We start from the raw sequence: 215277 nt of genomic DNA, 5'->3' as shown, positions 1-215277 counted from the left end.
TTCCATTGTTTCCCCATCTAGTTGCCACGTAGTGAAGAGACCAGATGCCATGATCTCCTTTTTTTGAATGTTTTCAATTTTAAGCGTTCTAATATGTGTGTCCACGGGGCTTCAAAGCGCCAGACATGACTCAGTGACTGAGCACAATAGGTGTGTAGTGGTGTCTAACTGTGATATTAATTTGCGTTTCCCTAATGAGTGAACTCCGGGAGTTGGTGATGGACAGGGAGGCCTGGCATGCTGCAATTCATGGGGTCGCAAAGAGTCGGATACGACTAAGCAACTGAACTGAACTGAATGGAATGCCTAACGATGCTGAGTACATCTTTTGATACGGCTTATTTGCCATCTGTGAGTCTTTTCCGGTTAAATATGTATACATACATACAAATCTTTTGCCCATGTTTTAATTAGGCTATTTCTTATTATTAAGTTTTGTATCACTTTAGTTTGGAGACAAGGCCTTTATCAAATATGTGATTTGCAAATATTTCCTCCCCCAGCTTTGTGGCTTGTCTTTTCATTCTCTCAATGGTGTCTCTCAAAGAGCAGAGATTCTTAATTTTGATAAAAGACCAATTTATCTTTTTTTTTTCCTTTTTGGATCATACTTTGGGCATCTTTGCATAATTCTGTCACACAGATTTTCTCCAGAAGAGAAAATCTTTCTGCTTTTTCCAGAAATTTTCTTTTTATTGGATTCTACTTTTATTATTTATAATCTATTGTGAGGTATATCTGTACATATCCTGCAAGGTATGGTTTGAATTTGTTATTGTTGTTCTTGCATTTTGGTATCCAATTGCTTTAGCATCAATTATTGAAAGGCTATTCTTTCTTCTTTGAATCGCCTGTGCACGTTTGTAAAAAATCAATTGACCATATATGTGTGAGTCTATTTCTGGACTGTTTTCTGTTCCATTAATCCATCTGCATATCTTTTTTCTTTTCTTTTCCATTATAGTTTATTATAAGATATTGAATATAGTTCCCTGTGCTATAACCTTGTTGCTTACTATATATATAGTAATTTGTATCTGCTAATCCCAAACTCCTAATTTATCCTTTACCCTAACTTCCCGATTGGTAACTATAAGTTTGTTTTCTATGTCTGTGAGTCTGTTTGTGTTTTGTATATAAGTTCATTTGTATCATTTTTTTAGATTCCATGTATAAGTGATATCATAGGATATTTGTCTCATATAATTCACTGTATGATAATTCCCTAGTCCATCCATGTTGGTGCAAATGGCATTGGTTCATTCTTTTCTGTGGTTGAGTAATATTCCACTGTGTGTGTGTGTGTGTGTGTGTCTGTCTGTCTGTCTGTCTGTCTGTGTGTGTAACAGATCTTTATCCATTCATCTGTCGATGGACATTTAGGTTGCTTCCATGCCTTGGCCATTGTAAAGGTGCTGCTATGAATATTGGGGTACATGTATCTTTTTGAATTAAGAGTTTTCATCATTTCTACATTCATGGCTAAGAGTGGGATTACTGGATCATATGGTAACTCTAGTTTCAATTTTTTCACACTTCTCTATCTTGATGCCAGTACTACCAAAGATAGTACTACACTGTCTTTATTAAGGTGGGTTCCTATGTCTTGAAGTCAAGTACCATAAGTTCTATAACTCTGTTCCTTTCCAAAGTTGTAGCTACTTAGGTCCTTTGCATTTCCATATGATTTTCAGAATCAGCTTATCAATTTTGGAAAAAATGCTTGCTGAGGTAGTGATTGGAATTGTGTTAAATTTACAGATTATTCTGGGAGAAAACTGACAACTTAATAATATTGACTTTTTATTCATGAAATAAGCATATCTTACTTCAGTTCAGTCAGTTCAGTTCAGTCACTCAGTCGTGTCCGACTCTTTGCCACCCCATGAATCGCAGCACACCAGGCCTCCCTGTCCATCACCAACTCCCGGAGCTCACCTAAACTCATGTTCATAGAGTTGGTGATGCCGTCCAGCCATCTCATCTTCTGTCATCCCCTTTTCCTCCTGCAACCAATCCCTCCCAGCATCAGAGTCTTTTCCAATGAGTCAACTCTTCGCATGAGGTGGCCAAAGTACTGGAGTTTCAGCTTCAGCATCAGTCCTTCCAATGAACACCCAGGACTGATCTCCTTTAGGATGGACTGGTTGGATCTCCTTGCAGTCCAAGGGACTCTCAAGAGTCTTCTCCAACACCACAGTTCAAAAGCATCAATTCTTCTGCACTCAGCTTTTCCTTATAGTCCAACTCTCACATCCATACATGACCACTGGGAAAACCATAGCCTTGACTAGATGGACCTTTGTTGGCAAAGTAAAAAAGATATCTGCTTTTTAATAGGCTATCTAAGTTGGTCATCACTTTCCTTCCAAGGAGTAAGCGTCTTTTAATTTCATAGCTGCAATCACCATCTGCAGTGATTTTGGAGCCCAGAAAAATAAATTCTGCCACTGTTTCCCCATCTATTTGCTATGAAGTGATGGGACCAGATGCGATGATCTTAGTTTTCTGAATGTTGAGCTTTAAGCCAAATTTTTCACTCTCCTCATTCACTTTCATCAACAGGCTTTTTAGTTCCTCTTCACTTTCTGCCATAAGGGTGGTGTCATCTGCATATCTGGGGTTATTGATATTTCTCCCAGCAATCTTGATTCCAGCTTGTTCTTCTTTCAGTCCAGCATTTCTCATGATGTATTCTGTGTATAAGTTAAATAAGTAGAGTGACAATATACAACCTTGACGTACTCCTTTTCCTATTTGGAACAAGTCTGTTGTTCCATGTCCAGTTCTAACTGTTGCTTCCTGACCTGCATATATCTTACTTAGGTCTTCTTTAATTTCTCTCAGTGATGCTATGTCTTGAATCTACAGATTTACAGTTGCAACAAATTTGGATAATTTTTGGCCATTATCTTTTCAAATATTCTGTGCTTCCCACTTTGGAGACTCCAATTATATGCATATAGATTCTTTGAGCTGGTCACATTTTCACTGATGCTTTGTGCATTTTTTTCAATCTTTTTTTTCTTTCTGTATGTCTAAATTCACTAAAACTTTCTTCTGTGATGTCTTATCTGCTATTAATTGCATGTAGTATGTTTTTCCTCTCAGCCATTATAATTTTCATCTATAGAAGTTTGATTTAGGTCTTTTTAATACCTTCCATGTCTCAACATAACATGTTAAATCATTGCTCTAGCTTACTGAACATATGATATACAGCTGTAACACCTATTATATGTTTGTCAAATAATTTTACCATCTACATCACTACTGGGTTGGCTTCAGCTGAGTTTTCTTCTCATTTGTGAGTCATGTTTACCTGCTTCTTTATAATTTGTGATCAAGGTCAAATCCAGAATTTTTGATTATCTAATCAGATGTTATAAACAGTGAAAGAAGCATGCACTTAAGGCACACTAATCATACTTTGACAAATTTTACAAAAATATGTGATATATGTTTATACTAAAATGATATTATCTTTAGATTTAGGCGAGCAGCCAGTTAATATTTTTAGCAGATTAAAAGTATATTAAATAGTGGGACAAGTTGTAAATGGAAAAAACTGTGGGCACAACTGTAGAAAAAGAGTTGGTGTTAGATATTTTTGCTTTCCTATGAATATGCCAGGAGAAGGCAATGGCACCCCACTCCAGTACTCTTGCCTGGCAAATGCCATGGACGGAGGAGCCTGGAAGGCTGCAGTCCATGGGGTTGCTAGGAGTTGGACACGACTGAGCGACTTCAATTTCACTTTTCACTTTTCACTTTCATGCATTGGAGAAGGAAATGGCAACCCACTCCAGTATTCTTGCCTAGAGAATCCCAGGGATGGGGGAGCCTGGTGGGCTGCCATCTATGGGGTCGCACTGAGTTGGACACGATTGAAGCGACTTAGCAGCAGCAGCAGTAGTAAATTTCTTGCAAGCCGTTTGAACCTATGGGATCTTGCTATCAAGTTTTCTTAGGCAGAGTCATAGCAGCATTTAGTCTAGAGATAATTTTGCCCCACGCCTGAGACAAAAATCCTATAGTACTTTGTGAATTATGATGTTTTTGACTCTGGCTGGGAGAATAGGAACTGTTTCCACCTGGACGGTTCCCTGGCGATTGTTCCCTACAGTCCCTTCCAGTAACTCTGGCCCTGATGCCGAGTGGTTTCTTCACCTGCGTCTGCGAATCCATATTCATGTGGAGATGTTTCGAGACACCCCGAGTGGGGATCTTGAGGGCTCTCTCTGTGTAGCTCTTTCCTATCTGGTCTAGTGTCCTGTGGCTTCAAACTGCAGTTCAGTTCAGTTCAGTTCAGTCACTCAGTCGTGTCCGACTCTTTGAGACCCCATGAATCGCAGGAAGCCAGGCCTCGCTGTCCATCAACCAACTCTCGGAGTTCACTCAAACTCATGTCCATTGAGTCGGTGATGCCATCCAGCCATCTCATCCTCTGTTGTCCCCTTCTCCTCCTGCCCCCAATCCCTCCCAGCATCAGAGTCTTTTCCAGTGTGTCAACTCTTCGCATGAGGTGGCTGAAGTACTGGAGTTTCAGCTTCAGCATCAGTCCTTCCAGTGAACACCCAGGACTGATCTCCTTTACAATGAACCAGCTGGATCTCCTTGCAGTCCAAGGGACTCTCAAGAGTCTTCTCCAACACCACATTTCAAAAGCATCAATTCTTTGGTGCTCAGCTTTCTTCACAGTCCAACTCTCACATCCATACATGACTACTGGAAAAACCATAGCCTTGACTAGACGGACCTTAGTCGGCAAAGTAATGTCTCTGCTTTTAAATATGCTATCTAGGTTGGTCGTAACTTTCCTTCCAAGGAGTAAGCATCTTAAATTCATGGCTGCAATTACCATCTGCAGTGATTTTGGAGCCCCCCAAAATAAAGTCTGACATTGTTTCCACTGTTTCCCTATCTATTTCCCATGAAGTGATGGGACCAGATGGCATGATCTGAGTTTTCTGAATGTTGAGCTTTAAGCCAACTTCCAGATCCATCTCCTCAACTCAGAGAGGACTGCCCTGTGCTGTGGCCTAGAAAGTAAAGCGGTAAACCAGGATGATTGTAGTGCTCACCTTGTTTGTTTCATATATTTTGTATCTTTTTATAAAGTTGTCTCAGTAGGGTGGGGAACACTATCCTCTTTTACTCCACCTTGGTTGAAAGCTGAAGTCTTGGATTATTTATCATCTTATTGATTCTGAAGCATGTGTGTACTCTTAGATGCTCAGTTGTGTCTGACTCTTTGCTGTCCCCTGGACAGTATACCACCAGGCTCCTCTGTCCAAGGGATTCTCCAGGCAAGAATACTGGAGTGGGTTGCCATTTCCTCCTCCAGGGGATCTTCTCGACCCAGTGATCCAACTCACATTTCCTGTGTCCCCTGCATTGCAAGTGGATTCTTTACCTTCTGAGCCATTGAGGACATCCCTATTGATTCTAGGATTATTTACATATTCCAACTACAAGCCCTTTGACGAATACAGGAATTAAAATATCTTCTTCCAGTCCATTACTTGTTCGATGAAGAGATGTTGTCAATTTTAACCCTGCCTGATAGATTACTCTTTAAACTCTAAGGTTAGTGCTTTCTGTGTCTGTTTACTTTTCCCAAAGTTAAGAAGATAGTTCTCTGTGTTCTTGTTTTGAAATGTCCTAGTATTTTATTTCTATTTTAATTTTAAAATCTATAATGCATTTGGCATTGATTTTTGCATTTGTTGTGAGATAGGAAGCAAGAGTCTTTTTGTTTTTTTTTTTTTAAACGTGAGTATCCAATTTACCCAGAACCACTTACTGAAAAGTCTATCATTTCCTCACTATAGGGCAATGTCAATTTTGTCATCCATTTAATGACCATACATGCGCGGGTCTGTTTCTTGGTTCTCTGTACATACAGATTTAATCTTGGTCTGGTAAACAGCATTGAGATGAAGCAGTCATCTCAGACTTTTCAGTTTAAAAGAAAACTGAGTTAGTTTTTCTCCTTTTTTAAAAGAAATTTTGTTTTTATTTTTTTCTTTGATGCCTGGACAGGGACTTGAACAGCCTGAGTCCTCAGATTAAAAGTCTGATGCTCTACCAACTAAGCTATCCAGGCACTCTCTAGGTTTTCTTAATTTAACTTAAGTATGTGTAAGTTTTAACTTCGTAGATAATTGTTTTTCATCCAAAATAATTTGAACATAATAACTGCATAAATGTAATTATATTAAGTAACTCTAATACTATTAAATGTGTTTTTATATCACAATTACCAAGGGATTTTGGTTTACAAATTTATAAAATAAAAACTCTCTTTTACCTGATAAGTAATCTAAATATTTAAATATTAAGTTTGATACAAAATTGTGCAAGTCAGGCAGTGTTATAAAATTTTAATTTATCATAGCTCCTAATAAATTATAACTGAAATATCCTAAAACAAACTATGTTATTCCTTTGTGAAAAGACCATTTTCTCACTGTATCTATATAAACCTTATTTCAAGGATATTTTCATTCCAAATTATTTAAAGACAACTTCCTTAGAAATATTTAGATGTGTGAAAATTTCCATGCATAGTTATTTATTAATTTTAAAATACAGCCTCACTTTTGTTTTTTAAATTTAAAATGTCCTCTTACTAAAGGAATACATTTTTGTTGTAGAAAAATCATCAGATATACAACCCCACCTTTAGGTAATAATATAAAGTTTGGTTTATCACTTTTTGGAGTCTGGTTATTGGTAGACAATTTCTACCTTTCTTAGCCCATTTGGGCTTCTATAACAATAAAACCATAAACTGGGTAGCTTATAAAAAAATAGAAATTAATTTCTCACAGTTCTGCAGTCTGGGAAGGTCAACACCAAAGGTGCCAGCAGGCTCCTTGTCTGGAAAGAGCTCAACATCTGGTTCATGGTTGACATCTTCCTCTTGTGCCCTCACATGGTGGAAGGGAGCAAGGGAACTTTCTTCCCCTCTTTTACAGAGTCAATAACTCACGAGGGCCCCATCCTTATCACTGAGATCACCTCTGCAAAGACCCACCTCCTAATATCTTCACCTTGAGGGTTAGGATTTCAATATATGGACTGTGTTGTTGTTCAGCTGCTAAGTAAGTAAGTGAAGTCGCTCAGTCGTGTCCAACTCTTTGCGACCCCATGGACTGTAGCCCACCAGGCTTCTCTGTCCATGGGATTCTCTAGGCAAGAATCCTGGAGTGGGTTGCCATTTCCTTCTCCAGGGGATCTTCCTGACCCAGGGATCGAACCCGGGTCTCCCGTATTACAGACAGACACTTTAACCTCTGAGCCACCTCCTAATATCTTCACCCTGAGGGTTAGGATTTCAATATATGGACTGTGTTGTTGTTCAGTTGCTAAGTCGTGTGCAACTCTTTGCGGCCCCATGGGCTGCAGCATGCCGGGCTTCTTTGTCCTTCACTATCTCCTGGAGTCTGCTCAAATTCATGTCCATTGAGTCAGTGATGCTATTTAACCATCTCATTCTCTACCACTCCCCTTTCTTTTTTCTTTCGATCTTGCCCAGCATCAGGGCCTTTTGCAGTGAGTTGGCTCTTCACATTAGGTGGTCAAAGTATTGGAGCTTCGGCATCAGTCCTTCCAATGAATATTCAGGACTGATATCCTTAGGATTGACTGGTTTGATCTCTTTGCGGTCTAAGGGACTCTCAAGAGTTCTCCAGAAGCACAATTTGAAAGCGTCAATTCTTCGAGGCTCAGCCTTCTTAATGGTCCAACTCTCACATCTGTACATGACTACTGGAGAAATCACAGCTTTGACTTCTGTCAGCAAAGCGATGTCTCGGCTTTTTAATACACAGTCTGGATTTGTCATAGCTTTCCTTCCAAGGAGCAAGTGTCTTTTAATTTCATGGCTGCAGTCACAATCCATGGTGATTTTGGAGCTCAAGAAAAGCAAAGCTGTCACTTCCTCCACTTTTCCCTCTTATATTTGCCATTAAGTGATGGGACTGGATGTCATGATCTTAGTTTTGTTAATATTGAGTTTTAAGCCAGTTTTTTCACTTTCCTCTTTTGTGTTCATCATCTGCTTATCTGAGGTTGTTGATCTTTCTCTCAGCAATCTTGATTCCAGCCTGGGATTCATCCAACCTAGTATTTCCCATGATGTAATCTGCATAGAAGTTAAATGAGCAGGGTGACAATATTCAGCCTTGACGTACTCCTTTCCCGATTTGGAACCAGTCCGTTGTTCCATGTCCAGCTCTAACTGTTGCTTCCTGATCTGCATACAGGTTTCTCAGGAGAAACCTTACCTAGGTGGTCTGATATTTCTATCTCTTTAAGAATTTTCCATAGTTTGTTGTAATCCACACAAAGGCTTTAGCATAGTCAATGAAGCAGAAGTAAATGTTTTTCTGGAATTCCTTTGCTTTCTCTATGATCCAATGGATATTGGCAATTTGATCTCTGGTTCCTCTAAACCTAGCCTGTACATCTGGAAGTTTTTGGCTCATGTACTGCTGAAGCCTAGCTTGAAGGACTTTGAGCATAACCTTGCTAGCATGTGAAATCAGTGCAACTGTATGGTAATTTGAACATTCTTTGGCATTGCCGACTTTGGGATTAGAACAAAAACTGACCTTTTCCAGTCCTGTGGGCACCGCTGAGTTTTCCAAATTTGCTGGCATATTTAGTGCAGCACTTTAACAGCATCATCTTTTAGGATTTGAAATAGCTCAGCTGGAATTCCTCTACTAGCTTTGTTCATGTAATGCGTCCTAAGGCCCACTTGACTTTACACCCCAGGATGTCTGGCTCTAGGTGAGTGACCACACCATTATGGTTATATGGGTCATTAAGATGTTTTTTGTACAGTTCTTCTGTGTATTCTTACTACCTCTCCTTAATCTCTTCTGTTTCTGTTAGCTTACCATTTCTGTCCTTTATAATGCCTATCCTTGCATGAGATGTTCCCTAGATATCTCCAATTTTCTTGAAGATATCTCTAGTCTTTCCCATTCTATTGTTTTCTTCTATTTCTTTGCATTATTCATCTAAGAAGGCCTTCTTATTGCTCCTTGCTATTCTCTGGAACTCCACATTCAGTTGGGTGTGTCTGTCCCTTTCAGTTGGGTGTATCTGACCCTTTCTCCCTTGCCTTTCACTTCTTTCCTCAGCTATTTGTAAAGCCTCCTCAAATAACCACTTTGCCTTCTTGCATTTTTTTCTTGGAGTTGGTTTTAGTCACCGCCTCCTGTACAATGTAATGAATCTCCTTCCATAGTTCTTCAGGCACTCTGTCTACCAGATCTAATCCCTTGAATCTATTTGTCACTTCCACTGTATAATCATAAGGGATCTGATTTAGGTCATACCTGAATGGCCTAGTCGTTTTCCCTACTTTTAAAAATGTAAGACTGAATTTTGCAATAAAGAGCTCATAATCTAAGCCACGGACAGCTCCACATCTTGTTTTTGCTGACTGTATAGAGTTTCTCCATCTTTAGCTGCAAAGAATAAAATCAATCTAATTTTGGTACTGACTATTTGGTGATGTCCACGTGTAGACTCGTCTCTTGGGTTGTTGGAAAAGGGTGTTTGCTACAACCAGTGTGTTCTCTCGACAAAACTGTTAGGCTTTGCCCTTCTTCATTGTGTACTCCAAGGCCAAACTTGCCTGTTAATCCAGGTATCTCTTAACTTCTTACTTTTGCATTCCAACCCCCTATGATGAAAAGGACATCTTTTTTGGTGTTAGTTCTGGAAGGTCTTGTAGGTCTTCATAGAGCCAGTCTACTTTAGCTTCTTCTCCATTAATGGCTGGAGAATAGAGTTGGATTACTGTAATGTTGAATGGTTTGCCTTGGAAATATACTGAGATAATTCCGTCGTTTTTGAGACTGTACCCAAGTACCACATTTCAGACTCCTTTGTTGACTATGAGGACTACTCCATTTCTTCTAAGGGAGTCTTGCCTACAGAATCCATTATAGTAAATATAATGGTCATCTGAATTAAATTCATCTATTCCTGTCCCTTTTAGTTTACTGATTCCTAAGATGTTGATGTTCACTCTTTCCATCTCCTGCTTGACCATGCCCAGTATACTGTGATTCATGGACCTAACATTCTAGGTTCCTATGCAATATTGTTCTTTTCAGCATCTAACTTTACTTTCTCTTTACTTTCACATCCACAACGAAGCTCCTCTCCACTTTGGCCTAGCCACTTCATTCTTTCTGGAGCTACTAGAAACTGTCCTCTGTTCTTCCCCAATAGCATACCGGACACCTCCTGACCAGGAGCGTTCATTTTCTGGTGTCGTATCTTTTCACCTTTTCAAATTGTTCATGGGTTTCTCCAGGCAAGAATACTGGAGTGGGTTGCCATTTCCTTCTCCAGTGGACCGTGTTTTGTCAGAACTCTTCATGATGACCCATCTGCCTTGGGGAGCCCTGCACAGCCCCTTCATCATGACAAAGCTGTGATCCATGAAGGATTTTAAGGGACAGAAACATTTCAACTGTAGCAATACCCAAGCATCTTGACTAGAGCACTATCCCCTGTTACCATGTAGCAGGAAGCAAACATCTAGATCATCAGCCACCTGATCAAAGCCCTTCACATCCTTCACTCACTCACTCATTCCACAAATATGTGTTAGAATTGCTTATATGCAAGGTACCCTGGTAGGTGTTAGGGGTAAAAATAAAGTGACTAAACAAAATAGACATGGTCCTTTTCCTTAACGGCATCCATTTATCTAGTGAGAGGAGTCAATATCAATAAAATGATCTCACAAAATGATGTGAGACAACAGCTATGATATCGGTTTCTTATAACAGGACCGTAAGAGGGTAAAGTAGGGAATATGATGCAACCTGAGTCTGAGAAAAGTCTTCCTGTGGAAGAGATGGGTGATCCAAGATCTGAGGAGTGGGCAGGAATGGACCAGTCCCAATAAAATGAAATGAAGGGCACACAAAGGTGATGGCAGCATGCCAAGCACAGAACAGTGAGAACACAGGCTTTGGAGGGGGAAGGAAGATGAGTGTGTTTGAGGAAACAGAAGTGGAAGAATGCCTGAGTGACTGAGCGCAGGAAGAGACAGGAAAGTGGTCCAGGTGAGGCAGGATAGATACCTGCAGACGGCAGAGGCAACGCACATCATGTTGGCCATGTTAAGGATTCAAAAAACAACAAAACAATTGATTCTTCCTTTGTTTATTTGCTTGGCTACACCAGGTCTTAGCTGTGGCACGCTGGATCTTTGATCTTCATTTGTGGCATGCGGGATCTTTAGCTCTGGCATGTGAATGCTCATTTGCAGCATGTGAGATCCAGTTGCCTGACCAGGGGTCAAACCCAGGCCCCCTGACTTGGGAACACAGAGTCTTAGCCACTGGACCACCAGGGAAGTCCCCCGGATGTTGGTTTTTATCCTATGCTCAGTAGATAGCCACTGAAATGATTTTATTTGTGCTTTTTGAAGATGTCTTTGGCTGAAAAGTGGAGAATCTGTGGAGCAGGGGTAAAGGAGATACATTAAGCACATGCCCCAAAATCCAAGAGAGAAATGAAGTAGCTTGGGAAGGAGTGGTAGTACAGAAATGGATGAAATGGAAAAATAATCCACAGGCAGGCTTATCTACCTTTGGTACTGGGTTGGTGATAGAAGATGAGCAAGGAAAGTACAGAGAATGACTCCCAGAGAAATAAAAAGATACTGGAGTTGATCTGGTGAGAGCTGAGGAAGAGCTCATGACTCTGATTTGGTTGACAGAGTGGAGCTGAGTGGTACGTAAAGAAGGCAGTCGTATTTACAGCTTGATGATCCAGAAGAGAGAACCCAGCTGGGGATGGAACTGTCAAACACCAACCACATGAGAAAGTAGTAGATGAGAAAAGTGGTGGGCTAGACTTCAAAAATGCTGCAGGCCAGTAGAAGAGCCTTCAAAGAAATCAGAGTGGAACAAGGGGACAGGAAGATCCAAAACCATGATGTCTCAAGGGTCAAGGTACTGAGTTTTAGGAAGGTGTGACTGAAAAATATGAAGTCTGAAAATTTGCATCTGATTTAGTGATGTGGGGTCATGAGAGTGACCTTGGCAAATATAAGAGTAAAACCGGAATGGTAGCCAGAGAAACAGATTGAGGAGGAATGGAGGATGAGCTAGAGAGAAACTATAGCAACACTCAATAGAAGTCTAGCTGTGAAAGACAGAGAAAGGCTGTTAGGAAAAAAGTGTAGCTAAAAAGCAATATATGATGTAGAGGAGTTTTTACATGGTCTTAACAGAAGAGATGTGAGGATATTTTAAATGGGATGGATGATTTAACTTGGTTTCCAATAAAAACTAAAGAGAACTGTAATCTGTTGTCTACAATCCTTTTGTCAAATGCAGTGCAGCCAACTTTCATTTTAATGATATGGTAGTTTATTCAGAGGAATAGTGCTAACATTCAGGAAGAATTAAATAATCTGCAACTCCATGTTATTGGCAATTTCATGTAAGAATCCTTTCACAACAACTATTTTAAAAGGCTTCATACTGATGGCTCCCTTTCATTTAAAAAAAAAGAGTTTGTGTGTGTGTATGTATGTGAATGTACACCCTATCAAATCGTGGTGGTATAAAGCTGCTGCTGCTGCTGCTAAGTCGCTTCAGTTGTGTCTGACTCTGTGCGACCCCATAGATAGCAGCCCACCAGGCTCCCCAGTCCCTGGGATTCTCCAAGCAAGAACACTGGAGTGGGTTGCCATTTCCTTCTCCAATGCATGAAAGTGAAAAGTGAAAGGGAAGACGCTCAGTCATGTCTGACTCTTATCGACCTCATGGACTGCAGCCTTCCAGGCTCCTCGTCCATGGGATTTTCCAGGCAATAGTACTGGAGTGGGGGTGGTATAAAGCTAAGGTTGGTAAATTATGGCCCTTTGGCTAAATCTGGCTTGCTACTTGTTTTTAAATTGTATTGCAACATACACAATGACAGAAAAAATTACATGGAGAGTATACTATTTAGATATAGAGAGAAGAGATCATTGATAGGGTTATGTTCTTGAAAAGATGCAATGGGATTAAATTCAAAGCATAAGTGGAGGGACTGACCTTTCAGAAGAGGAAAGCAATGCCTTTGATATGACATGGGGAGGAGGGAGTGGGCGGAGTAAAGCTGGCATGTGGGTTTGCATGTCTGATGGCTAATGGTTGAAGAAGTTTCTGTCTGAGCACTTTGCTTTTCTGATGAAACTATAAGATCTTTGTTTGCTGGGGAAAGTGGAAGATTTGGACACTTGAGATATCTGAAAATGGTTTAAGCACTAATGCAAGCATCATTCATAACAGGCAAAAAGTAAAAACAATCTACATGTCCATTATCTGATAAATGGATAAACAAAATGTGATACATCCACATAATGGAATATTATTTAACCTTATAAAGCAATGAAGTACTTGATGCATACTGCAACATGGATAAGCCTGGACATTATGCAGACTGAAAGAAACCAGTTACAAAAGGTCACCTACTGTATGATTCCATTTATATGAAATGTCCAAAAGAGGCAAATCCATAGAAACAGAAAGATTAGTGGTTGTCAGGGACGCAGGGGGAGGGGGAATATGGTTTCTTTTGGGGGTGATGAAATATTCTGAAAGTATATAGTGAGGCTGAAGAATTTTGCGAATATACTAAAACCCACTGAATTCTACACTTTAAAAATGTGAATTTTACGGTAGGTGAATTATTATCTTGATAAAGCTGTTATTTAAAAAGAAAGAAAGAAAATTTTGCAGAGTTGAGTGCACTGTCCTGAGAAAGGAGTGGGATTGCCAGTAGCAGAGACATCCATGAAGATAAGGAAGCTTGCTGCACAGGCCCCATGCGAGTAGGGAGCTGCTGGAAGAGGTAGGGTCTCCGCGTTAGGAGGGGAATTCAGGGTGCACTCAGGAGGCATAGCCATGTAAGTGAAACCGAAAGTCGCTCAGTCGTGTCCAACTCTTTGGTGATCCCATGGACTATGAAGGTAAAAGTGAAAGTCACTCAGGTGTGTCTGACTCTTTGCCATCCCATGGATGGAGGGGTAGCCATTCCCTTCTCCAGGGCATCTTCCCAGCCCAGGGATTGAACCCAGGTTTTCCACATCGCAGGCAGATTCTTTACCAGCTGAGCCACCAGGGAAGCCCAAAAATACTGGAGTGAGCTATCAGGGATGGGTAAATCACCATGTGTGTGCGTGCATGCTAAGTCGCTTCAGTCGTGTCTGATTCTTTGCAACCCTATGGACTGTAGCCCGCCAGGTTCCCCTGCCCATGGGATTTTCCAGGCAAGAATACTGGAGTGGGTTGCCATTTCCTCCTCCAGAGGATCTTCCCAAACCCTGGACCTGGAAGATCCTCATAAGAGACATGTTTTCATGTCTCCTGCATTGGCAGGAGGGTTCTTTACCACTTGCGCCACCTGGGAAGCCCAAATCACCATGGAGATCTCAAAGGAAAGGCAGCTGTATCTCCAGGGCTCCAGTAATCTGTTCCTCATTCATTTCCTCATTCTAGACTCATATTCACATTTTTATTTGTAATTGTGTATTCTTTTCCTTTAAAATGACTCTCAAACTGTATATGGACCTCCCTGGTGTCTCAGCAGTAAAGAATCCACCTGCCAATGCTGGAGAAGCAGGTACAATCAGGAAGATCTTCTGGAGAAGGAAACGGCAACCCACTCCAGGCTTCTGGCAGGCTACGCCTGTAGAGTCACAAAGAGTCGGACACACTCAGCGACTAAAACAACAACAACAAAACTGTATATGCTTCAGGTTCCAGAAAACAAAGATCTGCCCCTGCAGATAGATGAGGATCTATTTGAGGTCACTGAATCTGAATTTATGATGACATTGCTCTATTGCTTAACTTGCTCCAACCACACTCGGCTGTTTCGGTGTCAGAGGAAGTACAGTCGGGTTCACCCAGGGTTGGGGCTTTGTGGGTTGGAAGCATATTTGGATGACATGTTATGTGGAGGACAAAATTCAACCTGGAAAAAGGGGTGAGTGTAAGATGGAAGGGTCTGGTGGGTCATGGAAAAGCAGAGGTATCAGCAAGGAAGAACTTGAAAGATCAAGTTGGAAAATGGTGTGATTGGGAAGTCTGCTGCGGAGGTGAGATAAGAGTCAACGGAGGGGTGATGGTCTAAGGTGATTTGAAGATCACGGAAGGTGACAACTGTCATTTGCTCCGAGGAAAAAATCTAAACCTGAAGACCATCTCCAAGCATCTGCACACTCTGTTTCTTGCTGACGTCTGTCCCCTCATCCAGTCAGTCCAATGTCCCTCTCACTTGCCTCCCCGCTGCCTTCCTTCGGGTTCTCAGGCGTTTCTTCCAGCCTGAGGACCTGGGCATCTGACAGCTTCTCTGTTGTCTGGAATACTCTTCTTTGCTGCTTGGCTAGGCCACTTCTACTCATCTTGAAGAATCAGAGTTAAGTCCGTTCCTCAGGGAAGTCTTTCCCCACCTACTCACGCTTCTCCCAGAGGGTAGAGCCCTGCTGAGACTCTTTGCTTTTCATTCACAGCATTTATTAACTGTATTGTAGAAGTTAAGGGGCTGATTACTAGCAAAACGCTCTTCTCTAGGACAAAAGGGTGAGGTAATAGGTTTGGTAACCTCTCTTTGTATCCTGGGTCCTCAAGAACTTGTACACACAAAGACATTCCATGAGTCTGTGTTGTATGCATGAAATTTAAGATACTGATGTGTAATAGTGTTTTCCAGCATACTTTTTAACATATAAAGATGTAAAATGAAATTTAATAATCTAAAAAAATGGCATATCATATAAAGATAAAGCCAATTTCCTTTTTAACACAGATACGTGAAGATATATTTATCCCCAACTTCTCCTCATTTATTTGATATCTAGAAATAACATAAATGAAGATAGGGGAAAATACTGATTTATTTTCCTTAAAAATATATATATATATTTGCCTCTGCTGGGTCTTAGCTGCAGTATACGGGCTCTTGTCAGTTGCAGCTCTTTGAGGCATGTTGGATCTAATTCCCCGCCCAGGGATTGAGCCCGGGGGCCCCCTGCATTGGGAATGAGGTGTCTTAGCCACTGGACAACCAGGGAAGTCCTGGTTTCTTACATGGAAATGAGTTAATTCAATCCCTTATTTGAAATAATGAAAAAAAATATTGGAACATTCCAAAGTAGTACACGATATACATACAGTTGACCCTCTAGATTTTTGGATTCCTCAACCAACATCGGGTAGGAAATATTTGGGAAAAAATCTAGGAAGTTTCAAAAAGCAGCACTTCAATTTGCTGTATGATAGCAACTATTTACATAGCATGTGCATTGTATTAGGTCTTATAAGTAATCTAGAAATGATTTAAAGTATATGGAAAGATGTGTTTAGGTTAGATGCAAATACTATAACATTTTATACAAGGGACTTGAGCATCAGAAAATTTTGGTGTGGGAGGGGTCCTGGAACCAATTCCCCAAGGATACAGAGGGATGACTGTATTACAATTTTCCATTAAAAAGAATATGAATACACACACACACATCTATATACATACATACACACACATACATATGTTTAACTGAATCACTGTGCTATACACCTGAAACTAACACAACATTGTAAATAAATTGTTTTGTTGTTGTTTAGTGGCTAAGTTGTGTCCCACTCTTTTGCAACCCTGTGGACTGTAGCCTGCCAGGCTCCTCTGTCCATGGGATTTTCCAGGCAAGAATAGTGGAGTGGGTTGCCATTTCCTTCTCTATACTTCAGTTTTTAAAAAAGAACTTTAAAATAACAGGAGTGGAGGAAGTGGTAAATTATCTAGCAAACAGTTAACTATGAAAGAGTGAACCAGTCTCTGCCATGCTAATTTGAAATACTTTGACTCAGTATACAGACACACTGCTTGTGGTAGAAGTAGAAAACAAATTTAGTGATTTATTTTCATATGGATGGCTTGTGGATGGCTTGTGGTAAAACCGAGTTCACATAAAAATTGCTTTGCTTTATTAGCTGCCATAAAAATTACACTCACTTGTATTCTAACATTTAAGAAAAACAATAAGCCCCCTGGGTTGTTTTTTCTCTCTCAGTCCTCCTTATGGTTATCCCTTTGATCTTTTCACAAGACAACATCTTTACAACATCTTTCACATCTCTGGCTAGCTGCCTCTTTAAGGAAGACTTCTCCCCTAGTATCTGACCTAGTTCCACCCTTACTATTCTTCCAGTTTCTCCCAGGGCACACTTATCACAATCTGTACTTGCGTTGACCCCTGTTAACTATCTTATGTCACCACAGAAATGTCACTGCTCTGAGTGCAGGGACCTTTATTTGTCACCACCCCAGCACCTAATTTCCTACTACAATTGTATAACATTTTAAAACTCAAGAGGAACTCCTGAATATGAATGTTGTATTAACAAGAACAAGCATGAGGTTATTTTTTTCCAGAAACGTTTGGCACTCTTATCTGATTATTTACACCACGTTCCAAAATCTGTCTGGGGGCTTTGTTTCTCATAAATACTTTGGAAAAGATATTTCTCTTACAGGATCGTGTTAATCTCAGGGCCAGGTATCATAGTCATTGTAAAACACACACGAGAAAACAAATAGAATTAGGACATCCAGTGAAGGTCCCCTTTTCTGGTCCAACACACCAAGGGTTGATTTTAAATAAAAGCCAAGGCAAGTGGAAGAAACTGGCAACAAATGGAGGGAGTGTAAGGCTTCAAAATGCCCCCAGAGATAGATTCAACTGAATCCTTTGGGTCCACTAAGCGCTCCCACCACTCAGGCAAGGCTGTTCCGGGGACCAGCACACATCAGTCCGGGAGGGTCCCCTTCTGACCTCCCCTGCAGGCTGGTCGCCTTGGCGCGCTCCCAGCGACCTCGCCCTCCTGGTCTCTGCCTGTCTTGCGGGCAGAAACCCCGGGATCGCAGACTCTCCAGGGCGCGCGGTCTTCCTCCAGGCTGTTTCGCTTTCCACGCAGTCAAGTACCCGCCCCCCTCTCCCCCGCCCCCAACTCCCGATCTCCCGCACAGAACAAACTCCGAACTGACACTCGGCTGAGCCAAGATGGCAATCCACAGACTTGAACCATCGGATGTTCCTCGGTCGCCCGGGAACCCGAGATGACACGACGTTACCCTCGGCGTGGCTTCGCCGCCTTCCTTGGCGACCAGCCCGCCGGGGGCTCCGGGATCCACGGCCGCCGGGGGCGCCGAGGACCCCTCTCCAGCGTCCCGAACTACAGATCCCAGGGTGCCTCTCGGACTCCCGCGCCCTCCCTCGCTCGCTCCCTCCCTCCGCGCGTCTCCTCCTCCCTGGCCCTTGTTGTTTTGGCTGGAAGCGCTCCGGCGGAGTTTCAGAGAAAGTCTGGGCAGAAACCCGAGCCGGCCCGAACGTGGGAAGGGGAGGAGGAAAGAGAGGAAGAGGGAGCCGGGAGGCCAGGAGAGGGAGGGATCGGGGCCGGGGGCCGGGCCGCCCAGAACCTGCCGCGCGCCCTGGGGTGGGGGAGGCGGCGCCGGAGCAGCGCTAGGGGACGGGACGGTAGGCTTGGTCCCCGCAGCCAAGCAGCCCAGCGCCTCGTTCTTCTGCCGCCCTCTGCTTTCTCTCTCCTGCGGCGGCGGCCAGCGCGGACCCACCCTTCGGCGGGACCTGCGCTCTGCCCAGCGACGCCGAGCCGGCGGCTCCCTCCGTGGCCCGGGACCAACCCTGAGCCCGCTGACCGCGGGACCCTCGCGGCTTTCCCATTCCTTGCCGCGGTCCGGGCGCCTCGGGGAAGTGACCCACCCTCCCTCCAGAAGGAGGAAGGAGGGGATAGCGCCAAGCGCAGTGAAACCTAGAGCTGGCCAGTCGGAGTGGGCACTGCGCGGGGGCATTGTGTGTGTATGAGCGTGTGAGACTGTGTGTGTGCGCGCGTGCAGCGTCGTGTCTGTCTCGGAGTGCGCTCTGGGAGGTCCCATCCCGAAGGGGCGGAGCGCAGGGGGCCGAGGCTCGGGCTCCGCGCCGGGGCAGAGTCCCGTGGAGCCCGAGCGCAGAGGAGGCGGCCGGCGGGACGGCGCGCCTGGCGGCCGGGCGGGTGCACTGAAGGAAGGCCTGGGCATCTTCGGCCCGGCCGCGGCCCCTGCCCCGAGGTGTCGGCCTCGGCGGCTGTGCCCGCTTCAACTCACGTCCGCGGACCTGCCTGCGGGGAAGAAACTCGAACGCCAAGAGCCAGAGCGCCGCGGAGCCGGCCCGCCCCGTCCGCCTGGGGTGCGCCGCGGGAGAGCGAGGTCCCAGCAGCTGCACGGCCGTCCGGCGTCGAAGGTGTCGGGAGCGCGCCGGGCCCGGAGCCCGAAAGGCTCGCACCATGAGCGGCGGCGAAGTGGTCTGCTCGGGATGGCTCCGCAAGTCCCCCCCGGAGAAAAAGTTAAAGCGTTATGTAAGTAGAGCTCGGCCCCCGTTACCCTCCCTGGGCGGCTCGCGTGCCGACTGCTCCTTCTCTTTAGTCCCCATCCCTTCCCTGTAGGCCCCTTCCCTGCCAGGCTGGGGACCCAGGCTGGACACTCATGCCCGGGCCTCCGCTTGGCCAGGCATCTTTCTTTCTCCAGATTGCAGACTGGAGAAATTTCTTTCTCCATCGGCCCTTAGGAAGGCCTGGTGTGGCCAGCTGAGCGCCTGCTGAGTGTTTTTTGTTGTTCCTTTTAGCAGGGGCGAGGGGGAGAGCATTTTCCTTTCGTTAGACCTGCACCGAATTCTCAGGGGCTGCTGTGTAGTAAATTTCCCGCACTGAGAAAACCACGGAGGTATTAAAACTCACCAGCCCTCTCTTTGGACCGCCCTCCCTCCCGCCTTCCCTACGGGATGGTTTCGGAAAGCGGACGGGAGACCTGGGAAGTTGGCGATAGAGCCGAGCATCTCCAATCCGCTCCACGGAAAAGAAAAAAAAAGTTATTACGCGCCCTACCGTTTGCTTAGCGGGGTTCACACTTTCTCGGTTTTGAATCGAGGGACGTTGGAGTTTGGCCCGAGAGCCTTGGCAGTTTGCTGCGAGAGGAGGGCGCTGCGGGGAGCCTGATGGCTGGTGTTCGGGCGCCTTGGACACGCTGTCAAACCCCGTGGGAGGGGACAGCCAAGGCCAGTTAGGAGTTGTGTGTTATGGTCCTTTCCCAGGCCACCACAGTTGTTTCGTGGTATTTGTGTAATTGATACAAGATGCTGATTATGTGTTAAGCCGTTTTAGCCGTTAGGGGAAATATTCCTTGAAAGAACCAACGTTACTGCAGCGGAAGTCTGTCCTCTTTGGGGAGTCTGGGATCTTATCCCCTTCTCCCCCATTGATTCTTCTGTCGCTGCCCACAGCAAAGAAAAGAAATGACACCTTTGCCCTGGCTTATGGAGCAAATATTTGTCTAGTAAAGTATGTCTCAAAAGCACAATATGTGCCCCCTTAAATATAAATTTGCTAACGGGGAGAGTAATAATGGACCCTGTTTCTTGTGGAAGGATGTCTACACTCAATGCGAGAGCTCGAGGTAACCCTGTTAGTTTACTTGCATAGAACGGAGTGAAGTGCAATATTTAACTTCGCCCACAACTCACCAGTGAGTTTCTGGTTTACTTGCTGCCAGAATTTGCTATAGGCAAGTAGTTCTCCTTTAAGGATTTGATGCCACAAATCCTAAGGATGTTCTTCAGAGATTTTAAAAATTCTTCCAAATCCCCTCTCTCCATCTATCACAGTTTGCCCAAGTATTCTGGTAAATATGGTGACTTTATTCTAAAAGTTGGGATGAGAAGCAGTGTGTCTTTCAGTTGGGAGTTCTGTGTGTATGTGTTGTATGTATGTGTGGGGAGAGGGTGTGGTTTGATGTTTTTGTTTTGAGAAGGTACTGTTTAGGAAATGATTGATTCTTGGGGAAACTAAAGAACACTACATTAGCTGGAATAGGTAGTGGTAATAGAGATTTAATGCGTTCTTTCACGTGTTTGGTTTATGGCTCTCTCAAAAGATGCCACACACTAGACTAGGGACCATAAAATTAAAAAAACAAAAAACAAAAAAACCCAGTAGGAAAAAAGCCTTGTCTCTTGGGCTTGCAATTTAATGTACTATTAAAAATCAGCCCAAACAATTACATCTTAACTGGGACCAAGAAAATAGAAATTCTCAATTTAAGAATTTTAATATTTCATCTGATCATTACAACAGTTTTATGAGGCAGTTATTATCTGTCTTAACAAATGAGAACACAATCTACGGAACCAGAGTGTACCAGAAACAGGATTTGAACCCAGATCTGCCTGCCTGCCTGCCTGCCTGGGCTTTAAAAGGTTAACGCCTCTTATCAAGTTTATGTGGTGCTGAGGCTGGGTCATGTGGATAGGACCTTTCAGGTTATGACTTTCTGTGAGTCTATGGATATAACATGCAAGGAAGAGTGGACTGTGGATCAGAGGTGCCGTGCTGAAGAAACACAGGACAAGCATATGTAGAAAAGGAAGCCATATCCATGTCAATGTATGGCAAAAACCACCACAATATTGTAAAGTAATTAGCCTCCAATTAAAATAAATTAATTTAAAAAAAAGAAAAGGAAGCCAGCAACTCCACGTGCTTTCTAATTGTGTGCCCAAGTTGAGCCCTATGGCCATTTCATAGATGTTTTCAGGAACAGGCTCATGTAGACGGAAATCACAGGATATGTCAGAGGAACAGTGGGCTCCCTCAATTGTTGTCGACTGCGGGCAGAATATACCTAACAGCTGAGAGAGGCAGGGCACTAGGGTTTTCCTTCCACACTAATCAGTCCATGGATACAGCCCAGGAAGACTGTGGGGAGGGTGGCTGCCAAAATTGAGGGGTCTAAGAGAATTACTGGAGTCTTATAAGCTAAATTGAGGCTTGTCTTAATTTGCACTGTCAAGGTGATTGCCCAGAAGATTCTGACATTTCCAGATGATTGCTGTTTGGCTTCATATTCAATATAGATAGTTTTGGCTAATACACCTTTACCTCTCAAAGATATGGCATATATATACATGCATCTCCTCTGCTGAGTTTGGTTTTCATGTAAAATCTTTATTTTCTGGATGAAAGGAAACATTGTTGACCACCCAATAGGCAAAATGTTGCTTGATAATGATTTTGAATGAACAAATTCTCTGTGATAAGATATCTTGACTTCCTGGTACCATAATCGCTACAGGAGACTTCAGGGAGTTTTTGGGCATTGATTTTGGGGGGCGGGGGGACACTTGGCCCAGAGGACTTTGATAGTTGTCTCACTGTTTTCCAATATTTATAAGAGTAGTTCAAGCATTGATTAAGAGAATCCATCAGGGCTTTTAAGTGACAAAATATTGTTTTAGTTTTATCTCCAAAGTCATCTCAAGTTATGGCCCCAATGCATTCTACTTACAACTCCATTTTATGTTGCTTTTTAAATTTGTATTAGTCAGCAGCATTGTTTTTACATATTAGTATGTCCATCTGCTATGGAAGTTTTTCTTGAATTTCCTAGAGTGTGACAGTAGCATAAAAGATAGTAAGAAAAAGACTAGTGAGCAGATTCTCCAGCTATATGATAAAAATAATTTTATTGGTTTGTGTGTTTTTGGCCATGCTGGGTCTTTGCTGCTGCAAGGGCTTTCTCTTCTTGAAGAGTGTTGGGGCAACTCCCCAGTTGTGGTGTGGGGGCTTCTTACTGTGATGGCTTCTCATTGCAGAACATGGGCTCGAGGGGCACAGGCTTCAGTAGCAGCACATCGGCTTGTAGTTGAGACTCTTAGGCTCCAGAGCACAGGCTCAATAGTTGTGATGCCTGGGCTTAGTTGTTCTGTGGTATGTGAGATCTTCCCGGATGAGGGATTGAACCCGTGTCTCCTACACTGATAGGTGGATTTTTGTCCACTGTGCCATCCAGGAATCCCTCTCCAGCCTTTTTGTCTCTCTTTTTCTTTCTATGTTTATTTGCAAAAGGGTAAGAACCTCTTGTATGTGTTTCATCCTCTATATTTTTTAAATATAGAATGGAAGTGAAGATTTTTCTGCTTTCTGTTAGTTTTGCTGCTGCTGTGTTGCTGTTTTTGTCCTGTGTTATATATTAAACAGCTGTTTTCTTCCTCTGCTAGGGACCTGCATAGAATAACATACAGATCAATGTCACCAAGGTTATAGAAACCAAGTAAAATCTTGATAGTATACACTCAACAGCGGCGCTCAGATTTTTAAAGAGTTGTTTAAAGACAAATCAACCATTTGAACTAATGATGAATTTTCATCAGCGGTTGAAATTGTTGCTGAGATAAAAGGTAAGTCTTGAAAACAAAGGACTGCTTCAAGCCAGCTGGCCATCCCCTTGTCTCTGCAGGGGGGAGCTTCCCTATGGCCCGCCTCAAGCCTGGACACCAAGTTTGGGCTCCTCCACGGCCCAGCTGTCCACCTTAGGCTGATGTGCGCTCTCAGCAAGAGAGCCTGCATCTGGGCCAGGGTGAGGTGGCCTGCTAGCGGCGAGCCAGCTGGGGATCAGGACCTCAGCTGGTTCTTGGGTGTGGAATCTATACCCAGCTTGGACTCTGCTCTTCAGCTGTCAGTTTGTAGGATGGTTTCTGTCTGGACATGTGGTTCTGGGAAGGGGCTTAGAAACAGAAATAGCATCTTCCTCCGGGTGGGCACCTGCCATCTTACATGCAAGAGAGAGGCATGGAGAAGGCAAAATAGCAGCATCTCCTTGTTCAGGGACAACCCAGGAGCTGAGCTAAGGTCCCTGCTCGGGAGTGTCACTACAACAAAGAGGACCGTGATGTCTGGAAGCTCTTCCTGCCCTTTTTTGGCAATCCCCATTAGCAGTCAACCGATTTTGAAGTCTTTGCTTACACTGACTGAAGGAGCATCATGGTTCTTTTGAAGGAAATTTTTTCCTGCAGTCCTCACATTAGTGAACATTCAGATTTTGAATGTTTTCTTTTTACCTTTTCCAGTAATGCAGGAAATTTGTTTCTAGTAGCAAAGATCATCAACTAGCAATTACATTAAGTCTTTATGAAAGTTGTTGTTTAGTCTCTCAGTCGTGTCCGGCTCTTCGTGACCCCATGGACTGTAGCCCGCCAGGCTCCTCTGTCCATGGGATTCTCCAGACAAGAATATTGGAGTGGGTTGCCATTTCCTTTTCCAGGGGATCTTCCTGACCCAGGGATCAAACCTGAGTCTCCTGCACTGGCAGACAGATTCTTTACTGCTAAGCCATCAGGGAAGCCTTATGAACGTTAATGATAGTTAATTCTTTGTTGTGCCTGGGATTAGTGATAAGAGTTGCCAATTCCCTACATCTGATTGTTGTCTTTTGGGATTCAAAATTACTCTTAGGAAGGTGTATCCATGTGGAGGGTAGTTTTAGAATTCGGTTTAAAATTTTTTTTTAATTGATCATCTTTGAACAGATACAACAATGTGGCAAGAATTATGCTTGGATAATCTGGTTGACAGGAGAATTGATTATTTCAGTGTGATTTGCCATAATAGGTCTGCTTAAGAATATGAAAGAAATAAGATGACAAAGCGGTTTTAAGACTAAGCAAATTTCCATATTTTGGAGAGGACATAAAAAGTATGTAGATAAAGTCTTGACGATTTTCAGGTTGAGGATGTCTAAGAGTAAGTGCCAGCACTCTATTTTCTTATAGAGACTAACACATGAGAAGGGACATCTTCGCAGGTGGATTACTACTTTATTTTTGAAAGGTTTTGGGTAAGTTGTGCTATGGTAAAAGGAACCCTTGAGTGAGTGTCAGGACCCAGAATTCGCCAGGGTTTTGCTGCTATTCACAAGACCTTTGGATCCTCATGTGAACTTCTGATTCTCAGTTTCCTTATCTGTAAAATGGGGAAGGAGTGGGCAACACATCTATTCATTCTAAATTCTCTTAGCATCTAATGTTCCTCTTCTCAGATGTTCCCTTGGTGGGGAGGGGCAGATGCAGAGCTTCTCAATAGGCCTCCTTTTTTGGGGGAAATAAATCTTAATTTCTTGTTCATCTTAAATGGTCTGGTGAATATATTAGAACTACAGAGGCAGAATTCTTTGGGGACCCTCCAGCCCTTCCCTTAATGGAATGAAGGCTTACTGAGCCCGAGGCTGCCGAGTGCCTGAGCTGAGTGCTGTGTCTATTCAGAGTGGAGGCTCACCAAGTGTCTGTTGACTGAATTAATAAAGAGGTGTCTCTGGAGCTTTTGTAAATCTGCCTTGTGTGGCATCCAGCAGAGGGAAAGGCCCAATCCCTTCCCGTAAGAAGTTTCTAGTCTTTGTGAAGACAAGCTGTAAATGCATGTTCCTTTCAGTCATTTAACAGGAGCTCTGTTTATAAGGCCATATAGGATGAATTGTCAAGTGGTTGATACAGAGAGTAACTGCTTAAGAGTTCAGACTAGCGGGGAGGGAGGTGGAGCCAGTCAGGGAAGACCTCATGAGTGAATTTCAGGCTCTATTCTTGGAAGAATCCAGGTGCTGCTGACAGAAATAGCAGAATCAGAAGGGAAGCCTGGTTTGAAAGGACAGGGACTTGGTTTGGAGTTCAGACATCCCAGTGAGAAGGACGGAGCACCTCTGTTTCATGCGTGGAGTTTGGATGTCAGCTGTAACTTGCAGTTTGAGAAGTTTCCGTCTCTGCCACAATCTCATGCTGCTGATGGGCTCCTGACCACCGGTGAATTTTCTATCCCAGGCGAGAAACAAACCCAACAGCTCCACTTGTCCATCACCTGAACTTATTAAAATTCCGAGGACATGTGTTATTTAAGATTTCTTTATGTCTGTTTGGAACTAAATAATTCATGCTGGCAAGGATTTCGTTTACAACAGAGAGGGAGCATGTTCTGGTGGGAGGGAGAATAAAAGAGCCTTTGATTCATTTGCCTCAGGGTTCCCGCGGGAGGGCCCAGGCTGCCTTGGGCTAGCGTCTTATTTTGGACTTTGGAAGCCATCTTAGCTCAGCTGTGTGAGTGCCAGCCAGCGTTGGAGGAAAAGAGAATAACCCCATTGGATCACACGAACCCCCCTCCTGACTGTGGATGGAAGGGTTTCTCCCATTTCACATTCCTTGCATTAATATGGTGGCTCACTTCCCCCAAGTGAGAGCTCCATCTGAATCTGCCACTTGAACTTGGCTTGAAGTCACAAGGCTTCAGTGCCTCTGTCTCATCCACGAATGTACAGGAAACTTATCAAGACCCAGGTCTCCTTCTGCTCCCCCTCTTAGGCAACAGGCATAAATAAAATCAGCGTTCTTTTCTTCTTCAGATTACTCTTGGGGAAAAGTGGCTCATTATACCATGGATTTCCGCGGTCCTTAAATAAGTAGCCTCTTCATTTGCCAACGCTGGGGGAGCCCTAAGGCAGTGGAGATGAAGATGCAGGCCTGTGGAATTACTGGGGAAAGGCATTTTAGGAACCGGAAAACTTTTTCCCATTCTAGGCTTGTCTGTGTGAGCACCTCATCTCCTACAAGAAGGCATTAACTGGAAAAGAATCTTGTATATTTTAAGCAATTCTTTTATTCATGGAAGCAAAATGCTCCCTTACGGAAAAATTCTCATTGCTGAATGCATATAAAGTAGAACCCAATAGCTTTTGACCCTCCCACAGCCTGCTATTAAAAAAAAAAAAAAAAAAAAGTTAAGACTGCACCGAAATGCATGCTTGGTCGTTATCTGGGTTACATTAGCCCTTGAAGCATTCTGATTACAACTTGTAGCTGCCAAGCCCTGTCCTGCAGTGTTATCTGGTACAGAAATTTTCCATGTGGTTGTTTTTAGCAGAGCTACTATATGCAAACTGCACGTGAAGATGTGAATTGCAAAGAAATAGAGCTTCTAGGAGGGGAAATGTGAGTGATCGTACATTTTTTTTTCTACTCTTTAACTATTCTTTCTGTGTGTTTCGGAGATTTTTATCATAATTCCAAACTGAGTTTTATTTTTATATACTGGAAAGAATGCCAAATTTACCACGAGTTTTTCGTCTGGTGGTAGTTTTTTTTTTCTCCCAGCTTTTTTCTTTGAATTCATAGTTGGCCTAGGTAATTCCTTATGTGTTCAAAACAAAACAATGTCCTAAAAGGAAAAAAACAAATGGCTACATTGTTCCATGAATTAAAAACAATATACCGACAGTCCAAACATTTCTCTTCAATGTAAAACTCTTTAGTCATTTTTTTTAGGAAAGAAAAATACTAAACTTTGCTTTAACTGTCCTGCTTCACTGTTTTTCTTTTCCCTTTTTATCCTTTGTCTTGACTCATGTCGTTTAAATTTTTTGGAAAAGTTTTATACATAGTTCTTTAAGAATATCACACATGGAAAAAGAAAACATTAAAATTGCATTTTACTTTTCATCCTCTGGTTGGAAGCGGTGGAGGGGGGAATGTTAATTAATAATAAGGGTTTGTAACTGACTTTGTTATTGCTTGGTTAAATTGAATATTTGTTGTTATTGCCTAGAGATATTTAGCTGTTACATGTGAAATAAGCAGGTAAATATAATTTTAGTTCCTGCTTGCTTTTGTGAAATATAGAATGCAGGGCAGTAGTATCAGGGCATGGAGAACTCTGTTGTTGTTTTTATTGCATTTGATATTCTGTAATTAGTATTTTGTATTCAATGTTTATCATAATTAATCAGTTAGATTACCCATTGCTATAGAACTTTACCTGCTAACTTTTTTCAAGTGGGTATGTGGTGGAAAGCACTCTTTCCCCAGGAATCCCAACCCTCTTGCTCTCTTCCCCTCTGTTTCCACTTTTCCTCTGTAGTAGAAGCCTCACCACCAACACCACAAAGTATTCAGGTCAAAATCCTTACACACATGTTCTTTTACCTATTCTCTGAAATGGGGGGAGTTATTTATGTCCTGTTATGTGGTAATCAAGACTAGGAATCAGAGTGTTCCAGCCAGCAAGTTGATTGTTTTTCTCTCCCGAAATGCACTTTTTAGTCACTACTGTTGGGAATTGCAGTTAGGCTACTTTCTAACTGGCCGGACCCCTCCCTGAAATGACAACCTAGTTCAAGATTTAAGTACCTGCTGTGCTTTCTCACCCCAGTCCTCACACATTCCGATCGGTGCCTAAGCCAGAGTCATCCTAGCCAAGAAGAAAGTGCTTCTGATTGGGGATGACCGTCTGATCTGGGGGCAAGACATGCTTTAATCTTTGTCTCTTAGAGGAGAGACACTTGGTAAAATGCTACCTCAAATGATTGGAATTCCACTGGTGTTACCTAGAATTCGACAAAGAAGGCTCTTGGGCTAGGGAAGTAGTATCTGAAGTGGTCTTCTCTGGTGGCTCAGACGGTAAAGAATCAGGCAGCAGTGTAGGAGATCCGGGTCTGATCCTTGGGTCAGGAAGAGCCCCTGGAGAAGGGAATGGCAATCCACTCCAGTATTCTTGCCTGGAGAATTCTATGGAGGGAGGACAGTCCATGGGGTTGCAGACACACACCCCCCTCACCCCCCCTTCTGGCAAGGTTATAATTGACCCCAAAGTTGTGTAGGAGGACTGGGTTTTACAAGATCCCCCTGACAATTTCAGATTTAAATGGTTGAAGTGTGGGGGAAAGGTAAAAGGGAATCCTGAGCAAGTGAGAATGTGGAGCATTTGAGAAGTTAGTTTGTTCCCGGCGATGCTGTTGTGCTTGTGTGCTCGGTCGTGTCTGACTCTTTCGGGACCCCATGGATTGTAGCCCACTAGGCTCCGCTGTCTGCGGGATTTTCCAGGCAAGAAAACGAGTGGGTTGCCATTTCCTGCACCAGGGATCTTCCCAACCCAGGGATCGAACCCGGGTCTCCCACGTTGCAGGCAGACGCTTTACCGTCTGAGCCACCAGGGAGGCCACTGAGCCACCTGGGAAGCTGGTGATGCTGTTGCATAAAACCAAAGCCATTTGAGTACTCTTCCCAGGGCATCTAGGTCATTTACCAAAAGTGCATAAAATTAAATTCATGCTATATAACAGTATTCTTTCTTCCTTCTCTTCATTTAAGCAGTGAAATAGTCCAAATGGGAAAAGCATAGCTGGTGTATTTATAGTTTTAGCATATTTTTTTCTGGATGATTTTCATAATGACCCATAGTGTACACAGTAGAAGATATGTACACATGATCTATTTACAAAGAAAATTATGGCTTCATCTATCATTCTTTGGTGTTTGTAATAGGATATGAATTTCCAGAGGACAAAGATGGCATTTGTTCTCTGCGTCTGAAGTGCACAGTGTGGTACCTGGCACAGTCTTTTGAATAGCATGACCGAGTGATTGTCAAATTCTAAGCCTGAAATTATAAATCATCTAGTTCAATGTTTCTCAACCTTTTCTAGCCTATTTTTTTTATCACGTGTTATTTGAGTGTCCAGTGGTTTTTAATCCAGTTTTATTTTCTATGATTTGCATTACAAAAACAAGCCGCTACATCGAGTATCTTTCCCAATTACACTTATCTCCTTCCCTAGCGGAAGAGTTCAGCCTCCTCTTTTTACAGGAATTGGCCTCCGGGAGACTTCATTGATTTGTCCAAGGTCATACAAGTTAACCAGCTGTTCTGGCAGGGCCAGATCTCTTACTTGGGAGGTCAGGCCCTGCAGTCCTTGGTGGAATGCTAGCTGAGAATAAGGCCTTGGGAGGAATTCAGGAGAGGCCCAAGAGCACGCTGCCTCCATCTACAGGAGTCCACGTGCTGCTGGGGACATAGAGGGCGCTGGATAACGCAAATTATGCTATGATCAGTGATGTGTGGTACCACGGTCTAGAAGAATTCAGCCGAGGGAGGTGAGTTCAAGGACGCAAGGAAGGTATTATGAAGGGATCCAGAGAGATTTCGCCAGGACCGTAAAAGGTGGATTCTGTTTTCAAAGACAGGGCTAGGGTGAGACTCCTGTACCTCCCTTTCCCAGCCAGACTCACAGGTGGGTTGTGTCCACTTGATCTCCGCCTCTTCCTTACTTGCTGCTCATCTCATAATGGAATACAGCCCGGGTCTTTTTCGTCCCTTCTTATCTAACTGATTTACCCCAAGGTCCCCCGTGGTTGTCCAGTCTAGCAGAACTAGATCTGAACGTTTTATTTTTGTTTATTTACTTACTGGCTGCTCTGGGTCTTGGTTGCTGCACTCAGGCTTTCTCTGGTTGTGGTGAGCAGGGGCTACTCTTGGTTGTGGAACACAGGCTTCTCATTGTGGTGGCTTCTCGTTGCGGAACACAGGCTCTGAGGCTGCAGGAGTTGTGGTATGTAGGCACAGTAGTTGTGGCACATGGGCTTAGTTGCCCCGTGGCGTGTGGCATCTTCCTGGACCAGGGACTGAACTCGTGTCCCCTGAATTGGCAGATGGATTCTCAACCACTGGGCCACCAGGGAAGTCCGATCTGAACTTGTTAATTCTTATTTTTCATGGCACTCTTGACTCCACCGTTGGAGATGGTCAGTAGTCTTCTCAAAGTATGTTCTTCCCCGTACCTTCCTGATGTCAGGCTCTGGTTTCTGGAAGTGTTGGTGCTCCTAAGGGCTCTAGTGCCAGCTAGCCCTGGCTGATCTCTCATGTCATGCTATTAGTAGTTCTTCACCCACTGGGAGTTCATGAACCTTTTTGAAAATTTGGTAATAGCTCTATGTTCTTCATTTTCACAGAATTCTTTTTTTTTTTTTGCTTGACTTGTGCCCACATCATGGTGGTTGTTCAGTATTTCTTTTTTAATGAAGTATAGTTGATTTACAGGTTTGTTACTTTCCAGCAAAGTGATTCAGTTGTATATATTGAATGTATATATATATATACTTTTTCAAATTATTTCCCATTATAGGTTATTACAAGATATTAAGTATCATTGCCCATACTATACAGTAGGTTCTTGTTGATTATCTATTTTATATATGGTAGTTTCCATAAAAATTGATGCTCTCGAATTGTGGTGCTGGAGAAGACTCTTGAGAGTCCCTTGGACAGCAAGGAGGTCAATCTTAAAGGAAATCAATCCTGAATATTCACTGGAAGGACTGATACTGAAGCTGAAGCTCCAGTATTTTGGCCACCTGATGTGAAGAGCCCCCTCACTGGAAAAGACCCTGATGCTGGGAAAGATTGAAGGTGGGAGGAGAAGGGGATGACAGAGGATGAGATGGTTGGATGGCATCACTGACTCAATGGACATGAGTTTGAGCAAGCTCTAGGAGGCAGTGATGGACAGGGAGGCCTGGCGTGCTGCAGTCCATGGGGTCACAAAGAGTCGGACACAACTGAGCGACTGAACAGAAGTGTCCCTAGAATTCCTCCAAACTGACGCACAAACCTTATTGTCTTCTTCATGTTCCCTAACCTTTTTAAGTCCATCTATGGACCTTAAAGTCCAGTGAAATGCCCCTGAATTATGTGCTGATGATTCAAAGATACAGTTGCAGCACATTTCTCGCTCCTCATCCCTGGCTCTGAGGGGTGAGTAGATCCCTAACGGCTTCGACCCCCACAGCAACGCAGAGCTGCGCTCACCATCCTCTCCCTAAATCTGTCCTCTCGTCCTCCTGCTGTTCGCTCTCTCTAGTCAGTCACGCCAGCTTCCCTGCAACCCTCCTCTCCCCTCCAGCTTAAACCAGATGGTTTTCTTTGTTCTCTCCTTCTCCACACCCAGTGACCAAATCCTGTCTGTTTTATCTTCCAAAGATCTCTTGACTTCTTGACCTATGTGTTGCCTAAAGCTGTCTTTTTGCCTTTCTGTGGGGATTTTTACAATAGCCAGTCCACTGCCTGGCTCCATCCTTCCTGAGTCACTTCAGTAGTGTCTGACTCTTTGCGACCCCAGGGGCTGTAGCCCGCCAGGCTCCTGCATCCATGGAATTCTCCAGGTAAGATTGCTGGAGGGGTTGCCTTGCTCTCGTCTAGGGGACCTTCCCCATCCAAGATTCAAACCCATGTCTTCTGCATCTCCTGCACTGCAAGTATGTTCTTTACCCTGAGCCACTGAGGAAGCCCGTCTATACCAATGCATAGATATTAATATAGTGATATCTACTGACAGATAGATATTTGTTGTTTAGTCACTAAGTCATGTCTGACTCTTTGCAACCCCATGGACTGTAACCCTCCAGGCTCCTCTGCCCAGGGAATTCTCCAGGCAAGCATACTGGAGTAGGCTGCTGTCTCCTCCTCCAGGGGACCTTCCTGGCCCAGGGATCAAATGTGCGTCTCTTACATCTCCTGCACTGCCAGGCACTTTACCACTAGAGCCACCTGGAAAGCCCGTCCTTGTGCCCATTCAAACTGTCCTCATCAGGGCAGCCAGCACAGCCTTTCTGAAACCCTGATCATCCCAGTTTGAGGCTGCCCTGCAGGGTTCCTTAGCTCGGAGGAATGCTCAACCCCCCACCGCACCCCCCCCACCCGCTCTCTCTCTCTCTTGGCTGGCAGGGCTTTCTGTGATGTGGGCCCGTACTGAACTTCCAGGTCCCCACTTGGCCTCGTGATCGGTCACTCTGCCCTTGACCTGCACTGTGTGCTTCTCTCTGCCAGGAATTCCTGGCCCCACCCGCTCTGCCGCCACTCCCAGGCTACCCCTGGAGCCTCCCCTGAACTCCCCACCACCAGCATCACTCATCCATGCAGACCCCGTGGACCCAGAGTGTCTGTTTTGTTCTCCGTTGATGCTTGTTCATTCCTGCAGCACAGCACCCATCACCACAGATTGCACTTGTTTGTTTCATTCTTGGCTTCCCATTTAGAGGCCAAGTCCACGTGACTATTCATGGTACTTTTGCCCTTGTGGGTTCCCATCCCCCACTCAAAAAAAAAAAAAAGAAAATTTTATTTTGCACTCATATCCAGATAAAGATGAATATATTCCAAGGTGGATTTATTAGTAGGTAGCTGTTAGGGACACACCACTCCAGTACTCTTGCCTGGAAGACCCCGTGGACGGAGGAGCCTGCTGGGCTGCAGTCCATGGGGTCATGAAAAGTCGGACACGACTGAGAGACTTAACTTTCACTTTTCACTTTAATGCGCTGGAGAAGGAAATGGCAACCCACTCCAGTGTTCTTGCTTGGAGAATCCCAGGGACGGAGGAGCCTGGTGGGCTGCCATCTGTGGGGTCACACAGAGTCGGACACGATTGAAGCAACTTAGCAGCAGCTGCAGCAGCCGTTAGGGAGCTGACTGTGGCTTAGGTAATGAACTCCTTATTGCCCAATTCAGACTTAAATTGAAGAAAGTAGGGAAAACCACTAGACCATTCAGGTATGACCTAAATCAAATTCCTTATGACTATACAGTGGAAGTGAGAAATAGTTTTAAAGGACTAGATCTGATAGAGTGCCTGATGAACTATGGACGGAGGTTTGTGACTTTGTATAGGAGACAGGGATCAAGACCATCCCCATGGAAAAGAAATGCAAAAAAGCAAAATGGCTGTCTGGGGAGGCCTTACAAATAGCTGTGAAAAAAAGATAAATGAAAAGCAAAGGAGAAAAGGAAAGATATAAGTATGTGAATGCAGAGTTCCAAAGAATAGCAAGGAGAGATAAGAAAGCCTTCCTCAGCGATCAATGAAAGAAATAGAGGAAAACCACAGAATGGGAAAGACTAGAGATCTCTTCAAGAAAATTAGAGATACTAAGGGACTATTTCATGCAAAGATAAGCTCGATAAAGGACAGAAATGGTATGGGCCTAACAGAAGCAGAAGATATTAAGAAGAGGTGGCAAGAATACACAGAAGAATTGTACAAAAAAATCTTCATGACTAACATAATCACGATGGTGTGATCACTCACCTAGAGCCAGACATCCTGGAGTGTGAAGTCAAGTGGGCCTTGGACAGCATCGCTACGAACAAAGCTAGTGGAGGTGATGGAATTCCAGTGGAGCTATTTCAAATCCTGGAAGATGATGCTGTGAAAGTGCTGCACTCAATATGCCAGCAAATTTGGAAAACTCAGCAGTGGCCACAGGACTGGAAAAGGTCAGTTTTCATTCCAATCCCAAAGAAAGGCAATGCCAAAGAATGCTCAAACTACTGCACAATTGCACTCATTTCTCAAGGCAATTGCCTGGAAAATCCCATGGATAGAGGAGCCTGGAAGGCTGCAGTCCGTGGGGTTGCTGAGGGTCAGACATGACTGAGCGACTTCACTTTCACTTTTCACTTTCATGCATTGGAGAAGGAAATGGCAACCCACTCCAGTGTTCTTGCCTGGAGAATCCCAGGGACGGGGGAGCCTGGTGGGCTGCCGTCTATGGGGTCACACAGAGTCGGACATGACTGAAGTGACTTAGCAGCAGCAGCACACACTAGTAAAGTAATGCTCAAAATTCTCAAAGCCAGGCTTCAGCAATACGTGAACCATAAACTTCCAGATGTTCAAGCTGGTTATAGAAAAGGCAGAGGAACCAGAGATCAAATTGCCAATATCCTCTGGATCATGGAAAAAGCAAGAGAGTTGCAGAAAAACATCTATTTCTGCTTTATTGACTGTGCCAAAGCCTTTGACTGTGTGGATCACAATAAACTGTGGAAAATTCTGAAAGAGATGGGAATACCAGACCACCTGACCTGCCTCTTGAGAAACCTATATGCAGGTCGGGAAGCAACAGTTAGAACTGGACGTGGAACAACAGACTGGTTCCAAATAGGAAAAGGAGTCCGTCAAGGCTGTATATAGTCACCCTGCTTATTTAACTTATATGCAGAGTACATCATGAGAAATGCTGGGCTGGAAGAAGCACAAGCTGGAATCAAGATTGCCCGGAGAAATATCAATAACCTCAGATATGCAGATGACACCACCCTTATGGCAGAAAGTGAAGAGGAGCTAAAAAGCCTCTTGATGAAAGTGAAAGAGGAGAATGAAAAAGTTGGCTTAAAGCTCAACATTCAGAAAACAAAGATCATGGCATCCGGTCCCATCACTTCATGGGAAATAGATGGGGAAACAGTAGAAACAGTGTCAGACTTTATTTTTGGGGGCTCCAAAATCACTGCAGATGGTGATTGCAGCCATGAAATTAAAAGATGCTTACTCTTTGGAAGGAAAGTTATGACCAACCTAGATAGCATATTCAAAAGCAGAGACATTACTTTGCCAACAAAGGTCCGTCTAGTCAAGGCTATGGTTTTTCCAGTGGTCATGTATGGGTGTGAGAGTTGGACTGTGAAGAAAGCTGAGCGCCAAAGAATTGATGCTTTTGAACTGTGGTGTTGGAGAAGACTCTTGAGGGTCCCTTGGACTGCAAGGAGATCCAACCAGTCCATTCTGAAGGAGATCAGCCCTGGGATTTCTTTGGAAGGAATGATGCTAAAGCTGAAATTCCAGTACTTTGGCCACTTCATGCGAAGAGTTAACTCATTGGGAAAGACTCTGATGCTGGGAGGGACTGGGGGCAGGAGGAGAAGGGGACGACAGAGGATGAGATGGCTGGATGACAACACCGACTCAACGGATGTGAGTTTGGGTGAACTCCGGGAGTTGGTGATGGACAGGGAGGCCTGGCATGCTGCAATTTATGGGGTCTCAAAGAGTCGGACACGATTGAGTGACTGAACTGAACTGAGCTGTTATTCTTTTTTTTTTTTTTAAGCTGTTATGATGTTCATTTTTTTATTCTGCTTTTAAAAAAAATCCTATTAAGACACTTTTCTGGGCTCCTTAAAATCTTATGGGCTCTAACACTTTGTGACCTATGCCTGATGGATACCTTGGCTTTGTTAAGCAAATAGAAATCCTCTGGTGATAAAGCAGACAGCTGATTGATTGTGACTAGGACAGGCGAGAAGCCCCCTCAGTTATTTTCTTATGTGGCATGTTTATGGTGGTTTGAATAGCCCCCTAATGTATTACGATTGTGTATTATCGTCCCTGGTAATGGAAAAATATATTTTAAAACCTAGATTTGTGAACTTAAGAAATATATGTGTGTATGTATGTGTATGTTATTTATATGTAGAGTCTAGGCTGGTCATAGCTTTTGAGGAAGAAAAAGCTAGACACTGTATTAAAAAGCAGAGACGGTACTTTGCCAGCAAAGGTCCACCTAGTCAAAGCTATGGTTTTTCCAGTAGTCATGTATGGAATGGATGTGAGAGTTGGACCATAAAGAAAGCTGAGCACTGAAGCATTGATACTTTTGAACTGTGGTGTTGGAGAAGACTCTTGAGAGTCCCTTGGACTGCAAGGAGATCAAGCCAGTCAATCCTAAAGGAAATCAGTCCAAATATTCATTGATGGGACTGATGCTGAAGCTGAAACTCCAATCTTTTGGCCACCTGATGTGAAGAATGGACTCATTGGAAAAGACCCTGATGCTGGGAAAGATTGAAGGCAGGAGGAGAAGGGGCCGACAGAGGATGAGATGGTTGGATGGCATCACCAACGCCATGGAGATGAGTTTGAACAAGCTCCAGGAGTTGGTGATGAACAGGGAAGCCTGGCATGCTGCAGTCCGTGGGGTTGCAAAGAGTCGGACGTGACTGATTGTGTGTGTGTGTGTTAGTGTTAGTTGCCCAGTTGTGTCCAACTCTTTGTGACGCCATTGACTGTAGCCCTCCAGGCTGCTCTGTCCATGGAATTTTCTAAGCAAGAATCCTGGAATGGGTTGCCATATCCTTTTCCAGGGAATCTTCCTGACCCAGGGATTGAACCTGGGTCTCCTGTGTTGTAGACTGATTCTTTACCATCTGAGCCACCAGGGAAGATCATATATATAAAAGCAAAAATCATGAGATATTTATTATGTCAAAAATGTGGTCCTCAAGCTACTTCACTAATATGCACAGTTCCCCATGATGTGTCTGTGTACAGCAATGACTTTTAGTGCCAGTGGGATGGTGATTTTGCCCCACTGCGAACATTTGGCAATTTCTGGAGGAGATGTTTTTTGGTTGTCACCACTGGGGGTGCTGCTGGTGGCTGATAGGTTGAGGCTGTAGGGTATGGTATGTGTGCCCAGTCATGTTCGACTCTTTGCGACCCCGTGGACTGTAGCCCACCAGGCTCCTCTGTCCATGGGATTTCCAGGCAAGAATACTCATGTGGGTTGCCATTTCCTCCTCCAGGGGATCTTCCCAACCCAGGGACTGAACCCAAACCTCCTGTGTCTCCTGCATTGGCAGGTGGATTCTTTACCTCTGAGCCGCCTGGGAAGCCCTGGTTGAGGGAGAGATGCTGCTAAAGAAGCAGTGCATGGGACAGCCATTGCAACCAAGAATGCCCCAGCCCCAGATATCAACAGGGCTGAAGTTGGGAAACACTCACGTAGAAGAATCCTTCATAAAACCTGGTTCCGACAAGTGATTAATTCATTTGCTTTATTTCCCCATGTTTCCTTTAAAAGCCACAATTCAGATGCAGGACTGTGTTGCAGCCCTGGACACAGGCACTTCCTTTTCTGGCTTTAATAAGATTGAGAAAAAGCCATTTAGACGGCTGAGCTATAGAACCCCCAGAGTTTGGGTCTGTGCAGCCCTGTCACAAGGGTTCCAGCGAGAGACATAAATCTTTCTCCCATGATACATGGTTTATTATCATTTATGTCATTCCCCCAAATACAGGTTTTTTTGTTTTTTTTTTTTGTTTGTTTTTTTCTGTGCTGATCCTAGCTGGAATATAACCAATTGTTGTCTGGGTGGGGAGGGGGATGCTGAATCATTTATTCATGCTTTTTATTACCTCTTGGCTTGAATATCACCCTTCATTGTTCACAAGCCGCTCAGCTTGTTTACTTTTTATAAATTACATGTAATCAGTCCCCTTGCAGGTCTGGCTACTGTAATTGGCAGCAGCCACGGAGCAGGGCTGACGAGCCTGCATTTGTGCTGTCTCAGTTAGTTCAGTCTCCACACTTCCTTGCTGCTTCCATGTGTATTTCAAAAGGAAGGTGATCAGAACTACCACACTGCTCTGTCTTCTCGGCTGGCTGCTCTGATGGCACTTGTTTATATAGTCCTATAGGATCCCTGTGTCCTTCGGTGCAGGAAGAATCAAGGGTTTGGGGGCGGTGGTCCTCACGCTTTTGTGTGCAGACCAATCACCTGGGTGACTTCTGAAATAAAAATTCTGCAGCTCTACCCTTCTTTTGAAACTTTTCATAAAATCTCCGGAGAGGCCCAGAAAACTGCATTTTCTGATTCAAATCCCTGCTGATTCTGATGTAGGTGGTCTTTTACACTCAGAGAAATGCTGAGTTAGCATGGAGAAAAAAATGCGAGAAGAAGGAAAATCCCATGGAAGTAAATGTGAATAGAGAGTGGGATAGACAGGCAAGAATCAAAACTCAGAAAGGAACTTCTACCTGTTTTCTGTGAGATGAGGGCCTTGTGCTTGATGCTTTTTAAAAATGTGTTTAAACAAGTAAATAATAAAAAAACTATGTGCTTAGCGTTTTTCTGCCGTGATTTTGATCAAACTCTTCTCGATGACAAACGTGAAAGGGAATTTTTGGAAAGGTGAGAATATGAGAAGGTACCTAACCATCGCCAAGAAACTCAAAGATGTTACGAAATCAAGGAAGCTATTGTGTAGGTATCGATTTGAAAAAGAATGTACATTCCTGAATTGAGTTTTCTGAATGGCTTAGAGACCAAGCGGAGAGGTGACAGAGGATTAACTCCTTGCTGGAAGTTCTGGTTTTTCTGGTTATTGGATCTGAAAGTATGTTATTAATATACAGTCCAGATTTTCTGGGATAGTTCTGATTTCAGATATTTTTTCCCATTGTCGTTATAGTACATGTCTGGTTTGCCCTAATTTTTTATTAGTTGAGACATGGTTGGTTTGTAAAAGGGCCTTAAAATATTTCTGCTTGACTACAGTTTTGTTATCAAATTTCTGTCTGTCTGTCTCTCTCCCTGTGTATAATGTATATATTCTGTTTCTTTGAACCTAAACTTGACCATCATCAGCTTTTGTTAAATCCTTCCTATCTCTGCTCTAACCATCTCTTCATCAAGGTGTTCTTCTTTGCATTTACTTTACCCTAACCAGTTCTATGTCAAAGTGCTCATGTTTCCACTGTGGGAACCCAGAGTGTACTGCAGTCTTTTCACCACCCTGAGCTGGCTGACCTTTCCTCCTTCCTTTCTTTCCCCCCAGCCTCCTCACTCTCTTCCTTCCCTTCCTTTCCTTACTCAGGAACCCTTCAGCCTCTTAGATACTCTTGTCTGTCTGCCCACAAGATCTTAGAGAATCTTCCCATCTGCTTTGTAAGTGTTTAGTATCATTATTGTTATTAAATGAAGTGTCTACCACACCCTTTCATTGCACTGAGAGTTCAAGTTCAAGTATGTTGAGTTAGTAGATCACTTTGTTCCCGAAGTGAATAGAAGGACTGTGGCTGGCTGGTGGTGGGGTCCTGGAACCAGCTTCTACCAAGAAGAGCTAGACTGCTGTGACATCTGCCCTGCATGAAGAATTGAAGGCTGGGCTTCCGACTTGTTCTTTTTATTCCAGGTGATCTTACTGTCTTGTTTTTCTGAGTTTTAAATCCATATACTTGGAACACCTCTTTTCTTAGGAGTCTCTTGATATTTCTAGTTATTTTTTCTAGAATTTATTCTAACCCATATGTTGTTTAACACAGTGGTAGATGTTTCCAATGAATATTTAAATTTGCTGAAAACAAGTATAAATGCTCTTAGGGAGAACCACAACATTAAGTAGTCATCCAAGTGCTGTGTAAAAACATACATAGCTTATAAATTTTCAATGGGAGTCTTTTAACTTAAAAATTTCTGGTTTTGGTTCAGCATATTGGAAAAAAAGTTATAAAGTATTTATTAAAAAGTTATGAAATATTAGCAGAAGTTGTAAAATATTAGGTAAGTAGAGGTATTGCCCTTTGCTTAAGTTACTAAAGGGAGATGTCTTTTTCAGAATTAAAGAAGACATTATTAAACTGACTATACATATTTAACTTCTAATGATTTTATATTTGAATAGAAAATGCTTAGATTAACTTAAAATTCATAGGATGTTGGCACTTTGTCTCTGTGTTTTAAGATATGATTTTTATTTAGTGATCAGTTCATTTCAGTCGCTCAAGTATATTTAAAAGTTTAGTGTCTCCTTACTGATTTTAGTGATTCTTGAACAACTAAAAGATAAATCTTTTATGATAGGTTTTATGTACACTAAATATTTTAGCAAGTGTGACTTTTATTCCTAAGCTAGAGAAATGGTTGTATGTTGAGAAACCCATGTTCTTATTAACTAAGGGGATGTTGGAACATGGATATGGAAGTATTTTTAATGTTTCAGATAAAGCTCTAGACTTGCAAACATTCCTGTTTGTAGAGAGTCTGTTGTGTTTCTAAACCACACATTTCCAAAGCAGAACAAAATTTCATAACTTTGAGATCTTTATTGAAATACTTAAGAAGAAAATGACTCACAGATGGTAACTTTAAGAAAAGTAGTGAAAGGAGAAAAACCTAACTACTGATCCCATTCTCAGTGAGAAAAATGAGGACCTAGGGAATTGAGGCCAAGGAAATAGCCCAGGTTGAAGGCCAGTTGGTTTCAGCAGGCAGAGGAAGTCATGGACACAGACTTCCTGACAGCCAGCCCAGGGCCAACCCCAAGCAGCCACATCTGCATCTTCAGTGCGCTATTGTACTTTCCAAAATTCGAGCATTTTAGCTGCCCTGGAGAGCTGTGACTATGATAGGTTCAGCCCAGAGCCCAGTTTCTTACCTTTTTTTTTTTTTTTAATTATTTTTAATTGTAAAAAAATACCCATGTGACATAAAATTTACCCTCTTACTAAATTTTAATGGTGCAGTAATGGTAAATGTATTGACATGGTCATGCCACCCCAGTCTCTTTTTGCTTCTCCATCTTGTCTCTGGAGCCTTGAAAACATCTGAAGGGCCTTTAGACCGGCACCATTGGGGAAGGCCTGCACCTCACCTGCGTTTGCTCCTTCCTCAGTCGTGTCCGACTCCTTGTGACCCCATGGACTGTAGTCTACCAGGCTCCTCTGTCCATGGAATTTTTCAGGCAAGAATACTGGCATGTCTGCGTGCTAAGTCACTTCAGTCATGTCCAACTCTCTTTAACGCTATGGACTGTAGCCCATCAGGCTCCTCTGTCCAGGGGATTCTCCAGGCCAGAATACTGGAGTGGGTTGCCATTTCCTCCTCCAGGGGATCTTCCCGACCCAGGGATTTAACACACGTCTCCTGAGGCTCCTGCATTGACAGGTGGATTCTTTTACCACTGAGCCACTTGGGAAGCCCTCCTTCCTGGTAGTAGGAAGTTAATTGTGTGGAATTTGCTCACCTGATCCGCACAGATGATCCTACTTCATTGCCCATTGGAAATCCCACGCCCCTTTCTGCCCCAGAGGAAAAATTCCTTCCTGATTGTAGAGTCTGTGCTTAGTTTAATCTTGAGCATATGAGCGTGAGTCACCCTGGGTAAGTATGTAATCCCGTTTATACCTTTCTTCCAACCTCCCTTTAATTTTTAACTTAAGATACTGGATCCTGATTTCCTGTGTAAGGCCCAGTGATTTGGGAACTAATTTAGGGACCAGGCGATGTTGAGATTTTTTTGGAACTGGCACTTTCCATTCTGCTGACAGCGAAGCTGCCTGGCCTGTTTTAATATTCAGACTATGTGTGGAATGCCTGTGTGGATGAAGAAACAAGTTAAAGCTTTTTGGGAGGCAGGAAGAAAGGGGAATGAAACTTTTTAGGTAATCTGATTTTTGTGGGGAAAATTTTGAGATCTTTAGAATACAGGCTAACCAAAAATAAGTAGCTGTCTGGCTTTGTGATTTGAGTATACAAAGGAAATACTTGATGTTGGGCTAAAGAGCTAGTGTTGATTAAGTTTATTACGTGATAAATTAACAAATTAGTAAACCTGCCTGTGATTTCCAGTTATTATCTTCCCCAATGTGTAATCACTACTGCCGTTTCTTCATTTGTGGAATCAAACATATGTCCCTGGGAAGTAGTTTTTCATTTCCTTTTTTTTAAATGAATTTTTATTGGAGTATAGTTGCTTTACAATGTTGTGTTAGTTTCTATGGTACAGCAAAGTGAATCAGCTATGTATACATATATCCTCTCTTGGTTTTGGATTTCGGAGAGTTGCTTTTAAAAGAATACTCGTAAAGCACCTTGGAATCTTTAAGGCACCTTGGAATCTTTATGGTACTTTGAATATGGTACTGAAAGAATGTAAATCATTAATGCTTATATGTTTATACTCAAGAATATGGGAGTGGGAGTGAGTTGAACATTCAAAATATTCCTTTTGAAAGACAACATATATTTGAGCAAAGCCATTCTCTCTAAGTGCTTATTTTAAATTGGCAGTCACTTAGCCAACAGTCAGTAATCTCACTTAGCAAGTGTTTGGCACGCCTGTTTTAACCTGCACAGGTTCAGTTCACACAAAGAAAGGGAGGGTGGGGTGATGTGATGGGAGCACCCTGGTAGCCTCATTAACATATTTGGAGTAACTATTTGAATATTTGCCAGCTGAGCTAGGCAACCTGGAGGCCTGCCAAGTGAGCCATGGGAATTTCTGGGAGGAGTGTGGAGATTGGAGCCTGTAAAATGTTTTTCTTTTTGGAGGGGAAACAGTTTAGAAGATGCCCTTTAGGATACTTCCCTTACCCTCTGAACAAAATAACTCTTTTTTCCTCCTCTTCAATTTCTGCAAAAGTTTCTCTTTCCACCACCTTTTTGCATTTTTTTTTTGGAATAGTACCGTAGGACTTGTCTGACAAATAGCTTTTGGTAATCTCTCCAGGGTGAGTTTGAGTTCCTGCTCTGCCTAGGTTTTGTTTCTGCAGAATTAGTCCCGAAGCTCTTTGCGTGAGCTTTGCTGGGGCCACTCCTCTGCAGACTTATCATGTGGACACAAATGATGGGAACAGGACAGACAGGATAGACTAGGGCGTCTGTGGAGTCAACTCCTACCCAGTAGATGCTCAGATCATAAAGACGGCAGCTTGGCTCAGCTCTGTGGAGCAGAGAAGCAGTCTTCATTTACAAGGTTCTCTTTTGGGGGCCTGTATCACGCTTGGCTTTGCATTGATACCTGTCTGGCTGCAGCCACAACTGTGGGCTCTCAGACTAGTCAGGGGAGCAGTCAGTTGAAACCAGGGGTTCTCAGGTATTTGGATGTAGTACGTTTCAGGGTGAGGTGAGGCAGTGCTCCGTTCTCTAGTCTTATTTAGGGGAGCGGTATATTGGGCTCCCACCAAGACTTCCCTGGTGGCTCAGACAGTAAAGAATCTGCCTACAATGCAGGAGACCTGGGTTCCATCCCTGGGTCAGGAAGATCCCCTGGAGAAGGGGATGGCTACCTGCTCCAGTATTTTCGCCTAGAAATTTCATGCACAAAGAGCCGGGCTGGCTACAATCCACAGGGGTTGCAGAGAGTCAGACATGACTGGGCAACCATTGCTCGCTCACATACTGATGCTCAGGAGTATCCTCAGGGGAGTATCAAAATCACTAGAGAGCTTTTTCAAAGACCATTTACGTTGATTTTTTCCCCCTGTATTGCACTGAAGGGTGGCTAGGGATGACAAAGAAAGGTGGCATTTAAATCCGCAATCAGCTGAAGCTGTGGGTGCTTGCCACAGTGTGGTCATTTCCATACTTCAGGCCAGTTTGCTACCCTGCCTCCGCTGTGCTCTCAGGAGTGGAAAGATACAGCTTAATGACACCAGGGCTCGCTCCTCCTGTGACAGGTTTTGCAATACCATGTTAAATGTACATTTAATAGGCTTGTCAGAAAAGGTTTTTTTTTTCCTTCTGATTGGAGCTTTGTGTGTGTGTGTGTGTGTTTAATCTCTTTAAAGGTAGTCCTTAAGACTGATTTTTTAAAAATATTTATTTATTCGGCGGCAGTGGGTCTTGGTCATGGCATGTGAACGTTTATTTGCGCCATGTGGGATCTAGTTTCCTGACCAGGGACCAAATTCAGGCCCGGAGCGCAGAGTCTTAGCTACTAGACCACCAGGGAAGTCCGGACTGATTTTTTAAAATCACAAATATGGAGTAACAAACCAAGAAAGAACGAATTTGATCATAGCTATTAAAAAAAAAAAAAAACTAAAAAAAATGCAAACCTAAAAAAGAACTCTGGTACATTAAACTGAGCCTTAAATGTTTTACAGATATTATAATGAGCCTATATATTTACATGTTGTATGCCACTCATGTATGTGTATAAATATATATGCTTTTAAATGTCCAGACCACAGTTACTAAATTTCAGTCACCTTTTGTTGAACTTCACTAATTTCTTTGTAGTTTTTTCAGTGCTATATATGATTTTTATATTTACATAATCACCATCTGCTGCTGCTGCTACTCTTAACTAATTATACAGATAAAACTTTGATTCTTTTTTTCTAATATAATATTTTTTTGGCCATGCCACTTGGCATGCAGAATCTTAACCCCAGCTCTTGGCAGTGAGAGCATGGAGTCCTAACCACTGGACTGCCAAGGAATTCCCAACTTTGAGTCTTCATAGCTTTTTTTTTCCCCAGTGGATTCCTAACAGCCTGTTAAAATGAAAAAAAATGTATAGATGATTGTAATCATGTAATTCATGAAGCAAGGTAGGGTTAAAATGAGTAACTGTTAGTTCAGTGTTTTTCTTTCTTATTATAAAATGTTAAATATTCTTGAGGCTTCTCTATTATGTCAGTTTCTCGTATTATAGAATTAATACAATATGCAATATTACCAGTTTCACCATTTAGTATATCTTTAACTTCTCTGAAGATGGTAGATATATAAGATGTTTTTTAAACAGGTACATGTCTGAAATTATAAAACAGTTTATTCAAGTCATACAACACATTGGTAAAAGTTGAGTTCTGGCACTTGGCCCACATTTAAATTGATAACGTGTGTGTGGGGAAAAGCTACTAGGTACTGATGATCTCTTTAGAATGTTTTAATATTGTTAGGTCCAAATATGAGTTATTTGGTAGGTTTAAAAAAAAACTAAATGAAATCTAAATATTATTTTAGTGTCCCTTTTAATTGATTGTAGTGACTTGTTTAGTTGCTAAGTCTTGTCCGACTCTTTGTAATCCATGGACAGATGGAGCCCACGAGGTTCCTCTATCCATAGGATTCTCCAGGCAAGAGTACTGGAGTGGGTTGCCATTTCCTTCTCCAGGGGATCTTCCCAACCCAGGGATCAAACTCTGGTCTCCTGCATTAGCAGGCAGATTTTTTTACCACTGAGCCACCAGGGAAGCCCTTTAGAGACTTATTAGTCAGTATTTGTGGGGATACGTATGATAAACTTTTGGGGGTTGGTTTTTGTCTTCTCCTTATTCTAGATGTAGTTCTAGGAGGGAGCAGTGAGTGGAAAGGCTGTCTTCAGGTGTCATGAGGTTGAACCAGTTTAACCATCACTGCAGCTCATCCTGCTGCAAGCTCCCTCCTCAGCGCCCTGGCTTATTTACCTGTTATATAATCCAGACTGGCTTGTCCTGTTTGGTGGGTTTATTATAAACTGCCGGGCTAAGTAAACGTGGGATAACATTTTAAATGGATTAAAAGTTAACCAGTAGTTAAGGAGGGATGTAGCAGAGGGGCCCAGCTGTCAGGTGGCCCGGGTTCTGCCTCCTGGGGCTGGGGGTGGGTACATTTCTGTTTCCCATTAGGAACAGGAAATCCACGTGAAACCATAGCAACGCCTGGCCAGAGGACCACTCTTCAATGCAGATGACAACCAGCATGTCTTGTCCGATACCAGAAACGTCAGATCCTGAGAGCAGGTGTTAACTGTGTCCGTTAATGAGCTGTGTACACGAGCAGAAACGGACACACCATACCAGTGGGACCGTTTTCATCCATCTGTGCCCAGTATGAGAAAAATGAAGGACGAAGCCACTAGATGACTGAGTCTTGTCCCCTTCCTAGTTCAGTGCACAGCGAGAGAACGTATCCACATGGTTTGTGCTGAGCACTTTAGGTGCCTGCACCTGCCAGGGTTATGCTGACCTGCGGGGCTTCACTCACCCCTGATTATAGGCTTACTGCATCCTCTGACCTTGTCTGTCGAACTTTCTGGCAGATGTGCACTGTCTCTCGTGTGAGTTCTCTGAACCCTCTGTAGAGCTGCGTGTCCCCTTCCATGTTAAGTGTGTTCTTTTCTTATTCAGGAGATGCTAGTTCCATCCCTTGGTCAGGAAGATCCCCTGGCCTGGGAAATGGCACCCCACTCCAGTATTCTTGCCTGTAAAATTCCATGGGCAGAGGAGCCCAGAGGGCTACAGTCTAAGGGGCCGCAAAGAGTTGCACGCGACTCACACAGACACACCACCTGGAAGGTGGAATCCCCTCGTGGATATTCTTAAAGTCTTCCTTGAATGCCTCTCCCTTCCATTCAGGGCCTTTCTGAGATTTGCAGGGGTGCCCAGAACCAAGAGAGTCTGTCAACCTAAAGTGATGGTGATGACCTCCACCTGCCCTGTTACAGCCTCTCCCTGTACCCTTTTAGGCACTTCTCTCTGAGCGAAAAGACCAGGGAACGCTAACTCAAGATCTCAGTTTAATAGCAACCCGCTTACCCACCATGAGTCACTCTCAGTTTGAAATATCCTAAAAAGAGGTTCTTATTTCTGAAGGTCAGGCGGGTTGCAGCATGCTTGATTTTTCAGTATCTCTGGTTAATAATGATTTTAAAGAGTAGAAGAGGAAATGGTTCTTTTATGAGTGTAGCATAAAACTATATGGCCTTGTGCAAATGATCTAACTTCATATGAATCCTGGCTTATAGACAGAAGCTTTCTTTGTGTAACTAGATTCACCACTCTGTCCTTCTCTGAAATACTGAGAGGAAAATAATCTCATATATATCACATACATTTTTTAAAAAATCAGCATTCAGAAGAAGGAAAATTACCAAACAGTCAACATTCTTCCAATTCTGATTTTTTTTTTACATCATTTTTGGTGTTTTAAATTTGCTTTTATTGTTTGAGATCAAAAATACATTATTCTGTCCTTTTTATTTTTTGAATTGAAACCTACATCCATGGAATTATCATCTTTATAGTGGTTGACTACTGGAGTTTATAATCAGAAGATTGTGAGACCTTTGGAGAACAAAATAGAAAATAAAATTAAGTTTAGGAAATAAATTTTTCTTGGACACTGCAAAAATAGCAAAAAAAAAAAAAAAAAAGTGGGTGAATAACCAGCAACTCCAACTTTTTCCTGTAAGTTTCTTTTTCCCAAACTCTTGCCATCATACTAAAAAAAGTTTTCTTGTGCATTGCTTTTTTTCTCAGAATCCTGCTGCTTACTGTTAGAATTTTTTCATATGCCAAAGTTTTGTTTTTCATGTGATTGCTACTCATGAAATCACGTGAGTCTTATTGGGAAAAAAAAATTTTTTTTTTTTCAAAGTGCAGTGGTAAAGGACTTCCCTTGCAGTCCAGTGGTTAAGACTCTGAGCTCCCAATGTAGGGGGCATGGGTTTGATCCCTGGTTGGAAAGCTAAGATCCCACACGCCTCACAGCTAGGCCAATTTTTTTTTTTTTTTAAAGAAGCAGTGGTTAAAGCTGTTGATAATAAGCCAAAAGGAAAATGAAATATGAATTTCTATACAGTTTATAGTGACTAAGGGAAATTATTATTAAATGCATTATTCAAGGTGAATGAAGTTAGATTATTGTAGGGGACATATCAATTCTAATTAAAGATAAAGGATATGAGTACATTTTTCTAGTTTCAAAAATTACACTTTTCATTTCCTACCTGGCCTTTTCCCCAAGGATGTGTGTTCTTAAAATTTTTCTATCAGTCTAATACAGGTGATGCTATCGCCTGAAATAGCTTAATGGTATCATAGTTTCTTTGGAATAATCAAGCAGGGAGATAAAAATTCAAGTCTTTGGAGGAAGCGACTGGGATTCCTGAGCCATAGGATACCTTAAGCATGTGAGAATGGAACTGAATGCTTTTTAGGAGATGGCCAGTGTTATGTATCTCTCAGCCTGATTGGAAAAAGGAAAAAAAAACAACACCCATATTTTAGGTACTGCTATTAAAACGGCATGCTGATGCAATCATCCTGTCGTTCCTTGTAAGAAACGACTTCAGAAATGCTCAGTAACATCTTGGTTGGCCTCTCACTCTGATTGCCTGACTTAACTGGTAGGATCTCACTGTATTTGTTTGCTCTGTAAATCTTACAGTGGCCTTTGACCCAAAGTAATAAAATGTCACGTGACTTGGTATATCAGACAGGATCTTCAGTTGTAAGCAACAGAAACCTCTGGCTGATTTCATCAGGAAAAAAAGCTTCTTCAGGCCTTTAGGCAGCTCACAGTTTCCTTGGGAAAGCTGAGAACCCAGCTCAGCAGAACCTTGTCAACCAGGAGCAACGCCGCTACATCACCTTTTCAGTTGTTCGTTCCTGTCCCTCGTCTCCTCCACCCCAGTGAGGAAATGAGTGCAGATGGAAGCTCAAAGAGGAAATGATACCTCGTGTTTCTAGGTACTCTTCCTTTTCTGCTCTCTCTGCTCCAGATCTCTCCCTGTTCCCCACTCAGCCTTGCCCCATTCGCCTTTCTGATCCTTCGGTGTCTGTCTTCCCTATGAGACTGCAAGCTCTGGGAGAATAAAATCCTGCGGGTTTTGGTCTCTGCTGTGTCACCCAGGGCTCTCACAGTGCCAGACCTACAGAAGATGCCCCAGACATGCATGCTTAGAGGCAGAGTAAAGGACAGAAGGCGAGTTTGGCGTGGCGGGGGAGAGTAAACCATCATTTTCCTCTGTCATTCCTGACAGCTTTGCCCTGCTCTGAGTTTTTGCTCATCCTCACATTGCTAATCTTTTCTTTTTTTATTTTGGACCACACCCATGTCATGTAGGGCCTTAGTTCCCCAACCAGGGATCGAACCTGTGTCCCTTGCATTGGAAGGCAAAGTCTTAACCACAGGGCCGCTGGGGAAGTCCCCCACATCTCTCATCTTGAAGGAGCCTGCCTTCTGGGCAGCGGCAGGATGGTTCCCACAGAGGGATACTGGACACTTTCCCAAGGCACGTTCTTTTGCAGTGGTCAGTCTGTTGGAGCTGTATACTTAAGGAAGTTTTTGTGGGCTGGCCAGAGACATGAGCCATTATGCTCCACTTGTTTCTATGGGAAAATGCCCTCTGAGCTCAAGTGAAGCTACTTACATACAAACTTTTGAATTACACCCTTTCCATTAGTAGAGGACTATCATTGCATTACTAATATATAAATGAACAATAAGCCATTTCTTTGTAGAAGGAGCAGAGCCAGAAGTCTTTCCTTATGAGAGGATAAACGACTACATTAAAATGGATTTCCTTCATCCAACAAACATGATAGTTCGTTTCAAATGTATTTGGAGTGCCTGGCACATGCTGAACTTTGTAAGGACACACAGGTGAATCAAATAGGGGCTGTCTCCTGGTGAGTTCACAGTCACGTTTCCATTTAGATAGGAATTGCCCTTCTGTAGTGCACAAGGCCACTTCCAGCCCTAATATTCGGTAATTCTATAGTTTTGAATTGCTATATTCATTTGCCCATTTTCCTTGTCACACATGATTCTGTTATAAAATGTATTTGTGCTTAATAATGGAGAAAGCATAATGACGTTGATGTTATAGCTTTTAAGTCATTTTGAATTTGTCTTTGTTGTTGAGAATGAAAAATCCAGGAGTAGACCATTTATTTACTTTAAATATTTTTCTTTCTTTCTTTATGTGGCTGCTCTGGGTCTTCACTGCAGCGTGTGTGTTCTTTAGGTGCAGCATGCAAATTCTTAGTTGCAGCATGTGGGATCTAGTTCCCTGAGCAGGGATCCAGCTGGGCCCCCTGCATTGGGGAATGTGGAGTCTTAGCCAGTGGACCACCAGGGAAATCCCAAACCATTTATTTCTATTCCAGCTTTTTATCATGAAAAGAATGAAGCTGGATGCATCATGAAATTGACATAAAAATAGAGCGGTGGGGCTTTATTTTGAAACTATACATATTTCTCGAGGATAATATGTATGGGTCTCAGGTTTAACATATATTCTTAAAATGCTCTCCTGTAATTTTCAGAATTTTTACAGCAAGTATGTATTCCTCCTCCATTGTCACCATCACACACGCACACACACGCACGCATGCACACAACACAGCATCTCTTCAGATACATGAAAATGTTTCAATGTGATGTCCTCCCTTCCCCAAGTCATTTACCCACACATCTTAATAAATACTTGAATGGAATCGGGTTTCTGGAAACTGGAATGTGGGAAATCTGGATGTTTATATAAAAAATTCTACAGATATTTGTAAGAAATACTTGGAACTCCCTGGAGTAAAAAATCATTGGGTTGTGTGGAAATAGTCTTGGCCTGCCTTAACACTTGGAAAAGTTACCTGGTAGGTAGTTTCAAATGATTTGAACCACAAACTTCTTTGTTGCTGGATCTCTTATTTTAAATTAAATTTTATAATTCAGGTAATATATTAACTGTTTCTGACATGTGGATTAATGACTGTTTTCTCTCAGGATCTGGAGAGTAACAGGTACTGTGTCTCACTTTAGGAGTTCCATTTAGTGATCAGGGTTACAGGATAATCCCTGACTTAGTGCTTAAACTTGAGTTTATAAGTACAGTTTAGAGTGTTATTTTTTCATCTCTACAATAACTACTAACAAGTTACATATTTCCTTGCCTTGTTGGTTTCTTATTCATCATTTTGGCAGTTTCTCTTAATGTAAAAATCAATATTTAGCCAGAATCTGGTCTCCATAGTTATGAGAAATTGAAAACGCACATTTGAGGAGTTCAGTTTTAGTGATAGAACAATTCATAAATTATTCAGCAGTTTGCTTCTGTAAGCCTTTCAGTTTTCTTTGCTGTTCTGTTTAATACAGAATGTTAATTCATGCAGGTATACATCTCACTGTTCCTACTGACAAAAAGAGATCGTTATCTAATGTGTACGCATATTAACCTGGTTTAATCAATACTTATTCTTTCACCATTATAGAAATTAAAGGTAGAAACCCTTCTGCCAGTTTATTGGAAGATTGCTAACTAAAGCTCCCCTTGCAGGAGAAAGTCAGATTGTTGCAGAGTAATGGACCAACTTTGAAATGAGGGAAATGCTTTTCTTGACAACTGGCATGGAGCAGGCACACAGTGAGTAATCTGTCACTGGCGCCACGTTCAGGCCCCTTCACAGTCTCCCAGTTGGCACGTTGTGAGACATTGTCCTTCCATCTGTGCCTTCCATAAGTACATGCCATGGTGTAAAATCGGCAAGCTTTTTATCATTTTATGTGCTTCTGTATTATCTTTTTCACTTTCATTTCCTTTTACTTATAAAATGGACATTTAGGTAGACTTGTGCTCGTGATGAGTCAACTTTGACTTCTCCTAAGTTCATTGTGTACGTCGCAAGGCACAAAATCAGAAAATTACGGTACATGTGACCCAGAAGAGGAAACTGTTATCAGTAGCTTTCTAAAGTTTTTGAGTCTTTCTCAGAGGAAGACAGAATAAATTAAATATCAGGGACTTCCCTGGAAAGTCCAGTGGTTAAGAGTGGTTAAGTGGTTAAGACTCCCTGCTCCCACCACAGGGGATATGGGTTCGATCCCTGGTTGGGCAACAAAGATCCCACGTGCACAGTGTCACCGAAAAGCAATAAAAATTATTAAAAAATGAAATTCTTATATCAGGCCACTTTCTATAATTAAGAACGAAAAAAATGAACCATCAACACACACAAAACTGGCATCTGAAAGTTTGTGATCGGTCTTTTTTATATGGTCTTAGAAAACATATGATGGAAGACAGCCCTGAGTTTCGATAAAAATGGCATTCGAAAATTAAAGCTTATGCCATATAAAGGACACTGATCTCTTACACCAACTACTTTGTGCTCAAGTGTTAAAATCTTTGCATAACTTATTTTGTCATTTATTTTTTAATACCCGAAATGCACCTAATTTGGAAAGTTAAGATAGATAGATTCATTTCTTCTAGGAAAGTTTTAGGACAGTGAACCTTACTTAAAAATTTCAACCTGCTGTTACGTTTTGTGTTATATTAAGTATGTGGTATTCCTCTGTACATCATTAATACATATGTCAAAGTGAAAAATACGTATAGGGCACTAGCCTAGGTGTTGAATTCTATATAAACATAAATATTAAGTGGATTGATTTTATTTTCTATAACAGCTCTTTTGAGGTATAAAGTTCACCCTTTCATGTAAGCGTGCAGTTCACTGGGTTTTAGTAGATTCACAGAGCTATACATCCGTCACCACTATCTGACTCCAGAACATTTTCATCACCTTAAAAAAAGAAATCCCACGACATTATCAGTAATTCCCATCTCCCTGCAACACACCTCCCACCAGCCTCAGGCAACCGCTAATCTTCTTTTTGTCTATATGGATTTGCCTGTTCTGGCTGTTACATATAATGGAATCATATATGTGGCCTCTTGTAGTATCTGGCTTCTTTCACTTGGCCTAATGTTTTTGAAGTTCAGCCCTGTTGTTGGCATATATCAGAACATTCCACCTCGTTATTGCCAAATAATCTTCCATTGTATAGCTATATCACAATTGGCTTATCCAAAGTGGATTAAATTTACTTTTTAATTAAAAATGTTGTGATCGTGAAGACCCTCTGCAATTACCCAAGGCTGTTCTCTCTTCCCTCCCTCTGTTCACATCCTGCCCTTTTCGTGGCTGGGTTTTCACTGTGCTGTTTCTTGGTTTGAAGACTGGCTCCAGTGCTACTTCCTCGTGTCCAGAAGTCTGTCTTTGATGTCTGCGCCTCCACACCTCCCCTGCACATAGGTTCATTACTACTGTTTTCTAGATTCCATACATATGCATTAATATACAGTATTTTTCTCTTTCTGACTTAACTTCACTCTGTGTAACAGGTTCTACATTCAGCCACCTCATTCAAACTGACTCAAATTCATTCCTTTTTTGGCTGAGTAATATTCCATTGTGTATATGTACCACACCCTCTTTACCCATTCACCTGTTGTTGGACATCTAGGTTGATTCCATGTTCTAGCTGTTGTAAATAGTGCTGCTGTGGACATTGGGGTACATGCGTCTTTTTCAGTTATGGTTTTCTCAGGTTATATTCCCAGTAGTGGGATTGCTGGGTCAGGGGGTAGTTTCAGACACTGCCATGTGTAGTATAGATAGCTGGTGAGAAGTTGCTGCATAACACAGGGAGCCCAGCTTGGTGTTCTGTGATGACTTAGAGGGCTGGGATGGAGGGAGGGCAGGGAGGTCAAGAGGAAGGTGATATATGTATAATTATGGCTGATTTATGTTCTTACATGGCAGAAACCAACACATCATTGTAAAGCCATTTTCCTCCAATTTAAAAAAAAATGAAAAAAAATGCTACTTCCTTTTAGATTTTTTTTTTCCTTGATCCCTTGAGTGATAAGTAATCTCTCTTCCTTCAAATTGTCATGGTTCTTTGTGCCATAGTTTCAGCTTGTGCTTTTGGTTACTTCAGTTTACTCGCTTAGTTGTGTCTGACTCTTTGCGACCCCCATGGTTACACTTTCCCTCATTTCAAATTTTCTGTTGCTATTAGAACATTTCTGTTGCTATTAGAAATAGCCTTGCAAATAGCCAAAAGTCAGTAAATATGGGCTTTCCTGGTAGCTCAGATGGTAAAGAATCTGCCTGCAATGCAGGAGACCCGGGTTCAATCCCTGGATTGGGAAGATCCCAGTAACCCACTCTGGTATTCTTGCCTGGAGAATTCCAAAGACAGAGGATCCTGGTGGGCTGCAGTCTGTGGGATTACAAAGAGTTGGACATGGCTGAGCGACTGATACCGGTTTTTAAATTAGTGAATGAAATCATTGGAGATCACCTGAGTGTCCTAAGACTAAGGCCATAATTGATAATTACTCTTTCTAGTCAGGATGCCAAAAAACTGAACCAGGAATGAAGGAAGATACCTACATTTTTGGAAAAACCTGTATTCTCATTATTAGCATAGTGACCCAGTGTCTAGCACATAACTGGAACTCAATACGTGTTTGTTGGACTGAATCCAGGGTCTGGTAGCAGGACTGGGGAAATCTTCACTGTCTCTAGAAAGGAAATTCTATAGTTTATACGTATACTTAGAAGCCCCAAATTGAAATGGGAGAGAGCAAGAGTGAGAAGGTGGTCCAATGAGGAGAATGTTTGGAGCATGTCTCTTTACAGGAGAGGCCCAGAGCAGTTGCTTTTCACTTTGATGCTAGATGTGTCATATTTGGATATGTCCTTAAATGTTTGCTTTTTTTCTCTTCCCTCCCAGAGGAGTAAGTTCTAGGAACCAGTTACCACTGAGGCCTCAATAAAACAGGCTGTCGTAAATTTACCCCTAAGTGCAAGGGCTTGAGGGCACATCTTTCAGCTTTTCTGAAGCTATGTTTAGACTGACATTACATCAGGGGTTGAGCTGCAAATTCTGAAGTGGTGGTGGTTTAGTTGCTCAGTCCTGTATGACTCTTTGCGACCCCATGGGCTGTAGCCTGCCAGGTGCTTCTGTCCATGGAATCCTCCAGGCAAGAATACTGGAGTGGGTTGCCATTCCTTCTCCAGGGGATCTTCCCAACGCAGGGATCGAACCTGGGTCTCCTGCTTAGCAGGTGGATTCTTAACTGACTGAGCCAGTTCTGAGGAGGATCTAAGTTCTGATGATGAGGCCATTGACAGAGGCTCCCCTCGGGTGTAACGGGGCGGGGGGACTCTGCTTCTAGACTAGTGTTTTCAGCTCCATCCACAGGACTTTGAACAGGAAGAAAGATGTTACTGGTAGGTCTGGTTTTTTGAAGGAAAAAAAAAAAAAGATGAAACAGAGGTTCCTGCCAGTGTGGCAAAGAATGTCATATTCTAGTGCCAATTACGTTACGTGGTCAAAGGTCAGAGAAAGGCAGCCCCAGGCAGAACAGGACAGCTGCACGCTGTTGGAAGAAGTAAGTACCTAAACTCTTAGGATTCTCTTAGCTTCTGTTTTTTCTATAACAGTGGTTCCCCACACCTCCCCAAATAGGTCTGTACTGTTTCTAGAATAGATGATGCTACCCCATCATCCTATGATTGTCTAAAACTTAGACATTTGAGCAGTTTGAAAACTTGTTGCAGGAGGAATTATAATGAAAGGTTTAAGGCTTTCATTTTTTTTTTAAGGCTTGTATTTTGTAAATTTTTTTTCATATTTTCTTCATATAAATCTTATACTTCTTTTATTTGTTTATTTTTGACCGCTGGGCCTTTGTTGCTGGGCGTGGGCTCTACGTGTGGGCTTCAGTAGTTGAGGCTCACAGGCTTAGTTGCTGCGCTGCCTGTGGAATCTTCCCTGACCAGGGATTGATCCCATGCCTTCTGCAGTGGCAGATGGATTCCCATCCCCCGTACTGCCAGAGAAGTCCTATGGCTTTCATTTTTATCTTATCCATTTCTGCCTGTCTTCAGCTCAGTTCAGTCACTCAGTCATGTCCGACTCTTTGCGACCCCATAGCATCAATCCTTCCAGTGAACACCCAGAAGTTGCCACAGATGACAAATTTCTATAAATATGTACAATTAAAAATAATTATGATATGCAAGTCATCCTTTTTGGCAGTAGATTCCTATGAAGGTTTTTCTTCATATTTTGGGCAGTTCTCAAGATTTTGTTCCCATGGACTGCAGCCTAACAGGCTCCTCTGTCCATGGGATTTTCCAGGCAAGAGTACTGGAGTGGGTTGCCATTGCCTTCTCCCCTCTTTATTTAATAACTTAAAAAGCAGTCTTTACCTTCTTTTGTCTAAATCCATCAAGGTTTATGTGCTGTTTTCCCACCTGATGTTTTGTTTGTTTAATGGTTGCTGTGACACTGGCCGTGAAAAGAAATATTGGTTCTTACCAAATATTTCCATTCATTTTGTACTACTCCATTAGCAGTAAGAAAAGACACTATTTTCCTACTGGATACATTCTTTATAAGATAAAAATCAACGCAGGGTGAAAACATTCTATTATTCTAGTTCCCACAGAAAGGCAGCCTCCATAAAAAGAGATGAAGAAGAGAAGTTTGGTGGTGTTTGCTTGTTTTCATAAACTCGTTTTTGGAGGAAGAACATAATACATACATGATTTCCTGTTAACGGCTGTTGGTGTCCAAAGTTTGATACCGCTGTGTGACAACCTGCCACGGCTTCCTTTTTCTGAAGGAATGATTGACTGTGAAGCCAGAGTGCTTGCTAAACAGGGAAGCTGCTATTACAGAATGCACAGGAAATCGAACTGCTTAAGCGGTTCTGCTGAGACATGAGACAGGCTACAAACTGTTGCAGGCTGCACTGCCTTCCCAGTGTCGTGACTGGTTTTGAAAGCTGGATTCAAAGCTGTGAAAAGCCTGGTGTTATCATAGCTGCACTAAAATGAATGAAGGAAAATGATGGAGTTGGCTGAATAGAAAAGAGGCGTGTCTGACAATTAGAGCTGGGCACCAGAGCCCTCCAGAACCTGCTGGTCCCTGGGAGCATTCAGACAGATACTGGGTGAGTCCCCACCTAGCTGGTACATGGGTCAGGGCTTGGTGGGAAGCAAGTGGCACACTCCAGTTGGATAATCTGAAGTACTCTGAATCAAAAGACTGCTTACCCAAAGAGCGAGCGTATAAGGATGAGTAGGAGTGTTGGGCAAGGGCCAGTGCCTGCACCTGAAGAGGGAAGAGGAAGAAATATTCCCAAACCTCAGGGGGGGTGGCTGTGTCGTGATGGATGCCTTGCAGGAGCTGAGGACTCTGGTCAAGGGATGCATAGGCCTGCAGCCAGAGGTTCAGTCCCTTGCCCTCCGACTTCTCTCTCTCTCATCCCCACTGACCAAACTCATCCCAAAGCCAGAAAATCAGCCGTGACACAGGATGTAGTCTTAAGTTCGCATCCCCCAGCTCAGAGTAGGACAGGACCAGGTAGAGGGTGGATCAGGTGGAGTGGCTAGAAATTGTCCAGCCCAGATGTTAAAGGGGACATCCCAGTCATCCTCACTGATGCCATGTAACTTGTTTCTATGAAGAATCATCAAGTCTCGGAAGTATTTGAGGTTACCCAGTTCAGGCATTGAGAATGTGCAGACTTCCTATTCATCTAGTTTAGTAGATGAATAGACATCTAGTGTAATATTTGCAGTTATAGAGAACAAAACTTTACTTGAAGGAGCAGCTTGTTCTGTTGTGGAACAGTCCTAATGATTAGGGAGGTTTTTCTTGGATTGAAAGTTCCTTTCTATAACTTAGAGTGGTTGTTTGTTCTCTCTCGGAGCTGCATAGAACCAGGCTACTGTCTTGCCCTTTATCTTCTGTCCCCGTTATAGCTTTTTCGTTGGTGGTTGTTTAACGGTCCTTCATTTATTCAGTATGTATTAACTGAATGTCCGCTAGGAGCCAGGACTTGTTCTAGGTGTGGAATATTCAGCTGTGAACAGCACAGAACTCCTCCTGCATTTGTGAAACTTACATTCTAGTGGATTGAAGTGGACGCTGAGCACAGAAATGTATAATGTGGCGACCGACCGACTGAAAGCCGTTCACTTGGTTCACATGAGAAATCTAAATCGTTGTGAGTCAGCTGTTGCCAAAAGCCCCGTTCCGCCTTAGACTGTGTCAACAGAGTGCACGACACAGAGGTTGAGTTTCCTTTGCTTTCTGATTGTCCTCCTGGACTTGGAGTATTGCATTCCCATTCTAGAAGGTCATTGGCAAACCCGAACTCTTTCAGGGGATGTTCCCAGGATAAGTCCTTTTTTTTTTTTTTTTTAATTCAAGTACAGTTGATTTACAATGTTGTGTTAATTTCTGTTGTACAGCAAAGTGACTCAGTTATACATATATATTTTTTTCTTCATATTCTTTTCCATTGTGGTTTATCACAGGCTATTGCATATAGTTCGCTGTGCTCCCAGAGTAACCTTTCAGTACATGAAGAAAGCCGTCATATCCCCCAGAGAGTGTTCTTTAGGCCAGACCTTCCCAGTTTTGTCAACAGTTTCTCAGATGGTATGATTTCTGTACTCTTAACCATCCTGGGCTTTCTCTAGATAATCAATTTCCTCTTGAAAAACTGCTCCCAGGGTTTACCTCCATTCTCTAGATGTGGTTTCAACTTGGTGTCACCTAGTAGACTGTCTCTTCCCTTGATCTAGTTATTAATTTTTGTGATGCAGCCATGGATTGAATTTGCTTTTCTTTTTAAACAATTGTGTTACTTCTGACTCTCGGTGTTATGATACTGTTAAGTCTCCAGCATTTCTTTTGGTACAACTGATATTATACTTAAATGCAGGGCTCTTATGTATCTCTATGAAAATGTCATCTCATTGCTGTCCACGCAGTCTTCTACATTCAGATTCTTTTGAATATTATCTTTCATCTGATTTCATGCCATCTACAAAATTGATAAGCATAGTCTCAGACTTCTTCTAAGTGATTAATATAAGCCTTCAGTTAAAAAAGAATAATGACGCAAGGCCATTCCTTCAGGTTACAGCAGTTCAATAATTAATATTCTTTGAGGATGGTCCTTCAAATAATTGTCACTACCTTTAACTATGATGGGTTTCCCGGGTGGCTCAGTAGTAAAGAATCTGCCTGCCAAGCAGGAGACACAGAAGACATGAGTTTGATCCCTGGGTCAGGAAGATCCCCTGGAGGAGGAAATGGCAATCCACTCCAGTATCCTTGCCTGGGAAATTACGTGGACCGGGGAGTCGAGGGCTGCGATCCATGCAATGGCATTACTGAGTGACCACATGTCTTCATTTTATCCAGACCTGTTTGAAAAATGAAGAGACATTTTCTTCATGGCATTTCTCTCTCATACCAGGCAGGTTTACCAAAAAACATATTAGGATAATTTGAAATGACATTGGAAATACACGAAGCTACCACTATTCCCTTTTACCCCCGAGTCTTGAACATCTGTCCATAGGATTGTATTTGAATTGATACCAGGCTTGCTTGTCTGTGCTTTAGTGTTTTTGTACGTGTCCTTATTTCTGGAACCTCTGCCTTCATGTGTGGTGAGCTTGCCTGTAGCGACTCCCTTGGTTCCTAAGGATGAAATGTGGCCTCTGTTCCCTCTTTTCAGGATGGGCCGCAGTTGCCGGTTTTAAGTCTCTCTCTTGATCAAATCTAGGACATTGGGGTCAAATAGCAGTGAATAATTGAGCCTTCTGACTTTGGTGAAGGTTGTATCATCTTTCCCAGGATGATGATGATGATGATGATTTTTTTAACCTTGCTTCTGATAAAGCAAGGGAGGAGACGTGGTGGTGCCAGGATTGCTCCTGGCCCTCCCTGGGGTCTCCTGGGCCCGCTTGGAGGGGCAGCTCTCACATGCAGTCTTAGTTCTCGTGCCCAAAGCATTATGACATGTTTATGGTTTGGTTTTTGATTCACAAGCTCCCTATAAAATTATAATGTTTTCTTAAGAGGTTACCTTGTTTATAGGTTAGAAGAAAGGCAAACTTGACTTTACTGATCCTGGAAATATTTTTGTTTCCCAAAGCATAAGGTATCCTGTTTTCTGGGAGTTTCTAGATTTTAGTGTAGAACATCTTAGTTGATTGGTGATTTTAGTCACTAAGTTGTGTCTGACTTTGTGACCCCATGGTCTGCAGCCTGCCAGGCTCCTCTGTCCATGGGATTTCCCAGGTAAGAATGCTGGAGTGGGTTGCCATTGCCTTCTCCAGGGAATCTTCCGGCCCCAGGTATCGAACCTGGGTCTCCTGCTTGGCAGGCAGATTCTTTACCACTGAGCCATTTGGGAAGCCCTAGAACATTTTGGCTTCATTCAAATGCCCAGCAGCCTATCCACCTTGCTGGTCATGTGACTTTAAAGGGGAGAGTTACTGAGACTGTCCCTTGCCTCGTATGGGACAGAGTGAGCCAGAGTATGGTTAAACACACCAAACTTGCCTAGTCACATGACTTTTAGCGGAGGGCTTGCCTTGACTGCAAGTACCAGAAATGCACTTGCGCTTATTGGAGGGTCAGTATGTTACGAGGATCAGGATACCATCTGAACTGATAGACTAGAAGCTGTTTCACAGTTTTTGTTGCCTTTCACAAGCTCCAGAGAAAAGACTCTGTTCATCTGGACCACACCGGTGGGAACCTCATACTTTAGATTCACAGAGTATGTTTGGATTTTCCAGATTTGACTGTGTCAACTTTCTCCCGAATATCATATTTCTTTCCTTTTGCCCATCGCTGATTGTTAGTTGACTAAGAAAGTGGAAGTCACACTTTTGTTCAGAGCCCAAGGCTATTCCGAGCTTCCTGTGGGCATCGTCCTCCATCAGACATTCAAAAGAGCCACCGCAGTGTAGCAGTCATGGCTTCGGTGAACACTGATCCTGGTTTGCACTGTGTCCTGGTGTAACTCGCTCTCAGAAGTGCCTTGGTTTGGAAGAAAAATTGTATGGTTCCCTTGGATACCTCCCAGAGTATCCTAGAAAGCAGTGGTTCCCATGGTACAGTCACAGCTCTGACCTTTGGACCTTCCTTACTCACCTTTTCCCACAAAAAGATGCCAGGATGAACTGAGCACCCAGCAATCCTTGGAATACTGTTGGTTTCCCTGGAGGTGCATTTGATCATATGTTCCTTTAGAAAGATGAAGCTGCTCTTCATGGCTGAGAAACAACTTTCATCATTTTGGTAGATGGAAAAACATCTTCTCAATGGAACTGAGTTTTTCTAGTTGAATTTATCTGTTTAGAAACTTGCCAGTGAAAGCTCCTTGGTAAATCTGCTGATTAAAGGAAGATTTGATACCTCATGGGTCTTTGAAAGAATCTATGGGCTTTTGCAAGCCACATCACGTCTTGCTACATCCAGAGCACTGTCCACTCTTGCTTTTCTGCCTCCTTCACTAGGTGAAGGCAGGGAGGGACCAGGGCTTATCCATCCTGCCTCTAGCATTTATCATTCTGTGGGTTTGGATGAGAGGAAGAGAGAAATAGGGGGAGAAAGGGAGAAATAGAGGAAGAAAGGAAGAAATAAGCCCAGTTGCTTTCTGCTTCCCTTTTAGGAGGTGAAGCACCCAAACTGCCTGTCTAGAAATAGGAAAGGTAGTAACTATTTTAGGAAGTGGCTTCCCCAACTTTCTGAATATGATGATCATTTAGTTTCTCGAGTTTGTAACCCTATAACTCTAGCGCTGTTGATGGTGCTGGCCTAGATGATTCTTGGTTGGAGGGCTACCAGCCCGTGGTAGGTTGTTTAGGTAGCAGCATCCTTGGTGTCTACCCCGTCGATGCCAGTAGCAGACGGCACTCTCAGCTGAAACAGAAATATCTGCAGACATTGCCAAACATCTGGCAGGGGGCAAAATAGTGCCCCCCGCCCCCCACCCATCTCCCCCTGCCAAGAACCACTGCTCTATGGGAGCTCATGTCTAGGATAAATGCAGACCAGAGAAACCCAGCAAACAGTAAAACTCTGGAATTGGAAGGGAACTTCAAAATCATAAAGCTTGTTTCCCCACCTCTCCCCATACCCCCCACCCCAACTCCAACACACACCACCATTTTGTACCTGAGAAAACTGTAGCCCAGGGCAATAGGTGAATAGAAAAAAAGAATACAAGTATGAGAGATAATACTGGTTTATACTGGAGGCGTATTTAAGATTGTTTACAGATTATCAGAAACGCTGGACTGGAAGAAATACAAGCTGGAATCAAGATTGCCAGGAGAAATATCAATAACCTCAGATATGCAGATGATACCACCCTTATGGCAGAAAGTGAAGAGGAACTAAAAAGCCTCTTGATGAAAGTGAAAGAGGAGAGTGAAAAAGTTGGCTTAAAGCTCAACATTCAGAAAATGAAGATCATGGCATCCGGTCCCATCACTTCATGAGAAATAGTTGGGGAAACAGTGTCAGACTTTATTTCTGGGGGCTCCAAAATCACTGCAGATGGTGACTGCAGCCATGAAATTAAAAGACGCTTACTCCTTGGAAGAAAAGTTATGACCAACCTAGATAGCATATTCAAAAGCAGAGACATTGCTTTGCCGACTAAGGTCCGTCTAGTCAAGGCTATGGTTTTTCCAGTAGTCATGTATGGATGTGAGAGTTGGACTTTGAAGAAGGCTGAGCGCTGAAGAATTGATGCTTTTGAACTGTGGTGTTGGAGAAGACCCTTGAGAGTCCCTTGGACTGCAAGGAGATCCCACCAGTCCATTCTGAAGGAGATCAACCCTGGGATTTCTTTGGAAGGAATGATGCTAAAGCTGAAACTCCAGTACTTTGGCTACCTCATGCAAAGAGTTGACTCATTGGAAAAGACTCTGATGCTAGGAGGTATTGAGGGCAGGAGGAGAAGGGGATGACAGAGGATGAGATGGCTGGATGGCATCACCGACTCGATGGACGTGAGTTTGGGTGAACTCCGGGAGTTGGTGATGGACAGGGAGGCCTGGCGTGCTGCGAGTCATGGGGTCGCAAAGAGTCGGACACTACTGAGCGACTGAACTGAACAGATTATGAAAGTATATCTTCTTTCAAGCAACTCATAAGAAAACATAAGCTTATGGAAATAGATAAGAAAGCTGAATAAAGGTTCATATCACAGAAAATTGAAAGGCTAGCACCACTCAAAAAAGAACTTAAAGTATTTATGGAATATTTTTTAGATTAAAAAAAGAGTAGAGCAAACTCACTAGAATATGACTGGATTTTTGACACAGCCCTGTGAAGCTGTATAGGATTCATATTAGACCGTTTTAAGTGCATATATATAAAAAGAAGCAGAGAATATTTAAAGTAACAATAATTGGGCTTTTTCATAAAGTGAATTGCTTTTAGATCTAGATAAGCTAGACAGTGGTCTCCCCCAGGAGCTATTTCCACTGTAGATTAAGTTGTGTTTTGTAAGGGTATTTTCTATTTTACTGAGAATTCTCACAGAAAGGCAAGAACACTGAATTAAGTGTTAACTGCTGTGGTTATTTTAAGACTCATCTCAATAATCAAGAGGGTTCAGTTCTCACACTTTGTACCTTTGACTACAAACAGCTTTAAAGAGGTTTATGTTGTACTTCATCAAAAATTACAGAGGATCGGCAGACTGGGACGCTTGGGGACTGAAATTGGGCAATTCAGAGTTTCTCATGCGTGTAAGCTGCCTTTTGTTTCGATCCCTATCATTCTTAGTCTGTCTTTTTCAAGATTCTGCTGGAAGGACTCTCCTGAGTGAGGGCAGAAGAGAAATGGCAGGACCCTGGGGCATGGGTCCACGTATTCCCTCCTATCTGAGGTAGGGTGAAATGCGACTGACAGTCTCTCAACTTTTGGTTGAGAGTATTATGTTTAGATTCCACCTGATTGTGCTTTCTTGTGGTTTCAGTTTGGTTTAAGCATAATCCACATCTGAATCCACGCAGCAGAAACTTTTCTGAAAAACCATGGATAAATCCGTCTTTAAAGAATCAAAAAGCATCAGGAGAACCGGATAATGGAATTTATCCCAGTGTTCTGGTTATCTGTGTCCTTGAATAGACCCAGTGGTCCCAACCCTATTCCGACGTATCTTTTCATATATGCTGGACTTATAAAAAATCTTCTTAAATCAGCACCTTGATTCTTGATGAGAGAACTTTCAACCATGTGATATGTTGGGTCGTTTGTTGAAAATTCAGCACTGGAAACTTAACCTTCTGCTTTTAGCATTTGAAATCCTTGGCAGAGAGACATTTTTCTCAGAACAGATCTTTTGAGGGGCTGTAAAACAGTTCTCCTGGCAAGAAGTCCTTTCTGAACTTTTTGGATCATTATAATATTATGCTGATTTATCTAAAACATGGATTCCAACTGTAGACTCCTGGCAGATATGCGCATGTCAGATGTCTTGGCACAGTTCTGGGGTAGAAGGGGACTTTCCCACTTCTTTATGTAATCCACACTGTCTCATGTGGGAGTATTTGGTGAAATTTCTTCTGTTGTGCTGAAATTCTTAGCTTTTCATACCAGACATGATGCTCCATGAGAACAGGCTCTGTGTATGCCTGTATACATTTAAATGAAATGGAAAAGAAAAATTAAATCCAAGAAAACGCCTTTAGTTTGCAGGGGAGATTATTTTTAGGCTGTGTTCATATGCTCCAAAAGCTCTCTTTTATTTTAAGTCAGGTGACTGGAACTTGGAACAGAACTTCCCATAGAAACAATAGGATAGTATGTGTGATGCTAAAGTTTCCAGACTAGCCCTTGAAGCTTAGTTAACCCATCATACGCTAACACGCTTTGCAGCAAAGGGATGGTGCTGTGCAGTGTATCAAAACACTGTTTAAATATAGAGCACAGACTTGTGGTTGTCAGGGAGAGGGGAGGTGGGGAAGCAAAGGATTGGAAGTTTGGGGATAACTGATGCAAACTCTTCTATATAGAATAGATAAACATCAAAGTCTTAGTGTATAGCACAGGGAACTATATTCAGTAGTTTGTAATAAACCATAATGGAAAGAAATATGGAAAAGAATATTGATGTATGTGTAACTTACTTTGCTTTAGAGCAGAAATTAACACAACTTTGTAGATCAGCTATACTTCAATAAGATAAATTTAAAAAACAAATGCTGCTTAATGAGTTTCAACCTCCAGCCAGTTTCAGTGCTAGACATTAGAACTGCAAAAAAAATTAATGCATAAGAATACATTTGTTTTCTCTTCAAAGGTGGATTTTGAGGAAAAGTAGTTCTAAAGAGACTTGGCATGGTGAAAGAGCCCCAGGTGAACCTAAAGACCTTTTCCGTAGCAGTTTGAACGTCTTAGAGCAGTAAGTCAGCCTCTCGGACTTCGGTTTATTCAAATGTCATGAAGTAGTTGTAGGGATCAGAAGCGATCAGAGCAAAAAGTACCCCGGAAGGTGATTTGTAAACTGTAGGGTTCTGTTAACATACAGAGACACATGTAAGTTCTGCTGTTCTTTTCTTTAACTGTGAGAGTCCTGTGACCAGGCTGTTTCTTTTTCCTGACACCCTTGTATTGGTAGCAACACTCCTGATGTTTAATGACGAATGAGATCCCAGATAACTCACAGACAGAATAAGTAGACATTCTTTTAATTTCTCTGGGAGACAATAGCATTTGCTTTCTGAGACGTTTAGTTGGAATTTCCTAAGTAGTCACTCTCTCATGCTGTAAGGTTTCTAGGCTCCAAACCGCTCCTGTTCTCTCCTTGTCTGAGTATGTCTTTCTTAATCACCTTCTCAAGTTTCAGGTTACATAGCCGGGCTCCCACTCCAGGCTGGCCTCCCAGTGGCCCTGGCCTCTCTGTGACCCGCGCCTCTGGACTCAGACCAGCTCTGCAGTGTCGGCAGCCCCTGCAGCTGACCAGCTTGCAGGAGGGGCCCCCTTCTGCTCAAAGCTTCACTGGACACCAAACAGGGGCGGCCTGTCCGGAGGGACCACAGCATGGTGAATGTATTTTTAACGGTACAAACCTGGTCCTAGACTCTGATGCTAGAGGTAAAACTCCAAGTGCTGTGGGCCTCATCCCTAACCCAGGAGCTTTTCTGGGGGAAGTGGTATTAGGAAAGGAAATGGGGGCTCAGTGCCCCTTGCAAAGCCAGTCTTTCCTATCCCCCACCTCATTCACTGGGCCAGGTCAGGTGGGACTATTTGTAATGTGTAAAAGTCACAGTACCCCCACCAAAGAGGCGCATTAAAAGGGGCTTAGTAAAATATTGTTATTCGTGTCAAAGTTATAAATTTCAAACCTAAACAGAATAACATTTAATGTTGGAAGCAGTCATAGAGATCAGGAGCAGAGAAACCTTGAGCTGGACAAGTAAACCGATGTACGAGTGTTTCGTGGCTTCACATCTTGAGCCCTTTCAAAGGATGTCCTTAAGGCACTACACCTGGGTCTCCCTGGGTAGGGAGGATCCCCTGGAGAAGGGCATGGCAACCCACTCCAGTACTCTTGCCTGGAAAATCCCATGGACCGAGGAGCCAGACGAGCTTCAGCCCATGGGGTCGCAGAGTTGGACACAACTGAAACAACTTATTAGCGCACTCACATGCTCTCTCTCTTCTCTGTGCAAGATTGGCGCTCATGTGCCCAGCTCTTCGCTGAAATCCCAGGATCTGCCTAACAGTCTATAAAGATCAGAGATGAAGTAGCAGGTACCTACCATACCACCTCTGATTCCCCTCTCCGACTGTAGACAGAATTACTACTATTTATTAAGCAAAACAATTTGTAGGAGCTGCAGAAACTATGACACAGTTTCTGCTCTTTTAGAGCTTGCAGTGCTATATTATCTCACATCATTAAGGGAGCCCGTTCTGGACTGTGCAGCACCACTGAATTGGATATTAGTGTTTCTCCTACTGATTCTAGTGAAAATTTAGAAAAGATCATTTACTTCTTGGGCCTTAGTTTTCTTATCCATAAAGGGAGGATAGCGAGATCTGAAGCCTTCATATCTGTACCTTTTGTGAGTCACAGTCTCCTGCAACTTTTAGTCATCAATCTTTTGATCCCTTTTATTCTTTTCATTTCAAGAAACTCTTAGCTAAGATATAGATCTTAATTTATATGCTGATGTGTGATTGGCAACTTGAACTTTAGAGAACCACAGGTTGGAAAAAGTGGAGAAATGTATAATGGTCCAGTTCTTCCATTTTAAGGCAGAATATAAAATAATTTGGATTATTGTACACCTCATTAGTAAAACAGAATATGCCTGCTTTTGAATATTCAAAGATTTAGAGCAGCGGTTCCCTGCCTTTTGGGCACCAGGGACCAGTTTTGTGGAGGACATTTTTTTCCATGGGTTGGGAGAGGGGGCTGGTTTGTGGATGGTACAAGCACATTACATTTCTGGTGTACTTTATTTCTGTTATTATGACATCAGCTCCACCTCAGATCATCAGGCATTAGATCCTGGAGGTTGGGAACCCCTGACTTAGAGAATGTAAAGAAGTTTTTGACTTTACAGAGGGATTTGATCACAGAATTCTTTTCCATAGCGAGTTCTTCCAGTGCGTTTAAAATGTAATATGATTGGCAGAGGTTATGTACACCAGAAATATCCAGTTCTGTACATTGATAATTCATTCTGCAGCAGTGCTGAGTATGTACACAGAAAATGTGCTTTCTGCTAGTTAATTGGAATTTTCTGCAGGGTAAGAGGGTTTTTTTTGTTGTTGTTGTTGCTGTATTGGACTTTTACTGCCCTTTTTTTCCCTTGGTGTTCCTCCTGATCATCCAGGCAGCATTCATTTGTGAAACAATTAGCTAAAATCGGGGAGTTCACCTCTGGCTGTTGGATGCATCCACCAGTTAAGGGATGAATCTGTGATTGAGGCAGGAGATGCCTTCTGTAGTGGCGGGAACACAGAGCAGGTAAAAACAGATTTAGGTTCAGATGCCAGCACTGCTTCTCACTAGCCTCATGCAGGATACTTAACCTCAGAATCTGATTTTCATCTGTACAGTGGGAATTACAATAACAATGCTGAGATCATAGGATATGTGTGTGCATGTGTGTGTGTGTGTGTGTGTGTGTGTGCTTAGTCGCTCAGTCATGTCCAACTCTTGGCAACCTCGCGGTCTGCAGCCCGCCAGGCTCCTCTGTCCATGGGATTCTCTAGGCAAGAATACTGGAGTGGGTTGCCGTTGCTTTCTCCTGGGGATCTTCCCAACCCAGGGATCGAACCCGGGTCTCCTGCATTGCAGGCAGACCCTTTACCGTCTGAGCCACTCGTAGGATAGAAGAGCACTTTCCTCTTTTCTGAAGGGGCTGACATAAAGCAGGGCCCTCTGTGGAAGGTAGCTCTCTGCCTTTCCCTTCCAGCCCCTGGAGCAGCAACACAGTCGCAGTCTGTGGAGTAGCAGTGTCTTGAGAGCTCAGCGGTCCCCAACGTTTTTTGGCACCAGGGACTGGTTTCGTGGAAGATACAATTTTTCCACAGACCAGGGAGGGGGAGGATAGTTTCGGGATGACTCAAGCACTTTATGTTTATTGTGAACGTTGTTATTATTACACTAACTCCACCTCAGATCATCAGCCATTATTAGACCCCAGAGGTTGGGGATCCCTGGGTTAAGGTCCAGAGGGCTGGAGGCACCAGCAGGATTTAGCACAGGGTAGCCTGGTGTCATGGTTAAGTCATTGGCCAACCAGAGCCAGGGCCTGGGTTCAACCGTACTAGCACTGTGATCTTCGGGCACGTCACTCATCATTTCAGTGCCTCAGTTCGCAGATCTGTACACTAAGGCTAATAGCACTTCCGTCAGAGAAATCTCACGTGCTAATTTGTGTGCAGCGCACGCAAGTTTTCTGGTACGTAACAAGTCCATGCAGTCTATTACCATGAAAATCTTTTGTTGTTGTTCTTAGAGCGTCATGCAGACTTTAAAACCATTGCATGAAATGACTGTAGGCTTTACAAAGAGACCGGATTATTTTCCACCAAGGAGGATCAGGGCTTGGCCAACAGCTTGCACAGCAGATAGATTTGCTCTTAGAAGTCTGCTCTGCTCTTTCATCTCTCTCCCCGCCTGTCCACTCTGTACAGCTTTTGTTATTAATGTGGAGCAGTTGAAGTCACTGACTTGGGTGCCGGCCAGGCCAGTTTCTGAGGGCGTATATTACTTTCCTGGGCTGGTTCTGAATAGGATAATGGATATCAGAGGTACGGCGAAGCTGTCCTTCTAGGCACGAAAGGTGTGTGTGCCATCTTCTTCGTAACTGATGCTGATGGACCAGAATCTTATGTAGTATCTTAGTAATTTTTTTTCTCTTACCCTACAAACCTCGTATCTCTTCTTTTGGTGGTCATTTTACTTGTTTTCGATTTAGACAGACTAACGCTGATTTGCTGTACATCTTTCTCCATTGTTGTTTTATGGCTGAAAATCTTCTCTTCAGTTTATTGAAGGCAGGTAAAATTTATCCATGAAGCTGTATATGTCTGGAGTGTGTGTATATATAAATAGATGTGACCTTTGGGGACTGTTCACTCTATATTGTCTTTTTCTTTCTCTGTAAGTAATGTAGCCCTGTGGGGAAAATATTCGCTGAAATAGTGAGTGAAAGTGTGTTTTTCTCACATATCAGGTTGCTTGAGAACACGCTTTTATTTTCTGTTCTGCTTTTGTGTTAGGGGCTTGGGAAACGATGTTTTTGTTGTTTCGGAAAGGCAATGGAATTTTATCAGACATTTTCCTGAGCCTCCCTACCTTCACTTTTCCTGAAATATTTCTCTCAAAGTCCTGTTTTCCTCTGTTAAGAGATTCCATCATTTAAAAGTACTGGAGCTTGTTGGCCTAGGCCTTTCCGGTGATTCGTTGACTTTATGAAAGAAGAGACTGTTTGTCTGAGAAGCAGCACTTGAGGGATCATATGACCATTAGTGTGAAACTTGGGGGAATGATTTGTTAGCCGGAGCCATGACAGTCCTTTTTTTTCTTTTCGTATCTGCAAACAAATGTGTGTCTCTGGGCCCTGATGGGCGTTGCAGCTAGGGGTGGGAGATAACGTCCTGCAGGGTTAGACTTGATTCTGACTTTTGTTCCCTAATTGGGGGGGGGTTTCTGTGGTTTTAGTAACTCCCATTGTGAAATAGAAACTGATTTCTAGTTGGTCTTAGCAATGGCTAAATTGTGACAGGCACGTATTTCTTTTCAGTTTCACAGTTGTTTTTCTGCTGTTTTCTCAATCTGTAAAGCAGTACTAGGGAATTTGAATTCCTGGAAATACGTTTCTTCCATAATGATATGTCACAGGTGTCTGAGTGCTATACACACTGCCTACTCCATTTTTAATGTCAATTTAGTGGAGACAAAATGTAGATAATAGCTGTGGGTGTAATGAATCTGGTCCCTCTCCCCAGTGGCTTCCTGTCTCCATATGTTACGGTGCCCCTCTGATGTTTCTGAAATGTTTACTGTGACAGCACTGAGATTTGGTCTTTCATATGGGAGTTTCTGAGATTTTCCTATATGGTTTGGGCATGAAATAGCTTGCGTAAGCCATATTCTGCGTCTTTTTACAGAAGGCAGTGAAAGGAGAAAGCTTTGCTTTAGTGTCATGTTATTCTTTATGTGGTCCAACTCTTTTAAAAACATATTTTATGATATGTTGGAAAATCTTGAAAATGCTCAGATGACAATAAAAATTACTTACAGTTTTACCACTCAGAGAAAAACTGCTATGAAAATATTGAGGTATTTACTTCCAGACTCATTTTCTATGCTTATTTATATGGATAGGTAGTTATTCTTCTGCAAAACAGTCGGTAAACATTTTTGAAACCTGCTTTTTTTTTAAAAAAAAAAAAAGAACCTTAACAATATATGTAAGAACTTTTTTCACATCCCAAAAATATTCTTTGAAAATATTGTTTTAAATAGCTGCACAGTTTGTCTTCCATTGTAGTTTGGTTCTGAAAATACTTGTTAAAGATGTGCCAAAGAAAAAAGTACATTAAAAAAGTAATTGAGAACATGTTAATTTTGTGCTTTACTCAAGATAAACATTTCTGTAACAAAACATTTTCTTTATGTAGTTCTTGGTATAGTAACAACTAATTATAGTACTTAACTTTTGATTAGCCATCCACATCTGATTAAACTAAAAATGAACTTATTTTATTAAAATAAACAATCAGACTAGGGTCATCCCTAGCAGTCCAGTAGTTAAGACTCTACACTTCCATTGCAAGGGGCACAGGTTCGATCCCTGGTCAGGGAACTAAGATCTAATGTGTCACATGGTAAAACCAAAAAGAAGAAAAAACACAACGAATTTTGAAATAGTTCTTCCTTTTAAACTTGAAATAAGGTTAAAATCTTTTTCACCTGGATTTCGGGTTCGCCTACTGTTGACTAGGCTGTAATTTGAGGGTGAACTTGACTTTCCCTGGCCCTCCTGGTTGCACAGGACCGGAAAGGCTGTGCAGGCAGGGAAACAGAGCCAGATGGTCCCCATGATGGATGCCAAGCCCCCAGCAGAGACGGCTGCTCCACCTGACTGCTCAGGGTCAACAGCAAACGTCGGCAGCCTTGCTCACCCTTTCCTGGAGAGAAGAGAAGCTCTTCCCCTCCTCTGGCATATTCTGAAAGGGCTTCACAGGCTCCCTTCAGCCTGGCGTAGCAGGTGTCGAGACAGTTAACTTCTAATGGGCAGTGAAGGTGGCAGAGCTGAAGCCGAGTTTGGCAGCCCCTGTGGCTGTCTTGTGAAATCCGCACTCTGACGTTCTCAAACTATATCAGAGGAATCTGGGTAAGTCATGTAACCTTGTGTCATTCTGGCATACTTGGCTTGTGGAGGGGAGTAGTCATGAAACCAAATGGAGCCGTCAGTCACCAGATCTTCATGGCACTTTTCAGTTTGAGTACTGAAGCCTGTAGTCACAGAGCCATCTCTAAAAATCACCCTGGATTTGACTACTATGACTTGTCCTGGACACGAGGAAGCTGCTGGTGGGAGCAAAAGAATGTGCCGGAGAATCATGTATCCCTGTTTATATATCTGTGCAGCTACTTAGGAGTAGTGTGGCTACAAGCATATGTTGTAATCTCTCTGAGCCTCATCTGTAAAAACTGATGAGAAGAATTGCTTTCAAGATAAGTGAGCATTGTATTTTGTAAGTGCATGGCCCAGAGTAAGCTTTTGCTCAATATTGGTTCCCATGATGATGATAGATGCGTGCTTTGATGTTTGATAGATTTGTTCCGAGTCGTCCAACCACTGTGTGGGTTCTTGATTGATGATTGATCATTCAGTACCCCAGCCTTGCTGAATACAGTCTCTTTGTGCACTGAGCTAAACTTGACTATACAAAGCTTTATAAAGAGATGCCTCAAAATACAATGACTTCAGTTAAAAGATTGGGGGCTTTTTCTTTCTATATCTCAAAACAGTCCACATGGTCCTTCCTGGAGGACTGGCAGGGAACCTCAACAGACAGATTCCTTCCGTCTTGTTTCTCTGCCATTCTGTGGGAGTTCTCCTCTTCATAGTCAAGGTGACTCAGCCTGACCTCTTTTCGGCCCTGAGAAGTGACACGATGTAGATGTGGTACAGATCATTTTCACTCACACCCTATTACCAAACTGTCACGCCACCACAGCTAGCTGTAAGAGAGGCTGGAAAATGTCATCTTTAGCAAGCCTAGACACCCTGTGGAAACTTCTGGTACTGTAGAACGGGAGCTGGCCAACACTGGCCTGAGCATCAAATCAGCCAGCTACCAGTTATTGTAAATAAAATTGTGTAGGCTTATGGGTACCAAAGGGGATGGTGGAGGGTACAGAGGAAAATTAGAAGTTTAGAATATACACTTATTGTTGTATATAGAATAGGTAAACAGCAAGGTCCTACTGGATAGCACAGAGAATTATATTCAATATCTTATTGTAACTTACAATGGAAAAGAGTTTGAAAAAGAATATGTATATATATATATATATATATATGTATGTATGTATAAAGTAATCACTTTACTGTACACTTGAAACTAATATAACATTGTATATACCTCAGTCTACCTAACTATAACTCAGTAAAAATCAATAAAAATTTGAAAACAAATTGTACAGGAACACAGCCACACCCATTCATTTATGAATTGTCAGCAGCTGCTTTCATATTACCACGGAAGAGGTGAGGAGTTGTGAGAGAGATGTTAATTGCCTGCAAAGCCTGCTGCTGCTGCTACTGTTGCTAAGTCACTTCAGTCATGTCAGACTCTGTGCGACCCCAGAGATGGCAGCCCACCAGGCTCTCCCATCCCTGGGATTCTCCAGGCAAGAACACTGGAGTGGGTTGCCATTTCCTTCTCCAGTGCATGAAAGTGAAAAGTGAAAGTGGAGATGCTCAGGTGTATCTGACTCTTAGAGACCCCATGGACTGCAGCCTACCAGGCTCCTCCATCCATGGGATTTTCCAGGCAAGAGTACTAGAGTGGGTTGCCATTGCCTTCTCTAGCCTGCAAAGCCTAAAGTATTTTAAAAATAATTTTGATCATTTATTTTTGGCCGTGCTGGGTCTTTGTTGATGTGCAGGCTTTTCTCTAGTTCTGATATGTGAGCTTTTCATTGCAGTGGCTTCTCTTGTTGCAGAGCTGGGCTCGAAGGCACTTGGACTCAGTAGTTGTGGCGCATGGGTTAGTTGCTCTGCAGTAGGTGGGATCTTCGCAGACCAGGGATGGAACCTGCATTGGCAGGCAAATTCTTCACCACTGAGCCACTGAGGAAGCCCCAAGGCTAAAGTATTGACTAGCTGGTGCTTTCCAGAGGTTTGCTGACCTCCACTCTAGAAAAGGGGGAAACGACTATTAGGGGAGCAGTCTGCAGGCTCTGGTAAGCAGGTACATCACTGCCTTGGAGATGCAGAGTTAGGAGTTGAATCTTATGAAGACTCATGACCCCTGGGACAGTGGGTCGGTATGCAGGTAGTAGTTGAAGAAGCAGTATTGGGAAAGCTATAAGGAGCCTGGTGGAGGTGAAGGGGGTGAAGACAGGAGATGGCTTCCTGAAGTCAGCTTCCATCTTTAAAGCAGAGCCTCGTATCTCAAGTACCCCCTCTCCCTTCCCAGAGCCTACTCCTCTTTTTTTTTTTTTTTTTTCACTGCACCGTACAGCATGTGGGATCTTAGTTCCTTGGCCAGGGATTAAACCTGTGCCCCCTGTATTGGAAGGCAGAGTCTTAACCACTCCTCTGTCTGGTACTTGATGCTTGCTGCATTCCCACTGCTGCTACCATTGGCTCTTCTTTTCCCAGTCTCTTCACTGGTTCCCCTGTACAGAACCTCAGCCTCCAAACATCCAAGGGAACTCCTTTCAATGTGACTTTCATCTCCCTCCCCTTTAAAGGACTTCGAGGGGGTATCATTAGCTACTCAATACTAACCCAGCTCCTTGGTTGGTCACTCCAGATCGTTCCACTCTTTGGCCCTAGACCTGATTTCCTATCCTGTTTGCCTTACAGCCTTACACACACTCTAGTCTCCAGCCTCACAGAAATACCTTGTACCCAGTCTGCACTTGGCCATCTCCATGAATTTGCTCTCATTGTCGTCATCTTTTAAAAAATATTTAAATGTGTATTTATTTATTTGAGTCAGTTCTTAGTTACAGCACTTGGGATCTTTACTTTCAGCGTGTGGGATCCAGTGCTTCGACCAGGGATCCAGCCTGGGTCCCCTGAGTTGGGAGTGCAGTCTTAGCCACTGGGCCACCAGGGAGGTCCTGCTGTTGTTTCCTCAGCTTCACACTGTTGAAAGGCTGGCTTTGGGGATCGAGGCCATGGTATGGGGTAGGCATGTTCACAGCTGAGCAGATATAGGGGCTTGTCTTCCTTTTGATGCTTTTCACATTTAAATTTCCTTTCCAGCTGGGCCCTGTCTCCCACCCTGAGGAGAAGCTCTCCCTCCTCTAATGCTTCTAGCGCTTCCATGATCTCTCCCAGCTCGGCGTTTGCTCCTTTCGTGCAGGATTAAGAGTCACCCCGTCTGTGTGTCTGGTCTCGCAGAAGCTGTCGGGTCTCTGAGCCAGTCAGTGGTCCAGTGATGCTCTTTACAAGTGAATGCCTCAAACGAAAGAGAGCGCTGACTGACTTGGAGGAATTTAGGTGCAAATGAAAACAGGGCTCTAATAATTCTGTGGAACATAAGTGCCACTTAAGATCTAACTCAGAGCAGTTTTTAAGTGAGTTCTTAGAGAAAGATCACTACGTTGTGGAAGTGTTTTCTTCAGACCTGAAGGAGTATTTGAATGTGTTTTGTTTTTTTTTTTTAAGCTGAGCCATGTGGCTTGAGGGATCTTAGTTCCCTGACCAGGAATCAAACCCTGGCCCTTGACAGTGAAAGCCAGAGTCCTAACCACTGGACCACCAGAAACGTCCCGAGAGCTGATAACTGAAGCACATCTACAGATAGTGCTGATAGCCCCCTCTGATGGAGGGACGTTGGCAAGGATGGAAGGGAGGGGTCTTCCTTTCGTATAATCTATGCATTTTGCAATTCTTAAAGAATGAAAGAACTTATTCTATAATTTTTACTCAGGCTTAAGTTAGGATTAAAAAAACCACCTTCTATCTCCTAACTTGTCTTATACTTGCTATTCTGTGTCTAGAGCCTGGCACACAGTCATCAACAAACAGTAAGTATTCAATACGTACACGTTGAAGGAATAGATAAGTCGACCCTGGCACTTAATCATAAGAGCTTTCTGGAAGATGAAATGGATTCTAAAGCAAAATGATTTTTTCCAGAGGTGACATGGAAAGACAAAAGAGGCTTATCCTTCCAATACCCCTCCTTCCCTCAGCCTGCCAACCTCCTCCAATACACACGTCCCTGGCATGTCTCTTGGTTATAGGTTTAAAGGTTTGAGAGGAATGAAGGTGTGTGACCTTATTATTACTGAAAGGAACACTCCAGTGTTGGGTAAGGGTTTCATAGCCCCTTTTGTAATAAGCAAGATACTAAACATAGCCAAAGTGCATTCATTATGAATTTTTCCTTTGTGGGAGCACGGAGTGGAGGTACAGATCTGGGCTTTGTGGGTCAGATCCTAGAATTTTGGAAAGGAAGTAAAGTTTCAACCAGAAGCCTCTTTCAACTTGGCCTTCTGTCTGATTCCGTTGAAGTTTAGGGGGGGTTCAGTTCAGTTTAGTTGCTCAATCGTGTCTGACTCTTTGCAACCCCATGAACTGCAGCACGCCAGGCCTCCCTGTCCAACACCAACTCCTGGAATCTACCCAAACTCTTGTCCATTGAGTCAGTGATGCCATCCAACCATCTCATCCTCTGTTGTCCCCTTCTCCTGCCCTCAATCTTATCCAGCATCAGGGTCTTTTCAAATGAGTCAGCTCTTCCCATCAGGTGGCCAAAGTATTAGAGTTTCAGCTTAAACATCAGTCCTTCCAAGCTAGCCTGGTAGCTCAGTTGGTAAAGCGTCTGTCTACAATGCAGGAGACCTGGGTTTGATCCCTGGGTCGGGAAGATTCCCTGGAGAAGGAAATGGCAACCCACTCCAGTACTCTTGCCTAGAGTATCCCATGGACGGAGGAGCCTGGTGTCCATGGGGTCGCAAAGAGTCAGACATGACTGAGCGACTTCACTTTCACTTTCCAATGAACACCCAGGACTTATCTCCTTTAGGATGGACTGGTTGGATCTCTTTGCTGTCCAAGGGACTCTTAAGAGTCTTCTTCAACACCACAGTTCAAAAGCATCAATTCTTTGGCGCTCAGCTTTGGGGCGGGTGGGGGCGGGTTTCTACAAATTTTAATCTTCAGCAGACAATAAATTAACAATATCTATGAGCACACCAAATATAATTGATACCCCTTCATTTTGAGATGATAATATATCTGTTCTGGATATGTAAGAGATAACAGAGCAGAAAAATTTCAATCAGAGTGAGATGATTTATAAAATGGTCTGTAGTGGACACTGTAGTGTAGTGGGTGGGCGTTTGCGTTGAACAGACCTGTTGATCAGTGCGCCATGCTTTTGTGCTTGGAAGAAGTCACTTAGTCCTCTTAAGTCTGTGTTTCTTCATCTGGAAACTGGGAACAGTGACTTTATTTACCTCAGAGGAAAATGTACTGCTATGTAGCAGTGCTGTGGCGATTGTGATAAAACCCATGCTGTTGGAACAAAGAGACCCCAAAATGCAGTGAATTAAAGAAGATACAACTTTACTTAGTGCATCCAGGCTTGCAAAGAAAGGCAGTCATGCTCCTTGCGGAAATTGTTCTGCAAGACCCAGGTTCCTTCTTCCTTGTGACTCCATCCTCCCCCACATCATAGAGTCCATCTACATGATCAGAGCAAGGTAATTAGCACTTCTGTATCCAAACTTGGGGGGAGGGGAAAGAGTGCGGAGGTGCCATGCCTATAGCTTCAGGCCCAGCCCCAGAAAAGGTACACACCTCTGGGGTCACTCTCCCTTTGGGAGAATTAAGTCACCTGGCCACATCTGGCTGCCTGAGAGGCTGGAAGTGGAATTTCTAACTGGGTGGCATGGATCCAGACATTCATAATAGAAGGATGGGAAAACATACCTGGGGGCACAGGGCTTAATCAATGCAACCATTATTTATTTATTGAAAAATAATTGGGTTGGCCAAAAATTTGTTTGGGTTTTCCTATACGATGTTAAAACCTGAAGGAACTTTATAACTTCTCAAAGAAGGGTTTCAATATCCTTGCTCTAGGGGAAGAGGAATGAAAAAGCTGTTGCAGCACATAATTTTTGTGTTCCCTGAGAGGTCAGCCCTAATGGGATTCCCTGGTGGCCCAGTCGCTAAAGAATCCGCCTGCAATGCAGGAATCAATCCCTGGGTCAGGAAGACGCCCTGGAGAAGGAAATGCCAACCCCTTCCAGTATTCTTGCTTGGGAAATCCCATGGACAGAGGAGCCTGACTGGTTTCAGTCCATGGGGTTGCCAAAGTTGGACACAACTTAGTAACTAAACCACCACCAAGAGGTTAGCTGCTTTTTGAAGGAAGGGATCCTTTAAACCACAAATCTAGGTGAGCCTAGAGGGAGCGTAGCAAGGCTGGGAAGAAAGATGCAGAAGGGGTAGAGATATGCTGAAAGGGAGGGAAGGCTGATTAGCTGTGCTCTTCTTGAAAGGCCCGCTCTATAAATTAAACTTAACCCCTTAGCTTACTAGGCAAGGACAAAGGACAGTAGCTTCTAGAGAAACTTTTTCTAGGAGCAAGAAGTTATTTCAAAGCACAGAAAAGACAGACAGAAGAGTTGCACAGAGAAGCCTTATTCATCTTGAGTTTTCTCTTTCAAAGATATACTTTGTGTTCCTGTGTCCATGGGATTCTCCAGGCAAGAACAGTAGAGTGGGTAGCCGTGCCCTTTTCCAGGGGATCTTCCCAATCCAGACCCAGGGATCAAACCCAGGTCTCCTCCACTACAGGCAGATTCTTTACCATCTGAGCTACCAGGGAAGCTCTTGTGCTATGTAAAGGAAAAAAAATTACATAAATATTCTCTGAGGTTATCTCTGACTTGTCACTATTACCAAAGAAAAGACAAAGCTGAAATACAGGAGTTTCTGCATTTTAAAGTAAGTAATTCAAACAGATTCATCCGTACCATTTTCTAGATTCTACATGTATGCATTAATATGCGATATTCGTTTTTCTCTTTCTGACTTCACTCTGTATGACAGCCTCTCGGTCCACCCACATCTTTACGTTGTAAAGCAACTATTTTGTTATTGTTTAGTCACTAAGTTGTGTCTGACCCTTTTGCGATCCCAGGGACTATAGCCCACCAGGGTCCTCTATCCATGGCATTTCCCAGGCAAGAATACTGGAACGGGTTGCCATTCCCTTCTCCATGGGGTCTTCCCGACCCAGGGTCTGAACCCGTGTCTCAGATTCTTTGCTGCCACTGAGCCACCTGGGATGCCTACTATGCTCCAAATTTAAAAAAAAAAAAAAAAAGGTACTTAAGGGAAAAGAACTATTAAGTAAGCAACTTTTCTCAACAGTAGAAATGCACAGATTCTTGAAGACAGCCAAGTCAAGGTGGGAGTAAAGATCTTGTATTAGAGCAAATGTTTTTAAATGCTTAGAAAAATGATCTCCACGTTCTTTTATTCTTGTGCATTTAGCAGTTGTTAAGAAACAGAAGGAATGAAATAATGGCACAAGTCTCTCCATAATATTTTTAAAAACCTACAATTTTAGACTTGACAAATAACTTACTCTAGACTCTTTTGTTCTCAAGTTATGCTCATATGTGAGTTGGCATTGGTTTTTGTTTTTATAAGTAACCCTTTGCCTAACCACTGAAAATAGCTGTGTTTATTTTAAGCCGATGGTCCAAAGTTGATAGCAAAGAAAGTAGAAGTGAGACTGTTTCTCAGTTTTTATTTTTCCCCCACCAACATGACAAAAACAAATAACAGCTTATACCCGGAACCAAATTTCATGTGTTTACTTCTAAGGAAGTAACTTTTCTGTGAGGTAGGATTTTGTAGATTGACCTGTTTGACCTGACTTGGAGAGTCAAAAAAGGGGCTTAAATTCTTAGTTTCTGATTTCATTTAGCAAAATAATTACTGACTGTTGAAATAGAGCTTTTGTTTTTTAATTTATTTATTTATTTTAATTGGAGGATAATTCCTTTACATTATTGTGGTGGGTTTTTGCCACACATCGACATGAATCAGTGCACACGTGAACAAAAAAAAAAAAAAAATAGAGCTTTTGTTTTTTAAAGGAAAATTAAGTTGTAGTGAAATATGTGGAGCCTATAAATCTTATTTCAAGAATTCTGAAATCTTAATTTCAGAATTAAGGGTGGTAGTTGGTGATGATGTGTTAATATTTTATGTGAGTAGGATCTTGCCAGAGGCCCAGGAAGAATTCTGATAGATGAAGTTCAGATTTTCAACAATTTCCAAATTCCTCAGGGGTCTTGAGCTAGGAGTTAATTAGCTGCCCTTCTTTAGTCTCTGACATTGAAAATAATGAATATTTTGATAATTCAACAATGAACTAGGATGAGAAACTTTGAAAAAGAAGGCATTTCTTTAATATGCAGATGCTGGGGACTTCCTTGGAGGTCCAGTGGTTAAGACTCCGCACTTCAAACTCTGGGGTTGGGGGTTCGATCCCTGGTCAGGGAATGAAGAACTCAACATGCCATGTGCTGTGGCCAAAAATAAATGCAGATGCTAATTGTTGGGTGTCAGGAAGCAGATTACAATAGTAGTTTTGTCCAACAGATAATGATAGGGATATCCAGAGTTTTCTACTTGTGAAATACTAGGTTGCTGAGGCTCACTTAGATTTTTTTTTTTTTTTTAGTGAATTCCCATCAGTGATAACTGTGCATTCATGTCCATAAACTCTATGTCCTTCCATGTGTTCATAAACCCCCTACAATTCTTTGATTCTGATTTTTTTACATTTTCTTTTTTTGCAAATTGAACTATAGTTGCTGTACCATATTATGTAAGTTATAAGTGTACAGTATAGTGACTCATAAGTTTTAAAGGGTATGCTCCATTTATAGTTATTATAAAATATTGCATATATTCCTTGTTTTGTACAGTATATTTTTGCAGCTTATTTTATACTCATAATTTGTACTTCTTAATCCTATACCCCTAGATTGTCAATCCCCCTTCCCTCTCCCTACTGGTAACCACTAGTTTCTTCTCTGTGAGTCTGCTGCTTTTTTCGCTTATTCACTAGTTCATTGTGTATAAGGGATATCACACAGTATTTTTCTTTCTCTGTCTGACTTATTTCTGTTAGCATGATACCCTCCAAATCCACCCATGGTGCTACAAATGGCAAAATTTTATTCTTTTTTTAATGGCTGAGTAGTATTCCATTGTATATACCACATCTGCTTTATCTATTCATCTGTTGATGGACAGTTTGCATTTTTTTTTTCTTTACTGTTTTGCAGTCCATGGGGTTGAGAAGAGTTGGATATGACTGAGTGACTAACACTTTCACTTTCACCTTCATCCCGTCATCAGTAGCTATAGGACATTCATGGACTAAAGATTATGAACTACCTGTCTAAAACCTTTTACTTTTGCTTCTAACTAAATTTGTCTAAATGAAAAGTAGTGACTCTTCTGAATTAATAAAGTCATATCCCAGAGGTCAGCAAACTCTAGCCTGTAGGTCTGTTTGGCTTCTTAACATCTGTGTGTTATTCACTCCTTTGTGTCTAACTCTTTGCGACCTAGTAGACTGTAGCCCGCCAACCTATTCCTCTGTTCATGGGATTCTCCAAGCAAGAATACTGGGGTGAGTTGCCGTGTGCTTCTCCAGGCGATCTTCCCAACCCAGGGATGGAACCTGGGTCTCCTGCATTGCAGGTGGTTTCTCTACTGTCTCAGCCACCAAAGAAGACCTTTACATTTAAAAAAAAAAAAATTGTAAAAAAATAAAAATAAAAAGAAGTAGAATATGAGACAAAACCATGTGTAGCCTTCAGTGCCTAAAATATCTGCTACCTGACTCATTACAGAAAAAGTTTGCTGCCTCCTGTATCATGTTAAGTGGTTAAGGTACAGACTCTAGGGTCAGGGGGACGTTGGTTCAAACCCTGGCTTTACCATTTACAGCAAGTTAATTTCTCTGTGATGTGTTTTCTCTTCTATAAATAGGAATTGTTACAGTGCCAACCTTACAGGGCTGTGGTGAGAACTGTGTTAATGTTTAGTATTTAGTACAGTGCCTGGGGCTTCCCGAGTAGCTTGGCTGTAAAGAAACTGCCTGCAGTGCAGGAGACCCAGGTTCGATCCCCGGGTCAGGAAGATCTCCTGGGGAAGGGAATGGCAACCCACTCCAATATACTTGCCTGGAGAATTCCATGGACAGAGGAGCCTGGAGGGCTACAGTTCATGGGGTCACTAAGAGTTGAACACATGACTGAGCAGCTAACACACACACACACACAGCCTAGTACTTTGTACCCAATAAATGTCAATGATTATTATTACTGTTGTGGTGGGAACAGTCTTTGAGAGCTCACCTAGACTAGCCTTTGCTTTCAGCTGGTAAACGAGCAAATTACCCAAGACTGTTTTCAGCTTAAGACCCATTTTATTTCTAATAGTGCCGACTTAACTGAAAAAAGACATCAAGACAGACCCGTGTTCAGATGTAAAAAAAAAAAAAAAAAGCTTAAAAGCATAAAAGGAAATAATAAAGATACCTTCTGTTTAGGTTCAGAAAAGAACATTAAACGTGACACTTTAAAACAAAGCATACGGACTTTCTTTGATGTTACTTATGACAAACACGAGAAGAACTAAAGTGGAAATGCAAGCTATCAGAGAGAGGATAATGGTTAGAGAGAGAGAAAAGAGGAAGCAAGAACACACAAGGCTGTCAGCAGCAGAAGAGAAAGATTATGTCAGAAGGAAGGCTGGCGGGCTTTCTTCTGGATGACCAGTGTTTCTATGTCTCCTTCCCTTGGGAGCCCACCTTCCTTATTCTGTGCGTCCAGTTTAATTGCTCCCATTTGAAGGAAAGCCTATTGCCTTGTGTTTGATCATTTTCCTCTGCAGAAATAAATTTTCAGCCTCAAGTCAAGGACTGTTTACAGAACACACATTGTATGTAAGGTATGCTCCCTCAGAAAACTTGTCACATATATATGCAAAATCATCATATTTTGTATATTTATTTAGGAAGCCAAGTAGTTTTACTGCCTTTAGCCACTTGCCTTCATCACCATCATTCTTATTCTTAACATTTGTTTGGATTTCTGAATACTTTTTTTCATCCCCTTTAGTGCCCCTTGAGTCACTCCCAAGTTAGGGAAGAACGAACTTAGTTACTTACAGAAAGTAGAAAGTGTTAAAAGAAACACACCAAAAAAATGATTGAAGTAAAATTCATTCTTTTTCCTTCTGTTTTACTCGAATTGTTTATTCCGTTTGTGGATACTACAGCAGAGAGGTGAGAGGTCCAGGATTGCTGTTTGATGATGTCAGGGGACTAGAGTAATGGCCTTGCACGGAGATAACACAGTGAAGTCTTGCATTGATTATTACCTCATCTTATTAGCTGATGGAGAACTTTGAAAAGGCAAGATTACAGAGCTTTTCAAGAGTGCAGCTTCCAGGATCTGATCCTGAGAGCTTGATAATCGTCACTGCCCAGTGGGACTGTATTAGGAATAGTGGTGACTTCCTGTACTAAACTACGTTTTATGGGAGAGCTATAATCACCTCCCGGCCTCTCCTTCAGATTGTTCAGATAATGTTATCACTTTCAGATTGACTTTGGTTTTCCTTCCTAGCAGTTACAGAATTAAAATCGGTCCTGCTCATTTACTTGGGTTTGTCTTCCTCTGCTAGAATTTACATTTGCTGAGGTAGGTGAATATTTTTTTTTTTTCCGTGTTGCTTTGGTTTTTTTGGCCAAGCCGCATGGCAGGCATATGAAGGATCCTAGTTCCCTGACCAGGGATGAAACCTGTGCCTCCTGCAGTGGAAGTTCAGAGTCTTAACCCCTGCCCCACCAGGGAAGTCCCAGTTTTTGTTTTGTAAACTACTAAACGTTTCTCCAGGAGCCAAAACAGCGGCACCTGAAGTTGCTCAGTAAATATTTTTGGATGAGTGAATGAATGAATAGATTAAATACAGTTATTTGTCATTTCCACTGAAATATCCTCCCCAGACACATGTAGGTTGTCAGCTGGTGTCATTCTAGCCGTTTTTGTGCTGAGAAGGATATTTTAAGAATACTTTAAATTTTGAATGAATTCTGTTTTAAACCCATGAACAGTTGAGCACATAAAAGAAACAACATGAAATCCATGCTTTCATGGGTTAATAATATTGTAACAGCTTCAGTCGCTCAGTCATGTCCAACTCTTGTGACCCCATGAACTGTAGCCCACCAGGCTCCTCCATCCATGGGATTCTCCAGGCAAGAATACTGGAGTGGGTTGCCATTGCCTTCTCCAGGGGATCTTCCTGACCCAGGGATCAAACCCGGGTCTCCTGCATTGCAGGCAGTTTCTTTACTGTCTGAGCCGCCAGGGAAGCCCAAATAATATTGTAAATGGTAAAGTGTAAGATTGCTAGATACCCATGACTCAGGTAGTTAAAGCCTTTAGTTGTCACTAAAAATGTTTGAGAGGGGTTTTAAAATACAGTTGTCCCTTGGTATCTGAGGGGGAGGGGTTCAGGACCCACCTCAAATACCACAACCCATGGATGCTCAAGTTCTTTATATAAAATGGCTTATTGCACATCCTCCTATGGATTTTTTTAAAACATTTATGTAAGTTTTGGCCATGCTGTGTCCTCGTGGCTTTCCTGTGGGCTTGTTCTAGTTGCAGCAAGCAGCAGCTGCTCTTGTTTCGGAGCTTGGGCTTCTCGTTGCAGTGGCTTCTCTTACTGTGGAGCTCTAGGTTCACAGGTTTCAGTGGTTGCAGCTTCAGGGCCCTGGAGTGCAGGCTCAGTAGTCGTGGCACACGGACTCCGCTGCCCCACACCGAGTGGAATCCCATCCAGGCATGGAACCCGTGTTCCCCTGCATTGGCAGGCAGGTTTTTATCCACGGCGCCACCAGGGAAGTCCCCTCCTATAGACTTAAAAATCATCTCTAGATTATCTGTGATACCTATTAGGATGTAGATGTTGTGTAAATAGTTGCTGGAACGGTAAATTGACGTTCCACTCTTCGGAGCTTTCTGGAGTTTATTTTTTCCAAATATTTTTGATCTGAGATCAGTTGAGACTATGAATGAGCAACATACAGATATGGAGAGCAGACTGTAGTATTGTTCTGTTTATTTGAAGAGAATAACATAATAAGTACCAATATTTAAAACAGTGTTCTTTCCGATAGCAATTGATTATACAGTGTTATTAACCACTATGCTCTGCTGCCATTTTTAAAAATCAATTAATTTAAACATTGTTTTTATTGAAATATAGCTGATCTACAGTGTTGTGTTCATCTCAGGTGTACAGCAAAGTGATCCCGTTATACAAATGTGTGCGTGTGTGTTCATTTTCAGATTTTTTTCCATTATCGGTTACTATGAGATATCAAATATAGTTCCTTGTGCTATACAGTAGGTCCTTTTTTTATCTGTTTTATACATAGTAGTATGTATCTGTTAATCTTAAACTTCCAAACTATTCCTCCCCCATGCTTATCCCCTCTTGGCCACCACCAGTCTGTTAATGTCTGTAAATCTGTTTCTGTTTTGTAGATAAGTTCATTTGTATCATATTTTAGATTTCACATACACGTGCTATCGTACTGTATTTGTCTTTCTTTTTCTGACTTCACTTGGTATGATAATTTCTAGGTTCACCCATGTTGCTGCAAATAACAGTTTTTTTGTGGCTAAGTAGTATTCCACTGGGAGAAGGCAGTGGCACCCCACTCCAGTACTCTTGCCTGGAAAATCCCATGGATGGAGGAGCCTGGTGGGCTGCAGTCCATAGGGTCGCTAAGAGTCAGGCGTGACTAAGCAACTTCACTTTCACTTTTCACTTTCATGCACTGGAGAAGGAAATGGCAATCCACTTCAGTGTTCTTGCCTGGAGAATCCCAGGGACGGAGGAGCCTGGTGGGCTGCCATCTGTGGTGTCGCACAGAGTTGGACACGACTAAAGTGACTTAGCAGCAGCAGCAGCAGTATTTCATTGTGTATATGTGTGTGTGTGCATATATATGCCACACCTTCTTTGTCCATTCATCTGTCAATGAACATTTCAGTTGCTTCCATGTCTTGGGTATTATAGAGTGTGCTGCTGGGAACAATGGGATGTGTGCATCTTTTCTGACGTCATCTTTTAAAGCATACCTTCCAGATACCCTTTCTTAGGGTTTGGCTGTAACAAAATGAGGAGTAAACCAAGAAGGAGGAAAGCATGGCCTGCAGGGCTTGGTGGGCCCACCCTGGGAAAATACAGTGAGAAATCACAGAAGGAACCCCTGCTGAAGCAGAAGGTCAGGGCAAGGGAGGACTCAAGTAGAGTGGACCTAGGAAAGGAGAAGATTGATAAAGCAGGCATTACAGTGGGAGGCTTGGGAAAAGTTGATGATCTGATAAAGGGAATTGATGAAGTACAAAACAGAGACTCCATTAAACTTTAACCTGAGGAGCTTTCTCCATTGTATGGCCTGGGGCTAACGATGCTGACCCTGCACAAGCCAAGAAGCCATTGCTGTCCTAGTCCCAAGGGGCCGTGGGAAACAACATGTCCATGGTCATGAGAGTATAAATGCCCTTTACTGGCTTTAAACTCTTAGAGTCAATCTTTATAGAGTTAAAAAAAAAAAACACCAGAAAATTGTGATGGTTATAGGACAGAATGTGTTATCAGCCTTGATAGTCTGAGAGTTATGTGGATAGCAGATGAAAATTAGGCAGTGGGAGGTCCTTTAGGAAAGATGGAGGAGGGGGATGAAAACAAATTGTTCCTAGAAAATTACACTCTGTGCCTGATAAACCACAACAGTGGCTTAGTATGTGGTGCAGAACCCATCTGGTGCTGTGGGTTGGGCTTACATGAGGGTCCTGATACCCTTAGGGCTGGAGGGACAGGGGAGGAAATAATAAATGCTCATTTAAAAAGTTGTGTATACCAGACCCCTGAGCCCTGAAACAATGAGGGGTAACCACCCAGGGGCTCTATGCTCAGGAATTAGGTAAAGCTCGGGGAGAGGGGGATAAATACACTCGCCTCTTCCCCAGACACAGAGACAGGTGGAGAATGGGTATGTGGTGAGGGGTTAAACCAGAAATAACCAACCCAGGGTAACCACCAAGAGCAGCCCAAACCAGGACTAGCTTCTCTTTAGAGTCCAACTCAGGGTGAGGATGCCTGCAGTGGGATTTTAGTATTGTGTGTGATAAGCTCTTCTGTACAACTTGATGTTCGACCTTCTGCAGATATGAATTTAATAGAACATTTTAATATACATACCTTTATTCAGCACCTGTCCTATCATCCGATGTGCTCGAAGCTTGGTGGACTGGAGAGACTCAGTCTCCTCTTAATTCCTTATTGTCTCCTTGGAGAGAGAAGATGCTAAACCAACTATCAAACAAAATAATCAGTATGATTACAAATTGTGATGAATGCTGTAAGTTTAATTTCATAGCACGCAGAAAGTTAGCGCTACTTTTATAAACTTAACTCTTTAATAGAGATACTGCTCTGATTTTTAAAATATAATTATTTGACAATAGGAACAGTTCTTTTCTTGAGTAGCTTGTTGAGCTCAAACGGCATGCTGCACATCAGATCTACAAACACAACAGCTGTCTCATTTGTTCCCTTGTTACTCATTTTAATGAATCACTTGAACAGACTTCAAAACGTTAAATTAGATATATAAGCATGCTTGAAGAATTATATCATAATATCATATTTCAAATTTAGTAGTGATATCATTGTCTAAATATAGTAAGTTTTAAGAAAGTCAGTTTTTTAGCTACTTTGCCCCCTCTATAAATAACGTGGTAGTAAAACAGCAGATAAAAATTAACCGAAGAATCCGTAACATCCAAGTATAGAGAGCTGGGGAAGTTCCCCCACATCCCTTCTCCCTGACATAGGAACCGTGATGCTTGGAGTAAATCTTTTGAGGGTCCTCAAAGGTGGAAATTGGCCGTTCCTTGCCTTTGTAGTAGAGATCTGAACAACAAGAAAGTCGGGAAGGCATTACGAGCACAGAGTTTTCCTCTTGTGTTCTTGATACTTCCTGTTGCCGAGGGTTTGTCCAAAGGGAAAAGAGAAATGAACAGAGGAAGATGTATGTCAGCTGTCTTCTCATTCCTCTCGCCTTTCATAGCATTCACAGCAGTCTGAGAACGGGAAAAAAAAAAAAAAAGTTACGTCTTGTGTTCCTCTACCCTGAGCATTTGCTTATTAAAATAAACCTTGACTGCTCCATCTCCCCTGATTTGGGCCTCTCTGTTTCCTCCATGAAAAAGCTGGTGAGGGTGTTTAAAGCTGATAACTGTGTCACATATAAGATATAGTCATAAATCACTGGAAATGAACTGTTTTTAGAACCTTCCAGAACTATCATACTAATGCACTTCTACAAAGGGCAGTAAATATGATAACTAAGGGAACTTTATTTTAGTCCCTTTGTTCATCTCTGAATGTTTTTTGGTATGGGTCCTCTTATTTGATTGTTTCATACAATTATGGGAGACAGATCTTACCCGTGCAGGAGTTCTAAATGTGCAGGTACTTACATACGGGAGAAAATCTAGTATCACATCTCTGGAGATCATTTTATTTAAAATAATCGTAAGTTATTTAGCATTTTGATTCTTTCAGAGGTTAAGAAGTGGAACCACTGGGTCACTGAAGCCCCGAAACACTTAAGACTTGTATCTCCCTTCAGGAGTGATTTTTGGATGTTTTGTTCGGTTGGTGAAGTTTGTATAACCCTGGCCAGTTGGCTTGCAGAGGTGTGTCACCAGTCATAAGGAGCGGAGGGGGTCACGTGACTGGTTGTTTATGTAAGTCAGTAGCAGTGTCTGTCATCTTACATATTTAAAGAACTGTACATGTTAGTGCGAAACTCGGGTATAAAATGGGCCGCCGGTTTGGAGGCGAGTCGGCTGCTGCAGCAGATGAGATCATAGACAAAACCCACACCCCTCTCCAGACAGAAAGATCCCCATGGAGATAAGCCTGCTTTCTGGGAGGAGTCACTCAGCCACGTCTGCCATCGCTGTTTAGCGTCTCTGTTTCACTTTACCTGTCCCTCGATTTGAAGTGCAGTGAAAATGAATACAGAGCTTGCCAGAGGCATCTTTGTGGAAGTGATTCTGCTTTAGCCACTTGTGTCAAAGACACCTGAAAACCACCTGAGATTAAAGCAGGCTGACCATGTGACCCTAGAAACTAGCAGTTAGTAAATTGTCTTCTTAAAGATCCAGAAACCATATGCCACCTGGATGCAATCTAGAGGTGCCAACTTTTCCTTAAAAGGTAAAGATGAAAGGTCCAAAGGTGCTTAAGGAAATAGTGAACCTACCAAAGTTGATACAAGAGTTTTGTTTTCGGAGCAAAAGTCTTGAATAAGAATTTAGAAGTTAGCTTTCTGTCCTTGAGTAACTGATTTGTAAAAGTCCAAAGTAAGCTCGTTGTGCCTTGCACTTGGTTCTGTTCTGTTTTGGGTTTTGCTGATTTCTGTCCTGCCTGCCTTTCTTACGTTTTCTCTGCTCACGAGGACTCCACTAGGGGGCAGACAACAGAACAGAATACAAAGGAAACCTATTCAGTGCATTGCCTGTGTTACAATGTTATGGCCTGTGTTTGCTACACTTTCTGGATACCTTAGGGGAAGGTCTTTCTGTTTGTGTATTTCACATAATAGCATCTATATCATGCTTATAACTATATATTTAAAGTGTAAATGCTTATTCAGGCTTAATGATAGTTTCTCAATTAATTCATTATCACAGTATATTTCTTTGGCTTTTCTCGAGTGTTTTTGGCATCGAACCTCAAACCACTAATTATTATTTATGGATGACCATAATGATGGTCCCTGTGAGGTTCACCTTATCCATGAATACTCTTTTTCATTCATTCACTCAGTAACCACTCATTGGGTTCCTACTTTTGTCAAGCATTGTGTGGGTTAGGTTTTGAGACTAGAGCAGTGAAGAGAGAGTTCTTAGGAGGCTGCAAATAACAAAGGTTTATGTGCAATTGCTCCCTAAGCCGTTTGGTGAAAGGACTAGGCTGAGAGGACAGAGAAGGGATTCTTTTTTTTCCTTTCAATTCTAATTTTTTAATAAAAGTTTTAAAGGTTATACTTCATTTGCAGTTATTATAAAGTATTGATTATATTCCCCATGTTGTACAGTACATCCTGGTAGCCTATTTTACAGCCAGTAGTTTGTACCTCCCCCCCCGCGCCCCCCCTCCTCTGCAAGGAATTGTCCTCCGCCCCGCAAGGAACACGTGATGGCTGCAATGCTGGGTAGTTTTTATTTCTGATTATTCTTTCCCAACTGCTCCTAAAGATGAGAAAGCCATATGGGGTTGGTGTGGGGACCTCAGTGACAGGTCTAGGAGACTAGCTGAAGGTCTTGTTTTTTTTTTCTTTCTTTGTCTTTGCTCCACTAAGAATGAGATTTAGTTACCTGAAACTCATTAACCTCTGCCAGCCTAGGGTTACAGAATATTGATCTTAAATGAAAACCTCATTAATTTGTCTTTGCATGGTCAATTATTCAACAAGATATAGAACCGGTGCTTTTGATTTTATTTTTCTTTTTTTAAAGCTAGTCAGATATTAACTAGAGATAACTTTTGTTGTTGTTGTTTAGTGGCTAAGTCGTGTCAGACGCTTGGTGACCCCATGGATTCTAGGCCACCAGGCTCCTCTGTCCATGGGATTCTCCGGGCAAGAATACTGTAGTAGGTCACCATTTCCCTCTCCAGGAGACCTCTCTACCCAGGGCTCACACCCTGGGTCCCCTGCATTGGCGGGTGGATTCTTTACCACGGAGCTACCAGGGAAGTCCAGAGATACTTAGTTTCTCCTCAGTTTTGGACCAAACTATCCTCTGTTCATTGTAGATAATGTATAACTAGATCGCCTAATCTTTTAATCTTAAGGTATAAACATTTATTCTGAGAATATCTTCAGTTTACACTGCCTAATGTTAAGTTGAAATATCAAAAAATCTTTTTTTCTGGAATAAATTCTTTTTCTGTTAGATTTAACAAATCATTCTATACAGAATGAGATTGCCATTATTGGTAAACAAATGCTGCCGTTTCTTTCGAGGAGATAATACATGTTTGTTTTCACCATCATGTGCTTAGAGCGTTAACTGCATACTGTACAAAACTGGACAAGGCCCAGCAGGACATCCTTTGAGTAATTAAATATCTTAATTGCGAGAGTATATCTAGAATTCGTGCTAAGGAAGCCCATGGTTAATAAATGTCCTGTGTTTTTATAGTCCTTAAGTGTGTTTTCTTTATCAGGTTTCAGAAAGCATTTCAGTGAGGACTTCACCTTTATTTCTGTAAATTCCAGCCTGATAAGCAATACCTGGAAAAATTAATGACTGTTAGTGAATATTAGTGAAATGTTATTGAATTAAAATTTAAACCCAAGAATTTTAAGCTTCTGAAAGTTAGAAGTGTGGCTCAGGAAACCAAAAACACATCACCTGTATTTTAAAAGTTAGCTGCTTAGCATTGACACATATACAGTACCATATGTAAAATACATGGCTATTGAGAAGCTACTGTATAGCACAGGGACCTCAGCTTGGTGCTCTGTGATGACCTAGAGGGGTACAGTGGTGGTGAGGAGGCACAAGAGGGAGGGGATATATGTATACTCACAGCTCATTCACGCTTTTGTACAGCAAAAACCAACACAACATTGTAAAGCAATTATCCTCCAATTTTTTAAAAAAAAGTTAGCTACTTTGAGAGTATGTATATACATGGATAAAAATTAGATGAATGTATGGAAAAATGTATTTTTGATGGTGGTAGGATTATATATAATTTCCTCCAGTTTTTCAGTTGAATTTGTTGTTGATTATAGTTTATTTTGTTAAAAAAATGCCTGTACAACTTACGCAGTTTTGTTCTGAAGAACAATTCTCTTGGATCTTGGATAGCCGCCAGAAATACGGATTCCTCACTTGAAGTTTATAATACACTAGTTAGTATAGGGCTAAGTCTGTTACTATAGGTTTTTGTTTTTCTTATTTCTTTTAATAGCTGATTTTTTAGAATTAAATGCAGAGGATAAAATCTAAACAAATTCTATCCAGCAGTTAATAACAAAAAATAATTTTACATAACTTAGACTGAATATTTTTTTCCTACACTAATAACATACTCCTTTGAATGTTACATAGTCTTAGCGCACCCTTCCCCTCCTGCCAGCAATCCCAGTTGAGAAAGGATTGAGGGTTTTAGCTAGAAATTTCCCCCTGTGTTTGAGCTAGAATGATTTCAGTTTTTAGGAACAGGCCAAGAATTGGAACTGTTGCCTGTGGGCATTTCCTGGTGGTCCCGTGGTTAGGACTCTGTGCTTCCACTGCCAAGGACACAAGTTCAGTCACTGGTCGGGGAACTATTAATAAGATCCCACGAGCCATGTAGCGCAGCCAAAGAATTGTTGCCTTTAACATGCCTACACGACGCATGGAGCAAGTGGGGTGCAGGGACTTTTACACGTTTGTACATATTCCATCTGACTTCCTGTCTACATGTATCTACTTCAGTAGCACCTACAGTCTTAGGAACAGGGCAGGGACTAGATCGGAGAGTGGATATACTGGGTGGAAAAATATAGACAGGATATCCTCTTGCAGAATTTCATGACAGGCTGATCCCACCACAAGGAGTTGGGGGTTTGTGGTCTTCTGAAGCCCTCTAATTAAATGGAGGAAGCGATACCATTTTTTTTTTTCCCCTGCTTGTCCTCTCCCTTCCAGATCCACTCCACCTTCACTCTAGTTAAATACCACCAATTATATATTTAAAGTAAAAGCCTGAAATGTAGATTTCTGTGGCAGAGTGTGGGATGTCCCAGTGACGTCTCTGAAAACCCAGAGCCAATCCCTGTGCTTCGAATTCAAGGTTTATATTTAGAAAACAGTGTGGATCCTGTATTTTCACAATGTTGTAAACATGTTTGTGTGGCTATTTTTAGCTTCTGCAGACTTTAGTGAACTTCCAAGTTGGCAAGTCAGACGCACTCAGTTGTCGTCTGTTACCTCAGATGCCAGCACTTTGTGAATGACTGATTGTCTTGGGTTTCTAACATATTTAAAGCAGAGAAGTGTATAACTTACCTTGTGTCAACTGCATGTGATATGTCTATATTATTATACATATGCTCTTTTTTTTAAGCTTTTATGAACTGTATAGCTTGGGTAACAGTTTTTCTTGGAGTTTAGGATGAATTGGGTCCTGCCAAATGGGACCAGCAGAAATAGCTGGTCTTTTTCTCTTTCCCCTAGCCCTTCTCTCCCAGTCCTCAGCACAAAATCATGTACATGTAAATCCTTCCAGTCGCTGTTCTCAGTCGCTCAGTTGTGTCCGACTCTTTGCGACCCCAAGGACTGCAGCATGCCAAGCCTCCCTGTCCATCACCAATTCCTGGAGTTTACTCAAACTCATGTCCATTGAATCAGTAATGCCATCCAACCATCTCATCCTCTGTCATTCCCTTCTCCTCCCACCCTCAATCTTTCCCAGCATCCGGGTCTTTTCCAATGAGTCAGTTCTTCGCATCAGCTGGACAAAGTATTAGAGTTTCAGCTTCAGCATCAGTCCTACCAATGAACACCCAGGACTGGACTGGTTGGATCTCCTTGCAGCCCAGTGGACTCTCAAGAGTCTTCCCCAACACAACAGTTCAAAAGCATCAATTCTTCAGCGCTCAGCTTTCTTTATAGTCCAACTCTCATATCCATACATGAATACTGGAAAAACCATAGCTTTGACTAGATGGACCATTTTTGTTAAAGTAATGTCTCTGCTTTTTAATATGCTGTCTAGGTTGGTCATAACTTTTCTTCCAAGGAGCCAGACCGTTTTAATTTCATGGCTGCAGTCACCATCTGCAGTGATTTTGGAGCCCCCCAAAATAAAGTCTGATACTGTTTCCACTGTTTCCCCATCTATTTGCCATGAAGTGTTGGGACCAGATGCCATGATCTTAGCTTTCTGAATGTTGAATTTTAAATCAACTTTTTCCCTCTCCTCTTTCACTTTCATCAAGAGGCTCTTTAGTTCTTCGCTTTCTGCCATTAGGGTGGTGTCATCTGCATATCTGTGGTTATTGATATTTCTCCTGGCAATCTTGATTCCAGCTTGTGCTTCTTCCAGTCCAGCGTTTCTCATGATGTACTCTGCATATAGGTTAAATAAGCAGGGTGACAGTATACAGCCTTGGCATACTCCTTTCCTGATTTGGAACAAGTCTGTTGTTCCATATCCAGTTCTAACTTGCTTCCTGACCTGCATACAGATTTCTCAGGAGGCAGGCCAGGTGGTCTGGTATTCCCTTCTCTTTCAGAATTTTCCACAGTTTGTTGTGATCAATAAAGGCTTTGGCATAGTCGATAAAGCAGAAGTAGATGTTTTTCTGGAACTGTTTTGCTTTTTCAATGATCCAGTGGATGTTGGCAATTTGATCTCTGGTCCCTCTGCCTTTTTAAAATCCAGCTTGAACATTTGGAAGTTCTCAGTTCAAGTACTGTTGAAGCCTAGCTTGGAGAATTTTGAGCATTACTTTGCTAGCATGTGAGATGAGTACAATTGTACAGTAGTTTGAGCATTCTTTGGCATTGCCTTTCTTTGGGATTGGAATGAAAACTGACCTTTTCCAGTCCTGTAGCCACTGCTGAATTTTCTAAATTTGCTGGCATATTGAGTGCAGCACTTTCACAGCATCATCTTTTAGGATTTGAAACAGCTCAACTGGAATTCCATCACCTCCACTAGCTTTGTTTGTAGTGATGCTTCCTAAGGCCCACTTGACTTCACATTCCAGGATGTCTGGCTCTAGATGAGTGATCACACCATCATGATTATCTGGATTGTGAAGACCTTTTTTGTATAGTTCTTCTGTGTATTCTTGCCACCTCTTCTTAATATCTTTTGCTTCTGTTAGGTCCATACCATTTCTGTCCTTTATCGAGCCCATCTTTGCATGAAATGTTCCCTTGGTATCTCTAATTTTCTTGAAGAGATCTCTAGTCTTTCCCTTTTTACTTCCTTTTTGTCAAAGGTTTTAAGACTTGGGTGGTATAGAGGGTGATGGAAAGTTGACAGAAAAAAGAAAGCTGGGCTCTTTTAAGGGTCAAGACATCATAGAACGGACAAGATGGTGGTGATTAGTTGAAAAAGAGAGGTGAATGATCAACAGCTTTTCTTACAGGGTGAGATGATTATCTGGAAGTCATGTGAATGAAACAGTGTTTTCCCCCCGAAGAGTCATGTCTTGCCGAAGGACAGTGCTCCCCTCTATCACTGCAGGAAGGCACGGGGAGAGTATCACTGTCAGCACTCGAGCTCAGTCCTCTACAGTCCCATCCAAGATCCTCTTCATTCATTATCTGTGGAGTAATTTTTGCGTCCTGTTCGGCTTTGTGCTTACTTCTCTTGGGGTGCGGTTCTTCTCCCTTGCCTCTTAAACTTAATGTGCTTTATAGTCAATGACTCCAGAATGCATAATTCATCTCTTTGGAAGTATGTCTTTGCAAGGAAGCCTTTCATTGCCACATATCTTTTGTTCCGGAAGCTTTAGATTGAGTTTCATGTTAAGAAGAAAATTATACAAAGCCTTATTCTGGCTCATTCAAGATAAATGTAATTATGGAAATTGGAATTTTGTTTTATACCACTTTATGCTTCTCCTCTACTTCTTAATGTGAAAGTGTTGTTTCTGAACTGTCATCCAAATAGCAGTGTTTTACTTTATCGTGAATTGTGAATGTTCAGTATAAAGCAGGGGAGAAAGGGAGAATGTTTTTGTATGTTTTGCTGGAAACTAAAAATGCTAGCTTTTTTCCAGAATTAATTATTAATTTTGAATTGAATAGCTAAACAAGGAAGAGTTTAGACACTTGTTGGGTCTATGGAAGATAAAATTTTTTTTTTTAATTTCAAAGTGTTATTATGTTATATATATTTTTAAAGTCATTACTTAAGCAAGCATGTTCTTTTCCCAAGAATAATATTAACAAAAACAACACAGGGGACGTGCATTTGTGGGGCCCAGTAAAATCAGGAAACACATTCACATAATTGTTAGCATCTCAGGCACAGCAGCCTACAGTAACATTTCACAATTTTAAACATTCATTGTGGGTTTTCTTATTTAGAACTGCAGCCTCTTTAGCAATTGGTATTGCCTCTTGCTCAAGTCGAAGAAATAGACTTTAAAGCAGCACCGTCCCATGATAGCAACTACGCTCATGTGGCTAAATTAAATGAACTGGAAAATCCACTCCTGAGTTGCACCAGACTCGTTTTAAGTTCTCTGTAGCTGCATGTGACTAGTAGCTGCTGTGATGGTCAACATAGCCATTTTCTTCATGGCAGAAAGTTCTGTTGGACAGCATTGCTCTAAAACTGCAGTTAGAATTTGTATCTGTGCTAGAAAATATGGTGACTTTCAAATGTGATATCAATTTCCTACCACTGAAACAACAAAATTTAAAGTTCTCACATCTTATTCTTCACTTAAACATGTCCATTTTTACTGTACTTCTTCATGGTACATGGCTTGTTGCCTTTACTCTCCTAATGATATTACTTCCTGCCCTCAGAGACAGGGATGTCATTATGCACACACACCCCAAAGCTGAACATACAGGAGAATTAGTTGTATATATAATTGAATACCCTAACATAAATGTTTTATAACTAAAATACGTAGACGTCTCAATACTGTAGGGACTTGTCAGAAGTTGTGGTTCCTGGATTGTAGTGCACTGGCATGGTTCCATATGGTTTCACATTGACTTAATCTTGATTAAGTAGTTTCACTTTTTGTTGACTGACCCTTGCAGAGGAGGAGATTTGACAGGATTTGTGGCTGAACTCTTACAGCAATAAGAAGACCCGCTGTTGGTTTGGCGTAGCATTAATTTGCAGAGACTAGGTTCGTAAAGAGCAGAGACAGCATCTTCAGCACTGATTCATTCATTCATTTGTTCAGGTAACGCTTGTCACACTTGTCTTTTAAGGCACCACATCCTTGCCTACTGTGCACTCTGCTAAGCACTGAGATGGAAGAGAAATGAAACAAGATCTTGGGTAGGAAACAGCTGTTCAAAGGACTTCACGGCAGTCAGGAGAAGCATGCTCGAATAGAAATTTGCACAAGTGCTCTGGATACCCTGGAGCAGTCAGCTTTACCTGGAGCAGGTGACAGAGCCAGAGAAGGTATTGATAGACAGGAAGGAGTTGAAGCTTTCCTTCACAGCAGATTCCAGCTACTCCCAAATGGAAGAGATTAGTTCCTGGCCAAGCCCTCTCAGTGTTTGGAAATTTTTCAAACCATGGGGGAGGGGGATGTTTAAAATGCCATTCAAAGGCATCATTTTAATGACTGTGTCAGACTCCATAGAAACGTATCTTAATTTATTTCCTCAATTTCCTACTGTCCCCAGTTTGCTTCCTGGTTTGCTTAGGACTGAGGAGTTTCCCCGGATGTGGAATTTTGACTTGTAAAAATAGGGATGGTCCTGGGGAAACTGGGATGGTTGGTTACCCTACCTATTGTTGCATATTTAGATGGTTTCAAATATTTGCTGATATAACCAACATTGTGCCGAGTGCTTGGATGCCCTATGTATTTAGCTGTCTTTTGCATTATTGCCATTAGTGAGATTCCTAGAGATGAAATGAATGGTTTGGTGACCCTGGGCGTGTTTGAAACTCGCAGCCCTTTGTGGTACTTCTGCTGTTTTCAGCTAAAGTGGGAGGAATCTGTCTGGGCATTTGCGCTAGCTCTGCTTCCATGGGTCCTTAGGGAGATATTCAAAAGACACGCTTGCCCTGTAAGTAACCACACCTGCTGTTCTAAAGTTCCAGCCAACCTGATGGCATAGGACTCCCAAATACCTTTTATCTAGGCCAAAGGCAGGCTGAAGGCTGACTCCTGAGGTCGAAGTGGACTCCCTGACCCCACCGTCCTGTGATCACACCCTGATGTGAGCACACTGACTCTTAGAGTATTTGGTCACAGGAGGAGGGTGAGATGAATGAAACCCAAGGCAGGTGGTCTTTCTTCCCAGTACAGGTTCAAGCTTTGATCCAGCCACACAGGACGTTGCAAGGTTACCTTGCATCTGCTGTTAGCCAGTCTCTTGCCTCTTAGCCTCCTCCTCGTCAGGATGAGGAAGCCTCAGAAACCCGGAGTTAGTGTGTCCCATAGCCCATACACTTGGAAATATGAGAGATGAACTAGTATTCACAAGTAAACATATATATTCAACCTGCCCCACCATGCTGTGTTGAGAGGTAACCTACCTTCCTGTGGAATTTTAGAAATGAATGTGCCTAGTTGGGGTCCAAAGTCTCATATCAAACTCCTCTTTGTGGTAAGAAGTATCAAAGGGAAGTCCTATTTCAAGCGTTCTTATCATGTGGCCCAGGGGTCCTGTGAACCCCTGACACTGTGCGATATTATTTATATGCCTTTTTTAAAGAAAAGGTTCTATTGCTTTATAAGATTCGCAGAGCGGTCTAACGATCCCAAAAGGTGTAAGAACTAGTTTGTGTTTATAAAATATCAGGGAGTTTTGGTCATTGCTGTTTTGTTTATTCCTTTGATGTAGGGCTTCCACCAGAGTTTTGAGGTAGGCATCAGTTTAGCAATGATGTCAACAAGTAAGTGAGATGCACTTTCATTAATCATTTAAAATTCCCTGAAATTTCTTTCCAGCTACCATAGAGTTTGAATTATATATGATTTTTGTTATTTTTGTTAGCTTTACTATTATGAAACTGCTTTACGTCTAGCTGATTTGTTTTTGTCCAGACACTGTATGTAAACCCCTATTTAAGAAGTTTGTGGCACAGTTGTTAGCCTACCTCTAGGCATTGTCTTGCATTATTTTTGGTGTATTCTTTTGTTTATATTACTAAGCTAAAGTTAGCACAGATAACACTAGGCTAGAAGATGGTGACAATAGTTTGAAAACAGGAAATTTTAGGCTTGTGTGTGTTGGGAACAGATGATCTTAATGACAGAGCCAATGGAGTGGAAACTTCCACTGAGCCTGTTTTTTCCTTATTTTGCTCTATGAGAAAAGATGGTGCTTCCTGGAAAACAACTCAAGTATTTTAAAGCGAATGGTTTTCTTTTGTCCCTGCTTCTTGGCTAATTTGTTTTTCTTTATTTTATTTACCCTAGTTGTATTATTATTATGGAAAGTTAATGTTTTTAATAGGAAAAGTAATTCCCAAAGTGCTTATTTTAGATATTTCAATATCTAAGTATATGACTGTTTACAGACATAGTTTTTCAAATAAATTAAAATTGTAAGAATATTAAGACCACCAGACTTAGGGAGAAGAAATTTGTTTCTCCATTTTAAGTGCTTCCAACTTTGCTTTTTTTTTTTTAACCCTCTAAATTCCAGTTTTTAAAACAAAGTAGTTATACTTTGTCTAAGCTGTTTCCTGACTAAGACTCAGTCTCTCCAGATGTATCCTGGAATTCTATATTTAAAAGAAAGGCTAAATTTATTCACTAGCTGCAGAATATGAAGAGGAATATGCATTTCCATACAGATGTAAACTCTTTTGTCTTATGTACATCATTCCTAGACTTTAAAATATTTATTAATAGGCATCCTTTTTTAGAGCATTTTGAAGCATAAGCTTTTAAAACATGTAATATTTTTAAAATTATAACAGTATTGAGTGGAAAGTCCTTGAAAAAAAATCAGACACAAAATCATATAAAAGAAAAATATGAAACTGGTCTGACCCTCCCAACCCTATTCCTGGAATGACCGCAGTTAACACTTCCGGTGTGTCTCCTTCCAGACCTGCTCTCTAAACATAGTTTATACATACACACAATCATTTCAGACAAAGTGGAATCATGCAATTCTGTAGCTTATTTTTTTTTAAGTTTAACAATTATCTTGTGAGTATTTTTCATATATGTGCTTCCCAGGTGGCTCAGTGATAAAGAATTCGCCTGCAAGAGACGTAGGTTTGATCCTTGGGTTGGAAAGATCCTCTAGAAAAGGAAATGGCAGCTCACTCCAGTATTCTTGCCTGAAAAATCCCATGGACAGAGGAGCCTGAAGGGCTACATCCATGGGGTCATGAGAGTTGGACAAAACTTAGCAACTGAGCATGCATGCATTTTTCATATATACAGATTTGTCTCACTTTTTAAATGTTTTGCATCAATTTATTATTATATCTGTATCTCGAAATTTATTTAACCATTATCCTACTGGTGAAGTTTAGATTAAAACCTCCCTTATTAAAAAATAGCATTTTCATTATTGAAACACCTGTCTTTGTTAACATTTTACAGATTTCTAAGATTATACATAAGTTTTGAATTCACAGTTGTGACCTTCTTTCCTTAAATTTCAGTCGTGAAATACCTTTTAAGAGATTTCAGAATAAGAAAGTTCCACTCTTTTTTTCCACCAATTTCCTAGGATAATAGCGGGTTAGTAAAATTACAGTGGTGATGTTTCGTGATGGAAGGGCGGTTGACTCAAGAATATAGAAAGTGGTATTCTTCAGCTTGTCCGGTCAAGGTCAAGTTGAGGATTCAGCAACTATGACCTGTATACCTGGATGGAGTCATTAGAGGTCTTTCTGAACCACCCGAAGGGAACACACTACCTAGGACCTGTGTGCTGAGAGCTCAGAGAAGCGGGAGCAAGTCGGTTAGGTGCCTTAACTCAGAGCAAGCTGAGGAAAGCTGCAAAGAAGAGGTCTTAAGCTAACTCTTAAAGGCAGAGTAGGGTCGTTGGGTGAGAGAAAGAGGATGTGTTAGACTGAAAACAGCAAAATGTGTGTGTTGGCTGGAGAGGCAGGGAGGGTAAGTATTGTTTTGATCTATAATAAATATGGTTTTGTACACCGACCTGTGAAGGGAGGTTGGGCTACCCTAATAACAACAGTGTACTTCTTTTTTTCTCTCGCTGAGGTCTTTTGATTTAAGTTCACTGGCTCTCCGCAACAGACACAAAAAAATTTAAGGAATGGTCTCAGCTTTTAAAGAACTGGATGTCAGGTTGGGAAAATAATTCATGAGTATTTGGAACATTTGGAAAGGTACATAGAAAGATAACTGTAGCCCACCAGGCTCCTGTGTCCATGGGACTCTCCAGGCAAGCATACTGGAATGGGTTGCCATTTCCTCCTTTGGAGGATCTTTCTGACCCAGAGATCGAACTCAGGTCTCCTGCATTGCAGGCAGATTCTTTATCGTCTGAGCCACCAGTGAAAATGACAAAATAACAGATGGTTCTAAGCTGTCCATAGCCATGCAGAAGACTTTGGCCAAGACTCCCAAGAGCAGGTATGGCAAGACAAGGGAAGGATTTGAACAGAACTTTGAAGAATGGTTAGGTTTCCAATAGTAGAAAGGAGTTCAAATACACTCTCCAGTGGGGTAAATACTGTGGACAAAAATGAGGAGAGAACGGATAAACTGCTTTGGTGGCAGCAGAAGTCTTGAGAAGAGAAGGAATTAGATAAAGTCTTAAAAGAACCTCTATACTTGTTTGTTTGCTTAATTCTCTTTTGAAAACCAGCCTAATTCTGTCTGAGCACATTTGAATCACCTGGTGAGCATTTTAAATGCCCTATGCTGAGACTTCACTTTTGGTGCAGTGGTTAAGACTTTACACTTCCAGTGCAGAAGCTGTTGGTTCGATCCCTGGTCAGGGAACTAAGATCCCACATGCTGCATGGTGTGGCAAAAAAAAAGAAAACCTCTCATAGCTGTTGAGTTTTGAAACAGATGAATTTATGGTTTATGCACCTCTGTCTTTCCTGAATAATTCTTCTCAGCCCAGTTGCAAATGGGCTGGGAAGATTGCAGGCTGCCATCTATGGGGTCCCACAGAGTCAGACACGACTGAAGCAACTTAGCAGCAGCAGCAGCAGTATCCCTATAATGCATAGAGAGTGTGAGAACTTCCGTATTTTTATCCATGTCTCCTTTGATATATTCAGCATTGCCTGAGCACCTCGCTAGGACATGGCTCCAGTCCTCAAGAAGCTCACTTGTAGGGACGTCAAACTCAGTAACTGGAAATGAGGGAGAAACGGAGAGCTTGGAAAGGGCTGTTCAGGGGTGGTTTCCCAAAGTCTGAGTTAAATCTAGGAATGGATTATGTGCTAAGGGCCAGAATGTATCAGGGCCAGAGGCAGTGCAGAAGTAGGGTGTTAAGGGACCTGCATGTATTTCCAACGCAGTTGAAAGGCAGAGCCGCAAAAAGTGGGGCTGGAGAGATAGCAAAAGCTAGGAAAGCCCTGAACGTACTTGCCAGAGAGAGTTTGGCTTATCCTGCAGGCAGTTACCGAATATAGGGGATAGGTAAAAGCAATGCGAATATTCTAAGCATTGTAGATACTTAGTTTCACTGCCTGATGTAAATATATGTCCATTGGGATCTGTGCACTCTCTGTGCTGTTCTCTTTTGATTTTCATATAGTAGCCACATTTAATCTTGAAACCCTGAGATGGGACACTGTCATCAGACTGTTATGCTTCAAAATGCAGACCTGCTGATGCAATCTTATTTTAACGCATCATTTATTCAACTTCAGGTTGAACTGACTGTTGCAGGTAGGAAATGACAACAAAATAAATGTTTGCATAACTCCCTTAACCACATCTGCTTGTTTGCCAGTGGGTAAAATGATTTTTCTCATATATTTTGTTTAAAATGGCTTTGAGTGTTTCCTAAAAAAATGTGTCCTTTTTTGTCTGTTACTGCAGTGTAGAATTGGTAAGGCAATGTACAGCTTTCTCTGGGGCTACCAAGGCAGCAAGGATAAAAATAGGGCAAACTTTAAGAATCCCAGATATTTTCAGATAACAAAGACTGATTTATGTGGACCCATTTTGTGCTCAGACAAAACATAGAGAAGCTTTTGTGCTGTGATTAGCAAGGGTGCTGATGTCAGTTCTCTTGTTGAGCATCAAGCTTTATTCTGTGGCTAAATTGTGCTTTGTACCCTAATCCAGAGAACCTTTGTATCTGCCTTATTAAAGTGTGTAGTTTATGTAATTGCTTTTGTTTTCCAGTTTAATCTGTGCCAGATTCAATGAGAGTGACTCATTTTGTGACTGAGACAAACATTCACATTTGGACCATGTTAAAAATAAATAAATAAGTGGCAGGTGCTGCTTGGCTAAATTCTGTGTTTTCATGTTGTAATTTCCTGCTGCAAGGGTTCATCTCTTAGATAATGTCTTCTCAGCCTCTGTAATCGCTAGCCCAATCTGCCCAGTGCCCCGCGATTCATTGCTGCTCATTTCTTGGCTGTTTATTTTAGTTTCCAAGGGCCTTTTACATGTTAACAGTATCATTTCAAGAGGGAAATGCAGAAATGGATGGGGCAGCTACAGTCAACTGGATGACCAAGAGTGACACGTGAACTGTAGCAAAGGGACATATTGCATTGTTCTCTCTTTTTGCCATTTTCCCGGGGTGTTTTGTGCCTGTGTTTTGGCAAAGCTCAGTTGTGTCTACTTTATTATGTATACGTTCGGCATTGGAGCTCCTTCTCTCAGGTGGAAGAGGTTTTGAAAGCATGCCTTTCTATTCAGGGTGGCCCATATATCTAATAGTCTGAAAATTGTGACTTCACAGTCTTACAGGAATTCTGTTTATTGTATAAATATTTCTAAGTCCTTGGCCCTGGGCTATGCATTGAGTATGCAATGGTGGATAAAATAGACATGGTCACAGTCTACTCAGACTTTACAGTCTGCTTGGGGAGTTAGATACTGAATAAAGAAATACGAAGAAAAATTGGATCACAGAATTATAAAAATCACTACATAGGTAAGTGATGAGATCCATAAAATTATGCCCTACTCTACACTGGGGAGTGATGGGTTGAGGGTGGTCAAGAAAGAGAAACCTAAAGGTCAAAGTCTGCCTGGCAAAGAGAGGGAAGAACGTTCTGGACTTAGGAAGCAGCATGTGCAAAGTCCTCGAGACAGGAGACAGTTTGACATCCTATAAATCGTATGATTAATAGGAGAAGGGACAGCTGAGTAAACTAAAGAGGAAAAAAATGACTGTATTTAAGAATTTAGAGATGGACTATACAAGCACAACAGTATGGTAGCATTTAGTAGAGGGGCAGATAACCTTGCATACTGGCTTCCCTGGGGGCTCCGATGGTAAAGAATCTGCTTGCCATGCAGGAGACCCAGGTTCAATCTTTGGATCGGGAAGATCTGGAGAAGAGAATGGCAACCCACTCCATTGTTCTTGCCTGGAGAATTCCATGGACAGAGGAGTCCATCGGGCTGCAGTCTGTGGGTCACAAAGATTTGGACACAACTGAGCAAATAAGACACAACCCTGTATACATCTTATAGCCTGAGAGCTGCACTGAAGTCCAGTATAGAAATTGATGCCTGTAATATTTAGTCTGAGTCATTGGGGGATGCATGAATTATGTTCAATGAATTATACAGTAAGGCATTTTAGAAAGATTTCCTTGCACCAACCACATTAAAGTTTTAAAAAGTCATTTCTGTATTTAAAGACAGAACTTTCACCATCTGGAGAAATCACTTACAAAAAGATATGATTCCTTGATGGCCCTGGATAAGTGACATAGTACTGTGTTTTCCTTTTTCTTTACTTGTCTCTTCCTTTTTAAAGCTTACTGCTTGATAAGGAGGTATCCATGAGGGCATGAGTTTTAGTAAAAGATGATATTTATTTATTTTGAAATAAATAGATTTATGAATGGATTTTTATAATTCAGAATCCAGTGCTAAATTCATGTGAATTGAACACTTTACAACTTTTCAGTATTATCTAAAGCATCTGTACAACTCCAACACTGCCTTCTTCTGGACACTAATCGTTTGCTTTTAACTGAGCTGCAGTCAGACTGAGAAATTAATTCAAAATCTTGATGATAGGCTCTTCCCTGGTGGTTCAGTGGTTAAGAATCCAGCTTGCAATACAGGGGACACAGGTTCAATTCCTGGGCAGAGAACTAATATCCCACATGCAACTCACCCTGTGCGCCACCCTAGAGAGTCTGTGCTCCACAACTAAAGATCCTGCATGCCGCAGCTAAGACCCTGTGCAGCCAAATAAATATTTATTTAAAATCTTGATGATATTAAAGAAGTACAGATATAATATTTTAGGTCTTTGTGATATTTCTACTTGATCTGCTTATTAAAGGATTGCATAAGTTTTTCCATGAAGGAATGTCTGTCCATTGACAATTTGTTGCTATTGAGTCGCTAAGTCATGGGGTCCAACTCTTTTGCAACCACTTGAACTGTAGCCTGCCAGGCTCCTCTGTCTGTAGTTCTGCATATATTTCACTAGAGTTGCTGTATTCTCAAATATTTGCATGTGTGACGAGTGTTTTCTTCATAGGCAGTAGATTCTTGGAGAGAAGAAATCATGAATTTCTTATCATTTCTTCACACAAGTACCTAGCATGTCATTTATAGTATAATCAATAACTTACGGACTAATTATTTCATTGACTTAGTTCTTAATATATCTAAATTTTCTTGGGTGAATTCAATTTAAAGAATCTTTCAAAATGTTAAAACCTGAAGTTATCACCCTAGTTAATTCAGCTGTCGGTACAGTTGTCCAAATGATTATACACCAAATGAACTGGTTTTTCCACCACTCCAGTCCCTTAATTTTCATTTTCTCTGCCTCAGAGAATTGTCACAGCTGTGACTCCATCAATGAACTACAAGGCAAAATTAACTTGTGTCAGAATTTATTTTAAAAGGTGGTCATTATGGAGGCTGAGACTAAACATCTATTGGAGAAGTTTATGTGGAATTTAGTTAGTGCTCCTCTAGGTTTACATGTATTTTTCAGGATAAAATACAAAAGTTTTTAGTGGATAGTGTCATGCCTTTTGTGTTACAGATGCCAAGTTCTGCAAAAGAAAAAATAGAGAGAGACCCTCTCATGTCACTACTAGTATTCCTTTCAGTGATTATAAACTTTGTTGATTTTTTAAAATAAAGGGATCTATATGTTAATGAAGAAACAAATAATATTTGGGGAAGGGGGATTGGCCTACGTTATAGTACCAACATCATGAACATTCTTTGTCTGATTAGACTATTTGTGTGTGAGTATGTGTGCACGCATGTGTATTTGTGTGTATACACTCAGTTGCTCAGTCATGTCTGATTCTTTGCAACCCCATTTGGACTGTAGCTCACCAGGCTCCTCTGTCCATGGAATTTTCCAGGCAAGAATACTGTAGTGGGTTGCCATTTCCTTCTCCAAGGGATCTTCCTGACCCAGGGATCGAATCCATGTCTCCTGTACTCTCAGGCATAGTCTTTACTACTGCACCACCTGGGAAGCCTGAGTAGACTGTAGGTAGAACACCAAACTCATATACTGCTCTGAAGAAAATTTCTGAACATGCCATAAGCATAAAGCTGTCAGTACCCGCACGTTATCACTGGAGGAGACATACTCAGTCTTGTTATACTTTTCCAGAACTAGGGGACTGACACGACTGGTACTCTATCACGCTCTCCAGATGGACAGAAGTGGACAGTGTCCATGGAAGATTTGATTCCCTTGGGGTTCATAACTTGCTGTTTCTCAGTTGTTCCACTTCCTGGTGGTCTGACCCTATATGTTCAGTCTCGAGCAGAGAATGATTCTTAGTAGGTAACTTGAATCTCGCTAAAACCAGCCTCTTTTTGGTCTGACTGCCCACTCAGAAAGACCCTCACGGAAGAGTAAGGGTTTCATTTCGTCTCTGGGCAGAGATGTTGGGTTTAAAAACTGATGAAGTCAACTCTTTCAGACAGTTGATTCTGTTCTTTTTTTAATTTGATCAATGTTGAGGTTAAAGAGGTTAATAGTGAAAGAATTTCTAGGCTTCTTTAGGTATAATATGAAAGTCCTTTGCCCTTTCTTTAACTGAGTTGTATATTTCTGTTGTTACTGCTGAGTTGTAGGAATTCTGTGTATATTCTGGACATTAATGTCTTATCAGATATATGACTTGCAAGTATTTTCTCCCATCCTGTGAGTTGCATTTTCACCCTTTGATCATATCCTTCAAAATATAAAAGTTTTAAATTTCAATCTAGTTTATCTGTTTTTTTTTTCCTATGCACTTAGTGTCATATTCAAGTAATCATTGTCAAATCTAACATTATGAAGCTTTCCCCTATGTGCTTTTCCAAGAGTTTTATAGTTTTAGCTCTTACATTTAGGTTTTTGATCTATTTTGAGTTCATCTCTGTATAATATAAGGTGAGGGTCTAATTTAATTCTTTTCCCAGGTGGATATCCGGCTTTTCCAGTACCATTTACTTTTTTATATTTAATGAAAACTAAATGCTCCTTGATTTGTTGACTTGATAGTACATCAGTGTAAATGTCTTCTCATATCAATCAATGTCTTCTTATACTTTATCAGATAGAGAATAATAAGTGTGTCTACACACACATTATTGAGTTAATTGAAGAGACACCAGTAAACTTTGCAGGAATGGTAGATTATTCTATGAAAACAAAACAGCATATGTGACTTTCTCTAGTCAGTGATCTTGTAAATTTGATTTGACAAATGTGCATCTGAAAAACTTCTCTCAGCTTAACACTGGGTGAATATTTTTGTTTTGTTCCTAGGCGTGGAAGAGGAGATGGTTTGTGTTACGCAGTGGCCGTTTAACTGGAGACCCAGATGTCTTGGAATATTACAAAAATGATCACGCCAAGAAGCCGATCCGTATTATTGATTTAAATTTGTGTCAGCAAGTTGATGCTGGATTGACATTTAACAAAAAAGAGTTTGAAAACAGCTACATTTTTGATATCAACACCATTGACCGGATTTTCTACTTGGTAGCCGACAGCGAGGAGGAGATGAATAAGTGGGTTCGCTGTATTTGTGACATCTGTGGGTTTAATCCTACAGAAGAAGGTAAGTTCAGGATTTTGTGATGCACCCCGAGTTCTCCTTTATTACTGCATTTTAAAAGCCATTATAAAATTCATTGTTATTTCAGTTACACAATATATTTTTTTTAATAGTAACAACATGTAGAAAAAGCACACCTCTCAATATCTAGAGAGAAACTTTATGTAAATTTTAGAAGGAAAGACTATCATTGTGGGGCAACGTCTAAATAATGTCCTGAAGATGACAGGAAGGCATACTTACTTAAAAGTGTTTCTTGAGTTCCAGTGTAAATACTAAGTTAAACCTTAACACTGCTGATACTTGATATCTCAACCTATTAAAATAACATTTTCATGCAACTTAATTCTTTAGAAGTTTTTTAAATTGAAGTATAGTTGCTGTACAGTATTATATGTTACAGCTGTACAATATAATGATTTACAGTTTTTAAAGGGCATGTTCTTTATAAATAAAATATTGGCTATATACCCTCTGTTGTACAATATATCGTTATAGCTTTTTAAATACATAATAGTTTGAATCTCTTAATGCCCTTTTCTTGAGGCCCCTTACCCTTACCGTGCCCCTCTCCCTTCCCACTCCCTACTGGTAACCACTAATTTCATCTCTATGTCTGAGTCTGCCTCTTTCTTGTTGTATTCACTAGTCTGTAACATTTTTTAAATCACACATTTAAGTGATATCGTAAAGTGTTTGTATTTTTTTGTCTGACTTATTTCACTTAACATAACACCCTCCAGGTCTATTTATGTTGTTGCAAGTGGCAACATGACTTTTTCATGACCGAGTAGTATTCCATTATAGATATTATATTGATGGTATATATTACAGTATATCATATCACATCATGATATAATACATACATTGTATTCCATTATATGTATATATATATAAACACCATATCCTCTTTATCCATTCGTCTAATAATGGACACAGGACTTATTTTTAAACTATATTGGATTGTGGAGTTATGAAATAGCCAAGGTGATTATCAATACCTATGAAAAGAAAATTCAGAATCAGTCACAAAACATGATGAAAAAGAAAAAGCATCTCGATTTACTTGAGACAGATGCCCTATAAAGCATGTGGAGGAAGAAGGGACCTGAGTTTGGAAACAGGTAGTGAAGAAAAGCTTCTTAGAGAAGCCCAACTGTGAACTGTAGGCTTTTGAAGGAAGTAGTATTCTCTCTACGTGAATGAAAGGAGGGATGTAGAACCTGCAGGCTTAGAGGCTAGGGAAGGATGCAAAGGTGGAGTCAACTCCTCCTTGGTTGGAGAAGAGGGCTGTGAATGATAGAGGCAAGGGAAGACTTTCTTAAGGATCTAATATTTGGGTGCCTGTCCTGGAAGAAACTATGGTTTTCCCAGAAGTCATGTACGGATATGACAGTTGGACCATAAAGAAGGCTGAGTGCCAAAGAATTGTTGCTTTCAAACTGCGGTGTTGGAAAAGACTCTTGAGAGTCCCTTGAACAGCAAGTAGATCAAACCAGTCCATCCTAAAGGAAGTCAGCCGTGAATATTCATTGGAAGGACTGATGCTGAAGCTGAAGCTCCAATACTTTGGTCACCAAATGTGAAGAGTCAGATCTTTGGAAAAGACCCTGATGCTGGGAACAATTGAGGGCAGGAGGAGAAGGGGGAGACAGAGGATGAGATGGTTGGATGGTATCACCAACTCAGTGGACATGAGCTTGAGCAAACCCAGGAGACAGTGAAGGACAGGGAAGCCTGGAGTGCTACAGTCCATGGGTTGCAGAGGTGGATGCGACTGAGCAACTGAACGGCAACCTGGAAGGACTGAGTGATTAAAGACCTCAAGAAGAAGTTTACAAGTGGAATTCCTCTTTGGGTGCTTTTGTGTATTTTCCTTGTCTGTTTCTCTACTTCTCTTCTTTTTAAAACAAACACTAAGAACCGATGTAGGGGACTCCAGTACTAATTTAGGTTTGCAGAGTCAAAAAGTAGAAATAAAGGTGGCCCAAGGTCTTTGACCCTATTGTCTTCATGGTTATACTCACACTGACAAGTGTGCATTTCCAAATACATGTATGTAGGAGCACTGGAGATTTGGCGAGGGGTGGAAAAATTGTATTAACGATCAACATCAAGATTTGGACTGCAGTGAAACAGTCATCATCTCTAATTAGCTCAGGTCAGCAACTGGTTTCCTCTCTGGCCAGGCAGCCCCCAGGAGAAGGAGGCTTCTAGGACTGGGATTGGCCCAGTGGGGAGCGGGGGGAACCCCCTGCTGAGAGACTCCAGAATGCTCAAGGGAAAACAGCACTGCGAAAGGGAAGGAGGTGACTGATTTAGACAGGAGGCTAATGACACAGAGCACTTCAACAGAGTTCTGCTGATTAAAAGCCTCAAGAAATTGTTCCGCATATAGAATTAAAGCTTTGGTTGTTTTTGTAAAGTTACTAAATATTGTTCCCAGTTCAAGTGGACCTGTGGGTATTATTTCTTAATCCAGTTAAGCTCCTTTCTTGCTTGCAGACATGATCTATAGTTGAGTACAGTGGAGAATTTTGAAGTTGAAGTCACAAATGAGATGGCTCTTTTTTTTTAATGTATCTTTTATTTTTTAATTTTATGTAAAAAATTTTTTTATTTTATATTGGAATACAATTGATTAAAAATGTTGCATTAGTTTCAGGTATGCAACAAAATGATTCTGTTATATATATACATGTATCTATTCTTTTTCAAATTTTTTTTTGTATATATATCTTTAAAAATATTTTAATTGAAGGATAATTGCTTTACAATATCGTGTTGGTTTCTGCCATACATCAGCATGAGTCAGCCATGTGCTGTGCTGTGCTTAGTCAGTCATATCTGACTCTTTGCGCCCACCAGGCTCCTCTGTCCATGGGGATGCTCCAGGCAAGAATGAGTTCTCCAGGCAACGCATGGAGTGGGTTGCCATGCCCTCCTCCAGGGGGTTCTTCCCAACCCAGGGATCGAACCCACGTCACCCACATTGCAGGCGGATTCTTTACCGTCTGAGCTACCAGGGAAGCATAAATCAGCCATAGGTATATATACATTTGTCCCCTCCCTCAAAGCTCCCTCCCACCTCCCATCCCATCCCACCCCTCTTAGGTTGTCATAGAGCACTGGTTTGAGCTCCCTGAATCATCCAGCATATTCCCACTGGCTATGTGTTTTACATACGGTAATGTGTATGTTTCCATGCTGTTCTCTCCATTCATCCACCCTCTCCTTCCCTGCACTGTGTCCACAAGAATATTCCATTGGTATATATGTACCACCGCTTCTTTATCCACTCATCTGTCAGTGGACAAGATGGCTCTCTTTTTAATGGTCAGTAGTGATAATGATTTATTTAGACACCACATTTGTTGCACTGTATAATGGATTGTCAGCTAAAACAATTTAAGTATTTGTATAGTCTTTGTCCCGATGTTGTTCTTTTACCTGCTTCCTTTTCAATTTAGAATTTGTTTGGGGGGATATGAAGTCAGACTCCTGTTTCCATTGGTACAGATTCAGCTGATCTGAAGACTCCAGTACGTGTTCTTCTGTCTCTCTGTTTGCTTTCTTTATAATTCTCCTAGTTAACAAAGGATATTAGGTGCCTTCTTAGTACATTCTTCAGTCAAGGAACGTGAGTGCGTAATTTTTTAGAAGCACTTTCATAGGATGGTTAGAGTTGATCACCTCGCAGATGAGAATGTCTAATGCTCAGGTATCCCACATTAGTTTTACAAGTGTTAAGGCATAGAGTCTGGTTCGTTTGTCCACCTTAGAATGGTTCTTATCATCTGGGAACTTGATGAACAGCCACCCTGTCAGCTCTAGAAAGTAGGTAAGTTTTGTCTGCTTGAGAAAACTGATTCATTAATCTACCCACTTACTTGAGTTTGCCAGGGATCTGCTAGGCTTTGGGCATTCATTCAACCAATATGTATTAGGTGACTAGTTAGGGAGACAGACAGATGAAGTATTACAGGCAGAGAACTGAGCATCTTATGAGAGAATATTCATACCCAGAATAATTCATTACAGTTGATAAATATTCTTGCCTAGAGAATCCCATAGACAGAGGAGCCTAGTGGGCTACAGTCCGTAGGGTCACAGAGTCAGACACAACTGAAATGACTTAGCACGGCATGGCACAAGTTATACACGTGTGTGTGTGTATACATATGTTTATATTTATTTATATGTCATACTTCAGTATATATTAAAATATTAATATATAATCTATATTAGTATAGTTGGTATAATTAGTATAATCTATAATATAAAAGTGTACATGTATATTAAAGTGTGATACCATGAGAGTGTGTAAATACACTTCATACCCTCATAGAGTTTACAGTAGTGCATGAATGCTAAATCACTTCAGTTGTGTCCAATGCTTTGTGACCGCAAGGACTGTAGCCCCCCAGCCTCCTCTGTCCATGGGATTTCCTAGGCAAGAATCTGGAGTGGGGTGCCATTCCTTACTGCGGGGGATCTTCCCAACCAGGGGATCAAACCCAGGTCTCTTAAGTCTCCTGCATTGGCAGGCAGGTTCTTTACCACCTGCACCTTCTCAGAAGCCCAGTCTAGTAGTAGAGGGGCAAACACTAGGAAATAGAATGCAGGTTGCTAGGTGCTCTGCTAAACGGGGAAAAAAGCATAGAGAGCAGCTGATTTTGTCTCAGGAGGGCCAGGAAAAGCCTAGGTAGTTTTAAATAGCTCTGTGACTATAACTGATACTGTACTGAGAGCTTAATTTTTGTCCTTAATGGAACGGTTTCAGTGGCATTAGTAGTCAAAATCAGTTACAATGCCTGTTTTCACTTCGTAAACTTCCTAGTATAGGGAAGGGGAAGTTTGAAAACTTGAAAGCCAGCTTTTCAGTAGCAAAACTCAAATCCTTATAAAAACAGATTAGAATTGTATCTGTCTTGAGTGAAGCTCTCAATTTGTGAACTTGTAATCTTCACAGTATCCATGAAGCGAGAGGTCATAAGAAAATGTATGATTAATCAAATTCAGTATGATTAATCAAATTTGATGTATATATGCTGAGTTGGTTACCAAGAATAGCTATGCTAATCACAAATGACTTTTCTGTTCATTAAAGCAAGTCCCTAAGAGTTTCAATTTGCCAATACTTTTCGATTTTAGATTCTGAGCTATATCTGAATTCAGCTGTGTTTATTTTTTCAATTCTACAGTTTAGATATTTTACAAATTCATCTTGGCCATCTCCCAAATAACCACAGTTAGAAATGTCTTCCTAGGCTGTGTTGGAGACTTGAGTTTCTTGGAATGAATCAGTGAAAGATGAGGAGTCTTCACTGTGTCCTATCAAGGATCCACACAAATAGTTTACTTTGCACCATAATTTTGGTTTTTGATGCACAGTAGCAAAACTGCAAAAAGGCTTTAAAGCCACCACTGTATTCCCCTATTCATTTGTAGTAGCTGACTTTGCTAGATGCCTTTTAAAAAATTCTTCATCTTTAAAGATTTGTATCAAATTCTAAACTACAGAGAACTGCTATTATCCTTTGTGATTACATTTACACAGTCGAATATGACAAGGCAAATATCAAAATGTCTTTGTTCTTCCATTAACTTTACTACCTGCTTTATACTCTCATGTTTCCAGATCTCACCCCCACTCATGAAATAATAGGTGCTTTTGTCTTTACCTAGATCTGTCCCCTGAGCCCTGGGCTCTTCCCTTTCCAGACAGCCAAACTTGCTCCCACTCTTGGCTTAAAATTAATAACACAAAATGATTTTTCACTGTAACTAGTTTCAGTAGATGTGAAAAGAAATAAACTATGCTTGGCATTACAGTCTGAGAACATAACTGTCCCCGATCCCTAGGAGAATAACGAATTTTCCCCTGAAAACAAAAGGAAAGGGGAAAAATCTGACCTGTGTTTTGATTCCAGGAACCTCTCAAAATATCGTTACCATGTTACTTCCGCCGCCGGAGGTGACCATTGCTATTATTGAATACTCAGAATGCTGGCAGGCAGAATCTGTTTTTCAATTCTAGCTCATTGCACTGTGTGTGGTTCCTATGAATGCTTTTATTTAGTAGTCTGGAGACTTAGAAACTAATTTCTTTTGTTTTTCTTGGAAATGTGCAGTTTTATTTTTGTTTCTACACTGAGGTGGAAGCTATAAAATCTGCTAAACAAGTGCCAGGAAACTCAACCTTAGGGCTGAACACAGCTTGGTGCAAAGGCTCCTGGTCTCATTTCAGGGGCACGTGTTAAAAATCGCCTCTTCATCAGTTGAGTTGCTTTTCTCGAAATGCCTGGATAATACTGGCTTTAAAAAAAAAATGTGATTCTCTGATATTCCTCCTTTTAGAAAAGTAGATAAACTAATGTGTGAGGATATGCACGTGCTCCCGTTTCTGCAAAGCACTGCTTCTTAATTGGGGAACTTAAATTTCCTTTTATTTACTCTTTTACTCAGCTATAACTTAATTACTGTGAAAAGTACAGTTCTAAAGTGTACAGTTCAATATAGTTTTATTTATCCATTCTGTATCTATATGTAGAAATAGAAATCTGTGAAACCAGACACTCAAACCAAGAAATGGAACAAATCTAATCCCCCACAAGGTTTTCTCATGTGTCTTCCTTGTAAAAACACAGAAAAAAAGTTCAAATGTAACCATTATTTTGCTTCTGTCACTATAGTTTTGCTTATGCTTGAAGTTTATACAAATGAAACCATTGAGCCTGACATTTTTCCAATAGTAGGTCTGTGAGATCCATCCATGTTCCAGGTGGAGTTCTACATCCTAAGTAGCTCTCCACTGTGTGAATATATTGTAAATTATTTTATTGCCACATGCTTGGGCCTCCCAGGTGGTGCTCGTAGGACCTGTCTGTGAATGCAGGAGACATTAGAGACACGGATTTGATCCCTGGGTCGGGAAGATCGCCTGGAGGAGGGCATGGCAACCCACTCCAGTATTCTTGCCTGGAGAGTCCCATGGATCCCGTGTAGCCTGGTGGGGCTAGAGTCCACAGGGTTGCCAAGAGTCAGACATGACTGAAGTGACTTAGCACGTATGCACCACTTGCTCAGGTAGGGTATGTCAGTAGTTACAAAAGCAGAGGATCTTGTCATGTCAGTTTTGTAACATTCTCCCTTACCAATAAGAAAGAGTGTCATTGCTTCCCTGGGCTTAATCGCGTGTTCCATTTGGTTAAAAAATATATTATTTTGAATATTTTGAGGCATTATCTGGGCACCCCATCCCATCTTGTGTGAGGAACACTTACTTGAGAGCATTGTGCTTCAAGAAACCGTAATGTGCATAAAGGTAAAAAAATCTGTGCATTAAGGTAGGGATCCTGTGACCCAGTCTATTATTTGTGGTTCTCCTCAAGAACAATCTACTCCTGTTCGCTGAAAACTTGTTAAGACTTAGCAGTCCTTATGAACTTTCTAAGTAAAATTCAACTAAGAGTTTGCTACAGTAGCTTATTAGGCCTTTACTACATGCTAATGATTCTCTTCATGCCTTCTGAATTAAGAGACAGGAAATAATTTTACGCACAGAAGCACACCCCATGCTGATGTTTGATTCCCAGAAACACGATACTGGTATTACTTAGAAAGATCAGTAAGTCAGAAACCCAAGTGAGGCAGAAAGTGATAAACACAGTCTGCTCAACTACTCATAGGGTCGAGTGGGGGGCTAATCCCATGTCTTTATAAGGTCAGAGAGAAGGTTCTTCTTTCAGACCAGTTGGTTAACTTTGGCTAGAAATCTTCTGTTATAGAATGTCTAGATACCCTGCCATACTGGCATTGAAATATGCAGAGTTGAGTATATAGTCAAAATTACCGTGAGTAAAATCATCCCAAACAGTAAACATTGAAGATGGTCCATTATCTGAGTCCCAAGTCATTGATGCTTTTTGGAATGATTGGGATTGCTGTTCACGGCTATTTGAAGGTCTTTTCTTCCGTGAGCTTGCTGGTGAACATAAGGGAAGTTTCTCTCTAGTTCTTGCCACTTAGAACTATACCCAAGTCTTCCCATATTGTGAACAATCCCCATCCCATTTTTTTTCCTCCTTCCAGAAAATTGAGAGACTCTTGCTTCATTCACAGGTGGTAGAAATGGAAGGCTAACAATGAAATAGTCCCATTGTGCTAATAAAAACAAGGCGAGACAAAACTGATTGCTTAGCCTGGTGACTGTTTTCCCACTTCAGATGAATCACTCAGTTCATTTAGTATGCAGCCATCCAGTGTAGTCTCTGCTATAGGAAAAGTGTGTCTATGAAAACAACCACCTGGAAAAGTTATCTTAGGAATTACAGTGGAAAACTAGAATTCATACTGTTTGATACAGTAATGTTTTGGCTGTGTTTGGTTTGATTTTGTTTGGTCAGAAGTAAACACTGAACTGGATTGTACAATTTCACCAAATCTCTGGCAGAAGAAAGAAGTATGTGAAATAGACTTGTAAACACACCCTTGAGGGTACATGGGATGCTGCAACTACTCTGTGATCTCTCTGCTTCTTTTCTGGCCTCAATGTTGTATGTATTTTTCTTAAGCTATCTAAAGGGTAAATATTTTTCATAGTTCTCTGAAGTTGAACACTCCACGAGGATTTACTCTGAGTCACTGATAAATCTATGGCATTTTAAATCCCCTTGAATAAATCTCTTTATATTTGTAACAGAATCAAAGCAGTAAAAATTTCATGAGGTTTGTTAAAAACACTATAACCAACATCAGACATGATGAGGTTCGTATGAGTTCTCACGAAATTATGGCATTATCTCATATAAATGTTGGAAAGTTTTATTTTTTCCACCATCTTCTGTTCTGGCCTTTCATAAATAAGAAAGAATGAATGAATGAATTCCTATCATAAGTGAAAGTGAAAATCACTCAGTCATGTCTGACTCTCTACGACCCCATGGACTGTAGCCCGCCAGGCTCCTCTATCCGTGAGATTTCCTCTCAGGCAAGAATACTGAAGTGGGTTGCCATTTCCTTCTCCAGGGGATCTTCCCAACCCAGGGCTTGAACCCATGTCTCCCACATTGGCAGGTGGATTCTTTACCACTGAGCCACCTGGGAAGCCCAAAGATGGCAATGAAGTGAAGTGAAAGTCACTCAGTCATGTCTGACTTTTTGTGACTCCATGGACTATACAGTCCATGGAATTCTCCAGGCCAGCATACTGGAGTGGGTAGCCTTTCCCTTCTCCAGGGGATCTTCCCAACCCAGGGATCAAACCCAGGTCTCCCGCATTGCAAGTGGAGTCTTTACCAGCTGAGCCACAAGGAAAGCCCAAGAATATTGGAGTGGGTAGTCTATCCCTTCTCCAGCAGATCTTCCCAACCCAAGAGTTGAACAGGGTGTCCTGCATTGCAGGCGGATTCTTTACCAACTGAGCTATCCGGGGTGAAAGATACAATACTCGCATGTTATTATTCAGGCTTTACCATTAGGATATGAGCTTCTCTGCCTAGGAAGAAGAGTTTTGAAATGAGTTACTTAATCTTGGCTGTAGTGCATATGTGGATGTTAATGTTGAATACATAAAGACCTCATCAAAAGCATGTGGACTTATTCTGTAGAATTCAGAGGAGAGCGAATGTGTAGCCCTTCCCTAGGGAATTGATAGACCAAATGACCTGCCTGTTATTCTATTCTGTAGAACATTTTAAGTCTTCTTACCATGTTTTAGCATCTTTAGGTAATTTTCTATTGTGAAAAATCTCAGTTTCAACCCAGCCTTTTCTGTTCTAATATAAACAGATTTGTTTATTTGAATATGAGCATTTATCCTTTTTCCCTGGATATATAGCCTCGCATCGCTAACCAGACTAACAGAGAGTTTTTCTCCTGGGTCCTCAATAATTTCCATAGTTGTCAGTGAATACAGTAAGATTTTTTTTTCTAGGCTTTCCAGTTGTTTTCAAATTACTTATTACACAGTTTAGCTATTTTCATATGTCTTCTCAGAATGCAGTTAAGTGGTTAATAAATTACTACTTTCTCTGCCGACTGCTTTTGCATGAAAATACTACAGAAATCCAGTAAATGGAAAATAAGGCTATGAGCTGAGGGAAAAGCTGTTTCCTTAAATGTGAATCCTGGAACTAGACATATTTCTCCCTAGTCAGTTGAGAGGTACAAAGAAAAGAATGAACAGCAAAATAAACATGGGGAGAAGAGCTGACCCTGGTATATATACAGCATCACGTGCCTGTAAATCCATATAATAAAGTGGCTCTCCATAGAAGGCTGGCTTGACTTAGAAAGGTTGGCTTTGCCACTTGATTATCATGGGGAAAAAAAATCTGCTGCTACTTGTGCTAACATCTCCATTCCCAATAGCCTCAAAATCAAAGTCTTCAAAGCAATGTTAACTGTGGCTTTTTTTTTTTTTTTTTTGATGGCGTATGGAATCTTAGCTTCCTGACCAGGGATCGAACCCAGGCCCCAGCACCGCCAGGGAATTCCCAACCATGGGTTTGTTTTTTTTGTTTTTTTTTTTTTTTTTAAGAGCATCTGGAAGAAAGAGCCCTCTCTTCAGACCTCTTTTAATGAGAACCAATAATTTTTTGTATCAGCATTACCACTTACATGGCACAAAGTTTAACCGACCTTGTGCTACTTTATCCAGCTCCTCTGTGTTTAAATGATTTATCCCCAGACTTTCAATTAGCTGTGTTAAAGAAACCTTAAAATGGGATGGACAGTAATGGCCACACTTGGGTTTTGCAGATCCTGTGAAAGCACCTGGCAGCTCCTTACAGGCACCAGCCGATTTACCATTGGCGATAAGCACCGCACCACCGTCCTCCCAGGTGGGTGCCTCTGCTGCTGCTGCCCCGCCTCCCTATCAGCTCATCAGCCTTCCACCACACCTGGAAACCCTTGGCATCCAGGAGGATCCTCAAGACTACCTCTTGCTAATCAACTGTCAAAGCAAGAAGCCTGAACCCACCAGGTAAACCACATGTGGCGCGTGTGCGTGCATACACTCAGGCCTCTCACCTTGAAACTTTTTTAACCCTGATTTGAAGGCTTAAAAGAAACCATCTATAGAAGGTCATCTCTTAGGCTTACACTTCAGGGTGACGTTCCTCCGCTAATGATTTCTGATATTCAGGAGATTTTATTGAAGAAACACATTGTTGATCATTTTTTGGCAAAGAACACTCATGCCTTCATGGCTTTTTTTTTTTTTGGAAATCTGTCTCCTGGGTCTTAGTCTTTGTTACGGACTCACAGTATTACTTGCTTAACAGATGTCACTGATTTATAAATGGTGATCTTGCTCCATTTCTTATGTGATTGTAAACCAGCCAAGGGTCATCTTTTGTTTCTGAAGAAGGAGAGGAATACCTACTGCTAGAAGATTTTGAAAGCAAAACGATTCCATTGCAGTGAGTGTGTTGCGGTTGCTTTGAATCTGTGTGAGAAATTAATCACACAGGTAAAATCCCAGTACAGCAAATTCTATGGATTAAACAAATCAGATGTTACTGAAATTTGGCAAAATCAAATAGATTGCTAAAAACGTTGAAACGTTCAAATCTTCACACCTGGCAATGAAGCAGAGCTTACCACACACTTTGACTTAACAGATTTTTAAGTAGAATGAAGTATATGGGTTTCAGTCCTTGACCCAAAGTATAAAACCTTTCCCCAAGCTCTTGGTTTCCCTGTCACCTTTTTTTTTTTTTTATGTGCCCCATTTTTTAAAGTCTTTATTGAATTTGTTACACTATTGTTTCTGTTTTGGTTTTTTGGCCACTAGGCATGTGGGATCTTAGTTCCCTAACTAGGAATCGGACCTGTACTCCCTGCATTGGAAGGTAAAGTCCGCCACTGGACCACCAAGGAAGTCCCTCCCTATCATCTTTATCTCTGCTCTCTTCTTCTAAGCTAATTAATTTTTAATTTGATTATTCTTCTCATTTGATGTTGATAACTGGACGGTTGGAAGTAATAATGAGAGTTGAGCCAGAAACAGATGAGTACGATGCCTGTGATACCATTGACAGCTGCGTGACACCTAGTAATATTGTTGCTGTTTTTCAGTCGCTAAGTCGTGTCCGACTCTTTGCGACCCTATGAACTGCATCATGCCAGGCTTCCCTGTCCTTCACTATCTCCCTGAGTTTGCTCAAACTCATGACCATTTGAATCAGTGATGCCATCCAGCCATCTCGTTCTCTGTCATGCCTTTCTCCTTTTGCCCTCAGTCTTTCCCAGAACTAGTAATATTGGGTATAGTTCTTGTCTTAATTTGCATTATTTAAGGAGGATGCGAATTGCATTGAAATGTGATTTTTTTTAACATATTAGATTCCAGAATTATTTTTGTAACAAAAGAAGATTTTTTTTCATGTAGGAAATGACTCTTATTAGACCCTAGGATCATACAAACTCCTTGTTCAAAAATTTTTATATAGAGTTTGTTAAGATCCATAAATTAGTTTCTGAGAACTGGGATAGCGGAAGAAGCTCACAAACCTTCCAAAGATACGTTTCTATATATTTGTTATAATGGGATTTTACCTGTAAAAGTAAAAAAAAAAAACATTATAAATCATCACAAGTTAATAATATAAAATTCTAACTTGATTTTGCTTGTTTGCTGTGAGAATTTAAAATTATACACTCGCAACTTTGTTGCATATGCTACTAACTAAGATTTTATTTTAGGGAAACTCCACAATTATTTTCCCGTATCTGCCTTTTTAAAAGCCAGCAGCTAAGTGACAGTGTTCAGTACATTCTCTTTTACGTAGTGTCTTTCATCAATCTCACTGGTATCACGGCTTTCCTATTGTCACAGAAACTATGCTCAAAATTGTTACTCAGACTTAGAAAAAAAAAATTGTTACTCAGATATATTTTGTATCTGTATTTTGCAAAAGTGACAGTTCAATAGCAAATATTTGTGAAGTATCCACTATGGGCTCACCGTTTTGCTAGCTTCTAGGAAGGTACAAACTAATGACATAAGATACAACCCCCTCAGGTGCAGTCACCTTCAGAGTTTCAAAGTAAAGCCTGAGGGTACTTACAGATGAAGGCAAGATGTGAGCATTGCCCTGAGAACTATGTTTCTCCTGCAAGACTGAGCTCAGACTTCTGCTCCTGTAGGAGACCTTCCCCCAAACACCCAGGCAGGATTAAGTGTCTCTGGGTTTTCACAGCATCCCAGGTGTGCCTCCATGTCTCCCAGAATCAGAAGGAACTTGCTAGTTGCATTTATTTTCCATTAAAGTCTAAACCAGTCAAGGACAGGGAACTTAGTACTTGTTGCACTTCTAGCTTCCTCTTCACGCTTGAATTAAATGAAGTGCATATTTTAGACTATGGGTTAGAAATTCCTAGAAAGGACAGTGCATGCGTTTTCAAGATGGAGGGTGAGACGCTTCATAAGAGGAGTAGGCTTTGGACCATACCTGGTTGGTGGCAGGAGACCGTCACTAAAAATTTATGTAAAAGTAGCCTAAGGGCAAGGGAAAGTGAAGATGAGAGCCAGTAGAGGAAGACAGTAAGGAAGAGCGCCTGCTTGGAGTGACGGGGTCCATTGAGGAACCAGTAGGCCGTAAGATTGGACATATAAGGTGGAACCAGGCTATTAATAATGGTAGCCTCAGTGCCAAGTAGAGTAGTTTATAGGCTTTTTGTAGTTCCCGTAGACTATAGGAACTCTTAACAGGATTTTCTCTGATTTAGATGAGTGACATGAAAACCAGGTTTTGAAAATATTGATCTTCTAACAGTCTTGGTCCTGTAGATGGTGAAACTTGAGGAAAGACGTTTACTGAGGAGGGTCCAGTGTTGGAGATTTCAGCAGAGACCCAGACGTGAACTTGGGTGGTGACAGTGGGAACAGAGAAGGGGAATAGATAACTTGGGTAGAAAGAAGGACTTTGTGCCCAAGTGATGGTGGTGATCAGAGAGAATGAATCAAAGCTGATGGGGTTCCGAGTTTAGACAATTCAGATAAAGACATTTCTTGTCAAGGCAAGTCAGAAGGGGCCACCAATTTGAGAAGTAAGTTGAGTTTGATTTGGTACACGTGAGCAAGGGAACTCTGGGATAAGCAAGTGGAAATAAATTTGAACCGTTTGCAGACATGGGACTCAGAGTTTGGTGAGAAGATGGGAGTTGTCAGCATTCAGTAGAGATGAAGTTACAGGAAAGGAGGATTTCTTAATGGTGTTTGCAGTAAAGACTTAGAGGATTATTTCCTGATAGCCACTTCTAGGTGGACAGATAGGAAGAAAGGGTTGATCAGTGAAACAAGGGCAAAATCAGTGAGGAAGAAGGAAAGTCAGGATATTGCAGTCAAGTTCCTGTGATACTGGGCAGGAGGGGAAAGTTTCAGAGAATAAATGCAATACCCAGTGCCAGATGTTACCAAGATGTCAGGAAGATATGCCCTTGAAAGGAACTATCACAAGTTACTATTTTTTAAATACTGAGTTTAAGTTCCTCCAGGACTTTGAACAACACACATAGGTAGTTAAGGTATCTAGTTTAGCATTAAGGAAGGACAAGCACTGTGGTATTGGTAGCTGCATTTTGACTTACTCCCAAATTTTATGATACCACAAAATACAGAGACTGAAAATGCACCCAAAGTATAAAAGACACTCTAATGAAATTTCCCAAGGTGAATTATTATTTGGAGTTGGCTAACCCCATGGCTTGTATTTTGATCCTTTGATCCCATGACATTGGCTAAATATCTGGTAAAGAAAATTAGTAGAAAGGAAGATTGCAGAACCTATTGAGTTGACACCTTGTAGATCACACTGAATTCATTCAATACCAGGTCATCGTTAGATCTGACACCAGAGTGCCGCAGGTGAGCTAAAGAGCTAAGGATCACCTTAATAAAGTATTGGTATGAAGTTTTTGCATGCTCTTCGCAGGAAATGCTTTTCCCAGTGTCCTGTGCCTTAATCATTTCCCTTCCTCCGAGTTTTGTACCTTTCTAATTCCAGTGCTTCAGGAATTGTGGTTTTATGTGTGGAATTCATAGGTGGAGTTGAGGGTGTGGGCAGGTACAGAACAGGAATTAGGGAGAATGCTTTTGGTTTTGCGGTGGCGGTTTTGTTATCTGGTGCATAATCGTTAAAAACTCAGGAACATTCGTGCTTCCAATCGGATGGATCACACACACCAAAAAATCGAATGAGGAAAAGCCATGGATTTTGATTGCTAAGCTAGAAGTATATTTACTAAAATGTAGTCCTAGGTTTTCACCGTGTTTTCTTTTCTGTCATTAACCATTTTTATTTAGAACGCACGCTGATTCTGCAAAATCCACCTCTTCGGAAACCGACTGCAATGATAACGTCCCTTCTCATAAAAACCCCGCTTCCTCCCAGAGCAAACATGGAGTGAACGGCTTTTTCCAGCAGCACATGATGTACGACTCTCCACCGTCTCGCGCTGCATCCCTCTCTGTAGACTCCAGCCTTTATAACCTGCCCCGCAGTTACTCCCACGACGTTTTACCAAAGGTGTCTCCATCGAGTACCGAAGCAGACGGAGAACTGTATGTTTTTAACACCCCATCTGGGACCTCGAGCGTGGAGCCTCAAATGAGGCATGTATCTATTAGTTATGACATTCCTCCAACACCTGGTAATACTTACCAGATACCACGAACATTTCCAGAAGGCGCCTTGGGGCAGACGTCAAAGCTAGACACTATTCCAGATATTCCTCCCCCTCGGCCACCAAAACCGCATCTGGCTCATGACAGATCTCCTGTGGACACGTGTAGCGTCACACGCACGGCCTCGGACACTGACAGCAGTTACTGTATCCCAACAGCCGGGCTGCCGCCCTCACGTAGCAATACCATTTCCACTGTGGATCTGAACAAATTGCGAAAAGGTCAGCACCGATTGGTTTCTCCCGGGTTAGAGGTTAATGATGGAAAATCTCTCTCTCTCTCTTTTTTAAACATTTTCTCCTGCAGTTTCCACCCCCCCCAGATGTTTTATTTGTTTTACTTATTTATTTTTTAATTTTTTTGCTGCACTTTGCGGCAGGTGGGATCTTAGTTCTCCCACCAGGGGGTCGAACCTGTGGCCCATGCACTGGAAGCCGGGAGCCTTAATCACTAGACCACCAGAGTGGTCCCCAAAACCTCTTTTTGTTCTTGGAAGCAGAGTGTGATGTTAAAAGACCGTCCCTTTTTCCTTCAGCGCTGCAGGTATCCACTGAGATACCAAAGGTGTCAGAGTCTCAATAAATCCTGGGAAGTATGTTTGTGTGTTCGCCATGTGCCTCTATGCCTGTTTTGCTGAAAGGGAAGAAGAGGTGGAGTTTTACATCCCTGGAGAAGTGTGGCCTTAGTAATACTTTAGGCTTCAGGAAGCCTGCAGCCCTTTCTCCCTTTCTCTGTATCCTGGGTGAGCAGACCCATGGGGCAGAGGAACAGGAAATGGACCAGCCACAAAGCCTTGCCGGGTCATGCCCTTTCCTGTATTTGTGTCCTGGTACGGTCACTGCTGTGTTACATCTGTTTGGCTCTGTTTCCTTCCTTCCCAGATCAACAGTTTTTACACTGTGTCTGCCAGGTGGTACTCAGGGCTCTGTTCGTTTCCTTCTCAGATAACAGTTTTTACACTGTGTCAGCCAGGTGGTACTCAGTTCCAATCAGGTCATTCTGCTTTTTTTGTTTATTTGGTTTTATTTATTTTTAAAGCTGTGAATCTTCTCTCCCCTTACCCCTAGTCATTTTACCAATTTCTGTACCATTGAATCTGGGTTAGATTCTGAGGTTCTTAGAGATCTGAAAATTTAAAAAAAGTTTAAAAGGCACAGACCCTAAAAACTGTGTGTTGACACTTTTGGAGTTTGTGATAGAGTTATCCAGCTGTTTTAAAGAAGATGAAGATCTGATGTGTTGTGAATGGTGCTTGTACCAATACTTGTCTAGCCATTCAGTACCAATTTCTAACTTAGTCCTCAAAGTGGCTGTAATGTATCTTGAGGTAGTTATAAGTTAGTGCAATGTAAGTTGGGCCCAAGGGTGCAAAAGATGAGGAAGTAGAAGTATTTCTTTTTCCATCTTTAGATAACCTGTCTCAGTGTCGTAATCAAATACCAGTACTGGTTAGCCTATAAGTGTCTGCATTTTCTAGTTATTTAATGTTTCAATTCAAGATATTTTTCTTTGAGCATCCTTTTTAAACTTTATGTGTGTGAAGCATGAATACATGAAAAGAGAGAGAGGAGGTCATGCCTGATTACCCTGAGAACTGGCAGAGATGGGGAGAAAATTGATAGTTTGTTCTCTGTTTTAGATGCTAGTTCTCAAGACTGCTATGATATTCCACGAACATTTCCAAGTGATAGATCTAGTTCACTCGAAGGCTTCCACAACCATTTTGTAAGTATAATTGACCTTGGCATCATCAAATGTATTTCATTGGCAAAATCTTTACACTTAGGGCCCTGAGACTAAATGAGATCCTGAAATAAAAGTCCCTTCAGATCCACATGAACAGGCGTGACTTACAAATATGTTTTCCTGTTTGACAACAGCTCTTGCTTATTAAAAGAAATGTATGTGTGTTTTAGAAAATCAAAAACATATTGACAGCGGGAAGTGTATCAAGTGAGGAACTGGATGAAAATTACGTGCCCATGAATCCCAACTCTCCACCACGACAACATTCCAGCAGTTTCACAGAACCAATTCAGGAAGCAAATTATGTTCCAATGACTCCAGGGACATTTGACTTTTCTTCATTTGGAATGCAAGTGCCTCCTCCCGCTCATATGGGCTTCAGGTCCAGCCCCAAGACCCCTCCCAGAAGGCCAGTTCCTGTTGCAGACTGTGAACCACCCCCTGTGGATCGGAACCTCAAACCAGACAGAAAAGGTAAAGAGAGCATGGCATGGCAGAAGGACCAGGGGTCGCCAGTTTAGATCCACATTTAACTGTCATGAAATCCAAAACAGAATTTTGGACTAGTAATTCAGAAGTATTTCACGTTACCTTAGTCATCCACTTGCTTTGTGGTATTCCTTTTAAGAGATTAAGAATTGTTATGTCCTGTGTTGATGCTGTATGTTTTTAAGTCCCCTATCTCTAGAGCAGAGGTTACAAACTAAAACATTGACCAGGATTGGCACGCAGCGGTAGATAATTAGGAAAAACTGAAATGCTCTTGCCCCATCCAAATGGAGTAATTAACCATTGCCTGGCGGCAGCCCTTTGTAAACTTGTGAAATTAACATGGCTCCTAGAGGAAAATATTCTGATTATCAAAAGAAGTCCAAATTTGTGGGTTCTACTTATATTATCTTTTGATTTCTAAGCTGTACTAGCTAATTTAATTATTTGAAACAACAGAACATTGCAGACCATACCACACACTTTTACAAGCTAGATATGGTCTTTTCTTCCCTTTGGTAACCTCTTCTCCAGAGTATTTGATATCAAAGCAGACTTGAGATTATTAGTGCCCTTGACATCATTCTTTAAGAACAGCAAGGTTGCTTATACACTCTTTGTATTCTGTTCATATAACAACTTCTGAAAAATGATTCTGCCTTGGCTGGGGTATAAGCAAATGCTTCTGGTCTCTTCTTTTGTCCTGGGCTTCTTAAATAACATTAAATTCTAAGGTGGCATGGTTTGTCAAGAACTCAATGTAAAACAAACTTTTCAGCCAAATTGGTCATATATACCCACGTTTTTAAATTTTGGGTTTGAGTGGTTAAAACCAGCATGCTGCTGGTGTGATTTCATCCTGGCAACCAAATAAGTTAGTATGTTGGCGGTGGGATGTGGGGCACCATCTCTGGGGCATCCAGCACATTTGAAAAGTCTCATGTGCTGTATGTAGATTTTTTAAAAGCATGTTAATGTTTGTGTAAATTTCTCATTAACCTGGCCTTGGATCTTGTTCTAGTTAAGTTCCTGGTGTGGGGAACAGAGACTGAGAGTGGGATGTATCTTCAAGACAATGAGCTTTATTTTGTTCTGCTGTGAAGCAAATGAACGGAGGAAGTGAGGGGCAGCTGAGACAGTGCTCATAAGCTGTCGCTTTGTCCTGCCTCCCCTGCACTTCTGTCCTCTGGAAGGTCTTTGATCCTCCTTGCTTCTCCCTCACATTCTTCCCTTCTCCCCTGTTTCCTTGGTTGCTGCCCCGTGGCTGCTTTTTATGGGCCCTCACAGCCTCCACGTCCCCTGCAAATTGCCTTGTCCGTTATTGACTTACCAGCTCACTCAGCCGCCGTCGGATGGGTCTCATTTGTCTGTCCACACTATGGATTGGAGGCCAGCCCCACGTGCCGGCCGCCTTTGGGTCAAGTGCCCACCTTCGGTCAGACAGCTGGTCAGTCCGTCGGTCGTGTGCCGCACCCCTGGCCATCCACACAGCCCTGGCAGCGGAGCCATGATCAGGGCTGGCTGCTTTAGAAAGGGCGTGAGCGTCCCAGGCTTTTTATGTGATAACTTCTCTTCTTGTTTCTCTTGGTCTTCATTTGCTTTAAAATCTATTTAGACATTACTAGTCATTTTATTCTTTGCCTACAACAAACAAACATATGTTTGGGCATGGATAGATTTATAATTGCGCTCACAGATGGTGGAAGGATTAAGATGGAAGTGTTATGAACTCTGTGAAAGAGATCTTCATTTTAACGCTCAACTGATTCTTTTCTTGTTTTCCTCTAAATTATTGCACATGAGCAGCAGATCGCTAGCTTTTGACGCCAAATGGAGCAGTTTTATATCCTGAGGTCCCTGTGTAATTATGGAGGTGGAGTGGTTTGGGTGAGGGCCAGAGCCTTGAGTCCTTTGGGTTTTGCTCCCCTCTGGCTCCGCAGAGCACAGCTTGAAAATTCCCAGTGTATTTCATGGTTCATGGTTCCATGTGGTTAGCACAATGCAGAATCTGAAAAGATTCCTATTGATATGGAAAAGTTGCAGGATCATAGTGAAACATACGTAAAAACATACATTTTTAGTATCATCTAGGTCTGACAGAGTTCATGGACCCTGCATTATGGTATATTTTATGTACAGAGCATAATAATATGGCATGTGTACTACACATCGTATGTGTTGTTTGTATGCATAATTATACCTCCCTATGTATGTAGTGAAAGTACTATATGTTCCTGTACATGAGAGATTATCCTAGTCCTCTGAACCAACCTATGGTGACTCTACTATAGAACAGAACAAAGTAGATTCCTTAGTTACTTTTAAAGACTCTGTTTCGTCTTTAAAAAATGAGCTGAGGGACTTCCCTTGTGGCCCTGTGGTTAGTACACTGTGCTTTCACCGTTGAAGGCCTGAGTTCAATCTCTGGTAGGGGAACTAAGATCCCGCAAGTTACATGGCACAGCAGGGAAAAAAAATAAGCTGAATTATTGAAAGACAATCCTGAGCTCATGGGTCAGATGACTGATTTGGCATCATTGCTTAGATATGAAATGAACTCAAAAAGCACCCAGGAAAAAATTTCCACATAGTTTTTGGCAACGAAAATAAAAAAAAAGGAGAACAAGTTTAGCAAAACAGTAAAGAGGTTGCTAAAGTCATAGTAATTAAAAAAATAAGAAGTGTATTTTGGGTACCAGTTCCATCAAGTCCCCAGCTGTGAGCCTTGGTCAAGTCCCTTGGCCCTTGGCCCTCAGGGACTTGGTTTTCTCATCTATAAAATGGGGATAACAAATCTACCTTGCTTACCTCAAAAAGTTTCCATGATAATTAGCAAATGTGCACATGCTATGCTAAGTTGCTTTGGTCATCTCTGACTCTGAGACCCCATGGACTGTAGCCCGCCAGGCTCCTCTGTCCATGGGATTCTCCAGGCAAGAATATTGGAGTGGATTGCCATGCCCTCCTCCAGGGGGTCTCCCCATCCAGGAAAACTGTCCTGCATTGGCAGGAGGGTTCTTTACCACTAGTATCGCCTGGAAATACTACATGCAAATAGAAAAAAAAATGTGTTTTGCTATTCCTTAGCACTGCTCTACTTTTGAAAGTTAATATGATATGAGAGGAAGCATGAGCAAGTATTTAATACTGCAGGGCACACGTTATCAACTCACTTTTTAGAAAGTTACAGCTATTTGAGAAAAATGTTTTAATATTCAAATCTTAGAGAAAAGTTTATCCTTAAAATCTTAAACTATAGAGATTTCCTTGGTGGTCCAGTGGTTAAGACTTAACTTTCCAACGCAGGAGTGTGGGTTTAATCCCTGGTTGGGAAACTTAAGATTTCATATGCCTCGGGACTAAAAAAGAAAATCAAAACAGAAGCAATATTGTAACAAATTCAATAAAGACTTTAAAATACTTTTTTTTTAAAGTTAATTGGCATACATTTAAAAACAAAAAACTTAACCTGTCCTGAAATTTTTCTCACTGAGCATAGTATCTCATGAGCCTTTTCATTTCAGATTTTGTGACATCAGATATATGACTCAATCTGTTATTCTAGTATCTCTTATTAACTAAACCTCGTAATAAGCAAACTTAGCTCTATAAAATATGGCTTCCTTAGTTTCAAACCTCAGTATAACCAATTCAACATCCAATATAACCAGTTTCTGTGATTGTGTTTTTGGGAAGGGTCTACAGTAGATGAGTGACATTCTAGTCTTGTTTATACCCCTACTTATAGATGTCAGCTGCTGTAATTAGTAGTTAGCAGATGAGTTTTTCAAATACTTCCAAGTAATTGAAGCTGCAGAAATACATACGTGTTTTAAACACTTACATTTAATGTATTTTCATGGATCCTTTATCCATCACCCAACTGTAGTCTCTATATTTTCACCCATACTATTTCTGTCACAAGAATATTTGTTCTGAGCCATGCCTTATGTATATTAATAGAGGAGAAAAATCACCATTTACATGTATTGTATTAAATATTAGGAAAGCAGAGGAGTCATTGGAAATGCAAGACAAATTCTGTTTTGATTGCTTCAATTGAAACTTTCATATTTTAATGGAAAAGCAATTTTGTAAAGTTGGGGAAATTTCTGTGAAATATTGTGATTTTCTTAAAGTAAGTCCTTACATAAACCTACCAGCTTTCACCCTTGCACTTCACTAGGCTCATTCATTCTCTTTCTAACATGATATACTAATAGCAGCTGTTCAAGCCTCAGATATGCTGTCTTTTTGTTTTGTTTCGCTTGGCTTTGCCCATTTGTGGCTTTCTACAGCAGTTCTGACCACTAGTTGTTATACTGGTTTTTCACAAAAGTGGTGTGAGGTTACTTCTGGTAATTCTGTATATACGTTTGGTTAAAGTATCTTCATGTCTGGCTGGATCTTCACGTTGGTGTAGGAAGCACCCAGAAGATGTATCGAGCAGCTTCCCTAGGTAGATCCTTTTGGCACACTGGTATCTTAGATAAGAATATTTTTTCAAGGGAGCTTCTAAAGAAATTTTTCGAATGTTGTTAAAAATTAACATGCTTTTTAAAGGATGGTGTTTGTACTATAATACATATTTGAAAGATGGATAAATGAATGACACCAGTAAATAGCAAGTATTAAAGTTTGACTCAAGTCAGATTTGTGGATTGATGGTTACAGTTTAAAGGACATGAGTATAGCGTGCATATTTACAGCACAGCCTCTGCCTTTGGGCTTTTTTTCCTTTTCCTGACCTTCCATTATGATGCCTCAGCAGGTAAATGCATCTCCATCTGCAATGCAGGAGACCCAAGTTCGATCCCTGGCTTGGGAAGATCCTCTGGAGGAGGAAATGGCAACCCACTCCAGTATTCTTGCCTGGGAAATCCCACGGACAGAGGAGCCTGGCAGGCTACAGTTCACGGGGTCCCAAAAGAGTCGGACACAACTGAGCAACTGATGCTCTCCAATATAATTACCACAATTACAGTCCCCTTTGTATAAGACCATTCAAACAAGTGGAAAAGTTTTTCATTGTGCTACCTTGATTGCTTCTTGGAATTAATGGAGACTAATAATATTATGAATTATTTTTCTTCTTTCTTGGTATTTGAGATGCCTACTGGAAATAGTAGTATCATCTTTGAAACTTCAGATGGATGAGTAAACAGGCTAAGTTAAACCTGTAATGATAGAGAAAATAAATTTTCCACTTTGAGTTGAATCTACGTAAGTAAGAATAATACTTGAGTTTTCTCTGGGAGTCCAGTGGTGAAGACTCTATGCTCCCAGTGCAAGGGACACAGGTTTGATCCCTGGTTGGGGAAACTAATATCCTGCATACCCTGCAGTACAATGAAAAAAATTAGTAAAAAGCAATTTAAAATAAAATAATACTTAACCATGTGTGGACTTTTCAAAAACTATTGCATCTGCTTCTTTGAAGCTTGGCACCTCGTACAACTGACTGCCTTGACCATACTGGGAATGATCCACTTTTGAAACAACATTCAGTTGCTTTTTGTTTTTTCCTCTTCCAAGACAAACACAAAATTATAACACTGATCAGATTAAACACCACTATCAGATTAAGCTTTAAGAGATAGACAGTTCATCAAAACAGATTGAAGGGTCTCCCAGTGATAGAATATACCTTCGGATAGGTCTGAGGTCTCGAAGCAGAAGGAAGAAAAGGTAATTTAGAAGCTCCCAGTTTACTGGAGGAGGTAGAAAAGTAAACACATTATCATAATTAGCACAGAAAGGCACTGTGGTTGAGGTAAGCTCTTGGCACTGTTAGCTCCCTCCTCTGAGGAAAGTCTGAGAGGATGAATGGCAATTAAACTATGATGGACGATATTCTAGTCAGAATCAACGGCGTACCAGGGGGAACACAGGACTGGCTTGGGTGGGAGGGAGTAAGTTAAGAATGCAGAAAGGAATGCCAATGGCCTGGCAGGTGCTGGCTCCTGGCGGCTCTAAGAGTCCATGCTAATGAGTTTGGGTTTTATTCTGAGAACGCAACTGAAAGGTTTTATGGAGGCAAGTAACATACTCAGATTAGCCTCTAGAAAGTTCATTCTAAGATTTAAGGCTATGATAGGGGGAAAATGGCATTTTTTTTTAAATGTACAGTGTTATACAATCATACTGCTGCTTCAGCATCTTCTTTGAAGAGTGCTTTGCCAGGTTTTCAAAACCCAGGGTTCTAAAAGCCTTACTTTAGAGATGATCAGACAGAAAGGCATTAACAGAAGTCCCTTTTGTGGTTCTCATTGCTGCCTCCAGTCAGGGACCTAGAGTGATTTTTTTTTACAAGCTTGGAGGGCACTTGAAGTATAGATGGAGGTCAGTTAGCCATACGATGTGAGTTCATCATTTTCTGAAAAACAAACCAGGTAAGTAAATAAAGTGCACATTAAAAATGGAAGGAAGAGCTTCAGACTTCAGATTTTGTCATTTTCTTGGCTGAATGAAAACAAACTGTCATTATAAATAGAAATTAAAATTGATATAGGGAGATTAAAGAGAAAGTGAAATCTGTAGTAACTCCTAAGAGATCTGCTTCAGCAAGTGAAGAGAGAGGAAGCAAAGCAGATGCATGGTGGGTTGGAGAAGCTAAATTCCATTTTTGAACATGTAGTGTGAAAGCCTACAGAACCTCCATGTGGGGGCGGCTTTGTCAATATGCAAATAAGGATCCTGGAGGATATCTGAATCAGAGGTTAAGATTTACCAAGTTGTGTTACCAGTGAGGGAGCCTGTCACATGATCCAGAGATTGACAGTCCTGGATGAGATTGTTCTAATCTATAAGGGTTACAGTGCAATGGGGATTTCACCAGTAGTCAGTACTGTTTGCTAAACAAAATGTGTCATGTCACTTTCTTTGTTCAAAACTAATCTAGCTAAAGCCCACTTCTAATTGGCTTGGATTTAAAGGCTGAGGCTCAGATGAGTTATTAACCCTCAAAGTTGGTTCATTCTTTTGCCTTTACTTTAGTATTCTTATTTCTTACTCTTTATTTTTACTTTTCTTAAGTAATCAGAGAAACATTCAAATAAATGTTTGCCTTCAGGCTGTAGAGGAGAGTACATATACTTTGGATTTTTCTCCTTTCTCTCCTCATAAATATTGGGTTGGCCAAAAGGTTCATAACCTGAATGAACCTTTTGGCCAACCCAATCATATTGAGCCATCACTTGAGTATCACTTTCATTTTCATTTCAGTCTGCCTGCCAGTGCAGGAGATGAGGGTTTAATCCCTGGGTCAGGAAGATCCCCTGGAGAAGGGAATGGCAACCCACTCCAGTATTCTTGCCTGGAAAATCCCATGGACAGAGGAGCCTAGTAGGCTAGAGTCTATAAGGTCACAAAGAGCGGAAGATGACTGAGAGACTAACACTTTAATTTCTGTCTGGAATGTAAATGTCAGATTGAGCCAGGCAATAAAAATACAAAGAAAAGAAGCTACCAAAATGCCTAAGTGACTAGGTTAAATTCAGGACATTTTCACCTTTAGACATTGTCCTAAAATCAACCTGAATTGTTGCATGGAGTAGAAAATACACGTAAATTCTATAAATGCTCTGTAAAAAAAAAATTCACTTAATAAAGTATTCTTCTATGAAGACAACTAAAGAGTACCTTTGAGAGTACCTGTGAATTAGGGAATTTTCCTGTTTTATAAGCTAGAAAATCATATTTTCAAAAATTTGTAGATTTCGGTCAGTGAGGTGCTAGCTATCAATGTTGAATCAGCAAACTAATTTTGCCATCTAATATAATAGATGTCAACTCAGTTTTGTAAATGCCAAGAAAAAAAGAGAATTTGGTGTCATTGAGAATAAAATAGTTTAAATTCCCGATTGAAATGACATTGCTACCCCAGCATCTCCAGGCTTTCAGTGGGAAGAAGTATGAGCCCACTTGCTGGATGGTAAACCTGTACTTTTCACGAGGCTTTTCAGCAGTACTTGTACATGGCGGAGATTATGACGGGGGAGGCCGGCCGGGGGTCAGGGAGATAGCGACTGAATTTATACTCGCCAATTCTTACATTAAAACTTGGGAATTCGCTGGTGATCCAGTGGTTAGGCCTCTGTGTCCTCGCCACCAAGGGCGTAGATTCAGTCCCTGGTTGCAGAACTGCAAGCTGCATGGTGCATGACCAAAAAACAAAACAAAATTCTCACATTAAATCAGGTAATCAGCGGTTCCGGAATCTAGACATCTAATCCTTATACAAAACGGCATCACAGGGAGCCACTGAGAATCCAGGGGAAATGAACACTGGTCTTGGCTTTGACTTTGGATTTGCAGACATTGTAGCATTGCTTCTCTAGAAGGGTGCTTTCAGGAGATGAAGGAATAGGCAGCTTAAGGTTTTTAGAACACCTCCATCAAATTAAGAAAGTAGGCCTTGGTACTTTCATATGAGACACCAGACTTCAAAGAAAAGATGTACCTGCTGCCTCACTGTAGGGTTTTATCATTTTTTTCTTCAATCCAGTTTTCTAAGACATGTTAGAAGAAAAACTAACATGGCACATATTTTTCCTCCATTCCTCCAAATAAAGATAACAACTAACCAGGTGGTTATGTCACTAAAACCCTACCGTCTTTTATAACAGTTTGCTTATGACATTGTTGCATGCAGCTTTCTGGTTCCTGTGGTTTAAGCATGAATGATATGCTGTAGCAGGACTGAAATAGTCTGCACAAACAAACTATGTTGATGCTTTTGAGATGTAATGTTTCTGCTCAGGGCTCTGTTGTTTTTTAACAGAATCCATTTTTTTTTTCCAATTAAAAAAATAACATTATATTAAGAGAGTCTTCTTTTTACCAATTAGGTCAAAGTCCTAAAATTTTAAGACCCAAACCCCATGGTTTAGAGCGAACTGATTCACAAACCATAGGTGACTTTGCTACAAGAAGAAAGGGTATGTACTTTAGCACCGCATGCTGGATGGGGTGTTGGGATTATTCTGTGATTTTTTTTTTTTTTCCTTTAAAAGTAAAGAAGAGTCTTAAATTCTATTGCTGTTGGAAATAAAACTTACCAGCATATACTTTCTAAAGTGAATGCTTCCCATAATATTACAATGAATCTATTTGTTATGCCATTAACAGCAGCATGTTAAATATTTGATCATGTATGATGTTCAGTCTTGTCCTTTCACATTATTCTTTTAACCTTTTAGACATCAGTACAGTGATTTCTTTAAGCTTGTGAACTGCTTGTGAGTTCCAACCGTCTCCTGTATTTATGTATAATGTATATATTCTGTTCTGAGACAATATATAATCATTTCCATTGATTCACTATTTTATGCCATTACTTAGAATTTGACAGCTAAACTGCTATTTGTCTTTGGGCTTTAAAAAAGTGACACATCAGAGTTAAATGCTTTCAGTAAGCACAATATTCTGTACATGTCCATCTTAAGAGTATAGGTGAACAAAATTATTTTAACTCGAACTGAAATCAGTGTAGCCTTCAGAAAAACACATTGAATTTTTATTGTATTCGAGTTGACAAGAATACTTTGTCATAAGCCTCATTGAATCTACATAGTCCTTTACAATGGCTACCTATTTTATAGTTTGAAGGTAGTTATGGTGTTTCAAAGTACATACATATGGACAAAGACTGGAGGAGGGATACTGAGAAAAAAATGAAAATTTTTTTCTTTAGAGTGGTAGGATGAAATATAACTATAAAATGTTTACCTAATATGTTTAGTCTCCTAAATTGTAAAGAATATTAATAGATAATATTGTTGTAGTTCTGCACATTTTCTGTATTCCTGGAATCTGAGTCTGTTTTGAGGGCAAAGAGCTCTGTGGTATATACTAGCAAGAGTAGTTAATTCTTGTAGTAATTGATTGCAATAATGGGGTAAGTTAGTGAAGACCTCTTACAAATAAAGCTAATAAGAATATTAGCATTTATTTTTACTTAATTTAATAGAGGACATTGTTGGTTAAAGGAAGCTAAACATTTGAGGTAGTTAATTTTATGGCCTTTCTCAGATCTGAGTTTGAGTATAAAGATGTAATTATTGCTTTGTTCTATTTGGTTCCAGACTGGACCTGAATTAATTTCAAAACTTTAATCATAGATTCCTTTGTAAGTTTTTGGTTTTAGCAAAGTGTTACGGTTATTGCTTTCGAAACATCATTTTGTATGTACAGTTGCACAGCTCATGCTTCAGTGTGGATAATGAGGAACATTTTTACATAGAAAATTAAACCTCTGTGTTTGACGATATACCATTAGTAGAGAAAATAAAATAAGGAAATAATGAAAATTATAAATCAAATAACTGAAGGAATTGTGCCACATTACTCTTTCTTGTTCTCATTAAGTTTATAGTCATAAAATATGTACTTCAATTAAGGAGTAACATGTAATGATAGAGCTTTATTTAGACTTTCAGTAAACATCAGGAAATTATCTAATTTAGCTTTTGTCGCTAATTTTTCTAGCTGTGTAACCTTGGAGAAATCACATAACATCTGTGAACTTCTTTTCATGTGAAAACTAGCCAGTCCTAGGTGTACTCTGGCTCTAGTAGAGGTGTAGAAAGAAGGTCATGTTTTCCAAATTTCTGTGTACTAAAATCTCATTTTCTCTCTCTTGTTTCAGTCAAGCCAGCACCTTTAGAAATAAAACCTTTGCCAGAATGGGAAGAATTACAAGCCCCAGTTAGATCTCCCATCACTAGGAGTTTTGCTCGAGAGTAAGTCTTTGTATAAAATACATAGCTCAATTGTTCTTTGTAATGGAAAGTACCTAAAACAGTGGTTCCCAGAGGATGGTCTGGGGAACCCCTCCCCTTTTGGGTTTCTGTGAAGTCAAAACTATTTTCATTAATATACTAAGATGTCATTTGCTTCTCCACTCTCCTTCTCTCATGAGTGTACACTGAAGTTTTCCAGAGGTGGCTAATACTGGGTGATACCATTGTGGCAGCTTTGTGTATGCTTGTGTTTAATTTTTTTTCTATTATTTGTAATATGGTGAATATCAATAGATATCACCCTATAAACAAAAGTTCCTTGGGGTTCTCAATAATTTTTTAAGAATGTGAAAGGTTCATGAGGCTAGAAATTTCTGAGAACTACTGATCTGGAAACGATGGTAGTTTCTTGTGAGGATTATTTAATAAAGATTCATTTAAATATATATGTGGAAATAAAAAGAATGTACACAGTTACAAACCTGTGTTGATGTGTTCATATTTTATGTGTATGAACAAGTTTTTTAAAAAATAAGAATTCTTAAATCTTCCTTTTTAAAGCTGTGACTTTCTATTTATCCCCCATATCACTAGCAATACTTTTTTTTCTTTCTTTCTTTCTTTTTTTTTTTTTTTTTGCTCTGCACAAGGCTATTAAATGCCCAGAAACATCCCTTTATGGGGAGATGTGAGTTCAGTCCCTGAGTTGGGAAGATCCCTTGAAGGAGGGCATGGCAACCCACTCCAGTATTCTTGCCTTAGAGAATCCCATGGACAGAGGAGCCTGGTAGGCCACAGTCCAGAGGGTCGCAAAGAGTGGGACATGGCTGAACCGACCTAGCACAGCACAGCATCCCTTTACAGAAGCAGACTTGCAGATGTAGAGAATAAACCAGTGGTTACCACACAGGGTGGGGGATTGCAGTAGGGAAAGGCAAGTAGGAGGTTCAAACTACTGGGTGTAACATAGGCTCAAGAATGTGTTGTACAACATGGAGAATATAGCCAATATTTTGTAATAACTATAAATGGAAAGCAACCTTTCAAAGTTTTTTTTTTTAATATCTGTATAAGTTTCTCTTTAAATATCTGTTTACAAATAGCTATAAATACTAGATATGTGTTTGAATGTCTGCAATAAAGTGTACTATAGTAAATACGTATAGTAAATGATTACAAGCTTCAATACTTCTGGGAAGAATATGCCCTCTCTCTTATTCTTGCTGTGGAAGTGAGCTGAGAAACCTGGGTCAGGCTGTGTGTTTGTGACGACCCTCTCTGCCCTCAGCTCCTCCAGGTTCCCTCTGTCTCCCCGGCCGGATTCTGTGCACAGCACAACTTCAAGCAGCGACTCGCACGACAGTGAAGAGAATTACGTTCCCATGAACCCCAACCTATCCAGTGAAGACTCCGTAAGTAGCGTCTTCTCTTAACATCTCTCTTCCTCAGCAGCCCTTCTGAGTCGTTTGCGCTCAGCCTTTCTTCCAGTTCATACATGTTACCCATCCACCTTTCTTTATTTACTCCAGGAAAAAGGACTTTTTTTTTTCTTTTGCTCTGTATGTATTTTAATTAATTCCATACTGGAGAGTGAGGAATTTGAAAAAGAAGTTAAGGAGAGTTTTTTAAATGCTTTTGAAAAGCAGATCATAAAGTTTAAAACCAATATTGGGTCAGAGGCTAATGCTATATCTATAAAGTAGATATAAGTTAGATAAAAATGATAAAAAATTTTCCAGTTATCTTTCTTTTCATATGTACTTGATGTTTGAAACCATTCAAGAAAACGCATTATACTGGAAGCATTTTATAATGCATTTCTCCAGACTCAAATCAGGATGCTCAGGATGCTTTGTGTATTCATTTACACGAAGATCTAAAATCAAGCATTCATGAAGGGTTGAAAATTAAGTTATGAAATTCACTTAATTAAGCACCTGAAATTCAAGTTATGATACGTCATTACTAATGACATATATATTGTTTGTAACAGTAACAAAAATATGTTTAATACTTGTATGTGTTTTTTTTTTCAAGAATTTTAGAAAAACAAAACAGTACTATTTTTTCTCCTTTTTTGGCCGTGACGCATGGCATGCGGGATCTTAGTTCCCTGACTTAAGGAACCAAGCGCTTGCTCCCTGCAGTGGAAGTGGAAAGTCTTAACCACTGGATCACCAGGGAAGTCCCAACTATTTTTTTTTTCTTTTAATTCACAGAATACTTCATAATAACTCCTAGAATCTTAGGGTTTTTCTAACTCTTTTGGGAAAACACTGTGTTGAAAACTAGAAGGCAGACACAGGCTGTTCCCAGTTGAGATTAGATAGAGAGCAAACAGACTTTTTTGTCGAGACATAGATTTTAACAATACTTAAGGATGAAAAGAATTCCAGTTCTATTAAGTATTAGAGCACAATTTAACTAGCAATCCTGAGAAATTCACTTTAGGAACAACTCACTTAGATTAAACGTGTACATCACATGAACTCAAGGGTTCTGTTCATGGGCTGCAACACTGTGAATAATTCTGTATATTTTCAGTTAGGGAAATTCCAGGTATGAGCTCTCATTGCATTTGAATACAAAATTTCACATACTCCCACACGCAGTCCAGCTTGGTTTTTTATATGAGCGTGAGATACGGAGTCATTTAGAGAAAAAGATTTCAGTCTTTCATGAATCAGATAAAGGCAGGGCTGGGGGGAAGAACAGCTATTTATACTAGCTGAGCAGTAGTATTTGCTTGTATTTTTTGTGCCCTATGTGTTACTGTCAGTGCTTTTTAAATGTTTTATTGGCAGTAGTTGATGAATTTGGTTTAAAACCTACTCCTACAAACAGGTCCATCACATTCATTAATGCAGATTGTCTACTGCATACACCTGCCGTGCGCAGTATGTAGTATATACAGCAAACCGCACACACGCTGCATTTGAGTACATGCAGCCCAGACCATGTCCTGCTCCCTAGGCTGTGGGTCCTGGGCAGAACTTTGTTGCCCAAGAAAGGAGCACCTTTTCCTGATTCATAAAAATGTTTCACACAGGCTGTCAGCAGCAATGTTTACAAGTGAGTGACTAGACTCACTGTTTTCCTAGCAATCATCCTTTCCCTAAATCACGTTTTACTCTGTTTAACCCAAAAGAAATGGAGTAGCAGTATGAAAGAATCAACAGAAGCAGATTTATGCAGCTTTCCAATTGTGTTGTTCATTCAAACAAGTATAAAATTGTCAAGTCGATTACATCATTATGGTTTTCTTCAAAAGTATGAGCTAATGTGTGAACAATAGTGTCTATGTGGTAGAGGGTACAAGGTGAAAGCCCCTAGTAAGCATGTAGCGTCACCTAGGAGAAGTCAGGAACCTTCTTAGTTAAGGTTGAAAGCAGCAGGGCCTGGGAACAAATCATTTATTGGAGCATGTTTGAAGACTGACATAATCAGAGTAGAGGGTGTATGCAGGGATATAAATTCACGTTATCCTTTCCTTTTTATTTAGCATTGATCGTCATGTTCCTAATAACCTATTTCTTTTCACTTTTCTGCCTCAGGCTTTTTTGTTCTTGTTCTTTACTGCTTCCTCTCTCTTCCTTTTTTCTTTTTCTTTTCTTAGACAGTAGTCCTTCTAGTACAGCCCCTGTTAGGGACAGAAAGATGTGGCTAAGAGAAGACAGAAACAAGTGGTAAAAATTCCAGATGGTTGGAAAATAGTCTTCGCCGATAGAGTCAGTATTCGTAGCCTTTAGTTACCATACTTTAGCATGAAAGCCTTTAAATGTAGAACTTTAAGTGTGAGCTCAGGTCCTTTCTGCCATCTTGGTCGATCCCTAAAAACAAACAAAAAAATTAATCAGAAAACATGGACGGTAAGGATCCTATAGTTAAAGAGTGTAATTGAGTTCAGATAGCACTGAGATAGATATTCCAACTAACTATAGCTTGATGGCCCAGTCTCAATCGGAACCAGGTTTTACTCTTGGAACTATTTTTAGCTCGCTTACCTAAGCTTTTTTTTTTTTAATTTTGGGTTGTTGTTTTTACAGTTTATTTATTTTTGCCTGCACTGGGCCCTCGCTCTGCATGTGGGCTCTCCAGCTGCAATGCATGGGCTTTCTCATCGTGGTGGCTTCTCTTGTGCAGCATAGGCTTCAGTAGCTGAGGTATGCGGGGCTCAGTAGTTGCAATGCCCGGGCTTAATTGCCCCAGGGCATGTGGAATCCTCCCAGACCAGGGATCAAACCCATGTCCCCTGCATTGGCAGGCAGACTCCCAACCACCGGACCACCAGGGAAGTCCCAAAGCTATGTTTTAATCAGTTTTTAAAAATATTACTTATCTTTCCCCATCCTAAAATACTATTTTCTATAGAGATATTTCTTCAAGCTATATTCTCCTAAAATTAATATTTAGGCTTATATAGATGGCAGACAAGGTAAAGAACAGCATGTCTCATGAATGTTTGACTGTTCATTTTACCGTATTGTACTTTCAGAATCTTTTTGGCAGTAATAGTCTTGATGGAGGAAACAGCCCAATGATCAAGCCCAAAGGAGACAAACAAGTGGAATACCTAGATCTAGATTTAGATTCTGGGAAATCCACACCACCACGTAAGGTAAGTAAAACCTCTTTCTATAAATGTACTTAGCTCACAAATGAAACCTGAAGATCTGTCTCGAGGGAACTGTATTAGTATGTTTAATTTAAGTTTAGAAAAGTCTATTACTTAATGCCTTTTGATAAATCACAAACAATAGTTATGCAGATTAATTTATTTTTTTCATGTCTAACGGCATGGAAGTTATATATTTTATACTTTTTTAGGGATTATCATTAAAATGTTTGCTTAGAAAATTCTGAAGTTCCACAGTTAATCATCGTCTTCACTCTCTTTCCAATGTTCAGTTCAGTTCAGTTCAGTTCAGTCGCTCAGTCGTGTCCGACTCTTTGCAACCCCATGAATCGCAGCACACCAGGCCTCCCTGTCCATCACCAACTCCCGGAGTTCACTCAGACTCACGTCCATCGAGTCAGTGATGCCATCCAGCCATCTCATCCTCTGTCGTCCCCTTCTCCTCCTGCCCCCAAATCCCTCCCAGCATCAGAGTCTTTTCCAATGAGTCAACTCTTCGCATGAAGTGGCCAAAGTACTGGAGTTTCAGCTTTAGCATCATTCCTTCCAAAGAAATCCCAGGGCTGATCTCCTTCAGAATAGACTAGTTGGATCTCCTTGCAGTCCAAGGGACTCTCAGGAGTCTTCTCCAACACCACAGTTCAAACGCATCAATTCTTCGGTGCTCAGCCTTCTTCACAGTCCAACTCTCACATCCATACATGACCACAGGAAAAACCGTAGCCTTGACTAGACGGACCTTAGTCAGCAAAGTAATGTCTCTGCTTTTGAATATGCTATCCAGGTTGGTCATAACTTCTCTTCTAAGGAGTAAGCGTCTTTTAATTTCATGGCTGCAATCACCATCTGCAGTGATTTTGGATCCCAAAAAAATAAAGTCTGACACTGTTTCCACTGTTTCCCCATCTATTTCCCATGGAGTGATGGGACCAGATGCCATGATCTTCGTTTTCTGTGTTGAGCTTTAAGCCAACTTTTTCACTCTCTTTCACTTTCATCAAGAGGGTCTTTAGTTCCTCTTCACTTTCTGCCATAAGGGTGGTGTCATCTGCATATCTGAGGTTATTGAGATTTCTCCCAGCAATCTTGATTCCAGCTTGTGTTTCTTCCAGTCCAGCATTTCTCATGATGTACTCCGCAGTTTACTCAAATTACTCCCTTACTGACTTTGTCCAAAAGTTTTAAGTTTTTTGTTGGTGTTGTTATACTCACAAATTAGATGTTATTATTAGTTGTATTCTTATGATATCATGGAGGAGGAAATGGCAACCCACTCCAGTATCCTTACCTGGAGAATTCCAGGAACAGGGGACCCTGGGGGCTGCAGTCCATGGGGTCGCAGAGCCGGACATAGCGACTAACACACACACACATTCTTACTATACAGACACTGTTTATTTACACTTTCCTGCATTAGGAGCACGGAGTCTTAGCCACGGGATCACGAGGGAAGTGCCTAATTCTTAAATATAAGAATTCTAAAATTAGTGGAGAAGCAGAATACAGTTAGGATAGTGACAGTATCATTAAATTGCAGTCGTTCGTGTTATTTTTTGGTGAACCAGTAGAATTTCAGAAGTTACTCACAGTGTGTATGTGCTCATGTTTTAAGACTGGAGTTCACGCAGAAGCACTCCTTCTTCTGCAGGAACTTACGGGACTTTTTTCCTTTGCTTTTTAGCAAAAGAGCAGCGGCTCAGGCAGCAGTGTAGCCGATGAGAGAGTGGACTATGTGGTGGTTGACCAACAGAAGACCCTCGCTCTGAAAAGCACCCGGGAAGCCTGGACCGATGGGAGGCAATCCACAGAGTCCGAAACACCAGCCAAGAATGTGAAATGAAAAGACTGCTTTAATGTGTCTCGACGAAAGAGGACTGAACTGTAAAGAGAAAATCCTGCTTGACCCGAGATACCTTGACCCGTCTACTCTAGGTAGATCCTCAACTAAGTAGAGTCAGAGTCGGAGGACCTTTTAGGCTTCATCAAGCTGTCAAGACTGTAAATGGTGCTTCGTGGTATCGGAACAATTCATCACATGTAAATAGTGTGGGAAAATACTATTGTTTGGTTCCCAGAGAAACATTTGTTCTGTAGTTAACACACTAGTAGTATTACTGTATTTATGCACTTTTTCATTTGAAGCGTTGGTTTGGGTATTCCCAAATGGACCTTAACACGATTCTGTTGGGAATTCTTGTTTTTCCTCAAGAACGATGCTGAGTAAACTAAGCTACTTTCCCATTGAGAAATTGCTCCTTCTCCTGCAGGATAACAACATGGTATGAGAAGTACATTTGCGGTCTGCCATTCCACCTGAAACCTCATGGGGTAATTGTTAGCTTAAAATACAAAGTAGAGTTGGACTCATCATTCAGTGCCTTTCAAAGCGCTGAACATCGTGTCCATCCTGGTATCAGGACTTAGTTCTCTGGTTCGTGGACATTTTCAATGGTGGAACCTTGTTATATTTTGTTAATTACAGTGTTTTTGATTCATTGAGTGAAGATTCTGCCGGGTGGGATCTTACACCTTGGAAAGAGTGAATAATGACACTATCAAGTAAGCGTATAAATCACTGATGGCATGCGGTAAGGATGTGCTCTCACACTTGTTACCATGTATTAAAATTTACATTATTTGCAAAGTGTAGATGATACAGCTAATCAGGTACGTACCAGGCACTGACGTGCTAATACACTGATCAGGTTTATACAACGAGCTTTAGTTGTGTTCTTGTTAATCCTCTAACGTTGTTGGTTTCCAGTTTGGAATTAATGACACAGTTGATATTCACTGTTAGTTATAGCAACATACTGTGACTTTTAATTAGACAGTCATGCAGATTTATTGCTCTAAGAATGAAATTCTGTCTTTTGACACCATAGTGCCCTTTCTATGGTTTTTTAAAAAACTTTACTTAATATTCTTCTTGGCCTTATCCTATTTAAATCCCTATGCAATTAATGTTTTATATCTGCGTTGTTTTTTTAAAATAGATGTTATATAAGTGATTCTCATATGTAGCACCTATTGCTTTTCCAGTAAAAAAAAAAAAAAAAATTAACGATTTTGTACTGTGATTTATATTCACTGCCCCAATTCAAGAAATAGTGGAGCCTTGCTATAATGTGAAATCTTATAGCCATGGACTTCTTCCAACTAGATTTCTGAAACCACCAGAGGTATCATATAATTCTGTCTCACCTATAACATGGTCCTGTGACATGGATATCAAGACCACACATTATATATAGTGAGGCTATAATTTATCTGTCTTGGCTTTGCAATGTAATTTAGAAAGCAGATATAGTTGTTGGTTTGATTGGATTTTAAGTACATTACATACAATCTCTTCTGTACTGATTTGAGACTTACTAACAGTTTTTGGAGGGGGCATAGAGATCAGAGAGCCTACAGCTGAGTCACGTTCCCCCATCCCACTTCGAACCTCTAACTGTTGCCTGAGAACACAGATGTGCCCTGATTTCTGGCCTCTTGGCCACTGTGTTGTGCCTGACTTATGTAGTGGGTTTATGTCCCCTCCAGGAACTAAAAAAACGTTCATAACAAGATGAATTGTAGACGAATAACATTTGATGCTTTTAAATGTTTGCTTATTTTTAAACAGAAACTAAACCCAGAACTGAATTTTGAGGTGGGTTTTTAAATAAAAAAGATTGTTTGAGTTTGGTGTGTGCAAGTTGTTTTATAATGAAACCACAAAAAAAGTAAAAAAATCATTGAAATGTTCCTGAACTATCAAAACACACAACACGGTTTTTAGTGTGAGGATACTTAACTTGTGTTGGCATGGAGGATAAACATATTTTGAGATTTAGAACATAACAGTAGAGATGTGACTAATTCAAAGTTAGAAATATTGTTTTAAATGTGACCTCTCAGAAAAGCCTAAGGCAATTATGAATTTTTTAGTGGAATTTCTCAATATCTTACAAGTTATCAGTTGTGAAGACCCACAACACTAATTTGTAGAAATTTTCCCATTAGGCTGAGTAATTTAAGAATTGAAATGTATTAGGCAGTTTGTTAAAGTAATTCACATTAAACACTGGATTAACAAATTAAATGGAAAGAGAGTCTCTTACAGAGCAGTAGCTCCCAAACATTTTTTAGTGCTAGAATCTTTTTAAGTAAACTTTGTATAAGCCCAATACATAAAGCCTGAAAAGTCCATTTATTCAGTGTAACCATATTTGAGTCTACATTTGTCTGCTTGTCTTAGTCCGTTACTAGGAATCTAACATTGATTTCTAAGTAACACAAATGTGAAGTTGAGATTATAGTTGGTGAAGCCTCAGCTGCCAGTCTGTTTCTTTGCCTTGTTATTTGAGTACTGTCAAGAGAATTTTGATTCATGCAAATATAAGTAAGTAAAATAATAGGGTTTAAACACACATTACAGGATTCTTTAACTAGAGATAGTTATAGTTGTAGGCCCAGTTTATACATAAAGTAAATTATCCTGGTAGTAGAAATTTATACATAAGCATGGTACTACTCCTCCAGTGTGGTAGAATTTGTAGTAAGTTTTTAAACTATGCATTTTTATAAAAACAAAATTTGAATCAAACATTTTTAATACCTATATGTGTATACACATATATATGTAAATACACATATGTGAGCATGCTCAAGTTGTGTCTGACTCTTTGCAACTCCATGGACTGTAGCCCCGCCAGACTTCTCTGTCCATGGAATTTTCCAGGCATGAATACTGGAGTGGGTTGCCATTTCCTTCTCCAGGGGATCTACCTGACCCAGGGATCAAACCCATGTCTCCTGTGCCTCCTGCATTGAAGGCAGATTCTTTACCGTTAAGCCATTGGGAAAACAGACGCCTTAATACCCGTAATCACCTACAAGAAGCTGAGTTTTGGCCAGACATGTGTTGAACACCACTTGTTAACCACATAACAGTTGAATTATAAATCAGAAGTCTTTTTCTACCACGTTTATGCTCTCTCCCTTCTAGTCTTTCTTTTGAAAAACTGTACAATTTCATGAAAGTTTGAATACCAGTGTGCAATGCCACTTTAAAAAATCAAAATTTGAACTTGGACAATTTAAGCTACTTAACCCACAGGAGGTATCACTCAGTAAGCTATAAAAATGGTTTTTATCTACATGCTATTTTCATCTTTTTTTTTTTCATCAATACTGTATAAGCCACTGTGAGCATCTTAGAGACTTCTATAAAGGTACTATGAGTGTGTGTATGTATATATAGCATTGTATTTAATCATAGATTAATTTGATACAGAAATACTGCCATGCTTGTACATTAATGTCATAAGTCATAATTCCCCCTGAACTCTTTATATTTAATTCATGGGAGCTTATAATCTTCATATTCATAAACTCAGTCAAACTGGAAATTGAACCCCAGTGTTTGTTTTTCTACTAGTGGGAAGTTGCCTGCATTCCCCCTCTAGCAAAAACAGTATTTTTTATGTTTTGTTTAGCTATTAACTATTTCATGCCTATACACTATACCTTAGGCATAATGCTTAGATACTCGCAAACACTCTTAGTGCCTCTTTATTTGACCCATCGAAAGTATCAGTGTTAGTATTTCAAGTGAATTATCTTTTTTAAAATGTGTTAGCCTTAAAAATTTTAGAAGCAACAATGTGGGCCAATCCTTTTTATTCCTATCTTTGGGTCATTGCAGTTGGTCTTAACCCTCCATTGTTAGATAAACAGTCAGCTTTTTAACAGGATTGACCAAACCAGCTGGATCTAGAGAGAGGGAGTCATACTCCAGAAAAACAATAACATCTGCTTTATGTAAATCTGTACATAATTTGAAATACAAACAACTGTGAGATGAAAAGCCATGGTGCAAATGAATATTTTAGACATCATGGACTTGTAATGATGAAAAATCACTTGTCAGGTTTTGAGATGATTGGTTTTAATCTGATAAATATGTTTATATATTACTGCAACTTGAAATAATTCATCCTCCATAGATTTATCTTTCTTTAGGTTCAGTATAATGTATATTATGAGTTTCAACAGTCTGTTTCATCAAGGGATTAACCTAGCTTCTTGCTTCCTTTACCAAAAAGACATGGCTTTGTGTGAGTTCTTGTAACCTAAATCAATTGTTGATAACCATCCCAAATTTCCACAGCAGAATCTTATGTATAAATTTATTTCTCCCTTCTTGCACATCTTCTTTTGTAAAGATCGAATTGTAGATAATTTCTGCTACCAAATAAAACTTTTCAAACAATTTGGTTTCAAGACCTTAAATAGTTAATTTGGATACTGAGACTGTGAACCAATAAGGATGTGTAAATTTCTATTTTCGACCCTTCCTTAGAATCTTTATCTAAATCAAAAACACGATTCTCCTGTTAACTATGCTTCCCAGTTCTGCTTTTAGAGGGTCACTGATTTTCTACAGTAAAGATCCCACTGACTGAATGAGTGTTAGCTGCTCAGTCGTGTCCAACTCTTTGCAACTCCATGGACTGTAGCCCACTAGGCTCCTCTGTCCATGGAATTCTCCAAGCAAGAATACTGGAATGGGTTGCCATTTCCTTCTCCAGGGGATCTTTCCGACCCAAGGATCAAACTCAGGTCTCCTGCATTGCAGAAAATGTGGATTCTTTACCATCTGAGCCACCAGGGAAACCCCAAATATCCCACTAAACCATGCCAAAATGTTACAGTCATGCTCTAACTAAATACAAAAACTTCCTGAGACTGTTGCCCATGCATATACCCTTTATTTCTTCATCTAATCAGTGCTAGCAGCACTTTTTTGAATAAAAGGCCAGTAAGTAAGAACCTTTGGGTCAGGAAACACATTTCCAACATGACTTGGGAAATTGTAACAGGATAGACTTTTCCATTTCTAGGAACATTTTCAGACACCTCCAGTGCTTCATTAGACCCCAAGAATTACCGTAAGTTGTGGCATTTTGCAACTCTGTCATTAGTTCATTTGGGAAGTTTGAGAGGGTGAAATCATTTCTGAAATCATTCTTCCCCATCTGTCTGTCACCCTGTACATGGTGAAATCTCTGGATATTTGCATACACCTTCTTTGGGGGGAAAAGCTACTTCTCTGATACCAGTACATGTTTTGAATTAGAGTGTTGTTAGGAGAGTTTGCTGGAGAATAATTTGGCCATTCTGTGAATGCATGTTATTGCATATTTAAAAACAGTCAGTAGCAGAAGGCATTTTATTAGCTCTAGTGGTGAGTCACATTCCCCCCTTAGATTCTGTTTTAATATTATACAAAGTTACTTATTAATAAACACCTATAGAAAATTAAGTTTCTGAAGTTTGTTCCTATAATTCATTAGATAGGATTTATTCCTACTAATCATGGTTGTGTTGGTGATTCACTCATGGCTCAGTGTGTCTCTGATTTTGTGTGTGATTCCCAGAGTATTTGGAGGACTCCATATGTGGTGGTACAGAAAACGAAGAAGTCAAATAAATGTTTTAAAAGCCTGCTTTCTCAAGTAGGCTATCAAATGATTAATGTGTCAACTTGACTAAGCTGCGGTTCCCATGTGTTTGTTCAAACACTGGTATAGATGTTGCTGCAAAAATGCTGTGTAGATGTGTTTAATGTTACAATCAATTTAGGCAAAGCCCATCACCCTCCAGAGGGTGGGTGGGCCTCATCCAATTCGTTGAAGGCCTTCAAAGCAAAAACTGAAGTTTCCTACCAAAGAAGGAATTTTTGCCTCAAGACTGTAACATAGAAATCCTGTGTGAATTTGCAGCCTGCTGATTTACTACCCTACGAATTTCAAACTTGCCACCTCACAATTGTTCCTTAGAATCTCTTGAGATGGACAGAGAGATAGACAAATAGATTATATTGGTTCTATCTCAGTATTTAAATAGATACACAGATGGATGGACTGATAGATTCTTTCTCTGGAGACCCCTGTTAATTCATTATTCTGAGATATCTATGTATTTATAGAGAGAGCAAGCAATGATTTTAAGGTTTCATTTGAAATGCAAGTTACAAACACAGTTTGGATATGTTGACAATCTACTCCAAAAATGTTTTCTGAAATTAAAGTGTTGATGAATTTCTGAAGCCATTTACTTACAGTGAAACATATTTCCACTTCTGTGGACCATAATTTTTTTTTCTTTCAGGAATCATTATATTAGCATCCCCAGAGAGAGAGAACAGAATGCTAAGAGGAACAGAAAGATTGCTGGACTCTTGTTGGATGGTATACAGGATCCTATAATGAACACAAGTTCATTTGCTGCACTTTATGTGGTCTTGGCCCTTGTCACATGCTATGACTTTAATATGCCTATTTAATTATTCTTGCTTTAAATTTCCCTTTTATATGTAGAGCATAAACCCTATATACCTAAAAACAGTCTGAAAATTGCTTATTTCAGTCTTTAAATCAATCACTTTGGAATTCACACTAAGAAGTACTGTTTTTCCAGATTTTGATTTGACTGGATGATGGCCTATTAAAAATTAAATCACTTCACCAGAGTAGCTGCTACTTGTGTGGCATTATGCTAGGTGCTGTGGGAGACACAGAAGAAATAGGCATCAGTCTTATCTGTACAAAGATATGTGTAAAATAAATGATATGGGATGGTAAATGGTTACTTCTGAAGTACCAACAGTGAGCTACTGAGGCGAAGACTAGTAAAATATAATAGGTCAAAAGCTTCATAGAAGTGGAGATTGAGCCAAACTTTGGATGACTGGCAAGAAGGGAAAAGAAGCCATTCTCTACAAAGAAGAACAATATGGACAATTCACTTATCAGTTTGTTATTAGTTTCATTTTCTGAGAAGAGGGGTGTAAAAAGAGAAGAAAAGAAGTGGAATGCGGAGAACTGTGTTGTGTATTAGATGTGTGTGTTTTGTCTGACTCTTTACGGCCCCATGGACTATAGCCCATCAGGCTCCTCTGTCTGTGGGATTTTCCAGGCAAGAATACTGGAGCGGGTTGCCATGCCCTCCTCCAGGGCATCTTCTCGACCCAGGGATTAAACCCCCCTCTCCAGTGTCTTTTGCACTGCAGGCAGATTCTTATACCACTGAGCCCCCCCGGGAAGCCCATGTGTATTAGATACTGCTACTGCTAAGCCACTTCAGTCGTGTCCTACTCTTTGTGACCCCATAGACAGCAGCCCACAAGGCTCCCCCATCCCTGGGATTCTCCAGGCAAGAACACTGGAGTGGGTTGCCATTTCCTTCTCCAATGCATGAAAGTGAAAAGTGAAAGGAAAGTCGCTCAGTCATGTCCGACTCTTCGTGACCCCATGGACTGTAGCCCACCAGGCTCCTCCATCCATGGGATTTTCCAGGCGAGAGTACTGGAGTGGGGTGGCATTGTATTAGATGGAAGGTTATAAATATTGTGTTAATCATTTAATGCTATGTAATAAACCAAAATGTAGTGGCTTAAAATATAATCATCCTCATCCATTCTGTTTTCCACAGTCAGAAGTTAAGGAGTATCTTGGCTTGGCAATTCTGTCTCAGTCTCCAGTGAAATGAAGTAGAATCAGTTGAGACTACAGTACTCTTGAGATGAAGGATATGTTCCCAAGGAGGTTAAACCACATGGCTGGGATGTGGCAGGAGGCCTGTGTCCTTCACGCGGACTTCTTCCAGAGGTGCTTGAGTATCCTCATGGCATGGCTGCTGGCTCCACCCAAGCTAGTGATCCCGGAGACCCAGCAGAAGCTTCCATGCCTTTTGTGACCTAGGTTTGGAAGCCTCACACTGTCATGATGCGTTCTGCTGGGCCATCTGGTCTACTCCCTACTCATTGTGGGAGGAGACATACAAGGATGTGAATACCAGGAACGAGGGTTACTGGAAGAATCTTAGAGGCTAATTTTCGCAGAGTTGAGTGTTAAGAGATGATGCCAAAAGTAGATGGCCTTAAGGACCAAGGAACTCAAGTTTATCAAGAGTTAAGAACTTTAAGATATTAGAACATCTTACTACTCTACTGGAAAGAGTAGGCCACAGGAAGTCAAGAAATAGCCCTGAACCTGCATCTGTGAGTTTAGCTGTGGGTCCTTGTAAATTACAGAGCTATTCAACAGATATTGAGACACTGTTTATTTTTTTACTATTTATTATTTATTTGTTTACTTGTACTGGGTCTTAGTTGCAGCATGTTGAATTTTTAGTTGCCACATGTGAACTCTTTAGTTACAGGATATGGGATCTAGTTCCCTGACCAGGAATCAAACCTGGGCCCCCTGCATTGGGAGCACAGAGTCTTAGCCACTGGACCAACAGGGAAGTCTTGAGACACTGTGTTTTATATTTACTCTTACTTAATCCCCATGATGCTGCCACGTGGTCACATTATTCTCTCCAACCTTTAAGTTCCAGCATAAACAATTCCACAAGGCCTTCTCTCAACTCCCCCACCCAGAGATGCTCGCTCCTCCCTTTGAAAGGCTCAATACTGGTACGTCTCTTCTTTTTTTTTCGTATTTGGCTTTTGTGATGGGATATTAATTTGCTAGGGCTGCAATCTCAAAGTACCACAGACTGGGGAGCTTAAATAATAGATTTATTTTTTCACAGTTCTGGAGGCTGGAAGTTCAAGGTCAAGGTGTAGGCAGATTTAGTTTCTTCTGAAGCTTCATTCATTGGTTTGTAGATGGCTGCCGTCTCACTTGGCCTTCTCCCTGGACACGGGAACCCTGGTGTCACATTCTGTCATTACAAGGACACCAGCCATATTGAATAAGACCCCCATCTTTATGACTCATTTAACCTTAACTTTTTCTTTAAAAGCCCCCATCTCCAAAAACATATTCTTAGGTATGGGGGTTGAGTCTTCAATATGAATTTTGGGACACAGTTCAGTTCATCAGTTCAGTTCAGTTCAGTTCAGTTGCTCAGTCGTGTCCAACTCTTTGCGACCCCATGAATCGTAGTACGCCAGGCCTCCCTGTCCATCACCAACTCCCGGAGTTCACCCAGACTTGTGTCCACCGAGTCAGTGATGCCATCCAGCCATCTCATCCTCTGTCGTCCCCATCTCCTCCTGCCCCCAATCCCTCCCAGCATCAGAGTCTTTCCCCATGAGTCAACTCTTCGCATGAGGTGGCCAAAGTACTGGAGTTTCAGCTTTAGCATCATTCCTGCCAAAGAAATCCCAGGGTTGATCTCCTTCAGAATAATTAGCTATGTTTAGCTCATCAACCTAGCTGCATGCACCTTAGAATAAAAACTATGTTTTATCAAATATCTGTCTCATCCATCACATCCCCAGCAAGAAAAGATGGCACACTCTGAGGAGTAACTGAAGAGAGTTGAATGAAGAAACGATTGCAAATCTGTGCATTGGGTGAAGGGAACCAACAAGGGGTGGTTAAAAACCCTTAGTGACAGTAAGACGCCATCACCACTTTCAGATCTAAGGGGCAGATGGAAGGTGCTGCTGCTGACAATCCAGCAAGAGCTGTCCACCAGCAGACACTTGAGTCTTAGGTAGAAGGACACAACCACTCCCAAAAGCAGACCAGCAGTGAGGGAGTGAGGTTACCTCTCCTGTGACTTGCCAGTGGCTAAAAGCAACCAGCAGCCCCAGGAGATGTACAATGTACGGAGGTTATCTTCTCAGGGCAGATAGCAAGGCAGAGAAGGCTAAGAGCCAACAGAGGAAATCCTTCACAATCTTCATATTTTCATGGTTTTATATTCACATATCAAACCATCAAAGAAATAAAGGGTCTGCGGAAGATTGGCTTGCTTAAGTAAAGTGAGTGAAGTCGCTCAGTCGTGTCCAACTCTTTGCGACCCCGTGGACTGTAGCCTGCCAGGCTCCTCTGTCCATGGGATTCTCCAGGCAAGAATACTGGAGTGGGTTGCCATTTCCTTCTCCAGGGGATCTTCCCAACCCTGGGATTGAACCCGGGTCTCCTACATTAGCAGGCAGATGCTTTATCCTCTGAGCCACCAGGGAAGGCCACTGGTTTCATATTCACATATCAAACCATCAAAGAAATAAAGGGTCTGTGGAAGACTGGCTTGCTTAAACACCTGATCAAAACTCTTTCTAGACAAAGGTCTGTACAGTCAGAGCTATAGCTTTTCCAGTAGTCATGTACATGTGACAGTTGGACCATTAAGGTCGAGCACCAAAGAATTGATATTTTCAAATTGTGGTGCTGGAGAAGACTCTTGGGTGTCCATTGGACAGCATCCTAAAAGAAATCACCCCTGAATATTCATTGGAAGGACTGATGCTGAAGTTGAAGCTCCAATAGTCTGACCACCTGATGTAAAGGGCTAACTAATTGGAAAAGACCCTGATGCTGGGAAAGATGGAGGGCAGGAGGAGAAGGGGACAACAGAGGATGAGAGGGTTGGATGGCATCACCGACTCAACAGACATGAGTTTGAGCAAACTCCAGGAGACAGTGAAGGGCAGGGAAGCCTGGCGTGCTGCAGTCCATCGAGTCGCAAAGAGTCGGACACAACTTAGGGACTGAACAACAACAACCTGTACTTCAGAAGAAGTAAAAATGAAAACTACATTTCCCAGACTTCCTTGCAGCTAGCGCTCTGCCCATCATCCACTTTCCACCAGTTACGTTCACTTGAATTCAGAAACAGTTCAATGCAGAGGGAGGCAGAACTCTGCAAAGCATCGTTACTGTTAAATCTAGCCACTGACATTTAGTAGATGAAGCAGTGTTCCTGATCCTGAGTTGACAGCTAAGATGGTGAATTCTGGGGGCCATCATCTGTGCAGCCATTCCGGCACCCTCATGGAACCATTGGCAAGTGATCCTGGAGTCAGCCGCTAGTGACGTGGTTTCCTGAATCCAGATTTCAGATTGTTTCCAAATCTGGCCCTTTGGTGGCATTGTCCTGAGAATCATTACTAAAGGCCGTACACACCTACCACTGATAGTAAATTCTTTATTCTCTATATTAAATCTTAACCATTTTGTTTAAAATTGCTAGAGTGGCTTACCTCTGTTGAAAATTACATTGGGGTCATTTTCTTCCCCTTGCATTCTGGAATATTTTTCCTGGTCTCATATTGCAAAACTGTGTAATTAAAGAAAATCGAGGGGAAGGGGTAGGAGTAAGAGGAAAACACTCTCAAACTGTTACTTCCCTTTCTTTGCCTGCAAATGTGCAGCTGGATTCTGCTTTCTGCACTGACTGCTGTTATAAATATCTTTCCAGGTGTGAAACATGTATCTGATTTGTCATCTTTAAAGACTGCATAATATTGTTTTAAGTATTTTAAAATACTCTATGATAAGATCCAATTTGGATACAGGCGTGGGAAGTGAAACACTAGCATATACTACTACTGGGAGCATAAATCAGTACAACTTTTTTGAAAGAAAGTTTATTATTACAATTTTAATGTCTTGAAACTATATTTAACTGTATAGCAACCATATAGTAACTGAATATCAAGGAATTCACCCTGAAGATTGGTGGCTCAGTGGTAAAGAATCTGCCTGCAATGCAGAAGACCGCCTGCAAAACCCAGGAGACATGGGTTCAATCCCCGGGTCAGAAAGAACCCCTGGAGAAGGGAATGGCAATCCACTTCATTATTCTTGCCTGGGAAATCCCATGGACAGAGGAGCCTGGCGGGATACAGTTCATGGGGTCACAAGAGTTGGAGATGACTTGGTGACTAAACCACCACCACCAACCCTGAAGAATTAAACTTGCACAATAATTTATTTCCAAGGAGTTGGAAGTGTATCCAACAGTGGAAGGTTGGTTAAATTGTGCATACATATGTATGCAGTCATTTACAATATACAACAATAATCTCAAGTGTGTTCCTCGATAAGAGAAACCTCTGAAATAAAAAGGAGTCCAAGTTTGTGAGATCCAGTGTCTTTTCACCTTGCTTTAATTAGGGTGCTTCTGTTTCCATGTTGGAAGATAAGTGTAAGATTCTGTTTGAAAAATAGTTTCTGCTACTGGAAAACATTCTAACCATTGTAATAAAAGAATATTTGATGTCATCAATGGTTTTTCAATATATACTGCTATGTAAAAATTGTCTACATAACTAAGCATAATCTAAGCCTATGTTTGTATGTAACTAATAGGATTAAAACAGTCAGATACCCCTACAGATATTACAGAGATTGAAATAATTAAAAAGATATTATGGGCAACCTTAGGCAAATAAATCTGAAATTTTTATAAAATGAGCAAACTGCTATTAAAAAAAACACTACAGCTGAAAAAAAAATTTTTGAATAGTCCTATATCAACTGAAATGAATTATCAACTAAAATGAATTTTATAGTTAAAAACCTTTTTTACAAAGAGAATTCTGAGCTCAGATAAAATCTCTAATAGATATTACCAAATATTTAAGGAAGAATGCCAATCCTACATGAGTTAAAGAATACAAGGTAATACACCACATTAGTAAAATAAAGGGGAAAATACACACAGTCATTTTAACTAATGCAGAAAACCTGTTGATAATTTCAATATCTATGTTTAGTTTCATATATACTGAAAACAAAACTCTTAGTAACATGAAGTAAAGAAAAAATGTATTACCAAGAAAAGAATATCTATTTTCAAAATCCATCAAGAAACATGACACTTCATAAGGTGAAATATTGACAACTTTCTCCTTGAGACCTAAAACAAGATCAGTATGTCCACTATTAGCATTTTCATGCATTACTGAACTAAGGGATCCTACCAATGAGAAGCAGAGGATTTGAACAAAATAAATAAAACTGCTATTATTCACAATGATATGATTGTGTGTGTAGAAAATTCAAGCAAATCTATAGATAAAAGATTGCTAGAGACAAAGTTACTAGGCAAAAATGAATCATATTGTTGTGAACCCATGGCATATAATTTAAATACAAATTTTTAAAAGATGAAGATTATGACATATGAAAAACATCAAATACTTAGGAATATGTTTAAAATAGAATGTGCCATGCTTCCACTATAAAACATTAATATATACTGTTGAATTCAGTTTTCCTAATATTTTGTTGAGGATTGTTAGATCTATGCTCACCGGTGATATTGGCCTCTATGTTTTGTTAGTCCCCAAACAATGATGAAGACCTTTGTTGATGTGTTCCTGGCACTCACAAGGCAGATTATTCATGCAGTCATCTTGACTAGGAATGCAAAGATCCTATGCCCTCAGTTCAGTTCAGTTCAGTTGCTCCTGGAGCTTGCTCAGACTCATGTTCATTGAGTTGGTGATGCCATCCAACCATCTCGTCCTCTGTCGTCACCTTCTCCTCCTGCCTTCAACCTTCAATCTTTCCCAGCATCAGGGGCTTTTCCAATGAGTCAGCTCTTTGCATAAGGTGGCAAAAGTATTGGAGATTCAGCTTCAGCATCAGTCTTTCCAATGAATATTCAGGTCTGATTTCCTTTAGCATAGACTGGTTGGCTCTCCTTGTAGTCCAAGGGACTCTCAAGAGTCTTCTCCAACATCACAGTACAGAAGCATCAATTCTTTGGCGCTCAGCTTTCTTCACAGTCCAACTCTCACCTCCATACATGACCACTGGAAAAACCATAGATTTGACTAAATGGACCTTTTGGGGCAAAGTAATGTCTCTGCTTTTTAACATGCTGTCTAGGTTTGTCATAGCTTTTCTTCCAAGGAGGAAGGGTCTTTTAATTTCATGGCTGCATTCACCATCTGCAGTGATTTTGGAGCCCAAGAAAATAAAATCTGTCACTGTTTCCACTGTTTCCCCATCTATTTTCCATGAAGTGATGGGACCAGATGCCATGATCTTAGTTTTTTGAATGTTGAGTTTTAAACCAGCTTTTTCACTCTCCTCTATTGCTCTAGGTTAACTATAAAATTGTCACAATGGCCCTTTGGCAGTATGGAGTGCAGCTATGAATGCTTTGGGATCATTGTCCACCCAGTCCCACCCTGAAAGTAAGTTACCCTAGAATACACCGATCCATTGATTATATGGAACTGCCTGTCTCATTATTTTAGTTTCAGGAGGTCTTCTCAGTTCAGTGGACACTTCTCATTCCCTCTGTCTTCCAACACATAACAACCACCACACCATGTGTAAACCTTGAATGGGGGGGGGAAGCTATATAAAACGTTTTAGGCACAAATAGAAAATTGCAAGTGGGCTAGGAGCTAAGCAATATTGAGGAATTAGTCAATATTCTCAGGTGTAGTAATAGTATTATGGTACTGTAGTTGAAGCTGGATAACTTTCATCAAATATATGCATGTTGAAATACTTAAAGTGAGAGCCTCTAAAAAAAAATCCTGAAACAACTGAAAAAATTGCTCACAATATATACATTTGTAGAGAAACAGATTCAAATCAAGCAAAATATTAATAATTGTTGTCAAGAGAGTGAGTACTTTTTGCAATATTTTTTAACCTTTCTGTTGAAGACTTTGGTTGTAGAAAATTGAAAAATAATTGAAAGATAATAGATATTTCCTGTAGAAAAAAGATAGAGAGAAAGAAGAAAGGGAGAAAGAAAGGAAGGAAGGAAAGAAGGAAAGAAGGAAGAGAGAGATAACAGAATGGTAAGAATAAAACCTTAAGTTCACTGGAATATGTTTTTAAGTTATTAGTATGAATTGGCAATCTCTGAAAATACTTTTAAAATAATGTCTACAATTTGAATGTATTCTTTACATCCCTTTTTAAAAATTAATATTTTAATCTGAATAAGAGCACAAAACAATCTTTCTTATGAATTATTTTTCTATATAATATTTTGAACAAAGAACACGATGACATAGTTCAAAACACAAAAAGCATACAATATTATGCACCAAAAAGTATTCCTTTCACCTTATTTGTTTACCCAGATGTATACTCATAAGCAAATTCATCTATATTAATGGAACTAATACATTTCAGTTGTTCTTAATGATACTCTGTTTTTCCCCTAAAAGATTATATTTGCATATTTCCAGCTGCTTGAGCATTTGTTATTTGGTGGACATCGCCCCCTTGTGCATAAAACTGAATCTGCAAGGCAAATCTAAACAGTGGAATAAATTTATGAGTATTCTTCCACAGAATTACAATTATAAAAGTTCCTTGAAGTCATATAGTCTCTCATCACACTTTCCATTACTCAGTTATGACAAGCCCCCAAATACTAGCCCTTTTCTTGATGCTCTCAAGGAAGGTATCCCCATACTTGTCTTAGCAATCTCATATGTACTTTGTACTTTTTGGTCTCTAAAGAATTCTTACATCCATATTTTGTTTGATTAGAACAGGAGTTATTGCCCTCCTTTTCTATTGAGATATAATTCGCATACCATTCACCTCACTCACTCATTTAAAGTGTACAACTCAATGGTTTTTAGTACATTCAGAATTGTCCAACTGTCATCACAATTTATTTTAGAACATTTTCATCACTCCAAAGAGAAACTTCTTACCTGTTGGCAGTCACTACCCATTTCCCCAACCCTACCCATAAACCCTAGGCAAGCACTGATCTATTTTGTCTCTGTAGAGACCCCTTTTCTAGGCATTTTAATAGACCATATAGTATGACGGGTGGTCTTCTGTGACCTTTTTTCACTAGGCTTAGCATGTACAAGGTCCACCCAGGTTGTAGCATGTATCAGCATTTCCTTCCTTTTTACAGCTGAGTAATATTCTACTCAGCTACATTTAATTATCTATTCATCAGTTGATGGGTATTTGGATAATTTCCACTCTTGGACTGTTATGCATTATGTTGCTACAAACATTCCATTGTCCTCCTTTTACAGTTGCAAAAGTGGAAAATTTCTGAGCTGAGCTGATCTCTCAAAGGCTTACAATAGGAGAAAAGGATTGTCCTGCTCTGGACTTCTTTTTGTCCATCACCAACACTACTCCAACCATAGTACCAGCCATCACACTTGAGAGCTCCTCTCATTCTCAATCTCCCCAACCTTCCCTAAATTCCTGTTACTAGCATCTCCAACCCCCAAATGATCGTTCCATCAGCTACCATCTCCCACCTCTTTCCTTTTGCCAAGCCTTTCCTCTGGTTCTGTAAAAAACTTTGTCTCCACTTCATGCCCAATTTGCCTTGATGGGATGTGGGCTACCTTGAGAATACCATGTTCCCAGCTCTTTCAAATGGAACTATTTCCTGTCAGAGCCCCAGCCCTGGGAGCAGGAAGTAAGTTCCCTTCCTGGCCACCAGTGCTTCAGACAAGACTCCCTCCTCCTCCCAAATGTCTAGCGATTTAGTTTAAGAAACCAGTGTACTTGTTGCTACAATCTAGAGACTCCTGGTCACCCGTCTCATTCGGTGTTCATGCCATCTTGCCCCCAACCCTCACCCCGTAGATCACTATCTTCTCTTCTCTATTTTTTCAGGTCTCTGTGTGACTTTAATAGCCTCCCGAGCAGTACGTACAGAACACTAGCTTTTCTCAGCTCCTTGAACTCTAATGACCTTTTCCCTCCACCTCCTTAAGCCATCCAGTGCCAAGTTTCCACCTGAGGTCTTACGGAATCAGACCAATTTACCAAATGAACAATTGGCAGAATTGACTTAATTCTTGCTGCTATTAATAAAGTTTACAATCATGTGCCATATTGGATGGGGCAGATTGAATAGCCTTTAATGATTTCCTGTGACATTTTAGTTTTACTCAGCTTTAAGTCTGTTCTAACTCCCTGCTTTTGTAGCTGCAGGAAGACAGAGCAGAGCAAAGATCAAGAAAAGCTGGAGAAGGGACTGAGCAGCCCATGAAGACTAAATGGCAGGGAGGTAGGGGGGCTGGGAAATAGACTCGGGAAGAGAAAGGTGCTACTGACGCATTCGTTTTATCAATGCACGTTCTGTGATATGTTTTGATTGTGAGGGATTCTTCTCAAACATTTTAAAACCCCTCAGTCTTTTCTCTCTACTCAGTATACTAAATTCTCCTCTTTCTTTAGTCCATTGTCTTCTCTTCTGCTCCTGCGTTTATTTACTCCTGTGTTTTTTCTCACCTGGCTCCTCTTAACTCTAGCTGGAGCTCTATTCAGCCTATCTGTCTGGTGCCTTATTTTTGTTTGTTTGTTTGTTTTTGTACTGAAGTATAGTTTTTGTGGGCCTCCCAGATGACACTAGTGGTCCAGCTGCCAATGCAGGAAACATAAGAGACTCAGGTTCAATCCCTGGGTTGGGGAAGATCCCCTGGAAGAAAGTATGGCAACCCATTCCAGTATTCTCGCCTGGAGAATCCCATGGACAGAGGAGCCTGGCCGGCTACAGTCCATAGAGTCACAAAGAATTGGAAATGACTGCAGCAATTTAGCAAGCACACATAGTTTCTGTACAATATAGTGTACAGCGTAGTGATTCATAATGTTTTAAGGTTATATTGTATTTATAGTTATCCTAAAATATTTGCTATATTCCCTGTGCAATACAGTATATCCTTGAAGATGATTTATTTTATACATAATTGTGTCTTTTAATCCCTTCCCCCTATGTTGCATCTTTCTGCTTCTTTCACTTGTAACCACTGGTTTGTTCTCTATATCTGGGAATCTATTTCTTTTTCATTGCATTTGCTAGTTTATTGTATCTTTCTGATTCCACATATAAATGACATCATACAGAGTGTGTCTTATTCTGTCTGGCTTATTCCACTTAGCATAATACTCTATGGGTCTATCCATGTTGTTCCAAATGGCAAAATTTCATTCTTCTTTATGGCTGAGAAGTATTCCATTGTATATAGACATATGTCAATCACATCTTCTTTATCCATTCATCTGTCAATGGACACCTAGGTTGTTTCCATATCTTGGCAACTGTGAGTAACGCTGCCATAAACATTGAGGGGCATGTATAATTTCAAATTGGTGTTTTTTATGTCTTTCAGATGTATACCCAGGAGTGGAATTACTGGGTCATATGGTAGTTCTAATTTTAGTTTTTTGAGAAGCCTCCATACTGCTTTCTGCTGTGTTTGCACCAATTTACATTCCTAGCGACTTAGCAGCAGCAGCAGCAGCAGCAACAGTGTATGAGGGTTTCCTTTTCTCCGCATCCTTACCAACATTTGGTATTTGTAGTCTTTTTTGATGATGGCCATTCTGATGTGAGGTGCATCTCATTGTGATGGACAGTCTATTGAATGTGATAAAATCTCAGGGAGTGGATGAAAGATACATATAGGCTTCCCAGGTGGCTCAGTGGTAAAGAATCCGCCTGCCAATGTAGGAGACACGAAAGACTCAGGTTGGATACTTGGATTGGGAAGATGGACTGGAAAAGGAAATGGTAACCCATGCCAGTATTCTTGCCTGGGAAATCCCATGGACAGAGGAGCCCGGCAGGCTACAGTACGTGATCTCACAAAGAATCGGACACGACGGCACGCACACACACGCACACATAAAGACGTATAGTAGGGAGGCCTCATAGTATAGATGTATACAGAATCCTGGAAATGGACAAATACCTGGGGAGAATGTGCAATTAGAAAAGAGAGTTGATTGCATGACTAAGTTCAACAGGTAGAAATCAAGCAGAGGACAAGGAGTCAGCAAAGGAGACTGAGAAAGAATGGATAGGAAAGCGGGAAGGAAACGCGGAGTTTGTAGTCTTATGAACACAGAGTATTTCAGGGAAAAGGGAGTGATCAAAAATGTGAACTCCTACTGAGAGGTATAAGAACAGAGAAACAGGCATTTGATTTGGTGCCATGAAAATCCTTGACTGACACAAGCACTTTCAGTACAGTGCTGGAGAGAGAGTGTGATTAGGGCAGTCCAGATGGTGCTGAAGTATGGACTTCAATCAGTATAACAGCCCTTTCAAGAAATGTTTCTATGAAAAGATTAAAAAAAATATGGAGGAGGGATGTAATACCAAAGATATCAGAGAGGATAGTTGTGTGTGTGTGTGTGTGTGTGTGTGTGTTTAGAGTATCAGGCACTAACCCATGTTTACATGCTGGTGGCAAAGATCTAATAGAGAAGGAAAAAAAAATCTATGATACAGAGAAGAGAAGCTTTAACTGGGGACTTCCCTGGTGGTCCTGGAGGAGTAGCTAAGACTCCTCCCAATGCAGGGGGCACAGGTTCAATCCCTGGTCAGGGAATTAAGCTCCACATGCCACAGCTAAGAGTTTACATGCTGCAACTAAAGATGCTTCGTGCTGCAGTGAAGATCAAGGATCCCAAGTGCCAAAACTAAGGCTCGGTGCAACCAAATAAATACATAATTTTTTTTAAAAAAGGACTAACTGTAGGAGTAAACTCCTTGAAATGGCTACAGATGGAATTTGGAGCCCAAGAAGACTTTGATAGGAACAGAAATACTTCACACAAACAGAAAACTATTCAAAATTTCTATTTGTCCTTTTGTCAGTTTGAGATTTCATATTTTTCTAGAAATTTGTCCTTTTCAAAAAAATTCAAATTCTTAGAAAAATGCTCATAATAGGGTTTTATTGTCTTTTAAATGCCAGGTGACTCTGTAGTAATGCTGTTTTTCATTCTTGTTATTTTACTGGGCTTTCACTTTTCTTGCTTGGCCTTTCCAGGGATTTGTCAATTTCATTAGTCTTTCCAAAGAGGCAGTTTTTGGCAATGCTGATACTTATTGTACATCCCTTTTCTCTTTCATTAATGTCTAATATTACTTTCAGTATATTCTTCCTTTCAGTTTTTTTGTAATTTACAGAGATGAATACTTGGTGGATTATTGATTCTGGCTTTAGCTATTATTCTACAATTTTGGAATGTTTTATTTTTATTACCATTTAGTTCAAAATATTTTGTAATTTCCATTTTTACTTTTTCAGAGTTACACTGACTAATTACTGAACATGAGAGACTTATAGTAATTTTTAAATTACTGATTTCTAGCTCAATTCCTGAATTATCAGAGAAAATGCTCTTGATTTCAAGTATTTGAAATTTATTAACACTTGCTTTATGACTTAGCATAGCCTCAAATTTGGCAAATGTGTTCCTGAAAAGAATGAGTACCTATGGTGGCAGGTGCAATTTTATACTTATATTAATTAGATCAAGCTAGATATCAGTTTTACATCTATCCATACTGACAGTTTTTGCTGCTTGTTGTATCAGTTTCTCGGAAAAGAATGTGGAATTTCCCACTTGATGATAGATTTCTCTAATTATTTTGCTCTGTGTATTTTGAGGCTTTGTCAATCGATGCATACAAACAGAATTTTTATGTTTTCCTGCTAAATTGCTTCTTTCATCTCTATGAAGTATCCCTTTTTATTTCTAGTAATGCTTCTTGTTCGGAGAAGGCAATGGCACCCCACTCCAGTACTGTTGCCTGGAAAATCCCATGGATGGAGGACCCTGGTAGGCTGCAGTCCATGGGGTCACTGAGAGTTGGAGGCGACTCAGTGACTTCACTTTCACTTTTCACTTTCATGCATTGGAGAAGGAAATGGCAACCCACTCCAGTGTTCTTGCCTGGAGAATCCCAGGGACGGGGGAGCCTGGTGGGCTGCCGTCTATGGGGTCGCACAGAGTCGGTCACGACTGAAGCGACTTAGCAGCAGCAGTAGCAGCAAAGCTTCTTGTTATTATAATGATAACAGTTTGCTCTGGGTAAGTATTTGCAAGGACTATCTTTTTCTATCTCTATTTTCAGTCTTATAAGAATCCTTATTTTAACATGTGTCTCTTATAGTGGCATTTAGGCTAGTTATGTTGCATTATCCAATCTGACAATCTTTTTTTTCAGTTGGACTATTTAGTCCCTTTCTTGATATCTCCCTTGGAGCTGAGTTGACATGCCCCCAGGGATATGCTTAGCTTTCAGTATTGCTCTTCTGAAACTGTATTTTCCATCTCCTCATTCCTGTGTTTGAATTTTTCCCTCACCAGAGAGCTGGGCACACAGGTTCCCTTTGTGTGTGTGTGTGTGGTGCTGTGTAGCAGGCAGGATAAGAACATACCACTATAAAGCTTTTCCACTCCGCCTAGAGCAAGTGAGGGCTGTGAACTTCCGTGGTATAGTCAGCTCTGAGTAAATAACTTGTTTGTTCTCATTTGTGTAGTCTTCACTGATTTCCACACTCATAATAAGCTACCAGCCTTGAACTATAGAGCTGCATCTTTCACTCTAACGTAATTTGGTCTAACTTATCTGCCGTATCGCACATTGGCTATACAGTGTATAAACCACTTTACCTTCTATGTCTGTTTCTCTCTCTGCAGAATGGGAACAAGTATTACCCTTTTTTCAAGGGCTAATGTAATCCCATGGACAGAGGAGGAGCCTGACGGGCTACAATCTATAACCCAGCAACTAAACAACAACAACAACAGTGTGAGGGCCAAATAAGTAAATACTGTATTAATTAAACACTTGGACCAGCACTTGGCACAATACATGTAGCTAACAAATAAGCATTAGGTATCATCTTCATCAAAGTACAAACCTCCTTTCATCTAAATTTTACCTTCCTTTGAGTACCTGGGATCACTGTAAGTCCAAACTAAAGGTTTGAGAATAAGTTGATGTTTTATTTTTCTGCACTGAAGATTGTGTATTTGTGTGTACATTTGTGCTCTGATGGAAGATTACAGGCATGCTAAGTTGCTTTAGTTGTGTCCGACTTTGCGACCCTATGAACTGTAGCTCACCAGGCTCCTCTGTCCAGGGGATTCTCTGGGCAAGAACACTGGAGTGGGTTGCCATGCCCTCCTCCAGGGGATCTTCCCAACCCAGGGACTGAAACCCCATGTTTCTTGGGTCTCCTGCATTGGCAGGTGAATTCTTTACCACTAGCGCCAGCTGGGAAGCCCTACGTGTGTGTATATTTGTGTGTATAAATTCATTTGAAATTAGGTAAAATTGGAAAACACATTTATTAAAAGTGTATCTTTCTCTTTCTAAAACATGTCATATATGTTTGTGGCCAGTGCTAGGGAATAAAAAGATGTTCTTTCTACTATCCGAAGTTCTCTGCCTGGGGCCCTACAATATTAGACTGACAAAAACTTAACAAGAGAAAAATCAAACAGCTTATTAATGTGTTGTGTACATAATGCAGGAGAAACCTCAAGGAAGAGTAATTCAAAGGGAGTGCTTAGAACTTGAGCCTCTGCAGTATCTTAACAAAAGAACAATACATTTCCTGAGAAGTGACAAGACAAAGGACTAGCTTTTAGGTTTTCAGGGGCTGCAAAATGTAGGAAAGTAAATATTTGCAGGGAAAGAATGGACTAGGGTTTGTGTAGGTTCATTTTGGTGCTGACTTTCTGTTTTATTTTGTTAAATTTTTACTGGAGTATAGTTGCTTTACAATGTTGTATTAGTACAGGAAAGTGAATCATCATGTGTATACATATTTCTCCTCTTTTTTGGATTTCCTTCCCATTTAGGTCACCACAGAGCCTTCCCTGTGCTACAGTAAGTTCTCATTAGTTAAACATTTTGTCAATATACATAGTATCAGTAGTGTGTATATGTTGCCTTTCTGTCTTCTTCCTAGCTATAAAACTTCCCAGGGAGGGGGAAGTCACGGCTTTCTTCGTTTTCAGAAGTTTCTGCTTTTAGCTCTAGGAAGGCTTTTTTTTGCATCTGTTGGTTCTGATTCTCATTTACCTCCAGATCACAATAATAATCATGCCAAACCAGCATATTTTGGAGTGACAGCTTCTGGTTCAACATCATGAAACTACCATGTGCTTCAAAGGTAGCCTCAGTGACTGCCCATCTAGGTCCACCTCCCTGACCCCCAGCTTATCACCCCTACCCCTCAAAACACCTCCAGACTACTCACCCCTGTACTGCTATGTACTCTTCCAGTCTGTCCAAGCAGGCATTGGTGTTAGAATAGGAGCATTAGCATGCAGCATGCACTTATCTAACAGGAGACTGCGGCTTAAAAACTCCCCATCAGCCTGGCCGCCATCTTTCTTAGAGCTCTGCTGAAAGCTGAGCGTCTTCCTTCCCAGTCCTCCATTCACAAGTGTTCACAAGTGTTCCCCCTTTTGTTCACAAGTGTTCCTCCTGCATCTCTGAAGGTACTCCCTGCCTGCTCCTGCTTTCCCCCTTTATCCTTAACAGGTGTTTCCACCCAGTAAACCTTTTGTATGTGTCTGCTGCTATAAGGACAGTACGTCAAGGCTGTATATTGTCACCCTGCTTATTTAACTACTATGCAGAGTACATCATGAGAAACACTGGACTGGAAGAAACACAAGCTGGAATCAAGATTGCCGGGAGAAATATCAATAACCTCAGATATGCAGATGACACCAACCTTATGGCAGAAAGTGAAGAGGAGCTAAAAAGCCTCTTGATGAAAGTGAAAGAAGAGAGTGAAAAAGTTGGCTTAAAGCTCAACATTCAGAAAACGAAGATCATGGCATCTGGCCCCATCATTTCATGGGAAATAGATGGGGAAACAGTGGAAACAGTGACAGACTTTATTTTTTTGGGATCCAAAATCACTGCAGATGCTGACAGCAGCCATGAAATTAAAAGACGCTTACTCCTTGGAAGGAAAGCTATGATCAACTTAGATAGCGTATTCAAAAGCAGAGACATTACTTTGTCAACAAAGGTCCATCTAGTCAAGGCTATGGTTCTTCCAGTAGTCACGTATGGATGTGAGAGTTAGACTGTGAAGAAGGCTGAGCGTCGAAGAATTGATGCTTTTGAACTGTGGTGTTGGAGAAGACTCTTGAGAGTCCCTTGGACTGCAAGGAGATCCAACCAGTCCATTCTGAAGGAGATCAGCCCTGGGATTTCTTTGGAAGGAATGATGCTAAAGCTGAAACTCCAGTACTTTGGCCACCTCATGCAAAGAGTTGACTCACTGGAAAAGACTGTGATGCTGGGAGGGATTGGGGGCAGGAGGAGAAGGGGATGACCGAGGATGAGATGGCTGGATGGCATCACTGACTTGACGGACGTAAGTCTGAGTGAACTGCAGGAGTTGGTGATGGACAGGGAGGCCTGGCATGCTGTGATTCATGGGGTCGCAAAGAGTCGGACACGACTGAGCGACTGAACTGAACTGACTGACCTTTTGTAAATGAAATGCCAACCAGCTGGAAGATACAATCACTATTTCCGCCTTAAGGTTCTGAGTTGGAATTGAAGTTGCATAAGATTTACCAGTTTCATAAAGGAAATAACAGCATTGTGAAAAAAAGCACATCATTGAGAGTTTAATCCAGAATTAAAATTTGGACTATTAGTTGGGAGAGTAGCATTGACTTATATACAATACCATGTGTAAAATAAATAGTGGGTATCTGCTGTATAGCACAAGGAGCTCAACTCTACGCTCTGTGATGATCTAGAGGGGTGGGGTGGGGAGGTGGGGTGAGAGGGAGGCTCAGGAGGGAGAAGATATATGTATACATATAACTGATTCCTGTTGCTGTACATCAGAAATTAACACGACATTGTAAAGCAATTATCGTCCAATAATAAAAATTTTAAAATATAGGCAAAAACATCCAGACTGTTTCCAAATATCAGTGGTTCATCAATTCAAAGTGCTGAAAGGACTATAGAAGAAGAAAATTCAGTAGTAAAAGAGTTCAGATTTTAAGTGTGCACCAAAAAGAGTGATGAAAATGACAAGCAGGTATGGCCTGCAAAGGTTAGAGAGTCTTACAAACTTCTTGTAAAGTCAAGGTCCCTGCTCTATAATTCCTGCTTCTCTTACAAAACAGTGAATGGATGCCCCCTTTGACTTCCAGCTTTCTCTCTAAGGTCTGAATGTGAGACTTACATCATCTCCACTTCCTTCCTCTAGCTAGGCTCTGAAGTAGTCCATCTTCCCAGGACAGAACCAAAAGTGGTGCTATTTTAAGAATGCAACTCAGTGGTCTCCTGACTGGTAACCAAGTGACAGGAATTCCCCCGCCCCCTGCCCCGCCCCCAAGCCCTCTGGGGCATTTACTGTGGACATAAGATTACCTTCAACACTTGTGAAGAGCATCTATTTTGAGAGAGGTCAAAAGCTGATGAAGGAAGTTTTAGAATTGACAAGATACTAAGTTTATATCTGTTTTTATGAAGATCTCCTGGAGAAGCAAATTGCAACCCACTCCAGTATTCTTGCCTGGAAAATGCCATGGACAGAGGAGCCTGGTGTACTACAGTCCATGGGGTCACAAAGAGTCAGACATGACTGGGCACCGAGACACACATACCCATACACATACCTAAAGAGTTTGGATATGAAATTAAAGCTCTCACAAAACATATTTCAAATACAATTTAGCTGAATGTACTTCAAATGCAATTGAGCTTAGAACTGATACCTTTGATGGAATTTAAACTGTGAATGAAAATTTAAAGAATCATAGTGCTTGAATGGGAACACAAGTAGATTTTTTTAAAATAAAAATTCTAATTTTCTGTGACGCATATAGACTGCAAACATATGCTGGAGATGCCAGTCAATGTTTTGCATCTCCAACTCTTCTTAAGAGAACCTGCCTTCCACCCTGGCTCCTGCTCAAGAGGCAGACCTGGGTAACTATATTTGTATCTAGCAGCCGGACCTCTTTTCACACCTAATAAATCTGGAATGAGCATCTGATCTGAGCTGGGTTAATCCATTTCCCAACACTAGGAATTTGAAATTGAAACACTAATAGTAAATCTACGAAGTATCACAATGCACCACCAACTGGAAACTGGGACAAACCAAATACATTGTACTTAATCAAGAGCAGAGAAACCAGAGAAAGTGGAGAAAGCCATTCTAGAGAGACATGCAGGAAAATGAATAAAAATATATCCCACAGTGGTTACCAGCAGGGACTTGAGTTGAACTCCAGCCAAAATGAATTATTATTCTGATTTTCAATAGAAGCTACATTTTACAGTATGTTAGCTTAAGGATAATTTACTTAGATAACTTAATATCTTAGACTTGTAACAACTTGATTCTCAGATATTCCTTGGATACCTAAATCATTTCTAAGATATGACATTGAAACATTGATCACTAAGCATAATTTTCTGTGTATACCATTTCACTTTGTATTTTAAATGCTACAAAGAGACTATTTATTTGTGTGTTAAATGAATATGCTTACTTTTGCCACTTTGTGAAGCCTTATAAAGGATGTGTGTGGCTGCAGAAAGTTGTATTCTGTGTATTCATAAGCTCTGATAGTTTGCTAAAATGTAGATCATACAGTTCACAATGACTTACTCTTTAGTTTTCTGGAAAATAAAATTTCTTTGGTTAAAAGTTACGATTAAAACAAATGATTGGGATCACATACTTAGGAGGAATAGTTTCAGAGAAATACAACTGTGCACATGCTTTTGTTTTTTGAGGAAAATAGTGTTTTCCTAAAGCACCCATTCTCAGGGTTTTGGGTCTATGAGCTCCTTAGCACCACATTTCCACCAGCAACGTATGACTGATTCGTTTTCTTGGTATGCTCACTGGCATTTGATGTTGTCATTGTTTTCAATTTTAGCCATTCTGTTAGGTATGAAGTAATATCTCATTGTGGTTTTAATTTGCACTTTTCTATGACTAATGCTTCTGAACATGTTTAATGTGCTAATTTGCTGTCTGTATGCCTTCTTCAGAGAAATGTCTCTTCATTTATTTTCCCCATGTTTTACATAGACCGCTTGCTTTTTTTCCTGTTGAATTTTGAGAGTTCTTTATATATTCGATACTCATCCTTTGTTTGACATGTTTGTAAATATTTTTCTCCCACTATGCAACTTGTGATCTCGACAGTCTCTTACAGAGCAAAAGCTTTTTTTACTCAATTTATTAATTTTTCCTTCTACTGATCATGCGTTTGGTGTCAAAGATAAAGAACTATATGCCCAACCCTAGATCCTTAGCATTTTCCCCTATTTTTCTCTAAAATTTTTTAGTTTTCTGTTTTACATTAAGTCTATTATCTATTTTGAGTTAATTTTTGCACAAAGTGTGACTTAGGACAAGGTTGCTTCTCCCCCTACCCCATGGAGATTTCTCCAGGACCATTTGTTGAAAAACCTCTGTACTGAGTCCACATGTTCATTGTTAATTTGTAGAAATAGTTGATTTTTGAATGCTTATTCTTTACCTTGAAAACTTTCAGAATCCACTTATTAGGCCTTTGGATTTTTCTGGCAGATTTCTTGCAATTTTCTACGTAGATAATCGTGTCATTGGCATTGTTTTATTTTTCCTTTCCAGCACTCACACAGGGGTGTGAGCAGGACCTTTGCCTGTTTCTGATCTTAGAGGAAAAACATTCAGTCTCATGAAATATCATGTTGGGTTGTAGGTATTTCAGATGTTCTTTATCAAGTGGAGGAAGTCTCCCTATGTACTTTTTTTTTTTCCTGCGAGTTTTTATTATGAAAAGATGTTGAAACTTTCTCAAATGCTTTTTCTGCATTGCTTGATATAATCAAGTGAGTTTTCTTCTCTAACCTGTTAATATGTCAGATAACACCAATTTTCAAATATTGAACTACTTTTTCATCTCTGGAATAAATTCTACTTGCACAGTTCTTTTTATACATCACATAATTGTATTTGTTAATATTTTGTTAAGAATATTTACATCTATATTCATTAAGATATTGGTCTTTCATTTTCTTTTATACAATATCCTTGGTTTGGTATGAGGGTTATAGTAGCTTCATAAAATGATTTGGGAAGTGCATCCTTTTCTATATTTTGGGAGGAGATTGTATAAAATTTCTGTAGAATTGTGTAGAAATATATGATAAAAATCACCAATGAAACCATCTGGGTTTGGAGATTTCTTTTGGGGAACTTTTAGGTTATGAATTTAATTTCCTAAATAGTTATAACACTATTCAAATTATCTACTTCATATTGTCTGAGTTATTTTTCAAAAAAGTGGTCTATTTAATTTGTCAAATTTATGCTTGTAGTATTCCCTTTATCTTTTTGATGTTTTCAATGTCAGTAACCATGGGTTCTGTTTAATTCCTAATATTGATGATTTGTGTTTTCTTTGTTTCCAAACATTTTGTCAATTTTATCCTGTCAAGAACCAGTTCCTTTTTTCTTTTCAAATTTAATGTTTATTTAAATTTTTATTTTTACTTTATTTTACTTTACAATACTGTATTGGTTTTGCTATACATTGACATGAATCCACCACGGGTGTACATGAGTTCCCAAACATGAACCCCCCTCCCACCTCCCACCCCATATCATCTCTCTGGATCATCCCCGTGCACCAGCCCCAAGCATCCTGTATCCTGCATCGAACATAGACTGGCGATTCATTTCTTACATGATAGTATACATGTTTCAATGCCATTCTCCCAAATCATCCCACCCTCTCCCTCTCCCTCAGAGTCCAAAAGTCCGCTCTTTAAATTTAAATAAACAGATTAAATTTGAAAAAAAAAAAAAAAGAACCAGTTCCTTGTCTTATTTTGTCTAAGTTTTTCTGATTTTAATTTCAGTGATTTCTGTTCTTGCCTTTATTTTTTCCTTTCTTCTGCTTACTTTGAATTTATTTTGCTCTTCTTTTTCTAGGCTTCTGAAATGGAAGCTTAGATTTGAGACTATTCCCCTTTTTTGAAACTAAGCATTCAAGTAAGAAGAAAAAAAAATTTTTTTACAAGGGAGGAAATGCACAGAGAACTTGAATTTTTAACTTGTAAATAGCAGGGGCCGGGGGAAAGGCAATTTTAAATGATGGCATAAATACATGTACAAACACCAAGCAGACACAGAGTCACCCACTGATATGAGTTGGTGACCAAACATGAGGGAGATGCATTGGAACTTTACTTAATACTTTTCTTTAATTGAAATCCACTCATGTGGCAAATGACCTAAGTAAGAGAATTCTGAAAAAGATGTATATGTGATCATCAGTATCTAGCGTTGGAAACGCCCATTCTTAAGATACTCACAAACTCAATACTGTTTTATTGTTGTCATGTAGTAACCAGACTTACTTTCCTAGGTTTTCACAAAATAAAATGAGCATGGGATAAAGACAGGCTCAGCATATTCCTCCTGTGTTCTTGATAAACCTAATAAAATCCTTTTTGTTACCATTCAAGGCCAAAATGTTGAAAGAGTCCTAGCTCTTTGGCATCGTTTGTCCTCTGGCAAGTATCTGTTTGCTCCACTCTGTTCAGCACAGCACATACCGTTCTAGCACACTAAATCCAATAGAGAGAATTTTCGGTGTAGACAACATGTATTTGCATATTTGAGATCAACTATCATGATGTTACATTATAGTATTTATTTCTGGGAACATGTTTAAAGAAGTATTTCCTTCTAGTGTTTTCATGACACTATTCCCTTTACCCTCCTCCTTATTAAAAAAAAACACACAGTGGATGATCCTTCTCTGACCCTTAGGCTTATGATCCTTCAGTATCAGAATACCTAACACTTGAACCCAGAGCTCAGATATATATACCAGGCACTGTATTAAACACCCTGCATACTCGATCTCATTTAATTCTTATGACATTATTATGATTATGTTAATATAACTATTATCTTACGACTATTGTTATAATTATTATAGTTCTTTCAACATTATTATAGGAATGTCATCCAAATATAAAGTTTGAATAATATAATAAAAAGATGAGGAAAAGACTGACTTCAAAGAAGTAAAGTAATTTGCCTGAATTCACACAAATATTAAGTTCTCGTACCTACATGAAATTCCAGACTTGCCTGACTCTCCAACCTACTCTAACTACACTAATTTTATATAATGCTATCAATTTCAGAACCAGCTGGAAGTTTTAGCCCATCAGCATTTGAAGAACAATAGACCTTTGTCCTTTGGCCACTAAATGGGCACTACTGTCCCTATACCTCAGTTTTCGGACGTTGTCTTTCTGTAGTTCCTCGCTTCCTTCCTCCCTGCTCCTAAACCTTGCTCAAAATGTTTCTTTGTCCCTGTGGTTAGATTACTGGGTTCAAAAATTCTGTTTCCTCTTCCTCCTTTAAGTATCTTTCCTCTGTAATTACCTCCACAGTATTCTCATACAGCTTTCATATGCTCATATGAGAAACTCACTCATAGTATAAATGTCTATGTTAAGAAAGACAGGTGTCATTTTAGAGGTAATTTTATTGTTTGTTTTGCTACTTGTTTTTCTTAAATTATTGTCAGCCTTCAAGATTCACATATTCAGTATATTTTTAGGGTTTCTAAACCAAGATCCAAGATATTTACCTGTAGAGTGAAGAAATACTCTGAATATTAAATAAATGTTATATGCTTTCTTCTTAATGTCAATATTAAATATCTGTTCATAAGTATTTGTTCAGTGTCTGTATGTCAGTGTCTGTTACCCTAGACATTAACTTTTTACTTCCACATCATCTTTTTCTGGTAAAAGTGTTTTTTAAATATAAAAAATAAGTTTCTTGATATAGTAATACACAGATTCACTTTCTAAAAAAATAAAAATACAAACTAAAAAGAATTAGGAAATACACACCAACAACAATCACTTTCAATACTTTTATGATTATCCTTCCAATGTTTCATTCATGTTTTTCAACTTGTTTTTTCAGTTAACACTATATAATAAACACTCTTCTACACTAATGGTTGTTGAAGATAAATAATAGTTCACTGTGTGGGTGTACAATAGCTTTAAAATCACACTTTCTATGTTGGACTCACTACTGCTGGCTTTTTGCAGTAACAGGTGAAGACCACAACAAACATCATTTGTGTATTTTTCTGTTCATATATCCTTAGATGGTTCCTTATAGTTTCACAAACAGTATTTCTAATGGGCTGGGGGGCATTTTTCCACATCTCAATTTAAAAATTATCATTTGATCAGTTAAAAGTTTGCAGGCTATAGATTCAAAGGAGAGCTCTGCTGTTTGAAATTCAACATAATCAACAGTTTGCTCAAATCTTAACTCTTGAAAAGTGTGTCTCCACTATTCAATACATACTGATAGAATACTGGATATGGGGATACAAAGATGAATAAGAGCCTGTGCAGGGCAGATAACAATTTACAGCAGTACGATTTTCTATTGAGTAGAACACGATGTTCTTGATAATCTGCAGCAGATCCGTGCCCAAGACCCACAGGCTATGTTGAGGACAGTGGAAGGCGTAACCACTGGAGATTATTCGAAATGTTTCTCAAGGAGAAAGAAATGTACAGCAGTCTGTACATTTTAATATTTAGTGGTTGCGAAAAAGATACAGCCCATGGCCTCTCTTATCTATCGATTATCTATGACTCTCATCTATGACTCTCATTCACATGGTGATGGACAGTTTGCTTATGTTTAGCATTAAATTCAGAGAAAATATCGTTTAACTCTGTAAGAGAAGTAGAAGGAATTTAAAAATGATTCATATAGCTAACGTGTAGACAAAAAAAATTACACTAACGGGCCCTTTTGTTTAGACAAAACATAAGAGACGTCAACTGGGATAACTAAACCATCTTCAACACATTGGCGTCACACCTATAAGCGGCGGCAGTGAAAGTGTTAAGGCCTGCACAGGCCTCTATACTGCAGTAGGCGGCGCAAAACCTGGGCAAGTTTTCCGGGAGTGCCGCAGATCCCTGCCAAGCAGAGCAGACCAGGCGCCGGTGGACAGTGAGCCGTTAAGAACGCCTGGAAGACAGCGCTCGCGTCATGTCGGGAAGCCGACGCACCAACCTACGTCTCCAGTCTCTCCCTCGAGGCCCCGCCCATTCCTTACCCAAGAGCTCTCTGGGGCCTCGGAGGAGGCGTGGCCCAGGGCAAGGAGGGGAGAATGCGCATGCGCACTTGGAGCCCAGTCATGTAGCCAACTATCAATCTCGCGAGTGTTGATAGTCGGTGGCGTAGGTAGCAGACCTGAATGCTGGCGAGATAGATGATATCTACCAGAGGAAGAAGAGGAGGCAGCTAAGCCCGTTCCCAGTCTCCGTCCCTCCTTTGCTTTCCTTTCTTTTTCCCTCAACCCTCCGCCCTCCTGTGAATCAGCCCGCTTTCCCTGACCTCAGTGACCCGAGTGGCCCCGCCCACTCTCGTCGACGTGATTCCCGCCGTGGGGTAAAGCGCCGGTCGAACCCGGAGCCCCGCGGAAGAGGAGGGCGACAAGAGGGGGAGGTTGCTGGGCCTGGTTTGGGCTCGTCGCCGAGCCGCGGCGCAGGGGGCTTTCGGATAGTCCTCTCGCTTCTCCATCTGCTCGTTGCGACGCAGCCACCCAGGCCTAGGCCTCCTCCTCCTCCTCCCTGCCGGACCCGGCCTCTGGCAGCAGCGGGTGACGCAGACGGAACATCATGTCGTCCGCGGCCGACCCTCCGCCACCCCCGCCTCCCGAGAGCGCGCCTTCCAAGCCCGCAGCCTCGGCCGCCGGCAGCGGGAGCAACAGCAGCAACAAAGGCGGCCCCGAGGGCGTCGCAGCCCAGGCGGCTCCCTCCGTGGCCAGTGCCGGCCCCGCGGACTCGGAGATGGAGGTGAGGGCGGCTCGTGGTGTGGAAAGAGGGCAGGATGGGGAGGAGGAACTGGTTCCCTCGCCTCTGTACTAGTGATGAGACGCAGAGCCAAACTTCACCCCTTCGCACTCCAACTCGGCCTCAGACCGTTTGGGTCGGAAATGATGCTTTCTCCCTTGCGCTTAAGCTATCCAGGCAACCTCAAGTGGATTTCTGGCACTTCACGTTTATATTATTTGTCTCTTTGGCGAACCGTGCCAAATCCTCGAACGCTCTTATTAGACACATGTTCTTGATTACTGAGGCCGAGTGAGGATCTACCCCCCTTTTTTTTTTTTAAAGCTGGACTCCCATAATTCCCTCGCGCATCTCTGAATCTCGATTTTACTTTCCGCTAAACTTGGGGAGAGGGCGAGGGAAATTTCCCTCTAGATACGGGGGTAGACAGGCGGGGTGGGGAAGGCATTTAAAAGCAGCGCATCCGAGAACTTGGGCCTCCTTTTCTTCATCCCGTTCTTTGCGGGGGCGGTATCTGTTTCGCAGAAACAATGGCGAGGGCTGGATGGCCGAGGGCGCAGTGGGGATAAGCAGGGCACAGCTGCTCCCTCGGAGGGAGAGCAGGCTCCTCCCAGGCACTGTTCCATGGGGAAGGGAAGCGACCAAGGCGGCAGCAGCTGTCTTGAACCCCCATTTCATTTTGTAGGGGGAGTGATGGATGGATGGATTAAAGAATTAGTGAGTGAGGGGCGGTTAGTTTGCTTACAGACCAGCGCATTTCCTCTTTGGGGGCCTTGGCCTTATTTTGAAAATTGGTACCGTTCTCTATGGCTCCCTACCTTCTGGGCTGGGGCTAGTGGGTCAGGGAATGGTAACAGTACTGCGAGGGTGGAGAGATTGGGGAACTGCCAGGCGGGTCTTTTGGGTGTGCTCCAAGGTTTTGCGATGTCTGGGAACAAAGTGTTGCTTGCCCCTTCCAATTTTATTCTTGGCCTTCGATCTGTTTTGAGATATTTTATAGTCGCAACCCAGAGATTTCTGGAATTTTACCATCCTTGGATATATTGAGCAAAGGTAATACTGCTCTGAAAGGGAATGTTGCTGCAGAATTAACACGATAAGGAAATGGTAGGGCAGTTTACCATAGAGCATTTGGCTCAGTAGTTTTATTTGGGTGCTGTACTAAGTCATAAGTCAGTTCAGTGGAGTCCTACTCTCTGCAACCAGCGACCTTATCTAGGGTGAGGTAACGTGTTATTAGTTTTTGAAAGAACTTTAAGGTAAGGGTGGGTTTTGGTGGAATAGGACCTCTGGTATTCTATAGCTTTCAGCGACTTGAAATTTATTTTCAGTTCATGTCAGTGTTGCTTGTTTTCTTTTTCTTTAGGTTTTAAATGATTGTTTTGAATTGCTAGGGTTAACTTGGATTCCCGCTTCCTTGTTTAAGGGGGTTTGAAAAGTTTGACACTGAAAGCAGTTGTGTTAAATACGCAGTTCTCAGGACTTCCCAGGTGGCGCTAGCGGTAAAGAACCCGCCTGCCAGTGCAAGAGACAAAAGAGACGCGGGTTCGATCCCTGGGTTGGGAAGATCCCCTGGAGGAGAGGCATGGCAACCCACTCCAGTGTTCTTGCCTGAAGTATCCCATGGACGGAAGAGCCTGGCGCGCTACAAAGAGCCTGGCGAGGTGGCAGAGTCAGACAAGGCTGAAGCGACTGAGCATGCACTGCACTTCTTTGCAAATTGCTGTCCACTGTTGTCAGCCTCTCAAAAGAGGCTGTCGTTCAAATTTTGGAGTAGCAACCAAAGTCTCAGTCTCACTAGAAGTGTTAAGGAAATATCAGAAAGCAGAATAATTTAAAGCCTAAACTAAATGTTTTGCCTTTCAGTTGCTGTTTTTAAGGTAAAGTGGAATTAGAGTTTAACTATGGATTTTAATGTAACAAGTACCAGCTGACTGTCAGTAGTATTTTTGCCAAATGGGGAAATTGAGTCTTATTGTAAGTAGAATCTGTGATAGAACCCACATCTGGCTCTGAAGCTGACCCTTCCCCGAATATCTTTCCCTGTCATATTTTTACCAAAAATGTGTTGTTTAACAATTTCATTTATTGAAAAATGGCTTCATTATTTTTCCCCTTCTCAGGATAGTAACATCAGTGATTTTATCTTTTACCAGTCTTTTCACTGACTAGTTTTTGTTTTTTCCTTCATATAATAGTATGTTTTTTGTTTGTTTGTTTGTTTCTTTTTAAGCTGCATTTTTCCAAAATCTTTCTGACAAAGCCCACTTTCCTAGGAACATTAGTTAGCTTTCCTATGTATTCGGTTATTATCATTATTTTTGCTTGGTATAGTTAGGTCATGGGAGCAGTCACATTTTTTCATTAGTATGATCTTTTTGGCAACCTGAATGGGGCCTGTCTTGGTTCATTCTCATTTCTCATACCTACCTGGACTGATAGGTAGGTACACTATATACCAATAGCCATATGACCTCAAGAGTCCTAAACCCAAATCTTTTGCCTGTTTTAGTTAAGACTGTGAAAGAAATAATGACTGCTATTGGAAAGCACATCTTGACCTTTTTTAGGATATATTCGACTTTTCATGGTATCCCAGTACCGTTTTGTGAATTATTCTAGGTAGGTGGCTTTTGTCACTTTTACTCTGGAGACTAGAGATTGTGATGATCTTAAGCTTAGTTACACAAGTTCGTAAAGGTCTTAGCACTGAAGTTAGACTTGAATTTGGGTCATTTGATCTCTTATATTAGTGCTGTACCAGGCCCATCCCCTCATCTTTTTAATCATAGGTAAGAGATCCAACCAGTCCATTCTGAAGGAGATCAGCAGTGGAATTTCTTTGGAAGGAATGATGCTAAAGCTGAAACTCCAGTACTTTGGCCACCTCATGGCGAAGAGTTGACTCATTGGAAAAGACTCTGATTCTGGGAGGGATTGGGGGCAGGAGGAGAAGGGGACGACAGAGGATAAGATGGCTGGATGGCATCACTGACTCGATGGACATGAGTCTGAGTGAACTCCGGGAGTTGGTGATGGATAGGGAGGCCTGGTGTGCTGCAATTCATGGGGTCACAAAGAGTTGAACACGACTGAGCAACTGAACTGAGCTTTGGTATAGTATGTAGCACCACAGATCACTACATCTTTAATGAAAATTGTACTTTTCACCAGCTGTTCTTGTGTTCTTTTAATGGATGAGCGAACTTTGCAGTGAAGTTGGTGCTGTTTTTTTGGTTTTTGTGACTTTCTGAATGTCAGGGTGAATAAATTTGTAAAAATAGCACATTTATTATCAGTTGATTAAAAATTGATTACCTTGATTATCAAGGAATCAAACTAGTTAAAGTATTCACTTTAGGGTGCATGATGAATTTTTTTAATGTTTTAGAAGATGAAAATCAGGGTGACTGTGACTTCCCAGGTATACATTTGGGTAGTACTACAGTAGATACTGCAGTTTTATTAAAAGGGAACATTTCCTTCACAGTTTATATTGTTCAATTTGGCTTTATAATTTTTCATTAGAAAACAACACAGATTTGCTTTAAGTATTTTTGTTCTAGGATGTTGGAGATAATAACCTTGTGCTTTAATCTTGGTGGTGGGCATGAGGTTTACGTATTTGGGTTAAGTGAATTGTTATTATTGTCGTATTTTGCATCAAGGTGTCCTATCAGATAGGATGGCAGCCATTAAGGTATCTAGGAAGTTCAGGACAGGAGTGTATTGTGTTTTGGGCTGAAATCAGTGTAATAATGATATGTTGAGTATTCTTGAAGAACAAACCGTGGTTTTTCCCTCTTACCAGGAAGTATTTGACAATGCATCTCCTGGAAAGCAAAAAGAAATCCAAGAACCAGATCCCACCTATGAAGAAAAAATGGTATGTTCTAGATATATGAATAGAGTCATAATAGCTTTTTATTAGGTGATTAAATTTACTAAAGTTGAGGCACAGATATCTAATTTAAATATGTGTAACATGGAGTACTGTAACTATTTTTATCTTACTCGACTTAAACTTGATTAAAGCAAATTAAGATGTATTTCATGAGTTCATGTAGTATGTAAATATGTGGATTATATTAATACTCCTTTTTAGATTTAACATTGGGAGTGAGATGAGTTAAAAGACAAGAGAAGTAACTATTCAAAATGTGTTTATTCTGCATCTGTCTAGCATTGTACTCTCCTGGTTATAAAGCGAGTAATGCATGTATAATTTATAATAACATATACAATATATAATGAGCTTCCCAGGTGGTTCAGTGGGTAAAGAATCTATCTGCAATGCAGGAGACACAGATTCGATCACTGGTTAGGGAACATCCCCTGGAGGAGAGCATGGCAACCCACTCCAGTGATCTTGCCTGGAGAATCTCATGGACAGAGGAACGGACAGACCATAGGGTTGCAGAGTCTGACATGACTGAAGCAACTGAGCACGCTCTCATGCACATATGCATACAATATATAATACAAAAATATATAGTAATAATACTTCTTGCCCTACAAAAGAGAATATGAATATTATACTTGCAAAAGATCCAGCTCACATTTCACATCCTCTTGCGAATCTTTATTTTACTATGAGTTAACCATTACCTACAAAGAGCTTAGAATTTAAGTTTAGATTAAATAATGACTAACAGTGAATGAATAGTATGTACTGGGCCCTCTTCTATGTGCTTTATATAGATTAAACTTACTTAATTTTTTTTAAATCTTAAAAAGTTAAAGTGTAAGAATATCATCACTGCACAATACAGTATCCTCCTTAAGAGTGGAAACAGTGTCTTCAGCATCCAGAATAGTATCTGGCACATAGAATACTGATTTTAACAAGTATTACTTTCCCCTTGTTCTTTGACTTTCTCATCAATATCAGCAAATATTTTTGAAATTTCTAAAAATGGCTTCAAAGTCCTGAAAGTTTGCATATATGTATCTGTATACATATATATAATGTGCATAATGTATATTGTAATATGTAAAGTATAAGTGATGTATTACTCTATATGATTTCTATTATGTTTTGAATATATACATTTTGTGTATATCTGTAACTATCCTGTCACCTTTCTTTGCTGTCACTCTTACTTGAAGAAAATATGTTTTTCCATTTTTACTTTTCCCGTTCATTCTTCTAAACCTTCACAACTTAGATTCTGTCATTAACACTATATTAGTGAGTCTCTACTTGATCTTAGCCAAAAGGCTGAGAAGTGATGTACTAGTAACTTTAATGGACAATTCTTTGGCTTAGTTTTAGTTTCATTCTCCTTATTCATACTTGTATTTGACCCCGTTGGCCACTCCACAAATTTTTTTCTTGCCTTGAGAGAACTTTTTGCTTTGATGATACCTTATTTACTTGATTATTCATTTGTCCTTCATTACATTTTGAATATTTGTTCTTGGACAGTTTTAGCATTGTCACTGGTTTTCATCTGCCACTTTTAAATGAGTACTTCTGAATATTTATCTCTGGCTCAGATGCCTCCAATCATTGTATTTTCATTTGCTTGTTGAACATTTAAATCCCTTTGGTAAGTCTTACTTAGGAGTATCTGAAGTTGATTTGATTATCTCTTTCCCACACAGTTATGTAGTGTTCTCTCAATGAATGAAAGTTTTTCTTAATAAATACCCAAGCTGTTTGTAACAGTGTGTCATAGTTTTAATAGTCTTGGCAGATTTAACTTCATAAATATTTCTTTTATCTTTTCCCCATCACCCTAGTTGATTATTGTTCTGTTGCATGAATTATTTCATTGGCATCTTCATTTGGCTCGTTTCTCATGATCTAGCTTCTTCCAGATCTGTTTTTGTAAAGTCTGTGACACTGATCTGATTATATAATGGAGGTTTTCAGTGGTTCTTTACAATGCTTCTCATCTCCACAGCTCCCTTTATTGCAATTTTTTTCTCACTTCCTACAAATTTTTCAGTCTCCTGCTTTAATTTCCTGTTTCAAAATCATGACCTTGACAAGCAGTTTTCTTCTGAGCAGACTCCTTATCGTCTGTTAGATCCTATTCATAGGTAAGTCTTAGACTACCTATGATCCTATTCATAGGTAAGTCATAGAATCAGTGAGAGAATTTTGGAAATTATGAAATCTTCTGTAGAGCTTTGGTGAAGTTTATACTTCGTTCTTTAAGGTAGTAGTCTCAGACTTGACCTTGTAGAAGATAACAAAGATTTTGGATATTTCTGATCTAATGGATCATTCTTAAACCCAAGATGCCAGGTACTGCTTGAGAAAACTAAAGTGATTGTGCTGATTGGTACCGGAATAAATTTATGGTTTTCACTTTCTTTGGCTTTCACTGTTACTTCTAACAGTCCTATTTAGCCATTCTCAGACTTTGCCACTCGGATTAAGTTTCTGCTTCTTTTCTGTCACGTTCTCACTTTCAGTCTTCCTCCACAAAGAACTGCAGGCCCATCATCAGTTTATTTCCAGACATGTATGGCTTCAGCTATCCTGGTCATTTTCTTAGAGAAAGATGCTTTTTCCAAGGCGATTGATTTTAACCTTTCCGTTAATTTTACGATACATTTTTTTTTTTTTTAGATTCTTGATCTTATTGTTTCTGCTCTTTAGGAAGTAGTTTTTCTCCTTACACCTCTTATTTTAAGTATAGTTGATTTATAATGTGTTTATCTCTGCTATACAGAAGAGTGATTCAGTTTAACATATATATACACAGTCTTTTAAATATTCTTTTCTGTTATGATTTATTTGAGGGAAGTTGGATATAGTTCCCTGTGTTATACAGTAGGACCTTTGATGTTTATCCATTCTAAATGTAATACTTTGCAACTATCAACTCCAAATTCTCAGTGCATCCCTCTCCTCCCCTCCTCTGCCTTGGCAACCACAAGTCAGGTCTCTGTGTCTGTTTTGTAGATAGGTTCATTTTCTTTACACCTCTTTTGTCATTTTTATCTTAACCTTTTCATTTTTCAAGCAATGAGGTCTTTGCCTGTTAATCTCCTTAAACCTTTGCTACAGTTCTGAAAGCTTACTCTGTAAATGTTCGAAACTCCTTGTTTTTTTGCAACACTTTGTAACTCCACCACTACTTGAATCAGTGAGAGAATTTTGGAAATTAGGAAATCTTTTGTAGAGCTTTAGTGAAGTTTATACTTCGTTCTTTTAGGTAGTAGTCTCAGACTTGACCTTGTAGAAGATAACAAAGATATTGGGTATTTCTGATCTAATGGATCATGAATCACTGTTTGACATCTAGAACCATTAAAGGATCTTGAGCACTAGAGAGGTGTGATAAGGTCTAAGAATTGGGAGGACTACTCCCTTCTCTGTGAAACATCATCTCTGTTGGCATTTTCCTAATCATCCTGCTTAAAATTTAAAATTTGGTGCTATTCCCACTTTCCATGCGTTCTTACTGTGCTTTATTTTTATTTCTGAGTTTTTGTTTTCTGACAGTCTTCATAATTTACTTGTTATGTTTTATTTTCAGTATTGTCCTGTAATGAAAACTTCATAGAGAAACAAAATACTTTTTCTGGTCTGCACACAAAAGTATTTTTTAAATTGAAAAGACATTTAGGAAGGAAATGTTGATTTGAAGATGTTTTTAAAGAAGAGAATATATATTCAGTGATTTGAGTACTGTAGAGTAACTTTGGCTTTAAAATATCTTACACTCTGACCTATCTGAATTTATTTCTGGAGCTTATTTATCTTGATCCAAGCATAATTACAATAATAGAATAGTCTTTTTTAAATAGCATCATCTTCTCATTGCATGTTTTGGTTTTTCTTTTACTATATATGTATTAGAAATGAAATGGTGCAAAATACGTATATATGGATCTCAGGTCAGTACTTTAAAACAGAAACGACTGAAGCTTGTCGTTGGTAGGACATTACTGAGGAGAAACATGGTGACAGCCTGTTGTTAGTGGCGTGGACTGGGCTACATTTGTAATCCAGTGAAACCCTGTCACTAGGTGCCTTCAGTGTCAAATTGCGCTTCAGTTTTACACTGGTGTGATGTTTAGAAATTATGTTTTCACTTAAAAAAAAAAAGCACATTAGACTACCTCTGGTGTTTGCTAGGTAAAATGTTTTGTGATTCATTGTAAAGTTGACATTTTAAACATTTATGGGTAGAGATACTGAATAACAGGCTTCTCTGTTTATTGAACTCTTGTCTTCTTGTTTCTCCTTATTTAAAATCAAAGTATTGATGTGTCTGTAAAAAGTCTGTTGTCTAAAGGCTCTAGATTTCTATTGTTCATTTTTATAAGAACTTGATTTCAAGGTCTTAAGTTTTTTTGGTCTTCCCTTCTTTTTGTGTGATAATAGGAAACACTCAAAACCACAGATGTTAGATATAAAAATAAGAAATGGTATTAAGAACTACATAGGGTTAATGAATATTTCATGAACTTAATAGATGTTTTTCAAGCCTGATAGGTTTTTAAAATTTGGCACAACATTTTTCCCTCTTCTGAATAAGTACACCTGTATTGCAGTGTCTTTATTTTTTTATTTGATATTTTTTCTTCAACTACATTCAAGTATCACTAACACACAGTAATTTTATATTTTTAATTCAGGGAGTTTTGGCAAATAGTTGAGGCCATTTAGACACCGTACAATCGCAATGTAGACAGTTCTGTCATCCCCCAGACGTTTGCTCCTGCTCTCATCCCTGACACTTCAGCTCTCTTTTCTGAGAAATCACTACTTAGAATTTCATACAGAAAGTCACTGTTTGGAATTTGGGTCGTATAGTGTGTAGTTGCATGCTTGCTTGCTTTTACATAGTATCATACTTTTGAATCTCATCCATGTTGTTGCATGTAGCAGGAGTTCCTTTTTATTGCTGAGATTGTCATATGGAGACATGTTGAAATTTTGATTTCTGAATTTGTATTGATACTTTGATAAAATGTATTTTCACATTTCTTCCAGCAAACTGACCGGGCAAATAGATTTGAGTATTTATTAAAGCAGACAGAACTGTTTGCACATTTCATTCAGCCTGCTGCTCAGAAGACTCCAACCTCACCTTTGAAGATGAAACCGGGGCGCCCACGAATAAAAAAGGATGAGAAACAGAACTTGCTATCAGTTGGCGAGTGAGTAATAGTTGATACTTAATATCTGAACCAGACTTATTTTAGATAGTCTTCATTAGAAGCACAAAATCATTTTATTAAAAAAATAGTTATAGTGCTCTTATTTATTTGTCCCAGTTGGCTTGGCGGGATATAGGCATACATGTATAAATAAATACAAATAGGCATAATGCTTTATTTTTATATTGATTGAGTAGGGAATTCAGATGTTACCTTCTCCTTGGAGTGGAAACAAATGCAAAGGTTAAGTGGCCTACTTAATATCGTCTAGAAGGAATTAGAATAATCTGACTTTGAACTTAGATCTGGCTTGGGGCATTCTCTAATCTCCTAAACCACGTACGTGGATTGAGAGTACTGCTGTTATCTGAAGTCTGTGCTTGTTTATAGATAGTATGATAATTTATGTCATGGTAGTCTACTTAAAATTTCTGTTATAAACTTAGTTTCTTTATATAAAAGGAAATGTCAAGTTGTATGATGCCACCTTTAGGTGGTGGTGCAAAATATGTAAAGTAATTCTTACATGTTGAATTTATAGATTCTTTCTTAGAATTTGTGCTGGTTGGATAACTTAAAGATGTTTGGTGGTAGTTTAGTTGCTAAGTTGTGTCCTACTCTTGGGATCGCATGGACTGTAGCCTGCCAGGCTCCTTTCTGTCCATGGGATTTTCCAGGCAAGAATGCTGGGGTGGGTTGCAATTTCCTCTCCAGGGGATCTTTCCAACCTAGGACTCAAACCTGGGTCTCCTGCATTGCAGGCGTATTCTTTACCAACTGAGCCATGAGGGAAGCCCTAACTGAGATGTTTGGTTAGTAATAATGAATTTAGGGCAACCTCATTGCTTGAAAGTAACCATTAATTGAAGTAACAAAGCATATGCCAACTTTTATCTTTAGTTTAACAACCATAATAATCTGTCATCTTGATAGTATATTATGAAGGAGATTTTATTTTTTAAAAAAAGAGCAAAGTTAACTTTCTCTCTTGGTTTATGGAGAGTAACTTGGGGTTGAGGGGTAGATCTTTGAATTAAATTTTCATAAAATTGGAATGCAGAGAAACACAAGAAGTAAACACATACGACCAGCAAGAAGGGACTTCCCAGGTGGTCCAGTGGCCAAGACTCCACACCCCCGATGCAGAGGGGCTGGGGTCCACTCCTGGTCAGGAAACTAGATCCCACATGCCGCCCTAAGAGTTTGCGTGCCACAGCAAAGATCAGAGATCCTACATGTCACAGCCAAGATCCGGTGCAGCCAGATAAATATGGGAAAAAAAAAAAAAAACCTACTAAAAAAAAAATCCTTGGATTTTTATTGCGTTTGCTTTTATTTCTGAGGAATGTTTCTCTATCTGGGAAGGCTGATTATCTTTCCCACAAAGCATGTAGTTTTAATAGAAATCAAGCAATAATTTAGATATAGAGATCACAAGAGTGGAATATAATCTACTGTTTTCTAATTTAAATGAAAGTATTTGTTGAAAGTATACAGGTATAAGTGGAAACTTGAAAACTGCGGAGTAAGTAGTTTTACTAACCTGAGTCCTTTAGAGATTAGGAAATCTGGCAATATTATAGCTACAAAAAATTAGTTTTTAAGAGACTATATCTGACTCTGTTGGGATGTAAAATCTGGGCATGTGTATTTAAAAAGCTTCAAGTAATTCTGATGAATCTCTAGTTAAAGAGTCATTGCCTTAAGCCCTAAGTCTCTGTTCTGCAAATTCTGCAGCTTTTGGTGAAAGTTGTAGTTTTTAAAATGTGATTTCTGGGGGAACTATTTTTGGGGTGGGAGCAAAATACTTCACATTAAAATATAAACTATGAGGTTTTTCTTACTGCATATTTCATTGAAATTAGATGATCACATTTATATTTATCAGGTTCTGGTTAACCTAAGGTATTACTCTATAGTCTTAATTTACATGCCTTTTAAGATACTGTGAAATATTGGTCAGCCTCTTGACTACTATGTTGAAAGCTGGTAATTAAAGCCAAGACTCAAATCGCTTGATTTTATTTTAAACTTGGCAGCTATCGACACCGAAGAACAGAGCAAGAAGAAGATGAAGAATTATTAACAGAAAGCTCCAAAGCAACCAATGTTTGCACTCGGTTTGAAGACTCTCCATCATGTATGTTATATATATTTAATTACTTAATCTTTAAAACATCCCCTTGTAGCCTTTGGTTAATGTTGGGGTTTTTCTTGGCTATAATTTATAAAGGGAATTTTAAGTAATCTTTGAAATTTGATTGTGAAATGAACTTCAGATACTTTTTTGGCTAGAAGTGATAGTATATCATGATAGTGATGCTGTATTTCAAAAGGACATAAATCACCATTGTGCTTGATGTTTCCTGAATGTATATGTAAAAATGGGAATGGAATTTGCCATATATTTGCCCTAGAGAAGAAAGATGTGTAGGAAAAGGTAGTTATTAAAGGCTTTTTGTTACTCATCTCCTGATTTTGTCTTTGTTTTAAAGTTTATAAATGGTTTTCCAAAAGAAAACATGGTTAACCAGGTTTAGGTTTTATTTATATATAATCTTGGGTTTCCCAAGTGGCATTAGTGGTAGAGAGTCTGCCTGCCAGTGCAAGAGACTGACCCATGGGTTCGATCCCTGGGTCAGGAGATCCCCTGGAGGAGGGCATGGCAACCACTCTGGTATTCTTGCCTGGAGAGTCCCATGGACAGAGGACAGTCCATGTAGCCGTGGCAAGCTACAGTCCGTGAAGTTGCAGAGTCGGATACGACTGAAGCGACATAGCATGCGTGCATGTATAATCTTGGTTGTCTGGTGGCACAGTTTTCTTTATTGAGCCCAGTAATTTTTTTTCCCCCTGATCTTTCTCTTTCTCACTTGATGACAAGTTTGTATGATCATAGTGGTTGTGAGCAAAAGAAAAATTTATAGTAGTACAGGATTTATAATTTGGATTGGATGTTTTAATAGTTAACTGGCATCTTGAACTCTTAGCAGACTAAACTTCAAGGAGGATAGGATCTGGTTAGAAATGCATTAGTCTGGTTAAAGTGTGTATCTCCAGATTTTTTCTTTTGGTTACAGAGTACCCAGTTTTCATTTCTTACTATGAAGCTAGAGGCCAGAGCCAGATTTGTGGGGCAGAGAGAAAGGAAATTTGAAGTATTTGAGTTGACTCTTTCTCACATTCTTACAGTGTAACCAGTTTTCCTAGTGTTGACTAACATTGCATCTCAGAGCAGTGTTTTCAAAAGGGATGGAATATAGAATATACATGTATTTTTTTTTTAAGTTGGGTTATTTGTGATCCATATACTTAGTAATTATTTTGGGATGGGAAATGTAAACCCTGAAAAATACTGTTTCTCTTTGTAGGACCTCTTGGAAAAGCAAAGTAAGGAAGGGTAAAGGAAAAACAATCTTTTATTAATGATTTTTACTTATTTCCCCTTTGTTAAGAGAAAAACACAGTCCCCAGTGAACCTCTGTTTTGGTCATCAGGGAAGGTGAAAACTCTTGGTTAGAAAAACTTGTGCTGACATTGAGAAAGGAAATAGGCTAGAGAGTCTCTAGGACCCATATGTGGTAAACCTAAGGACTAAGCGGCTGGGGCGCTCCGAGGCCTTCTGTCGTGTTTCTTGTCTTCCATATCCGTCTGCTCCTTCCCTGCTCCACACCACAACAGCTACCTTTCCTGACTTGGAACTTGCCACATTCCCGTTCTTAAAACCTAATGAAGAAGGCACAGTCAAAATAAACGTGTGTAGGCCCAAGTTAAACCTCTGAGTGTCAAATGAAGGAGGGGCCGCCCACCTGTATTTCTTGTCTTTAAAGTGTGCGTGTCATTTTTCTTTTGTTCTTAGATGTCAAATGGGGTAAACTGAGAGATTATCAAGTCCGAGGATTAAATTGGCTCATTTCTTTGTATGAGAATGGCATCAATGGTATCCTTGCAGATGAAATGGTATGTGTTTGGTAGCTTTTGTAGAAGTCCACGTTTTATAATTTAAAACCTTGTACACCATTTAGATTTATAAAAGTTAAGACTTGTAAGATATAGTTTATTGATTATACTGTAGACTGTTAGCAAGCTAATCCTGTGTCACACTAATAATTAGCTCAATTTAGTTGCCTGAGTGGGATCTATATCTATACTTCAATTGTGAGGAATTATTATCTATGAAAGTGTAACAAATTTAAAAATAATACGTTTTGAGAAGCATGCCTTTGGTTGACTTTTGTAATATGATTTGGCCATCTCCCCTTGCTCCCCCCACTTCTGTGAGACACAGGGGGTATTAGTTGTACATCATCAATAAATATTTTCTCAGTGATGGCACCTTGTACAGTTCTATCTTGTAAAACATTATATCTTGTTTACTATTTACTAGTTATGTAGTGAATGTTTTAAGTTTCTCTATAGCTACAGTGCTAAGACAATTGCTTGGAGAAAGTAATGGAGTCAAAAGAAATTGGCCTCAGTTCTAGCTCTGCTGGGTGACCCTGGGGAAGCTTATATCTGAGCTCTTTGGGGGTGGTAATGGTACATCCTTCACAGACTGGTTAAATGCCATAACACTTGTCCTCTTGACACAGGTCAAGTTTCTTCTGTTTGTTTGGTGTATATACAGCTTTTCTTTTAAATGTTTCTGTACCAGTCAGGAAATAATAAATACAGGAGTCTGTTTTGTTCCGTGTTTCATAGCGTTGTGGTTATTTTCTCTTTCAGGGCTTGGGAAAGACGCTTCAAACAATTTCTCTTCTTGGGTACATGAAACACTATCGAAACATTCCTGGTCCTCACATGGTTTTGGTGCCTAAGTCTACGTTACACAACTGGATGAGTGAATTCAAGAGATGGGTACCAACACTTAGGTCTGTTTGTTTAATAGGAGATAAAGAACAGAGGGTGAGTTTCTCATATTTCATTACATTGTTGATATTAAAATAATTTGAACTTAGGTTTGGAGAAAGGGGATAACTAGAGGAGGAATAAAAGAAGAGAAAGGGTCCCAATAATAAGCCTGGTCTTCAGAATTATTAGTTATTTGTAAGTGGACTATTATCTTGATGGCTAAGATTCATACTGGGGAAAAAGGAATTGTAGACTGTAGAAAGCTGTAAGAATATAGTTTGTTTCGCCTGCTTTTGGGGTGTGGTTATAAAATTGAAGGCTTTATTCCCATTCTAGAACAGTTTCTTCATAATAATGTAAGTAGTAAAAATGTAAATAGTAACTTGACAAGTTGGTATCATATCTATCAAAATAAGTTAAAATATTGATCAGTTGACACATCCTTTTTGGGAGAGGAAATGGAAATAATGAGGGCTTCCCTGGTGGCACAGTGGTAAAGAATCTGCCTGTCTATGCAGGAGACATGGGTTGATCCTTGAGTCAGGAAGATGCCCTGGAGAAGGAAATGGCGACCCACTCCATATTCTTGCCTTGGACAGAGGAGCCTTGTGGGTTACAGTCCATGGCAACTTAGTGACTAAAATAGCACCAACAACAATGGAAATAATTGACACTATTAAGAATATAAAATTTGGATTAAAAAATGGACTCATACTGTATTGAAGGACTATGTATTAAATTTTGTTTTCCCTTCATTCTGCTATCAGTATGACTCTAGATTTCTTTTCTCCCTTTTTAGCCACTTTGGGTATTTTAAGTTTCAGAATCCTTACTATGCTTTGAAACCCAGTGGTTTAACCAGTCTTTGCTTTAGTTTTTTCACCTGTAAAATGAGAAAATTCATAGCAATGTCTTAATAGATCTGTAAACTTAAAATGAATGAAAATGCTTACTGCAAACTAGTCCTTAGTCCTTATCTATCTTTATGTCAGAGAACTCTTTATCCTTTTCTAAACCTGTGTCCAAAAAATTTCAACACTTAGTGGAATTGTGGAAAGAAGACATTTTAAGAATTCATCTATTAACTTTTGCACCAAATAATTTTGTCAGTTATTTATTACATGGCTGTGACATAGGATTAATGAAGTTACTTTGAGCTAGTTCTGGCTGCTTGTGTACTATAGGTAACTCTTAATTCTTTTTTAGTATTCCGCCCCCTGCCCATGCTCTTGTTATCAATAAATTTAATGTATAGTTTATTTCTGCATGATGGAATTTTTTTCTTTTGTTAAACAGGCTGCTTTTGTCAGAGATGTTTTGTTACCAGGAGAATGGGATGTATGTGTAACTTCTTATGAAATGCTTATTAAAGAGAAGTCTGTTTTCAAAAAATTTAATTGGAGGTACTTAGTTATTGATGAAGCTCACAGGATCAAAAATGAAAAATCCAAGGTAATTTGATATTTGTGCCTTCGTTTAGAATTTGATCCATATGCAGACTATTCATTCTGATGATGAATTTGGTTCTTTCAGTTGTCAGAAATAGTGAGGGAATTCAAGACTACAAATCGGCTATTATTAACTGGAACACCTCTTCAAAACAACTTGCATGAACTTTGGTCACTTCTTAATTTTTTGTTACCAGATGTCTTTAATTCAGCTGATGTAAGTACTCCTTACTATTTTCTGGTTGGAGTAGTTTTTTGATACTTAATGTTTTTGTAATAGAACTGGCCTGCTTCAAGAAACATACAAACTTATATAGAAAGAGATCAGAATTTTGGTTACCAGAGGTGGGAACCAGGGGAGAAGCAGAATTGGATGAAGGCAGTTAAAGGGTGCAGAGTTTATTGTACTTATTTATCTTCCACTTATAAGATTATTAAGTATTTAAGATGTACAACATGATAAATGTAACACTGCTGCATGTTATATATGAAAATTGTTAAGAGTAAATAGTTACTAAAAGTAAATAACAATCCATCCTAAAGTTCTCTTCACAGTATTTTTTCTGTTTATCAAAAATGGTATATCTGTATTAAATGATGGATGTTCTTTAAACATTGTCATTGCACTGTACACTTCAAACCTTATCTAGAGCTGTCAGTTTATCTTGGTAAAACCAGAAGAATTAAAGGATTTGGCCTACCTTTTCGTACTGCTTGAGATAATCGTTACTTTTCACACGTTTAGGTAGGTAGCCTCCTGTAACCTACCAAGTTTTGTTTGCATCCTGAGAATTTACATTTGTGCCTTTGATTTCAGTCTCATTTTTGAAGTCAAGGCTTGTTCTCTCTGGAATGTCATAAATTCGCATTCTTATTGGGTGGTCACGTTGGCCTGACACTGCTCTAGGTGGACTGCTTTAGTTCTTAAGGTGGTGCTCAGGCTATTCCCCAAGGGAATTTGGGGACTTCCTGTTGCCTGAGTTTTAAGTCCCCAGGATGGCCTCTTCCCAGGATGGCCTTCAAATTTGGTGAAGTCTGTCTAGCCATATTTTCTATGGTCTAACAAGCATGGAGACTAATCCTTACCTTTGATAGGTTATTTGTGGTGATAGAAATAGTTAATTAATTAATTGAACTTTTGGTTGTATTTAGCAAAATGTACATTATGTCGACAGTCTATGCAATTAGTAATTTTGGTTTTCTGTCAGGCTCGACTTCATTTTTGAACCTTTGCTCCCATTTCTGGAGTGTGTGTGTGTGTGTGTGTATGGCTTTGAAGAGCTTATTCAAATAAGTTCCCAAAAGGTGTTAATTTTGATTGGGTGTGTTATGTAAGGATCATTTTAAGAGTAGATTTTATTATTTTTACGTTTTAAAGTTTTTTTGAGAAGGTTGTATTATTGAAAGGCAATTTAATTAGTGTCAGCTAGCTACTTTAGTTCTGTCTTAACTTATTTTAATTTTTATTTTTGAGATAATTTTTCTTAGCACATTGATGTGTTTATTTGCTTAATGATCTCTGTTAAAACTTTGTTTTAGTTAACACAATTCTAAGATTATGTTTACTAATTAAGCAAATACAGTTAATGCTTGAACAATAGAAGTGGGTGGGTCCACATGCACAGATTTTTTTTCGGTAGTAAATACTAAGTTCTGCATGATATGCAGTGGTTAAGCTGACTATAAGTTACATGTGGATTTTCAGTTGCATGGAGTGTTGGTGCTCCTAACCTCTGTGTTGTTCAAGGGCCAGCTGTATATAATAAACATGCTAAAGAGGTAAAGCTAGGGAAACGGTCCTTGTCAAATCCTACCCAAATACTAATGAAATGTCAGTATTCTCAATTTTACTTTTAGTAAGTGTAACGAAAATTGACATTGCTCTAGAAACCTTGTGTTTAAGGTATATGAGTGGTCTTAGCAAACTGTAAAGTGGTTTTAACTTAACATTTTCTGAAACTGAAGCATATTTTTTTTTCAGGAATATTGATTTTCATATCTACAAAACTGTCTCCAGTTACTTTCTTTTCACTTTGAAACTTGTCGTTTTGATGTTTAGGAAATACATGATTCTAAAATGAATTGCTAACAATAACACAAATTAAAAGGAACTAAATGATTTTTGCAGTTCACAGTTCAAATATTAAATTAATTTAGAAGTTGTTATATGCTATATAACCTAGCATAATAAGGTATTTGCAGTTACTATTATGGCTGTGAATTTGAGCGAACTGGGAGGTAGTGAAGGCCAGGAGGCTTGACGTGCTGCCAACCATGGGATCGCAAAGAGTTGGACACGCCTTAGTGACTGAACACACATAAAGTTAATCTTAATGTATTTTTTGTTTGTTAATCTAGGACTTTGATTCCTGGTTTGATACAAATAATTGCCTTGGGGATCAAAAGCTAGTTGAGAGGCTTCATATGGTAAGTATTTTGGAGTAGGGTTAAAAAAGCATGTTTCTAATGGGAAAAATGATACAGATGTAGATTATTTTTCTGTTAACCAAAAGCACAGTGTCTTTAGAGTCAAATCTGTTTGAATCTGCCCACTTTAGTACTTATTCTTATGATGCGAGGAGGTGGTAATGTATGGCAGTTTTAGTCTTAGAGCCTAGGGTGAAATTCTAACTTAGTGAATTAATTAATTAATCCCTTAGGGTTAACGAACAGTGAGGGAAACAGGAGTTGCATAAGAACTTAAATATGAACAAGTTTTGGAAGCTTTAGTTCTGTTTACCTGCCATAGGAGAATCTAACAGATTTGCTTCCGAAAGGCTAAAGGTCCATCTGTTGTTCTTAAATCAATTGATTGTGTACAAGCAACTGCTAATAGTGCAATGTGAACAGAGTTGATGTTTTTGCTCTGAAATACAGCTTTGTTCCTTCCTGTGAAGATTCACAAGTGAAAGTTGGTAGGAAGATAGAAATTTCTCTAACAGACCCCAGGTTATAATACCCGGACCAGCAGGATAGAGCATGTAAGCATGACATACAAGGCCTTTCATGACCTAACTCAGGGTTTCTCAACTTGTGTTGACATGTTGGTGCAGTTTTTGGAGGATGGGGAAGGTGGTTTTCTTGTTCAGTAGCAGCATCCTGAACACTTCTGCTCACTCTGTGCCAGTAGTATGCCCTCATTTGTGACAGTCAGAAATGTTTCAAGGCCCTAGAAACATGTCCTGTGGGACAAAATCTCTCCTCCTCCAGAGAGTTAATGTTTCTGTTAATAGTGTTCTCCAATTTCTGTCTCACTCCTTAGTCAAGCTTTACTTTGCTAAAATTGCTGACCCCACTGTCAGTTTTCTGTAACCACTGTGCTCATTTCAGTGTCTTTGCTTATCTTTTCTTCCACATCTAGTATTCTCTTTCTTGCCTTTATGAATAATACTTCGGCCAAGACTCGGTGGTGATGTCCCCTTCTCCACGAGTACCCAGGCCGAGGCCAGCCTAGAGACTTCTCTCTAGCCTGTCTTTAATAACCCAACATTCTAACATTATAGGACTTTGCACAGGCTACTGAAATGACTCCTTTACAAATGCTTTCTCTCTGGATTGTAAACACAAAGGCAGGATGTGTCTTACATTTGCCTTTGTATCCCTAGCATAATGCCTGGCTCAAAGTGCATATTTGATTAAGGGGAAAATTTTAAAAACTTTTGAGTGTTCAGATATTTGTATATAAATTAATTTTAAGGCTCTCGAAAATTCTGTGTACTGAAATTGTATTTTGTACATATTTGAAGATAATGGTCTCCTAGACACCTTGTTTCATTTTAGATGGCATTTAAGCATGTAAGCACTCAATTTAGATTTATTTGTTCAGAGGGTTGTGGGGTATGTATGTGTAGACTTTGCTTAATAAATAGATAGGTACATGTAGGTAAAGCATACTAAAGCACAATAGAATACTGGTTTTGGCATTTGTTTATTTTGTTTAGATAGCAGCATGAAGATGCTTCTCAAATCAAGGGGTATAGGTCCGGTAGCTGCCTCGCCGCGCTGTCCTGAGGTTCCCACCATAGCTCCTGTGTCTTGTAATGAAAGAGTGTGTTCACAATCACATGGTGTACTTGGGCATGAGAGAATTCTTTAAATGAGTTTTCTTTAGTTGCAAAAAAATCCCACACCAAAGCCTAACTTGTGTATATTTTTAATAACCCCAAAATTTGTGAGTTGGCTGAGTGAGTTCTTTGCTGGATTTACCCAGCTGCATGTACACGGACAGTTCTGGAAGAGGGCCAGGGAGGCTGAAGGTCCTTGCTCACATGGCTGGCAGTTGGTGCCAGCTTTTCGTTGGGCTCCACTAGCTTCCTTATGTGCTGATATTTGAGTGTTGCTTATTGTTTTTCTCATCAACTTTTGTTGTTTGATCACATTTTTATAAGCTAGTGGTAAATAGAACAAAGGAAGATAAAAATAAAAGGATATCTTTTGCTTTATAGCTGTCTTACAATTATTTTATGAAAATTAATTACCTATATACAACAGGGGTATGTCTCACAAATACAATATTGTGTAAAAGAAACCAGATATAAATTGGGCATATACTATGAATCTTTGTATATAAATAAAGTTAAAAACCATCAAAACTGATGTATGACGTTAAAAACTGAATATTGCTTACCTTTGGGAAGGAAGGTGGGAGGTAGTGACTGGGAAGGTTACAGAAGGATTTATGGGATGTTCTGTTTATCTAGAAGATGGTTACATGGCTATGTTTACTTGATTAAAATGTATTGAGCTATATATTTACAGTGTGTATACTTTATATTTGTCTACTTCCATAAGAAAAAGATAAATTAGGGAACAGTAACCATGATGACATCATAATGCGGACATAGCCTTTTCTTAAGTAGTTTTAAATTTGAAAGGCAGTGAATGTTGAAAATATCATCTTTAAAATTTACTGTTGTTTTTTACACTTTATGACAAGTGTATCAAGTGTTTACTTATTATATTGAATAGTCATCTTAACATACTCTTTAGGAAGTCTGTAATAATAAATTATATATTTGGAAGGGAGAAGTCCTAAGAATCTTTTGATGTTCAGGAAGGCACATTTCTGTGTATTTAATGGACGCTTTTGAGATCCTGAAATATTACTTATGTTACCGATAAGGTCATCTCCATTTCTTTCTGCTCTTTTAAGGTTTTGCGTCCATTCCTCCTTCGTCGAATTAAGGCTGATGTTGAAAAGAGTTTACCTCCAAAGAAGGAAGTAAAAATCTATGTGGGTCTTAGCAAAATGCAAAGGGAATGGTATGTGTTTTGAGATGTTTTTGAAATCATTCTTAATTCTTCACTAACTTTCATTTGTATTTTGCTTTTGTATTTGTATTGTCAAGGAATTCAGTTTGCTGGTTTGCACTCAGCCTGAACAGTTTCCCAGATGTAGAACCTAGGACTTCCTAATCAAATTTATGATATAAAGTATTTGTTAAAGATGAAAGAATCAGCTTGGGAAGTTTAAGAATTCAAAAGTTAAACTTGGCATTTAACAGAGATGGATGTAAAGCCGTGTACATGGGTTTTTAAAAAAGAAACTATGGTGACACAGATGTGAGACGTGGTTAACCTGCTGGGTCATAAATCCTGGCCCATGGGCTCATGCTAGCCCCTGATAAAGTTGGAGATAGTAGAGGTCTGAGAAAACTTAAGTGCTTTCTCTTATCTCAGAAAGCTATATTTATTTAGTTTATAAGTCCATTTTGAGCTGATGTTTTATTTTAGGTAAGATTAAAATGTCCTTTTGTGAAATTAGAGTAATGACACATGATAGCTATTTTAAAAGCTCCTAAATAGAGCATACTAAGAAAGTTGAAAACCTTGTAAATTTCTGTTATTTTTGTTTTCTGTTTTCCTTTTTTAAAAGTTTTATGGGTGTATGAAATCTTAAAAGGCTAGAAACTGCTGGCTTAAGTGTTCAGAGGAGGGAAATAATTAGCCACTCTGTTCTTACTGCATCTCAAGTATGTTCAGTTCAGTGCTCAGCATTCATAAGTATTTTTTCAAGGGGCTGGAATTGTTGGTAAAAGGACAGAAAAGATAAAAGGCAAAGAAATGGGCGGGCAAAAGGTAGCCCTTTCTAAATGTCTTCAAAAATTTTGAAAGGTTTTAATAGGGTAGCAAAGAGTTCGGCTTGTCTTATATGGCTCTAAAATACAGAATTAAGACATGAATCAGTGCTGAGGTAAAGCAAATTTTTTTTTAGTTTATAACCACATTGGTGAATTTTACATTAGAATTGTGCTGGAAAGGTCTGCCTTGAATATTTTGTGCCTACTAATCGGAGTTAAGCATAGATGGCTTTGGTTATTTAAGTTGTGGCTCAGAGGATTCAGGGTCCTGAAACTTTGGTATTTGCAAAGATTACTCTTTCCTTTAGGATAATGTCTTTAACTTTTTAGTGTATACAGTCAAGGCTTTTCATAATCCAGGCTTAGCTTAACTACCCGCTTCTCTCCCCTCAGCCCATGTACTTTAACTTACATTTAAAGCTGTTGTATTAATTGTGTTTTCATCATCATGCCTATGCTCTCATAATTCTTGTTTCCTCCTTACCCAAATGCTGCCCTGGCCACATTGAATATAGTAATGGAATAGTAGCATTCTTTTGGGAATAGTCTTTTGGGAAAGACTACAGATTAAAATTATGTTTAAAACTTACTTTTAAAGTTTGGCTTTATTACTTAAAATTGTTGTATCATGATAGTTTTGTTTCAGTTCATCCCAAGAAGGTGAATTTACTCTTTTGGGACTCTAAACCCAAGCATTATAGGTGCACATTAGAACACTGAGGGTGGGGAAGGGGTAGGCAGTAAAGAGAAACAAGAAAAAAGAAGTTCAGGTGATACACTCCTAAGCGCACATTAGAAGTTATGGGTATTCTGGGGTTGAGATGGGATTAAGTATATAAAATGGCAGGGACCCATCCAGGAACATGTGAGCCATCAATGTTTTTCTTTAAAATGTTTTTCTTTTCACTAGGTATACTCGGATATTAATGAAGGATATAGATATACTGAACTCTGCAGGGAAGATGGACAAAATGCGGCTGCTGAATATTCTGATGCAGTTGAGGAAATGCTGTAACCACCCCTATCTCTTTGATGGGGCTGAACCGGGTCCACCTTACACAACGGACATGCATCTGGTTACCAACAGTGGCAAAATGGTGGTGTTAGACAAACTGCTCCCTAAATTAAAAGAACAAGGTACCTCTGTTACTGGTATCAAACGGAGAAGTAGTGGAAACTTTTAAGATTCTGATGTTAAAGTGAGGGAGCTCCCCTGCACTGGCACTTTGTAAAGCTGAAGTTTGGGACATTGAAACACTCCTATCCATTAATCTGAGCCTCACACCCCACCCTGCCAGCCTCCCAATTTTAAGCCTCAAATTTTTTTGAAAGCAAGCTGTAGTTAGGGCACTCAAACTCACTGGATTTTGAGGGGAAATTCTCATTTTCTATACACTTTCCTAGAAATACCAGTTTTTTGGTTATAATATGCCAAGAGTGCCCTTCCCACTCATAGACAGTTCACAGAGCCTTTAATAGACAGTGGTGGTGTGTTCAGGCTGATGGTCTTCAGTTATTTATGTGTATTTTTAATTTAATTAAACATTATATGCATGGACCCAAAATAATTTTATTCATAATATGCTGACTTTTTGTATGAAAGTGTGTATGTGTACAGATTTGTTTCAAGTACATGAGTGTAGAGCAAGTTTAGCATGAAGCCAGCTTCAGCAACTATCAACTAGTGGCAAAGCTTGTCTTCATCTGTACTGTACCTGTTTCCTCCTTTCAGACTTTTGAACCATATCCCAGATATCAAGGCATTTCATGAACAAATTATTCATTCTATAAAATGAAGTACACAGGCTTCAAATTTCTCCATTTGTGTTTCTCTGTATATTTTGATAAGAATGATAATTGTACCAGGAGACAACTCTGTTTTAGGATATTGACTGTTGAAAACATGGTTAGAGTTGTCAGTGAATTTGTTTTCTTTTTATACCTTTCTTGGGAAATGTATTTTCTAAAATGCTTTCCTTGAAAGTTGAGTAATTGAAGAAACTAAGTGTGCTGGGAAGGGTGGCAAGAACTCGATAGGAGACTACTGAGCATCCTTGCGCATTTAGGGCATGAGAACGTGGAACACGAGCAGAGTATCAGCTCAGATTCTGAGACAGGGCAGTTGCATAATTTTCCAAAATGATCCACTAGTCATCCTTCATCCTACTGAAGGCATTGTGCAGCTGGCTAAAGAAATGGAAGCATTGGAAATTTGCACTGGGGCCTAGATGAAGGATGATGGTGCAGGTGTTAGGCACACCTCGATGGTCCTTCCATCTGGAGTGGGTCTTCAGAACTTGCGTGAAGTCAGGGTACTGGGTGTGTGTCAAGGGATGCCTGGGCCTTGTACAGGGAAGGGTTGTGGTGGTGAAGGGTTATTTTTAAGTATGTGGGATATAAAGATGTCTTCGGGATGGCAAGATTTCTCAGGCCAGAGGCAGATAGCCTTTCTTGTTTACCTTAGTGTGTTTTATAAATACTACCCTTTTCTATTTGTGCCTTGATGGGAAAAATGTGGGGAGTGACTGACTTAAATAATAATGTGTAGTTTTATCCTTGTAACTACATTACCTGGAATTAAGGGGTAATTGGTTAGTCTTGGTTTTGGTTAGTTGTAAATTTAAATAAATTTTTTTTTTTACTTCTGAAGCCTCTGATAATGGTCTGTTACATTTGCCAACAGGTTCCCGAGTACTGATCTTCAGTCAGATGACCAGGGTATTGGATATTTTGGAAGATTATTGCATGTGGAGGAATTATGAGTACTGTAGGTTGGATGGACAGACACCCCATGATGAGAGACAAGTGAGTAAAATCTGGGGAGGGGAGATTACAAAATTATCAGATAAAATACTTTTCTAACTTTTATTTTATGTCATTAGGAGTCCATCAATGCGTACAATGAACCAAACAGCACAAAGTTTGTTTTTATGTTAAGCACACGAGCTGGTGGTCTTGGCATCAATCTTGCTACTGCTGATGTTGTGATTTTGTATGACTCAGATTGGAATCCCCAAGTAGATCTTCAGGCTATGGTAAGAGATAACAGATATACTCTGTGCTTAATAGATGTTTCAGTTAAAGTAAGCTAATGGGCAGTCTACAAATGTCAGTGACTAAATCCAATAGAATTGTATTTTTTCTGACCTGATAGTTCACTGAGGGTGTTTTGCAGGCATCCATCTAAATCAGGGTATTTCCATCTTACATCTGCCATGTCCTAGGACCTTAGAGTCCTGTTACATCCTTTCCATCAGGAGAGAAAACTGGGGATTGCCCAGGGAGTTTTTCATGGGTCAGAACTGACAGTGTCCCCACTGTGATTGGCCAGCACTCAATCACATAGTGTAACTTACTGCATAGGAGTGGGTAACTGATAGTATAGTTGTGTCCTGGGAGGCATGGTAAACAGGTTTGGGGAGCTGCTAATGCCTGCCACATTTGATGTTTTAAAATCTTAGGCCCATGCATCTAGAGTATCTTGGCCAGATCAAGAGAATCGTTCTTACGTTGAGAAAACTTAATGGATCTATAAAATAATAGAAAAACATAAAAAAGTTTGTATGTTGGTACTGCTAATAACTTGGCCTGTGGTGGTTATATTTCTTCTTGTTGGCGATTTTCATCCTGCGACTCTTTGTAAAGGTGGCTGGGAAAATCGATCAGTTAGAAATAGGGATGCTTTATAAGAGTGTGTTTTCTGAACTTAACAGAAGTGAAACAGAAAATGGAATTCAGATTAGTTTGACTTCTTATATGTAGTTGATTGGGTACTGTTTAGACTAGGATTTTTATATTGTTTGTGGAGTTTGTTTATGTCACTTTCCCTCCCTAAATATAGTGAAAATTTAGATTTGATTTAGTAGAAAAACATTTTGAATTTAAACTTAAAAAATATTTTTAAAAAAGTTTTATTGTTATACTTAAAGATTATAATTTTGTCTGTGTTGTCTGAAGACATTATGTGTATTTTATTTCCATTAACCTAGTAAAATTAACATGGTAAGTTTCTCACAGATTCAACATGTTCTATGCTTCTGGAAGGATTTCTTATGAGATAACTGATTAATTTGATTGAAACTGAGACTTTAGGAACTGTTAATGAAATGTTAATGAATATGAATTCATCAGTGTTTTGTTTCATATTTTTAAAACCATCTTGTACTTGAGAATATTTTCATTTCGTTTTTCAAGATACACATTCAAATGTCATTTATGTGAATTTTCAACTGGATTCAAAGTAACCTAGTTCTTTTCCTAGGACCGAGCACATAGAATTGGACAGACCAAGACAGTCAGAGTGTTCCGCTTCATAACCGATAACACTGTAGAAGAAAGAATAGTGGAGCGTGCTGAGATGAAACTCAGATTGGATTCCATCGTCATCCAGCAGGGTGAGCCTTAGGACTTTTAACATTTACCAAGTTGAATTTATAACACTTTCCCCCTGGATATTCAAGTTCAAAATTATTTATTGAACAGCCACAGATGCCAGGCATTGTTCTTAGTGCTGAGAATACAAAGCTGACTGAAACCAACCGGTGTTCTTACTTTCAAGGCGTTTATAACTGAGTGAGAGTGAGACACAGAATAAATGTTTATGTAAGGAGGACTAGAAGGTGAGAGTGAGATTTTATTTTGGATGAATGGAAGGGAACTTCAGGTTCTTGTGCCAGATAAGCTTTCAAGGAAGACATTTGTGTTTTCATAAAGCTTAAGATAGATCTTTTAGCGATGGGATATGTAAAATGAAAAAGTGAAAAACGAAACAAACCCTCAACCTTTCTGCCCACGTTGGTGTCTTTCCCTCGCAAATTGTGTTGTGACCAAATACATTTTCTCTGTCCCTGAAGCTAAGAGGTTACTGTCGTGTTCTTGTGTTAGTCGCTCAGTCTTGTCCAGCTCTTTGCAACCCCATGGACTGTAACCTGCCAGGCCCTCTGCCCTTGCAGTCTCCAGGCAAGAATACTGGAGTGGGTAGCCTTCTCCAGGGGATCTTCCCAATCTAGGGATCCAACCTGACTCTCCTGTACTTCAGGCAGACTCTTTACTGACTGAGCTACCAGGGAAGTCCAAATGGACTTTGTTGAAATTAGAAAATTCTATAAATCAGACCTTTTTTTTTTTTTTTGGCCATGTAGTTTGGGGAGTCTCAGTTCCCTGACCAGGGACTGAGCCCCGGCTGCAGAAGAGAAAGCCCAGAACCCTAACTCTGGGCCGCCAGGGGGGCCTGTGTGTCCTCTACTGGTGGCTCCGTTTGTGTGTTCGGTTTCGTCAGCCAGGGTCTTAGGTGCCTTGTAAGGAAGGGAGTGTTACATTTCTTTGATATCCCTTAATATGACATCACTTCATGGCAGATAGGTGCGGAAACAGTGAGAGACTTTATTTTCCTGGGCTCCAAAATTACTGCAGATGGTGACTACAGCCATGAATTTAAAAGACGCTTACTCCTTGGAAGAAAAGCAATGACAAACCTAGACAGCATGTTAAAAAGCAGAGACATTACTTTGCCAACAAAGGTCTGTCTAGTCAAAGCTGTGGTTTTTCCAGTAGTCATGTGTGGATGTGAGAGTGAGAGTTGGACTATATAAAGAAGGCTGAGCGCTGAAGAATTGATGCTTTTGAACTGTGGTGTTGGAGAAGACTCTTGAGAGTCCCTTGGACTGCAAGGAGGTCCAACCAGTCCGTCCCAAAGGAAATCAGTCCTGGGTGTTCACTGGAAGGACTGATGGTAAAGCTGAAACTCCAATACTTTGGCCACCTCATGCGAAGAGCTGACTCATTGGAAAAGCCCCTGATGCTGAGAAAGATGGAAGGCAGGAGGAGAAGGGGATGACAGAGGATGAGATGGTTGGATGGCATCAGCGACTCAATGGACATGAATTTGAGTAAACTCTGGGAGTTAGTGATGGACAGGGAGGCCTGGCGTGCTGCAGTCGTTGGGGTCGCAAGAGTCGTACATGACTGAACTGAACTGAATTGAATGCCATCCATAGAGTTAGCCATGTGTTGTATACATAAAGACAATACATGATTGAATACAGTTATTTTTGTTATTAGTTGCTTAACAGGCTTATTTTGTACCAGGCGATGTGCTCAATATTTAAATACAGAGTATTATCTTTAGTCTTCATGCCAGCTGGAGGTTGGCATCAGAGATAGAAGTGAGTTGCTTGTCTATCATGTATACAGCCAAGAAGTGACTCATCTAGGCTATCAAAAGCTGTATAAATTATTACAGTGAATGTTTAATTAGGAATGTCTCTGGGGACTTCTGGGGCCTGCCAAACAGTGAAATTTCTCATGAGCGATGTAGTGGTCCTCACATTCATCCATGGTTTTAGAAAGACATCTGCCTTATGGTTCTTGTTGACAGTTATTTTCATCTCTGAAACACCTTTTTTTTTTTCTTTTTTTAAAGGTTAAAAAACTAATTCTTTTACAATCAGCTGAGAAAAACAGTCTTTTGACTTTGGGTTTTTCTAGGGCAAATTTTGGAACAAATGTGTGCTAGTAGCTTTGTTAATCCCATTTATAGACATATAGTCAAACAGCAAGCCTTCGGTGGATGCCTCTGGGTTATGTTTGGTGTACTAAGGGGTATAATAAAAAATATGGGAATATATAGAAGTACTTACATCTGAAAAGTTCCTTCCCACCAACAGGAAAGTAATTCCTGTAAGCCTAAGAACATTTTTGTAGCATTGAGATAGCTTTCAAGAATCATATTCTTTATATTGAAGATGTGTCTTAACTTTGAAAGTCACAGATATTTGATGGTGTATTCTGTGAGGGACCTAAAACCATGATACAAGGATTTAAGGTCCCAGAAAACAACTTGTATCTTTATCCACTCATTACAAGTTGGTTGAAGTAGAAAAATTGAAACACAAGTATATGTGAATAACTCTTGAAGTTTGGCAGTGTGAAGGTTTTTATACTTCATTTTCTAAGTAGAAAAGGCTGATTTGGGATTATTAGTAATAATACTAAGTAGTTTCTGCTTATCAGAAACTTCCTGTGTTTATAATACTCTCATCTAAGTTTTGGTAATTTGATTTTCAGATATCCAAAATTACTGTTATTCTCACACGAGAATATATTTTATTGAGATGGTATTCAGTAGACTTTATTACATAATATGTAAGCTTTAAGAAATATTTTAAATATTAACTTAAAATTTGGCATTTTATGTAAAAGTGAAAATTATCAAATGTGAATAAACAGAAATGATTATTGTTTGAGGTAAAATTATGTGGGCTTATATCTAACATTTAAAATTCCAGAAGTTTAATTAATATTACACATAAACATCTTTTTTCAGGAAGACTTGTGGATCAGAATCTAAACAAAATTGGGAAAGATGAAATGCTTCAAATGATAAGGCATGGGGCAACACATGTATTTGCTTCAAAGGAGAGTGAGATTACTGATGAGGATATTGATGGTATTTTGGAAAGAGGTGCAAAGAAGGTGAGATGCAGATTAAATGATTATTTCTAGTATATAAAATACTTTAAACCAGAACTGAGGAAATACCTAAGTTACACTTTTACTTCCAAAGAAGTTATGTACTATAAAGTCCAATTCGTTTTGACTATAGTTCTCGTGCTTTTATAGAATTATCAAATCTAAAAAAATGTTTCTTTTGTTTCCTTAGACTGCAGAGATGAATGAAAAGCTCTCCAAGATGGGTGAAAGCTCACTTAGAAATTTTACAATGGATACAGAGTCGAGCGTTTATAACTTTGAAGGAGAAGATTATAGAGAAAAACAAAAGGTAATTTAGAAAGAGATTTTGGTTATTTTAAGACTTAATATTTTACTTGAAAATTGGAATTTAAGTCTTAGGTGTGATGCCTTATCTCAAACAGCAGTCATTTCTGTTTACTCATTTCTGAATTATTTTCATTTTTGTGTTAAATTTAATGCCAAATTTTCAGTTGGTAAATGCTGAAATGTTTTAAAAATTTATGTATACTGTTACAGTAAAGTATATTGTGTGGGGTGATTGTAGTAATTAGGGATATTTGGAAATTAAAACTACTGCCAAAAGTAAAATTTGTCACAACATTATTAGATTTTTTTTTCCCTAAGCAGAATTGACTATTAATAAGTAAAGGGATGAACTTGCTAATTTCTAAATTGCTATTTCCTTCCTAATCAGTATTATATAGTGAAATTAGAAAATACCTGCAGGGAAGAAGGAAAATAATTCTACCTAATGATTTCCCTTTTAACATTTAGATATTTATATCCTCTGAATTTTTTCTAGTCTAAATATTTATCTACATTTCTCTCCTAATTTTAGTTCTAGCATACCGTCTGTAGCATTTCTTTTTTCACCCAATTATCATTAATTTGGTCAGGAAATAATTACTGAATGTTTTATGCTATTCACTAGACATCCTCTTGTGTGTTAATTGCATTAGTCCCTAGCCTCATATAGTCTAGGGTGTTATGAATATCTGCATTTATAAATAAGTCATATTGATGTAACAGTAGAAGTTGCATTCATGTAAGATTTGTGGCTGTATAATAAAAGTTGGTGATTTGAACTGTTTCCCGTGGGCTAGATTGCATTCACAGAGTGGATTGAGCCTCCTAAACGAGAAAGAAAAGCCAACTATGCTGTCGATGCCTATTTCAGGGAAGCTCTTCGCGTCAGTGAACCTAAAGCACCCAAGGTGAGTTGACAGAGCACAAATATCTAAAAACACTGGAAATGCAAATTATTTTTCTTCTTATATTCTTGCAGTAAAATCAGATTGAGAATTAAGTTTTGTGTGGTTTCTTCCAATGTACCTCCCTTCAGCTTTTGTTGAAAGTTTCTAAAAGTTAATTTTAAATGTAAGCATTTAAAATTTGCTTGATGTTTGTTAAATTTTATGGAAGATGCATTCAGTTGCTTGGAGAATTGACTGTCATGGTTTTATAGAGTGCAAAAAGATTTCAGATAGATTTAAAGCAAAATAGGTTTGTTTGTTTGTTTGTTTGTTTTTACAAACAATGCTTTTTTTTTTTTTTTTTTAGGCTCCTCGACCTCCAAAACAACCCAATGTTCAGGATTTCCAGTTCTTTCCTCCACGTCTATTTGAAATATTGGAAAAAGAAATTCTATATTACAGAAAAACAATTGGTTATAAGGTAACAGAAGTAAAACTTTGTGACTAATCTCATTTGTTTTAACTTACTAAATGCATGATATCAATATATTTTCTTGGATTAAAACTTGTAAAATTTCATGTAGTTGGTTAAGAGTTTAGTTCATCACATATTTCCTGAAATATATTGGCTGATGACATAGAAAAAGTATGTATATTTTTAGGTCCCTCGAAATCCTGACCTACCAAATGCAGCACAGGCACAAAAGGAAGAACAGCTTAAAATTGATGAAGCTGAACCCCTTAATGATGAAGAGTTAGAGGAAAAAGAGAAGCTTCTGACGCAGGTATAGCTTTCAATCAAAACCAGGTTTAGTAATGGTTATTCTGTAAGGCACCCTGTTAGATTCTGTGGGGATAAACAAAAGAAGTAAAGTTTTTGCTTTCAGAAGTGGAATAATTGGAGATGATGAAGCATGGGCATATGGGTATATGCTGTATTGTGGTTGTCATTAGTTGTGGAGGTAGAAGAGAAGAGGATAGATTTGCACCAAATCTATCATTGTAGAGTCAGTATCTTTGATCACCTTTCTTCCAGCGCTCCCACCTTCCCTTTCCTGTGGATCTTCTCATTTTTACTATGTCGTCATTCTCATTACAAGGATCTGCTTGGTACTTATTCAGACATCCTTTAGGATTCAGTCAAGGCCTTTGAGAATCTAGCTGTAACCTACCTTTAAAGCTTTATTATTACTTTGTTCTGCCGCTTGGTTTATGTGTTTGCTCTTTACGTTCATTCTAGCTCTTTATGTTCATTCCTCCTGACAATTTCTCCTTGAAAGTGCTGTGAAAATGTCACTTTCTTGTGCAGCATTTCATTTCTCTCCCACTCAGACTTAGTTGCTTGGCTGTCTAAGTAATGTATATGATGTATTGCCAGAGTGCACATCTATGAATAGTTACCACTTTAAAATAACTTAGAGCAACTGAAATTTTTCTATAATACTTAGCAAGATTGGTAAAGTTTTAATAGCTTTTCCCCCAAGCTCAGTGATTATATGCTTTGTTTCCTTTGCTTTGAAGGGATTTACCAATTGGAATAAGAGAGATTTTAACCAGTTTATCAAAGCTAATGAGAAGTGGGGTCGTGATGATATTGAAAATATAGCAAGAGAAGTAGAAGGAAAAACTCCAGAAGAAGTCATTGAATACTCAGGTACTTCTATTATTTTAATAGGTATAAGAATGTTCTCAGGCTTTTGGAGGGCTGTTGGAAAGTTGAGATTTTCTTACTATGAATGATGTATTTGTTTTCTTACTTAAAAAAAAATTTTTGGCCATATATGTGGCCTATGGGCTTCCCTGGTGGCTCAGACGGTAAAGAATCTGCCTGCAAAGCAGAAGACCTGGGTTCCATCCCTGGGTTGGGAAGATTCCCTGGAGGAGGGCATGGCAGCCCACTCTAGTATTCTTGCCTGGAGAATCACCGTGGACAGAGGAGCCTGTGGGCTGTAGCCACACAGAGGCAAACACAACGGAGAGACACAGCACACACGTGGCATGTGGAGTCTTAGCTCCCTGCCCAGGGATTGAACCCACACCCCCTGGGCTGGAAGCATAGAGTCTTAACCTCTGAACCACTAGGGAAGTCCGTGAACCATGTTTTGATAAGCTAAAATTTGCCACAACTTAGTATCTTGTTTTGTTTTTTAAAAATTGAGTTGGAAAAGCTCCCCTTCTTTAAAATGGCATCATTATTTTTTCTTTTTCAACCCTTGTTAACTAACTGTAACCAAGAAAACAAGAATAGGTCACTGAATAATTGTGCTTTCTTTTTACTTCATTTCACTTTATAACTTTTCAAATACTATATAATTCTGTGTTTCCTGAAGTCTGTTGGGTTGACAGGTGGATATGTGTAGTTGTGCTGTGGTGATTGCTGAAAATTTCAAAAGAGCAGAGAATTAGGCGTTGGGAGATACTTAAATCATGCCATTCACCTTACCTTTTTTTTTTTACAGTTAAGGAAACAGAGATAATTGTGTGACTTACTAGTGTTAGATGTGGGAAGAAGGGAAACATTTCTTAATCCTTAGCAAATAAAATAGATCAGAGCATTTATAGAAACAAGTTACTTATATTTCTTCCCTTTCTCTACCTCTCTTGTTTGCCCAATTTTACTCCTACAGCTGTATTCTGGGAAAGATGCAATGAGCTGCAGGACATAGAAAAGATTATGGCTCAGATTGAAAGAGGAGAGGCAAGAATTCAGAGAAGAATTAGTATCAAAAAAGCACTTGACACGAAGGTACTTTGAATATTAATAAGTATTATAATTAATAAAATAACTCCTGTAAGTATAAGAGTTAAAGTAACTTTTTAAAAGGAAAAGAAATGATTTAAAATTAAAAATTTCTTCAGAGAACAACATTGAAACTTCATGGGCATTTTCAACAGAATTTACTTCAGTATTTCAGTTGGTATATGTGAGTCAGAGTCTCTGTGATTTAGCTCTTTGGTACATAGTACTAGAAAGTCTGAGTCTGTATTTATTTTTAGAATAATAAAGACCAGTTGTTTCAGAACAAAGGTTGTGATATGATGGAAGTGCTTTGGGTAGAAAATGGATGTGAAATACAACATTGGTAGCCAACTTTACTGAGTTTGAAATATAGGTTATATAGGATTTGTATTTTGTATAATGTGAAATCCGGTTTTCATAGATTGGACGGTACAAAGCACCTTTTCATCAGCTGAGAATATCTTATGGTACTAACAAAGGGAAAAACTACACTGAAGAGGAAGACCGCTTCCTGATCTGTATGCTTCACAAGCTTGGATTCGACAAAGAAAATGTGTATGATGAGCTGCGGCAGTGTATTCGCAACTCTCCTCAGTTCAGATTCGACTGGTTTCTAAAGTCCAGAACCGCAATGGTGAGTCCTGGGGCCTTTTTGTGGACTGAAGCAAACAATTCAGACGAAGTAGATAGTGTAGTATTGTTTAAGGTACCTTTTAAATTTTTATTAAGAGAAAATTTGTGTATCTTTGAAGTAAATTTTTGTTAGATTGCTGTTTGTATCAAAGGTTAAAGTAGTTCCTTAAGAAACAGTTAACCTCCACAGTTATAAACCTAATGTCATGAATCACTTACAAAGTTTATTTTTTCCATCGTTTGATAGCACTTCTTTTAACATCACTATATACAATAGGATTAGTTTTTTGTGTGAATTTTAATCAAGCTTGAAGTAGAAGAAAAAGTCACATCAGTTTTAACTTGTGAATAAGATGATCACAATTTAAAATTTGACTTTTGCTTTTGTAAATATACACATTTTTATAAAGAAAGGACTTCTACTCATGCATCTGCCCATCAGAATACTGAATTTTCAGTTAATTAAAAAGAGCTTAGTGTGGTAAAACACTGTACTGTTTTAATGCTAGGTTCTCATCAGCAAGTTCCATTTTTATGATGTAAAATTAGAATTCAGAAAAATTTAGCTTTGATGAATTGTTCTTCCCTTATGTATTTTACCACCTTTGAATTTTTAGCTTCATCTTGCGTTCTTTAGGATGATATTAATGCCAAAAAAAGTTCTGTAGTCTTAATTTTGAGATATACTGGGGTAGCAAAGTTTAAACAATATTATAATAATAAACTCTCTCAGTGTATTTAAAATACATTGTGCTCTTCAAGATGGGGGATAGTTTACCGTCTCTTAAGTGTTTGACCACTGAAGGGTTTTTTTCCCATTAAATGTCATTGGAGGCTGGTGTTTTATGAAACTCTAGGTTGGGAAATGTTGCACTATAATTGCATTATAAATATACAATGAGAGGAGACAGATTCAGTTGCTATAAGCTCTGTATTATATCTTTTAAAGTAGGAACAACTACTTCATAGTTAGTAAGGGAAACAAGATGCAGTGCCACCTTAATTTACTGGTATAATACCAGGGTCTAAAACTGTGTTACTTACCAGGGTCTAAAACTGTGTTACTTCCTAATGTGGTTCATGTTAAGGCACACATGCAAAATGATAATATGTGTATGGCCCCTTCCCCTTGTGATGAAACAGTTGAGGCGTAATCTTTGTCTATAAGCCAGGCAGATTCATACCATAGCACATCTGTAAAGCATTCTGGTGCATGTATCTCAGTAAATTCAGAACTTGGATGTAGCGTACTACCCTCTCTCTGTATGTGCTGTTGCAGATATTTCCTGGCTGTGTCCTGTATGGCCTTAAGTAATGAAGTGAAAGATGCACACATGTCTCTTTTTAATCCCCCTGGCATGGATTGTGTACGAAAATTAGTAGTTTTTTGTTTTAAAAACCTTTAATGTATTGGGGGGGGGTGTAAGTGATGACATGCTATTAAAACGTAACTTTGGTTTTGAAATTGTTTTCATGAAAACTTATAGACGGAGAACACAGATTTATCATGTAAAGTTGTGTTTATAACTTAGGAACTCCAGAGGAGGTGTAACACCTTAATCACCTTGATTGAAAGAGAAAATATGGAACTAGAAGAAAAGGAGAAGGCAGAGAAGAAGAAAAGAGGACCCAAACCTTCAGTGAGTGCTGATGAAAGTGTAAAGTCCTCTTGGGGCTTAACTGCTTTCAAGACTTTGAACATTACTTGGCTTATCACTGATGCATTAGTCTTTTTTTTTTTGGTAGATCATATAACCTTAAATTGCTTAAAAAGTATAAAGAAACTTGATTGCATTGTGTGGGGAAAATCATGTTACGATGGTAATTCACAATGTGGGGATTGTAAAAATTTGGTAAGCTCTGTCTTGTGAGTACCAAGAGCCTACACTTGACTTTGAGAATACAGGTTACAATATTAGAATATTTAAAGAAATATTAGGAAAGCAGTGACTTTTACAACCTTTACTGTTCACTTCTAAACTTTGGTTTCTTTCCCCAGTGATCTCTTAGCATTGTGAAGGCAAAAATAATGAGAGAGAAAAAGTCATTTTGTTATTTAGTAATAACTTACAGGGTCATGAGTAAATGAACGTCTGCAGAAAGTCTGGTGTTTATGTAACCTCACAAAGTATTTCTCATTACTGCTTTTTTAAATACGAAGCATGTGTTTGGTGTATTGACTTACTGTTGTTAATTGTGAATTACTCATTACTTCATTAATAGCAGTAAATTCTTTGTGTTATTAAAATACATAGATAAGATTATTTAGAGAATTAAGGTTCTTTGGGTTAAGAAAATTAATACCTGTTACCAGGTGGCAGTTATTAGTAAAGTGCTATCATGTGTCTTCCAGTATGTTTCATGTTAATATTACCCTTGTGATGAAGGAAACCCTTTTGTTTGTTTCTAGACACAGAAACGTAAAATGGATGGAGCACCTGATGGCCGAGGAAGAAAAAAGAAGCTGAAACTATGAATACATATTCGTTTCATAATCACTAACTTTAAACCAGTAGTTCTTTAATTTACGGGTCTTCATAAGATGTACTGTACAATGCTCAATTGTTATGTCATTCAACGACATCAGGTTCATCTGTTTACCGAGCTAGAGACATAGTATGTAGTTTCACTTTTTTAAATGCAACAGCTGTGCTGAAATTTTTTTATCATTAACACTTGAAGTAATAAAATAGGCTTCATTTATTAATAAATGTTTCATTTGATTTATTTTTCTATTATAGTTCCATTTGTGAGGATTGTGACTTTGTTTATGAGCTATAATTTCTATACTTGTGATGCTTAAAAGGAAGCAAACAAGTTAAAAAAAGAAAATTGCAGATAACACTTGTCCCTTCAGTCTTCACTTAGTTGTGTAATTGTTTTAATTCACTTTGCCTTTGCAGAAGTTTGGGTATCTTCTTTGTAGTGCTATTGAGTCTCATCCAGGAAGATTATGTACATTGCATTCTCCTTGCTTATTATATGGGTAGAATGGGAAAAAAAGGCAAGACAAATTCTCATTAAATTCTATGCATATTTCTGTTGCGCTGTTTCTATGGTTCTGAGGTGATGAATATGCCCTATTCTGTTTGGAAGAATGGCCTTTTAGTTGTATAGCCAAAGACATTTAGTATTTTCTGGTTCCTTAAGGTGTTATTGTACCATTTTGTAAAAGGATATTATTATTATTATTTTTTAATTGTTTGGTAAATATTTTTGACAAATTACCTTCTGAAGCAGCCACAACTTGGAAAGATAATGTCAAAACTTAAGATGATTTTTTCCTTTTTTTCAAAAGACCCAACCAAAATAAGGTGTCAATTTGTCATACTGTTAAATTGAAATTGGTAACAAAATGTATCCCCTTCCGGTTTAACCTTTTTTGGGTTTTAGAGTAATTGAAAATTTTATTTTATTATATTTAAAATAATTTCTCAGTGTGAACAGCAAGAATGACTTAATTCCAGTTTTTATTTTCTATGGACAGACTTGATAAACTGGAGACCCTGAAGCAGGATTACCCAAATTGTAGTGTCAGGATTTTAGCTGTACCAGAGGCCTTTATGTGCTACACATAATTTGTATAAAGTTTTATATGTGCAAATTGGGTACATAAATAGTTCTCCATTTTTCTAAGGGAATGCAATAAATGTAGCATCGTGAATAAATATAACTTTTATAATCCTTAAGTGGTCTTCTCTTTCCATTTCTTTAATTTTCTTTTCTCATTTGATTTTTATTCACTTTTTACCTTAGGATGCTATCTTTTTTCCTTAGATTTCCTCCCCATATCAGTTGCTTTTATCAGCCCACACATAATTGAGATTTCTATTTATAATGCTGGTTTCTATAATATTACTAATACTGCTTGCTTCTAAAAAGTGGGATTGTTGCCATCAGTGTCAAGCAAAATGCAGTGTTTATAGCAGTTTGTGGAGTGATTTGAGTGTGTTTTGTGACCCCGCCCCCCACTGACTTGTCACCTTGGATTCAATTACGGATCTAATGTATGCAAAATTGAGGAATGGTTACTCTTTCCATGTAAAAAGCTATTAAGAGTGGTGGCCTTATTTTGAAAGAATTGGGAAAATACAAGGTTGAAGAAGACTTTACAGAGATCACAGAAGTGTTTTCAAGTCAAAAACAGCCTAGTAGTCCTTCAGAACTCAGGGACATTGGGACATACATGTGTAAATTGACACTTGAAAAAAGCATGAAAAGAAACAGTTTATCAGAATTTAGCATTGTGGATCACAGGTCAGTTAGGATATCACTGTTGCACATTTATCTAGAATAAAGCCAAGTTGTTATTTATACTGCTAGTTAAGGAAAAATGATGACTTAAGCCCAACCAACTATTTTAAAAGAGGAATTGGTGGTAGAGTAGACTCAAAATTGGAACCTGTTTGATTTCCTCAATTTACAGTTGAGGAATAGAAAGTTTAAATGGGTGGAATGAACGGTCCTAAAGCCAGCTTAGAAGAGGCTGGGTGTTCACCTAGGTGACCCCAGGGTCACAGTCAGTTGTTAGACTATTTCATTTAGTAGATAATTATGTATTACTCTGTTGGGAAGATTATATTTTATTGGGAAGGTATCCAGTAAAACTAATGTTATCATTTCAACTTCAGTATTTTAAATATTAATGTAACCTTGGAGAAAATGGAAAATTTTCCAGTAGCAAATTTTTAAAATTTTAGGGTATTTCAAATTCATATAGTAGACTTAATTTTATTGCAGGGCTTACATATACTCATTATAATGTGTTAATCTGAACTCAGCACCGTAATTTAGGGTAGTGGCATTTATGGACAGATATCTAAATGTTGGTCTTTGTAGAACACTCAGTGTCAAATGTGACAGGTACGTGATAGACAGTAAGAAGGGTCCATATGTTAATATTAAACCAGCTAATACCAATTTGTTGGTTTTAAGTAACTATTTCAAATGTGATTATGCTTTATAATATTTGACTCTGTGTACATGTGTTTTTTAAAAATTGTTAAAGATCCATGTGTCCTTAGTGTTGTGGATAAATTCAGTTGTAGTAACATTTTAAGGAACATACATAAATCCCATTTCTGAGAAACCACCAGTCCTTAACACTGGACACTGTTCCTGTCAGTTTCCCTGGGGGAATTAACTCAGTGGACAGGCAGGTTCAAATTGGGAAAAGTGTGAAGAGACAATGAAGTCCAAAATAATGCACTTGTTTCAGGCATAGAACACAGTTATCCTGGTTCCTGTAACCATTTTAAAGGCAGGTGCAGCAGCTGGTAAAGAATCTGCCTGCAATGTGGGAGACCTGGGTTGGGAAGACCCCTTGGAGAAGGGAAAGGCCACCCACTCCAGTACTCTGGCCTGGAGAATTCCATGGACTGTAAAGTTCATGGGGTCGCAAAGAGTCGGACACGAGTGAGCGACTTTCACAGCTCTTTGTAAAAATAATAGCATAGCATGCGTGCTGCAATTCATGGGGTTGCAAAGAGTCAGACACGACTGAGCAACTGAACTGAACTGAACCTATCTCAGTCTCTCTGAAGCCAGAATACAGCATAGCCCTAACACATGGATTTGTGTAAGTTTGAAGTTACTGCGTATGTTTAGGCAGTCACTCTGAACATTGGTGAACCTTGACAGCAGAAGCGATCAGGTTAGCTTTCTGCTATCCTCACCATGAATACCTCTCTCTGAAGCCACTCTTCTGCTTGTGTCTCAGGTATCAGTACTGCAAGCTTCACTTGGAAAAATGTATCACCCTGAATCTCATGTATTTTGAAAACGAAGAACATAGTCATCTTTGTATTTTCAGTGATAGACTAAAACCTTGACATGGGAGCTTGTTAGAAATGCAGAATCGAAGGCCTCATGTCAGACCTGCTGCTCTAGAATCTGCATTTTAATAAGATGCTCAAAGGTGTTTCATGCACAGGACAATTTGAAAAGGACTGCTTTAAACGCATTTTACCAAAGCAAATTAATGAAACCTTAATAGTATCTTCATATTAACATGAAGATTAACAGCAAGAGGGTAACATTTTTTAGTTTAGGTGAGGAAGATCAATATTATTTCAGAGTGTGCTAACTCGCTTCAGTTGTGTCCGACTCTGCAACCCTCTGAACTGTAGCTTGCCAGGCTCCTCTGTCTGGGATTCTCTAGGCATGAATACTGGAGTGGGTTGCCATGCCCGTCAGGGGATCTTCCTGACCCAGGGATGGAACCCACATCTTCATGTCTCCTGCAGGGGCAGGTGAGTTCTTTAGCACCACCTGGGAAACCCGAAAATGCTTTTATGTTGAATTCTGGATCTGCAGATAATTTTAGAAGAGATTTTTCTGGTGAGTTGTCATGTACTAGCATCAAAATCATTGCCTCAGTTACTTTGGGACCGTTTTGTGGGCAGGAACAGCAGCAGTGGCAACACCTGGGAGCTTGTTAAAATTACAGATGCTCAGATCGTCCTCCAGCTCACTGAACTGAAGTCTGGTGGGGAGGCTTCGCATTTCTGTCTCAAGCCCTCCTGGTGATACTTAACGAAGTTTGAGATGCACCGGGTTAGTAACTTTTACTATACTTGTTGGTTCCCTTTCCTTTAGGTGGAACAAATGTTACATAACTTTGGATTGTGACTTGCTTTTTTCTACTCAATTTTATAATTGAGTAGTTATAAAACTGTAAAAGGCAGCATGCTGAGTAGATAGTATATGGGTCATTAAATGAATCATGGCTGAGTCTTCTCA

The 215277-nt window shown here is 40.1% G+C and overlaps 2 protein-coding genes and 1 non-coding gene across 6 annotated transcripts; 2 read left to right on the top strand and 1 right to left on the bottom strand.

The window, feature by feature from the left end:
• Positions 1 to 6034: 6034 nt before the first annotated feature.
• TRNAK-UUU lies at positions 6035 to 6109 on the bottom strand. The gene has a single exon. It is a non-coding gene; the product is annotated as a tRNA-Lys (tRNA).
• A 13133-nt stretch (positions 6110 to 19242) lies between these two features.
• On the top strand, positions 19243 to 144250 carry GAB1 (GRB2 associated binding protein 1). 4 transcript variants are annotated; one of them, XM_040250449.1, is made up of 12 exons: positions 19291 to 19448; positions 106963 to 107257; positions 118019 to 118244; positions 118603 to 118683; positions 122571 to 123172; positions 124591 to 124676; positions 124868 to 125171; positions 134036 to 134125; positions 135835 to 135928; positions 137217 to 137340; positions 140424 to 140546; positions 142246 to 144250. In XM_040250449.1, the coding sequence occupies exons 1-12, from the start codon at positions 19377 to 19379 to the stop codon at positions 142402 to 142404; spliced, it is 2256 nt and encodes a 751-aa protein (XP_040106383.1). In that variant the 5' UTR covers positions 19291 to 19376; the 3' UTR covers positions 142405 to 144250. The 4 variants fall into 4 exon arrangements, with proteins under 4 accessions (XP_040106386.1, XP_040106383.1, XP_040106384.1 ...); XM_040250450.1 differs by lacking the exon at positions 118603 to 118683; XM_040250451.1 differs by lacking the exon at positions 134036 to 134125.
• A 29872-nt stretch (positions 144251 to 174122) lies between these two features.
• Positions 174123 to 212209, top strand: SMARCA5 (SWI/SNF related, matrix associated, actin dependent regulator of chromatin, subfamily a, member 5). The gene is made up of 24 exons (XM_040250448.1): positions 174123 to 174995; positions 178804 to 178878; positions 183952 to 184118; positions 186158 to 186258; positions 187978 to 188078; positions 188844 to 189023; positions 190266 to 190421; positions 190503 to 190634; positions 192776 to 192844; positions 195570 to 195679; positions 197408 to 197634; positions 199181 to 199302; positions 199380 to 199532; positions 200759 to 200891; positions 203822 to 203970; positions 204158 to 204277; positions 205074 to 205184; positions 205531 to 205644; positions 205826 to 205948; positions 206685 to 206817; positions 207791 to 207909; positions 208325 to 208537; positions 210069 to 210176; positions 210947 to 212209. Exons 1-24 carry the CDS (start codon positions 174819 to 174821, stop codon positions 211010 to 211012), a joined length of 3159 nt encoding a protein of 1052 aa, XP_040106382.1. The 5' UTR covers positions 174123 to 174818; the 3' UTR covers positions 211013 to 212209.
• The last annotated feature ends 3068 nt before the right edge of the window (positions 212210 to 215277 follow it).

The sequence above is a fragment of the Oryx dammah genome, unplaced genomic scaffold (assembly GCF_014754425.2).
Source record: "Oryx dammah isolate SB20612 unplaced genomic scaffold, SCBI_Odam_1.1 HiC_scaffold_12, whole genome shotgun sequence".
NCBI lineage: Eukaryota > Metazoa > Chordata > Mammalia > Artiodactyla > Bovidae > Oryx > Oryx dammah.
This window is presented reverse-complemented; position numbering and strand designations above follow the sequence as displayed.

What these genes read in the sequence shown, in the direction of transcription:
- GAB1 (XM_040250449.1), top strand. Translation starts at nt 19,377, where the DNA reads ATGAGCGGCGGCGAAGTGGTCTGCTCGGGATGGCTCCGCAAGTCCCCC. An exon ending in AGCAAAACGATTCCATTGCA is followed by an intron (nt 118,684 to 122,570) that starts GTGAGTGTGTTG and finishes ATTTTTATTTAG; the next exon opens with AACGCACGCTGATTCTGCAA. An exon ending in ACTAGGAGTTTTGCTCGAGA is followed by an intron (nt 135,929 to 137,216) that starts GTAAGTCTTTGT and finishes CTCTGCCCTCAG; the next exon opens with CTCCTCCAGGTTCCCTCTGT.
- SMARCA5 (XM_040250448.1), top strand. Translation starts at nt 174,819, where the DNA reads ATGTCGTCCGCGGCCGACCCTCCGCCACCCCCGCCTCCCGAGAGCGCG. An exon ending in AACTTGCTATCAGTTGGCGA is followed by an intron (nt 184,119 to 186,157) that starts GTGAGTAATAGT and finishes TAAACTTGGCAG; the next exon opens with CTATCGACACCGAAGAACAG. An exon ending in AAAAAGCACTTGACACGAAG is followed by an intron (nt 207,910 to 208,324) that starts GTACTTTGAATA and finishes CGGTTTTCATAG; the next exon opens with ATTGGACGGTACAAAGCACC.